This window comes from Cricetulus griseus, chromosome 6 (assembly GCF_003668045.3).
Source record: "Cricetulus griseus strain 17A/GY chromosome 6, alternate assembly CriGri-PICRH-1.0, whole genome shotgun sequence".
Lineage (NCBI taxonomy): Eukaryota > Metazoa > Chordata > Mammalia > Rodentia > Cricetidae > Cricetulus > Cricetulus griseus.
The window spans coordinates 52768865-53031831 of NC_048599.1; the positions used below are offsets into that span (position 1 = coordinate 52768865).

Here is a 262967-nt window from a genome sequence, read left to right on the forward strand (position 1 = left end):
GTTTCTTTGCCATGGCTACTCTGTGTATGCAATTTATTTGTGCACTTTTCTGAGGGCAAGACTGTTGTTTTCATTCTTTTAGAGTCCTGGCAGGATCACATGACTAGCAGCTACAAACTCTTCCAATATCCCAAGTCAGTTCTGGCCTCTGAAGAGACTGAGAGGTCCCGGCAAACTCAACAGAGTCGTCCCGGGTTCGGGGAGGCCGAACTCTCCTAGTTCGGGGAGGATTGTAACTCCAGGCTCCCAACCAGGCTGTGCCCGTGGCCTTGGTCGTTCTCCAGAAGCCCCGACTCGGGTTGCTCCTCGGCCGTCCCCGCCCCTGAGCACCTCCATTTCCTACTGCGCCTCCGCCCTTTCGGCCCCGCTCGGCTTCCGTCCCAGATGATCCCTCCCCGGGGCGGCCACCGCCTCCACCGCCGCGAGCTGGAGCCGCCTCCCGGGCCAGTGGCGTAGCCGAGTCGGCGTCCGGCCGGCGGTGCGGAGAGGACGGGAGCCGGCGGGACCGAGCGGGGGGCCATGGAGAAAGCGGCCCGCGGCGCTGCGCACACCGACTAGAGCCGGCGCCCGTCGCCGGCGCCATGGACCGAGCGCCGGCCGAGCAGGTACGCGAGTGCCCGGGCTGCTCTCGGGCCTCCGGGCGGGCCAGGCCGTCTCGGCTAGAAGGCCCGGGGAGGTGGACCGGGGCCGGTCTGTGCTCGGCGGATACAAGCGCTGCTCTTGCAGCGGTCTGGAGTGTGTTCCCTTCCTGAAGAGACTACCTCTTGTTTTCCTAGCTAGTTATTTTGCAAATAATTATCCTTTTAAAAAATGGAGCAAGAGTTCATTTTGAGCGCATTTTCGTATTCGCATAGTAGTTCCGTTAGTGGTCTCTTCAGTTTTTGATTGCATCAAATTCTTGCTGGTAAGTGCTGGGAGGAAGGGCCAGTGACAATGTGAAAAATAACTTAAAAAGAATAGTGTCATGCTTCCTCCTCCCCCCGGTGTTTTACAGCTTCTCTGGAAACGACTTAATTTGATTCTGATTTTTGTTTACTGTCAGTTATCTTCTTCCAGAGACGTGGTCAGTTAGTCACATAGTTGAAGGGAGAAGAAACAGTGGTGACCTGCCTGTTAGTTTTGCAAATAGTTAATTAACTCGAATGAGCGAGACGCCATCTCCCAAATTCCTGTATATGTTTTTATGTAGTTAGCGACAGTTTTGATTTTGAATTACACTCTTTTCAAGCCAAAACACAGCTCTCTCTCTCTGCTGTTGTTGAGAGTTGTTATAGTGGCCATTCTATCCTAGATCGTTTAGGAGCGGTCTTCCTGCCTCAGCACTTTCCACAGCGCCTTGCCACACAGACTTTAATTTACAAATGAAAGAAAAGCTTCGTGAGACTACAACTCTTTTTTATTAAGAAGCACGAAGTAGCAGAGGAAAATTGATGCGGTGCTTCTTGGTAAATACACACTTCCCTGTGGCCCAGAGTATTTTGTTACAGCTTGTAGTAAACTCAATTAAAACATTTTTGAAAGTAGTTCTGAAAAAAAATGGGAGATTTCAAACTTTGACAAAAGAAAAGGAAATTTCCTTGCATGTGCAACTCTAATGAAAGGGTGGGACATTCTGAACCAGTAATGTATGTATACTCAGAGCTCCTTTCATCTTAGAGGAAATGTAATTATCTATTTAAGATGGTAACATTTAGCATAGCTCTCTACATGTGATTATCCTAAGAGCAAGTATACCAGAGTGCTTAGCGAGCATCCTCCTCTGTCATCCCACAAACTCCACCATCTACTAAACTAAGAATCTAAGAGTTTGGGAATCTAAACTTGGGAATCTAAGAGCTAGGAAAAAAAAAAAAAAAACACAAGAAAGCAGTTTTTTTGTTTTGTTTTGTTTGTGTTTCTTTTTGTCCCCCACCTCAATACTTCTTGCCTCAGCCCAGCCTGTAGTGGGAGACCTACTAAACAGCATTTAAATAGGTAAAAACCCTCAAGAAGTATTTGTGCCAAATTCCCACCACCCTCCAAATGTTTTGTTTTTTTTTCTTTTTAAACCATTTCTGGCTTACATTCAGAATTTCTGAAAATGCCTACAGCATTAACTGATGTGGTGCTTAGCAGTTTACATAAGTTAGTTTGTTTGTATCTTTTAATTGTAGTCAGTAATAGACTTGTTTCATTTTATGTTAGCCTAATTAATAAATCCTTGGAGGACTGCACAAGGGTAACAAATCTAAACATTTGTGTCTGAAGGCATTCATGCCATAGGCTTTTAAAACTGCCATTTACAAAAGCTGGTTTTATAAATAGATAAGCCTTGTATATGTTCTAGGAAGTAAGTCATTGGTAATACAGTGTTAGATGGATAGCCCTCATTGTAATAACAACTGAAATCATCTTCCAATGGAGAGCCTCTCAGGAGTATTCTCTTTTACTATTAAGACAAAACACGTAGCTCAATTTTAACTGCCAGAGGTAGCTGTTACAAGAACAGTTTTTACTTGGTATGATCCATTTTCCTGTGTGTATGTTGAGGGTTGGGGAAATAAATTGCATGTAGAGGTCAGAGGTCAGGATTCGGCAGATATCTTCCTCAATGGCTCCTCACCTTACTTTATGACGTGTCTCACTGAACCCAGAGCTCACTGATGCAGCTAGACTGACTGGCCGGCCAGCAAGCCCCAGGATACTTCTGCCTTTGCCTCTCAGCAATGGGATCACAGGCCCCTACCTCTGCACTAGCTTTTCCCCTGGGTCTAGGAATCTAAACTCAAGTCTTCATTCTCTCCCAACAAGTACTTTACTGATCAAGCCATCTCCATGGCCTCATTTTTCTTCATCATCATCATAAATTTTGTGTAAAGGGGTGTGAGGAATAAATCCTGGGATTCATTTGTTTATAAAGATTCGGTGTCTCTATTTTTAGGAAATCTAGGATTGTTTTGGAATTTTTAAATAAAACATAAGGGTAGAAGTGACTCCCTTGAGATTTATAGACTGTTTTATAGTGTCACAGTACTCTAAAATAATCTACAAAAATCACTGATTATTTGCCCCTTTGATTCCTAGAAAAACAAATACAATGAATGTGGCTTCATGCAGTTTTGTCACAAATATGAATGTAAAACTGGGCTGGTGAGATAGCTTATTTGGTAAAAGTACTTGCCACCAAGTCTGACAACCTGGAATCCGTGGAGAAAGGAAGGAACCAGTTTCTGAAAGTGTCCTCTTCACACCCCAAGTACACATCATGTGCACACATGAACATAAAGTAATATAATACAAATATATAACTGTTATAACTGTTTAGCTAATACCAGCACTCCAAACTAAATGCGTAGTCAGTTTTCCACACCTGCAGGTTGTAACCTTTGAGACTACAAACTACATCAGAAAAACTTTGGGGGAAAACGTTTAGTCTGTATTAAACATGAGAGGGTTGTATCCATGTTGTGCCTTAAACAACACAGTGTAAGAGAGGAATACTTACGCAGCCCTTGAATTTGCTGGCTGTTGTAAGCAGTAAGGAGATAGGTCAGCAGTACACTGGAGGGTATGAATGGCCTGCGTGTGAACACCTCCAAGAGCTGAGCATCCATGGACTGTCAGGTCTGTAGCAAGGATCTGGTAACCTGCCTTGGTTAGTGAGGGGCAACTGTATTTAAGTGTTACTATAAAACCTTTACTATCTAGTCATACAACTGACCTTTTTTTGGGGGGAAGTCCTGGAATTCTTACTGGAGACCAGGCTGGCCTTGAACTCACAGAGATCCTTTTACCTCTGCTTCCCGAGTGCTGGGATTAAAGGCATGTGCCACCACCATCAGGCTAAATAATACTCTTAGGAAGTGTGTTCATTTAGAGAAAACATTTGGAAATTTAAAAAGTTATTTCAAGCCTAAAATTAAAATAAAAAAATGAGAAGTCATTAGAAAAGTATTAAGTAAATATCAAAGGCCAAAGACAAAAATAAAATGATAGGCTATTAGGAAAGTATAACTACATATCATATGTAAAACCTATGAAATACGCCTGAAGTGCTCTGAGATAGATGTGTAGTCATGAATACTCTGTGTGTTACGAAGTTTAAAAGGAAAATAAAATTATCCATCCAAGGCAAGAGGTTGGGAGAAACTTTACAGCAAGAAAGAAAATAAATGTAAAAGCAGAAATTAATAAATTAGATATATGAGAATTAATATTACATGTAAAATGGTGATTTTTGTTATTGTTGTTTTTAAGAAAACTCTATCAAGTTTTAAACAGGCTTTAATAGTCCTGTGGAAAAGTGTGTGGGTCGGGAGGAAAGTGGTCACTCTGTGTAAATCCCCTGCCGTTTTCCTCAGTGTGCTCTGAGTTGCAGTTTGTCTTGACAAGTGCTTTACTTAGAGACAGTGCAGCTATCTGCTTCATTCATGTCCCCTAGAAGGCACTTATTATATCCGTAGCAGGGGGTGTAAAAAGCACCTTACTGTTTGGTGCATTTTTCACCTTAACCTAGACTGTGGAGGCTCCCACCGCCCCTTCCTGTGGGTGTGCGGCACATGCTCTCAAGTTTCACTGTGGGAGAATGTCTCATTATGTTCTACTTCAGTTTTGATTTTAGGTGGGTGTCACTTTTCTGTTGCTTAATCTGGGAGATTATTTGCATTCTCCTGGAGGCTTCTCTGAAGAATTCAGAATGCATGCTCTGCCTTGATGTGCTTTGGGTGCTCCCTGGCTGTGTTCCCGCTCACCTTGGTGCAGTCCCTTTCCCAGCCAGCTTGTGCTAGTACAGTCATCCTTTAGGCTCTCTGTGATCCCAGAGTCTGGCTAAGGAACGCTCTCGAGGAAACCTTTTATACTTCTGTGTTCTGATAACATATTTGGTTTTCTAGATTATTTGTATAAATGTCATTTTATTATTGACATTTGCTTTTAATATGTTCAAAATTAAAAATGAGTGGAATGCATAAATATTTTCACAGACTGGATTAATCAGATTTTTTATTAATTTAGGAAATTGTGAAAGATAGTTTTACCACAGAGTTGGGTTTTTGAAGCAGACAATAATACAACAATGGTTATACTGTTTCTGTTAGTTTATATTTTTTATTATTTTATTTTATGTCTATGTCTATGCTGCAAGCATGTCTGTGCACATGTGCATGCCTGGTGCCTGTGGGGACCAGAGGAGGGCATTCGACCAACTAGAGTTGGAGTTACAGACTAGAGCTTCCATGTAGGTGCTAGGAATGGAATCTGGGTCCTCAAGAAGAGCAGTCAGTGCTCTGAACTGCTGAGCCATCTCTCCAGCCCAGCCCTTCTATAAAATTTAGTTTCTCAAAATATAGATTATGAGGGGCTGGAGAGATAGTTCAATAGTTAAGAGAGCATAGGACTTGTCAGTGAACCCAACTTCAGTTCTCACACCCACATAGGTTGCTCACAGCCACCTGTAACTCCAGCTCCCCAGGACTCTACCCTCTTGCCACACAAACCCATGTACTTCACTTACCACACATCGACACATATAGTCATACATACATATAATTAAACATGAAAGAACCCTTTAAAAATGTCTATATAAACATACAGATCATGAGCTAGACATGGTGGTGCCCCTATGAGAGGGAGAGGCAGGAGAATCATGAGTTCAAGGCTAACCTGGAAATAGTGAGACACTTTTTAAAAAAGGCAATAAAAATTAGTGACTAAAACATGGAAATTGAAACTGAGGAATAATATTATATAAAGTAACTACTCTAATTTTTCAATATTTTCAAAAACATTTTCTTTGATTTCTATACTAATATTAAAAATTGACAAAATTTATATTTTGACATTTGAACTTTAAAGGATTATTTGTACTCAGCATTGCTTTTGGGGCTGTTTAGATGTATGGTAGATAATTGAAGGCTTCAAGATCACAATGAACAACTTCAGAAAACATGTAAAGTTAAAACTGTAGAGAAAGCTTGTCAGTCTGTTCCTTCTGGTGACATCTTCTGCCCGTGCAGCTGTTGACCACAGTGGCCTCTGTCTCTCTCACTTTGCTAAAACAAAGGATCATTTCAATGTTTGTGAATTTTATTGTTGAACTTTGGTATCTAGAATTGCACTTGGAGTAGAAACCAGTACAAGCCTTAGTCTTCAAGGATGCGTTCATGTGCACTGTGTGTGTGTATGTGTGTGTGTGTGGGGGGGTGTGGGTGTGTACACATCAGCTTGAGAAGCCATACATTTCTGAACAAGTTACCTGAGGCCATAATATACATTTATATAAAACACAAACTAAGCTGTGTGTAGAACTTTTGATCTGAAAAAGAATTTGAATTTCTTACCAAAGTAATTGATTAGGTTGTTTTGATTTTTGATGAGGTTTTACTGTGCCGGAGGGGGGAGGGTAATAGGGAAAGAGTCAAGAAAAGTGTTATTTTATTTTAATTTAATTACTATGACTCCTTTTTCATTATAGACTCTTCAATGTATTCGTATTCCTTGCTTTATAAAAAAACTAGTAAGTATTAGTTTAGAGCTTACAACTCTTCAGAGTTCTTCCATGTTTAGAATAACTCTGATTTTTAAAAGAAATCATAAAAATTACATTTTAGTGTAATTAAAATAGGATTTCTCAGGGCTGGAGAGATGGCTCAGTGGTTAAGAGCACTTGACTGTTCTTCCAGAGGTCCTGAGTTCAATTCCCAGCAACCACATGGTGGCTCACAACCATCTGTAATGAGATACGGTGCCCTCTGCTGGTATGCAGGCAGAAGACTGTATACATAAGAAATAAATAAAATCTTTAAAAAGAAAAATGGGATTTCTCCTGCTTTGTGCATGTGTACAAACTATATAAAACAAGCTTTTATTTTCTGCATTGTTGGAAGTCAGCCTCTGTTCCCAGGTAAGTCATTTACTGGTATATTGTATGGTATATTGTATATCAGTGTTTAGTTCTAATGAGTGGCAGAGGGAGAATTGCATCTCCCTAACACTTGAAGGTGTTTTGCTTGAGTTGTATTTCAGGAAACCATCCATAGTTCACAAGTAGGTGTTCTTGCTCCTTCAAGTTTGGTTCATAGTGTGAATACAGATTCCACAGTTCAGTGGGGCAGGGAGGGAGGAACTGAGTAAATACTGCTTGTAGTACAGATCTGTCTCCTTACACTATTAACATGAATTTCTCATCTATGTCCCAGACTGTTGATGGATCATTTGGTCTTTCTGAGTAAAAGCTGTCCATTAAGTCTTACCTTTAAACTTTCATGCATTTGTTATTACTTTTATAAGAAAGACCTGTGTTTTTGTGGGAGCTTTTATTAAATGTCACCTTAATGACTTTAGTAGAAAAAAGTCCTGGTTAGGACTATTTTGTTTTTGTGCACCCCACCCCCTGACAGGGTTTCTCTGCGTAGCCCTGGCTGTCCTGAAAATCACTCTGTAGACCAGAGTGGCCTTGAACTCACAGAGATCCACCTACCTCTGCCTCCCAAGTACTGGGATTAAAGATGTGTGCTAACACTGCCAGCTAGGTAATTGTTTTGAGTGGTTGAAGTATTGACTTGCATTCAACAACTTTGTTTAATAAAAAGGAGTTAAGTATTTTTTAGATTATAAATTTGCATGGTTAGCATTCTGATTTTGAAGACTATGCCATAGTTTTTTTTTTTTTTTGATTTTCTATTTTTTTATTCTCTTTTTGTTTTTGAGGCAAGGTCTCAAGCCCCGGTTGGCATTGAATTCTATGTAGCAGAGGAAGGATGACTTAGAAGTTATGATCCTCCTGACTTTCTACGTCTTGAGTGTTGGGATTCCAAATTTGTACCACCATGCCTGATTTATGTGGTGCTAGGAATTGAACCCAAGGCTTTGTGCATGCTAGGCAGGTACTCTACCAATTGGATTAGGTCCCCAGTTACCCCCCACCCCCTCTTTGGGAGGTAGGGTCTTGTTATATCCCATCTGACTTGGACTCACTATTTAGCCCAGGCTAGTCTCAGGTTCTTGGCAATCCTCCTGCTCCAGCCTTATGAGGGCTAAGATTACAGAAATGAGCCACTGTGCCCACCTCCTATAGGTACTATTGTTTCAGAAACTTAAATTTGTTAAATATAATGTGTATAAAATTACTAAAATCAATGTACAACTTGATAACAAGTTGGACGGCTCGTAAGTTCTGCTAAGATACAGAACTTACCAGGGACCCCTAAGCTCTCCAGATACCTCTTCCCAGTTGCAGCCCCCTCTTTCCTAAGAGGGTGTTCCTGTCCTCATAGTTACAGAGCTCATTTTCTTAATATTTTTCCATGTGTATATTTTCTCAGAGGGTAGTTTTATATGGCTTTTAGTTTTCTGGAACTATATCATAAGAAAGATACCCAGGAACTAAGGAGACTGACATTAAAGTCTGTGTTAGGTCACATTAGTGTTTGGGTATCTACTGGGAAAAGTTACTCTCATTTTTTCCCTCCAAGTTTAACTATGAAACATAATTTTTCCCCTTATGTTTTTGATTCATCTTAGACATTTCCCCTCATTGTAGTTTAATGATACAAAACTTAATTTCCTGCAATGGGAAATGCAGAAATAGACTACTTTTTTGACTATTCAAAGAAGTGTAATTTTTCTTCAGAATTTATGTTGAATGACTTCCTCCCTTACAAAATTAGCAGAAAATACTGTTTTGTCTGAGAAGCTAGATTTCTTGTTACTAAGGTATTTTTAGATCTGAGATATGACTTTCTTATAGTCCTGATTATTCTAGCAGCTTGACTGTATAAGAAATGATTTCACTGGAATGTTGTGACTTTTGGTAAATCCTTCCTGTTTTACTGGTTATTTGCTTACTTTAAGTTGACATTGCTGTTCCTTCTATGTGTTCTGTGAGTACTGTCTGTAGTGTCTTTAGAAGTGCCAAATTTGTATTGGTTGTTGACTCATGCATTCTGTTTTCTCTTTGAAGAATGTCAAACTTTCCGCTGAAGTAGAGCCATTTATTCCCCAGAAGAAGAATCTGGATGCGTTTGTGCTCCCTATGGCTCTCCCAAATGATAATGGAAGTGTTTCTGGTGTTGAACCAACACCAATCCCCAGTTATCTGATTACCTGTTACCCATTTGTCCAGGAAAACCAGTCCAATCGGTAATTTCTCTATTCTTTTCTTTATTGATGGGCATATAGAACTTGACAAAGTACATTAGTCTTTTTCTTTTGTAACTTTCAAAGTTTAATCATTTATTTGTATTTCTTAATAGGAAGTAAAATATGCAGAAATTTGAAAGCTGCCAACATGTATTGCTTTTTTTTTCTTTCTAAGAGGAAATGCATTTTTCTGAGCATGCCATTGAAATATATTGCAGTGTAGTGACCCAAGGGAGATGTGAAACACAAGAGACCTTTTTTGAGATTAGATGCTTAATCTCACACCTGTCAGTCAGGACAGGGCCTGGCCCAAGAAGAAGACATGAGGGACTGGTGTTGGGGTGCCCTGGTTGAGTGTGCACTTATGCTGCTTTCCCTAATCTAGCAAAGTTCTGGTAGCTCAAATAGCATGTGCCTGGTAGCATCTAGGGTGGGACTTGACATAGTTGTGGTGTGCCTGCTGACCCTTCCAGACGTCTGATGGGGCCCTCGTTGCTACAGTTCATGGTGTTGACATATAGATGTACTTTCAGCCTGTTTCAAGTTATGCCACGTACAGGAAGCACTGTGGGATAAATGGATGAGATAGTTGTGGCTGTATGGCTCTGTGTGACTGTCTGTGGGCTGAAGCAACTAGTATCTACACATCTGTAGCCCACTGTAGCAGTAAAGGGATGTGGAATTCGGCCAGATCTCAGGCTAGATCCCTTTATACTATCATGTCTACCCTTATTATAAGTGCAGGGCATCTCTTATAACAGAAAAGACACATGATGGCATTTGTTTTGCCTTTTCTCCTAGAATTATTGTGAAGGGACTGTTCTGTATGTCTTTATTGTTTGTTCTGCTTTAATATTACTCTTAGACTCGTCAATAGATTTTTTTTGTTTTGTTTTGTTTTGTTTGGTTTTGCAGACAGTTTCCTTTATATAACAATGATATACGATGGCAACAACCCAGCCCAAGCCCTACTGGACCCTACCTTGCCTACCCCATTATATCTGCTCAGCCACCTGTGTCCACAGAGTACACCTATTACCAGCTGATGCCAGCACCCTGCGCCCAGGTTATGGGCTTCTATCACCCTTTTCCTACACCTTACTCCAGCACCTTCCAGGCTGCAAACACTGTCAATGCCATAACCACAGAATGCACCGAGCGTCCAAATCAGCTGGGGCAGGCCTTCCCATTGCCCAGTCATCGGAGCAGGAATGGTAACAGAGGGCCGGTAGTGCCAAAAGTGAGTAGCCACTTTCTTTGTGTGTAGTTTTTAAACATGATATGTTGTTAATACTAGTATAAGCAATTTACTGCTTGTCTCCATTGGCCTTTAATGCTTAATTTGCTACAAAGTATTCATCACTAATAGAAAGTATTATAGCCATATTATTTTAAATCATTTTTCCTGATTATATATTTCCCCTTATTCTTGATGGATAATGTTACATCATCTCCATGATCATTCATGGAGTTTTACATAAACACCATGCACAGTTATTTTTAAATTATTTTAATTTTGTGCTAAAACTGCACTGTGATGATGCCAACATTAAATGGATCATGTGATTGAATGTGCCTCAGCCTGTTTCAGGCTTCTGAAGTCAGCAGGAGAATGAGAAAGATTAGCTTTAGTGGTCCCTCAGATCCCTTCAACTCAGCATCAGTGTTCTGATTCATTATGAGTAGGGAAAGCACTTTGTTAAGAAGCAAGTGTGAAGCCACTTGGGTTCCAGGCCAGCATTTGACCTAAGTTTTATGTATATATTAAAGATGCAGTGTAATGCTCCCTGAAGTCGTGGGAGAATTCTGTTTATCCCAGGCTGCTTTTCTATTAAGGGCTTTTATCGAAGCTGTAAGAAAAGCCTGTTTATAGCCAGCACTGTTGAACTGATGGAAGACATTTCTCTGTGTTACTACTATGGAGAATTACCACTCTCCCAGATTCCATTAGCTAGCTTCCTCAGTAGAAAGTCTTTGCTGACTTTTGGCATAAGTTTTAAAAATTAAAAACAAATAAGCAGCTGAGATTACTTTGAGAAGATTCTTGCCTTGGTTCATGGAAACATTGTGGGTCAAGGGACTGCCAAGAATGAAAGGAAGAGGTATTAAAAAGCAAGATTGTAGTATATAGTTTCCAGGTGTTCAGAGTATGGGACTTCTCAGAATGCCTTCCCAGCAGTTCCAATTCAGGAAGTTGAAGTTAAATTCAAAGTTCTGGTGTATAAGAAATTGCTTTTGAGAAATTACTCCTATTTTTAAAAATTTAAAGAAAGAAGTCAGCTTTTTAATAGTTTCTGTTTGGACTCCAAGGTAGAAATATTTTTGCTCATCTTTGTTATGAGCCTAAATTTAGTGACAGGGTAACTTTTCATGCTTTTATTGCCTTTTAAAATAAAAATGTTTAACTCTTCATATGGCACTATAAAATCTTGTTAATTGTTAGTAGCTGATTTAAAAAATAAAAATGCAGGTAAAAACTAAAAACTCAGATTTTTACTAATCACAGTGTTAATAATTATCTGAAAAATATGTGTAAATGTGCTTATGGTACATTATTTAGCCTGTATTGCTTCTCAGTGAATAATTCCACAAAATCACCTAAGAGCCCCTGATTTGTGGTGTACTTTTAGGTCTTTTTGTAATGGATGTAATGTGTAGTTTATGTTTGATACGTTTACTGGTTTTCTGTTTTTTTTGTTTGTTTGTTTGTTTGTTTGTTTTGTTTTTGTCTTTTAAACTTAGCCACAGCTTCTACAGCAACATATAAAAAACAAAAGACCACAGGTGAAGAATGTGGCTACTCAGAAAGAAACAAGCTCAGCAGGTCCTGATAGCCGATCAAAAATTGTGCTCCTGGTAGATGCTTCCCAGCAAACTGGTAAGACAGTGGTCTGTTTGTTTATTTGTTTATTCTTGTGAACATGGCTAGATGTGTGTGTGTATCGGCTCCAAGTTGATGCTTGGTGTCCTCCTTAGTCACTTTCCTCCCTGCATATTGGTGGTGGGGGCTCTAAGCTGAACCTGGACCTGGCTGTCTTGGCTAGTATGTCTAGCTAGCCGGTGCTAGGGATTCTGTCTCTGCCTTGTGAGCTCAAGACCAGTTCAGCTACATACTGAGAGCCTGTCTCAAAAAATATCATAAGGACTGGAGAGATGGCTCAGGGCGTAAGAATACTTTGTCTTGCAGAGGATGAGAGATTGTCTCCCAACAGGCAACTGTAACTCCAGCTTCGAGGAATCGATACCTCTGGTCTCCATGAGCACCTGCACTTACAAGCACATCACTCTCCCCCTATTAAACATTAAAATGAATTTTTAAAAATTTGTAAATGTCATAATGAAACTTGTTATAGCATATAAGTGATCTATGCTCATAAAAACTTTTTAAAAAGAAGAGAAATCCCCCAGACAAGCTCTGGATTGACTTGGATAAGGCAGCTTGTTGCTTTCTGTTATTCAACTTTTTCTGTTGGATATTTAGTTGTATGATCTTTTACATGTGCTTAAGTCCTTCAGGAGCAGAAAGAGAATCTGGGAATTAGTTAAAAAGCCATCTTGTCGATGTCCAGTGCTGTGTGGTGTGTGGTTTGTAAGGCTTAAACCAGTGTGTTTAATAGGCTGCCTGCCATGCTTGGAGTAGTTTTGGGGAAAGTCATGTGTTCCAAGTCTGTTTCTCCTCACAGTGACTCATTTCTGCATCCTTTGGTAAACCTTAGCAAGGTTCTTAAGACTACTACTACTACTACTTTTTTGTGTTTCCCCGAGACAGGGTTTCTCTGTATAGTAGACCAGGCTAGCCTCAAACTCAGAGATCTGTCTGCCTCTGTCTCCCAAGAGCTGGTTTAAAGGCAAATGCCATCAAGCCTGCTTTTTTTTTTTTTTTTTTTTTTTTTTTTTGGATGGGTGAGGGGCATACAAGTTTAATCCTAGCAAAGGTCTACAGAGTGAGTTCTAGGACAGCCAGGGCTAGAGACTCTGAAAAGACTGTACTTTGCTCCTTAAGTCTTCAAAAGGACAGCCTCCTAAAATGTAAGAATTGGGGGCATGGTTTGAGTAGATTGTATATGCTATCAGCATTTCCATTCCTTAGTTTGTTTTTCACTTCTGAGGTTTACCGGGCAGCAATAAGAGATAAAAATTACTTAGTTTTGTAGAAGTAGGTCTTTCTGCTTGTAGCAGATTTTTACTTTTGAACAAGCTTGTATTATTATGTAATAAGAATATAAGGTGGCTAGAATCAAGAAAGGGAGCTGCAAGATGGCTCAGCAAGTGAAGGTATTTGTTGTCAAACTGGAGGTCAGTCCCAGAACCTACATGGTGGCTGAAGAGATCCAACTCCCACAAGTTGTCCTCAGCACCCCCCCTCCAACTGTAACACTCAGGCCCACACACATACACATACATAAACTAAATAGATAAAATGTTAAACAACAACAAAACAAAACAAAAAACAGTTGTCTGGATATAAGATGATATGCAAATGTCAGCTGTGTTCCCATGTGTCATGAACAACAGTTTAAGGTTTACAGCAGCAACAGGAATTCAGGAATTTTGGACTCAAGCTTAGGAATACATGAGGAGACCCTGAGATTGTTGTGTAAAACCATAGAAAACATGATTATCAAACACTGGTGCCCCCAATGTTTAGTCTGAAGTTGAGTACAGTTATACTTAAAATCTCAGTAGGAATTTTTGGGGAACTCAACAAAGTAATTCTAATATAAAGGAGCAGAGTGGTCTGGAGAGTCCTTTGTGCATTAAAGCTTAGAGTCAGCTTAATGCTTTTTAAGTTAATTAACTTTGTTCATTGACAGATTCATTCATGTATGCAGAGTTCTGTTGCCCTCACTCTCCATGGCTGTCTTCTCCCCCCACCCCATGTGCCCTATCTTCACCTTACAAATCCCTTCCCATATTGCTGTCTTTCTCTAGCTTTATACCATCAATGTAGTATATAGGTATCGAACGAAAACCCAGAAACACATGCATGGAAATGACAGGGACAGCATTGCAGGCCCCAAATTTATACCCCATTCAGGTGACTGTAGATTGACCAAGACTTGAATGAGAAAGAAAGCCAGTGAGCAAAGAGAATGCAAACACTCCTTGTGGCTGCCTGGCTGCAGGACAAGGGTCATTTTCAAAATTAAGAATTTTAATTTAAAAGAATAAACTGTAAGCTTGGAAAAGTTTTTTTTTGTGTGTGTGTGTCTAATGAGAAAAGATTAGTAAGAATAGAAAATAGTGGTGTACTATCCTTGGCGCTTGGGGGTTAGGGAGCTAGAGCAATTTTGGCTTTAGGAATCTTTCTTTTGATTCAGTTAATTCATAGTGGGTGTGTCCACATGGAGCTTCCCCTTTGAAAGAGATTTAAACTGTTACTGAAGTGCAAGGAAAATGCCAAAACCTAAATTCCAAAATGTTCCTAGTGTCCAGTGACAGGTGACAGTTCACAAACACACAGGGTGCCCCTCCATAGAATGTATAAAGTAGGGGGACTTGTCATAACACAGTGACATAGTATTAAACAGCACAGCTTCAAATCAGTCAGTTCTGAGGGAGAGACTGGAGGGAGGGCTCAGCAGTTAAGAACACTTGCTGCTTTCCCAAAGGACCTTAGTTCAGGTTCTAAGCACCTATGTTAGGGCTCACAGCTGCCTGTAACTCTAGCTCACACAGACACATACATACAAATCAACAAATAATAAAGTCAGTCTTTTAAAATTGTGAATTAATAGAATTATAGAAAAAGGAAAACTTGTGAATTGTTGAGGTGATTGTAACAGGCTTATTAAAATGTCTTAGTATTTGTGAAATTAAAATAAATAACTCAGTGGAAAATTTTGTAAAGTCAAACTAAAAGTAAAATTAATCAGAATTTCACAGAAGAATATTAGTAGCTAAAAACATCAGAAAAGATTCTTTACTTTCTGCCTCCCAAGTGCTGGAACTAAACGTGTGCCCCACCACTACCCTGCTCGTTTCTTTTTTAGATACAAAAATCTATTTCACTCACTACAGAAAAGTGAGTGAAAACTAAACACGGGATAGTGGTAACAGGAAAGAGGAAGGTAGGCTGCTGGGGCACATATGGTGACTTTGAAAGACTGGCAATGTTTGTTCTCTTTCTTAAATGGCTGATGATTTTAGTATTTTATGACAGATATTTTATTTTCATAATGATGCCATGTTGTAAGTTATTAGGAACATTTTATCTGATCTTTTCAAAGAGTCACATATTTGTCCATTTACAGACTCTGTCACTTTAATTTTCTTAGAACCTTAATAATTTATAAAAATGTGTAGACTTGGTCATCACAGAATTGTTTGCTTGCCTTGCCTTGTAGATTTCCCATCAGACATTGCTAATAAGTCTCTCTCAGAGAGCACAGCAACCATGCTCTGGAAAGCCAAAGGCAGGAGGAGAAGAGCATCCCACCCTGCTGCCGAATCCTCCAGTGAGCAGGGGGCCAGTGAAGCTGACATCGACAGCGACAGTGGCTACTGTAGCCCTAAGCACAACAACCAGCCTTTGGCAGGGGCTCTGCGGAATCCTGACTCTGGGAGCATGAACGTGTGTAATGCCTCACGTCCTTTGGTTTGTTTGTTTGTTTGTTAGTCCTGCAGTTAGTATATATCGTGTCCTTTGCTGAAAAGGAAATATTCATTTTTTTCTTTTTAGCAATGTTTAATGATATTTATTATTCATGTAAATAATGAAGCAGTGTTCTAAGTTAGTAATATATTTAACACTAGGTTAAACATTTGCAAGGTATGACTCTTAACTAGAAACTAACCATCCTTTTTTGTTTTGTGTTTTTAGCACGCAGAATCATCAGGCTGTACAGGTACTTATTTTTTGCAGTGTTTCTTATGTATTTTCTTCTTTGACCATTTCAAGTTTTACTTTAAGCATGGGGCTTACCAGTGCTATAAACAAAAACTGTAAGTCTCCAGTGACTCAAGTTAATTGAAAAGTATATATAGTTTTACCAAAGAAGTTAAGAAAATGTGATTCTACAGGATGACATTTGTTTTCTAAAAATGCCCGTGTCACTGTAAACTTAGAGAAAAAATTCCATGTCTGTAGTGACTCAGTTGTTTAGATTCTGGCCTTCATTATCAGTGAATCTAATCTTTAATATCTTTACACGTTTGATACAGGTGGTGTAAACTGGCCCAAAGTAACCTGCCAGGCAACACAGAAAAGACCTTGGATGGAAAAACGCCCATCGTTTTCTAGAGGGGGAAGGCAAACTGAACAAAGAAATAATTCCCAGGTACATTGAATGAGTTTGGAAATCTGATTAGGTGTGAGGTGAATAATGTTAAATGTTTCATACTAATGGTAGAGCAGTTGTTAAGCATGTTATTCTTAAGTTTTAAAGGTACATAAAGTTGCCTAAATGTGAGCTACTGTGGGCTGTTGATAAAGCATGAGGTCCTGAGTTCAGATCCCCAACCCCTACTTCAAAGGCTGTCATGCTGTAGTGCACATCTGTATTGAAGAGCTCAGAAGGCAGCCAGCCTAGCTGAATTGGCCAGCTTCAGTTCTGTGAGAGACTGTGTCTCCGAAACAGTAAGGTAGAGAGAGACAGGAACGTACACACAAATAATGTGGGAAATTACCAATACGGAGTCAGGTAAAAATACAAGGGAATTTAATAGAGAAAAGCCTTACTTGCAGAGCGACCTAGCCAGCCGGCAGGGCAGCAGTTAAGTACAGCAAGCCGAAGATGAAAGCGAAAGAAGGACCCGTCACATGAGCATCTGTCACTCTTAAACCTTCCCTACATCACCTGTAGTCAGCCCCTAAGCAGGCATGGCTGCAGCATCCCCTACACACAGATAATTATGCAATAATCTTTATGCCTTGTCATGTCCCAGGCCAGTGAGAGATCCTACGTAAAAAAAAAAAAAAAAAAAAAAAAAGGTTGTTTTCTGAGGAAGGGCACCTGAGGCTGTCATCTGAAGAATGACTCAGATACAGCATGCATGTGTGTACATCACACCTATACACAGGGAGCTCTCATATCTAAATCTTTTCTAGTTTTTCAAGACAGAGTTTTTCTGTGTAGCTTTGGAGCCTGTCCAGGAACTTGCTCCATAGACCAGGCTGGCCTCTAACCCACAGAGATCCACCTGCCTCTGCCTCTTGAGTGCTGGGATTAAAGGCGTGCACCACTACCTCCTGATGTCACATCTAAAACTTTTTAAATGCCCTAGCAAATAAAGCATAAATAATGAAATGGCAATTTGTTGATTGAAGATGGTGAGAATATGGATGGAAATAGCACCACCTTTCCACTTGGTGTCTGGTGGAGAATGTCATAATTTTAGAGCAGGACACCTTCTACCTTCTGTGTCTGTTTCCTTCCATGTCAAAACATTTCAGAAGAACCTTTTCCTCTGAAAAATCGTTGTTTCAGCTTAAGGACTGTAGGGGTCTGTAGGTTTCTAAACATACATTTACTTATTTTTGTGGGTGTGAGATTTCGGACAGCTTGAAAGAATAAGGATCAGTCTTAAGTCACCAGGCTTGCCAGCAAACGTCTTTGCCTGATGAACCATCTCTTCAGCTATGGGTATTTTGATGTGGCTTATTAACACTCTTTTATGCTAGTGGCATTGTCACATTGATGGTTACCTAATGCCACAGTGTGGCTAGATAGGGCAGTTTCCTGATAGTCCTGCAGTGGGGGCTGTGCACGGCTGTGCACATATAGCAACTGTATCTTCACGTGTTGGTTGGCTATCAAATCAGGGAATTGCTTATTGGTCATTATTTCTCCTTTTCAGTTTAGATAGACTTCTGGATTCTTTACATCTAGTTAAGGAATTAAAGCTGTCATATAAATATGGAAGACCAAAAGTAAGGACAAGTATGGATTGAGTGTCCCAGCTGCTGCCTTGGGCAGCAGCTCTTGGCCTCCCTGAGATGAACACTTCAGATAACTCCTTGACTTAGGCTCTACTTGCTGTCAGGAAAACAGGAGCAATGCCCCTTCCCTCTGAGTCTGCAAAATCAGGCCACTTTTCCTCCCAGGCTTGTGAAGCAACCTAGCTTTGGCTTTATTTGATGATAAAGATTAGACAACACCTGCAAGATGTTTACTGAATTTTTCTGTTGAAATTGAAACTACCTGCTTTGCCAAGTTCCTGGTCTGGGTCCTGGTCTGGTATTTTGTTGTTTGTTTGTTTGTTTTGTATGTGTGTCCATTAAAGGAAATAACCCTGAGATGAAAAACATTTCAAATGCTTTCTCTCTACCTCATAACTGTTGGGGGAAAAAGAAGCTAAGCAGTAAGTGTATTTTATTTGTTTGTTTTGACAGGGGTCTTTCCCTAGAGCTGAGTCTAGCCTAGAACTTGCTGTGCTACCCAGGTTGCTTTGAACTTGTGACCTTTCCTGCCTTAGTCTCCCAAGTGTTAGTATGTGCCACTCCACCTATGCAAATTTGTTTATTTTGTATCTTTCTTCATTCCTAAAACATTAGAGCCAGATTTCCAGTGTGTTGTTCTGTCTACTACTGATGTTTGCTGTCCTAGTATTTTTCTTAAGTATATGCTTGATATTTTCTCCCCAAACACCAGCTCCTTTTTGTAAGTCAAAACATTATGCCTTTTTGCAACTTCTAATTGTTTTCTAGACTTTAAAAGGCTTTTAAAAGGTAATTCCTACAGAAAATATTAACCTATATTTTACACTAGCTTTTTTATTCTGTGTGTGTGTGTGTGTGTGTGTGTGTAAGAGAGAGAGACAGAGACAGAGAGACAGACACAGAGAGGGTATGAGTAGGTCCGCAGGTAACTTTGGAGTCAGTGCTCTCCTTCCATCTTCTCCTGGGTTCCAGCACAGGTCAGCCAGCAAGCACCTTAGCTGCTCAATTGTCTCACCAGTCCTTGTGCTACTTTTTTATAGTGCAATGTTTTGAGATATTTTTATCAGAGACTTAACTTTGATGCATGGTGATCTGGATTTTCAAAGCAGCAAACCGATTTTTTTTTTTGGTTTTTGAAGACAGGGTTTTTTTTTTTTTTATGTATAGCCTTGGCTATCCTGGAACTCGTTCTGTAGACCAGGCTGGCCACAAACTCACAGAGATCCACCTGCCTCCTGCCCAGTGTAGCAAATACTTTTATTCACTGATTATAGGACTGGAGAGATGGCTGTGTGGGTAAGAGTGCTCACTGTGCAGGCATGCAGATCTAAGAGTAGGTCCCCAGCACTATGGAAAACGTAACACATGGATATGCATACCTGTAACCCTGACACTATCTATGGGGGCAGAGACAAGAGGATTGTTTCAGCTTGCTGGCCATCAGTCTAGCTGTGGGTTCACAGAGAGACCCTGTTTAAGGGAGTAAGGCTGAGCATAACAAAGCAGGCCACCAAACTTATCAAATATACATGCACCTACACAAACAAACGTATATATGCCACACACTGAGACTAAACACTTAAAAATACAAGAAAGAAGAAAGAAAAATCAAAGGATAAGGGAGGAATGAAAAGGGCTTCAGGATTTTTGATTTCTATTGTTTTTGTTAGTTTTTTGTCACTGTGACAAGACACTTGGGGCAAGCCAAATTTACAAGGATAAATGCTTTATTTAATGTATACTTTTGGAGGGCAGAAATCCAAACATTCTATAAGCCCTGGTGAAGTTCACCTGGTGTGTGAGGGGACTGTTTTTGTGAAGAGAGGGAACGAAACCACATATAGAAAGTCAGAGAGAGGCCTAAGGATCAGAGTCTGCTTAGATCTTACCAACGAGGCAAGCCTGGCTAGCCAGCATGCCCCAGATACTCTCCTGGCTCTGCCTTCACAGCAGTGGGGTTAGAAGTGCACACTACCACTCTGTAGCCCTGTCTAGTCTGGAACTACATTTGTAGACTAGGCTATCTTTGAACTTGAGGTAACCCTCCTGCCTCTGCTTTCTGACTACAGACTGATGCTATCACTGTGTCTGGTTTATATGCTTACTTTCCAGCAACAAAACTTAGAAGAACTGACTGAAAGCATTCAGTTATCATGAGGTTATTGATTTGTTCAGATGTGATTGGGATATTTGCTTCTCATGGACCTTGTGGAAACTGTTGTTTGAAAGTTTTAAGTTGCTGGCACTTTTTTCCTTTTATCTTTAGTTATTTTGCATGACAGGGTTGGTCTCTCTGTGTAACCTTGGTTGGCCCGAAACTCACTATGTAGACCAGGCTGGCCTCGAATTCACAGAAATCTGCCTCCCTCTGCCTCCTTAGTGCTGGAATCAAAGATATTAGTCAACCGTGTTTGGCAATCCTGGTACTTTTTGTCTCCATCTATAAGTATCAAATTGCATTTGTTTTTTAAAGAAAAACTGTTGAGTATTTTTGACACCATCCATCCATATATACTAACTGGTTCCCAGCAGGAAGCATGGGAATGGCCAAGTGTAGGTCTGTGTGTTGATTTCAGAAGGTCCTCAGTCTCTTGACTGCGTCGTGTTGTTTCCCTTTGGGATTTTGAGGTAGGCATTGACAGAGAGGAACTTCTCATGTCTTTTGAATTTCTTTTGAGGTGGCATTTAATGTCAGCTGAAATAGATTCTTCAGAGAAGTATCTGGAGGTTCTTAGAACACTCACCATGCTTTTTCTTTGCCCTCTGATAGTGAAATATTTTGCAGACTTATTAGTAAAATGTCTTAATCTCTTCGTTACTATGAAAAGCACCATAGACCTGATGCTTATGAGCAGAAAGGTATAGTAAGCCAAGGTCAAGGTACAGGAAGGCCAACTGTCTGGTGAAGGATTGTCCACCTGCTTCTTGGTTCTTAGTGGACAACCTTCTCACTGTTGTCCTTAGGGAAGAGGGGCTGAGAGTTCTCTAGGCCCCTTTTATAGGCTTCATAAATCCCATCCTGGATGCTCTGGTCTCGTGACCTAATCTCTTCAGTCCCTGTCTCCCAGGGCTCAGGACTCTCCACATGAGTTTGAGGATATAGAAACAGCTCTTGTAACAGGATAATAATACTTTATGTGATTGGATAAAGTTCCAGTTCCTATCATCTTTCTTTCTTCTCTGTTTTTTTTTGGGGGGGCGCGTGGAGGGTGGGTTGTTTATGTGTAAGAATCTTGCATTGTAGCTCAGCTACCTGCCATTCTTCATATTGCAGCCCCGGTTGGCCCCGACTGCATAGTCCTGCCTCTCCCTCTCTAGTGCTGGGGTTGTAGGTCTCTGCCCCTTGGCTCTTCAGCTCATTTCCTTGAAGGCAATGCTCTAATAAAAATATCACTAAGAAAAATCATCTATAGAGATGCTTTTTAGCCTAGGCTGGCCAAGGATAACCTTGAGGTTTTTGGTCCTTCTACCTCTCCTTGTTCTTGTAATCCTTCCATGGTTGGCTCTTTCCACTCAGCAAGTTCTCTGGAGACTTTTAAAGGTGATTAGATTTACTAGCAGCTCACACTTCTCAGGCAGCTAATGAGTGCTCCTGCTGTATTGTGGACATAGAAGGACCATTCACCTACTGGAGAACCTTAGGTCTGTTGTCAGGTGTTGGTTCTTGTGAATAAAGCTGATAAAAATGCTCAGTTTCTGGGGGAGGAAAGTAGCACACCTTACTGTTGGTTTTCATGGAAGCCTCATCTGTTGGGAGAAACTGTGCCCTTTTCAGAAGTTCCTTGAGTCACACTGCATATGCTGCTTTTCAAATTTGCTGTACTTCAATAACAAAGTTACTTGAAAATGATGTTTTCTTTCCTCTGGGGTTCCTTAGGCTGGATTCAGATGCCGAGGACACAGTACTTCCTCAGAAAGAAGACAGAATTTGCAAAAGAGACAAGACACTAAGCACTTAAACTCTACTCAGTCTCACAGGAGTGACCTAAATCCTGAGTCTTTATATTTTGAGGTAATTTTTTCAAATTCTATTTGTAAAGTACTCTTGAAAAAAATCTTTATTAAGAAATTAGTTTGGTATGTAATTATGTTATAAATATTTTATTTTCATGTCTTAACATGTTAGTCTGTTAGATTATAAATTACTTAACATACCAGCTCATTTTTATTTGTCTTGGTTGTGTTTATGTAAACTAACATTCCCTTTATTAATATCTGTTTTGAAGTTTTGTCGTGTGTTCATTTTGAGGTGGGGTGTGGATGAGAAGCTGATTTTGTTGTCATTGGGTATGTCTGAAAGGTTTTTCAGATTTGAGATATTCCTGCTCCTATTCGATAGAGTCTTAGAGAAAAAGAAAAATGGCTGTTTTATTGGCTCTCCTAGTACATACATCCTAATTCACTGTTTCTGGTGTTTATTCAGCTAGCTAGCTTGTGCTTCATCCTGGGACTGTAACAGAAGGTGCTGTGAGTGGCAGACCAGAGAAGTGCTCTGTGCTGGGAGGATATAGACATGACCTCATGTGTGACTGATTGGCTGTAGTTGGACTAGAAAATAGAACAAGCCACTTGGGGTGGGTCTTAAAGAATAAGTTTGTTGTTTGTTGTTGTTTTAACAATTCCTGGTAATTAATCAGTGCAACCTACTTTGGTTAGGGCACAGATTTTTATAAAATAGGTTAATAGATGCATATTAAACTGAAATTCTAGAAGTTAGAGGACAAGGATTAGGATGGGTTGTGTTTTTTGTTTTGTTTTGTTGTTTGGTTTCTTGAGACAGGGTTTCTCTGTGTAGCCCTGGCTGTCCTGAAACTCACTAAGAATTAGTATGTTAACTAAGCTGAATAATGTCCCAAAGGAGTTGAGAGTACATCTGACTAATTCTTCCAGGAACAGTTTTGCAGCCCCTGACTGGACAGGTATTCACAGGTATTCAAATAAAGAGGTTCTAAAAAGTGTGCCATTTGTTTCTATATTAACATCAGTTAAAATTTGGAAACCATGAATCTTCGGAGCTAAGATGGGAGTATTGCTTTAAGCCTATTAGTATGGACTGTAGTGTGAGACCATGTCTCAGAAAACAAAACAAAAATTAGGAAATTTAAATTCTTGTTAGATAATGTTAGAATGAATGGTTTTCTGTTAATATTGAAATTGGACTGCTGCTTTGGTAACAGTTTCTAGGAGGACAACTGCATTCCCAACTCTCCCTTTTTCTTTTAAAGTGACAGGGTCTCTCTGTGTAACCCTGGCTGTCCTGAAACTCTCTATGTAGACCAGGCTGGCCTTGAACTCACGGAGATCCATGTGCCTCTTCCTCCTGAGTGCTGGGATGAAGATGTATATGACTGGCTGACACAGTTTAAATGTGTTGGAGCTTTTCTGAGGCTAGAAACCAGGGCTTGGTGCTTGCTGGGCAGGCACTCTGCTACTGACCTATCCCATCAGCCCCTGTTGTTTTTTATTTATACAGATGATTTAAACTTAAAATGCCAGCTGAGTGTATTGGTGTATGCCTGTAGGGTGACTGAGTTGGGGTTTTGCCTGAATTCCTGGGTTCAAGACCATGTTAGATTGTGGGACACCATCCTCTGATTCTTTTTTCTTCTTTTTCTTTTTCTTTTTCCTCTCTCTCTCTCTCTCTCTCTCTCTCTCTCTCTCTCTCTCTCTGTCTCTCTCTCTTTCTTTCGTTCTTTCTTTTGACAAAAGGTCCCTCATTGGCCTGGAGCTCAGTGATAAAGCGAGACAGGCTAGCCTGTGAGCCTCATGGATCTGCCTGTTTTTATGTCTCAGCACCGGGTTCTCAGTGTCTGCCACTGAGCAGCTGTTTTTGCCTAGGTTCTGGGGATGGAATCAGCTCCTCATGCTCCCAGAGTCAGCACTTTCCCAAGCAAGCCATCCCCCAGCTTTCAAGACCTTTAATCCCAGCACTTGGGTGGCAGAGGCAGGTGGATCTCTGTGAGTTCGAGGCCAGCCTGGTCTACAGAGTGAGTGCCCAGACAGGCTCCAAAGCTACACAGAGAAACTCTATCTCAAAAAACAAAAAACAAAAAAACCAAAAAGCAAAAGAAAAGAAATTAATTTGAATAAAAACGTTTTAAACATTAGTCTTCAAAGTCTTCAAATTATATGTAATAGGGAACAGAATGAATTTTAAAAATGAATACTAAACTACTTAAAATCTTCTCCAAATTATCTGAATGTGATAAAAATCCAGTTTAGATTCTTTTCAGATACCTACCTGTCTTAGGATAGAATTGGTATAAAAATGAAAGAGTGGTTACAGAGACCTAAAGGATGGATGGATGTGGATGTGATTTCATGCTTGAATAAAAAATAGGGTTAGCATAGGAGAAATCAAAGTCTCTTTTTAAGACTGATTTAAAATAGTTCAACAGTAGGATACAGATATACATTATTTCCCTACCTTTCAGAACTGTGAAACATTATAGAAAGTTTCTATGCTGGGGAGGTTGCTCATTGGTAGAGTAGTTACTTACCATAAGTAGGGCTCTGGGTTTGATGCCCAGCAAACACATGTTCACATACATGAGCACACGCTTTAACACACACACACACACACACACACACACACACACACACACACACACACACACACACACACACACACCCCTTTGTAGGGTTAATCCTGAACATTTTCACTGACATCAGGAAAAACTGTTTCAGGATGAAGATGGGTTTCAAGAACTAAGTGAGAATGGAAATTCTAAAGATGAGAATATTCAACAGAAACTTCCTTCAAAAGTAGTAAGTAACCCCTTTCAAAATTAAAAGAAAAATAGAACACCTTTTGAACTCTGCGTTATGTGGAAAGACATCTTGAGGTTGGTATAAAGGACACAGGGCAGCATGGTGTTGGGGGATGACATGCTTAGTGCCTACTCTCAGCACTTTAAGATTGTTTCTGCAGTTGTGTTTATTTTATCTGTGTATGTGGGTGGCTGGGTACACGGTGTGCGTGAGGAAGTCAGAGGACAGCTTGCAGTTGCTTCTCTCCATCCATGTAAGTCACAGGAATCCACCTTTTCAGTTTTGGCAGCAGGTTCCTGTACCTGGAGAGCCTTAATGTTTCTTTTCCTAAACAAAAGTAGTTTCTAGGAAATCTGCAGTTCTGTTACTAGATGAAAAACATGAAGTACTGTCATACAATATGCAGTCTATATAGAAATTTCCCTCAGACAAGCACCACCTGTTATATTCAGCTCTTTGTCCTTTTGTCTCCCATTCTAAAATGGTTCTTTCTCACCCTGTTCTTTATGACCCCTCGTCCTCTGAGTCTCCCTCTCTGTTCTGCAGAACCTCCATCCGTCTGCATTGTCTTTCCCATGGTCTGACATCTGTGAAGTGACTGACAGATGTATTTCTCCTGTTTCATAGCTGGATGATTTACCTGAAAACTCGCCTATCAATATAGTTCAGACTCCGATTCCCATTACCACGTCAGTTCCTAAACGAGCCAAGAGTCAAAAGAAGAAAGCATTAGCTGCAGCCCTTGCCACAGCACAAGAATACTCAGAAATAAGTATGGAGCAAAAAAAATTACAGGTATATAGACATTTTCTGATGGGCTTGCTGGGATGGACAGTGTAATTATAACTTGTCATACTTTCCTAGTCAGAAAAAAAAATGAATCTTTTCTTATCCACCTTTTAGGAAGCTTTATCAAAAGCAGCTGGAAAAAAGAATAAAACCCCCGTGCAGCTAGATTTAGGGGACATGCTAGCTGCTCTGGAGAAGCAACAGCAAGCAATGAAAGCACGCCAGATCACCAACACCAGACCGCTCGCGTATCCAGGTGACTACGGAGTGTGGGCAGAGTGCTGCTGCAGCCGTTGGAGATATAGCTGTATACTCTTTCTCTTTCTCCCTATCTGCACTTGATCAGTTTCCTCTTTCTCTGTCTCTGAGAGAGAAGTGGGTACGCACGCCACAGCAGGCATGTTGATGTCCGAGGATAGCTTACAGGAGTCTGTCTTCTCCATCCTGGGTTCTCAGGTCATCAGGCTTGTAGTACAGACACTTCTGCTGAGCCATCTTCCCTGGCCCCATCCTTATTTTTTGTGTTGTTTTTTATTTCTTCAAAGGTTAAAATAAAAAACCACTGGGTAATTTGGCTCTGTTAGCTACAAAAGCATCCAATTAAATGACAAATTTTGATAGTTCCATATGTGCAAATGAAACACTGATCTGGCTTCCCACTGAAGCTGTTCCTATTTTAACCAACCTTGTCAGTTTTAGAGCCCAGTGTTTGATCTCCCTCCTTCCCTTTTAGAAGGATAGGGATAGCACAAAGGAGGGAAGGGCACCAATTAAAAGAACTAATGCTGAGAAGCAGAATTTTCTGTCCTGTTCCCAGTTTGTCCCAGTTCCAGGACTGTTGCTGAATAGATTTAAAGATAGGACTGTGTGGCTGTATCTGTGTGCAAAGTGATGGAGTCTGTAGCTCTCCTCTCCCTTAGTGGAGACCTTTGCTTTGAGTAACTGTCAGTAGAGGTGACACTGAATGCATGGAGTTGCCTGCTGCTGAAATGGGAAGAGTGGCAGTGATCTCCCCTGGATACAGTGGAGGAAGTGGCCTTTCAGCTCACATCTGCGGCTTATTGGTATTGCTGATTGTAACACAAATACCAAAAAACTCAGGGATAGGAAAGCATTCATTCTCCAGCCGTAAGGTGAGATCTACTGGCTTGGCTACGCTTTTCTGATCCTCAGCTTGACTTTAATAAATCATAAACAATATATCACCACAGCTGTTTTGGTTTTTTGAAATAGGGCTGAAATAATCCCTCTGTCTTAGCTTCCCAAATGCTGAAACTACTGGTGTGTGCCACCATACCCAGCCATTTGTCATTTTCATCATTTATTTTTCTTTAGTTGCTGAGAACTAAACCCAGGGCCATTGAACTGAATTTCTAATCACTATTTCTTCCCATATAAATATTTTTTTCCCAATGGCTGGGGCTTGAACTCAAGGTCTTATACATTCCAGACAAGTAGGCTGCCCCTGACCTATATCTGCAGCTCTATAGCTTTGGTTGATTTAATGAATGTTATGTTGAGGGCTGGAGAGATGGCTCAGCAGTTAAGAGCATTGGCTGCTTGCTCCTCCAGAGGTCCTGTGTTCAATTCCCAGCAACCACATGGTGGCTCAGAAATATCTATAATGGGATCTGATACCTTCTTCTGGAATAAAGTTGTACATGCAGATAGAATACTCACATACCTAAAATAAATAAATAATTCTTTAAAACAATGTTATATTAAACAACTCTGAATGGCTGTCTGGAGCTGTTGGGGTTATGGAGATGGTGAAGATAGACCCACTCAAGAAACTCGTAGCTGGCTCAGTTCTGCAGTGGCTCAGCAGTTGGCACTCATTCTTGCAGAGGACCTGGGTTTAGTTCTCAGCACTCAAGTGGCAGCTCATAATCATTTATAAGTGCAGATCCAGGGGATCTGATGCCCTGTGGCAGACACAGCAAGCATCCACATGGTACACATCCATCCTTCCAGGCAAACATTCATATACTTAAAGTAAATCTTTTTTTAAAAGTTTATAGTCTAGTGTGAAAGGAGACACATAAATAACTGATGAACAGAAGTGCCTTAGGAGAGAGACACCGAGTTCTGTGAGCCTGCAGAAGGGAGGGATTGATGGCTGCAGATGAAGAGAGATACAGATTAACAAGTGACTTCCTGAGTGGCCTTGTTTGAGTTGGGCTTTGGGGAATGGGTAAGATTCCTAGCAGATAGAAGTGAGACTCTTTCTATCACCAGTCTCTATTTGAAAGTAATAAAAAGAATGCTGTTGGGAAACTCAAGAAAGGAATGAAGGTGTGGGAGTGAAAATTTGTAAGGAATTGATGGAGCATGGAATAGCAGGTTGTAGAAATAGTCAAAGACAACTCCAATGTGTTGCAGAGATGGCTTCATCAGTAAAGTGCTTGCCGTGTGAGCATGAGGACCTGAGCTTGGGTCTCTACTACCATATAAAGCCAGACATAGATGGCAGCATGCACTTGTGACCTAGCGCTAGAGAGGCAGAGACCGCCAGATCCCTGGAGTTCGTTTTCCAACTAGTGTAGCTGAATTGGTGAGCTGTAGGTTTGGTGAGAAACCATGTCCTAAAAACTAGGGTTGAGAGTGATTGGGAAGACACATAGTACCAACATCTGGCCTTCACATGGATATGCACACATGTGCAGGTTACCCTCAACCACACAACACCCTACCTGTGCTCTGTGGCTTAGTGAAGAGGGCTATGAGGATACCACAGTGACATAAGGAGAATTGACAGTGGCCTTGGACTTTAAATGCTAGCAGTCGAGCTCCTGGTGACTCCATTTGTCATGTGCCTGTGCTTGTGTAATTCAGATTAGAAGTCAGTACACTTAAAAAGAGGGAAGAGCCCATGAAGTGACCAGGTTTCAGGAATAGAAGGAAGAAGAGCCACACATATAAACATGAGTGAATGAATGAATGAATGAATGAATGAATGGTGTCCCAGGAAGAAGTTTTGAAGATTGGAAGATTGTATTTGACAACTGCAAGGTGGTTCTGTTGGGCCTTTTTTGGAGCTTGTGGGAGCTCTGAGACAGGTTTCTCTGTGTAGCCCTGGCTATCCTGGAACCAGGTTGACCTTGAACTGAGATCTGCCTGCCTCTGTCTCCTGAGTGCTGGGATTAAAGGTGTGCACCACCGCCGCTTGGCTCCTGTTGGGTCTTGACTTACAATAGAGTGGGTAGGTCTGAGGCCAGGTTTGGAAAGGAATGATGTCAGAACGATGCTGAGACATTTAACTGGTAGGGATGGGGCAGTAAGAACACCTTAGGCTGAAGGCAGGCCAATGAAGGCATTGGCTTTGTGCATTTGCCTCCTAACTCCCCTTTTCTTTTAGATAGAAGCGGGGTGGCTCAGAGAAGAGATCGGGGTGGAGGAAATGCACGTGAAAGGGAACAGCACAGGGTCCCAGAGGAACTCAGGTGACATTAAGAGCTGAGTTGGTCAGTGGGCCATGGACAGTTGCAAGGATATCTGTCACCTCCTTTTGGGCGTTTTTTGTAACTTGGGCAGTGTCTTCTCAAGAAAATGACAGAGTATTCTGCTGGAGTGGCGGGGTTGAGATTGGCAGCTTAGAAATGCTAAAGGGTCAGGGGTAAAGAATGAGGGTACGAGTAGGGGTGTAACAGGTGCTGGGTAGCACTGAGGGTGGGGGAGAGAGCCAGCTGTCCTTCCTGACACCCAACTGAAGAGGAGCCTTAGGCTGCAAAGTGTGTCAGGGTGAGTAGTCGGCTCTGTAGACATGGGGAGAACACCAGAGGTGGGCCAGTATGAGTGGAGGCCAGTTGTAAAGAATGCACTCACTCAGTCGCTGCTGTGGAGTTGAACTAACAGTCCAGGCTTGCTTCAGACCTCTTGGTCGGCTAACTGCATTGACTTACCTTCATTTTAGGGAGGTGAAAGACTTGGAAAGAAGCTGTGTCTGAGGCACTCTGCTGAGCCTGTTACTGTGATGTCTTTTTGTCCTTTTCCATGGGAAGAGAATGCTGTGTTTTTTGAAGATTTAATATTGAAATTGTCCAATTGTAAATTTGGCTGCAGTAGTAAAACTAATGTTCTTGTTTGTTTGCAGTCGCCGCTGCAGCTGCTTTTCACACTAAAGACTCTGCTAACAGAAAGCCTTTAACCAAAAGTCAGCCCTGTTTAACGTCCTGTAATTCTCTGGACATTACTTCCTCTAAAGCTAAGAAAGGAAAAGAGAAGGAAATTGCAAAGCTAAAAAGACCCACAGCACTCAAAAAGGTAACCCCTAATCTGGAGATGTTTCTTTGATAGGGTAATTTAGAGTTTTCTTTTATTCTTTGCAAAATCAGTTGTGTTTTAGGAAGCAGATGTTGCAATGTATTTATACACATGGCTATGTGTGACTGGTTAATTCAAAACCAGCATTGTATGGCAGTGGTCTTGCATGTAGGAAAGTCCTACAAAGTGACTATTCCTATAAGGTTCACCCTTCCTGGGGAGCAGAAAGGAGATAGGATGGAGGGTCCATGGGAGCAGGGGAGGAGGGGAGAGAGGGGGAACTGGGATTGATATGTAAAAGAAGCTTGGTTTAAATTTAGAAATAAATAAATAAAAAGAAAATAAGTAGCTAAACATTCATATCCCCAAAAATTAAACTCCTTAGGAATCAGAAGCCCATATTTTCCTTCCTTTGCATTTTTTTCTCTTGCATGTATATGTGTGTGCATGCTTGTGTGTGTGTGTGGGGCGGGGAGCTGCATATAGAAGTCAGGTTCATGTCTGACTTTTCTCAATGGCTCTTGACCCTGTTCTCCCCTTTATTTTAAGGAAGGGTCCCTCAGTTGAACCCAGAGCTCACCAGTATGGTTGGTTTGGTCAGCCAACTTGCTTCAGGAATCACATCTCAGCCTCTGGGTTCTGAATCATGGGTGGTCTGCCACACCCACCTAGCATTTTTGTGTTCTGGAGATCCAAACTTTACATATTAGGCTTGTACAGCAAGCTCTCTAACCACTGAGCCATCTCCACACCTGTGCCTCCCTCCCCTCCCCGCCTGGACAGCCTCCCCTTCTGCTCCCACAGCTTTCTTCTCCTTTCCTCTTTGCAATACTAGAGATCTGACCCAAGGCCTCGTCCATCTGAGGTAGGCACTCTGCCTCCTCGCTAGCTAGCCCTGGACCTTAGTAACTTTAGGGTTTGCTCTGTATTAGTAGAGCAACTTTAGTCCCACCTTTCTGCCTCCCTTTTCCTTACCTATAAATTGATGATAGTATCTGCTTTGGTTTAGTATTAGAGGGTCAGAGTGAGGCAATTCATGCCTGAATAGTTGAAAGTCATTGTGTTGATCACATGAACTGTATGAGTCGGTTTCTAAACTTAAAGTTACTGAGTTTGGGGGATCCTTCTTGGTCGCCTGGGATTTAAAGATTGAGGCAGATGTGGCATGTTTGTGTGCGCTCAGCATCCTGCTTCCCTTTGTTTGAGGATGGAGGCAGTTGAAGTCTGTCTGGCTGTGCACTCTTAGCACACTCTCTCTGTACTCTCTGCACAGCATTCCCTTCCACTGAGTCAGATTTTTACAGGTCAGCTTTTGTGCGAATGGGTAATGCAGCGACTGAAATCCTCATGGCTGTGCCTGTGTTTTAGTATAACACTGTAATAGCTTATACCTAGTTGAAGAGTGAGTGGTGATGAAGAGTGGTGCAATGGCTTTCAGGTTATTTTGAAAGAAAGAGAGGAGAAGAAGGGACGTCTGACTGTGGAACACACTGTTTTGGGCACGGAGGAGCCAACAGAGACACATTTGGACCTCACCAATGACTTGCCTCAGGAGACTGTCTCCCAGGAAGGTGAGGACCACTCTCCTCTCTCTGTCAGCTGTCTGCAGTGTTGCCAGAGAGAGCCTCATTGGCTGTGCCTCAAGTGAAAGTTGCACCCTGTATTTTATGTACATTGATCTATGTGGGTTTTTTTTTTTTTTTTTTTTAGGCTGAAAGGGTGGACAGGTGTTACATAGCAGGTCTCTAACACTTTGGAGGCCAAATCTACCGTTTGTAGTAACATCTCAAACATTAGGGTTTCCCGAGTGCCTGGGACTCCCAGGATTCTCTTAAGAGCTCTCTTTCATCATTTATGTAGGAAACACTATTTATCAGTTGTTTTCTTTATAGGAATGTTTTCAAATCATTTTATCCATTTCCTTTCTTGCTTTGTTGGGAATTAATACGTAAGGCACAAGGAATAGAGAATTGCAAAGTAGTGCAAAATTCTGTTCATCCCCAGTACGTGTAATTCCAACAGACAGGTCCTATCTGGTATAGCAAGGTAAATCTGCTTTGCACAGAAATCAAGCAGAAGTTTTTCAAAAGTTAATTTAGTCCCAAGCATTATTTATCTAGGATGTGCTTGGTTGGGATTCCCCTTTATTCTCAGTATGATTCCCCTTAGATTTATGCATGTCCATTAATCCAGTCACCCCTCTGATTTTGATTAAATAGATACCACATGTGTTCAATAAGTAACGGAGTTAAGGGGCTAGAAAACAGAATGATTACAGGCTGACTGTCAGGGGCTGATAATCCAATAAACAGAATTAATGTGTAACTTTGTTGATTAGTAAACTGAGCATACAAATTCACTTCCTGAGTTTTCCTGTTGAACAGAAGCAAAAACTTAGGAAGAAGTGGTAGAATTAATAGTTTGCATCTAAAAGTGTGGTTGCCTAAGCACAGAAGCAAAGACCAGATAAGTAGGTGAGGAAAGGTGCCAGGAGGGTGAGCAGGTGGGGGCTAGAGAGTGTAGGGGGGGTTGAACAGGTGTGGGGCTGGAGAGTTGGGGGATAAGCAGGTGTGGGGGCTGGAGAGTTGGGGGGTGAGCAGGTGTGGGGGCTAGAGAGTTGGGGAGTGAGCAGGTGTGGGGGCTGGAGAGTTAGGGTGAATAGGTGTGGGGGCTGAAGAGTTGTGGGGGTGAACATGTGTGGAGGCTGGAGAGTTGTGGGGGTGAGCAGGTGTGAGATAAGGCGAGTCAGGAGAGAAGTGACATAGGATTGTCATTGTTACTACCAGGTAGGATTAGAAAGAAAGATTTAAGAAATAGATGGCCAATAGAGATGTGTGATAATGCTGTGCAGAAAGGTACAGATCTCTGGGCATGTGTCTTAGATAATTTTGCTTCCCCATCTCCTCTTGAAAACTTCTAAGCTATGATTGATTTTTCTTGGCTATGATACCATTCTTTTATTTTATAAGAAATCATAATTTGTGATAGGAAAATACCTAACTTACTACCTTCCAGAGAATTAAGGTATGACCTGAGAATTCTGCCATCTAAATTGTCTGTGTCCATCTGGAGCTTCTTAGCATTTGAAATTGCCAGGTTCTTCCCTTTCGCTTCACATCTCCACAGATACTGGACTGAGCATGCCCAGTGATGCTTCACTTTCTCCAGCAAGTCAGAACTCTCCATACTGTATGACACCTGTGTCGCAAGGCTCTCCTGCTAGTTCTGGCATAGGCAGCCCAATGGCATCATCAACGATAACCAAAATCCACAGCAAAAGATTTCGAGAGTAAGTTATTTTTCTCAATATTGAGGCCAAACAGTTGAAGGATCTTGTTGTTCTGAATTCATGTCCTTGTTACTGAGTAAGTGGAGCAAGATGGAATTTGGAGGTTGGGCTGCTCTTCTCTTGTTTAACATGGTTTGGGTTTATTTAAAGCAGCTCTGCTGTCAGTATCCATGGAATGGGATTTCACAGTGATATGTTTTCTTTATCACACATGGTGTTTCTATCCCAAAATCTTATGTCATATCTATGTTGTGTATCATGTGTATATGTATGTTATGTATATGTGCATATAGGAGGCAATATACTGGCCAGGCGGTGGTGCCGCACGCCTTTAATGCCAGCACTCGGGAGGCAGAGGCAGATAGATCTCTTGAGTTTGAGGCCAGCCTGGTCAACAAGAGCGAGTTCCAGGACAGGCTCCAAAGCTACACAGAGAAACCCTGTCTCAACACCCCCACCCCCAAGAAAAAAGATTGTAATGCACCATGGGTTTTGCCCCTCCAAATGCTTTTGGGTTTTTTGTTTTTATTTATTTATTTTTTTGCATATAATATAGATACTTTAAAATACTTACAAATAGGGTTCTTTGTCTAAGACCCTGAATCTCACATAAAGCATGTCATTTTGTTCTTGTTTTTTGTTCATTTTTATAGTACTAGAGTTTGAATTCAGGGCCTCTTGCTTCCTAGTCAAGAGTTTGATCACTCAGCAACACAGTCAACCCAAACACTTGCTTTAAGAATTAGGATAATTAGGGAATCATTAAGCTAACTGCTGTGACATTTTTTAGCGTATGTATGGATGAAGTGGTTTTACCTTTAAAAATGACTTATGAAGAAAATCCTAGAGTGAGAGTTAGTGTGGCCCAGCAGCCCCTGCTCTGTTGGCTTGCTCCTCAGCTCTAGAGTTTGAGCAGAAGCTTCTTTTCAGGCTCTGAGCAGCTAATTATATGCCGGGCAGCAGATGTGGAGCAAATGAAACACATGGAAAATAAATTACATATGTATGAAACGAACAGCTTGAAACAGGAAAGAAGAAAGATGTAGTTTGAAATTGAATTCTTTGAGCGTTTATGACGGTTAATCTTTCCTCAGTCCACCCTCAGTCCTCTGGAATTGTGTCACATTTGCTTAAACATTTTCATGCAAAAGGTGACATTCCCTGGACCTCCTTTCATGTCCATGTTTTCCACTGTATAATGTAGACTACCTACCTCTATGGAGGTGAAATAAGGTTTGGGACGGTGTCTAGTCCACAAGTAAATTTAGATGACTTCTTCGCCCTGGAGTTAAGTACACAGTGATGTAAAAGCCTGTGACTTTTACCCCAAGGCCCCAGTCTACCTATAGACTTTTGAAACATCTAAGCAAACTTATTTTTATGATTGGAAATGCTTTTCTGGCAGAGACTTATCCAGGCTCAAAGGATGAAGTGTTTGTAGGTTTTTTGGCATTTTTTTCTTTTGGTAAAAGAAAACAGATTTATTGGATATACTGTAAGGATTAGTGGCCTGTGCAGTAACAAGAACTGTCCACAGCCTTGATAATTTAGCACATAAAGGGGTGGGTTTCACTATTGCATTTTCACACATAGGTATCATTATGCTTTGTGCTCATTCATGCCCTTCTCCAACTGCCTCCCTCTCCCCACTGCCCACCTTACACTGCTTCACTTTCTTGTCCTAAATGGTTCTCTTCTCACATCACTTACATTCCATTACCTTCGCTGGGTGTGGTGGCGCATGCCTTTGATTCCAGAACTCAGGAGGCAGAGGCAGGAGGATCTCTGTGAGTTTGAGGCCAGCCTGGTCTACATGGTGAGGACCAGGGATGGCCAGGGCTACATAGTTGACCTGTCTTAAAAAACAAACGTTTCATTACCTTCTGTTTTCCTCCCTCCTGTGAGATCTCTTGTGCCCTCTCTGATCCTTTTCTGACTTGGACTCCGGTGTGTGCGTGTGCACATACACAAATGTGAATCTAGAGTCTACATGAGAGACAGTATGCAGTGTTTGTCCGAGTCTGTTACTTAGCATAATGATTGCAGTTCCATCTGGTTTCTTGCAAATGTCTTGACCTTATTTTTCTTGGTAGCTGAATAAAATTCCAGTATATATTAATAAATTCCTATCAGTTTCATTTAGCTATTCATCTTGGGAAGCATCGAAGCTGGTTCCATTTCATAACTATTGTGGATAGTCTGGTGATAAACATGGGTACACACTGATCTCTGCTCTGTTAACTTGGAGTTCTTCAGGTTTATGCCCAGGAATGGTGTAGCTGAGCCCCGTGGCAGTTCTGATTTCTGCGGTGCTGTACCATTTTCCACCATCAACAGTGCCAGGACTCCTTTCTTCCCTAAGAGGATGTATTGTTATTAAGAAATTCAGAGAGGTTGCATTTCTTTCCTACTAGAAGCACCTCTAGTATTTATCACAGTGACATAAAATGCTATGACCTCTTAGCAAGCCAGCATTTGGTTTATATTTTTAGAGATTTAATAACTAGCAGTATGGTAGTCCTTCCCTGAGACAGCCTGTCCTGGACTAAAAGCTACTTTAGTTGAAATCCACAAGCAAAGATACTCAGTATTGCTGTTTTTCTGACTGATGTGTTTAGAAATTGTAGAGACTGATGACCTTTTATAAAAATGCCTTGTTGTATATATCCTCCCTCAAAGATATTTTCCTAATGTAAGTCTGTAATTACAGGAAAATAAATCAGGATGGAATTACCTGGTTCTTTGCTTCCTTTCCAGATATTGTAATCAGGTTCTCTCTAAAGAAATTGATGAATGTGTGACCCTCCTTCTGCAAGAGCTTGTAAGTTTCCAGGAGCGCATCTACCAGAAGGACCCTGTGAGAGCGAAGGCCAGGAGGCGGCTGGTCATGGGGCTGAGGGAGGTCACCAAGCACATGAAGCTGAACAAGATCAAGTGTGTCATCATTTCCCCCAACTGTGAGAAGATCCAGTCAAAGGGTGTGTGTGCTTGCTTTCCTCCCTCCTGTGCTTTCCTCAATCCTGTTTACCATGATTTGTTACCATTGTAGGGAGCCACATCTTTCTCTACAATATAGTCATGGAATAAATGTTTGGCATAAGAAAATGAAATCTTCCAATACCTAAATTAAGTAGGTGTGTGAACTGTGGTAAAGTTCTCCATTGGGCCCGCCAAGTGTCTCCTTGCTGTGATCAGACTAGAACTAGCCAGGGTGTATTACTTTGCATCTGTATATTGTTCTCTGAAAACTTTATTTAACCTTCTTTAATGATCTTTCCCTCTTTAAAAACAACTAGCAAAAGCCAGCCAGTGGTAGCACACACCTTTAAGCCTAGTACTGGGGAGACAAAGGCAGGTGGATCTTTGTGAATTTGAGGCCATCGTGGTCTACAGAGCGAGTTGTAGGACAGCCAGAGCTACACAGAGAAAGACCCTGTCTTAAAAAACAAAAACAAAAACAAAATAAGATAATAAGAACTGGAAAAAAGATAAAGATCTCAGCTCCTGCTTAGGGTGGAGATTTGTCTCTCAGAAACCAGTGGTTAAATAGTATCTTAGGGTCTTTATTGTTGTGATTAAAACACTATGGCCAAAATCAGTCTGGGGAGGAAAGGGTTTATTTCACCTTACATCTTATAGTTTATCTTTCCGGGAAGTCAGGACAGGAACTCAAGGTATTAGGCTAGAGACAGATGATGATGTATTCACTGTGAAGGATGCATTCACTGACTCGCTCCCCGTGGTTTCTTTAGCCTTGCTTTCTTGTAGAATGCAGGACCACCAGCACAGAGGTAGCCTCACCTGAAATGTGCTGAGCCCTCCCACATGAATCACTAATTAACAAAGTGCATCATTGGCTTACCTATAGGCCAGTGTGGTGGAGGCGTTTTCTTAATTGGTTCCTTCTTGCCAAGTGACCCTAGCTTGTGTCAAGTTGACATAGAGAGGCTCCTGGTAGGTTAGCACATGAGTACATCTCTTGGTAGACAGCCTTGTTTGACCTTGGTGGTGGAGCAGACAGATCTAGGTATCAGGAGCTGTGATAGACACTTGGCACGGAGAAAACATCTGTGCCACCATGTTCATTTGTCTCCCTAAATAAGATTGGTTATTACTGGAGCTTAGAGAATGTGAAAAAAAGATTAGTTACTCTTAACAATTTCAACATAATAAATGCTTGTTACATTGAAACTTGATTCCTGCTATGCTGAATCCTATAGATAGAGAAACTAAAATACTGGGTTTGAAGGAATTTGGAATTTAATTTTGGAGAAAGACAAATATCGATAGAGACAGAGAGAGTGTGTTACAGTTCAAGTAAGACTTTCTTTTGCTGCAGTACTCTGTTCTTTAGCCTGGTTAGCTCCAGCATGAAGGTGACTGAGGGATGCCTCTCCACATGTTGATTTCCTTAGGTGGCCTAGATGAGGCCCTCTACAACGTCATAGCCATGGCCCGGGAACAGGAGATCCCTTTCGTATTTGCCCTTGGAAGGAAAGCTCTCGGACGCTGTGTGAACAAGCTGGTTCCTGTTAGTGTGGTGGGGATCTTCAACTATTTCGGTGCTGAGGTAAGAAATTAGGAAACAGGACCAGAGAGGAGGCTCAGTCAGTAAATGCCCTTCAGTCTGATCCCTGGAACCCACTTCAAGCCAGGCAGGGTGGTGAACTTATAGCACTGGGGAGCCAGAGACAAGTGGGTCTCTGTAGGCCAGAAAGAGTTCCTGTCTGAGTTCCTGTCTAATAAACAAGATAACTGGAGCCTGAGGAACAGCACCTGCCATTGACCTGTAGTGCCTCAGAACACACACACACACACACACACACACACACACACTTAGGAGACACATTCTCTTTCTCCTTCCTATTACCACATGCCAGGAGTCAATTAGTAACTCAAAGGAGTGGACCAGAACTTCTTTCTTCAATATTTTCTTCTCTTCCCTTATGTACTTTAGTTTCTGTTTCTGTCTGTCCTGCTTATAATACCTATTTTAATCTTAAAATCATAAATCTTAAATCTTCATGCCTATTTTCTTTTTTACTGGTTTCATCTAAATGTGTGGTTTGTTACATACTACAAATAGAATTTTCATTGTTAGTGGTCCATAAAGGGGCTGCTTTTTTTTTTTTTTTAATTTATTTATTAGTTCTAGTTAGGGAACAAGCTGGTTTCACATGTAAGTCCCTTTTCCCTCTCCCTCCCCTCACCCCATCCCTCCTGCCCCATCCCCAGCCTACCCCCACTCCATCCACTCACCACTCCTCAGGCAGGGTAGGGCCCTCAACAGGGGCTCTGCAAAGTCCACCAAATCTTCCTGTGCTGGTCCTGGGCCCTTCCCCATGTGTCCAGGGTCAGAGTGTAACCCTTCACGTAGGATGGGCTCTCAAAGTCCCTTTTTGCACCAGGGAAAAATACTAATCCACTACCAGAGGCTCCCTGGAGTGCAGAGGCCTCCTTATTGACATCCATGTTCAGGGGTCTGGATCAGTCTTGTACTGGCCTCCCTGACAGCATCTGGGGTCGATGTGCTCTCCCTTGTTCAGGCCAACTGTTCCTGTGAGTTTCTCCAACCTGGTACAGACCAAAGGGGCTGCTTTTAACCATTCTTTTTCCTTTATAAAGTATGTGTTTGACAGCTAGTTTCGGCTTTTCCTGCCTTATCAGTCAGCACAGTTAGCAGCATCATTCATTGTTCCTGGTCCTCTGAGCATGGGTGTGGCACCTTCTGCCTGCTTAGATCCTCATGTAATCACAGTGCCTTGATGAGAATAAAGAAAGCATGCTGTACATTTCCCGTTGTCTTAAAATGTATTTTATGTGTAAAATTCAACATACTCTATATCAAGCCATGTTGAAATTCTCTGATGATGTATGTTTATTGTCTTACTAAGCAAGACATTAAAATCTTTGCCACAAGTGCCAGGCATAGTGGCACATGTTTAATCCCAGTGCTTGGGAGGCAGAGACAGGTGGATCTCTGTGAGTTTCAGAGCAGCTGGAGCCACATAGTGAAACCCTGTCTCAAAAAACAAACAAACAACCAATAAAAACAAAAAACACTTGTCAGGCTCGAAGTCTTTTTGAAGGATGATCTGCGAAGCAGTGGGCTTTGTCTCTTTTGGTGTCGGAGAATGTCATGAGATACAGATGTTGAAGTGCAGCTTTTAGTGCTCTGTAAATATTGCCATTTTGTTAAACAGGATAATTCCCCATTTCCACTCCATTTCACTTCAGGTATTTATTTCATTCATAGGAATTTTTGTTCTACTGGTGGAGGATGTTTAGTTTAATCTACTTGCAGGCTCTTTCTTCTGTTTTTATAATTTGCCTCTGGCCCAGTAATCATGCTTTTAATCATCGTCAAGCCCTCACCATCTATAGAAACCAACTTCCTTTCAGCCTCTTTTCAGTTCTTCCCACAAGTGAGCATTGCAGAAAGGTTGGATTTTTTGTTTGATTTTTGTTTTTGGTGGGGGAAGATAGGGTATCACTATATAGTTCTAGCAGACCTGGAATTCACAGAGCTCTGCCTGCTTCTGCCTCTTCCAGGAATAAAATTAAAGGTATCTGTCACTACACCTGGCTGGAGGACTTTAAATTACTTTGGAAACCACTACTTTCTATACCCCTGGCCATCTCCCTACACATGCTCATTCCCTCATGTTCTAACCCAAGTAAGACTGTCACTGCCCCCAAACCAGCCTGCTTCTCCTGTGTCTCCCTTGATTATATGTTATTCAAAACTGCCTTCTCCATCCTTCTCAGAACTGTACCTGTTTTCAAGCTATGCATCAAATGTTAGTGTCCTTGAATTCCTCAGTGATGCCCACAGTCAGATTTAATGTCTTCTTTAAAAGCTACAGTACTGTTAATTTGTCGCTGGTATTGTTTGTTTTGTTTTGTGAAACAAAAAGCCAGAAACCTCTGCAGGCACTTGAGCTACTATGATATCTTTCCCTTACTGTCATACACACGTTTCTGCAGGAGAAGAGTTGATGTTCCATTCTTACTCTCCGTAGTACCAGACTACAGGGAGTGTTGGTTGAACCTTTCAAATACCTTGCATTTAGAGGCTAGTGTTAGAATCAGTTGTCTCAACTCTATGGGAATTAATAAGCCACATGTGTGTTACGTGCATTTACTGCTGCCTGATTTCATCCGGCTAAAATATATATATATATATATATATATATATATATATATATATATAAATTAAAAAAATGACTAGTCACAGAAGAATCTCTGCCTTTTTAGAGCCTATTTAATAGATTAGTGGAGCTCACCGAGGAAGCCCGGAAGGCGTATAAAGACATGGTTGCAGCAACAGAGCAGGAGCAAGCAGAGGAAGCCTTGAAGAGTGTGAAGACAGTGCCTCACCACATGGGCCATTCTCGGAACCCCTCTGCAGCAAGTGCTATTTCTTTCTGCAGTGTTATTTCTGAACCCATTTCTGAAGTAAACGAGAAGGAGTATGGTAAGTCATTCCATACCATTTTAAATGAAATAATTCAAGTGATTAAAACCTTTTTGTATATAACTTCCATTGTACTTCTGGTTTGTTTTTATACTTTTTTTTTTTTCCCAAAATCTGGCGTTGAACTCACTATGTGGCTAAGGATGGCTTTCAACTTCAGATCCCCTGTCTTTATCTCCCAAGTGCTGAGATTACTAGTGTGTGCTACCACACACAGTGTACGTGACAAAGGGGAGCAAGTCCAGAACTCCATGCAAACTAAGCAAGGACTCCCATCAACTAAGCCTTATCTCCAGCCCACATATTCTTATTCTTAATTATCAAATTTTAGCTTAAAATTAGTTTAATAAAAGACACATAGACTAAAATTTAAAAAGTAAAAAAAAAATTAGTTTAAACATTATTATTAAAAATAGAATATTTGTCTGGACTTGGTAGTACACACCTTTAATCCCAGCTCTTGGGAGACAGAGACAGGTGGATTTCTATGAGTTTCAGGACAGCCAGGGCTACTGATACTGCCCTTTAAGATCTTGGAAATCAATCACATTTTGTCTTAGCCACTTGTTCCATTGCTGTGAAGAGACACCGTGACCATGGCAGCTCATAAAGGAAAGCGTTCAGGTGGGGCTGGCTACAGTTCAGAGGTTCAGTCCATTGTCATCATGGTGGGGAACGTAGAGGCAAGCAGGCTTACATGGTGCTGGAGCAGGAGCTGAGAGTTACAAGCAGATTCATAGGCAGAGAGAGACAGACAGACACTGGGCTTGGTGTGGGCTTTTGAAATCTCAAAGCCTTCCAACAGTGACACAGTTCTTTCAACAAGGGGATACCTCTCCAGAGGCTTCTTCCTGGGCAGTGGTGGCACACATCTTTAATCCCAGCACTTGGGAAGCCTTAGTTTTTATTTTTAAAACTCTGCCTAAGAAGTAATTAAATGCTGAACCTCTCTTTAGGAAAAAGAGAAGCCAATGGAAGGAAATGCAAATGTGGCTTTAAGGCTTTATTTTTCATAATTAAATATATATGAGATAATACCTTATTCTTAATTTCTTAAAATTATATTTATCATGTGTGCATGTGCATGACAGGATGTGGCACACCTCTGACACAGCATGTTCTATGGTCAGAGGATAGCTTTGTGGACCCACTTCTGATAAGTAGTTTATATCCCCGGTAGTCAGTTTCTCCGACAATGCAATAAGCCAGATCAAACTGAATTAAGACCAGGTTTAATCTGAGCACAGCATCTCCCGGGTGATTCTCAGGAAGAACAGGAGAGAAATCACATGGCAGCTCTAGAGACAGAGTTTAAATACTCTTAGGCAAAGTCTTGAGCAGTTCTGGGAGAAGGCAGGGTCGAGAGAGAGAGAGAGAGAGAGAGAGAGAGAGAGAGAGAGAGAGAGAGAGAGGGAGGGAGGGAGGAGGGAGGGAGGGAGGGAGGGGGAGGGGGGGGAGGGGGGAGGGGGAGGGGGGTGTGTGTGTGTGTGTGTGTGTGCCAAAGTAGAGTTCCCAGCTAAATATCTGGGCAGGGTTTGGAATAGGGGATCTCAACTTTCCAACCTTTTTAGTATATATGGGTGCTGGTTCAAGTCTGCCTACTTTGTCTTGGTAGGGATGGCGTGGGGACAGGGAGTCGGGAGTTGGTGGACTCACACATCATTGGGAGGTATGGGTGAAGAAGCATTCTGTTAACTGCTGTCCTGGAGACATCAGGAGTCTGTTCCTTGAGGAGGCAGAGAAGGCAGTTTTCTGAGGGGAAAAAAAAAATAGATTTTTACCATGGGCCCTAAGAACAGGGCTAGCCGTGGGAAGAGTGAAGATAACCAGAAAGAATGGGACCGAGAAGTGCCCTGGCTGTATAAAAGAGGCAAGAGTGAATGAGTGAGACGTGAGAGTAGATGTGCCCTTCAGTGGGACATTTTGGAAAACCAGGTCCCAGTTGCTGGAGAGGTGCCCACCTGGCGAGGTGGTACCAGCACTGATTTGATGTCCCAGGAGCACACCAAATCGAGGGGTGATATGTTCCAGGAGTACCTGCTATTTTCCTGGAGGTGGGGTGTGCCTCCATCCATTCTGTAGAGGTGTCAACTAGAGTTAAGAGATAATGGAGCCTTTTATGATTGGGCCTGTGGGTGAAGTCAGCTTGCCAGTACTTGCCTGGTTGGTGTCCTCTGAGCTGGTGCAGGGGCTGGTGTATTTGGCCTGAGGAGTGAACCAGTAAAATATGGGCTGAAAGATGGGTGGGGTCAAAGAGGGCCTTTGGGGTCTGATATCAGTTCCAACTAGACCATATTTCTTGATACAGTAGCAGAACCCTTTCTCTAGGATCCTGCAGGTTTCTGGTAAAACAGCTGGAGCAGATTTACAGCTTGGTGTCATAGAAAAAGGCTGTGGCTTTGAGTTAAAAGGTATGAACATTTTTAGAAGACAAACAGGAAATTTACTGACCAAAGGAGGTTGAGTGGAGGAGGAGGATGGAGTTGAACACACCTGCAGGGTTTCATACCCTCTTTATTGCTAACCTGGTTCAGAGGGGGAAGAGTTGGCATTTCGGCAGAGTTTTGTCATATGTGGCGGAAGACAGTGCAGTAATGCTGAAAAGACCTCTGTCAGTTTATCAAAACTGGATTCATCAGTGCTGAAACTCTGAACCCCCAAAGTTACCTCTGAAACCTGTTTATCTTGTACTATGAAGCCTGTGAATGAGGCAAACCTGTCTGTGACTTTAACTGATGAACTAATGAGCTGCCACGGTATTGTAGCCGTGGGGTTTGGGGGAGAACTGTTAAACTGGTGAGGCTCTCAGTCTGTACCCATCAGATCTGAGAAGGATAAACATCACCTGAGTAGGCAGAAGTGAGACAGCTTTGCAGCTACTTAGGGCAGCTATCCCAGGTTTCTCCACGGCTGTTGGGAACACAGGTCCCAGGGCAGTTAGCAGTTTCAGCTGCCAGGCCCAGAAGATCTGACAGACTTTCCTGTGGAGTAGGAAATTGGGGAGAGTGGTCTACCTTGTCTTGACCAAGAAGAGCAGTCAATTCCCCAGTGTCTGCTTGTCCACAGTCTGGACAGGGTCTTGTCAACAGTTAAAGTACAAAGCTGTTTTCCACTCTGTGACTGGCCTACATTTAAAGCAAGCTTCCAGATGGAAGTTCTTCTGCAGCCATCCATCTTCTCTGAAGGAGATACAGGATGCTGCCAGGAGCTGGCATGCTGCTCTCATGAGAAGCTTTTTTTATTAAAATGCCATATTCTCAGATCTATGAAGTGTTTGAGGATCAGGGTATTGTTATATGTTAGGCATATCTAAGCTAGACAAATGTTGCTTAGGCTTAACTTTGAGAAAAAAAATATATATATTTTTATATATATATATTTTAGTTTACCAAATTAGCTACAGCTTACCAAAGTTAGTAAAAGAAAGAAGGTTAGACATATATTTTAAATTGGTCTTTGTTAGCCTGAATATATATACTTTAGATAAGAAGAGACTCTTGTCGTACTGTTAAGTCATTGTCTTGCTGCATCATAGAATAGGAATATTGCAGTCTCTTGTGTTCCGATGTGGTCCTAAGTCATAGAGCCATAATCTTAATCTGTGGAAGGCCAAACCAAGCTTTATTATTGTTACAAAAATCTGACTGTCAGCAAAATACATCCCTGCACATGGATGCCTAGAGGGGTAAGTTTAATACCTCATTTTTAAATCCTAGTATTCATAAACCTTGTGTTTATGACAGGACAGGAATTATATAGAAATCTATCCTAATGTAAAATAACTTGGAGACCTGGTATCTCCTGGGTGGGCTCACTCCACATGGTCTACTTTATTTAAGATAGTGACGAAGTCATATGACCTCCTCTTTGTAACCTTAGTCATAATGGCAGCCCACGTGTTATTTCCCAGAAAAATTCCAATTTGCAATTACAAGTTGTAAATTAATTTTTTGTTACAGATTTTTAACCATACCCAATTTCTGAGCTATTTTTATTTATTAAGATAGAACAGCATAAGATAACTTTCTCTGTCATCATATCAGATTCAGCAAAGCCCAGAGGCAAATTCTGAGCCCAGGCAGCTGGTTATAATAGCAATAGCCGAGCTGTTACCAGGACAGACGGAACATGTAAACCCAGACATTCAAAACCAGACAGAAACAGCATTCAGTGACCACATATTTCGGTGCACACAGAATAGATGGGACTTTTTCAGCAGAAAGACAGACAAAACTTTCTTTGGGAAACCTTGTCAGATGACCAAATTACAAATCCTGAAATGAGAGTTTACAGTATTAGAAACCATAGGAATAGAAGACCCTTCCTGGCCATAACACAGCTCCTGTCTGGTTGGGGCAGCTTGCTGAGGGCAGCCGGGCACTGCCATTCATGGGGAGCAGGTGGCAGCACCTCAAGCCCTGGAGGAGGTTCTCTCTCTCTCTCTCTCTCTCTCTCTCTCTCTCTCTCTCTCTCCTCTCTCTCTCTCTCTCTCTCTCTCTCTCTCTCTCTCTCTCTCTGTAGTATTGTGGCTGCCCAAGATCAGATGAAAGCCACCCTCTCTCTCTTGCCCACTCCATCCTCTACTAGACCAGGTCAGCTTTTGGCTCCGATAAGTCATCTACTTCCAAACCAAACAAGGGATCCAGGAACACAGATATGGTGGGAATGAGGAAGGATGAGGATGGAAGAGCAAACAGTAAGCGCTTTTGAATGGTTATGTAAAGTGCACTGGGTTCGGTCAGTGGACCTCTCCTGGGAAGATCAGGAAGGAGGGCTCCAAGTAGTGGACATGAGGACTTCCCCAGAGCAGTGCAACATAAGGCATAGCTTATCCTGTGACTGTGGGGACAGTGAGGATGTAATGGTCCTCAGGGTAGCTTGCCTGGTCAGAGACAGGATGCAGGGGAACCAGAAAGAAGGGTAGGTAAGATCAGATCGTGAGGGGCTCACAGGTGCCATCTAAGGAGTTTGAATCTTAAGGACACCAAAAGCCTATTAGAGACAAAGCCAGCTTCCAAAATAAGCTTGGAACATACAGCAGAGGGATGGAGAGATTGAGACCTGAGTTAAGATAGCAGTCAGCAGATGTAGTTTTTGAGCTAGAAGTCACACAAAGCAATGAGTTCATGGGATAGGGGTGTAGAATAAGGAAGAAATATAGGACAAGGGTTCTGAACCAGCTGGCTTCTCATGCTTTAACACAGTGAATGGTGAGTGATTGTGTTACTAGTGAGACTGAGCACATAGGAGGGGTAGGCCCCATCCATAAGGTAGGAATGAGAGCGAAGGATCGGCCTATACTGAAACATAAACTGTCCTGACTGCAGTGCCCCAGATACCGTCTGCATCATGTATATAACCTGTGGCTAATACAGTATTTATTATGTGTAGTTTTTCATTTGACTATATGATAATACTATTACTCCTATAAAATGCAAATTACCGCAAGATAATTGGATATTTTTACTTAAAAAATAAACCTAGAAGAGTGGGAGTCATTCTGGAGTCCTAGTCCATTAAGGTGATTTTGTCAGCATTGTGTTGTGTGACAAGCTGTGTAAGCCAAGTTACTTATGTTATGTCAGATTTTCCCAGATACTAGAACTACATGGTTAGATTGATTGTGTATAAATGAAACATGATCCAATCATAGGTGATGTGCTTTTCCAGACCCTTGAAGTCAGAATTTATTTTTGCTGGACATCTTGGCTTGAATGCCTGTGAATTGGGGCTCCTTAAAGTCAGCGTAGCTGTAGGGGAAACAAACACCAAGAGACAGTGCATTGGGTTTCCTATGCAGGTTTTATACATAAGCATCAGCAACTCTGTTGGCATATAGTCTACTTTCTGATACAGTGGTGCATTTTATCTCTTAAGTTCTTCATTTGAATGCACATTGTTTTGAACATTTTTATAACATTTAAACTCATTGTAGGACAAGCTAAATGTTTAATTTTCCCCCTCACTTAGTTGCTGAGCCAGCAAATTTATTATTCCTGCCCCCTTATTTTGTTTTTGTTTTTGTTTTTTTAAATAAATTCCACAATTCTGAAACAGTGTTTCTGATTTTCAAAATGTGTTCCTGTTTGTAGAAACTAATTGGAGAAGCATGGTGGAAACTTCCGATGGCTTGGAAATGTCAGAAAATGAGAGAGAGCTTCCCTCTAAGCAGAGCCCTTCTGAGAATCCCAGTAAACTCACACCGGACACAACCCCTGTGAGTAAGGAGCTGCAGCTGGCTGCAGGCAGCACTCCCTCAGCGCCAAGCCAGGGGAAGCCCGCAAGTGACAAGGACGAACTGAAGCCGGACGACCTGGAGTGGGCCTCCCAGCAAAGCACAGAGACTGGCTCATTGGATGGCAGCTGCCGAGATCTTCTGAATTCCTCCATCACCAGCACCACCAGCACGCTTGTACCTGGCATGCTTGAAGAGGAGGATGAAGAGGAGGAAGAAGAGGAAGATTATACTCATGAACCCATATCAGTAGAAGTACAACTCAATAGTAGAATCGAGTCCTGGGTCTCAGAGACCCAGAGGACTATGGAAACCCTTCAGCTCGGCAAGGCCCTTCCTGGCTCCGAGGAAGACAATGCAGTGCAGAGTGGAGAGGAATCAGCAGAAGCACCTGAGGGGCCGGAGTCAGGAGTGGACAGTGAGAGCTGGACCCCTGACCAGCAGCCGAAGCCCAGCAGCACCGTGAACAAAGAGCACTCTGATTCCAATCCTGCTCCTCCAAATCCATAACTCAGGAAGTGTCAGTTGTCTCCAGCTGTGTCCAGCTGCAGCCATGTCCCTGATGCTCCAACTCAACGTTTTCCACTGTCCAGTTACTTACTATGTTTTTAATTCCCAACAGACCTTTTGTAGCTTTTACCTATTTTGTTAAGATCTCAGCTTAACTTTTAACTAGTGTTCAGGTCTGTTTCTAAGAATTGTGTAGAAAATTCAGACTTGTTTCAACTTACTTTGTAATGAAAAAATAATGATTAAAGAAAGAAGACCAAATTCTAAAGAGAAAATGTAAACAAACAACTGATGGCTATTTAAGGTTATTTTACAAACTAAAGATTAAGATTATAAGGACCAGTCTTTGATTACAGACTGCATCTGCTTCAGGGTCATTTGTCTGTTGGAGTCATGGAAGCTGCTTTTGAAAAGTGCTGGAGGTAGTATCAGGACCTAAAAGGTCGAGGACAGCAAGGCTGTCCAACACTGTGCATTACAAAATGGGTGCAGATTTTACTTGGCCCACAATGTTTATTTCAGAAGCCACTGGTCCTTGTACCCCACAAAAGTCAGGATGGGCTGAAACAGCCTGCAGGAGTTAGGCAAGCACTGGAGCGTTACCACCACACTGGCCTTGCTTGTGAAAAGGGACAGATGTCTGTAAGAGCAAAAAGTCACCATCGTGCAACTTGCCAGGTTCTGTCTAACACTTGCCTCTTACCTCAGGAATGCTCTTGTACATAGTGTGTAAAGTTAGCAGACACTGATAGGTGTACAGGTTTGTATTTGCACAGCACTTCCCTGTGGACCCCCAGAAGCAAGGCTCTCCTGCTTTGCCCTAATGCTTGCTTTGGCTTTAGGACCCCTTTGTTTTGAGGTGTGGATCTGTTTGCATATTCAAACAGGTCTACATTGAAAATCATTTCATCTTTTTAAAATTGCACCTTCCTCGTGACAAGAACCACAGTTAGAGGAAATCAGGAGGAGGACTTTTGCACAGTTTGTGGTGACATGTGCAGGTGGGGCTTAGAAGAAGCTGTAGAAGAAAAGAGAAGGTTATTCTAATTGCAGATCTGATGATTTATCAGATTCATATGTATGCAGAAGCTAATTTTACTCATGATTATTTATCTCCACCCTTCTCTAGGAGTGTGTGTGTGTGTGTGTGTGTGTGTGTGTGTGTGTGTGTGTGTTTGGGTGTGTGTGAGTGTGTGTTTGGGAGAATCTTAATGAGCTGTTTTGTTGACTGTCCAGCTATCACCTGGATTCTGCTGTCTTCAGCAAGTTTTCATAAGATGGGAGAATCAAACATTACCTGTCTTTTGTCTTCATCTCCTTTCCTTCACGCTCAGCTACCAGTACACAGATGGACACATGAGCCTTCTCCCTGCGAGCTCCCAGAAGCAGGCAGCAGCCAGGTGTACTTCTCTCCCTGGTTTTATAGGGCAGGACTTTGCCTCCCAGAGGCAGAAGAGACAAGTTAGAGAAATAATTGGACCTACTGTGAGAGTTTCAAGGTTTTATAATGCTGGCATTTAATGCTGGAGAGATGAGATTCTTGGCTGATGGTATGGTATTTGTAAATTGTGAAAGTTTAGGAGCATTGCTTTATATATTTAAAAAAATGTCAGTCAACTTGATTAGTGTGCTAAAGGGGACAATAGTATACCGTCCAGTCTAAGCTGTTGTCCAGTGTAGACTTTAGGCACTAATTATCTGATACTTCAGTTAGACGTAAGGAATGAAGCTGACATAGTATGATTTATATGGGTGGATTCTTACTGTCTGCATATTGGAAGCCTTAACTTGTCTAAAGAAATGATAGAGGTTTTGAACGACTGACAATCTTGAAAGTGGATTTGAAAACTTCTTATTCTTCATGATGTTATTTCCTGCTTGATGTCAGTAGTTCAGATGCTCTTGATCTTGAGGTAGTGGCTTTTCAAAGATTTCTTATATTTTATTCTCTTCTGGATGTGGATCATCATTTTAGAGTTTTGACATTTGTACCAAAACAGATGTTGAGGAAATCTTGGAAACAGCAATAATTTACTTTTGCTGTAGTTGTCAGAAGGCCAGCTGGTGGCCTCTGAAAGGCAGTGGATTTCCTGCCACAAATCCAAGGGACCACAGACTTTATATGGGAAACTGGTCACTTCTAGAGGACAGCCCAAAATTTATCAAAGGAAGTTCTTCCATGCTGAATACCCTTAAGTATGCATCAGCGATGTCTTTATAATCTATTTCCTTTGGGTAAATTTGGGGTGTTCGTGTATATTGAGTTCCAGACTTTAGAGGAGGCATGAGAAATAGGAAAGTCTTATTTTTGGAAATAGGTATCATTCACTCTTTGAGATGTAGAAATAAAAGTAATGGTAAGAATATGAGTTTATCGGCACAAGAAATAAAAACTGATTTTTCCCTTAGTGTGTAGATGTAGTTTTACTGGCAATAATTAGTGTTAGGTATCAGTACATGAATTACAGTATAAATTCCACTCCCCGGTTTGACTCCCTCTTTGGTGGGCTTGTTTGTTGTGAAGACTACTCCTCGAAGACAGAGAGATGTTCATAATAGCTTAATTTTTTTTGGTTTTAATCTTTGTAAATGATGTAATATAATTTCTTTTGACTAAACATGAAAAAATAGCACCTGTTATACATTGAAAAGTTTTTACAGGCTTTGGCTGGAATCATTTTTGAAGAGATGGTATTTTATATGCTTCCAGTATTTGGAAAAGAATTAGTCAAAAGGAATTCAAATAATTTAAATATTGACAAATTAATATCCAAATAACATACTTGTGTGATTTTTCTAATAACCTGGGAAAGTGGGGGTGGGGTGGGGTGGGATTTACAATTTGCAAATAAAGAGCGATCTTTGCATTCATTTCGACTCTTAACACAAAACTGCTAAATCGTAACACATTGTTACTTTAATATATGTATAAAGTATTACTGTTTGTAAAGCTGCTGTTTGCTTAAGAAATTATCATGTAAGTATTTTCTGTACATTGTGCCAACAGATTAGAATATTAATTTAATTCGCTGAAAGCTTATCTTTTTATTTAAATTTTTTCTGTGGAATATTTTCTTGGCAAACATCTTTCCTTCTTCCTTGCCCCTTTCAACCTTTGTACACATTATAGATTCTGCAGAATCTTAAAACTGAACCCTGGTTAATGATAACATTTAAACTTGGTTGGCACATCACACCTTAAAAGTATTTGTATTGTTTTGTAATTTAATTTCTAAATATACCACCTCAATTTATAATTTAATGTCTTAATTATAATGCTCTAATAAAAACTAGCAAAATTAGTGGATTATACCAAGGAAGATTTCTGTGTTCTTTTTCTGTGTGAAGGATAAACGTTATCCCACATTCAGAGGTTAATAACCCTTTTGCACTCTGTAAGTACTAGTGGGGCTTCTCTGCTTATAAAAGTGGTTATTGAAATGCATTCTGATGTCACCCCAGCTCTTTGACCTCCCCTGTGCTGGTAGATTTTTAAGGATTTTGCCTGCCTTGTCTCACGGCTTTGCCAGGATTCTCATGGAGCAATAGCAATCTCTGTGCAAGGGTCAGCATCATCTGTGACACCTGCCTGTCTTCTGAGCCGACTGTTCTGATGTTAGTTTAGCCTCCTGTAGGTCCCTCAGTTCCCCATGGTTGAACCTCGGGGCATACAGCAGCCTTGCATGGCTCCTCTGTCTTTTCGAGGCAATGCAGTGGTGGAGAAACTAAGAAACCATCCGAGATCCCACAGCCAATAGCGGCAGATTTGGAATTCAAACTCTAGCCACAGCTTTACTGTTGTGGAATAATCATTTTTTTACACTGTGAAGATGTGTCTTTGCCAAGGCACATTGATTTAGTAAAGAGCTGAGTGGCCAATGGCTAAGTAGGAAGAGGTTGGACCGGACTTTCGGGCAGAGAGAAGAGAGATGAATCTAGGTGAGGGAGAGGCACTAGAGGAGATGGAGAGGAAGCAGGACATGTGGGAGGAGAAGTATAAGCCACGAACCACGTGGCAGCACGTAGATGAATAGAAATGCGTTAATTTGAGTTATAAGAGCTAGCTAGAAACAAGCCTAAACTAAGACTACCCTTTCATAATTAATAGTAAGTCATGACTTGGGGGCTGGCAGTCCAAGAAAGCCTGCTACACTTTACTGTGTCGTAGAGTGCCCAGGTATGCACAGTGCTTCTGGGGCAGTATGGACCTTGAGCAGTGAATTCTGTCACAGTGCTGATCTCTGTCTCACTAAAACATTGAGAAGCTATAGAAACTTGTCACTTGGTTTTTCTTCACGTTGACCAGAAGAGGGTGTGTATACCTCCTGAAGGCAGTTGAAAGCTGCTGTGAAATACTGCTTTTCTGATGAAAAGGGAAAGGGAGTGTTTTAGTTAGGGTTTCTATAGTTGTGAAGAGACACCAGGACCACGACAGCTCTTACAAGAACATTTAAGTGAGGTGGCAGATGACCAGTCTACTCATTACCATCATGGTGGGACACGGTAACGTTCAGGCAGACATGGTGCTGCAGAAGAAGCTGAGAGCTCTACATCTTTATCACAGGCAGCAGAAGCACTTGTGTCATGTGAAGCCTAACTTGAGCATATAAGACCTCAAAGCCCACCTCCACAGTGACACACTTTCTTGAGAGCACCACTCCCTATGGGCCAAGCATTCACACATATGAGTCTATGGGGGCCATACATATCCAAACCACTACAGAAGTATATTAAACAACAGCTCTTCTGCCATGTACTTACATCCTAATCTGGCACAGGTGGTGTTTTAAGAGGGCATCTGGACAATATGTTGAGTAATGTCCTATGAGGTTTCTAAACCAGAGCAGTTCCAGATCACCCGAGAAAGCAAATACCACCACAAAGCAAGTCACATGACACATTTGTTTTCTCTGTGTGTTTGGAAGTTATGGTTATACTATGCTGTAGTTTATTGGCTGTGTGTCTAAACAATGAAAGTGACAGTTTCAGATTATTTTATTACTAAAAAAACACCTCTAGTGAGTTGCGATTAGAAAAATGAAACCTTGATGTTGGTGGTTGGTAACAGATCAGGGTTGTTGGTTCTGATGTTGGGGTGTCTATGGCAATTGCTTACACAGGGCTGTGAAATCACTGTATCCTTAGGCTCTTGCTTTCACAAAATGTTTCTCTACTATGTCTTGCTGTTGTTTTTGTGGAGTCTGGGATTAAGGCCATGTTTTCATGAATGCTAGGCAAACCCAGCACTGAGCCACAGCATGGCTCAATGGCATTTTCCTATAAAACCTGACAAGTTAAAGTGAATCCTGCTGCTGCTGCTTTTTCAACTGATTCTGAATATTCCATTTTGTTACCACAACAGCAATACTTACAGCTTCTCTGCCAGGCATAGACTCCGTCTCAGGAAACCACTGCTTTTGCTCCTGTGTGAGAAGCGACTCATTGCTAAAGCTTTGTGTGAGAGGGCAGCTTGCCCATCACATTCCCAGCCTGCTTCTGTTTCTGGTTCTTTCACTTTTTCTGCCACGTCCACAGTTAACTCTGCTGAAATCTGGAGCAGCGGCTTTCCAGAGGCCCCATGAGCCAACATTTGCACACATCTATAAACTGCCCGGCTTCATAGAAGTGAGGGATGTAAAGAGCCTTTCTCTGAGTTGGGCTTTAGCTTACAAGACTATGGTAGCTAATTTGATTTTTTTTTTTTTTTGTCCAGACCACTAAACTTGTGTCAGCCATCTGGCTGTGGTGCTCTGCTGTCGCTTGTGTGTGCACTGACTGGTACTTACAGTCTCCCTCATGAGCCTTCCTTTCGCATTCACCGCTTGGCCAGCCGGTACCAGAAGCCGAGCTTCCAGCCTGTCTTGGCCTTGGCCGTGCCTTCTTCCCCAAGCTTCCTCATTTCTAGCTTTTGACTGAAAGTGAGAGATGTGTACTTTTTTCTTTCAGTTCAACACTTAACAAACCATTGTGTGGTTATTAATTTCAATGCTGTTCTATCTTGTGGAATAGGGAAGCCTGAGGAGATGGAGAAAGACATCAGCTGGTTGACAAAGCAGCCAGAACACTGAAAGTATTTACTGATGTGCAGTTCTCTGTCTTACACAGGCAAGGGTTAGGGGCACCTCAAAAACGGTTATATAACAGAGCACCAGCGAATGTCACTGAGCCCAGATCTCTCGTACAAATGTAATGATAATGAATGCATTGGAAACATTGGTAGGGTTACTGGAGCAGACACTGAGAGCTGAAGTGAAGGCATATTACCAGCAGATGTACTCAGCAGAGGGTCAGTGCAAACCTTCAAACCGTGTAAAATACAGTTGATGAAGGGCAATAGAAAGGAATAGAGAGTCCCTGTCCATAGCCTCTCACTTCAAATCTTTCTGCTGTGACTGACTGACATGCCCTCTGTTAATTTAGTTTCTCACCAGCTTTTTTAATGACTACTAGATATTACCATTATAAGGCAGTGGGCTTCTTAACCTCTTGTGTCTCTACAATTGCCCATGAGTTACTTGGTGTCGGGGAAGTCAGTGTACAGGTATAGAAACATCTGGTGTCTTGGCTCTGCCATTTTTCAGATAGTGGGCCTTGATCAAATCACCAGACTGTTAGAGAGGGCATGTATTAGTGAATTTGGAAAATTGGCCTGCGGTAGGGTTGATGTGTATTGGGGTGTGTGGGTGTGTGCTGGACGGGGATTCATATTGCTCATCACAGCTTCTCATTCGCTGCAAGATATTGGGGTGACTGGGGGAGTTCAGCCAAGAGCACTTTGCACCTGTTGGCCTTAGGTGTCAGTAGAGGTCTGGTCCAAGACACCTAATCTTGTGCCAGCTCCAGGAGACCATGCAAAGACCAAATGTAAGTAAGGGTGGTGGCATTTACCCTTGTCCTATTTCCCTGTTCCTACTGACCACAGGGGTGCAGCCATCAGGACAGCACAGAGCTGCTGCTTTGATAGAAGGAGGCAGCAGCCACAAGTGAATGGCTGGCTAGTTAGTCTGCTGCTGAGAAGAAATGGGCCCACCTCCGGATCTCCCCCACATCCCAATGAGGGTGAATTCTCATTGCTGCATGCGTATCTTGTGTGCTTGGGCCCTTTCCGGACCACGGGTTTCAGTTCTTTGATCTGGCTTTCCCTCCAAGGGAGCCCTGGCCAAAGGACGTGCCTTCTACACAACTGACCACTGTCGCCGCAACCAGGCAAGCACATTTCTATTTTCATCTCAATTCCCAGCATCTTGGGAAAGAACTTGGCTCTTACTCTGGACCGACCCCTGCAGAGGGAGGAGAGCCTGCAGGCTCCTTCTGTAACCTTTCTTTGACTTAGACTCCGAAGACAAAGGTGATCTTGAGTGCTGCGGAGACACAGCTTCCCTTTATGCTACCACCAGGGCCCTGGAGCCGCCTGCTCACCAGCACTGAGGCCCCTTTGTCCTGGCGGGGGACTGTGGCCTCTCTGCCCGCGCCCCTCCCCGCGAATCGCTGTGCCCGGAGAAGCCTTTGGACTTGCCTGGCGCACACTGGCTCTTTCTTCTCAGGCTCCTGCAGCTTCGGTGCTGCGTGCCTGGTCGCCTGGCTCCTCCGCTCAATCCCTGCAAAAGCGCGGAGGCGCGCTTCTCTGACAGGCCCAGCTTCTGCAGGATCCAAGGCCACAGTCAAAGGCATCCCAGAGACGCAGTTCCCGCCGTCGCCCGCAGGGGGCGCAGGGCTGCACCAGGAGAGGCTCTCTCACCTAAGCAAGCAGCAAGCAGCTTCCACAAAGTCATTCCAAGAAACCTGCATACTGCATACGAGAGGATATTGAGGGAGGGGGAAATCATTCAAATCTTACTGTAAATCCAAACATGGCAGAAAAGACGGAAGCCAGGGAGAGTGGACACTCATAAAAATCTTATCTTAGAGCTCTCAACCTCCGTGTGAACCTCAGTGCCCCCACTGGTAAATTATAGTGCGTTTGCAGAATGGTACTAAATTGTCATTAAAATAACCCATCTGTAATTGCATGAGAAATATGGGGATTTCTCCAAACATGGAAAAAATAGGTAGAAAATTGAGTGCGATGTTACGGGTTTTTGTTGTTGCTGCTGTTGTTAGGAAAAGAAAAAGCCATGGTTACATATGAGGGAGAATATGTGGATGTGCTTTGCATGAGACTAAAATATCAACAAGGGTTGTGTCTAAATTAGGATGTGGATGAATTCAATTTTCATCTCTGGCTTGTTTATCTCTCTATCAGTAAGGTACTTCTATGTAAAACGAAAAGGGTTCTTAAGACCGGAAGTCAGCTCGAGAGGCGGAAGGGGCTTATGGGATTATAACAGCAGGCTTGATGATGGTGTGCTGGCAGGAGCCTGCCTTGTCTATGGTGCCTACACAAGTAGTTGTGTCACCCATTTGCACCTCCACCAGCTCAGCAGGGATTAGGGCACCATACCAGGCCTGCCTTTCTTTTCTGGGCCCTGCACTAGCTCCGTAAACTGCATGTCCTGCTCCTGTCACCTCTTCTGAGGCCCCTCCACTCTCAGCTCAGTCTCTGCAAGGGAGTGGCGGGCCAACAGAGATAAAGTTTGTAAAATGAATCTCTAAAGTCCTCTGACTCCCCCAGAGGAAGCACTAAGGGGCCCTGAGTTCTCTATGCCACAAGCCTTTTCCAGCTAAACTCACTTTAGGGAAAGTAATTTGGCAACACTTAGCATTAGTTGGATGAACTCACAATTCTCCTGTTTCAGCCTCTGGAGTGCTGAGATTACAAATCTATGCCAACACACCAGCTTTGTTCCCTTACGATGACCTAGGCTACACAGCAAGACCCACTGCCTCAAAAAACAAAAACAAACAAAAATCCTAAAAGAGGCAAACCTGCCCATATGGTAGATTTCAACCAGAAATTAAGGAAACACCAAGTTCATATAATCTATCAGGAGAGTCATCGTGAAGTGAGCCTGCCAAGTTAGAGACCAAATTGGGTGATAGGGCAATAGAATCATTATTTGATGTTGGTTGTAAGTGGCATAGTAGAGAGAGAAGCTCACCAAGTTACCATGTGGCGGCAGAGTTTGAGCCCTTCTTTGTGACACGACACCAAACTAACCTCTCTGGAATTGTAGTTGTAGACAGTTGTGAGCTGTCATGTGGGTGCTGTGAATCCAGGTCCTCTGGAGGAGCAACCAGTGACTTAGCTGTTGAGCCATCTTTCTAGACTTATTTGTTTGTTTGTTCAGTGTGTGTGTGGTGTGTGGTGTGTGGTGTGTGTGTGTGTGAGTGTGTGTGGTGTGTGGTGTGTGGTGTGTGTGTGTGTGTGTAGACTCATGTGGAGGTCACTGGGGAAGCTTGCAGGTTTCAGTTTGTCCTTCCACCATGTGGGTCCCTGAGACTGAACTCAGGTCCTCAGGCTTGATGGCAACAGCCTACACAAGGCCATCTTACTGGCCCCTCTTTCTTACTCTTTATTTAGCAACAGGCTCTTGCAGAGTTGTGAAAGTTGACCTTGAATTCTCTCTGCAGCCCAGGCAGGACTCGGACTGATGAACTTCCTGCTTCAGCCTCTCCACTAGCTAGAGTTATAGATGTTCACATCTATGCCCCGTGCTGGGATGGTGACTACTATTCCCTCTCATCTCTTCCAACATTTCATTAGAAGCTTTTGTTGTTTTGTTTTGTTTTGTTTTGGGGGGACAGGATTTCTCTATGTGGCCCTGGCTGTCCAGGAACTTGCTCTGTAGACCAGATTGGTCTCAAACTCACAGAGATCCACCTCCTCTGCCTCCTGAGTGCTGGGATTAAAGGCGTGCACCACCACCTTGCAGCTAGTTATTTTCTTTTAACTCATGCTCTCATGCCTTTAGATGCGGTTCCGGGTTTCTTTGGCCATGACCCACATACTATGCAGTGGCCTGAGAGCTTTTCATTTTCAATTTTCCCTGATGCTGATAGACCTGAGAATGTAGGTAGCTTTGGAAAACACAGGGGCCTAGCTTGTGAGCTATTCAACACCTGGCTTTCTGGTCAGTCTCGCTCTCTCATGCCAGGTGTCGTTCTTTTGCTCGAGATGGAGATGGAACATGAAACAGAACCAGGAGATACATTAACCGCGTGGAGTTTATCAAAGGGGGAAGAGAGAAAGAGAGGAGAGGAGGAGGAGAGTGGAAGAGCAAGAGAGAGAGAGAGAGAGAGAGAGCAGAAATAACAGTAAGACATAAGTGGACAGAGGTCTGTCTTTTAAAGGGGTCCTTTTGTTAGACCCCCAGAAAACTCAGGTATCCGGGGTCCCAGGCCACGACAGCGGTCACCCCAATCACCAGGCGGATTCGAGAGCTTGCTGCAAACTGCATGAGGCTTTATTGTAATTTAATGAGCTAACCCCATGTTAGCTCGGGTCTTTTGTCCACCCACCATAGCGGTTGGCTACAAAAGACAGCTCGAACCGGCTGCAGAGAGAGATCTTGTAGGGCAGCATAAGGGGAGTGTCTAGGGGTACTCACAGGCTCAGGATTGGTGTGCCTCCAGGCTTGGAGGGCTTGCCCTGTGTTGATTGGCCAACTGGTTGTTATGGCCCATAGGCCCTCCCAGGGTGGGTGCTATGCTCTGCGCGTCATTGCTGTGCACTTGTCCTTAAAGTACACCCAGGGTCGTAAAGCATAGCGCCACCAGCTAACTTCTGATTGGTTCCTTGTCACGAGGCAGGCACCTAACCTCTAGTGACTAAAACAAGGTCATAGCGAGCACGTGTTACTGTCATGGCTGCCGAAATGGGGGGCTGGTCCCTTCACTTTGCACCTGCGAGCAGACTAGCACTCATGGAACCCTGGGCTGACCAAAGTACTGCCTGAGTGCATTCTGCGAGGTGACAGGGGCAGGCCAGCATAATGCCTGAATCCTTACACCAGGTCGGTCCTTCTTTTCACCTTGATGTGCTTTAAGGGAAAAATAGTAAGTTTCAACCCAGGCTGGGCCTACTGTTTTTGTTTGTTTGTTTGTTTGTTTTTAATATCAGGTGCAAAACGTTCCCTTTTTTTCTGACGTAACACAAAAAAGGCACTATGTTGGCATCAAGAATAAAAAAAAACAAAACAAAAGATCTGTCCCAAATTTATCAATTTAACTAACACAAAGGTGTCGATTTCCCATAGGTCAATTAGTCCATTCTTTGTCCACAATAGGTTCTTGTATTTCATGTGCAACATCCATTCACCTCATCCCAAGGTCCTCAAAATTCCCTGCTCAAAGTCTAGAATGTCATCTATTTCATCTGCTCAGTTGTCCCAAATCTCATTAAGCCATGTAAATTAGGAATGGCTGAGAAGGAGCTACCCTGGGACAAAGTATTCAATCTTGCTGGACCTGAGAAAGTGAGGAAACAAATTATCTGCTCTTAAAATAGAACAGTAGAGTAGACATGGGCGAACAGCTAGAGAAAACCCAGCCTTGAGAAAGAAGAAAGTTAAAAGCAAAGAACATCATTGTGTTTTAAGCCTGGGAACAGTCGTAGGAGGTATGTGTGTCAGTCCTCCCAGTCTTCTAGTCGGTCCTAAGACAGACACATGGTAGTATGGGAGGCGAGGTATTGATAACTATCTTTGTGGAGCCTTTCACAGTAGCTGCAAGTTTCAACATTCAGCTGCGCCGGGGAACATTTTTGAAAAGCTACATAAAAGTAACTATTTGGGGAAAGGGAGATGCAGACTCTCATGGTGGTGTAAAGCCATTATCGAGATTGCTGCAACCATTCTATGGTTTTAACGTGGGGACATGAGGATGTGGAATAAAAGCTCCATACTCTGCAGTGTTGGTGGCCAGAACAAAATGAGACCTTTGTGAGGGCATCGTTTTCAACACTGACAGCAGTGACAGAGGGCAGCAGGTGCAGTAGCGAAGCACTCACCTTCGAACCTGCTGGGCAGTAAGAGCCTGTCACATACTATTGTCACCCAGATGTCCCCAGACAGATGAGAAAACAGAACAGCTTGCCCCTGGCTCTTTAACTCCCAGGCTAATAGCTTTTCCTCCCCCTCTCCTAATGGCAGTCAGGATTGAACCCATGGCTTCATGCATGCCGGGCAAGCACCTTGTCCTAGCTCCTTTTAAGTTATTGGGTTATTAGCTTTGAACTCACTCTAGTTCAGGCTGGCCTTGAACTTGTATCCTCCTATCCCAGTCCCCTGAGGAGCTCATTTCCACAGCTCATTTTCAACAAGCCAGCCTAGCTAAGGGTCTTTCCCTACATCAAGCTGCCAAGTGCACAGTGTGTGGATAGTGGTCTGGCCATCAGGGTTTCTTATAACCTCTAGTCTGGTGTTATTCTCACTTCTAAGAAGTCCTTGGTGGGCTACATGCACTTTCTTTCCTCCAGGCAGTTTTGCAGAGTAGAGAGAGGAAAGAAATCGGTGGCAGAGCAGTTACTTTCTGGCTAGTCTCAGACAGCAGATTTGGTTAGGCTTCTCTACAACTCTGGAACCTGTAAGAAGAAATCCCCACTTCTTCCCCCTCAAGTGTTTGCCAGGGCTCTGGGGAATAATCAGATGCCTGTGGTCTCAACAATGGCCAGAATCTAGATGTGGGTTTTCTGGTCTTCAGGAGGCAGTAGATACAGTAGGCATCCTGGTGGGATCATTACTCAGCAACCAGGGCTAGGCTGCTGATCTTGCTTTCCTTCATGTCTGCTCATGTGTAGGATAGCACTGGCACAGTCAGTTGCTAAGACTGCCAGATTACTGGTAGCTAGCGGGTGGGTGCTCAGCTGCAGCAGCTCCAGTGAACATTACTTAGTGTTGTGTTTGCTCCTGCTTCTAGTGGGAGATGATATATTGGCCCTCTTGCCCGCCTATTTACCTGCAAAAGAGCCCATTGCCTTAACCAGGCTTCTCTGGGGCTGCTGGACAGCTTTTGCAGGTCAAGGTCTCCCAGGCTCCCAGGACAAAGAAGTGTCTCACAGTGGTTATGTTTGCTTTCTTATCTGTTTGTTCCCACTGAGCTCTGCCTGCAGCTTCCAGAATGCCCTATTATGCTGGTCTGGTCAGCATGACTTAGAGCTTGATGAGAGGGCCTTCCAGGTCACTGGGGCCTACAGGCAGGACAGCCTCACTAGGCCTTGTAGAAGTCTACAGTGTCACCACCTTTCCCTGGTGCATGCGAGCATTGGGAACAGTTTCTTGAGACAGTATCTTTTCTTGGCATCCCCTACTTTGTGGTACTTTTTCTTTTTGATTGCCCAAGATGGCGTAGTACACTCTAGCAGGTAGGAACACTGCTTTAGTGGAGACACCCTGGTTCCAATGGCCATTTCTTTACTTATTTTAAAGATTTATTTTACTACTTTTAAGTACTGGTGTGTGTGTGTGTGTGTGTGTGTGTGTGTGTGTGTGTGTGTGTGCGCAGGTGGCCATGGAGCCCAGAAGAGGGCCTCAGGTTCCCTGCAGGTAGAGAGGTACTGTGAGGTGCCTGGCACAGATCTCAACTCAGGTCCTCTGAGAGAGCAGTACATGTTAACTGCTGAGCTCTCTCTCCAGGCCCTCCAGTGGCCTTTTAAAAAACACTGCCCAATACGTTTAGGGAGGCAGATACTCTCTGGAGCATTGTGCCAAGACTTTCCAGAGATTAAGGTTATTTCAAAAGCTCTTCACACCATTCACTAGCCACTTCTCATAGACAGAGGGCAAGGGACTCTCTCAAGGCAGTATGATGTTCCTGTGGCATGGCATAAGTAAGGGAGGGGTGGGGTGGGGAGGAGAAAACAGGGTTGACGACAGAGGAATCCAGAGAAGCCAGAAGTACCAAGCAGATTATTTCAGTCTTGCCTCCATCCTGTCTGCCCAGGTCCTGGGTGCATGGGTCTGATTTAGCCATTCCTTTTAATTTTGCCAACTGTGGAGATGCACGAAGGAAGTCAGTTAGGATTGAAAGGAAGGCGTATGAAGCTACAGAAGACCTTCCCAGAGAAAAGCACACGCTGACAGGATGCAGAAAAGCCGTCCTGAGCCCGAGAGCAAAGGAAGCAGGGCTGAGGTGGCTATCCTCCTGATCACGGGCACCGGTTCATCCAAACCGGTGTTCATTCAATGGCCACGGAGTTCAGACTAAGTCCTGAGCACTCAGGAGCTAAGAGAGCCTGTGGTCGGTGGGAAGATGAGGTGGCCCTCTTCCCAGATTCTTTGGCTGCTGCCTTGGTATTTGAATTCATGAATAGTCTCAGGTACTAGAGCCAAGGCTCACAGAGAAATGCAATCTCAGCGGCTTCCTCCCCGGGATCTCACCCTACCCCCACCCCAGGGTCTCAGCCGTTCCCTCTGCTCAGCTCCTGAATGAACCTGCATTTCCCCTGCCCAGCTGGGGCTCTGGCTTCCTGTGTGCTCAGCCTTCACTGTCTTCTTCCAGGGGCATTTGATGTGCTCAGGAAATTACACCAGACGGAAGATGGAGCGGCAATCAATTGAAAAAAAAAATTACGTTGCTAAGAAAAATGAATGTGGGCTTCGCACAAGAGTTACTTGTGTACCGTATGCCCTAATGTCCGTGATACAATATATGTAATTTCTAGCTCTTTCCTCCCCATCTCAACAAGAAAGGAAATCGATTTTTAATCTTCTGGTTCCCGGTATACCGATCCAGGAGCAAAGATTGCCTTTACTTTTAACCTGTTCTTCAGATACCACCCTCCCTCCTCTTGGGCAGGCTTCGTTTCTCCCGGCTACTAGTTTAGTATATTCACTGTGCATGACTCATGAAGCTGCAGCCTGATTGGACGAAAACCAAGCAGCACCCCCCCACCCCCACCCCAAACCGGTCAGTCAATTGCAGCTATTCTCGGCTCCATTCACAGATTTATTAGCTCTCACACAACGAGGGAAATTCATTCGGCTAAGTTCATTCATAAAAATTTCAACAGCTTGCGTATCATCCTCTCAGCTCAGCGTTCTGCTGGGCACAGGCTCCTGAAGGAGACTGCAGGAGGGTCCGGGAGGGAAGGGCGTCCTGAGAAGGGGTGGGCCGGCCGGGATCCGACCCGAGCTGCACCGAGGATGCTCGGACCTCAAGCAGGAGGAACAATGCGGACCAGCGCCCGTCGCTAGGACTCCTGGCTGGTGGCCCAGAACCAAGATCCTCCGAGAGAGGGCAGCCGTCATAACCCCAGCCCATACAGAAGGCCCTTTGACTCTTATGTGCTTTTTTATTTTTCCCTTTGAAATGAGCAATCACGGGAACAAATAAAGGGTTAATGGGCCAGTCGCTGCCCCGCCCCGTGGGAGCTGGAGGGGGCAGGTTTGAAAGTTCCTGAGAGCAGAGGGAAGGAGTCGGGGGTAAATCTTTCTGCTAAGGCTAGAGGCGTGGTGGCACCCGCTGCCCCAGCCTGGGGGACTCCGGGGCGAGGACCCCCGGGGCCTCTGCCAGGGCCGGGAAGGGACTGCTATAGGAGCCAGAGAGGCATCTTCCTGGGCTATCATCCTTGAGAAGTCAGGGACCCGGGCGGGTGGCCACCGGAGCAGAAGTGAAAGGTGGCTGTGTTTGTGGGTCTACCGGACAGCGAAGCAGTTCAGGCTTCGGTGCCCCGTCTCAGCACTTCCAAGGCTATGCGAGAACGCGGCCAGGACGGCCAGGCAGGACTCGCTCTGTATGTAGGACTCTTTGGGCACCTGGGGATGCTTCACAGGGCCAAGTACAGCCGCTTTCGGAATGAGTCCATCACGTCTTTGGATGAAGGGAGCTCCGGAGGCTCGGTTGGAAACAAGGGCTCGTCGCCGCCTCCCTACCCAGCCCTGGCCCCTCACCTGCCGGCTGAAGATGCCACTGTGCCCACCCAGGAGAGCCCCACTGCGCTGTGCACCTTGATCCCCCGTATGGCAAGCATGAAGCTGGCCAACCCAGTCACTTTTCTGAGTCTGAAAACCTTTTGCCTGGGTACCAAAGAGGTACCCCGGCTGAAGCTCCAAGAGAGCCAGGATCAGGCTACAAGCAGTCCAGCTTCCCCAGAAACCAGTCTAAACAGGACTGGGCCTGCTCCTACACCGCATCCGCATCTGCATCCGGACCAGGTGGGACGCAGGACAACCCCCTTGTCTCCTGATGCTTGCCCACTGCCTGGCCCTGGACAACCAATCCCCAGGAGTAGGCAGGATAAGCATTCTCCGCAGCACCTGTTGGGGTCCGGTCTGAACTACTGTGTGAGGGTAAGTCCCTAAGGTCTGTTCCCTGAGCACTGTCAGGACGGCAGCTTTGCCCACTGTCGGGGCTTCACCTTACCTGCCTGGGCTCTAGGTTGCAGGAAGACATAGCTACCATATCTACAGAGGGGAGAATCGGCCTTACATATCCCCCACAGGGACCTTACATGTATCAGAGTCAGTCAGACCCTCTCCTTGCTCCAAGGGTATGAGCCATTTCTGCTAACCGGGAGGCAGCTGTTGGTGCAGACATAGCCTCTCATAGAGACAGACAAGATGGCAACTTCTGGTCTTCTCTGGTCCAGTGTCAAGGATTTCTCGTTGGATTCATAGTTGAAACCTAATAGGTTATATTATACTTGAGGTGAATACAGTAGAGATTTCTGTGCTAAGAGAAGAAAGTGTGGTATACAAGGGACTTGACTTGGTTTAATTTTTTTTTAAAATTTTATATTTAATGAGCTCTTCTGAAAGCCTGGCAAAGACCTGAGTGTTTTGGCTGGAACTAGCCTTGACACTTGAGTACACAGGAGAAGGTAGGCCTGATTTGTGCTCTAGGTCTAAAGCCAGGGTCTTCACTGGCATTATCTGTCTTTGCCCAACCCTGAGTAAGCAGAGGTGCAGCCTGTCTTTTAGAGCTCAGATCTCAGTGTGTGCATGGAGGATAACCGGAGGGTGATGTTTAGCAATTGATGTGTATTGTGAGAACCCTCGGGGAACCTGGGAAAGGGAGATGTAGTTGGCTTCTGAGATTTATGAGGTGTGCCATGACAATGTCAGATCTTCATGGTAGGAGATTCTTGACAGATACAAGAATAGGATCAAAGTCGCTGTGGGGCCTTCAGGAAAGCAAGGGGTTGTCCTGAACAGTGAGAGAAGGGTGTGGGGGGTCAGGGGGATGGCTCGCACATAGTCCTCAGGAACTGAACAAGTTAGAGCAGGGAAGAGACAATGTTCATCAAAGCTTCCCCAAAGGCCAATGAAGAGCTATAAACACTGGTGAGAAAGACCCTCATAGGTTAGCAAGCAAATCATGAATGTAACTTTTAAAAACTCCACCTGCTGGTGTATTTAGCTCCTGTGGGAGCAGGAAGACATGCCTGAGACCAGCAAGAATGCTTGCTATTCTTCCTGGAGGGTGCAGATGAGTTAGGATGAAGATTGGTGAATGAAGGGCAACTTCTAAAGTCAAGTCTTGGGTGACACAGTGCCCGAGACAGAAACAGAGTGAATTAGGGAAGGGGATTCCTAAGTTTACTTTAGACGTACCAGATTACAACAGTGATAGCTAGAGGTGCTGGGATACAGGTGAGCAGTCTCCTCTGCTCAGCATTAAGCTCAAAAAGTCAGGACTAGCGGGCGTTGGTGGCGCATGCCTTTAATCTCAGCACTAGGGAGGCAGAGGCAGGCGGATCGCTATGAGTTCGAGGCCAGCCTGGTCTCCAGAGTGAGTGCCAGGATAGGCACCAAAGCTACACAGAGAAACTCTGTCTTGAAAAACCAAAAAAAAAAAAAAAAAAAAAGAAAAGAAAAAAAAAAAAAGAAAAAAAAGTCAGAACTGAAGGTAGAAACTGAAGTGTGAGTAACTGTGTAGCAAACCGACCACATGGATCTTAAGGCAGTTAATGATGGATGCTGGGAGGATTGCAAAGAGAACAGGCTTTGGGGATGAATTGGTACAGCCCCTAAGGAAGATGAGCATGTGGAGCCCAGCTCCTGCCCTCCACAGGGAGCAGCATCCTGGTTAGGATTGGGTGTTTGCGGAAAGTCCACAAGTGCTTTACATTTGTCAAGCTGCAGGGTGCCAACCCTTTATGGTTTGGAGTGATTCCCAAACCTGTACCCTTGGCACCTGCCCATTGCTTCAGATTCCTACCCTCAGCCTCACCTTTCCTTCTTCCCCAACCCCGCTGCTGGCTCCCCACACTCACATACCTGTATAATTTTAAGTGTGAAGAGTTGCTGGGTGATGTCCATGTCCCCTGGAGGTCCCCTTAGCAGTGTCTCTGGGTTGTTAATGAGGAGGCCAGCTGTCTTCTCACAATGGTAATAACTTACTCCAGGAGAAGTGCTGACCCCATGACTCAGATGAACTTACAATATTGCTACAATGTTGTGACGTGTATCTCTGGATCCTAACTTGAAAAACAAAATGATTATATTTGTCATGTTATCAAGTTAAAATGTCTCGGAGGAAAATGAATTCTGAAGAAGTAACTTTTCAATCAGAAGGAGAGTGTGGTCTGGACTCAAGTCTGTCTCCTATACACCATTCTTAGCTCTCTTCCTCACAGGGCCCCACCCTGGCTGGCCTTCTGTTCCCAAGAATTCTATTGGGATGTGAACCAATTTTTTAAAATGAAGCAGCAACCTCTTAATTTTTCAGTGGAAATTATTGTATTAGTGAGATGCACCATGATGGCTGTACTCTTGTCTACAGGCACAAACACATGGAAGATGTGAATAAAGGCTTGCTTGGGGCAATAGATTCAGGTCAGGGGATCAAGAGATGATCTGAAATGCAAGTAGACATGGGGCCTGGGAGGACTTAGGTGCAAATTTTATAGGTGAAAGGACCTCCCCCCCCCCCCGTGTTCTGCCTCCTTATGTGAGTGTTGCCCTCTAGTCCCAGTTACTCATTTGTCTGACTAAGCATATTGTGAACCAGTCCCATTGCAGGAACTGTTGTAGAAACTGGACATTGGTCAACAAAACAGACAAACTCTAAGCATCAGAATGGGTCTCGTCCCTGTGGAGTTTTTAATAAATAGACAAGTCAGCATCCTGTTCCAAATGTTAGTGATGCCGTGGAGAGAATAAAAGCGGGATCAACAGGAAGGCAGTCTCTTGGGTGGAGACCATTTGGGACAGAATCAGCACTGGGATGACATCTTCATTCATTGCAACCCAGGCTTCATTTTCCATCCACCCTAAGCTAGAGTTGACTTTGGATTAAACAACCTTAAAAAATATTCTTCTCATGGTCTTAAGATGTAGAATTCGTAATGCTATCAAAAATGTTGCTATGACTCCTAAGAGCCTATTTTTAATTTTCCTTTAGCTGGGATTTTGATTCTTTTGGAAGCCTCTCAGGGAAGGTGGCCTAATGACCCATTTTTTTGTGAGATACCAAAGCAGGAATGGAGAAACAAGGCTGTAGTCTGGGTAAAGTACTGGAATGGGTGAAGTTCATTACATAGTGTTTAATGGTGACTTTTGTCTTCACCATAAGACAAAGTCTCATCCCTCTGAGGTCTGCCCAAGATACCTTAGTCATCAACAGATACCCATGTTCATCTCCGAGGTGCTCTGTACAACCTGCAGTGAGTATGGGGATCAAAAAGGGCTAGCCCTAAGTTCTTGAAACTCTCTTTCACCAGCATCTAATGACTCCTGCCTCTCTCCTATAATGTTAGTTTTATTTCCCACCACTCTTTGGCCCTAACATAAGTCAAATATAAGGCAGAAAGAGGTGCCTGTTGACCTCCACTAGTTATCCTTGCTACTATCCTCTGCAGTGGACTATTTTCTCTAAACAGCCCAGAGTTGTGGTGTCTGTGCATGATGGCTAGTAAGTAACCGATGGAGGTTCCCATCCAGTCTGCCTTACTCTCACCCCCTTCTCTTCACATTAGCAACACACACACACACACACACACACACACACACACACACACACCTCCGGCAGACATATTGCCTAGAAGCTTATTGATGGGGCAAAGTAGGTGAAGGGCCATGCTTTGCTGGAGAGGGCTCTCCCAGGATCAGCTTATACACCTGCCTGGCTGTGCATCAGCATGATAAAAGACTCCGCACTTTGCTTCGCCTCTTTCCACCATTTTCCTAAACTGAAATAGCTACCCAGGGCTCCTGTGGCAAGTGGCACAAACTAGGTGGTTTATGCAACAGAACTTTAGGGAGTCAGAAACTCCCTAACTTTAGTTAGGGAGTCAGAAAGCCTCACTCGAAGACATGAGAAGGGCCAGTTCTCTACCAAGGCTCTTCCAGAGGTAGCTTTGGTGAGGGCCAACAGTTCTTGGTGTTTTGTGGTGACAGGTACACCCCTCTACTCTCAAACACTGTATTCATACAGCAGTCTACTTGGTGTCCATGGCCAAACCCTCTCCTTCAGAAACAGAAATAGCTGGATTAAGGCCTGCTCCAATGGGGAGTGTGTGTGTGTGGAACTCATCTTAAATCTGTGTCTGCTCCTGACATGGGCCTTCTTGTGTTCAGCAGCTCTACATGAGTTGAGGGATTCTTCCTTTGCTTTGTAAATATCACAGCCTGTTCCTTCCCTCCTGATGTCTCCTGTCCAAGGATGTGTCTGATTTGTGAGCCAATAAGCTGACTCTCTGAATTCTCTTTGTCTGAATTAGATACAGTCCACAATACTACGTGTAAACTTAGTTGCTTCTTTGTGGGGGAGCCCAGGACTAGGAGTTACACCAAGGACAGTGCTCTCATCTCCCATCTTCCAGCACCAGCAGCACTCAGTGGCTCCAGGTCTCCTTTCTTGCTTATTTCTCCTGGTTCCCTGCATTCAATATGCAAACTGCACATTGGCTCTACCTGGTTAAGATGGTGGCTTTTGAAAATCAAACTGAATTTTTTTTTCTTATAGGCAAATCATGTTAAAATTGTAGTAAGAAAGTAGAGTGTGGAAGAGTAGTAGGGAGCCTGAATTAGTCTGTTTCCCATTGCTGTAAGATTTGTCCATTGTTGGAATATTATATAAAGAAAAGAGATCGACTCAGTTCACACCTTTGAAGGCTATAAGTCTAGGACTGGGCAGCCCCATCTACTTGGTCTCAGGTGAGGACCCCTTGACTGTATCGTCATATGGTAGACCGCATCTTGGTGAAAACACAGTGTGAGAGAGGTTATTGGAGAGAGGAGAAGCCAGAGTGATTCAGGGTTCAGGCTTTCTCTTTTATAGCAACTCACTTTTGTAGGAATTAACTAGGGTGCCGTGAGAACCTTCCAAGGGAATGCACCCAAAGACCAAATTCTCTGTACTCTCCTCCTACTAGGTTCTAGTTTTTGAAGATCCCATCACCTCCATAGTGCTATACTAAGACCAAGCTTCAATACCTGAATCTTTGGGGACATATTCAAACCATAGTCAAACCTTAGTGGACCCCAGAGAGCACAGGCTTTGCCCATTCACTCTTGCTTAAGGAACATTTTGTGGGTGGCATGTGTCCACATGGAGCAGAGTGACACAGTACGCTGAGATCCCTGGCAGCCATTTCCTATGACTTCCCCTTCCATGCACACCTTCCACTCAATACCGTGCTACAAGAAGCAACTGTGGTTCCCAGCACACAGTCTAGCACCAGGAGAGTGAAGGGCATACTGCACTTCACCTGTGGGTCAAGGTGGCTCTACTCCCTTCCACCCAGCTCCACTCACTCTCATTGGCTGTCTGTACCCAAAGGTGTCCGTCTACATATGCACATCAGCCTGTGGCATAGCCATGGGAAGACATTTCCAACCTCTTTATCTTTCATTTTCCAAATGAGAAAGTCTGGTAGATAAACAGAGATGTCTTTACTGGGGGTTCTTTCTTTTATGTAGTGGGACAAAGAGTACTTGGGGACGGAACTGAGGGAGGGACCCTGCCTCCTCTGTGGGAAGAGACTTTGCTATCCTATAAATGTGGCAGTATCCTGGAACAGGCTGTCCACATCTCACAAAGAATTTGTGTGTCAGCATTTACTTTGTGCATCAGTTGTCTGGGAGCGATAAAACTTTTAGAACAATTTTTGCTTAAACTTGATAAGATTTCTCATGTGTTTGGGGACAGGATAAGATGTGAAGAGAAAGGATGCAAAAGCTTTGTACAAACAAAACTTGTCTCATCATGGGTGGGGAGTGGACATTCAAAGGTATACTTTGGGGCTAGGTGTGTGCGTGCGTGCGTGCGTGCGTGTGTGTGTGTGTGTGTGTGTGTGTGTGTGTGTGTGTGACTAAATTTGACCATGGTACCTCAACGTGTTCCTTCCCTTAGCTCTACCAGAACCTTCTCCCTAAGTCTCTCCATGTCTTCAGAGTAGTCATCCACTGCTCTGTACTGATCCCTCTTAGCTATAGAGTAGACTCCTTCTACACTGTGAAGATATTTATGTTACTAACTCTTCATTATTTTATTTCCAAAAGTCTTCCAAGGGGCACCTACATCTGTTAAAAATCTTGATCGCTACCTTTCATCCTGGTCCAGAACGTAAGAGGCAGAGGCCCAGACACCTGCGTTTTGCTAAGCCCTTCACATGATTCTCGTGCATGTGAAACTGGAAAATGCTCTCTCAGATGAGTGCTGTGGCTCACAGCCAGGGGCGATTTTATTTTACCTCACAGGCCATTTGGCAATACCCGAAGATATTCTGGGTTATAACTGAGAGGGAAGGAGTTCTTTTGGTCTTAAGTGTTTAGATGCAGCCAAACATCTCTCAGTACCCAGACAGGGCCCATAAGGAGCCTGATGAGGCCTAACCGGCCAATAGTGCTGAGTCACTCAGAGAACACAAAAAAGCTTGGCTGTGGGTCAGGAGCTAATAATGAAAGAGGGAATAACCTAGGGATTCCTAGGAACTGCAGCCTCTTATTCTTCTTTCCTAAACTCATACGTTTTCTGAAATGCATACTTCCCCCCTTTCTACTTTCATCCCATCCCTCAGCATATCAAGCATACTAGCTGTAAGATCAAGTATGCCCACATTAGCAGCAGATTACTCCAGGGTAAATGGCATTTAATGGCTAGGCTGGTGTGTGTGGTGGTCTCTCTTGCTCTCTGCCTGTGGACCAGGGTGAAGCTGGCTGCTACTTCAGTGCATGAGCGCTGCCATACTACCGCCACACTCCCACCATGACCATAATGGACCAACCCCAAGTTGCCTTGATCATGGTGTCTCTTCACAGTCATAGAACAGAGACTAAGACAGTTTGATAAGGGCCATGTCCTACCATTATTGGCCCCAGCATTTTAATAGGGCAACACATTCAGAGCTTTAACCACTAATTTTCAGGCCCCAAACCTACTCTGAGGTTGGAGAGTCCCTCTAGTTATGAAGGAGACATGGCATAAAGCAAAAACCTTGAAGATCACCTGCTACAAGGATAACATTAGGTACTGGACTTCTCTCCTCAGCCACGATTGTAGCCAGGGATACTATTGCTATGATGAAACACCATTATCAAAGCAATTTGGGGTGGGAAGAAGGGTTTATTTGACTTACACTTCCATGTCACAGTTTATCATTGAGAGAAGTCAGGACAGGAACTCAAACAGGGCAGGAATCCAGAGGCAGGAGCTGATGCAGAGGCCATGGAGGGGTGCTACTTACTGGCTTGCTCTCCATGGCTTGCTCAGCCTGCTTTTTTTTTTCTTTCCATTTTTTAAAATTTGAATTAGAAACAAGATTGTTTTACATGTCAATCCCAGTTCCCTCTCCCTTCCCTGCCACCACCCCCCCAACTAAAACCCTACCTATCACATACCCTTTCTGCTCCCCAGGGACAGTGAGGCCTTCCATAGGGGTGTCTTCAGAGTCTGTCATATCCTTTGGGATATGACACACCCCCGTTTTGTGAGTCTTGGCTCAGGGAGTATCCCTCTATGTGGAATGGGCTCCCAAAGTCCATACCTATGCTAGGGATAAGTACTGATCTACTACAAGAGGCCTCATAGATTTCCGAGGTCTCCTCACTGACACCCACGTTCATGGGGTCTGGATCAGTCCCATGATGGTTTACCAGCTATCAGTCTGGGGACAAAGAACTCTCCCTTGTTCATGTCAGCTGTTTCTGTGGGTTTCACCAGCCTGGTCTGGGCCCTTTGCTCATCCCTCCTCCTTCTCTGTAACTGAATTCCAGTTCAGTTCAGTGTTTAGCTGTGGGTGTCTGCTTTTACTTCCACCAGCTGCTGGATGAAGGCTATAGGATGGCATTTAAGTTAGTCATCAATCTCATTATCAGGGAAGGGCATTTAAGGTAGCCTCTCCTCTGTTGCTTAGATTGTTAGCTGGTGTCATCTTTGTAGATCTCCAGACATTTGCCTAGTGCCTGATTTCTCTGTAAACCTATGTCTCCCTCTGTTATGGTATCTCTTAAGTTGCTCTTCTCTATTCTTCCCCAGACTCAACCTTCTGCTCCCTCATGTCCTCCTCATCCCTCTTCTTCTCCCCTTCTCTTTCTTCTAGCTCCCTCTCCCCTCCTCCATACTCCCAATTTGCTCAGGAGATCTTGTCCCTTTCCCCTTCTCCGGTGGACCATGTATGTCTCTCTTAGAACCCTCCTTGTTTCCTAGCTTCTCTGCCAGTGTGGATTGTGGGCTGGTAATCCTTTGCTCTATGTCTAAAATCCACATATGAGTGAGTACATACTATGTTTGTCTTTTTGTGACTGGGTTACCTCTCTCAGAATGGTTTCTTCTAGTTCCATCCATTTGCCTGCAAATTTCAAGATTCCATTGTTTTTTTTCCACTGAGTAGTATTCCATTGTGTAGATGTACCACAATTTCTCTATCCATTCTTTAGTTGAGGGGCATCTAGGATGCTTCCAGGTTCTGTCCTAGAACCTAGGACCACCAGCCCAGGGATGGTACCACATGAAGTGGGCTGGGCCTTCCCCCATCAATAACTAAGAAAATGTCCTATAGTTGGATATTATGGAGGCATTTTTTTCGGATGACTTTAGCTTGTGTCAAGTTGACATAAAACTATATATCACAGCATTAGAAAATAATTTTTTGAACTATTTATTGGAAATAATTAAACACATTCAAACTTAAGCTGGAGGGAGGTAGGAGGATGGCTCAGTCAGTTAAGTGCCTGCCTTGCAAGCATGAGGACCTGAGTTTGAACCCCTAGAATTCATGCAAAAAGCTGGGTGTGCCAGCACACAGCCATAACTCTAGTATGTGTGTGTATATTTATGTGTGTATGCATGGGTGTGTATGTGTGTGTGTGTGTGTGTGTGTGTGTGTGTGTGTGTGTGTGTGTGTGTGTGTGGGGGAGGGAAATAGGTGGATTCCTCAGGCTAGTTGGTCAGCTACCCTAGTCAATCAGTGCATTTTTAGGTTCAGTGAGAGAAACTGCCTCAAAAAATAAGGCTGAGAACAATAGAGGACACTGGACATTGACCTTGGTTGTCACAGACATATATGCACCCCTGCATACACAGCACATTTCCCTAACCCATTGCTCTGTTGACGGGCACTTAGGTTAGTTCCATGCTGTTGTGCTCTGTGCTACAATGTACACAATGTGCAAGTGTCTTTGTGATGTGTTGAGTTGGAGTCCTTTTGTAAAAACCCAGGAGTGTTGCACCTCAGAGGAGGTTCTCAGAGGAGGCTCCATACTGATTTCCATAGAAGCTGACAAATTTCTAAGGCCACCAGCAGTGTATAAATGCTCCCTTTTGCCCACATTCTCACTAGCATTTGTCGTTGTTGTTTTCTTTGTGACTGCCATTCTAGCTGGAGTGGGATGGAATCTAAATGTAATTTGTATTTTGTATGATGGCCAATGAGGTTGAATATTTAGGAGCCATTTGTTTCCTCTTTTGAGACCTGTCTGTTACATTAGCTCATTTATTATTGAGTTATTTGAGTTCATGTTTAGCTTTCTTAGTTTTCTTCTGTACTCTAGATATTAGCCTATACATTTATAAATAGCAGAGTTTTTATTTCATTCTGTATGCTGTCCCTTCATTTAATTGACTGTTTCCTCTGCTGAGCAGAAACGTTTCTGTTTCATGGGTCCCATTTGGCAATTGTCACATTATTTCCTGAATGACTGGAGTCCTGGTTATAGGTCCTTATCTATGCCTGTATCTTTTTATATAAATATTATCCTCTGAAAATGCTGTTAGATATGAGCAATTAGATGATGAATTTTGTTAGATTTCATAGTATGTCTGCCATTCGATGGGTGGATGCCTATGCCTATATCTTGAAGTGCTTTTCTGTCCAGTAGTTCCAGTTTTGGGTCTTGCATGGAGGTTTTTGATCTTTTTGGAGTTGATTCCGTGTGGACTGGGAAATAGGATCTAGTCTCACCATTCTTCATGTGAATGCCCAGCTTTCACACCCTGTTTGCTGAAGAAGACTGTCTTTTCTCCAGTGCATATTTTTGGTGTCTTTGTTAAAAATCAGGTGGCTGTAGCTGTGTGGGTTTATATCTGGCGCTCCTACTCCATGGATTTACATGCGTGCCTTTGCACCATTACTAAGCTGCTTTTATTCTGATGGCTCTGTAGTATACTTTGAAATCAGCTGTGGTCACATCTCCATCGCCATTCTTTTTGCTCAGAATTGCTTTGGTTATCCCAGAGACTTTTTGATTCCATAGGAAATTTAAGATTTTTTTTCCTGTTTCTGTGAAGAGTGGTTTTCAATTTATTATGATGGGAGGCTACTGGTTTTACTGGTAATTTTATATCCTGCCTCTTTGATGAAAGTATTTATCAGATCTAACAGTTTCCTGGTGGTCTTTATAGTCTCCAGTGTACAGAATCATACCTGAAAATAAGGCGCCAGATGTTCTATGGGGTGGAGGGAGATACCAGTGAAAGATGTTGGGACCCCAGCAGGAGAAGAAGCATCAAGAGGAAGGTTCCATTTCAGACAGGTTGAACTGGACATGGCAGTCATCCAGATGAGCGGGAGGAGACCAGAGGCAGGAAGAGTGTGGGGAACATCTCCCTTGTGCTGTGCTTTGTAGACCTGACAACTTTCCCATTAAATGGAGTGACTGTAGGTGGTTTCAAAGAATGGCGAAGGCAGGAGAGCCTCTTAATGCTGCACAGCAGAAGCTGCTTCTCTGATGCCCTTGAGACCGGAAAAGAAAATGTTACATATGTAATTCCGACACATAGGTAACTTATGTAAGCACACACTTGTGCTGTGAAGACAAGGACCTTTATTTGAATGCCACATGCAATGATTCATATACTTTTTCATTCTTTTTGAGTAAATTCTGCCCACAGCATCCCATCTGCATTACACGTCTTGGTTTCTCTAAAGTGAAAGAGCTCTTGCCAAGATCTTCAAAGCAGATGAGGGCAGAACCCACTTTATGTTTTATTATATTTTTGAATGGTCTTAGCTACCTCCAACTTAACATAATTTTTTAAAAGCAATTTTCCATCATGAAGTAGGTTTTTTTTTAAAAAAACAAGATTTTGACATCTTTTCATAGAGTAACTTTAAAAAAGTTAAATCTAGTATTTACACCTTATCCATGTGTGTAATGTCTGTGTAGAATATATATATATATATAATATATATGTATATATATAATATATATATATATATATGTGTGTGTGTGTGTGTGTGTGTGTGTGTGTGTGTATTCTAAATGAAGATGTGGCACAGCACAGAAGATTCCCAGTGAGCCCACAGTTCACAGCCAAAAACATGAGTCTAATGATACATCTCTGTGTAGATGTAGACACACCAGAACCCTGCTCCATGCAACTGGTTGGGCAGGGCAAATCCAGCTGCCCAGTCAGGGAATTTTATTGTAGTGTCACATGTTAGCAGTTTCTCCATATGATTTGTTGACATGGTTCACAAGGTGCTTGCAGCTTTTGTTATGATGCAAGTTGTCCCATAGTTGTAATCCGTGGCTCATTGAGGGCCTGCCTCTTTATTTAGGAGCTATAAGTTTGCTTTGGGTTTATGACTTTTACCTGCTGTGAACTAAGAGCCAATGCCTTGATGGTTGTTTTTCTCTGTGATAGCCTTGTATTTCCTGGGGTGCCCTTTATGTCTCCACAGCATTTTGTCAACACGTTAACCAAATTTGGATAAAGTTTATTAAGAAGGTATAATTTGTTCTTAACAGTTTTTGTCATTTGGAGAATATACTTTTCTCAGGAAGGACAATGTTAGCAATTAGTAACACCATGTAGTGAAGAATTGGTCTTCCCCAGAATGGTCTGTCAAATTATCTATCTATCTATCTATCTATCTATCTATCTATCTATCTATCTATCTATCTATCTATCTATTTATGTTCACAGGTGGATGGTTCAGGGTTACAAGGTTGCCACAAAGCCATCAGCTCAGACTCCTTCCACCTTTCTGTTTGGCCATCCTTAGCATATGGCTTCCATCCTCAGGCTTTCTCAACATTGCAACATTGCTGCTGGAGCACCCACCACCACATTTGTTTTCTAGGTAGTAGGAAAAAGGAAGGGTGAAGGCAAAATGTTGCACCTTCTGGATGGCTGAGTTAGCCGCCTTTTAAGCAATCACCCTTCAAGTCCTACCTAATGACATTTGTCTTGTGGTTTTTGAGAGAGGACGCTGGAAATGATTGTTTTAAAACTAGATACATTTGAGGGTACATTTCTTATGTAGAATTCAAAAAATGTTGAATATAGGAATAGGAATATGGTTCAATGGTGGAATGCTTGCCTGGGTGAAGCGCATGAGGCCCTACGTTCATCCACTGTACCATACATGCATTTGTGCGCACGTGGTAGGTATATGCACATGCACTCTTGAACACACACACACACACACACACACACACACACACACACACACACACACACTGAAAACACAGAAGTGAAGAATAGAACAGCAGTTACCAGGCTGAGGAAGGCCAGAGACAGGGAGATATATGTTAAAGGATACAAACTTTCGGGTCAGCATGATGACTAGGTCTAAAGCTCTAGCATTCAGCACAGGGATAAAGTTAGTCATTTCAGATTGGAATCTGAAAATTTGCCAAGGGGGTAGATTTCAGATGCTCTTATCAAACATACAGAAAGATTGCCAACCAGGGTAATCTTTTAGTCGTGCTGCATTGGCCGTCTCAGTTCTTCAGTGGGAGGCTCCAAAGACTTTCAGCAGAGGGTACTTCAGAAGAATGGTAAAGGAAAGCATTCAGGGAGCAAGCTGTCTTTGGAGGTCATAGGAGTGCCTGGCTCACACCCAGCATGCTACCACCTACTCTTCATGGTTCCCATTTATTTTTTATTCACAAATGCCAATAGCCAGGGATCATAGCTATAGTCTTGGAGTGTAGGAGTTGGGGGAAGGAAGGAAACTACCTGGGAGTTGAGTTTGAGATGAACTCTTCATTACATAGACTCCCTGAGCCCTCTCGGACCCTAGGTTTGTACTTGCCCTTTCCTTTTGTGTTAGCTACTCTTTTCAAGGCTATGACAAAATGTCCAGCATTAGTGACTAAGGGAAGAAGGGTTCATTTGGGCGCACCATTGAAAAGGGAGTGTGGCCACCCATTGTGGCAGGAAGGTGTATGGTGGAAGAGGCATGAAGCAGCTGGTCGCATCATGTCCAAGGTTGGGAGGCAAACAGGTTCAGATCACTTCCTCCTTCTGCCCTTTGCATTCAGTCGGGGAATCCAGCCCCTGGGATGCTGTTGCCAGAATAGCAAGTGGTTGCCCTCACAGGTAAGCCTCTTTGCAAACCCTCTCACAGACAGGCACAGAGTTGTGTGTCCTGGGTGATTCTGAATCACAACAAATTGTCACTGATAATAAACCACCACCACACACTGTGATTTTGACACTTACGCTGAATTATGTGCCTACAAAGTTATTACTCCATGCCATGGCTGGTAATGCCAATGATCCATCCCACACCAAGGGACTTTAAAAGAGATGGGAAGGATGGGGCCTGGTGATGGGAGGCAGGTGGATCTCTGTGAGTTCAAGGCCACCCTGGTCTCCCTAGGAAGTTCCCAGGCCAGCCATAGCTATGTAGTGATTCTGTCTCAAAAAAGACAGTAAAAACAAAACAAAACAGAAACTCCCAAACACACAACCAAACAAAAGGAGATAGAGAGCTTCCTTATACCCCTTTTTTTCAATCTTCAGCTAAAAAATGCTGTTTTTTCTCTCTCTAAGGAGTACATGTAATAAAATATACAATTGAATCTAAGGTCCTATTTGAGATTCATTCTTAAGGTAGTGCCGTAATAGCGGGCATTATTTAAGTCCAAACCACAATTGTAGAGTAGACTTATCGGGAACTTCCCGTCTATGGTAAGTGAACAACTTGACAAATTGCCACGCTCAGTTAGAGCCTGATTGTGGTGACCTTGTTCCCATCACTTTCTGACTCAAAGTGGGGTTTTTGTTTACTTGTTTTAAATCACATTTATTTCTTATTTGGTTTGTGTGTGTGTGTGTGTGTGTGTGTGTGTGTGTGTGTGTGTGTGTGTGTGTTCGAGTGCTCATGGGTGTGCGAGGTTAGAGGAGAATTAGCTCTATCCTTATGCCATGTGTGTCCTCCTGGAGACTGAACTCAGGTTGTCAGAATTGGGTTCTAGAGCCTTTACCTGCTGAGCCACCTTAGGCTCAATACTGTCTATTTTTTAAACACTGACTAACAAGATTGCCCTTTTTGAGATGCCATCACAAAGAGCCTTTGGTCTAACCCTGAAGCGACAGCTCTGGCTGTTGAAGTTCTGGGTCCTGCTGCTACTTTCCACAGTGGCTTTTGAACTTAACCCAAACAGAGGCTCTGACCCAGTTCCTCCAAAAAGAATGAGAGATTCCCTGAAAGCTACCCAGACATACAGAAAGGACAGATGTTCCTCCCCACTCCAGAAGATGTTTAATTCAGGAACTAGATTGAGCCCAACTTATTATTAAAGATGATTTATCTGAATTAGTCCTTGAGAGCTTTGTGAAGTTTCCATTCTTGACTTGCCCAGGAACTGTGAATTTACCAAGATATCTCCTCTTTCCAGTGACTGTCAACACTGTTACTGGGCACGCTCAAGCCTATACTACTCTTAAATCATTCTTCTCTTTAGCTTATTTTTTTCTTTCCTTGAAATATAGATTCCTACAAGCAGAAACAAAGCCCTGGTGGTTATCGAGCTTGTGTCCCCCCCGTCCCCCCCCCGCCCCCACCTCCTTAGCTTAAATGCACCAGGCTAATTTTGTTGACGAGAAGTAGAGAAGTTGGAACAGATGACTGGGAGATCCCTCCAAGCTCAGCCTTACCTTCAGCCTACCACCAGGGTCAGACTCCACTACAGAACTGTTGGGGGATATTTGATCACACTGTGACACTCCAGGACTGTTAATAAAGTTAACCTTGAACCAGGGGCAGAGTCAATGACTAGCTAACTGAATTAGCCATAGAGACTTTGGAGGGCCCAGAATATGATAGAGAAGACAGGAAGGCATAGGGAGGGGCTTAGAAAGAGTCACTTTATTTATTTATTTATTTATTTATTTATTTATTTATTTATTTATTGATCTGGGAAGTGTGGCAAAAGAGGGTCAGCTGGTCATTCCTTTGCTGCTTTCTTGATCTATCGGGTTTTTACCTTAATATCCGACTCCTGAGTTTTTATTTATAATAGAACAATTTAAGTAGATGCTTCACAGAACACTTGCATTTCATTTGAAAAGAAACCCAATGACAGATGATGCACACCCGGGATGCAGCTGTTTCTTTTTTCAGAGATATCCTCTAAACTGAAGACTAGCTGAGTGTCATCTGCCACTTCAGGGGTGGACCTACTAGTGTGAGGCGCAGTCTCAGCGCTGTGAGGCTAGCCATCTGTGCAGCGCTTTTATGCTTGAACTTGGAGGGAAGACAGCATGGTTCTTTGAACTCATACTCTACCAGAGACACCATATTTCATTAAAACCCAGTGACAGATAACAAATAATTTGGCTTTTTGTTCCTTTTTGTTCCTTTTCAGTGACACTTAGCTAAGTAGCAGTCACAGTTTTTTTTTTGTTTTTTTTTTTTTTTTCTTCAGGGTCTTTGTGTAAACAGTTCCAGGCTGGCCTGGAACTCAGACAGATCTGCTGTCAGTCGCCTCTTGAGTGCTGTGATTAAAAGCATACACCACCACGCCTGGTGTAGCGACAGTGCAGTTTAGCTATGTCTACTTCCAGCCGAGGCTTCATATGTTTACTGAGTGCAGAGTTCAATACAACTGAATGGGCAGGAGCAATGTTTCTAATAGGCAAAAGGCCCTTGAAGGTCCAGGGTACAGACACTCTGGGCAGGAAAGGACAATGGAAGAGGTTGCTGGCACCCGTAGTGCCCCTTTGCCTCGAGCAAGAACTAGCAGATGTTTGTGAGCACATGGCTTTTGTTTTAGTTGTTTTGCATTATTTGATGCAACCATAAACTCTAAATCCTGGCTTATTCTCAAGACTGAGTCATATTTGTGAATGGAGGGCATAATTTTTTTCAAGAATTGAGAAATAGAACAGAATTATTCTATTTATAGAAATAGAATTGAGAAATAATGTCAAAAAAAGATGTTCCACTTTAAGTGGATTATGGGTTGTCAGGAGAGATCATACAGACACATCATTATTAGGTTACATTACATCCCAACTTAATTAAACACCCGTATACAAAATATAATTGGTAGGTCATTCATTAAGCCATTGGGATGATTGAGAGTTATGGTGTTGTCTTGGCTACAGAAGCAACAGTATTGAAGCCATGGCCAAAAGAAGAAAGAAACAAACAAACAAAAGCCATTGTGGACACACTGGACAACAGCCACTCCATTTCTCTGTGTATACTCTTCAGCATCCACCTGCTTCTGGGCCTGCCTCTCTGCATCTCTATAATGGGCCACACAAGGTGCCAGTCCTTAGCATCTGGGCCCAGCAAGCTTAGATGCCTGGTAGCAGGCCCAAGAGTCACACTGAGTATCTGAATTATGTGGTACTGGCTTTTTGCCTAGCCTTTCAGAGTAAAGGACATCCAGCAGGCCTCTCCTGGGGAACAGATTAACTTCCGTGAGTTGCTGTTTTCCATCTCATTTATGATTCATGACCCACGCTGTATTTTTAGCTTTTATTTATTTGGATCTAAGAAGTGGGTTGGAAGGAAATGTAGTTTGGAATCTCACGGAAGAATAGGGACAAGCTGGTGTCACATTTAAGCTAGAGTTGGCTGAAGTTTGGTAATAATAACCAAACATTCAGCAAATGTTTAGAAAGCCCGCTGAACGTGTGGTTCCACACTGTTCTAGTTTTTGAGAACAGAAGACTCAGCTTCTGCACTCTAAAGTGTTAAACAGTTCATCATGAGTATATTGTTTTGTTTTGTTGAGACAGGGTTTCTCTGTGTAGTCCTGGCTGTCCTGAACTCACTTTGTAGTCTAGGCTGCCCTTGAACTCAGTCAAGGATCTGCCTGCCTCTGTTGCCTGAGTGCTGGGATAAAGGTGTGCACCACCCTCCCTGCTGCTACTCTCTGCCTCATCTCTAGACTGTAGTCTCACCGTAGTACTTGGGAGTTGTGGAGCACCCCTTATTTTGCCCTGTGCCCATTGCCTGGCAACCCTTCTTCCAACCTTTCTGGCTTGCCTTTCCTGACTCCACCCACCTCCCTTTTGCTGAGAAATCTCCCCTGGCTCCCTGGAGCTCCTGACCTGAAGCTTCTCCTACCACACAGCCCACAGCTCTGCAATCTGCTGTGGTCACATCCCTATAGAAAGTGCTCTCGACTGAAGTCCCTTCACAGTAGTTGAGGCTTCCAAGCAGCGGGAACTGAAGATGTCCAAGAAGAACACTGTCACCCCATCACAGTGACTACTATTCGCTGAAGCCTCTCCACAGGCCAAACACATGGTTTCCAAAATTGAACAGCTAGTAAGTACATGCAAAGCTCTGATCAAACCCAAGCCTGTCTGCGTTTTTGACATCCATACTCTTAGGCTCTGTGCGCTTCTCACTTCCTTTTCACGCTGACCCTGGCAGGCTCAGTCAGCTTGTTCTGTGGTAACAGGTCATTGCAGGCCTCAGTGTTTCTTCCTCTTGCTGTGTAGCCACAGCAGGTTGTCTAAGGCTCTGTTCCATATCATCCTCACTCAACTGCCTGGGCTGACAGTAACTTCCGAATTGTAAGAGGAAAAAAGGAGGGCAGACCACTGTTGTGTGAAGAGGAGCTGTGTCCAACTTCAAAGAGGCTGACAGAGTAAAATCCATATGCAGGGAAGGGGAAAGTGGGAAATGTTTTTGGATTGGCACTAATGGCTCGCACATAAACAAAAGAAAGCAGCAGAGGAAGCAGAAAAATGAAAACAAAAGGAGACTATGTCTAGAGGAATGAGAGTCTTCAGGGAGTAAGAAGGCCTGCCTGCCTCTCTAACGGCAGGCCTAGGATTTAGCAGATGCTGGCACCAATTATTCAGCTGCTCCCCTTAAATTAGCACTTTGAAAGCTCGTCCTCATCCGAATGTGTTAATTCTTTGACACACGGGGGATCCTGCCTGCATCAGGAGAGAGCCACGAGACAACAATTAACTGATACTGCAAAAGTGAGCCTAAGTGAGGCAGGCTTTGCAAGCCAGCATCTCAAGTCACATTGGCATTCTGAGCCACCAAGCCAAGAAGGCTGAAAACTTTCTCCTGGAACAAGAGACTAGCATCCGTGGTCTCCCTGGCCTATGCCTTTACACATTGATAAAAATCTCTTAACAGCTGCTTAGGAGGCTTGGGCAGGGTGCCACAAAGACTTGCTTAAAGGTATTAGTTGCAACTTTTGAATTTTAATTCGGAAATTAAAGCCATTGGATACAAGATACAAGGCCCGGGGACTCTCCACTAAGACTACAATGAGAATTTTTGTCAGAGAGGATTCTCCTTTGTCTGCTGCACTTCCCGCTGTGTTGGAACAGAACGGATAATTGGTGTGAGGTGGAACTGAAGACATAGCTACCATCTTAGGTGGCTGAGTTCATATTCTGATGCTGTTGCTACTCTGGGTCCCAGCAATGCTATCAACCAGGCATTAACCTGTCCTCAACTGGCCAACCAAAGAGACAAAACAATAGTGACAAACAGCAAGCAGATATGTTCAATTTGGCCACTTTGGTAAGAGGCACAGATAAAGAGGGTTCAGGGGCCCCCAAATCCATCTTCAGAGTCCGGGCATTAGGTGGAGGCAAGAAGTATGCACAGCCAAGCAGACCCAGGCAGGCTGTGCATTTTCCATTACTGATCATTGACTCAGTGCCAGTCTTTCTTGTAAAGTGATCTGTGACTGAATCAGGACTGTGGGGAACCTCTCCCTGGAAGACAAGTTCCTTTTCTGGCTGGCACCAGGCTTTAGCTTTTTCCTTCTCAAAGTATGATATTCATGGGAAAAGTCTATTTCTTGGGATCCATTGACTCAATAATCTGGTCACTAAAGGGAGAGGCACAAGTGTCTCTACTTGGCACATTTTCATCCTTGACAGAGTAGTTATACTGTAACATAAATACTTAAGATGGGACAATTTATAAAGAATAAAAATTTTGGCCACACATCTTTAATCCCAGCATTTGGGAGGCAGAGAGGCAGGTAGATTTCAGTGAGTTTAAGGCCAGCCTGGTCTACAAAGCGAATTCAAGGACAGTCAGGGATGTTACATAGAGAAACCCTGTCTTGAAAAGCCTAAATAAATAAATAAATAAATAGTTATTGGTTTGTGGTTCTGGAGTCTGGAGAGTCTAAGAACATGGTGCTGATGTATGCTCACCTTCCAGCTGTGGCCATCTTGCTCCACCATAATGTGTCAAAGAGGATGACACGGTGAGATAGAGCTGGTGCGCTAGCTTGGGGTCTATTGATTGGATAGGTGGAGGAGACACATGATGCTGTATCTTTAACCTATAGATGTTCAGGTTCCTGCATTCATTTTCATTTTAAATATCTCTCTGTAATTAAACCTATTTTTATACCTATTTTGGTACATGACACACTTTGAGAGGGTAGTTATTATGGTAAAACCTCTATCTGACCCAGGACCCCAAGGAGAACTGTTACTAACAGCTGTCTTATAGATAAGATGGCATAATCTTGAGTTTAAAGCAGTGTTCAACATCAGTGTGTGTCCCACGCTATCTGCCTCGCCAGCAAAAACGACACGGGGACACTAATCAGGATCCTTCTGCAGTAAAGCTTTATTGCCTCTTGAGAGGAAGAGCATTAGCTTACAAAATGGAGACCCTGAACACCCAAAAACCCCTCCTTATATAGGCTGGCAACCGTCGCCTGAGAAGTGTTACATTCTAACTGGCTGAAGCCCCTCGGACCATATGACGTCAGCTGATCGGACCATATGATGTCACGGGAGGGGCGGAGACTAAGGGCAGGAAAGTTACAAAGTTACCTAGTGCGCATGCGCACAGCTTCCAACGGCTCCTTACATACGCACCGGCTCCTAACAAGTGTGCACAGCACACATACGAGCACATATATGCTCACACAAACTATGTTAACACTTTTTCAAACATCAAAATTGTCTCTCTCCTATATTTTCATAGACCTATAGGCTAGCATTTCTCCTACATGATAGATTTCTTTGGGGTAGGGAGGTGCCATGATACAGACAGCTTCAAACATCACAAGACCCAAGCTCTATATTAACCAGCCCAGGACCCTTGAGCAGAACACTGAACCTCTGATGATCCGTTTTTCCAGCAGTCAAATGGGATTGTCTGCTTCTTTAGGCCCTGCCCCAGTTTTGTCCTGGGAATCAAATGAAGTGATACTCCTGAGACTAGATGCAGCGAGTCCATCCTAGTCTGGGCAAAAGCACACTTCACGTATGATTGTTCTGCCTAGGCACAATGACAGAAAGAATTACTTGTGGCTTCAGTGTTGTTCCTCAAGCAGTCATAGCCCTGAAAATGCTCTCTGTGTGGGATTTGCTTCTGGCATGCCCTCAAGTTGGGTGATTTTGTCTGTGTTCAGGTCTGTAGGCAAAGATGAAACCTCCCTCAGTTCAAAACATTTCTTATGTAAGGGATTTTCAATGGCAGTGGGATGGTTGGAATGAGGGCAGAAATGGCCAGCATACTTGGCTGGCCCACTGATGACTAGCGCCTTTTTGCAAATGAATTAGAAGGTTCTAGACACAATCACAAGCAACTCATTTCCCAGTATATTAGCCATTTTGAGGTGACAGCAAGACTAAGATTTTTATTGCATATTCTGGCTTCTGCCCCAAGATTATTTATTTGCAGGACCCTAGATTTCCCTTTGTCAAAGAGAAACTCTTTTGAATCAACTTAAACCTCGTATATATCTAAAACTCATCAGAAATTTTACTTTAGATGTGACCAACTCTGCTTACTTCCGGTAAACCAGAAACGGAAGTAAATTGGAGACAATTCTTCCCATAGTCGCTGAGTGACTGAGTCTGCTCAGTGGAGGAGAGAAAGCCAGGGATCTGGTCCCAGAATGACAGGCCTTCCCAGCCCCAGTCTTGCAATTTGACTTGGGCCCTCTCCTGGAGCATGGGCTCTCCCTCTCGGTAGAACAAGCAGAAGGCACAACTTACTTCTAGAAGGTTCCATTTTTGTGAGCACTCAGGACTCCAGATGGCTGAAATTCCCTGTATGCCAAGTTCCTACTTGAAAACTAGTGAACAAGTCCAGGTTTCTAAGCTTTGACCTTGATGTGGAAAGAGAAGTTTTCAGTTCATGCTTAGAGTTAAAAAAAAAAAAAAGGTTCAACTTAATTAACAAAGATGTATTTGAGAAGCTGCTGGGTGCTAGGCAGCAGTACTCCAGGTGATGTCGACAGAGCAATCCTGTGTTTCATTATTTACTTCAAGTGAGGGAGACGGAACAGACAAATACTTATCATTTTCAGCAGTAGGGGGAGGAAGAGAGACATAGGATGGGGCAGAGAATGAAGAGGAGGGAAGTGGGGGGCATCCTGCCTTCCTAGTCCTCCCATCACTCTAACAGAAGCAGTGTTTGTCAATACCAGGTGACTTCCCGGGGTGGGGGTGGAGGTGGGGTTGTTCTGAGTATCTTCCCAGTCTAGAGCAAGGAGTTTCCCATCCAGCTCCAGAAGACCCACTTTTCAAATCAAACCTGGCAGGAGAGCTTCAGGTGACCCAGCCCCAGGGTTATCTTTACGGATGCCATACTCCTTTAAGAAAGAATGTATTTTAGGTGGTCCAGCCAGAATGCAGGCTATTAGGCTATTTTGAGACTTCCTGAACATCATTTCTTGGCAAATTCCTTGAAATAAATCATGTACTGCACTGTCAGAGGTGCAGGGCAGAAAGATGACTAAGACACCCCCCCCCCCCCCGCTGCCTCCCTGTCCTTGAGAAGCCTGTAGTGCAGCCAGGGTTTAGACACCGAAACAAACTGAGGCCTCACTGGGTCAGTACAGCATGGAGACATGGCCAAAATTCTCTGGGACTCTAAATGGCAGTGGAGAACATTGCCTCCAGGGTAGTGGGTAACATTCCAGACTAATGGCTTCTGATTCTTGGTTCATTTATTCATCAGTCAACCACTCATACCTGAGTGGTTTATCCCAGGGTCATGTACTGCCTGCAGATATTGCTGGGCTTGGCTTCCTAACTGTCATTGTCTGTGGACAATTGCTTTACTGGGATGTAGTTCACATGCCATACAATTCATTTATTGTGATAAACCATATGGTACATTCATAATGGTATTCAAAGTAAACCATTCATTGGGGCTTATTTTGTATGTTCATAGAATTGTACACCATTACCAATGCTAGAATATTGTTAGCAGCTCTGAAAGAAGCCACATTTGGCAGCAGCCATATGCTGTCTCCATCCTTCCCAGTTCTACTTCCTACTAACTAAGCTAGTGCGGGGGACAGAAAATGGACAAATAGGTGGTCTTTTCAGCAATAGATACATGAAGAAAAATAGAAGAAGGCAGACAATGTAGGGGAGGGAAGATGGCGGTGGTCTAATTATTTTGTATAAATGAAGGCATACAAGAGGCATTCTTTTTTATTAAAGATTTTATTTATTTATTATGCATATAATATTCTGCTTCCATGTATATCTGCACACCAGAAGAGGGCACCAGATCTCATAATGGATGGTTGTGAGCCACCATGTGGTTGCTGGGAATTGAACTCAGGACCTCTGGAAGAGCAGTCAGTGCTCTCAACCTCGGAGCCATCTCTCCAGCCCCTACAATAGGCATTCTTTTGTCACTGCTCTCCCCCTAATGATTTCAGCATTCATTTCTGTTATTGCATGCTTCCACACCTCACTCCTTTTCATTGCCAGATGCCATGTTGGGGCACAGGTATATGCCCTTTCTCCACACATCAGTTGATGGACATTGGAATGCTTCTAGCCTGAGGCTATTATAAATACAACTTCTATGAATGGTCGTGGGCGCTTTTTGTGTTGCTGTGTATTTTCAGTTTCCCCAGGTCTCTTCTAGGGTTGGGAATGCTGGTTTGTACATTAATTCTCTTTAGTTTTTTTGAAGCACTTCTCAGCTGCTTCTCATCATGGCTGTGTCATTTAACATTTTTTTTTGTAGTGTGTGGCAGTTCCAATTTTTACACATCTTTACTAATATTTCCGTTTTTTGCTTTTGTTGTGCATTTGTTTGTTTTAGGTTATGCCTCCCAGAGGTTATGAAGTGGCTGATTTATATTTCCCTAATTGATGGATCGTGTTGGGTGTCTTTCCATATGTTTCTGGTCACTTGAACATCTTCTCTGGGGTAATTTCAAACTCAGGTCATGAGGCTTGGTGGCAGGGGCTCTTACCACTGAGCTATCTCACTGGCTCAGATCAGACACTTTTTTTAAAAAGCTTCCCTTGTGATTCTAATAGGTTGGAAATCATTTGCATAGGCTGAGAAAAGCAGGAATCATAATAATTGTTTAGAGAAAATAAAGACGGGATGGAAAGAAACCAACAACAGAGGCTGAGGAAAGGTGGTCCATAAAGAAAGGTGATAAACCGGGGAACGTGTTCTCACAAAAGCCAAAAGAAGAGAGGTTCAGAGGAGAGCAAGCAGTGGGAAGGTGAGTGGGAGGGAGCAGCTGATGGCTCAGGCAGCTGGGCTTTTTCACCAGCCCTGTGCTGGTCTAAGGGCCTCCAGGGTGCCTACTGCTCCACAATGGAGTAGGGCTAGAAGTGCAGACAACCTCACGGTTCTGAAGGGTTGTCTCACCTTCCTTTTTTTTTTTTTTTTATGAGGACTAGAAATTGTTTAAAGATGGCAAGAGAATCCTGCAGTGTCTTCTTGCTGGAGTGATAGCCTTTACCGTGGTTGGGTATCTGATGCAAGGCAGGCAGCCTTGCTCTGAAGTTTTTTGATGGCAGCCTTTAGTGTTTCTTTCCCATATATTTTCTTCTTTGTCTTATTTTATACCTATCAACAGCAGGGCCTAGCACTTAAATTTCTCCCATGTGAGCATGGTAGTCTTCTCTACTCTGAGTCCAGGGGTAGTCCACTGTGAAGATGGTGCCTTAGTTTGTTACGTGTTGCTGTGACAAGACACCATGACCAAAACAAACCTGGGTGGGAAAGGGTTTGCTTCAGCTTATAAGCTCCAGTCTGTTGACAAGAGCTCATGGCAGGAGCTGAATCAGAAACCTTAGCAGAACACTGCTTACCTGCTCACTCTGATCATTTAGCCTACTGTAGGGAGACACTGTAGCTCCGCCTCCTAGTAGCCCGGACAGGTGTGCCGGGACACGCCCGTGAGGGCGTGGTGAGGGGAAGTCTAAGGTGACACAGGAACGGTTCTTAAGGGACCGGGACCGCGCACACCTGGAGACCCTCTTTTTTCCCTGCTCCCTTCTCCTCGCTCTGGCCTGGCTGCCTTTGGTTTGCGCTTGGCTGGTATATCTGAATTAAGAAAACCTTGGCCTTGCTGACTGCGGATCGACCACTCCACAGCCTACTTTCTTATATAACCCAGGCCCACCTGCCTAGGGGTGGCACCGCCCACAGTGGCTGGTGTCTCCCACAGCAATCACTTGCCAAAAAAATGCACACCCCCAACATGCCCATGAGCTAATTTAATGGAGGCAATTCCTCCATATAGGTTTCCTTTTCCCAAGTGACACCAGTTTGTGACAAGTTGACAGATACTAACCATCACAGAAGGGCTATGAGTTGGTTCAAAGGTCCTTAACTCTTGTTAATAAGCTGTGGTCCCTAGGGGCAGGTGAAATGTTAAACCTATTTTTTTAAATTTTTAATTCTAATACTACAGACTTAAAAAAAAAAAAAAAAAAGCCTGTACTAAGTCTGAGAGATTCCCAGGGCCAAGTAAAGGGACCACATCTCCAGAGCCCTGAAGATAAGGGGTAATACACAAAAATATGTATTCATCTTCACGCTACCTTCATAACCTTCTCCCAGCATCTACAGTCCCCATCATGGCCCCTGTTTCATCACTACTCCTTATTTGGGTAGACCAAAGAAAGGGAGTGGAATACAAAAATGGTCTCTTCCCCGTTTGCCTTTACTGCCACACAGAGTCCGAGAAATTGACTGCAGACTCTAGATCAGTGGTTCTCAACCTTCCTAATCCTGTGACCCCAACCATGAAATTATTTTCATTGCTGTTTTGTAACTATAATTTTGCTACTGCTCTGACTCATAATGCAGGTTTCTGATACGATATATATATATATATATATATATATATATATATATCTTCCAATCCACAGGTTGAGAGAGGCTGCTCTAGAGTAAACTGTGATTCAGTGTCAGTGGACTAATGAGAGGAAGCCAATAGACTTCAGTTTTCTTGTCTCTTCCAGTGGAGGTGCTGATGGGTAACCCCTAGAAAAAGAGTCATTCTTTTGGAGGCTGCCCATGTTCAGGAGCTGGGATTTTAGGAACAGAGATTAGGTTTTATGTGGGTGGTCTACATCTAATAAACCAGCTACTGCCATCTCTGATTTATCCTGACAAACCAAACTTCCCTTGGGCCTTGCCATTCAGCAACTCTTTACTTACAAGGTTCAGAAATTGCTCAACAAAGAAACAGACAGATTGTTTGTAGACACTGCTCCCTCCCCGACTCAACTTGGGCTTGGAGGTGGCAAAAATCCATTGTGGCGTCTTCCACATGTACCCCAGCCTCGGAAGGGAATTGTCCTTACCATTGGTCACCTCTGCATGACTCTGCCACTGCCCCCACTCTGTGTTATATTACAGTGAGACTAGCTGACAGCGTCATCACTCCAATGATGGTGGCTAACTAACTGTGAATTGCCATAGAGGTTTACTTGAAGGGAAGGGTCTCCCATAGCAATGCCTGGGCCAACAAGGGAGTGGCTAGGAAGTGATAATGTGAGATGTGGCTAAGAAGGGAATCTTGGAGATGACCATTTCCTTCCTCCGTCTACCTAGTAAATCTCTTCTACTTATTGATGGTCAGAATTCCCTGTTGGTGAACCATCCCACTGAGCTGAGAATTGTGCCCATTCCCACATGGGGCTTGGACCTATTAACCTTGGGATGTATGTCCCAGCTGGTTGTCTTTGATCTTTGTCCTCTACTATTCAGGCATGCAGTGGACTTGCCTTTCCTCTCAGTCTCCACTATCCTACTGTACCACAAATTCTCCTGTCTGGGCTGGTTGTCTCCAGTGGAACAAACATACTACCCATGAAGCATTAGCTAAGAAAGTCACACACCTGCCAGTGGTAGCATCCCTAAGACCTGTGTTAATTTTGATAATAGTGTCAACAGTGTTGTAGAATCTAGAATCGCCTGGGAGATGGACCCAAGGCCTGCAGTGGATGCAGTTATCTTGATAGTACCGAGGTGGGAAGACCTACCTACCATGGGCGGCCCCATTCGTGAGCTGGGATTCCAGGTTACAAAAATTGGACAAAGAAAGATGAGCACAAATATTTATTATTCTCTGTTTTATAACTGTTATGTATCCAGTGGCTTCCAACTCCTTCTGCCTTGAATTCCCCACCATGATGAACCCTAGACTATACCCTAGAACTCTGAGCCAAAATAGAACCTTTGTCCCTTAAGTCATTTTTGTCACGGTGCTTTAATCATAATAACAGAAACAAGACTGAGGCAGTACTCACAGCTTTTTCTGAGACATCAGTGGTACTATTCTCCTTTAGCACAGGGTGGAGAGACTTGGCCAAACCTTCATCTCCCTCTGCCACTTCTCTTCTCTCGACTCATTTTAAAGGTACAATAAAAAGTAAAGTAAATAAAGGTACATACAGTAGAGTGCCAGACACTTACTGTAGTGTAACAAAAGTGTTCTGTCTCTTTCTCTTCCTTTCTCACTGTTTGCTGAGTACCCCTGGGTGCTGGACACAGTCCCGGGCCCTTCTTTCAACAGCAATTACAGCCAAGGAAATGAGTGAGCAAATTGACAGATCAACCTGATGCTCAGAGGCATGGACCCTTCCCTTGTTCCATGGACAAGGAAAGGTTGTGCTCATGAGTGGCAGGAAGGGACCTAAGGACAGTTCATGGTAATCAAAACCTTCAGGAAGAAGAAGAATCAGACCTGTAATGTGGAGAGAGACGAGTGAGTCAGGAAGAATGGCTAGCGGAGAGGCCCTGCCCTTGGGAAGGATAAGGATGGAGGCCAAGATTATATCAAAGTGTGGGAGTGAGGCACTTAGTAATGTGTTACAGGATTCCCACCCGGTTGCATAGCCGCCTCAGAGCCCCCACATAACACATTAATTATGAAACTGTTGGCCAATGTCTAGGGCTTCTTATTGGCTAGCTCTGACTTATTTTCTAACCCATTTCTATCAATCTAACTATTTCCATGTGGTTTTCTCTTACCGGAGAAATGTCTGGAGACAAGTTACTCCTCTCGAGTCCTACATCACGACTCCCTATGTCCACACCTCCCAGAATCCTCCTTGTCTCCTAGTCCCACCTATCTTGCTTCCCTATGGGCGAACAGTGTTTAATTCATCAACAAATAAGAGAAACATATGTACAGAAGACTTCCCCCATCATATCCTCTTTTCTGTCTAAATGTTAACTTTAACATAATCAAATTATATATAACAAAATAGTTATTAAGCAAGAACTATAATTACAATATTTAGTCCAATAACATTTAGCAAAATTTAAAGAAAATATTTTATCTATCCTATCTTTGTGAGTATAAAGTCTTATATGTAACTTATCTTTTATCATAACTAAGGAAAACTATAACCATGACTATTTTTCTTTAACTCCATCAAAGACCACAGAAGGATAATATATAAACTCTAGAATTGACAGAGACAACTCACTGCCTGGTCAGTCACCTGAAATTTTTCTGTAACGTTTCATCTTTGGCCCGTAGACCATAGTGTATCTGGCAGACTCCTCAGCAAAACAGGAAACTTTAAACTGTCTGCCTGTATTGGCAAGTTGTCAGTCACTTTTTCTGTGTCCTGTAGGATGTCTGGCAGACTCTTCCATGAAGCAGGAACCCTGTAGCTATGTCTATCTTTTATACAGCATAAAGTCAAACAGTCCAGACAAGAGCAGTTTCTTGTCCAAATGACCAGTCTTGCCATATTGGGAACAAACTCCATAACGAATTTCTTCGATGTCCATCTTCCCTTCTGACACAGTTGGTGTTGCCAGGAGCAGTTAGACAGAAAAAAAAAAAATCTCCAAAAAGCGAAAAGACACCGAATGTGTAGATGCCTAAAGAAGAAAGGCTAGCTATACAGAAAGAACCATCACACAAAGGAGAATCTGATGTGTGGCAAAATATTTATACTAAATTCTTGTCTTCTGGTTCCCTGCTTTCCAGCACTATTGTAGTACCTATTCACATAAAAAATCAAACCTGGCTTTGGATTTGGACTTGGCCCTCCTTCTCTAAATTCAAACATGTTGTTTAAATAAAATTCAGAGTTTCTGTCTCATATCAAAAGGCCATTGGTGTAAGACAGAAGAAAACAAAATCTAGGACTACTATTGTCTTAACTCTGTATTCTCAAAAATCCTAATTTTCCTCATTCTTAATTTCATCCTTATTGTTACCTTTCCCTGTATGTCCAACTATGGAAGTTAAACTTTCTGTGCTGATATTAATGTTTAAGTCCTCCACAGCAAACAAAAAATTTTGTAACAGCAATCTTTGAGCTCTCTGAAAAGAAGATGGGGCCCCACTTCATAGATTCCACTTGATCCCTCTGAACTAACAAACAACACCCTAAAACCAGTTTGGGACTATAAGGCTTGAGACAACTCCAGACTAGGTAGCTGAAATGGTGCATCTTTTTATTACAACCAGGCCAGAGCTTCAGAGTAGAACTTCGGTCAAACATCTCCTGCCACGCACAGACTAGCTACAAATGTTATGGCTAGTCCTCTCGAGAGTTTCTGTTGGTCTAATTTTTTTCCTACAGGATCCCATGGAGCCATTGTCATTCCTATTCAGCAAGAAGGAGTCCTAAGAAAACAACACCCTCTTTCCCTTCTGTTGACATATAAGGGATGGTATTCACTTGCATAGGGTTGGTTTTTAGTTGTTTAGGGTTGGTATGGAAAGTGATGCTCAGACTCAGGTATCTCTTATTAGATAAGTTTAAAGGTATGGTTAGGATGGGACATAGATTAACATATTTTCTAGTGAACTAACTTAAGCAGCTGTTAGCTAACTTAAATTGTTAGATTCCTGATAACTTAAATTGTTAGATTCGTGTATGTTGACTGTTTAGGGTCTTCTTTCTGTTTACGATGCTTTGCACACAAATATAAAACTATCTTGATGTATATACGCTTTTTATATTGATACAACTTATGATATCTTATAATTTTGCACTTGACAGTTCTACCTCTAGCCAAGACATTTCAGTTCTATGTCTGTTACTGAGAATTATATATATGTATATAGTTACAAATTTGAGGTCATTGTCCTTGCTACTTATAGGTTTTAAGATTATTTAAATTATTTTGGGAAGCTTCAGCCATTATACAACTATGTTTCTGAGAATTACAGATTATTATCACCCATGTTTCTTATACCTATGAGATTAGTCAGACATAGATATTTGATCTTCAAACACTTCATAGACCTACAGAATATGGCATTTAAATGTTTTAATATTAGTACTCCGTCGATATGAGACACAATTGCTCCTGACAACACCAAGCTATTCCTGAGAATATGTTGGGCATGGATGTCACTCCTTCTGGAGTCCATTCTCTCCTTGGCTAATGTCCTCTTGGGCAAAGAACTGCCCCCACCTCGATCGCTGACTTTGGACTTGCTGTCCTACTGTGCTTGCAGGAGACAATTTAGAAGACTGCTGAACCTCGCCAAGTCAGGGTGAGACAGCCTTTCTACCTCCCTGCTTCTGTGTTGGTCAGTCAGATACTCCAGGCCTTAGCCAAAGCTGGTTGCCCCTACCCTGCTGTGAGACTCTGGGTGACTGTCCAGGTAGTCTGCTGATTCTGTCTTCGCTGCACCATTTGGAGGTCGCTTGCCTACACTTCTCTGCCTACCCTAGTATTGTTATCTCCCTTCTCAGGTCTTTGATGAGGTTGAAGACTAGACTGTCATAATTATTGTTCTCTCTTCCTAGGTAGAAATATTAGGTACAAGACTTAAACTTTCCAGCATAGGACAGCTCTCTAGTAATCTCTGTTATACCTTTACCCTAGGACTGGATATGTAGTTCTTGCCATTTGCTTTTGTTGCTTCACTGCAATAGATCTTAAGTGTGTATGTTCTTACATTTCCTTCTCCTAGAGCATACTTGATATTTGATATCTTTGTATATAGTTTTGTATCAAGCCTAAATGTTTTCTTTAGACTAAAGGGGGAATTGTAGTAAGATATCCACCCTGCTCACACCTGTAGCACTGACCATGCCCGAGTGGTCACAGGTGTGGATGTGGGTTTTAGGTCTGGGGTCTGGACAGGTGGCTCTCTTGGTTCCAGTAGGGTCACAGGGAGCAGCCAGTGCAGATCCTTAGAGGGGGTACCTGTGGAGATCATCTGCTTCTTGTGTTAGTGACTTCTCCCCGGAATAAATTACATTTGAGCCTAGTCCCTTGAATCATTATCCGTGCTTCCACAGTAATGGAGGCAAGGAAAGCAAAGGTCTAGACACTGATAGCAATGACTTTGTTTTGGTAATAAATGTGAAGACATTTCAGCAGTGAGGATAAGTGATATGTGTATTAGAAATCCCTGCTTTGGAGTGTGAACATGTAGTGCCCACATTTTTTCAGGCATGTTCAGATAGGTCAGTGTATTATATCAGCTTACCTTAGTGATGTATAACTGCCGGGGAAGGCACCTACCTCAGCACCAAGCCAGCATCCTGGAGAATTAGAAGTGTAGCCTAGACTTGCTCCCTGACTTGTGTATAGACTTCGTTCTTCCCCAGATGGGTGTGTAGGAGTTGGGGTGCATGAGTCAGGGCCTGGGGTGAGGAGGGTAGAGAGGACTATGTAGTCAGAGCAGCCAATGAGAACTCTCAGACAGTCTTTTCCATCTGCCTCAGTGTGGAGTGTGGGCTGCAGCATCCTCCTTCACTACAATTCTGAAATGTGTTTTCCATCAGGGCCTTTAAAGCACCCTTCCTTTGTCTGATAAGCCCTAAGGGTCAGGTGGTCCCAGTCCCCAGACACCTCACTTCCCTAGGAAGTTAAGAACCAAGTACAAGGAATGGTTTTGTGAGACCCCCAGGAAGAGTATGGCTAGTGGGGTCTGGCTGAAAATGTCTCCCCCACAGCAGCCAGTTTGGGGATAAGACATCTATAAAATCTACTCGGAAACATGACAAAAAGGAGCTGGGGAGTGCCCCCTCCTCTTCCCATCATCAAGGGACTCTGAGGGCTTCCAGCAAAACAGGAAGTGCCTCATTCCTGAGGCCCTGAGAGCCCTTTCATTCACAGCACTTGGCACTCATAACCTTTACAAGGCAATTTTCAGTGTCATCCTCTCCAGAGTCGCTGCCGCTCTGCTGGGAGGATCACACAGCCTTACCTGCAGAGATGCTTAGAAAGCTGTGACTGAGTCCCTCCCCTGTCCCTTCCTCTGCTTTGTCCTCTCGGGGACACTGAATTCAATTTTCAGCTGTCAGCCTGTTACTTCCTGCTTTCCCAACTGGTGTCTTGCAATCAATGGGCTCCAAAGCAATGCATAACCTTTCTTTCCTGCCTGCCCCCTTCTCGCTGGTCCTGCAATGGTCCAGGTTTTTCTCTGCCCAGGCTGGAAGTGGCTGAGTCATCTTTGAATCACTCTTCTTCTACTCCAGTAGCAAATTAACAGCTGAATCCTTTGGTATGTCTTTTCCTGCTGTCACTTGAATCTGTCTCCTCCTCACTGCTCCTATTCCTCTTCTGAGTGGGCCACTATTTCTTTCCTCTCTCAGGGATCACCCTACTGCACAATCTCACTATTACCCACCTTTACACTGACTTAAGCCCCTTCAACCACATCCCTGATTTGGCTTCCCCTGCTGTCACATTGACTATGTGAAAAGTTCTTGTTTTCGAAGTCACATCTTTTCTAATGTTCCATATTCAAGTTAAACTTACCAAGCACTGTTTTAGGGCATGGCTACTATTATTCTTTCTTTTTTTTTTTTGAACTACAGTGATCTTACAAAAGATGATAAGACCTTATTCTTATAATTTATTATTTATTTTATATGTGAATTGGTATTTTGCCTCCATACATGTCTGTGTGAAGATGTCCGATCCCCTGGAGCTGGAATTATGGATAATGGTGCCGTGTGGGTGCTGGGAATTGAACCTGGGTCCTCTGTAAGAGCAGCTTGTGTTCCCAACTGCTGAGCCATCTCTCCAGCCCTGATAAGACCTTCTTAATGTAACTAAATTCTGTCTTTTGCATGTATATGCTTGTTCTAGCACTAAAGATATTGGACAGTCCTGTGTTATTTATCTCCTACTTATTTTTGCTCCCTCTGACATCTTTGCAGTTATGCCTGCCAGGGATTGTTCTAAAAGTTTTCCATCTGAGGTCATCCCTCTCGCCCACATTGCCAGTACCCGAGTTTGTATTTACTTTGTACTTAATTGATGTTTTACAGCCAAGGGCATATACATGCATGGGGTCAGGAATATCAACACAGGTGATGGGCACACACGTAGCTGTCAGCAGGAGCCGACTGTGGACATGGCTCAGGAAGTCATTCTACAGCTCAGTAGCTCAGAGTAGTTGTTTTGGGATTTGCACCCTCCTACTTCTCCTTTCTTTCTTTTTTTTTCTAGTACATGGGCTGCATTGAAGTGCTGAAATCAATGAGGTCACTGGATTTTGGGATGAGAACCCAAGTTACAAGGTAAGAGAAGAGACTGAAACTGGCTGAAGTTTCAAGTTACTGCAGTTTCTCCTGTGGGTCTCTTATAAAGTCTTAAAAGTCACCCTTGTGGCTAGAGGGAGGACTGCCCCTTTGGCCTTGTGTGACTGTGACTGGCTTAGTCTCATTGTGTGAAAGCTTCAGACCTGTATGGAAAAGCACTAGTGTTACATCTGACGACTTACAAGGTAGTTGGTGGTTCGGTCTACAGAAGTAACTGTTTCCCTGGGTACCAAAGTGTTTAAAAGCACATCTAGAAATAAGGCATTAAGCATCTCCAACACTTCAAAGAGGTCACTCAAAATAAGACCAAGCAAGAACTTTCGACATAAAGGGCTGCCTTGTTGGTTCAGTCTCTGACATGAGAACCTGTCTGGGCAGCCCTCCATTTAGTCCAATAAAGTGATTGGGCCTCTAACCAGAATTGCCCCATGTAGCTTAATACAAGAAACTAGAGCTGGGCAGTGGTAGTGCATGCCTTTAATCCCAGCACTGGGGAGGCAGCAGTAGGAGATCTCCATGAGTTCGAAGCCAGCATTGTCTACAGAGAGAGTTCCAGGACAGCCAGGGTTACACAGAGAGGCCCTATCTTGAAAAACAAAACAAAACAAAACAAAAAAAGAAAAAAGAAAACACAGGGCTCAAGTCTGGAGCTTCAGTTTCCTCAGAGTCGACTTTAAACCAAAGATGGCACCGGTGGCTGGGAAATCTGTGGCAGGAAGGAGACGAGGTGAGAGGAAAGGTTTGATAAATGGGTCAGAATGAAAATTGTTGCTCAGGTGCCAAGTGCATCTCAGAGGCTTGCCACAGCTCCCATCTGGATCTGTGACTGTGAGCCACCTGCTTAAAGGCGAGTGTTCTCATTACGGAGAGATAACCTTTCCTGATGCTCATCTCATCTCATTCGATTCTGGATGTGACCTGCCCTGCTAGCCAGAAGCCTGAGAAAAATACCTTCTCCCTATCTAGGAGACTCGCAGTATACAATGAAGTGTTAATTCTTGTGCTGTGGTTTTAAAAAACCTTATCTCAAAATGTTCTTAGGCTGTTCAGCCCAAAATAGGTTTTTGATATAATAAAATGAACCCATATATCGCCAGGGTTCCAGGAAGTGTATTGTAGGGGATGCTGACTTGAACTGCCTTAGGAAGCATCCAATTCTGCCTTCCGATTCTCCTCACAAATTGTTGCTATTCCTTTTAGAACCTGCTTAGTAGGCATAATTGCACAAATGTCAGAAGAAACAAAAATAAATGGAGGACAAATAACACGGGATTGTCCAATCTCTGAAGTTCTGTACAAGCATATAAGTACACCAAAACACAGAATTTAATGGCATCAAGATCTTAGCATCTTTTGTGAGATGTCAAACAAAGGACACATAATTGTGTTTGTGACATCCACCTTAGTCTCTGGACCATAGAAGGGGCTTGATGGATAGTTATTGACTAGATGTGTCTTTCTACCTGGCTGCAGATCCAGTGTCTGGAGGTGGTCACAACATTTCTCCTCTTTTGTAATCTACTTTGCACATTCTTACACCCTCTGCAGCGCCCTCCAAAGGACAAGGATTCCAGATTACTTTCCATCCTGCTAACCTATTTAGGCTTCATTTTGATGATTCTGCACCAGAGAAACCCTTGGCATCTCTACAGATGCCAAGAAGTGGATTGTTCTTCGGTGCATAGGACAGAAAAATGCCAACTGTTCCGACCTGAGTGCTATAATCAGAATGTGTCCCCGTTCATACAGGGAAGCTTATTTGGTGGTGTGGTCCTGTTTTGGAAGTTAGAAATGACAAAGACAGAGTTCTTCTTGTAAGTGGAATTAGTGCCCTTTTCAAAGGTACAGGGAGCTGCTGTCCCCTTTTTCCACATGAAGATATAGAAAGGGGCTCTCTATTATGAAGGGAGATGACTTTGCAAGACACTGGGGCTGATGGCGCCTTCATCTTGGACTTGCCAGCTTCCAGGACTATAAGAAATAAATTCCTATGATTTATAAATGTCTCACCTTTAATATTTGCTATAGAAGCAAGAGCCCTAGATGGAGATAGTAAGAACTTATTTTCCTTTGATCCATCTGTTTACACTTAGACCTACCTATTCTTTCACCTAAGTATTTATAGAGGGTCCAGCATGAGTAAGACAAGGGTCTGCTCCTGCAGAACTGAACATTGGAAGCAGGAAACAGAGTATTAAAGAGAAGTAATTATACAGTGTGCTTGTAGGTAACACTGGTACTATAGCTCTAACAAATGCTTGAGAGAGGGACCTGTAAGCAGAGCGCTCCCAGACTTTATTGTTTTCTAATTACACAAATACCGAATAGTTATTAGAACATTAAGAAACACATGAAAGGAAAGACTGCTTATAATCCCACCTGGAGATTGTATCTATTATCATTTTGTGTCCAGAATATCTTCCTGGCTTCTACTTCTACACACGGCATTACAAAAATATAAACAATATTGTATAATATTTTTTTTTGAGACAGAGTTTCTCTGTGTAGAACTGGCTGCTCTGAAGACTAGGCTGGGCTCAAACTCACAGAGATTGGTTCCCACAATGAACATTTTTCTAGCACTTCAGTTTTTTTTATTGTGGCTAAATATATAAAACGAAGTTACCATTTTAACCATCTTTAAGCTCAGGAAGTGTGTATCTATTCACACTGCTATAGATGCATCACCAGCATCCGCCCCCTGATTGCATCCTGTGCCCATTAAACACTAACACCCTTCTCTCTTCCCCTGACCCCACAGTCTCTGCCAGTCACCCTTCTGCTTTCTATCTCTGTTGTCTTGACCAGAGCAAATAGTTTAGATGTTTTTGATTTGTATTGCTGGCTTTCTCTGAACAGTATAGTTTATGCTTACTAGCTATACATTACTTTAAAACTATATATTCTAGAGCTGGCTACTACTTGTTATAATATGTATAAGACCCTGAATTTGATTCCCAGTACTACCCCCCCAAACCCAACCAACCAGCCAACCAACCAACCAACTAACCAACCAACCATCCAACCAACAAATAAAAACAACAAAGAAGGAAACCACTGCCATCTTCTTCTTCATCATTATCATCATCATCATCATCATCATCATCAACATAAACTTCATGATACCAGCACTGGGGAAGCAAGCCAATCTCTGTGAGTTTGAGGCCAGCCTGGTCTACACATGAGACCTGTGTAAAAAAATGTTTAAAAATTGTTTTATGCCAGGCGGTGGTAGCACATGTCTTTAATCCCAGTACTTGGGAGCAGAGGCAGTTGGATCTCTGTGAATCCAAGGTCAGCCTGGTCTACAAAGCAAGTTCCAGGGCAGCCAGTGCTACACAAAGACACCCTGTTTCAAACAAACAAACAAATAAAAGAACAGAATAAAAATTTTTTTCTTTTACATTTTTTTTCCTTCAAGAACTGAAAGGTATTTTTTTTTGAAAATTTTCCCTGAAAATGAAGGTCCTCTGGAAACATTCTCCATGTGGATGTGAGCTTGGATGTTAGTATACAATAATAGGTTCACCCCATGTATTATTTGGATTGGAATGTTTTATCTAAGTCCGGAATTTTTCCTTTAGATCCCTCTTTCCCATGGGTATTAGGATCAGTGCAGCCAGTTAAGTGGGCACCTTGAAATCACATCAAGACCCTGAGCAAATTGTTCATTCCTCTCATGTAGTCAGAATAAGAAAATGGCCCATCTTCTCTGTAGCATCTATTTCCCATTTTGGTTCCTGAATTCTTACTCCTCTCTCTTCTCATTTATTTTTGCCTTTTTAAAACTTGTTTTCCTTTGTCTCAGTGTCTGTGTCTGTGTACCATGTAAATGCTTGGTTCCAGTGGAGGCCAGAAGAAGGGATCAGATCCCCTGGGACTGGAGTTTTAGATAGTTGTGAACCATCATGTGGGTGCTGGGAATCAAACCAGTGTCCTTGAAAGAACACCCATTGCACTGAACCATTGGGGCATCTCTCCATCCCCTCCCTCATATTCTTATCCAAACTTCTGGGAATTCTGGCCCAGATCTCAGTTGTTAACAAGAGCAGATTTGTGTGAAAGGACAAAGAAGCAGGCATTTCCTGCTAGTACAGAGAAACAAGATTATTATGGAAGCAAAGACACAGTCACATTTGTCTTCAAAATGTCTGGAAAACAGAAACAAACAGAAAAGAGAGAAGGGGAAAGTGAAAGGCATGTGGCAGATGGTATGGCCATTTGCTCTCTTTTGTAAAAATGTCCTCCCCATGAAGGCTAGTGAATTGACCTAGCCAGATCCAGCGCCAGAGCTATGAGTTGGCTCACCCCAACATCCACCGAATCTATGAACTATTGGAGCATGTGAAGGGGACAAGACAAAGCTACAGATCCAAAATGGCAGGATCTTCATGACACAGGACAACAACAGGATATCCATGAGGAGCCTCAGTGAGAGTTCATTATCAGTGGTGTAGCAGAATCCAGAGGCCTCAAGCAAGCCCAAGACTTGTGGCAATGAACACTTTCAAGTGGACATGAACAGACTAAAGGGTAAACTATGTGTTTCAATGGGCCACACTGTAGCTTCTATGACAATCTTCTTCTTCTTCTTCTTCTTCTTCTTCTTCTTCTTCTTCTTCTTCTTCTTCTTCTTCTTCTTCTTCTTCTCTTGTTTCTTTGTATTGTTTGGGTTTTGTTTTTTTCTTTTAAATTTGGTTTGATTTTGGTCAGGAGAGGTTGCAAGGGCAGAGCACAGATGCAGGGAGGTGGGGAGATGAGTGGGTTCAGAATACATGATGGGAAATCCACAAAGAATCAATAAAAGTTAAAAAAATAGAGAAAATTGTGTTCACCACACTTTTATCAACAAAGTTAAACAAAAGACCTCAGTTTGTCTTAAAATCAGGAAACACAGATAAATCAGAAATCAAGTCATTAATACATGGATTCCAGCTTCCTTCCCTGAATTAACTATCCACACAGTAACAGAAGAACCAGTTTCTCCTCTTGTAATGATAAGTCTTTCTACAAGCCGCCAAGTGGGCACCCAAAATAACACACAGAGATTTATATTAGATACAAAGCTGCTGGCCAATGACTAGGATTTCTTATATGCTAGCTCAGTCTTAATTATCAACCATAATCATTAATCTATATATTTTATAAAGACTTATCGAGGAAGCTGGCGGAATGTGGATCACATGGCAACTCCACAGAGAAAAGAGGAGGAGGAAAAGAGTGATTTCCTGCTTGTCCCTGCTTATATTCTGAGTCTGCCTGCTGTGTCACTTCCTGCCTGGATTACAAGACTTCTCTTTACTACATTTCTCAGAATTCTCCTTGACTCCTAGTCCCACCTAACTTGCTTCCCCATTGGCCAACAGTACTTTATTTATCAACCAATAAGACAAACATATACACAGAAGGACTTCCCCTATCACACTCTCCTTAGGATGCCTCATCAGAAAGGTCTAGGTGGGAACCTGCATGATGGTGAAGAGTGAACAGATATACCAGGGTAAACCCAGGGGAGGGCTAATGGGCAAAACTTGGCTTTCATCCCGAAGAACAGAACTTGATATTTTGAGTTTCAAGGAAATTTCAGAGGCTGTGTGTCCTAGTTACTATTCTATGGCTGTGAAGAGACAGCATGATGAAGGCAACTTATAAAAGAAAGCATTTAATTGGGGGCTTGCTTAGAGTTTAAAAGAATGAGTCCATGATTATCATGACAGGGAGCTGAGCAGTAAACAGTAAGGAGCAGTTGTTGAGGGCTCACATCTTATCCACAATTTATCCCACCCAGAGAATGAGACTGGGCCTGGCATGAGACTTCAAAAAATCTCAACTCCCAGTGACACACCTCCTCCAATAAGGCCACCCCTCCCAATCCTTCCCAAAAAGTTCCACCAACTAGGGACCAAGCATGCTCAATATATGAGCCTATGGGGACTATTCTCATTCAATCCACCACACCACATTTGGTTAATCATCATGGCATATAACAATTTCAAAGTGCAGGGCCTCTAGCCCCTTGCTCATTGTTCTATTCTCTGCCACCCATGGTGTCTGGGACATGGTTGATAGGTATCTTAGTTACTTTCCTATTGTTGAGAAGAGACACCATGAGTAAGGAAACTTATAAAAGAAAGCATTTAGTTGGGGGCTTGCTTACAGTTTCAGAGGGTGAGCCCATGACCATAGCAGAGAATGTGGCAACAGGGAGGTAGGCATGGCATTGGAACAACAGCTGAGAGCTTACATTGAATCTGCAAGTTGGAGGCCAAGAGTGGAAGACTAGGCCTGCTGTAAGCTTTTGAAACCTCAAAGCCCACCATCAGTGACAAACCTTCTCCATCAAGGCCATACCTCCTTATCCCTCTAAACAGTCCCATCAGCTAGGGACCAAGCATTCAAATACATGAGCCTATGGGGGCCATTCTCATTCAAACCATCATCAATAAGTATTTATAACTTTTTGGTCCTAGCTCTCATATCTTCAAGTGACTCTAGAGTTCTTGAGGCTTCATGGTCATTCATGCCTAGAAAACAGGCAAACAAGATAAAGAGAACCTAAGACATAGGATCAGGAATCTTGAAGTGAGCCAGAATTCTAGAATAATGGAAATTGCTCAGGTGCTTGGCAGTTCAAACCCAGTGTTTGGGCTGTTGGTGGGGAGCATATGTGTTTTTGTGTAAAGGAAAAGAGTAAGTGCACCACAGATCCTCAGTGTGGTGTTGGTGGACTTGAGGTCTGAAAAGGTGGCTGTGAGCAAGACTGCATCCCAACATCTTCCTGAGTGAAGGGACTGGATGTGGTGTCCAGTTATCAAGCAGTGGCAAGAAGTTTATTAATTAGTTGACACTATTATCAGCATCTTCCTCAGCATAAACTCTAACATCCATAAGCTAAGTGTTACTGTGTATTGTGTTCCTCACATGTCGATAAATGGTAGGAGTGGAAACCGAGTCTGGTGACTCTTTACCTCCAAGGGAGAACATGTTGAGGGACAATCTTAGGAAAATGTTAAAAGCCAGATGTGACAGAGTAAGGGGACATTTAATCCTCAGTTGGAATTTGACCTGGCTTTCAAATGTCAGTCTCCTTTCTCATTTGTGAACTCTTTCTAAAACACCTTTACAGGGCTTTGTATATCTGGAGCTGATGATATTTTAGTGTTTTATTTTTTTTCAAATCTCGATGAAAGATGGATGCCCTAGACAGACATTCTCAACTATCATAAAAAAGGCTTGTTAGGAACAGAATGTTGGAGCATGTCCCTGGAAGTTTTCTTTCAGGACTTTGTATGTCTAAGGTCCCAGATGACACCCATGCTACTGGTCCAGGGGCCACACCTCGAGACTCAAATGTAAGGGACACCTGCCTATCCAATGATTTAATAAAGTCTCTAGTTTGACTGTGTGCCACATAGCAAGCCCTTATGTTGGAACAGGTGGCTTTTAGAAAATCATAAAACCATGTGGGGTTTTTATTTTTGTTTGTAGGACAGAATGGGTGTAGTGGGGATACAAGAATAGTGAGTCTTTGTTCTTCAACAGCTTCTGTAGAGAAATTAGTGATATGGCTCTTTTAGAGACATATGCTAGGAGGCCTCTAGAATTCTTTAAACATGAATTGCATCCAGAGAAATACCGTCCTTTGATTAATAGAGAGCTTGTGGCCAAAGGAAATGAAAACTAGTTAGTGCATCTTTGCCAGAATGACAGGCTTTTCCGTTTCTTGCTGCTGTTCCTCCCAGAAAAGCTGAGCCTTGCTTAGTAGGATAAATACATGTCCCTAGTCCCTCTTAATGATATATCATTGAGCTATGCATATGAGAGCTGGGCAGGAGCTGTGCGTTTTGTGGATGTCTGAACCATAGCAGGGTCTTTTAATTTATTATGATTCATTCTTGAAAATTGTGTCTTCACTGTCATATTGTCATAGCATGAATTCTTAGGAGGGAAAGAAGACAGCATTGGGTGAGGATATTTGCAAATGGGAGGACTATAACAGCAACTGTTATTCTTTTGCTTAAATTAGAAATAAAAGAAGAGGAGGCCCAAGATGAGACATGAGACTATTAGACATATTAACCAGTTTATTATAGGCCCGGCAGAGTAGGGAGACTAAGAGAGAAGAGGAACAAGGTTAATGGCTGACCACCATGGCCAGTCACCATAGAGAGGCAGAGAGAGCGTAAGTGGGAGAAGAGAAGAGTAGAGGAAAGAGTAGCAAAAGTAGAGAGAAGAGGATGTAAGCAGGCAGGGGTCTGTCTTTTAAAGGGGTCCTCTATATCTGCATGCAGACTTAGTTCCCATGGAACCCTGGGCTGACCAGAGTACTGCCTGAGTGGATTCTGCCAGGTAACAGGGGCAGGCCAGCATAATGCCTGAACCTTCCAGCAACTCTTTGTTGAGTCTCAGGTAGATGGAGAACTTTGTAGGGAGCTCTTGAAGCTATCCCTTGACACACTGAGGGGATAGGTCTATGCAAAGGGATGGCATGGAGAATGACTGTCACCACAGACTCAATGGACAGTTCTAGGACTTAGCTCTTCAGTGTTGAATTGAAACAAAGTGACTAGGCATTGTCCAATACCTGCTGTCTCTGAAGATGGGACAAATGCATGAGTGAGATAACATCTCAGGACAGGGCAATGTCTGTAGAAGGAACTTAATTGTGAACCATCAGCAGGAAACATTTCAGCACTAGAGGGAACTAGTCTACTCATCCTGAAGGGGGCTATCCTAGCACCAGTGCTGTTGCTGTGATAAAATGCACTGAAGAGCAACATAAGGGAGGAATGGTTTTTATTTGCCTTACAGGTGCAAGTTGCCGTCCATCATTTTGGAGAAGTCAAGCAGCTAGTCACATCACATCTACAGTCAAAGGCAAAAAGAGAATAAGCACTTGCTTGATAGCTTACTCTACCGTTACATAGATCAGGGCCGGGCCCATGAAATGGTATCACACACAATAGGCTTGGTCTTCCTGTATCTATTAACAATCAAAATATACCCCACAGACATGCCCCCAGACCAACCTAGTCATCACTTAATTGAGATTTTCTTCCCAGGTTGTGTCAAGTTGTGGATTAGTCTCTAGTTTATGTAGGAAGATGAGAGTTGTGCCTTGTTTAGTGTCACAGACATGCTGAAATTACTACATCCTGAATACATTGCTGTGTTCAAAACAGTATTCTAGGCGCCATGGGGTTCCTAAAGGAAATCAGATACACGATCTATCTTTAAAGAGACTTGTATTATCTATTACAATTGTGTGGCAGGCAGAATTTGCCCTATATCTCCATCCACCCTGTCCAGTTACTTAGTAGAATTCTTTGTATTGGGAATTGTACAAGGGTTAGATCCGGGTTTAAAGATTGGCAGGTAGCCATGGTAATGATAAGAAAATAATGTCATTTATTGAGACATGTTCAAAGCACTATTGACCTCTACTCTATATATTTAAGGCTTTGAAACACAGTGTGTAGGCATTGTTCTATTGCTGTGAAGAAACACTATGGCCAAGGCAACTCTTATAAAAGAAGGCATTTAATTGGCAGCTTGCTACAGTTGCAGAGGCTTAGTCCACTATCAGCATGGCAGCATGCCCTGTCCTGAGATGTGTGATGCTGGAGAAGTAGCTGAAAGTTACATCCTGATCCACAGGTAGAGAGAGGGAGAGACTCTGAGCTTGGCATGGGCTTTTGAAACCTCAAAGCCCGACCCCAGCAACACACTTCCTCTTAATTCCTCTGATCCTTTCAAAAAATGTTGCTCTCTGGTGACTAAGAATTCAAATCTATGAATCCATTCTCATTAAAACCACACACAGAGAGATTTGAAAACTTGTTCAAGGCCACAGATATTTGAAGAGGCTACTGGAGTTTGAACTTTGAATGGATATCTACTTAACCAGCCTTTCTCACTCCTTGTTGTCATGGGAGCAAGATGAGTGTAGATGGAAGTTTCTGTCCCATCTGGTCCCACTGCTGATTAACCCCAAAATAAACACACAGAGACTTATAATAATTTGTAAACTATTGGCTAGCTCTGTCTTAATTAGTAACCCGTTTCTATTAATCTATGTATTGCAATGAGGCTGTGGTTTACCCGTAATCCAGCATGTGTCTCTTAGCTGCCTCTCTCCAGTATTCTCCTCATCTGGTAGCCCAGCCTATACTTCCTGTCTGGCTACTGACCAATCAGTGTTTTATTCCCCAACCAATAAGAGAAACATATATACAGAAGGACATTACCCATCAGATGAGAGACAATAAGTCCCTCACTTTGGTTCCTTTTAGCATTTGCTATAATTTTATGTTTCTGTTTTATCCTGTGTTTTCGAGAACCTTACACTGTAGTTGTCATGTGTGTAGTATAGCTTAAAGAAGATTAATGAAGGTTTGTTGATACTAAAGCCCTCCTCCCCGAAAAATGGTTTCCTTCTCTGTTATTCCACAAAGAAGAAAAAGAATGGAAAAATGGAAAGATAGTTTATTGGTTAAGAGCACCTGTTTCCTTTGTACAGGACCTGGGTTTGTTTCTCAGTACCCACATGGTGGCTCACAACCATCCAACTCCAGTTTCAAAGGATCCAACACTCTCTTCTGACCTTTGTGAGCTAAGTTTGACCTCCTACTTGAGTTTTATTTTGCCACCTTGTCATCCCAGAGTTCTTTGGATACGTTTACCTAGTTGAATAGAAATCAAAGAAAATATTCCGTGTTGTATAGAAATTAAATTAAACAGCAATGTCCATGAGTGCTTGGCATTACAACCAAGCATGTTTGTTAACATGTTATTTGTGCCTTTATACTTTTTATATATTGCTTTTGGCTGTTTTAAAAGTCATAGTAGCAGAATTGTGACAGACTATATGGCTTGAGAAGCCTAAAATATTTACTATCTGAACTTTTTCAGAAAAGGTTTGTAGACCACTGCCCTTGAATGCTATTCAGCTAAGGCTCTGTTTGAAGTACTTGAAAGAGGGTTGAAAACTTGTAGTTCCATAGTTGAGAAACAGAGGCAGGAGCATTAGATTTCAAGCTTATCCTCAGCTATAGTGAGTTTGAGAGCATCCTTGTTTGTATAAGACCTTGTCTCAAATACAAAGACTCAAACAAAAACCTTACAGGCCCTAAGTCTATCTTACACTAATTTAATCAGAATGCCTGGAGGCATTGAGTTGAGTTGGTCTGCAGTGTGTGCCAACACTTTCTGGTGTTTCTGCTCTGTGCAGCCATGACCAAGGAACAGGGCTTAGTGTCTACAAGTATTTGCAGGGGCAGATGGAACCCTGTTTGTCCCCAGGCTGTTAGGTAAAAGAGAATGCAGGTCACCATCACCACCTGTGTATGGAAGGGTTATGAGACCAAAGAGGTTCAGATCTAAAAATAAATCCCTCTCCCAGAGCAGGCTGGGAAGAGTCAGAGGGAGAGTCATGCCAAATATCTATCCTAGCATATAGGGTGACTGAATCGGAAACAGGTTTTCTCTATAATGGACTATCACTTAAATGTTCAGGCAGGCTAGCCCTCCCTACCCCAGCCTCTAGGAGCAGGTACCCTAATTCCTTCATGTTCACACATACATCTGGTCATAGCTGTAGAGCAGAGCCAGTCACCCTGTGCAGTGTGGCCAAGACAGGGTTTCATCCACTGTGCAGTCCCAGCCCTGAGTTGTGCTTTGAAGTGTCTTGCACAGCTGGCTAAGCTGCAGGTTGCTAGGCCCCAGCCCAGATGTGCAAAGTTAGTATATCTAGGAATAGCTCCAGACGTCTGCACTTGAACCAGCTGCTAGTGGGCTAAGACCCTCTCAGCTCAGTAACATTACCTAAATGGCAATGATAGAAATTCTTGGCAGATGTGCAGGTCAGGGTTGTTCTCCTACAATTTACCATTGTGAACTTAAATAGACTAGTTAGCAACTCCTCTCAAGGCTATGTATATACACATTGAAACTATATCCACATATCTGTGGCAGCTATGCCAACCTAGCTTTAGAAGAGCTCGTTTTTTTCTTTTTTTTCTTTTTAAAGGAAAGACATAATGGAAGCTACACATTCATTCCATCAATTGCTGTCTCTAAACATCACAGACATAGCAAGATAAAATGGGGCAAATTTCTTCCTTCTTTGAAGATAGGCCTAATTTTTAGAAGCGCATGCTCATCGTTTAAATGAATTGTGATAAATAAAGTGGCTGATTGGATTAGCTGACCTTGCCTTTTCAAAATAAGCTCTTGCCTCCCTCCCTTTCTGCAAAGCTAGGGATCAAACCAGTTCCTCCTACATGCATGGCCAGTACTCTAACAGCAATATACCTGGAGCCCAGGAAATGTTATGTCAACAGTCACACAGCTTTAACTCCAAAAAGATAACCATATATATATATATATATATATATATATTATTATTTTATGTAAAGCAGAGTTGTCTTAAGGAAGCCCAGCATATCCTGAAGTAAAGGAAAACTCTTTTGGATTGACTTTGTTGTTGTTGTTTGAACCAACCCTATTTCTTTATTGCCATTTTCACAAGGTTTAACCATTTGCAAACCCTGTGAGCGATTGGTTTGTAGGTGTAGGTGTTCAGATATTGAACCATAGGAATCTCTTACAAGAAATAATGGGGAAGGGGTGCCAGACAACCACCGTTGGTTGGTTTGAGAGACTTGGGGAAATGCAATACTCAGGAGAGAATGGTTTTCCACCGGCTTCTGGTGTGATTCATGGGTTCACATTTGCATCCAAGACAAAAGAGAAGGCCAGGGTGGACAGAGCAACCCCTGTACAATGAGCTGGGTTAGGTTGCAAATGCACTTTGGAGTCAGATTTTAAGCATAATTCAATTCAAGCGGACAGAGTAGGGCGATAAGTTAGTGCGAGGGTAAATGCTGGGCACACTGAAAGGTTTTATTTATTGCTCTGGGACCATAGAGGCCAGCTTCTAAAGTGAAAGGATATATTTTTAAGAGCTGGGTGTACCTTCCTTGGGTGCTGGTGATGCCCCCTTGATAACGGCACAAAGGGGAGTGTGAAGCCTTGCACTGTTCCCCTGTCTGTGGGCCCTGACTGCATTCATTGTGTTCTCATCGCCATGCAGGCAGGCTTGGTTCTAAAGTGTCCTGTCTGAGGGCTTTCACAGCCTGCCTTTCATTTCACTAAGCTGAGCAAAATTGAACACATAGGTCGCCAAGTCTTGATGTTCTGTAGGAAAAGGTTTCCCGTTTCCCCAGGATGATCCCAGCAACTTAAGAAGGCACGGATGTAGAGTGCCTCTGGTCATAGCTTGAAGGTGATCGTAGGCTATAGGAGACAGCCAGTCACTGTCTCATGTGGATATGTAAAGTCAGGGGATGCCCCTGGGAATTACAGGCATTTTTATTTTGCTTGACTATTTTTGACAATAATCTGGAAAGGCTTTTGCTAAGATTGAAATCTGAGTTTCCTGTCTGTTTGCCTAGACAAAGCTAAGGTGTGGAGCAGACATAATCTGTCTCTCTCTACTTGGGTGTTAAGGAACCTTAAATGATTCTCACTGGGCCCTTTGCCTGGGGTTCCCTACACCCCCAAATTTATGGGTTCCCTACACCCCCAAATTTATTTTCTGGCTTCCTGTTTACTGAAGAACTGTATTTTCACTAGGCAGAGGGTTTGCTCTGTGGCACCTCTCCTGTGAAGTGTGCTTCAGTGTTCTGGACCATACTACTGTCTTCCAAACTTGAAAGGGGGGCTGGGGATACAGGACGGGGTGGGGTGGGGGTGGGGGTGGGGTGGACAATGGACTGCTAGGCAACATGGCTTCCAGAGGAGGACAACTGTTTAAGGGCTAAAGACATAGGGGGAAAAATAAAAACAAAAACAAAAAAGCAAAATCTAACTTAAGTTCTGCAGGGGCAGTCTGTAAAGAGAGATGGTTTTGTTTGGATAATTAGTTTGGACTTTGTGGAGATAGGCAAATTTCTTTTTCTGTCTTCTGGCGTGGGCGGGGTTTTGCAGTCTCAACAGCAAAGCTTCAGCTGCATTCTCATTCCCTTACATCAGCCCACTCTCCCTTTCCCTCTCACGTGGAGGATCAATGAACAAAGTGGCTACTGTTGGTGCTGTGGTCAGAGGCAGGCTCTCTCTCTCTCTCTCTCTCTCTCTCTCTCTCTCTCTCTCTCTCTCTCTCTCTCTCTCTCTCTCTCTCTCTCTCTGTCCCTCCCTCCCTTCCTCTCCCTCCCTTCCTCTCCCTCCCTCCCCTCTATCTCTCTTTCCTCCAACCCCTGCCATCCCACTGGGTGGGCAGGCTGCCGGCAGCCTGGCACTCCAGGCCCCAGGAGAGATCTGTTCTTGTCCCTGCTGCTGCCTTTCTAGTCAGTGCCTTGGGCTTGGGGTGTGGCTTAGGCTCCTAAAGTCCCTGAGAGTTGCATTCATCTTTGGCAATGTTATAGTTAATTTCTTGGTCTCCGTCTCAGAAACAGAAAAGATCTTTGTGAGGGAAAAAAAAAAAGCAACAAAATGCAGCAAATGCAGGCAGCCTTGTCTCCCATGACTGGGATTCTGGGTTAGTTAGCACAGAGAGCAAGCAAAGAAAGCAGAAATGTGAAAGGTTATTTGGAAGCAATTTCTAGAATGTTTTCTGGGAGGCCAGGGTGGGAAACTGGTCTTTTAAATTTGAATAAAGTTTGTACAATAAGTCTGCTTTGGGAGAGACAGGCCATGGCTGAATTTGGAATCTCAAATCCAAGTGTGTGTGTGTGTGTGTGTGTGTGTGTGAGAGAGAGAGAGAGAGAGAGAGAGAGAGAGAGAGAGAGAGAGAGAGAGAGAGAGAGAGAGACAGAGAGAGACAGAGAGAGACAGAGACAGAGAGACAGAGACAGAGACAGAGACAGAGACAGAGAGAGGGAGGGTCACTACATAGCCAGGCTGGCTTTGAACTTTCAGCAATTCTCCTGCCTCTGCCTCATGAGTGCTGAAACTGTAGGTATGTGCCATCACACACATCCAAAAATGAATATGTCTGATAGTAAGTTCACGGGCACAGAGGCACAGGCTGTCCTTATTTTTTTTGAGAACAGCTGCAGTCAGAAACCTTCAAACTCTAAGAAGTCACAGGAAGCTCACTTGGCCTAGGCTGTATGAGTGTACCTTGCACGAATGTACTTGCCAGGGCTGGGAGAAAGACCATTTCCCGACAGAGTCAGTACTGGGTAGACCTTGGCAACCATTTTTCTGTTAGCAGTTTATCATAGCCTCATTGCTGTAAAGGGTTGTCCAGAGCATAGACCCATCCCTCTGGTAAACTTGGTAAACCTCATATTTGTTATTTTAAAATGTTTTACATTTTCATTTATTTATTTATTGTGTATATGTGTGTGGGCATGCCTGCCATGATGTGCTTGTGGAGGTCAGAGGCCAACTTGTAGGGGTTCTCTACTTCTACCATGTGGGTTTCAGGAATCAAGTTCAGGTTGCAAGGCTTGGCAGAAAATGCCTTTGCTAACTGAGTCACCTCACAGGCTCAATATTTGTCAAATTTTACCAAATTACCCCTTAGAATAATTTGCACATTTAAATTAGAAAAAAAGAAAAGAAAATACAAAAATTGGGTTTTAGGAAAAATAGGAAGTTCTAGTTCAAATGTATTTATCCATTGTTAGGGACCTTCCAAATTATTCTAAGGGGTAATTTTAAAAGCACGATGAATATGAACATTTTTGCATTTTGTTTTCTTTTGTTATTTGAGACAAGTGTCTTGCTATGTAGCTCAGGGTGGCCTAGAACTGAAGCTCTTTCAGGCTCAGTCTCCTGAGTTCCAGGATATGAAGTTACCATACCCCGATTTGTTTTTTAAGACTAAGCTTTTATATCATTGTGTAAGTAGTTTAATTCAGGGATGGCATACTATGGCTCAGTTCTGGCTAGCCCTTATTCCTAAAAATAAAGTTATATTGGCACAAAGCTGTGTTCACTTGTTTATATATTGTCTCAGGCTGCTTTTTGTTGGAACTAAACACTCGTGCATTTGCCCTCTGGCCTTTAACTGGTAATCTGGCTGGTGTTGTCACACACCTGAGCAGGATGCCCTCCTGTCCTTGCTCATATGTCTGTGTCTGTGATCCCAACCCTGCTCTGCCAGGGTGGTTCACTTTCTGAGAGGAATCATTCCCTTCAAGTCAGACTCTAATTTCATTAGATCACACTGACAGCTGATGTATGAGAATCAGTGTTTTGGAAAGCACTTTGTGAAAATACAAGGTATTATATAAAAGCAGTGACTTCTAACACTACTTAGCAATTGTTGCATGTGGCTGCATTAACATCCATCATTGTTTCTATTGTTATTTCAAACCACTTACCCAGCACTCCCGTTGGCTACTGGGGAGTAGACAGTCTTCCATTTCTTATAATACCATTGAATTCTATCAATACAGACAGGAGCCTCAATGAGTAGTTATTTTGGTGAAACCAGAGGTCAACTTGGATCAATTATAAAAAAATCTCATCAATTCAAATAATCATTTACATGACTAAAATATTAAACAAACAACCAAGCAAAAAAGCCCAACCTCTGCATCATCCTTCAGTTAATTCCAGAAAACAAAGGTTGGAATACTGGAGGAACAATAAATATTCCCTCCCAAGAGAATACTAAACCAAAAAGCAGTTCTTTCCTTTGGTGAGTTATAAATGCAAGTACTTATGAGAAAGGAGAAGATAATGCCTTGGAAGAAAGTTTCATTTATTTGGAGAAAACCAGAGCTTCTGAGCCGAAACACTTTATGTTGAAACGATGCCCAGAATCTTTGGAAATTCTTCTTACTTCTGCAAAGTATTCTTTAGAGCACGGAGCTCCACCCTGTCCTAACTGGCTTTTCAGAAGCATGGCGCCTCCTTCCTTTGAATCATCATAAAATATTTTAAGAAGCTGCAATACATCATTGTGTGTATGTACAGACGCAGCTTGTTAATTTTAACAGTGATCTTTTCCCTTTGCATTGTGAACAGGCTAGGTGTCCCTCTTGTGGAGAGAATTCCTGGTTGGTTATGAATGCTCAACACTGGACCAGAAGCTTCTCATCAGTCCTCCCTTCCAGGGAGGAGGTGCCTGCTCCTGCAGCTCCTCCATTAACCAGAAACTCTTACTTATTAATAGTGCTGTCTGCTCCCCAGGAAGTGCAGTCTACAGTAAGGTCAGAAAATAAGCAAAGGAGAGAACTTGAAATTGATTTTCTTCTGCTCTGTGAAATTACATGGGAGTTCAATGGCTTGCAGCAGTAGCTGAGTCAATATGGCTCCATTTGAGACCACCTTGAAGTTCAATGCTTTTTCCTTCCCTCATACACTTCCTCTACTGATTCATTCATATTTAATTGTCTTTTGTGGTGAAATAGTATGACCTTTATTCACAACACCACGGGGAGGATTTTGCTCAGGGTAGAATTGTGATTTATTCCAAGGAAATGGATTGCCCTTGGTTGTTAAAAATCAACATCACAATAAAATAAATCTGAAAAATCCAAAGGATGAAAAAAAAGGACCAATAAGGCGAATCATAGGATTCCTTGTAAGACAGCTTTTCAGTAATGCTGTTAAGTCTTCCTGGGTTTGAACTGCAGAAAAATCAAGTATAGAGCCTTGTAGAGAGAGGGACTGAGATAAAGTCATCATGTCAGCTCCACCTCCACCATTATCCTTTCTGTACACTCTCCTGAATGCTGTTCTTGATCACTTACAGACCACAGGAACGATGTTAAGACTCTCTATGGTTTCTGTCTTTAGGGAAGCAATAAGCCGCCTGTGTGATGCTGTCCCCGGGGCCCACGGAGCCATTAAAAAGCGAAAGGTGAATATTTACATGAGCTTCTTGTTTTATGTCGCTTTAACTATGGCAAATGGTACAAAAGTAGTCATTTTATTCCTGGACTTCTTTAACATTTCTATTTGTGGCCCCCTTTGCCTGAAAATTTTAAGTATGTGTGTGCATGTTTGAATCTGGGTGTGTGTAATGTGTGCTCATGGTTGTGGAGGCTCCATCTCCCTCCACATTTATTTATTTAGGAGACAGGCTCTTTCACTGGCTTTGGACTTGCCAAGTAGGCTAGCTGACCTGTGAGCCCAAGGGATCTGTCTCTAACAACCCCTCCCTATTGTGGGGATTACAAGCACACACATCCCCCTCCTCTCTCTCTCTCTCTCTCTCTCTCTCTCTCTCTCTCTCTCTCTGTGTGTGTGTATTCTGAGAGTGGAATTTGGGCCTTTGGATTTGGTCTTTTCCAGGCTGAGCTAGATAACTGGGGAGGTCACCAACCTGAGAGTTTACATGACCCTAGTTATAGAGGTATAAGTATACAACCCAAACATTGATTGATAATAAGACATAAATAGATTTATTTTCAAACAATTCTCTGGGCTGGACAGATGGCTCAGAATGTAAAAACACTTGCGACAAAAAAATCCCAATGACTTACATTCCATCCCTGGTTCCCATGGTGGAGGGATAGAACCAACTCCTGAAAGTTGTCCTTTTACCTCCAAACATGTGCTGTGACATGCTCATGTCCACATTCATAAACACATTTTGGTATACACACATACAATGATAATAAATAAAAAAATAAAATTGGTACACATATGATTTATGAAAACATTTATTAATGGTGAAAGCAAATTTGCATACTAATGAGGATTGCTTATTTGTTTTCAAATAAATAGTTAAATTTTAGCTGCATATTTGATAATGCAGGGTATAGAATATCATACATTCTTCAGATTTGATCAATATTTTATTCTGTGATTGAAGATTCTCACTTCACATAATTATGTAGTACTGAGTGGCAGAAGTATGTCTAGGACCATTTCAGAAATTCTTTGAAATTTTGACCTACTCTCAAGCCAAAAATTCACCTAATGATACTTTATGAAACTCAAGCGAACAATTCAAACAGCAACTTTTCTTTCATAGTCCAACACTGTAATATAATGTAACAAAAGATATAATAATTTGATTCCAACGTGCTAAGGAATGACAGTTGGAAAATAATGTCTTTTTCTCTTCTGTAGTCAAACCACTATTTTTCATAAGAACAGAAACTCTGTAAGTATGTGAAATTTTGCAGTGTCCCTAGCATAAAGTAGTCACTAATCTGTGTCAGGATGTTTCGGGCAGCATGTGTTGGTGCTGCGGGTTCTGACACATGCTCTTTGACATCCATCCACATGCCACACAACCATTCTAACTCATTTGGTTTATGTAAAGCAGAGAGGAGGGGGTACACATCCATAACTTATAGCAGTGTTTTGTTATTTTAAAGGCTCCTGTTAAGTTCCTGTCAGCGGTTCTTGGCAAAAGCAATCTTCAGTTTTCGGGAATGAATATAAAGCTGACTGTTTCGACCTGCAGCCTCACACTGATGAACCTTGACAACCAACAGGTAAGGTAGCCAATGATTATAGTTTAGCATATTATTTTTTTCCTAGAAGTCTGTGGTTAGTAAGGGAATAAGGTGTCAGAGTGTGCTTACAATTTAATAAGCCACAAAGGGGAAAATTGCTTGAGATTTATGCACTGGGTAATTAGAGTTTCTAATAGTGTTACTATTTCTGGGGAATTTGACTGCCTACAAAACTACTTATTGCACCTGATTGGCTCCATATAAAGAACCAAAGATAAAAGGACATAGCTAATATTGTTTGCTAATTAATATCCCTGATGTGGTTATTAGACTGGAGTAAGATGAAGGACAAACAGCAAAGGTGGTGTTGGGATTAACATGTTAGGTTAATGTGTTATGAGAATTTTCTTCACGAGTCGGGCACTAGGCAACACTTACCTCTGCTCCTCATAAGGTCTCATTGACAAATTGTACAGTTCCCCCAAAGTTTGCCCTGGGAAACTAATGAACTTGGCTCACTTACAAAGCATAGGTGAAGGGTTATAGGCAGGAGAATGGATGGCTTTCAAATAGTCTGCACCCAGTATGGATGGTGGCTCTCGTATGGTTGTGTAGATGGAACCTGGTCCCTAGTCCTTCCCACCTTATGGAGTTCTAGCCCCTCTCTGAGACCACATGCAATTAGGGCAGAATTGCATTCAACTGGTTGGGAGGAGTGGCTGGATACTTGACTGAGGGTCCTGTGACCCTCCCTGCCCCTCCTTCCTGTGAGGGAATGTTAAGTCTTATTGACTGAACTTTTGCAAATAGGTACAGCTGGATTCTTGAAGACCGAGGCATTTGGCTCAGGGAATAGTCCCAAACAAAAGCAGCTAACTGAAATTTGTGCAGAAAGTGTCACCTTTCAGGTCTTTACGTTGAAAAACTCTGTAAGATGTAACAATGTGGACATTGTTTTCCTTTCATGATTTATAATGCTATGGTCTGCCTGGGTTTTCCTGCCAGTGTTATTCACAAGAGAACCACACTACTGCAACAAATGTAGAAGACACACATACACTGGACCAAATAAGTATGGGAACTACAATGTAAGATCCTCATGCCAGGGTACATGCACATCTTGGAGCCTGATGTTGCTCTGTGTTTAATATAGTAACTGAGGATATTACTATAGGGAGTGCCATTTACCAAGGACTCATGAATGGCTCAATCTCACTGGCAAATGACAAATCATTTAAGCCCTTGAAACCACATAGAGAGAGGGCTTTGCCACTTGGTGGGTTTCCCATCATCATTTAACTTCAGTTTTCCTTGATGATCTATAGGTCCCAGTACCTATTTACAAGGCTTCTTGCTGTTATAAGGTCATTTAGAGGATTAAGTTAGGTAATGAATGCAAATAACCATTCTTTCTCCAAGGCCTTTCCAGATACATTCCTATCACTCAAGAGGGCAAAAGCACAATATGTAAAATTGTCAACAACTTAATTGCTGCTTTTTTCTAATAATGAAATGCACAGCTCATTTAGTAGTATAAAAGACCTCAGAGGACACTGATAAATGAAACAACTTAATAGCTCTGTTTAGTTGGGTATTGATTATCTATCCAAGTGTAGGTGATACCTCTAGGGGGTATAATGGTTGCATAGTTTTAAGGGGCGAATGTGGAAGATGCAACAACACAATGAAATTTCATTCATTCAGCCATTCATCCATTCTGACCTCAAGGTATTTGTCTACATAAACTGCAGTTCTGTATATGGTGCCATGGGACTCACTGTGTTTAGGGATGACATCTCATTGAAATACTCAAATTCCTCAGTTTTTAAAAGGCAAAGCTGGAGATGTGGTGACAGTCTTATGCGCAGAATCTAATAATCGGTTGTTTTTTTTTTTTTTTTTTGGTTTTGTTTTTGAGACAGGGACTATGTAGTCCTGGAACCTGCCATATAGACCAGGCTAGCCTTGAACTCAGAGATCCTGTCTCTGCCTCCTGAGTGGGGATTTAAGGTGTATGCACCACCTCCAGTTAATAATTGCTTTCTTATGGCCCTTTCCATAGGCACACTGAATTGGGGAGTGTCAACAACTGGGTTGTGGTGCACATGGTGGTGAGGCATGCCCCTGCCTATCCTCTCTCTCCACTATTTCTTTAACCATAGCAATTAGAGGTGTGTTGTGTGACTTTTGCTGGGGAGTCAACATACATGTTGGCTCCAATAAGGCACCAGTGACAGACCAATCAATTCTCCCCAGATCTGCCTAGTGAGAGGTAAGTGCATTGAGCTTACTTATAGGACAATGGGTGAGGGGTCACTTACAGGTGCATGGATGACCTCAATGACAGCTGTATCAGTGAAAAGAAAACGCCCAGCCAGCATGGCTGAGGACTCACAAAAGCTGCATCTCTGGGGCTCCTTGTACTAGCCCTAGCTGGGCTGTTTAGACTTCTTTGCCCATTGTTACTGCTTGCACACCCTTGAGCAGGGGCCTCTGGAATCACACAAGCTTTTCTGAGACTTATTTCATATATACCACGAAGAGTTAAAATGTTCAAGGGATGAAACCAGTGGAGAAGAATCCTCATGGACATAGCATGAGGAAATGACAAACAATCTAAAGGTTATGAAATAAAAGGGAATATGGACTGGTGAGACAGGCTGCTAAGCCTGATGATCTGTGTTTGATTCTCAGGCTCACATGGCAGGACAGAATCCACTCCTGAAGGCTAACCTTTGTTTGCTGCAGCAGGCACCCTCCCCATATACACACACATAAATGTAAGTTAAAAAAAAAGTTAAAGAAATACCAATGCATGGCTCCTCCTCTTAACTTTCAAGATATACTTTGGTCCCCAAACACAAATGCATATGAACATTATGTTACTTTTCCAGGGGAGATGCTAGCAAAGGACTATTTACCCCAAATAGACACCAATAAATCAAATCAATGATTCCCCCAAGTCCAACCAGTGAGCTACTGAATTACCGGGAGAGTAAAATGAAGGTTGATGTGCTCCGTCCTAATATGGGTAACACCCTCCCAAATGTCACAAAACAGGAGTCCCCATGTCAGTCAACTTCCCACCTTTCATGTATTTTAGGGCTGGCTGAAACCACATGCAACTGGGGCAGAATTACATACAGGTGCTTATGGAGAAGCGGGAGGGACTGACTAGAACCCCAGGTGAGGATCTAATACCTTGAGAGAGTTATTTCTCTCCCTCCACCACATGGGCTCCTGAGATCAAACTCTGGTCATGAGGCTTGGGTGTATGTCAGAAGTTGCCTTTACCCACCGAGCCATCCCACCTGCCCAGCCTCCCAAACAAGATGAATATAAAACAAATAAACCACCACCACCACCACCCCACCCCCAGCCAAAAAAATCCCGAGGAGTTATCCTACTGTCCTATATTCCCATCATGGCATAGGAACAGTCAGACTTTTTAATTCATCATAAAAGATGTGCTAATGAGTAATTTTTCTTGGCATGGCCTTTGATGCAATTACCACTCAAGGAACTTCAGCATCTTCACCAAATAACACACAGCAACATATATGCAGGGCAGGTTTCCGTAGGCTGGCCAATTCTTTCATTCTATTGGTCAGGTAATTAATTGAAAATGGTTTCATTTTACCATTGTAAGCACTGGCTGTTTAAATCTTAAGATGAATGCAGTGATACCACATAATAAAAGAATCTTGCTTAAATAAAGTATCTATGCAGAGCTATTAGACAAAACAAAATACACAGAACAGGAAAATTTATTATCGCCAATGCTGGTGCATAGGGACTAACAAGCATGATCAGAAGGAGGGACGGGGAGAGAGGAGGAGAGGGAGAGAGAGAGAGAGAGAGAGAGAGAGAGAGAGGAGAGAGAGAGAGAGAGAGAGAGAGAATATGAGTATCAGGTATCCAGGTGGACTTCTGAGCAGATTTAAAACCTCCAAAGTTTGACAGCATAATAGCTCATATAATCTTTTATAGGTACAGGTAGGGTTTCCTTTTACTTGACAATTTTTCACAAACAGTTCTTACAATATGAAGTTCAGCTATAGTCTTACCATCTGTCAAGGTAAAAAACAGTGAGTAAAAGTTCCCTAGTATAAAAGGGTATTTATTAGAAAGTTTGTCTTTGGGCTTTCCCATAAATTTTAATGCATGAACTTAAAACTTTAAAAAGATATCCTGATTGGCTTTTTTTTAATATGTAACTTTAAAAATCATCACAAGGGATTTTTCCAAATTACAGATCACAGTAGCTTTATAAATCATGAAGATACATGTGCAGTCAAATCCCAGCTTTTGTAACACATTTTAAGATAATAGTACACATGGTAACACACATCTACACTTATACACACATATTCACTTTGATTTTTCTTTGGGGGGGTCGATGAATACTCAATCTTAAATCTCAAATTTAGCTTTTGATAACTGATTTATATAAACCACAAAACAGAATTTGGAAAGTTTTCTCAACAGGCTCTCAGTTCGAATCAAAGATATCTTGTGGATGTATTCTTCTTCATTCTCTAATTAGATTCTTGTATTGGCAGTCACGATTTTTCTCTTGCAAAACCATTTTTACAAGCTTAACACGACCAAGTTCTTCTCCAACGCAGGGAAAAATCATCTCGTTCAACAGTCTGAACCAGAGCTTTTTTTTTTTTTTTGCTGAGCCCCTCCTTCCTCGATTCTCCTTTTCCAAGACTGCACGGTCACTCACTGTTTTGTCTTCTATTCCGGGAAACAAAAACCTTTTTTTTTTTTTTTTTTTTTTTTTTGTTTTTTGCACAAAACTAGTTGGAATGAACCCAAAAACAGCAGAATGTTGAATCTCTCCCTCTCAGGTAGTTTCCTCCTCTTTCGTCAGCATTTACTCTCGATCAATGATCTCATCACAACCGAGCTCTTCGGTCAGTCGATTGACAACCATCAGCGAAAACAGCTCTTCGATAAAGGCGAGCTGGTCGAAAGGGCTCTTCTCGCAGCGCGCCTGAAACCCGCCATCCAGGGCATCTCCGGCTCGCGCCGTTCTCAGGAACACCTTGTTGGCTTCCTCCAGCGCGGCAGACACCCTGTGCATCGCGCCGCTCCAGCGCTCCTCTTCTGGGAAGTCGTAGTCGTCCTCCCAGTCATCAAACTCGTCGCCCTCCAGATCTGCGCCAGCCTCGGGGAACAGGCCGCGCTGGGCGCGGGCGGCTAACGGCGCGGCCTCCTCCTCCATGGGGCCCTCCTCCGCGGGCCCGCGGGCCCCGCGGCCTACCTCCATATCGCCCTCGCCGGGCAGCTCGTCCATCAGCTCGTTGCTTTCTTCGTACAGCTCGCAAAGCTCAGCCATCTCCGCCATGGTGGAAGCCTCTTAAGTCAGCCAGGCGAAACGCTTCCACCGACACGGACGCGCGAACGGGTGTGGTGCGCGGGCGCGTGCGCGCGCGGACGAGTGGGTCGGCGTGGCGCGCGTGCGGGAGTGCGTGCCTGCGTGCGTGCGTGCGCAGACGAGTGGGCATGCGTGGTGCACTTGCGGGGGGCACGGGACACGCGCGCAGGCGAGTAGGCGGGCTGGGTGCGCGTGCCAGCCTGGCGCGAGGTGGGCGTGGTGCGCGTGCGTGAGCTCTAGACCGCTCTAGCCCCCCCCCTTCCACCACCACCTCCCCCTCCTCCAGCTGGGCCGGACTCCCAGAAGCTTCTGCTGGGTCTGGACCTTCCATCTGCAGACCCCGCTCTAGGTTCCTTGATGTTTGCTTGCTCTGTCACACTTGTCACGTCCCTGCACCGGAAAACACCGGGCTTCTGGGACAGACTGCCGCCTCTCCCCCACCTCCCTGCCTCCCCAACATCCCTTGGCAGTCATCCACCTCCTGCCTCCCCAGCATCCCATCAGTCATCCACCTCCTGCCTCCTCAGCATCCCATCAGTCATCCACCTCCTGCCTCCCCAGCATCCCTTGTCAGTCATCCACCTCCTGCCTTCCCAGCATCCCTTGTCAGTCATCCACCTCCTGCCTCCCCAGCATCCCTTGGGACCAGGACGTCCACTACTGCTCATCATTTCAAATCCACCTCGCCTGCCGGCTTGCGCGGCACGAAAATTCAGCTTTCCATTTTTTTTTCTTCCTGAATATACTGACGTTGACCTAATCGTGGACAAATTGTGTGTGTGTGTGTGTGTGTGTGTGTGTGTGTGTGTGTGTGTGTACGTACACCATGGAGAAAATGGAAGCCACAGTGTTCTTTTCTAGGCTCATAGGATATGCATATTTTAAATAAACATGGGTAATCAGGCTCACAATTGCTCTACAAACTTAACCTGCAGTGTTTGAGAATATTCACACCCTTGGCTCCTGTTGTTTTATTGAATTAATAAAATTAATTTCAGTTTTATCAGCTTGTTCTCTTTTATGTGTATGGGTGTTTTGCCTCTGTGTAACGCCCATGCACCTTGTGTGTGCATCACCTGCAGAGGCCAGAAGAGGATGTTCATCTCCTGGAAATGAGGTCACAGTTTTGCACTGCCCTGTAAGTGCTAGGACCCAAACTCTCTCCTTAGTGTGAGCAGCTGATGCTGTTTACTGCTGAGCCAGCTCTCCAGCCCTAAGATTGTATCTTTATAACCTTTCCATAACTTTAATTTATTAGAGGACAATGATCTTTCAGTAGGTATAGGGGGCATTTGCTTTCTTTCAACACATTAACAGGCCTTACTTTATGTTTGTTTTGCTGATTTGTAGGAATCCTTTGAAAATGTGTGAAGACACTATTTTTCACTTTACAAATTTATCCTTCAAGCCTGTATGCTTTAAGGAGTCATATATAAAGCTTTTAAAATTAGTTTGTATGTAACCAAATACTTTCTATATTTCTTTTTGTACTATTAAGATGGATTTTCCAACTTCAGCAATATGCCTTGCTACCTGACAAGGTAAACCTTGTCCACTTGTTTAAAAAAAATGCCCTAGTTGTTCTTTCGTACTTATCCTTCCATAATCTTTCTTAAGCAGTTTGAAAAGCTACACTAATGACTTTTAGAATTTCTAATAGAATTTCATAGTATTTGTAAATTAGTTTAGGGGACAATCATTAACATCTTTATAACAATATCGCCTTCATATTCATAAAGTGATCTATAGCCTTCTACTCAAGCAGATTTTAAATATTGTTCTTTGAGAATTTCATACATTTCACCATGTCGATCCACCAACTCTCCTCAGGCCTTCCATCGTATCATATCCCCTCCAAAATTAATATCCTTTTTTTGTTTTTTGTTTTGTTCTTTAATGACCCACTAAGTCCACTTAGTGCTGGCCATTCCTAGAATATGAGGCTATTTACTGAAGCGTGGGCAATCTACCAGTAAACATCCCTCCAAAGATGGATGGTCCTTCTCCCAGAAGCTATCATCTGCTAATGGCTCCTCAGTTAGGCATCCGGCCTTGAGAGGGCTTCCCTACTACCTTTGCTGGAATTTGGGCTGTCTTGATCTCATGCAGGAATTGTAAGGACAACCACAGATGCTGTGAATTCCTGGGTACAATGACCCTGCCATGTCTAGAGGACAGCATTCATAGCATTCCCCCCCCCCTTCCTCTGACTGTTACAGAGTTTTTGCCTTCTCTTCTGCCAAAGGTCATTTTTTTTTATACCCTTAATGATGTTTTCCCTCAAGTGTTACACGACTCTTACTGGTTTTATATTTATGTGTATTTGTATGAAATCTTCCTTTTTGCCCATTAAATGCAGTTTCTGATGAGCAATTATTGATAGGTGATCTTTGCATGTTGATTTTGTTCTTACTGAAATATTAGTACAGAAAAGTACACATATAATGTGTGTGGCTTAATTATCACAAACTGAACATATTTGTTTACCTACTGCCCAGAAGAAAAGGAGCCATTTGTGGATCCCAGAAAACCACATTTCCCTTTTCTTGTGCCTCATGAATAACCACTAAACAGACACTAAGCAAATACTTCAATAAAATCTCTGCCATTTTCATAAATTAACTGCATTAATTTATTCTTTGTGTTTGACTCTTTTTTTTAAACCTAACAAACATGTTGTTACATTGTAAGCAGCCTACTGTTTGAATATCACAACGGTCACAATTGAGATTGCTTCTAATTCAGGGCTATTGTAAATAGATATTTAATTTCCTGAGAATACATACATTATGCTGCACACATGTATTCAATTCTTGTTGGATGTCTATCTGGGAGCAGATCCTCTGCTTGGCTGTCTTATATGTATGGTCTTATAGGTTCTGCCACACAGTTCGGCTATCAGGACTCATTAGTCGTTGCATAGTTGGTATTTTGATGACCTTTAGAACCATATAACAATTAACCTCTACAAATTAGTTATTGTATTAGTTTCCAAACATAAACAAACAAATTAATCTCAAATAAAACAATCATTTTGGGCTAATTAATATGGTTATTTGGCTGGTCATACTTCACATTAGAATTCTTTAAATTTTTAAATTGTTTTTAGATTTATTTTAGTTTTATGTGTGTGTGTGTGTTTTGCTTATACATATTTTTGTGCACTATGTGCATGGTTGGTGTCCCAAGAGTCTAGAAGAGGGCAGTGGATCCTCTGGAACTAGAGTTACACATGGTTGTGAGCCAACATGTAGGTCCTGGGAGTGGAACCTGGGTCCTGAAAGACTAAGCTGTCATGACCCAGCTTGTCTCAGTTTTAACCCACGATAGCCATGAGGTTCGGCCTGAGTGGGGGTGTGTGGACCTGGAAGCTCCCAGAAACCCAACGGCGATAAAGATCAAACACAGGCATCTTGTCATCTTTAGAGGGCTCTCAGTTCTATGTTGTAGAACTAGAGTCATTTCTTTATTAGCCATCTTTTCTGGTGTTTCCCTCTTTGTTCCCTCTCTGTTCTCTGGTCGCTCGCCCCTAACTTCTAACCTTCTGTCCTCACAAGTTACTCATATACCTCTGATCTCCCTGCCCAGGTGAGGGTCTATTTAGATGCTTAGGTGCATAGATATGCAAATTAGGAGGTATATTACCCTAAGGCCATGGTAAACAATAGTAGCCCTACTGGCAATACAATGGTGAGGCCGAAGCTTTCTGGTGCTCCATGTTTACTGGAGCTAGAGACTGGGCCACAAAATATTCCATAACAGAATTATTTGGTCCTCCACACTAAGCAACCTTTTCAGCTCCCATGTTAGAAGTCTTAATATTAGTGTGTTTGGATACATGGTAGTGAATGACTAAAACTAAAGTAAATACAGTAAGTCTAGAAGAAGAAATAAATTTAGTAAAAAATGTAAGTGGGGAAAAAGTTTAAAGTGATGGTTAAACTTTAACCATCTGGTTAAAGTGATGAAACACATGCTACCATCATTTTTTTAAACTCTCAGTTCTCAGTTTTTCCAGAAGGAAAATTTTGTATTCCAGAAGGCTTTGCCCACGTGACAGCAAAAGCTGGCCCCTAGAAACTTTAGGCCAGTATGTCTTTAGTGGAAGAGAGCTGCTCTCTTTCCTACTATCTGTCTCAGTTCCTCCCATAAAACACTGATTGGCTGTATTGAGAGATTGGTATTTGCTGATTGGATGGATAGACCTTGATCATATGTCTATCTAGGTGGTTAGGGGCAGAGAGAAAGGCATGTCAAACCTATGGGTTAAATGAGATTATTCAAGGCTTGGGGACATAGCTTTGTGGTAGAGCAAAGGCTTTGAATACACAAAGTTTTGACTTAAACCCCTATACCAAAAACAACAACAGAAAGGGTTTCTTTTAGAATGCAGGCAGAGTGGTTTCCAAAGGGATGTTAAGCAGGTGGAGACAAAGCAAATACATTATAGCATTATGCATGTTTAATTTGTTTTTGTTTTTCAGATTATTGCAAAGCATCAAATGCAATCGATTTCATTTGCCTCTGGAGGGGACCCTGTAAGTGTGGTTTAATAAAAGTTCTTTTTGTGACTCCTAAGAACTCCCATATGCAGAAAATTAACTGTTCCATGTCTTTTCCAGATATCACAATTTGTTACATGCTGCATGTATCAGGTAGAAAACAAAACAAAACAAAAACCAATTTGGGCAAATGTTTCCTGTGTCTGAATTTTAAAAGCTGAGGCTTACTAGAAGGACTGCTAGCACTCTGTGGTGTTAGCACCCACTGAGTTATCATTTGATTATTTTTTGTTAACAAATTGTGAGGTGTGTGTATGTCCTATGTGCATTGCCATTCCTCTTCCAGAATCATTCCCAAGAGTATCCTAAGCAGACCACCAGTTGGATTTGATACAGGATGGGAACCCCATTTACCATTATTGTTGTCAACCAAGGCCATTAAGCCTAATTTATCTATAGTGAACATTCAGATTTGCAAAAACCTGTGGAGTCACTGGTTGGCTGTGGAGGGAGAATTTGCAGGTGCTCTCTGTCAATATGTTATATAGTGTTCATTTCCACATGTTGTACAAGGTTTCTATCCAAGACTACTGTTAAGAGTGTCATTCCTTGGTTCCTCACTGCTTCATTTCTGGACCAGAGTCTTTAGAGAGGGGCTCCATACATGGTTAATTAATTGTGGATCCATTAGCAAACTGGGCATGCAGGTTGGCTTTTGCTTCACGATGTGCCCAGGGGTATATTTATATTCTTATCTATCTAACTTCATAATTTGGCTTCAACTATGAAACCAAAAGTTGGATATCAGAGAGAGGAGAGAGGGAGGGAGGGAGGGAGGGAAGGAGAGAGACAGAGAGAGAGAGACAGAGAGAGAGACAGAGAGAGACAGAGAGAGAGAGGGGGAGGGAGAGACAGAGAGAGACAGAGACAGAGAGACAGAGAGACAGAGAGGAGTGAATTTTGATGGGAGAACACTGGTGCTTTCTCTTCTCCTAGCCTATTAGGTTTATCAGGAAGGGACTCAAGAACTTTTTAAAGAGACTTACTATTTATGATGTACTTAACAAAACAATGATTGGTGTTTGCCTTGAATTTACTGTGTTCAAGGTTCCACAGTGGCTGTCATGTTAGGGGTGGTACACAGACCCTCATTTATTCTGCATCCAACGTGATTTGTTATTGTTCTTCAGAATTGTAAGGCTTTCCATCCTGTATTCAAGTAGCTTCTACACTTTAAATTCATTCATGCACTGTCTTTGCCAAAATCAATCCAGCCACTGTGGGAAAAATATGCACATCTTTGCAATTGGAAAATCCACTGGTTTGGGTTTTAAATGATGATCTGGCTCTATCCTAAGCATTGGCATTAGGACACCCCCTGCCAGTGAAGTTTTACCCTCTTGTCAGGAAGGCAGTGTGGGCTAGTGTTAAGCATTAGAGTCAAGTATATTTCACATACTAACTTTTCTAAGGTTTGGGGTCTCCCTTTACAAAACAAGGATAATTCCTATCACCTCAGTGTTGCAAGGATCAAGTGAGATGATGCACATTCAGGGCATGTGATCACAAAGTGGCCTTTAGAATTTGTAACCACATTTGTTTTAGGGTACACTGAGCTATTGCAGTGAAAAAGCTAACTGGGAACAGGGAAGGCGAAGCTGAGTGAAAAGTCCCCATGTGGGCCAGCCTCATCTTCCCTTCCTACCAGTTTGTCTCCAGTTTTCTTCTTATCTTGTGATGTTTGCTCACCTTCACTTTGATTCTTTCTCAAAAAGAGCTTTTGTCTTTTCTAGTAACTGTTCAAGCATCTCTTGTAAATGCTTCTAATGGTCATCATGCTTTCTCTATTTCAAAAACATGGTGCAGATTTTTGAAAAATTAAAGATATTGCCTGACATTTGTTCTTTCCATTTAGCTATTCTGCAATGTCTCCCAGATGTTTACAGTCATAGAATTTTAAAGCTATTAGAAAGTTGGATATCATTTGGAAGATGATGAAACAGGCTGGGCATGGTCTCAGAGAGTCTCAAGTCTGCAATGACCCTGACTTCTAAGAGAAGAGAGCAAAACACATAGATAGGACCTTACTTACTTAGAAGCCACTTCAACCCCTCTTTCTCTTTGCCTGAGACATCTACTTAGGTGTGTGCTATTTTTAAAAATGACTTAAGACAGTTCTGCTGACCCTCAGATTTGTTTCCTGCGTGATTCATTGTGGTTGTTAAGTGGCTACCCTGGAGGGCATTACCAACACGGCCTTTACTTCCTGCCGGTAGTCTGCATTTTCCCTCCAGAGACCATTTTTATACTCCGAAATGGCTTTGTAGGTATTTTTCCCTCTGAGAATTAAGATAATGAAAGCATCTTTAATTATTAAAATCTTACCATTCGTCAGCTTTCTGTTTTCAATAAAAGCTGGGATTTCCAACCACCTTTTTGCTTGTTTTCACAAAGTCAGCAGCATATCTCTCTTTGAATTTAAGTTATTCATAGGTTCTCTTCTTTAAAATGATTTGCCCCATTTATTGATGAAATAATAATAATAATAATAATAATTATTATTATTATTATTCTGTAAGCTAACTTGCATCACATACATGCAAGCCAGCAACGGCAAAGAATGGCCTCTGATACACATCAGTTTGTTGGACCAGGCCAACCTTGATGCCCCATCTCAGCTGCTGCTAGCTTTGTAACTGTACAGTTCCAGGCACATTTCAACCCAGCTCAGGGCCAGGCAGTTTGTAGACAGTTTTTAAAGAATTTCTTAGCCGTGTTCTCTTTTATTTTTAATGATGCAATCTGCCTCTGAATTTTCAGTCCTCACAACTCTGTCTTTGAGGGTTAGAAAATGCAGATTTAGTTGTTGAGCTCTACAGAGTATGTCACAGAGCATCGGTTCTCAGCCTGTGGGTTGTGACCCCATTTGGGGTCACCTAAGGCCATTGGAAAACAGATATTTAAATTATGATTCATAGCAGCAGCAAAATTACAGTTATAATGTAGCAATAAAAACAATTTTATGGTTGGGGGCTGTATTAAAGGGTCACAGCATTAGGAAGGTTGAGAACCACTGCCCTAGAGAAAGTTATGACTAAGAGTTTGCCTCAGTGTTGGGCCTTAAGGAAGTCTTATCTTATAGTGGTTACAATTCATTCATTTTTAAATGCAATTGTTTCTCTTTTTACTAGGATACCACAGACTATGTTGCCTATGTTGCTAAAGATCCAGTCAATCAACGAGGTATGGAATAGTATTTCTCAGTTTTTCCTAAGAGCTGTTAGGTATCAACTATAAAACAAACAAACAAACAAACAACCCAATGATTATTTCTAATGTACACAGTAATAAGTGTCACACAGAGCCATGGTGCACCATCACTGTAGTGTGATATTGAAGAAAACTATGTAAATTTTAATTGGAAATAAATAATTCTACCAGCAGAGAAAAGTGGAAAGATTTGCAGTCAGTATTTAAAGTTCAGTCACTTGAAGCATTCACAAACTGAGAAGCTTATGTATTTACAGACTCAGAGAAGAAGCTGTTTTGGTTATAGTAGCGGGGCTGGAATATCCCCGGGTGATAAAGGAATTGCTCATAAAACTCAGTGAGGCACATTGGTGTAGGCCTGTGTGTGTGTGTGTGTGTGTGTGTGTGTGTGTGTGTGTGTGTGTGTAATGTATGTATGTATGTATGTATGTATGTATGTATGTATGTATGTATGTATGTATGTACGTCCCTCTGTACTTGCTACTGAAGAGCCTGGAATGTTACTTTGAATTTGAGTATGTGGCTTCTTTTTTGAAACAAGCCTGGTCTTGAACTCACTATGTAGCTAAGGATAACCTTGAATTTCTGATCCTCCTGCTTTCACATACTAAGTAGGATTATAGGCGTGTGTTACCATGCTCAGCTTTATGCAATGCTAGGAACAAAACTCAGGTGTTTGTGGGTGCTAGACAAGCCCTGTTCACCTTTAGATCTCAGCTCCAATGTCTCTTTTGAGAGGCCTTCGACTGATGGCATCTCCTGCCTCTAGTCACGTGCTCCCCATCCCCACCATGGCACTGTATTACTCTTCTTATGATGAACAAGTCACACTTTGTTATTTGTTTTTCTTACACACTTGTTTGAATGATTCATGTGTTCTTCCTCTCAGGCTGAGATCTCCATGGAGGCAGGGACCTATCTCACTCACTGCTATTTCTCAGACATCCTTCACAATGGCTCAGACCTAAGTGATGCCCAGAACAGTGTTTTAAATGACTGAGTGCAAGAGTTGTGTGGATGTCTCATCCTAGGGCATAACAAGGTTGCCTAAGAAATGCATTTCCTGGCCATAATTTGAGTTAAAGGCCTGAGGTTCCTTAGAAGGGTGGACCTCTCTGGACAGATGTGGTTAATCCTGTTTCTCATCCTTACCCCTGGGGCATTCAGACTCCTCTGAGAGACGGGTTTAGTCCAGTTCCCCCTTAAATGGAAACTGGGAACTTCCTCTCCTGTAGCAATGGAATTTGCTCCCCAGTAATTGATTAACATGGAGTGGTCTTTGGGAACTGAAAGAACTATGGCTCCGAAAGGCAGACAGGTGCATGGCATATTGGGAAGCATGACTGCAGAGTGCATATGGCAGAAGGAACACTACTGGTGCAGATGGGAAAGAGCTAACAAGCAGGGTCTTGATCCCATGGGTAGATGGCTGGAGGAAGCTATTTGCAAAGCAGAGATCTAGAAAGGTTGATCTGGCAGGCTGTAGTAGGTGCATTTAGGGAGAAACCTGAAGCCATGGAAGCAGTGTGATTGTCAGAGTGAAATTATAAGAAGCAGCCATTGGCATAGAGCTTGGCACATAGGAGATGCTTGATAATTTCTTGCCAAGAAGGACATGGTCCTGAGAAGGTAGAAAGGAAAAAGTGGGTGACCAACACTTTAGTCCATTGAAAATGAGTCACTCTGAGCTGCGTAATGTTGCAGGATAACTGTCAGAGAGCAGTTAGGAGCTGGAGGAGCAGAGAACAGGAAAAGCTACCAGGAAAGTCACTGACTAGCTACCTGCTTATCTGGGAAGTCCACTAAATAACACTGTTTCTTACTGTAAGACGTACAGATGAGGAAGTAGAAGCACTGCACATATGAGGCCAGACTGAGCCACATGCCATGCTCCAGGCCAGTCTGAGACCCTCATACCCCATTAAAGACGTATATACGAAAGCATCTGGAATCCAGATGTGAATTCACTTTGGCATCTGTCACTGTCTTAGTTTCTTTTCTGTTGCTGTGATCACACACCCTACCAGAGTAATGTAAGGGAGAAAGGGCTCATTCTGGCCCACCGTTTAAGGGTGACTGTCATGGCAGGGAACTCAAGGTAACATAAGCCTGAAATACCAAGTCATGTCACAGCCATCATTAGGAAGCAGAGAAAGGCGAATGCATGCTTGCTGCTCAGTTCTCTTTCTCTATGTATATACAGTCCAGGACCCCAGCCTGGGAATGGTGCCACCCATAGTAGATGAGTCTTCCCATCTCACTTAATACAATCAAAATAATTCCTTTTAGGCATGCCCATCTGCCTCCTGCCAGGTGATTCTACACTCTGTCAAGTTCATAGCTGACACAAACATCTGAGCCAATGAATATCTGCAGACATGTTGTGCTTTTGATTTCAAGTCAACTATAATAAGAGGTTGAGGTTCAGAGTTAGGTGCTGAGATGAGGGCCGTGTGGTTCTTCTTGATTAATTAAGCGAAGCAATCAGGAAACATTCTGATACAGCATGTTCATTCAGAATGCTCCTTCTATGCCAAGTGGCTCGGTAGACCTGGGCTGCATGAAGGGAGCCCACAGCTAGTGGCATGCAGCCTTTGAAAAGGTATTCCTAAGCATTGTTGACCAAGCTTGGGGAGGGGTTTTCAGAAACAAACAGTACAGAGGGTTCAGTTTTTTCTTTTAGTGTCAGCTTGTCTATACAGGCAATAATTGCAAGGCACAGTTGGAAACACTGGGTGAAATAGTAATGTTCCCCCGTTCCAGGGTGTGAGGTGATAGATTGATTCAAATCCTCAAGCCTCAGTGTGTTGGTCTGTATTTGTCTATTTGCTGTATGCTCCCATGCATGTGCCATGGTGGACAGTAGAGGCCAGAGGACAATTAGTGGGAGTCATTTCCTCCTTCCATCATATGAGGCCCAGGAATTGGACTCAGATCACCATACTTGGCGGCAGGTGTCTTTACCTGTTGAGCCATCTTTCTCATAGCTGTCTTTTACATTTAGCTTCTGGTATTTGGGGATAAATAACAGAAAACACTTAGAAAACATAATTTTGTTTGTCTTTCATCTTTCTTTCCTCAGGAAAAACAGGTCTATCAAAACATAACTTAGCATCATAAGTTGATTTTCCTGGGTTTAAAAATCCCTATCACCTGTTCCTCCCTTTCCTGTCCTGTGTATCTGCAAAGAAGAACCACCATAGTTTTTTGGTACACACACACACACACACACACACACACACACACACACACACACACACCCGGGGGGATTAATTACATCCTAATGCACAAAGGGTGAGCTAGCTGATAGAAAAGTATGGGTGGCAGAAACTCAGCATCTATTGAGAGGGACAAACATAACCTGTAGGATGTGCATGGGGGAGGAGAGGTATCAAGGGAATAGAAGCTTTCACAGGGTCTGTGCTCAGTTAGGATCTGTGCAGGTGAAAGCACAGTGTAATGAGATATCTGTGTGTGTAGCTGGTGAGGGCATCTATAAAGATAGGATTTCAGAGGAGGAAAAAGAACAGAAGCCAGGGAGCCACAGCTGATAATACAGGCCAGGAAAAGCTTGTAGAGAATGGAGGATGCCAATTCATCACCAGGTGCCAACAAAGATTTTGAGCTTTATAAAAAAAAGTATTACATGTGGGCTGTGGTGGCACACACCTTTAATCTCAGCACTCAGGAGGCAGAGGCAAGGGGGATCTCTTTGAGTTTGAGGCCAGCCTGGTCTACAGAGCAAGTTCCAAGCCATTGTATTGCAACTGTAGTTTGTGCTTCTTGCAGTTGTATCTGTACAGTGATATTGGAGAGCAGAAAAGCAGTCTGGAGTTGGAGATTCCAATTCAGATAAGATTTCATTAGTTCTAGACAAAGGTCTAAATTGCCTCGAGGATGGAGGGACGGTTTGAACCAAATCAGTGGACTAATAAGTGTTGATGAAGGAACAGAAGTTGCATGTCCCTGGGGGAGCTTGGTGAGATATTGTATGCTGTCCAATATTCCAGTGATTGGCTCCCAGTTACTACCTGCAGACTAAGCATCATTCAGTGTGAGTTGTAGTAAAGTTACCATTAAGGAGGTGAAGGTTCTTGTCGATATGAAAGGATCAACAATGAAGCAGAGAAGCAAGGCAAAGAAAAGTATTGTCGTGTATCACATGCTCACCACATTGCAGACACTGCCGGGTGTACTTTGTCCACAGTAACTGATATCATCTTCATAACATAGGTAATAATGGTATGTCATACAGATATATGAAAACACTAAAGTTGAGAAAAGTGAGGTGTTTTAAGCCCAGGCAGGGTGACACACACCTACAATTCCAGCACTCAGGAGGCTGAAGCAGGAAGACATAAAATTTGCAGCTATATAGACAGACCTCATCTGGGGAAAGAATGAAAAATGTGATTTTCCTCAGGCCAATAAAGGGGTGGACCACCTCCAAGTCCTGAGCACAGCTTCCTTACAAAAGAACATTGCAAGGCACCAAGAAGCATTGGAAAGAAAGGTAGCCTTACTAGCAATCAAGAACATAAGCCTTATAGATGTCATATTTCATCTTTAAATTTCTAATGCTGGGAAACAGCAAGTGTGGTTTAGAGAAGCAGCGCCGGCAACAGCACAGGTGCGAACATTCTGCAGAGCTGGTTGTCAATTTGCATCAAAAGTCTATTGCCCCAGCTGATCTTTAAACCAGCAGTTTCATTTCTCAGGAAGTAATTAGGATATGCACAAAGATCAAGCAATTAAAATCACTGTCATGTAATGTTTATATGTCAAGGCAAAGGTTATTCCAGTATCCAACTGTCAAAAATTAAGTCAACCCATAGCAATGTATAACATGCAGTAATGAAGACTGTTTTAGAAGAATGAGTAATGACATGGGCAAAACACCCACTTGCTATTAAGTGCACAAAGCAGAATGTGAGTACTCTGTATATTGCGACCCTGCGTGATTTTTGAGGGGGTACTTACACAGAACAGACAAAACAAAACTGGAAAGCCCTGTGTCAAAACTGCTAATAGTGACTGTCCCTGAGATTTGGGGTGATTTTAATTACCCTTTTATTTTCTGTAATTCTTAAAACAAATATTTATTATATATTTTTAAATGTCCTAAGTCCTTCAGTAAAAATAGTGGAATCGGAAAGGTGACATAAAATTCCCCAGTAAGTTAGAGTTACCTAAGGGAAGGATCGTTCTCCTTCCTGCCTGTGTTTGCTAGGGACGGGAGTCCCTTGCATAGGCTCTTAGTTTCAGTAGTAAAATAGTTTTAAAACAGACTCTGAAGGAAATTCAAAGACCATTTCATTATAGCCTGAGAAAAAAACTGCAGGCTAGGCAGGCTGTAAGTCCCAGCAGCTGCCTGGAAGAGGAGGTGGAGCACATCAAGAGAGCCAGCCTTTGAATTGGAGTCGGCATGGGAGTCTGCAAGCAGCCATAGAAGTGGGATTAAGGGGCTTTCCCAGAAAATAGTGAGAAAGCCCAGAGTACCAGGGCAAATATGCCTAAGATCTCGGTCGGTATTCATTGAAGGGTTAGAAAGTGGGGGAAAGAATTTAAGCTTTTTAGGTAGAACTTAGAAAAGCAATATGCTTGGCAATGAAGATCTGGGAACAACTGTATGGAGGGAGAGACTTCTGGGGGCACATTATTTTTTGAGGGGGTAGTTATCCTGCCTATCTCTTAACTTATCTCTCGATTTCCAGAGGGTTGGTTTCCTGGTCAGGCAATTAAAAGGCCCACTTGGATATAGTAGTATACAATGTTCTAGTGTTCAGGGTGTCTGGAAATGGCAGGTGTCCACCCAGAGCAGATTCCATTCCTCAGACCAGAAGAAAGTACCTTTCCCCTCATGGGCCTCAACAAAGCACTTATACCTCTACCTTTTGACCTGGGAAGAGGGAGGTGGGGCCCAAAATTGACCACAAGGTATGCACCCATTCTTATGGCCTCCAAGCCTGCTAATGCCCATCTTGTGCCTAACACCAGAGATCTAGAGGCAGTTGAGGAAAATGCCACCATGAGATCCAGCTATAAGGCATTTTCTCAGTTAGTGATTGACGTGGGAGGGCTCAGCTCATTGTGAGTAGTGCTATTCCTAGGCTGGTGGTCCTAGGTTCTATAAGAAAGAAGACTGAACAAGCCCTGAGATGCAAGCCAGTAAGCAGCACCCCTTCATGGCCTCTGAATCAACTTCTGCCTTCTGGATCCTGCCCTGTTTGAGCTCCTGTCCTTACTTCCTTTAGTGATGAACAGCAATGCTGAAGTGTAGGCTAAATAAACCCGTTCCTCCCTAACTTGCTTTTTGGTCGTGGTGCTTTATCAAAGCAATAGAAACCATAACTAAGAAAGAAAGGGAAGAAGAGAGAAAGAGGGAAAGAGAAAACTAGAGGCAGCTTCAGGTGCAGGTTTTGGAAAACGAGTTCTTAGCTAAGAGTAAGATCACCAAGAGAGGAAGCCAGAGTGGAGAGGGTTAAGGCTCGCAGAGAATGGAGAAGTCAGGGGTGACATGACTTGAGAAGAGGACAGTCAGATAAAGATGGCCTACTTAGGAGGAATGGGACTTTCTCCTAATGAATACACTGGGATGGTCACCCACTGAGAAACAGAGGACTGAAGGGAAGAAATCACTGCTCAGTCCAGCAGACAGCAGACACATGAGGTGACCTTAGGAAGGCAGGAGCCAGATGGCAAGGGTAAGGAAGAAAGTATGGCTGGCCAGAGGTGGAGGTGAGCGCAAGAGAGCAGGCTTCCTGCTGATCATCCGCAACATGCCACCCTATTTACCTTGTTCAACTTTTGTATCCAGATCAAGCTGTTATCACATTTTGCTAACTTGGCTAGGATCCTTTCATGGAAGGCCTTCTTTGTAGGGAAGGCAAGTTCCAGTAAAAATGTCAGTGGCAAGGCCAGCCTGCTCCCGTAGCAGCTGTGAGGAAGTCCGTGCTGCCCTCAGCTCTCCAAAGCTGTGGTAGGCTAAGGAGGTTTGCATATTTGTCTCAACCTAGTCCAAAGAGAGGCCCCCATTTACCTGGACGATTTGTATAAAGGAAAGCCATGGGCTGAATACTGACAGAGAATTGTAAAACCAAAGCCTCCTCCCCCCAAAGAAAATCATCCTCAATGGACCTGATGACTTATGTCTGGTTAGAAAGTACTGTGGTGTGTTTTCAGTTGCTTCGGCATGTACTGCATTTGCATCCCACAGCACCATCTGGTGGATGATCTGAGCCACTGACCTTTGGATTGTTTTCATTTTCAAGATCTAATTCTAGACAAATGCTGGTCTTTATGAAAAATGAACAGACTGTTGTCTGAGAGTGGTGGTGTATTCCTTTAATGTCATCACTCAGAAGGCAGAGGCAGGTGGTTTTCTGTGAGTGGAGGCCAACCTGGTCTACATAGTGAGTTCCAGGGCAGCCTGGGGTACACTGAGATCCTGGAGGTGATATGTCACTGGGGGTGAGTTTTGAGGTTTCAGAAGCTCACATCATTCCCAGTTATCTCTCTGTTTCATGCTGCTTATGGACCAAGATGAAATCTCTCAGCTAACTGCGTCATTGCTTCCCTGCCGCCACACTCTTGCTATGATGGTCACAGACTCATCCTCCTTTGTTGTTGTTTTTGTTTGTTTGGTTCGTTTTTTCCAGACAGGGTTTCTCTGTGTAGCAGTCCTGACTGATGTGGAACTCACTCTGTAGGCCAGGCTAGCCTTGAACTCACAGAGATCTGTTTGCCTCTGCTTCCCAAGCGCCTCAATCAAAGGCATGAGCCACAACTGCCAGGCTCCTATGACTCTTCCTAACTCTCACTGGTATGCACAGGCAGGACTGTGGGGTTGGCAAAGAAAACCAGGTCTGCACTAATTCCAGATTCAGACTGCAAAGCTCAGACTGCCAGGGCTATTTTGATGTTACTAAGAGTCACTTTCTGCTTGGGGACATGGCACTTCTTATGTATTTGTCTTTCTTCCCTTGCCCGGCAGCAGCAGAGGGGGTGGGTCCTGACCAAGCATTCTGGCTTGGCATTTTTGTGTGTGATTCCCAGTCTACTCCTATGCTGCCGGCCTGTGAACAAACTAAAAGAGTTCACAGAATATCCCTGACCAAAAAAAAGGGGGGTGTTTCCTAAGGAGGGGGGTAGGCATGGCACCTGCCCAGGGCCATTTTGCTATCCAGTGCCATTTTCATGGAAAGAGCTAGGTGCCCTTGCTTTTTTCTTCTTTTCTGTTTTCCTTTTCTTTCTTTTCTTCATTCTATCCATTCTTCTTAAAAAGTAATAGACCAACAACAGGGTAACCAAAGCAAAGCAGAAAATTATTTTGGAGACTCTGCCTGTGAACAGACAAAACCCACATCTCTAAGCATTCAAGTAAGAGATGTTGAAAAACAAAACCCCAAACATCTTAGAGTGTGCTCAAGTGGCGGAGGGTGGTAATTGGATTTAATTCTTCCCCTGTGCCTAGCTTTCTTGTCCTGTTCCTCAGAGGGCTTAAGTTGCTATGAAAAAGAAAAGCCAGACTTTCTCTAAGGTAAACAGATCCTCTGCCATGGAGTAGTGCCATAGCTACTTTTCTATTGCTGTGACAAACACCACAACCAAGGCATCTTGTAAACGAAGGAGTTTATTAAGGATTTGTAGTTTCAGAGAGTGAGACCATGAGCATCATGGCAGCGAGCATGGCATCAAGCAGGCAGTCATGGCACTGGAACAGTACCTGAGAGCTCACTTCTTGATCCACAAGTATGTAAATGGAGATTTCTCTGTCCTGCCCCATCCCACAACCACTTTGAACTAATCACTCAGAGGCTTAATTTTAATTACAAAGTATTTGGCTTATAGCTCAGGCTTATTATAACTAGCTCTTACGTTTAAGTTAACTCATTTTTACTAATCTATGTATAGCCATGTGGCCATGGCTTTCCTGGTTCTGGTTTTCTGGTATCTTGTTTCTTGGGCAGCTGTCTCACATCTCTCCTGGCTCCTTCCCTCTTCATCCAAGTCCTCAGTTTGATTGTTCCACCTAAACTTATCCTACCTTGCCATAGGCCAAACAGCTTTTATTATTAACCAATGGTAGCGATACATATTCACAGTGTACAGGAGGATTATCCCACACAAGCACCAGACAGAGAGCTCACTGGGATGGCATGGGCTTTTGTAACCTCAAACCATCTCCTCCAGTGGCACACCTTCCCTAACAAGGCCACACCTCCTGATCCTTCCTAAAAAGTTCCACCAACTTGGAACCAATCATTAAAGTACTTGAACCTGTCAAGGCATTCTTATTCAAGCCACCACACGTAGCTTATCCAGGATTACACAGGTTATGGCATGAATGGAGTTGGAACTCAACTCTGAATCTTTTTCACAGAGCACTTCTAGAATCCTCTTACCTCTCTAAACAGAAGTCAGTGTCGTCTGTTTACTTATTTGTGCTGGAATCCCCTGCCTCTTCCTGAGCTTTGCCTCTTGACATCTTTTCCAGTAGAAGGAAAAAAAGTTGCAGTTGTTGGTTCTACTTTGGTGTCATTCTCATTTTGATTTCATTTTTAATTTAGCTACATATAAAAATGAACAAACAATAAAACCTCAAATAAATGACCTTTTTATATAATGTGACAGAACCTTGCTTCACCTGCAGAACACACCTCTAAAGCTACTTGGCACTTCCAGAAGGAGAGACTCTTGTTTCCACAAGCAATTCAAGCAAATATTTATTGCTCAGTTCTTACTCCAGTAAACTCCATAACTATTTCTCACAATGGTGAGATTGATGTGGAATCAATTATTCATTCAACAAAATAGTCTTAGAACAACTTCTATGCATTTTTTACAATAAAAATCTTCAATGGAGAAAAATATAGGGGCAATATTAAATGTCAGTCTAAAGAGAGAACAGACATTTTCTGTTGGTAGAAATGATGTAAATTTAAAGATATTCTGAATTTTCAAGAATTACGATTAGCTCATGTTTCAGAATCTGAGGGCACATTCCTTCTGAAGGTGTTCAAAGACATCAACCTTTCCAATAAAGGTGTGGAAAGATAAATGTGTGTTTTCTCTCAATTGTGGGTACTGAGATTCTCTATAGATACATAAAACCTTTACACACACATGCATACACACACACACACACACACACACACACACACACACACACACACACACACACGGCATGAAAGCAAGGAGAAACTGGGGGAATGGATGAGCCTGGGAGAGGGACAGAGGAAGGAACACTAAGGGGGAAAGGGGAATGCATGACTATGGCCAAGTCACATGATGTACTTGAAAGAAATTGTATGAAACCCAGCACTATGCACAAAGAATACACACTGCTAAAAACTAAAACATACAAATTAGTCAATCATTCACCCCCAAATCAGGTTAATTCTGGAATGAGACTATGAGAGATCCCTTGAGTTGTTGTGCAGTTGAAGAAGTCCTGTTACAGAGCTCACTGAACTATTGCAGTGACTATTATCAGTCACTGTCTGATGAGGGTTCCGTCAGGGGCGTGAGCCGCTTTCTACATTCACATATGTGAAGTGTCTCCCAAGACTCTGGTGCAGGTTCGAACTCATGAAAGCAGGCCTCCCTCCTTCCTCAGATGTCCTTATGATGAATTTGTTCCAGTGATAAAGTCACAATGAGAAATGCCCAAATGGTGTCCCCAATACTTCATCTAATTCCCTACATACTCTCTTTAGCCTACCTCACATTTCCTCCCTTTCAGGTTCTGGGAAAATAATTCACTTAAAACAGCAACAGTATTCTCACATGTATCGAACTATTATCAAACTGTCCCTCATGCCTCAATTCTTTAAGGTATCCAAATATTCTTCTTTTTTATCTTTTATTTCTCATAGGGCTTACTACTCCTATCCTTTTTTTAACCTTCTTGTTATTACTTCTGTCTATAAATTGGCCTAAGTATTCTTCCTAAGTCATCCTTGGAAAAATTCAGTCAAGTAACTCTCCATATTGCAAAGCCCTAAGCTTGACACCACACTCTAGCCAAGTCAAGAATGATGGTACAGCTGGGTACAGATGCAGTGTAAGATGAAATTTAAGCACCTCGGCATAGAGGCAAGGAAGAGCATAGAGGCAAGGAAGACCGGGAGCTCAAGGTTAGCTACAGAGAGGTGTTTAGTTTCAGAGAGGTGATAGAAGATAGTTACATATGGCAACATAGTAGCAACCTATTTGTTAATGGTGACTTGCTGTTAATTGCCCTACCTTGTTGATTTAATTGTGAAAACTGCCTTGGTTGCTGCTTCTGTGAGACTGCATCTAGTAAACCTGTCAGTATCTGGTAATGACACCTTCACTCAATCTGGAATTTAAGTCTTATTGTAAAGGTCTTAAGTGGGATTTCAGTGCTCCTCATCGGTGTCCCTGCTTTATGGCAGCAATGACAAGGCAAAGGGTGTGAGTGGAGGTAGGAGTCTCCTCCATTGTATCCTTGCCAGCTGCTCATTTCAGGGGTAAGTTTGGAAAGGACTTTTTGCTCCCGTCTTCTGTAATCTACCATGCAACACAAGGCCTCAAACCTGGTTTTCTGTGTGACTGCTTCCCGTGTGACTGCTTCCCGTGTGACTGCTTCCCGTGTGACTCGTGTGCTTCTCATCTCCTGCGTTGAATTTAAGAGCTAGAATGAAACTGGTAGCATCATCAATCATTTAGTCAAGATGGTTTTCTATGTCCAGAGTGATGGCCAGAGGATACATGCTACCAAGCCTCAGTTTGCTCCTGAGGCTCACACGGTGGAAGGAGTGAACTGACCTCACAAGTTGTCCTCTGAGCTACACACACGCACACGCACACGCACACGCACACGCATGCACGCACGCATGCACGCACACACACGCACGCACGCACACAAAGTTGTAAGAATTTAAGATGATAAAGTGTGAATCCCAAATATCTGCCTGAAACCAAAATTTCTATGTAGCTTTTGAGTATTTTTCTCATTGATTTGTATGGAATATGAGGTTTGGTTTTGCCATTTTAGAGATGAAGTGAGTTTTTAAGCCTGGTTTTTGTTCTAATGTAACTACAAATTTGTGTCCAAGGGCTATTTTGTATAACAATACATTTTGTGTGTCTCCTCACAGCATGCCACATACTAGAATGTCACAGTGGAATGGCCCAAGATGTTATAAGCACCATAGGGCAGGCCTTTGAACTCCGGTTCAAACAGTATCTGAAAAATCCTTCCGTGAACACTTGGGAAAGGTCAGTTAAGAGTTCCATAATCATTTAACTTTCTGTCTTTCTGGATATTTGAAACATTACTATGATGGTGGGGCATAAGGAGCATGCCTTTGATCTCAGCACTTGGAAGGCAGAGGCAGGTGGTTCTCTGTGAGTCCAAGGCCAGCCTGATGTACCCAACAAGTTCTAGGCCAGTCAAGGATAAGTGGTGAGGCCCTGTCTAAAAAGAAAACACCAAAAAACTTACTATGATATTTTGAAGTTCACGAATGAGATGAATATTTTTCTTACAAGTAACAGTTTCAGTACAAAAATAAGAGCTATTTACTTTTCCTTCACTTATGTTTATCCAGACATTCTTCCGACACTAAAGTGGGAAGGAATCAACCCGGTTTCTCCAGTGTTACACAAAACTGTGGACTGCATAGAGTTCTAAAATAACAAATGTTAACAACTTCCTCAGATTTACTTTAATCTGGATCTCATGCATATTAGTAAAAGCCAAACCCAAACTGAAGAATAAAATAGTAAGAAAGATCTCCTGGGGAATCTGTTAGCTGCTGGTAGGCATTATAACTGCCTGTAGTCTGTGGGGGTGAAGCAGATGTGACTCAAGAAGCTGGTGTCCGGGGCCATCAAAGCTAATCCTTTCAGGCCACCACCTGCCACCATGTTCACGCTCAAGAAATGAAACCCGTGGGGATTTTTAAATGTACCCTTCCCCAAATTGTCATCCTGTGTATCAATAAGTACTGTGTTCAGAGATGCCTCTTTATTAGGTAGATCGTCCAGGGCAACAAAAAAAAGGGTTACTGGGAGCCCTCCTGCTAACTTTTACCCAGGATCCTACACAGTCATGTGGGTTGGTAGACTAGTTCAGTCTAAAAAGACTTGATTTGGCTTGGGAAGATGGCTCAGTGGGTAAAAGTGCTTAGCACTCAAGCCTGATGACCTGGGTTCTGACCCCAGGAACCCAGTTAAAAGATGGCCTTGGGGACATGCATATACCATCCTGGAACTCCTACGGTGAGGCGGGAGGTGGAGTCCACAGGGAAGCAGCAGAAATAAAAGAGCTGCTCCCAAAAAACAAGGATGAAGGCAAGAACTGACTTCCCAAAGTTGTGCTTTGACCTCTGCATGTGTGCCATCACACACACACACACACACACACACACACACACACACACACACACCCCTGCACTCAAATCACAACACTGCCCCTCACATGCATGCAAAATCATAAAGAGATTTGATTTGACTTACTCTTTTCATAAGAAACTTTTGTTAATTCCAATTTGAAAGAAAAGCCTTTTTCTTTTTTATTTGTTTCTTTTTTATCCTGTTTCAATTTTTAAAACAATTGCATGTTTATAGAAGTCTCCCACTTGCCACATGTGACTCTAATAATTCTTTATGAACACCATACTTGTGTAAATTTGGACAGACAAGATATCTGGCCACAGCTCTTTATTCTTTTCATCTTAATTTAGTTCACTGGGCTAGGCCCTCTACCCAAAGAGCAATATCTCAATTTTCTTTGACCAAAACATTTCCAAAATGAAGCAATTGAAGTGAGCCAGAGATACTTAAGAAGACTTTACATTTTTACGATGTTGTGTTGAAACAGCCTTCCATCCAGGCGAGCCATTGTTTACCATCGGTATTATTACTACCCGAGAGAAATGCAAACGCCTCACCCTTGACACTCCTTGCTGGCTTCCTCCATTTGGATTATCCACAGACTTCTAAACAATTGGACATGGCAGTCCAGATGTTTGACTTTACTTAAACACAGAAATAAACTTAAAACACAAAACACAGTTTTTCGGGATGATTTGCTTGGTTCTGATCTCTCTGTATCCCATATAGCCTTTAAAGTTCCCACCCAGCCTCTTGGGGCTTTTTTTTCCACCCTTGCAGTGAAGAGGTACGTGTGGAAGGCACATCTGAAGACAGAGATCATGCCTATTACAACGCAATGCCACGGAAACTGCCACCTGCAGGTGGCATTTCAGATGTGAGGATCAGGGTTCAAGCTACAGACCAAATGGCCTACTGCCCTATTCGGTGTGAGAAGCTGTGCTACTTGGTAAGTAATGTTTTATTGTACCAGAGTCGTGATTCTGTTCTTACCCCTGGAGCCCCCAATTTGAGGATTTTCCAAATGTGGTGAGTTTATCAAAGTACCATCTTCCTCAAAAGCAGGGTGAATCACAGTCCACACTGGATTGTTTTTGCTTCCGCAGACAACACTGTATCTGTCTTCACTAGAATCACCCAATGCCTCAGTCTCATCTTTATCTTTCCACATGCCCAGTCTTCCTGTGCTCTCACTTCTCTCCCCGGGCCATCATGTCCGAGTATGCCCCTCCCCTGCGCTGACCCACACCTCCTACCAGCTCTCTGCCCTTCTTCTGTCCAGTCCCTGTCTCCAACTCACCATACTGGTTCTTTCTCTTCTGCCTGTGGATAAGCTTTGGGCCACTGCAACCCAACCATCACTGACTCACCTTTTTTCACTCCCACTTCTGATGACCACAGTCTTCATCCTTGCTCTCACGTGAACACGGCCACTTTGAGATCCTAATTCTGCTTGACAGCCTAATGTAAATGACTTTTACAATGGCCCCCAGTGACTTACTTGCTAAATGGACTTCTCCCTTTAGTAGCCCTGCGTCTTTAGGGCTGGCACCTATTGGGTGTTGCTCCTTGAGTCCTCTTTTGTTGGCTTCCTAAACGTTATTTTCGGTACTCCCTTATGGAACCTTTAGTTTTTCTGCTCCCAGATTCCCCCTCCTTTTCTAACTTTTTTATTATCGTTAAAAGAATCCTTACAGGGCACACTCACGTGTACAACATTTGACTCATCGCATTTGTTCTACAACTTGTGTTGCCATTTTATCACCGTGATTCATCTTGCAATTTGTTTTTGCATATGTGTTGTGTATAGATATGTATATATATGTGTAATCATATGTGTGTGAGCACACATGGAGGCCAGAGGTTGATGACCATCACTCTTCATCATGTTTACTGAGGCAGGGTATTTGCTGAACCCAGGGCTTGCCTGTTCAGCTAGTCAAGCGCCCAGCTTGCTAGGCAGATTCTCTCTCCCTGCTTCTTCTGTGTTGGGATTGCTGGGAGTTGTCTGGTATTTACATGGGTGCTACAAACCTGAACCACAGTCCTCAGGCTTCTCTGGAAAGCTTTCTATCCAATGAGCCATGTTCCCGCCTATTCCTGATACTTTCAAGGGCAAGTTGAGTCTTTCCTTTTTTTCTTAGTTTCTTCCACTTCCGCCTTGAAAACCCCGCCCTACCTTGCCACCCTGTAATCATTCCCATGGCTCCTCCTGGCCTGAGATCTTACCCTAGCCTGAGTATTCATCTGTCCTCTAGCTTTACTACCATTAGCCCTTACCTAACTCTTCAGCTTTAATACCAAACTATGTAGCCCTGGCTTGAACTCACCGAAATCCACCTGCCTCTGCCTTATAACTGCAGGGGTTAAAGGCGCACTACCATGTCACACTCAAGTCCCCTTGCCTTATTTATTCATGCTACCGTCCCTCTCTCATCAATAGACTTTGCCTTTTCTTATATTTCAGAGCCCATATCAACTTGTGTTCAATATCCAGGGTTCTCCCATGCTAATTTCCTTTTTATCCACTCTGACTTTACTGAGCCTTATCAAGTCCTGGTCCTACTTGCCTAAGTGATTCTGAAAGCCACATGCCTGTCACTGATTACATGCCCTCAGACCATCTTACATGCTGTCATCAAATAAGTCTATTAAACCCACTCATTTTAATTTTTACAGACGTGGTGTGTGTGTGTGTATGTGTGTGTGTGTGTGGTGTGCACACATTCATGTGTAAGGATGTGTGCAGGCTGCAGCATGCATTTAGAGGTCAAAGGAAATCTGATGGTGAATCCTTGCCTTCTACTTTGCTTGAGACAGGATGTCTTTTGTTTTGCTTTATAGCACAGGTTAGATGTTGTTGGAGCTTCTGGGCATTCATCCAGCTCTGCCTCCCATTTCTCCTACACATTCTGTGGGATTACAGAGCTCTACTGGATAGGGCTTTGCATGGACTCTGGGGATCCAAACTCCAGCCTTCACACTCATGCAGCAAGTGCTGTGCACACCTCTCCAGCCCCAGATAAATCTTTCCAAAGCATGCCTGCTGCACTTCTCCAAGGCATCAGCGCATCTTCATTCCACTGCTGAAGAGCATACATGTCAAGATGAGGATGACTGAAGCCCTCTAATTGGCTGAGGTTTTCAAGAGTGACAAGTGAGTCTTGCACAAATCTCACCAGAGCAAGGTTCTGGTTTGTCATCTCAAAATTAGGCAGAGATTGGGATACTCAGTTTGTAAGAGGACCTGAGCTTAATCCCCCAAACTCACATTAAAAAATAGTCAGGTGAGATGGAACATGCTTGTAGTCCCAGTACTGCAGGGGGGGGGGGGAGGAGACAGCTAACTGGGGCTCTCCCACTAGCCAGATAGCCTGGCCTAATCAGTGAGCCCCTTGTTCCAGTGAGAGACCATGTCTCAAAAAAACAAAACAAAACAAACAAAACAACAACAACAACAACAAAAACAGGTGGACAGCTCCCAAAGAATGACACCCAACATTGACTTCTGCCTTCCATACTTATGTGAACACACACTCACAAACACATCCACAAACATACATACAAATTAAATTAAAAATCACTTTCTAGCTGAGACTTTGAGTGCTGGAATGTGACTTCTCAAGACACAGGATGCCGGCAGTCCTTTAGACATCCCCCCCATCAGATTCACTTCTTCACTTCTGCAACTAACTCCAAAAGGAAGACCATCAAGTAACCGTGCTCCCCCCCCCCCGCCCCCCACCACGATTCTCCATTCCCTGCTTGTCAGACCTCTCCTGTGCCAGAAAGTGAAGTTGCCTGCTGTATTTTCTTGAAAGCTATCGTTTTCTTTGTGAATGTTATAAAAATGTACTCTTGATAAACATCCTGCAATCTGTTGTTTGTACAGCCCGTGAACTCTAAGTGCCGCGGTGTGTATGAGAACTGTACGGGACAGCGTGGGTCAATAGGTAGGTACAATGCCTTCCAGATGGCACTCCAACTCGTTTCAAGTCATCCGGATGTGTGACCCCTGCTCTTCAATTGCAGACATCAAACTAGACACACAGTCTTTGGGCTTCCTGCTTCCCAGAGAAGCCAGAGTGTCATCCTGTATCACTCAAGAGCGTCACGCTTCTCCCTTGCTCTCATGTGAGCCCCTAGAAATAAGTTTATAGAAGCAGCTGTACTGACAGCTGGTGGCTTCCTTCTGATTGTCACAACTATTTATTTATTTAGGAAGGTAAGTCTTGCAGGGTGAGGTGGGGAAGAAATTGAATATACTTGTAAGGACTCAGATGACCATATGTCACCTTTGGATCTATTTTTGCCAGTTTAGCCTGCTGACTTTATTTTATATCTCTGCTTATCAACATTCTGCATGCTGTAGCAAAAGATTTGTGAGCCAACTTTCTAAAAACCGTTTCTTCTGATAGAAATCAAAATTCCATAGTGGAATTTTGCCTTAAATCCCATCATTCCAGAGGCAGAGGCAGAGGCAGAGGCAGGCAGAGCTCTGTGAGTTCAAGGCCAGTCTGGTCTCCATAGCAGTTTTGGGCCAACCAGGATTACATAGTGAGACTGTGTCTCAAAATTTTTTTTCCATGAAATTCTTTACAGTCCATTAAAATCCTAAGTTAATTACTTCTCAACCTTTTGGCTGAGATCAATTGTGAAACCCTAAACTTTCTTAGTTATGTGGCTGAAAAGTGAAACTTAAACCAGGTGCAGGTGCCTCTGAAATCATGCTCTCTTGGAACTGTAACTTCTCCTTCTCCTCCTCCTGGGAATTGCCAGCTGGATTTAACAATGGGATGGACTTTTCCCACTCTACAGGACTCTCAACATGCTCTCCTGCACTGAAGTTGACTTGTTCTGTCTCATGTAATCTACATTCACTGAACAATCCTGTCAGTGATATTTATTGAAGTTTCTCATGTCATTTAGTTATAAAATTAGATGTACATCTACATTCTAGGTCTTGATAATTTTGGATATGGGGAAAATTAGTATTTGGGGGCAAAAGCCCAGCCTTATTAGGTCATTATTGTTTCTAAGCTCATACTGTTGCTCAGAAAGTGCTTGCCCTATGAGTAGAAGCCTTGCCTCTAGGCCTTGACTGCCTTGCAATGATCTTTTAGTCACTTTACTTGTGAAAGTAAGTTTAAAGTAGATATTCCAACCCTAATTCCCTTTGACCAAAAAAGCAGTCATATGTCACAGAAGGCACAAATGCAATGCCCTGGTGGCCGGTCCATCCGTAGAGACTTGATCCTCCCTTGGGATTTCCAACCTACAAAGTATAATGCTGGTGAGGTGACAGGAACAGCTGACAAAGAGAAACATATGGAACGAGGACCAGCTTGAAGAGTGTCCTACTGCTGGACCTCTCTCTTCACCATCACGTGAAATCTGGTGTGAGCCTGTCCTGTTTGGACCACATCAAAGAGGGGGCATGAACGAAGCAATAGAAGAAGGAATGTTGTCTTACAGTAAAGCAGGCAAGGGCCATGGCATCGGGTGCAGGCGAACATCACTGTTTTGGGTACAACCTCATGATGATCCTGGAGCATGTACAGCTGAAACTTATAAATGTGCTCATTTAAACAGAGATGCAAAAAAAAAAAAAATCATCCTGGCATCCTTAGGACACAACCATCTGGATGATGTGGAGTCCTTCATGCCCCAGATCATGAGAGATTGTGCTAATACCCATGCATCCAGTAACAGTGATGTGCCAGACACGTGAAGAATTGCAGCTGTGAGCAAGGCACGTTACCCTTGCTTTTACGGAACATGCAGCCTAGATGCAGCACAGACCTTAACGAGAAACAGACATGACAGAATTAGTTTACTCCATGGAATGGTCTTCACAGCTAAAGTTCAAACTTCCAGGGAAGCAGAGAATCATCTAGTTTTGGGGGTAAGGGACCGCTCCACTGAAGAAAGAGAGGCTTAAGAACTGTACTCGAGGGCTGGAGAGATGGCTCCGCTGTTAAAAAAAAAAAAAAAAAAAAAAAAAAAAAAAAAAAAAGTCTAGGTTCACAACCAAAACTATAAGAACTATACTTGATTCGTTCATTGATTTACTTTTAAGTTAATTTAGTGCAAAGGAAGTAAGACTTTGTATTAAGTAACAATTCCTTAAAAGGTGGTTAGTGATAGCTGTTCAGTTCAGTAAGCCGTATTGTCCTTCCTCCTGGACTATTACCCTGAGCTGGTGCTGTTTGCTCAGGTCCTTGCATTCACTGGCCATTTCTTTCAGGTCTTCTTGCTTATCTCGTGTCTGTTTTTGTCAGTGGCACAGCTGACAAAAGGAAGAGGGCAGAGAGGGGGAGGAGGCCAGAGAGAGGGTAGGTTTTCCTCAACAACCTAAGTGTCAGAGCTCAGTCCTTGTTTGGGGTGGGCATGTGTGACACACAGCTGCCTGTTGCTCTTCAATTCAGACATGATTTAAGAGCAAAATTATGATGCATTGTTCACTGCTAACTACTCCAGGTATTCCCCACCAGAGAGGGATGCACGGTGATGCTGCATTGATGAAGCATGCCTGCCGAGTGGATCTATTTGACGACCCTTGCTATGTCAATACCCAGGCTCTTCAGAGTACCCGTGGCTATGCTGCAAATCAGAGCTCAATTCAGCCACATGGAAGCACATGGCACATTGGAAGTAAGTGTCTTCCTCCTGTCTGTATTACTAGTATCCTGGTGTTGTGGCAACTGGACACTATCAATTACCATACACTTGGCATCTGGGAACAACAGCTCCCAGTTCTCCTGATTATGAAGGTCACATGTCCAAATCAAGCTGTTGGCAGCACCAATTCTTTTTGGTGCCCTGAGCAATCTTCCCAGTGCCCCTGTCCTTATGTCTGTGGCTAATTGGTCAATGTCAACAATGCTTGGCTTATAGGCACTCTGATCTCTGTATTCAGGCAGTAAGAGGAAAGACAAGAGTAGTCTGTCAATATTGCTTCAAATGATATGACTCAAACTGGCAGACATCATTTTTTTCCCACTGGAAGACATCATTCATTTCTTCACTTGCCATTGTAGAATCCAGACACATGGCCACTTCCCTGTAAGGGAAGCTGAAAGTTACTGTATCTGGGTTCTGAAGTGTGGAGACAGGGAGGACATTACCTGTTGACAACTAGCTGTCTCTGCCGCTTTGTACCTTTCTCCCTCTCAAACAGCCAAGCGGTGCTCTCAACACAGCACACAGCATCCAATGGCTGTCCTTATCACCTGCCAAACGAGCTTCCCTCTGCACTCAAACCTGAGGGTGGCACAGGGATACAACTGCCCCAGGAACTCACATTCACAAAGGGACAGCAGTCACTGGGTGTAGGGGAAGCTGTAGCCACGCCTACTTAGGGGCTGGCTACAGGTGTGCCTGACCAAGTAGGCGTGGCTACAGCTTCCCCTACAACTGGGAGTCCTAATGGCGGGGACTCTTGGAACCAGATCCAGACACCACTGGCTTCAACACTGGGTCACTTTTGCGAGATGACTCCTGTCCTTTGCCGTCTGTGGTGTCTGAGGTGCCTCGTGGCTTGTTCCTGCCATCACCCTTCATGTGCTCACCTAGGCCAGAAGCAGGTGTGTCTCTCAAGGCTTCACCCCTTCCCAGCCTGTTTCACATTGCCATGGGCATGAGAGTTTGCTTCAGGAACCAGAACATGTAACAAGGAGGCATGTGAATTCCTCGGCAATGTAATTTCTTCAGAAACTTGGTACAGCATATTCCTTTTATTGTTACTTTATTGTCCTGTGGAGCTCTGGTAATATATCCTCTCTTGGGCTGTTTTCTCATTATTTGGATGGGCCTTTGTTAGGTTTATTGGTTTTATCAATCTTGCTAAAGCATCTGGCTTTTCGTTTTGTTTTCTATTTGATTAAGCTCCATTTTTGTCTCCACTGTTTCCAACATACGTCCTTTTGATTAGTTTTACTTTTTGTTTGGCTTCTACTGCATTTTCTTTTATAGGTTTACAATTTCATTACCTCTTGACCCTTTATACTTTATATGAGACAGTGAATCTAGTTTAATATTTTTTTGTGTGTGAATCAGCTTTCCAAACACTGTTGACTAAACCCTTTTCCCCCCTATTGCCACTCTGTTATATTAAGGTCCTGTATATATGCATGCATTTTTGTGCTCCTTGTCCACTTTCTCTATTGGGCCAATTCCATGTTCTAGATTACTATACTCATTACCAAATACTAAATTGACATATCTTTGTAATTTTCTCTCTCTCTTTCTTTTTTTTGAGATAGGGTTTCTCTGGGTAAGCCTTAGCTGTCCTGGAACTAGCTAACTCTGTAGATCAGGCTGGCCTTGAACTCACAGACATCCGCCTGCCTCTGCCTCCCAAGTGCTGGGATTAAAGGTGGGTGCCACCACGGCCCAACTTGTAATTTTCTTAACAGGCACATGATTCTTCATTTATATTGCAAATATTTTTCCTCTTGGTATTATTATTATTACTATTATATAAGGTCTCACTATGTAGACTCAGAGATCCACTTGCCTCTGTCTCCTGAGCTCTGGGATTAAAGCCGTGACCACCATGCTTGGTCTTGGGGTACTTTCTTTTTTTTTTCATTTTTTATTTGAGTTAGAAACAAGATTGTTTTACATGTCAATCCCAGTTCCCTCTCCCCCCACAACTAAAACTCTACCTATCACATATCCTTTCTGCTCCCCAGGGAGGGTGAGGCCTTCCATAGGGGGTCTTCTGGGTCTGTCATATCCTTTGGGATAGGGCCTAGGCTCATCCCTTGGGGTACTTTCCTAACTTCTAATCTACACTTAACATTTTTTGGTCAGAATTTTCTAACAAATTTCCAGGCACTTTATGGAGGTGAATGTTTCCTTTCACCAATGCAGGTAAATTCCCATCATACAATCTTGTGTCTGTTCTCGGTATTTACAGGTTTACAGTTGAGATGTGCTTGCTCAGCAAGGCTTAGTCTTACCCTCAATTCAGTACTGACAGTCTTTGGTTGTGATCTGTAGATGTACGCAGACCCACAAAGACTCTCAGTCATCTAAAGTATACATCCCGGCTGATGTCAGCGAGGGAAGGCACTACCTCATTTTGGTTTTTATGCTCTAAGCACTTGTTTAAGCCAAGTGTAGTGGTTTATATCTACAGCTCTAATACTTGGGAGGCTGAGCCAGGAATCACAAGAGTTCAAGACCACACTGGGTTACATAGTGAGTTTGGGGACAGCCTGGGCTGCCTAGTCAAATTGTCTCACAAAATGAAGACCAAACAAACAGAAACCTTAAGTGTCCTTTTGTGGTACATTTAGTGCCATTTTTTCATGTTTTTGGTGGTTGTGCTGTTTAAAATAGTCCCCAAGCATTGGTACTAAAGTGATGTGTAGTTTTTCTAAGTGAAAGAAAACTGTGAAGTGCCCTCATGAGAAAAGACAGGTTTATAAAAATATCCATCAAGTAAGAATTATAGTGCCATTGGCTGTGAGTTCAGTGTTAACAAAATATGCTATACTCAGTATCTTTCATCCAAAACCCACATAAAATAAGACTGTGGGTTGACTGAAGAAACTGCTGAGGCCCGAGGCTTGTTGGAAAGGAGACCTGGTGTTTCCTGTAGGAGTGATGGTTTGTTTTCACTGCTCCAACATCACAGCATCTTATTGAAGCATAATGACTGCCAATGGCCAGAACTGACCACACTCTCAGTCCTCTGCCACAGGACACCAGGTCACGTGCCCAGGGGACAGTAGGCTGAGTTTTAGAAAATGGAAATTTCCCCTGGAACTTGGTAGTCTCTTCAAAGTTTGCATCTCCCAGTTGTACCCTGAGTTATGAGACTGTCCTGACTTTTGCATGCACTTCATTAGACATTTTTAAAATTCAAAAGCAATATAGACGCTCGTGGAATGCAGACAATAAAGAACAGGGTGACTGAGAAATGAAAAACCTCCCTTCCAAACCCTGATACTGTACCCAACACTGCAGACGCCGAGAGTTGCCCGATTACTTTCCATGCTGATGGATTGCTGGATACCTACTACTTACCCCTCTTGTCCATCTTTAAAAATGAGCACCCCCTCTGCACCTGCCCTTCTGTTTCAGAATGAGCAAACTTGTGTGCTGTGTGCTGCATAGCATAAGCACACGGATCACTTATCAGCATCAGTTATCACCTAGGAGCAAAGTGACAAGTAATGCACTGAGCCAGGATAGTTGGTGATGGGATCAAGGCCCCGACTTTTCTTTGTTTTTGTTTCCAAAACTAAAACAAATATCTGCACACAAGAAGAGGGCACCAGATCTCATAATGATGGTTGTGAGCCACCATGTGGTTGCTGGGAATTGAGTTCAGGACTCTGGAAGAGCAGTCAGTGCTCTTAACCTCTGAGCCATCTCTCCAGCTCCCATATATAGTATTTTTTAAAATGATTTATTTGCATTGGTGTTTGCCTACATGTGTGTCTATGTAAGGGTGTTGGATTCCCTGGAACTGGAATTACAGACAGTTGTGAGCTGCCTTGTGGGTGCTAGGAATTGAACTCGGGTCTTCTAGAAGAGCAGCCAGTACTCTTAACCACTGATCCATCTCTCCAGCCTCCATATATAACTTTTAAAGTTAAGATGAATTGGAAAATCTACTACATAGTTTGCTTCTAACAGAATTTGATGCTAAGAGAACATTTGAAATTGCTCAGCATGCTGTGTCTTGTCCTTGCCCTAATCTGGAAACCTGTGTTAGAAAACACTGTCTGTATCCGCAGGCTGGCCCATGAACTGTTGACTCTTTTCAAGATGATATAATGTCTGTTTTCCTTTGTTTTGTCCTTGTCCACAAGCAGTCCAGAATCTCAGAACAAACCAAAAGCGCACACCATGCTAAGCTGCTTGCACCCTCAGGATGCATGCCTGTGTGCATTGCCTCACACTTGTGTGGAGCATGTCCCTGACACGATGCATGGCTTCATGCATTGCTCTGCACTCATGTGGAGTCTGTCCCTGACACAAACACACACAGGACTGCTCATTAGAAGTTTTCCATCGTGTCCAAGAATAGGCAGCACCAAGGCCAACTACAAGTATTAGTCACTGTCTGGACACAATTTCCTCAGGCCCTTTCTGGCAACAATGGGAGAGATGATGATTTGTGGGGGAACATTCTTTCCAGTCATTAGGTTTAGACTGAAGATTTTTTTACAAGATATGTTTGTGGTGCTAACTATAACTGTCATATGCAAATAGACATTCTTAAGTAGAGCTGCACTCCAACATACTGACTGGGGACTTGGGCAGCTATAGAGTTCTGCAGGTTGTCAACACCAATGATGTCACAGCATGGTGGAGTATCAGTTGCAGTTTGAGTTCAGTGCACTTCTTTTGGTGAGACCCTTCCATAAGGACCTGTAAACGATCCTTTGTTTTTAGCGAAATGAGGAGTGGTTTCTATGCAAAAGGTCCTTTGCATATCAAACACAATGCTGGTTTCTGTGGTTTATTTTCTGTGTTCATTTGCCATTAAATATATGACTTTTTACCAAAGTTCGGTCATAGAAAATGATAAACTATTTTTTGTAGATTTAAAAGTATTTATTTCAATTACGTGTATTTATACTATGAGTGTGTTTAACTTAAACGCCCCCCTTAAGTACATTACATGCATGTAGTGCCCATAGTGGCCAGAAGAGGGAGCCAGATCACTTGGAACTAGAGGTACAGGTCGTTGTGAGCTATCCTGTGGGTCATAGGAACTGAACTCAGAGTCCTCTGTAAGAGCAGCAAGTGCTCTTATTCTCTGAGCCACTTTACTTTACTTTGAGGCAAGGTCTCATTGAGTTGTATAGGCTTGTCTCAAACTTGCTGTGTAGCCCAGGCTAGCCTTAAACTCTCAACAATCTTCCTCCTCAAGTTCCTATGTCTGGATGTTGCACATTGTCCAGACAGCATTGCTGTGTCCTAGGGACCTTTATGGGCACTACAGAGATAGGGCAGTTAGACAAATTTGGAAAACGGAAAGATCTTTACATCCAATGCCAGTGCCTTGGAGTTTGTTGACTGAAAACACCCAAGCTTTGGAGTCAGATGGTCCTTGTTTCAAATCCCAGATCTACAACATTAACATTGTGGATTTGAATAAGTAATAGCTATTCTCAAAATCCAATTTGGGGACCTGTGTAATTAAAATAATGAAAATAAAATAACACCATGTAAAGCCCTTAACAAGTGCTTGTTACAATAAATGAGAATAATACAATAATTATTGCCACCATGAGCCTCAACAGCACTGTGTTCTCATGCACCTGTATTTACCTGGTGCACCTGTATTCTCCTCATGCACCTGTGTTCTCATGCACCTGTGTTCTCCTCATTCACCTGTGGTCACCTGTGTTCTCCTGGTGCACCTGTGTTCTCGTGGTGCACCTGTGTTCACCTGGTGCACCTGTGTTCTCGTGGTGCACCTGTGTTCTCATGCACTGGTGTTCTCATTCCCAATGCTCCTGGTTTGGAACAACACTGTCTTTAGGACCCTGGGAAGCTGCTGTAGGACGAACTCCACTGTGTTTTATTTTCATCCCTTCTATAGTTCAGACAGGTAAATGATACTGACCACAGCAGGGCTATTTAACACTGCCAAGCTAAAATGTTTGCTAAGAGGAATATCTAGGTGCAGTAAATTTATAAATTAAATAACTTATAAACTAGCATAAAATGAAAATTAGCTGGGCAGTGGTGGCAGTGCTCGGGAGACAGAGGCAGGATGAGCTCTGTGAGTTTGAGGCCAGATTGATCTACAAAGCAAGTTCTAGGACAGCCAGAACTGTTACACAGAGAAATCCTGTCTCAAAACACAAAAACAAAAACCAACAAACAATAACTACAAAAAAAAGATAAAAAGAAAAATGATAAAAGCTAAATGTTAAAAGGGGGCATAATTTAAAACTTCTGTTGTAGCTTTTTAAAAAAAGTTTAGAAACATTGTAGAGGTTATTTATGAGCCAGGTTGAGCATAAGCTTTTTCATGTTTAACATGAAGTCCCTGGAAAAGAAGAGACCCTGTCCATAGTTGTTGAAGCAGTTCCCAGAGGCTGATTCCACTTCCCACTGAAGAGGACACTCTTGTGCCTGGTAACCTTTCCTAGTGACAGAAGCCAATGACAATGTTTAAACTCACCTCTAACTTAGAGCCTTCCAGGCAGGACATTTGTTCTACAGTTGTTTAAACAGTGCCTTGAACATGGAAGGAAGAACGAATGGACTGAGGATTTGTGATATCTCTGTTTTTGTGTTTTAATTTTAGAGGCACCAGAAACTGTACAGCCAGGAGCCAGAGCCCAGTCCATGAGCTCATACTCTCTGCCACACATTAAGCAGCAACTATGGAGTGAAGAATGCTTCCACGGCAGGCTAAGCAGGGGGGCAGCAGAAAGACTTTTGGTGAAGGATGGGGACTTTTTGGTTCGAGAGAGTATGACATCTCCTGGCCAGTATGTGTTGAGTGGACTACAAGGTGGCCAGGCGAAGCACCTCCTCTTGGTGGATCCTGAAGGCAAGGTATGACTGTGTTAGATGTCACACTTTGTATCTACACGTGGTAGTCAGTAGAGGTCAAGGCTAAGTGTTTACTTTTCCTTGAGCCATACGGCCAGAACTAGTGCTGTGATTAGAACTTGAAGCCACCCTGGAGCATGACACGGAAGACAGCCTCTTTCTGCCCTTTTCAATTCAACTCAACAGGACAAACCTGTAGTTGTAGCAGACTCCTGTAGGTAAGACCATAGCCAAGTCACAGCAACGCAGAGTTAAGTGACATAAAGAATACAACACAGTTTTAAAAACGATACTAAGAATTGTGGCTTTTTTAAGCATTAAGAAAATTGACAAACTTTTAGCTAAGACACACATAAAATAGGAAATACACCATAATTGGTATCCTGTAATTAAGATTATAAAAGATTTCTATATTCAACTATATGCCAACAAATTGAATAAACTAGAAGAAATGGACAGGTGTCTAAAACCACATCATACCCCAGGATTGAATCACAAGGAAATGGAGAATCTAAACACAATAAAATTGCTAGGAAGGTGGACTAAGTAGTTAAAACTCCCCCACCAGAGAAAGGCTTTTGACCAAGTGGCTTTAATGGTAAATGATGTCTGGTGTCTAAAAAATGAGCCCTGGCCCTTTCTCAAGCTCATGTTGAAAGCGACAGTTGAACTCATCTTTTGAGGTGAGTGTTATCTGGACACCAGGGCCATATAGTGGTTCTTCTCACCTCAAATGACCCAGTCAAACAATCCCTCACAGGTGTGCCCATCTGCTTGGGTTTTAGCTGATTCCAGATGTAGTCAAATTGACAACCGAGATTAGCCATCAGAAATGGGAAGAAGAAAAATTGCACGATCATTTCCATGAATGTAGAAAAGGCATTTGACAGAATTCCACACCCTTTCATGATGGAAACACACACACACACACACACACACACACACACACACACACACACACACATGCACATGCACACGTGTAAGAAAATGGGAAGAAATTAATAGTAATAAAATTACAAAAATATTAATAGAAAGGACATAGTAAATGCCATATAGGAAGAATTCACAGCAGACAGCATTTTTATGCAAAATTAGTTGAATTTCAACACACAAATGACAACTATCCAGAAGGAAATGAAGAAAACAGTTACATTTATAATGGCACCAATAGTAAAAAGGTACTTAGGAGTAAACTCAACCAAGAAGAAGAAATACAGCCAGGAGGGGGTGGCACACACCTTTAATTCCTCAGGAGGCAGAGTCATGTGTATCTCTGAGAGTTTGAGGCCAGCCTGGTCTACAGAGTGAGTTCCGGGACAGGCAGGGCTGTCTCAAACCCTATCTCAAAACCCAAAAGACAATAAAATAGCAACGAAGTATTTCTGCAGAGAGAAACTATAAAACACTGATGAAAGGAACTAAAGAAGATGCACATAAACTGAAAGATGCCTCCTTCATGTGTTAGAAGGCTAAGCATTATTAAAATGTTCACACCACCTAAAGCAATGTACACTTGCAATTACAATACTTATAAAGCTCCTCATGGCATTTTATAGACATGGGAAATCCTCAAATTCGAAGTCAACTGATATAAGAAGTCTTGATAACCAAAACACTTTGTTTTGGAAAAATAATAAAGCTGAAGACCTCAAAACATGTTACAGCACTATATTAATCAAAACAGTAGTGTGACATAAAGTTAGACAACTAGACCAATGGACAGTATAATGGACCCAGGAATAAATTCATGTGTGCAGTCAAGTGATCTTTAAGAAGATCACTGAGTCTTCTCAAGACAAACCTTGGAGAAAGGATGCTCTCCAAATGCTGATGGGACACACAGTACACTCGTGAAGAGGGATGAACCTGGATTCTTACACTACTAACAAAACAAAAGTTAACTCAAAATGGGCCAAAGACTCAATTGTAAGATGGGAAACTACAAAGCTCCCAGGAGAAGGCTCAGGGGAGCGCTTCCATAACCATGGCCTTATTAACTATTTATTTGTTCTATGAGATTTCCGGAAGCCAGGTAATTGTGGTACCAGCCTTTAATCCCAGCATTTGGGAGGCAGAGGCAGGAGGATCTTTCTGAGTTTGAGGCCAGCCTGGTCCATAATGTGAGTTCCAGGACAGCAAGGACTGTTATACAGGGAAATCCTGTCTCGTAAAACTAAAAACCAACCAGCCAACCAGCCAAACAAACAAACAAGCAAACAACTCCTCCAAGAGAAAGATTGCCAGAATACAAACGTCAAAATCCAGATAAGTGGGTCTGCACTACACTAAGTGTTCTGCACTACCAAGTTAATAGTAAACCCACAGAATGAGGTAAACGTTTGCAATGGAGTTGATATCTAAAACACATAAGGAAATCCTGCAACTCAAGACAAAACAAAACAAAACATCCCTCCAGGACGAGCCATTTCTATAGAGAAGGCACGCATCTGATTGACAGATGGTGAAAAAGCGCCCGGCATTTCTAATCAACACGAAATGGGAATCAACACCTCAGTGACTGACCGCCTCAAGTCTACTAAGCTGGCTATTATCCAACCCTGAACACAGAAAACAGCTTGAAAGTCACTCAGAAACTTTAAAATACAACGGTTGTGCAAAATCGAAGCTTTCTGGGCAGTTGTCTAGAGGAATGGAAATCACCATGCTCAGGAGAGCTCCACCTGTGCTCTCAACAGTGATATTCCCAACAGCCAAAAAGTGGAAATAATTGCAAAGTTTGTGGATGGCAGGAGAAATAAGAGATGCTGTACACATACAGAGGAACACTGTTTAACCATGTAAAGGACAGCCTGTCACATGCTGTCATATTCTCAAGGATGTTGAGAGCATTTTATTAAGTAAGAACCAGCCAGTCCCTGGACAAATGTCACATGACTCCAGTCAGATGATGTACCTTAGGAAGCCATACTTCTAAGAACACGAAATAGAATGATGGCTGCCACCATCTGGGGAAATGAGCTGTGGTTCTCAAAGTAGTGTAGTTTCAGTTGGAGAAAGTTTGAGTTGACTATCTACTTCACACAGGTTTTAAAAGCTTTTGTGGGTGGGGTTGCAGACACAAATGTTGCAGGGCCCCGACCAGTATATAAGGAAGTAGAAATGGGCAAATAATGGGGTGACCACAGGGTGTGGTTGACTCTGCTCAACTGAAAAAATAGCCACCACTCAATGATACCCAAGTGCTGCCATGCAGAGTAGGGACCGGTACGGCCAGATAGAGTTTTATGTGCACTCTCTTCATCTTCAACTTAGAATACTTTAAAACTTCTGGTTGAATGGCATCTGGTGCATTTGTCCAAGTGGCCAGTTGTGGTCTCTGTGCTAGGAAAGGTAACTTAACATCTGCAGGATTGATGAGAAAGCACAGTGGAGGGTGTGGGGCACACAGGGACAGTAACTGGTGCCTTAGGGTGGGAACTGTGAGTCCCTGGAGAACCATGGAGGAAGAGGAGACAGAATGAGTTGGAATTAATAACGCAGGAGGACTAATCAGCTAAACTGGAGCAGGAAGAGAGAAAAACTTCACTGAGGTTTGAAGGCCTTAGAGAATACACTCAAGTCCTTGTTTCCTTTTCCTTGTCTTGTGTGCTTACAAAACTAAAGATACTTTCTTTTATAGATCTAGTATAATACTCAAAATCAGGAAACTCAATTGTAGATATCATTAACTGACTTATAGTCCATATTCAAATTCTGCCCATTATTCCAATATGCTGAAACCAATATGGAGGCAGAACTCAGAATCCCTTGTAGGAAGAGTTATTAAGTAGGTGTGTGCTGGCTACAGGCCTTCTCTCTCCTGGAAGTTTGCACTATCCTCCACACAGGAACATGCTTGTGATCAAGTGACCAAGCTGGTGAAGCCCCATAGACAGTAAAGAATGCAGAGGGTAGGTGCATGCCAATGCTAGCAGAAATCCTACAAATCCATTTCCTTCAGCATGCAGACAGTGAATACCATGAAAGAGACATTTATGGGTTGGCTACTGTTAATGAAGCTTGCAGGAAGATGACACGATGCCTGTTGGGAAGGTCCTTGAGGAACCATCTTGGAGGAGACAGGGCTTGTATTGAGGCTCTAGGGAAAGGCAGGACTTCTCTAAGGGGCCAGCTTTTGTTGGAGATGGGGTAATGTGGGAGCATTCCATTCTCTGGAAGATAACTGTCACCCCGGTAATGTGCCTGTATAAATCACCTAGATATTTATACAGGACTTATCAAGCAACAGCACTGTGGAGAGGCTGATCATAGATTTGGGTTAAATGACAAGTGCCTGCCATTTTCTGAACTTCTAGGAACACTACTGTAAAAGGCTAATGGGGGAATAATAAACTTGTTTATGAATGAGGATAGAATTAAAAAACATCCTTTCTTTACTATGCAAAATAGCTACTCTAGGGATGCACCCCACCACCACCAAACTTGCTCAATTGTTTACATCTTTCAGAAGAACTGCTAATATTCAACCCAAATATATCTTTGCTTCCTTTTCCAGGTGAGGACCAAGGACCATGTGTTTGACAATGTTGGCCACCTTATCAAATACCATATGGATAACAGTTTGCCAATCATCTCTTCTGGAAGTGAAGTAAGCCTTAAACAACCAGTAAGAAAAGACAATAATACAAGACTTCTGCATTATAAGAAATGACAACTCTAGGCACTGTGGCAGTGATGTCAGAAGAATATCTTTTTTGTGTCAGAAACAATGACAAATTCAAACTTTTTCTCCAAACAAAACAGAACACAAACTGTGAAACACGTCTTTCTGAGACCACCATTGACTGTGTCTTTTATAAAACAGAGAACTAATAAAATACCCTCTGAATATGAAAATCAGAGAAGAATAATTTTGATCCATTTGAAAAGGAGTTATCCATATGCACGGAGGTCACTTTTTAGATGTCACATTGCATTGAATAAAAGCTAAAAGCACAATTACAATTTCATATGCTAAAGACAACTTAAACTGCTCAGGCAGTGGTATGTGCCTTCACCTTGATAATCTGGGAACATTTTCATATGGGGGAAGTTTGTTCCAAGTGTTTTCCTGTTCTATAGCTACAGAACCAGTTGCCAAAAAAGTTTTTCCTTGCTAAAAAAGCAAGAAGAAGTAATTTGACAAACGGTGTTAACTTTATTCCACTTTCTGTTTAGTAGCACTGTTTGCTGCCTTGCTAAATATGACACTGACATCAAATTCAGACTGTGTCTATGCTTGTGGAATGGAAGCAAGAGTCACTGATGACGTCATCATATGTCTCATTTGTGGATTAAAAGGTTGGGGCCCAAATTCACGGGCCAGTGTTCCTCAATCTTTGCTTTCTGAACTATTCATATGCAGCACGAGACAAACTCATGAGGCCAAATCTCTTGGTTATTTCTGATTTTGAGTACATGGATATAAAAGATGGCAAACAAAAGCAGTGTTCTTCATGCTCAGTCCACACTGGTTCCATTCTTAATCAGAGGACAGCATTTAAAGCATAGGCAACTTTCTTTTTGATTGGCTCCACTGAATCCTGGTGTCACCTCTATGTGTGTCCTATCTCTCTCTCTCTGCATGTGATCAGACAAAATGTAGAGTGGGGAAACACATGGAGTGAAGGGCTTGGAAAGGCCTGCCACAACACAGCACGATGGTTAAACTAGTGGTGAAATTAAGAATTCTCAGAGTTCTAGGCTCAGACTATTCATCACTGGGGCTCTTGGCAGGTTGCTAAATCCGTCTGGATCCAGTTTTCTTGTTTATAAGATGAGGGAGCTCAGAGGTGCATTCCAAGGTCCATTGCCATCCTAACATAGTTTTCCCTTTGTTAGAAGTTAATACTGATAAGAAGCTTGTGTAGTTAAGGGTAAACATTTAGGACTTGCCCTTTATTCTGTGTCTATACTCTACTGATAAAGGGTTTAAGCAAATCATCACTCACATAGTTTGACCCCAAGTGTTTCAGTATAAAGCAGGTAATGCTGATATAAGTGGATCTGGTTGTATTTAGTAATAGAAGAAATGCTTCAGTCAGTTCTTACTTGTATTTGCATATAAAGACATTGCCATTAGTGAGGGAGGGAGGGAGAGGAGAGAGAGAGAGAGAGAGAGAGAGAGAGAGAGAGAGAGAGAGAGAGATTGATCCTGAGTTTTCTGGATAGTTATAGCAATACCACTTCATTTTGGCTAAGTAGATACAACCTAACCTTTGTGATTATGATATATTGGTAAGTTTTAACTATAATATGGGATAGTTCTTTTGGATAGATATCATCAGAAATCAAGCCCATGGAAGTCTGACTTTTTTGTGTGTAAAGCTCACCATTTTATTTCTGCTGCCATTGGCTTCTTACATAGGTTTCCTTTCCACAGAAAGGAATGCTAGAAAATAATGGATATTTCATTGTTTCCCCATATATCTTAGGTCTTAAGTTTCTTCATAAAGGGATCGGTGTAGTGATAGGAACTTGTAGGCAGGCAACCTGCATCAGAGACAGGGCAGGACCATGGTCTCATTCCAGCTGATGAACACAGACTGGGTGGCAGGAGTCCCCGGTGCAGGGAGCACTGATGGTGTGAGCAGCACATGTGGGTAGTCACCACTGGACTAAAGTGGTGTCATAGCTAGGGAAGCAAATACTGCACTTTCAGATACTAAGGGCACTGTTCACACACACCCAAAAGATGCAAGAGATGTCTGCATGCTATTTTAATTTCATATTCTCAATCTCTATTTTAAAATGGTGGTTTATTTGCCTATAAATATGTCTGTAAATGACTTTTCTAAAAAATAAATGATTATTGCTTTGTGACAGCTGACAACACATGTGTGGTATTTGGGACTTGGAAATTTTATCATATGTGTGGTGGATCATTGTCTTGGCAGGAACAGATGGCTCACTCAAACTGGGTAATTTGAGGAGAGGTTATTAAAGGGAATTTAAGGTATGGTTAAAGTATAGCGAAACCACAGGTAGAATGCAGGTGCTCTAGGGCCCAGTAAAAGGGAGAGCCATATGGCTGCATGTAGGAGCTGTGGACGGTCTTGGGCTGGGGGGCAGGTCACAACTGACCCTGGTGATGCAAAAGAGAGGTTTAGCCACAAGCATTAAGAACCTGATTTTCTCTTGCTGTCTCTTATCTGCTAGAATTCTTTACTGACTGAGTTTATGAAGGCAGAGTGAAGGAGCTTGTTGATATTTTCTTTAAGAGTGGGCTTCCCAGGGCATAGCAGAGTGATTCCAGGGAAAGCAGGGTCCCCTCCTGGGGTTCTTAGTCTCCTTAGTAACAGAATCTAAGAATGAACTCAAACAGAAGTTTGAGGACAACTGTATGAGAGTTCAAAGAAAAAACCCCAGGCAGGGTAGGCAAGCTGTAAATCCCGGTAGCTGCCCAGAGGAGGAGAAAAAGCCATGATGTTCCAGTTAAGCTGGAGTACAGGCCAACTATATGATGGACCATCAGCCAGATGGAAGGGAGGGGAGCTTGAGAGAAAAAGTGAAAAAAGCTCAATGTCCCAGAGAAAACATATGTGGGTTCTGGCCAGCATCCCAAAGCAACAGATGAGAAGAAAAGGGGGGAATTTACACCTGCTTGAATGAGGGCTCACAAAGACAGGTAGACCCAACAGAACTTCCCGGCAGCTCTAGATTGAGTATGCTAGGGGACAGAAATTCCGGAAGGAAAAGTACACGTCTCAACAAAGAGCAAATTATTCCTCTTACATCTTACCATTGTCACTATACAGTATTCCACTGTGCACCTCAGCATGAGACACTAGACATAGTTTGGTAATGAAGCGTGCTCAAGGCACATTCTCATTGGCAGATTACCTTGTCTCGACTTCAACAAATGCCATTTACCGGAATGCCTTTTGTGAATCCTTTTCTGGACCCAGCATCTTCCTTTATTTGTCCATTCCTTCCATTTAGTCACTAAACAAGTCAACGGTTGAGCGCCTAGCATGGGCCATGAAGCAGAAGCATGATGATAAATGTTCAAGCAAATACCTCAAGACGTTGACCCAGTGAAACAGCATACAGTAACTGACTGTAACAGAATAGACATCCAGTATGCACATTGTGGGCGGTGGCAGCAAAATACAGTTCCGCTAAGTGACGGGTGTCCTGAGGGCTATAGAAGCGAAAAACAACACAGGTGAAACAAAAGCAATCCTGGAACTGTTGGAAGTTCAGCCTTGGGATTTCACTGTTTCTCGGGACCAAGCTCTCATTCTGCATCGGATTCCCCAGCATTACAAAGACCGGATGGCAGCCGGCAGAGCAAAACTAGCCAGGTTTGGAAGAGCCCTGGACAAGTACTTTACTCCACATGGTACACATGCGACGGGTTTAAAAGGATGTGGTAACCTACGCCACCAAGTTCTTGGTATTCTTTGGGATCCTTCTTACCAAAGAAGTCAGAGACAGTAATTGCTACAGAACTCAGGGGCTACAACCTGTGACCAAGCCAGGTCCTGCCACCCTCCTCAATAAGCCAATTAAGAGAGACAAATTAAAAGTGGAAAGCAAAAGTGAGATTTATTCAATGTGGTTGGGACCTCCTAGCTCAACGATAGAATGGGACTTAGTGATAGCTAACATACAAGGGAATTCAAGTTTGTAGTAAAGAGGATGATACCCGAGAGCACCTGCAGTCTTATCAGAAAAGAAACACAAATTTAAACAAGTCAAGTCTGAAGATGAGGCCAAAGCCGGTAGTGGGAGGAAACATCTAAGAGTTTATGGGGGCCAAACATAGTGTGCTAGTTGACTCTCCTCCGAAAAGGGCAGAAGCTCCGCCGTATCTAGGCAACCGGAAGCCCGCCCTCTCAGAAGGCTTTTGTGATTGGCTTACGACTTCCCCAATGGGGGCGACGAGAAGCTTCCCGCCGCCACTGGCGCCCTCTTCGAACAGCCGCGCTCTAGCAACTGCGGGCGACCTCTCAACCGACCATGTGGGAGGCGGGCCTTCCGCCCTGTCGCTCCGCCCAGCCGGCCGGCCTATCAAGCTGCGGCGGCGATTGGAGGAGGCGGCTGCTCATCGAGTGGCGGGGTTCGCGGGCTAGGTTGTATCGGGAAGGTGCTCGCAGGTTGGAAGTAGGGGTTAGCGGGTTGCTGGAGTGCGCTTCGGTGACTGTAGTCTCACGGCCGAGTGGGCTGCTGTGGGATCGGGAGCCGCCCTTCGAGTCTCCTGCACCGGGACGACTGTGCACGCTGGCTCCCTGCCTGGCCGTCGGTCCCGGCGCTGCACCCGCAGACCAGTGCGCGCCCCGGGATCCTGGGTGCCGGGCCCAGCTCTCGGGTAAGGGCGCTGCGTGAGTACGGCTAGGTGGAGGGAGCTTCCTGTGTCTTAGATAGTTGCTGTCCTCTGCCCTCCCTGGTTTGTCCAAGCTGTTGCCGGTACCACGGATCGCAAGGGGTTGTCACCATTTGTGTCTACGGCTGTTTGCCCCCACCTCCAGTGCTTCTTCGTGCCCTTTGTAGTCAGAGCAGCGCGCTTGGAAAAGTGTCTACCTGTTGCGTTCTGGCTGTTTCCGTTCTTGTAAGAGAAGTTAGCGTGGTTTCCTAACTCCCAGGGTACTTACACTTAGTTCTTGTAGCCATGAATTTTAGTGTGACTGAAGCCGAATCTCACTTTATAGCTTTACAATACGTGATTGTTTTCATGTAAATAAAGGCTGAAGTTTGAAGCCACTAGCGAAGGATAGTAAGAGCACCCTGGAAGTGCGCAGAATGGCCTTTTGATGGAGCTGGCATCTAGAGGAGGGCGGAGTTCTCATCTCCGAGGAGATGTCAGGTTTCCCACAGGCCGTTACGGTTACGGTCACTCCTTTCTCACACCTTGTTTCATTAGTAAAGAAATGGAAGCAGTTTAAGATTGCACAACTGCCAGAGTCCAGATTCTTGAATGAGGACCTTCAGTGCTTAGTTGCTTACAGCCATATTGCATCCTCTAAAGTAAGGTCTATCTAAAAGATCTTGTCTACTGCAGCTGGAGAGATGGTTCAGCAGTTAAGAGCTTGTCATTGCTCTTGAAAAGGATGCGAGTTCATTTCTTAGCACCCACGTTATATAGGTCACCTGTGATTCCAGCTCTACTAAGGGTTGCACAGGACCCAGTAGCTATATTTACTCCAATTACAAAAAATATTTTTGAAAAAGAAAATGTGCATTAAAGTTTGGTCACAAAAGCAAGATTCTGGAAATCTTTATCCCTTTGTAAGTAGCTATGTATATGAGATGTGTGTCTGCATCTGTGTGTATTTGTATATATAAATATGGCTATGCCAGTGTCATGCCATAGGTATAGAGGTCAGAGAGCAACTTGTGGTGTCAGTCCTTGGTTTCACCTTGTTTGAGGCAGTTCCTGTTGTGGTTCTAGTGTGCAGGGCGAGCTAGCTGGTCCATGACCTGGACAGTTTCTTGTCTGTGCCTCCCATCTCCTCATTGAGGCTGAATTACAGATGACTGTGCTGTGTGTCTGGCTGTAATGTGGATTCTGAGGATTTGAACTCAGGTCTTCACACTCAAATGGCAAGAATTTTGGTGCACTGAGCCATCTCCTGAGCCCAAGATCATGTTAATGTTAAATGAGCATTTATATCTTTCTAAAATGAATTCTCATGTGTATTTTCCCATCTTAAGTTGTCATCTTCTCATTTTCTTGGAAAAATGTTTTTTATTTATTTGAATTAGAAACAAGACTGTTTTATATGTCAATCCCAGTTCCCTCTCTCTCCCCTCCTCCCCTACTAGCCCCCCTTCCAACTAAAACCCTACCTATCACATATTGGAAAAATGTTTATTGATACTTTTTATTAAGTGTGTTATAAGTAGCTTTACAATTTTTGTAATTTTATCTCTTGACTTCTTCGTTTTTTCTTGTTAGTTTGATTGTTTGTTTTTTGAGACAGGGTTTCTCTGCCTGTCCTGGAACTCGCTATATAGACCAGGTTGGTCTCAAACTCAAAGAGATCTCTGCCTGCCTCTGCCTCCTGAGTGCTGGGATCAAAGGCGTGTGCCACCACTGCCTGGCACTCTTGACTTTACTAATGTATTTTGTGATACATACTATTTGACTTATGACTGATGTCTTTTGCTTTATAGAGTTTGAAAAAAATGTATTTTTATTTTGTGTGTATGGGCATTTTGCCTGCAAGAATATCTTTGTATCACTTGCATGCCTGGTGCCTGTGGAGGACAGAAATGGACCTCCTTTCTCCTGGAACTGGAGTTACAGAGGGTTGCAAAATGCTATGAAGAAACATGTGCTCCTGACCATTGAGACAACTCTCCAGTCTCCAGAAGGATCTTTTTTCTTCCTGGAGGATGCCTTTGTCTCAACTTTGTCCCGAACCTTTAGGGTGATAGGTTAAAGTGTATCTCTGCTTCCATCATCTGAGATTGCCTAAGCGTGACTTGGAGCAATGAACTGAACCCAGAGATGTGAGAGAAGTGTTTTCTCCTCACCTCATCAGACATCTTAGGTCAGCATATTCTGATCTTTCTTTTACGAGACATAAAGGGAATTCCAGCAGAGGCTGGGTCGAGATGAGGCCTCCTTTCCCAGTGAGATTGTGCATGAGTGCTTTATGCCATGTCAGGTTAAATGCACAAATTTTGTGTTCACATTTTTTTTTTGTTGTTTGTTTTTTTGTTTGTTTTTCGAGACAGGGTTTCTCTGTGTAGCTTTGGAGCCTATCCTGGCACTCTCTCTGGAGACTAGGCTGGCCTTGAACTCACAGTGATCCGGGTGCTGGGATTAAACGAGTGCACCACCAACGTCCGGCCTTGTGTTCACATTTTAACAGCTATAAAATAGTCTGTAATTTAAAAGTAGGGTTGTGTCCTGTTTGAATTGGTTTCTTTTTCTTAGTGTAAAATGGGACTGCATCGTATAATCTGTGTGTCTTAGAGCTGATAAAGGGCGTTTTCTTTTTGTACAGGGCTACCAGTTAGGAGGTTTGTGATGTAGTTCACAACTGTTACCTAAAGGGAGTTATATTCTTATGGCAAAATGCTTTTGTGTTGCTGGCTCCATATGCTTCTTAGGCAACTCAGTTTAATGACTTTTTACAGCCTGGAAGTTGTAGTGAATGAGTTGTGGCTCAGACCACACAAAAGTATGTGGGGAGCCTAGTTTGAAGACAGTGTTAGCCAGGCCACTGGTAGCACATACTTAAATTTTTTCCCTTTTGGTCAGAATTATTCAGCATTTTGCAATGTAGGGACTTTAGGTTCCCATGTATAATTGAGACAATTAGAAACCTGCCCAGGATTAGTTGTTGCTTCCCTGGGAACTTTTGTATTATAGCCTCATGCTGGCACAGTCCACAGCCTTCTCATCTGTCCTGTAGTATTTTGCCAGACCCTGATTGCCAAAAAGGGAGTTCTAGAACCCTAAGCTTTTTGGTGTGTGAAGAGTTTCTGGGTAACAATCACTAGCTTGGAATTGAGGAGTTCCTTTTTCAAATACGTGGAGTTTGTGGGATACTGAGCAGAGAGAGTCTTGAGGATCCTTTCTGCATTCAATCACAAACCAGAGGCTTCACTTTTGCTAATTCTTAAAGTTTCTGTTTTTGGTCTGTCTAGTTTGTTAGCATTTTAAGATTTTGTTTGCAGACATCTTACTGTTGTAAATACCGTCTATCCACTTGGGAAACCTGGCCACTGTTTTGATGATTCTTTGCATTTTTTCCTTTGCTATGAATTGCTGTCATATGGCTTTTGTTTTTGTTTATTTGTGTGTGGAATTCTCCCTCTACCCTCAGCAGGACCATGTCATTGGAGTTTGGCAGTGTTGCACTGCAGACACAAAATGAAGACGAAGAATTTGACAAAGAAGACTATGAAAGGGAAAAAGAGGTAAGTTACTTGGAAGAAAGCCCCTGGACCCAGTGTTCAACAACTGATCATGGTTATGTCATTTTGTGTCATTTTGAAGGAATTTATAATTCATTAAACTTCAACAAAGCAAAGCCAGATTAGTACTAGAATTTTAATGATAGGGAATGGGGGCTGGAAAGATGGCTGTATGTATGGCATCTGGGGACCCATCTTTCCTACTCCCATCACTCCCTTCATTTTGCAGCTGCAGATTGATCCAGAAATTAGCCTTGTTTTGTTAGTTTCAGTGCACATTTTTGCATATTATAAGAGCAGAGAATATCACATATCTTCTCCTGGGGCTTAGGTGATTGTCCCTAATCAGTCACTCCCTAGAGGGTTTCAAGCTCATTACCAGAGCTTAAGGGCTCCTAGGCCATATGCTGTTGCTGCTGTTCCCACCACCTGGGCAGAGTATGTCAGGCAAATCAGATTTCCTGTGGGATGTGATTGTCACGCCCCCATGACTAGTGAAGTGGGATTCTGAAAGGCGGGTGCACTCTGTGGACCCCAATAGACACTGAGAATGAGCACAGTGATTTAGAGTTTGCTGTGCTTCCATAAGAAACTTTTAAACCCGACGCCCCAGTAGAAAAAGGAAAGCCTGCAGTTCATCATTAATCCTGCTGTCAAGCTTTCCCCTTTCCTCAAGTGGAATGATGAACATGATTCATGTGCAATTTCAGAACTCACTAAATGGAGGAGTAAGAACTCTCTGTGTGTGTATTCATGGGCTTCAGGGCAGCTTGGGTAGTGTCTTGTGTCAGTCAGTGATGCTGATGTGACTCCTGATTCAGTTGCAGCAGCTTCTCACGGACCTCCCTCATGACATGCTGGATGACGACCTCCTCTCCTCTCCTGAGCACCACGATTCTGACTGCAGTGTGGATGGCATAGCGGGAGGGTAAGGACCTGGACCACGTCCTCTTGTTTATTGTACTCCACAAACCTTCCTTTGCTTCTCTACTGATAATGATGTAAACTTTAGACTGATTTCTGAAACTTTTGGGTTAAGGTTGAAGGAAAAACAAATAAACAAATACTAGAATCTTGGTTTTCTTTGTGTTATTTCTGGCCAAATATGATAGACTGTAGATCTAAAGTATTGATTTTTCTCAAGACTGCATCCTTCTGAGCAACTGGAGAGGAAGTGGATTGAGGGTGACATACTGCCCAAATCTCACATTGTGAATGTAAGTGCTGTTGTGACCACAGTGTTGCTGCGGGTGGGGTAGATCTTAGTGCTTTTGTTTTACTCTTGTTGACTAATAGGACTATACTGGATTTATATTTTGGAGAACAGTGTGGCAATGGCTGGGAAGAAAATAGAAGTAAAACTGAAGACCAGCATCTTGGGTACCATCCCGGAGAAGTCGGGGATGAGGGCGGAAGTGGCTATAGCCCTCCAAGTAAACATGAGCCGGCAGATTTGTATCACCTTCCTGAAGACTTTAGGCCATACACTGGTGGTCAGAAGCAGGAATTTCACAAGCAGACGGCCGGTGTCATTACATTTTCAGATCCTCAGAGGGACAAGTTTCAGGTATTGTGAAGAATTTGTGTCCATACATGAACTTACATGGTGTTTGTGTGTTTAAGGAAGTATGAGAATGCAATGGTAAAGTGATTTACAACAGTTTTTCTGAATCTACTCACTTAGGGCCCTGCTAAATTAGTTTTCTGTTTATAATCAAATGCAATTGCGATGCCAAGCCTGATGTTTAAATAGCTTTAATAGTTTAAATAGTTAAATAATTTATTAAATTAATTATTAATTAATTATTTAATAAGCTATTAAATAATTTAAATAGTTTAAATAGCTTTTGGGGGATAGTTATTTAAACATTAAAGGTTAAGTCTGTCAAGGAGTAGCTCCTTGTTTCCCGCTTCTGTCTTCATGAGGCTGCGTCCCTGAGAAGCACGCTGTCTTTAAAGTATCAATGTTATGTAGATCACAGCATTTCATTTCCTTCATTTCTGTGTTCACTAGTTTTATAATGAATTTAAGTCCAACACTTCAAATCCAGTTCCTGCTTTGTGTGGTGTCACAGCTGTAGATGGGGTGACTGTTAAGGGAACACACTATGCACTGACTGTGGGGAGTTCTAAGAAGCATCAGGAGATAGTGTGTCTTAGAATTTCTCAGTGACAAGAAATGTTTCATTTTCCCAATTGCTATTCTGTATCATTCAATGACATGATGAATTATTATTATTATTATTATTATTATTTTTGGTCCATTAAAAGGTAGTTATTTTCTCTTTATTTCTGGAGAATGTTATTCATTGAAAAACATTTTACATGAAATGGTATCACATGTTATCATTTATTGAGCAAATGTATGTTTTATGTTCCCAAGATGGTGACATTATTTTAATCTTTTTTAGTACAAATCTCATTGCAGTTCTTAAGTTTTATTTTTGAAATTGACTCCATTGTATGCTCAAGAGGACTAGGACGCTATTCGTAGTATTCAATAACAGTGGGTACTGTTTTTGAGCAAAAATGTCTATGAATATTTGTCATGGGCTGAGCCCCTGTTTCTTTATATTAAAGGTAGATACTGAGGGATCTTGTAGGTCAGTTGGTAGATTGTTTGCCTGGGGTTCTGGATTTAATCCCAGTATTGCATAAACCAGGAGTAGTGGTGTAAATCTATAATTCCAGCACTTGGAAGGTGGAGGGAGGTGTTTAGTGAAGTACCTTTGGAAGAAAACATCAAATCTTAATTGTTAATTTTGTCATCTTTTAATAGCAATTTGGTTCATCTCAAGGACCCAGCTGTCAAGCTTTGGAGCCGTATAAAGCGATATATAAACCTTACCAGTCTTCTGGCCAGAGGGCTAGCTCACCAGCCCAGGAGATTGCATCAACTGACATGTTTGAAGGCCTGCAGCAACAATTTTTAGGAGCTAATGAAGGTAGGTATTTGACTGTTTAGTCTTGTTTTGAGCTACGGCCTTGCTGTGTTGCCCAAACTGGCCTCACACCCATGGCAGTCCTCTCGCTTAGCAAGATGTTACTGCACCCATCGGTGTCATTTTTCATTAACATGATTGGGGAATTTTGAACACTTAATGAGTTTTTGTATATATATTCAAGAATTAATATTTTTAAGTAACAATAATAGGATCGTTGATGTTTCCAAGAGCTCTTATTTCCTTATACTAAAGGTATATATGAGCAAACTAATAATCACTTTAAATGTTTATTTCAAAATAAATAGTTTATTGAACTAGTCAGTGTTGGTTCACCTGTAATCCTAGCTCTTAGGAGAGACAGGAGGATCTGACACCAGTTAAGGCCAGCCTGAGTGGGTAGAGCATCCAAGACAGCCTGTGTACATGGTGAGAGCATTCAAGACAGCCTGAGTACACAGTGAGAGCATCCAAGACAGCCTGTGTACACGGTGAGAGCATTCAAGACAGTCTGAGTACACAGTGAGAGCATCCAAGACAGCCTGTGTACACAGTGAGAGTATCCAAGACAGCCTGAGTACACAGTGAGAGCATCCAAGACAGCCTGAGTGCACAGTGAGAGCACTCAAGACAGCTTGTGTACATGGTGAGAGCATCCAAGACAGCCTGAGTACACAGTGAGAGCATCCAAGAGAGCCTGAGTGCACAGTGAGAGCACTCAAGACAGCCTGTGTACACAGTGAGAGTATCCAAGACAGCCTGAGTACACAGTGAGAGCATCCAAGACAGCCTGAGTGCACAGTGAGAGCACTTAAGACAACCTGAGTACACAGTGAGAGCATCCCAAGACAGCCTGAATACACTTTCAAGGTTAGCCTGCATTTCCTGGTGAGACCTTGTACCCTGTCTCAAAAATGCCAAGGGCTGTGGTTGCAGCTCAATGCTAGGGGGCACATGTGGCATTTAATAAGGCCCTTGTTTTCATTCCTGGCACTTTACAAGAGAAAACGTTTGTAGGGAGGTGTTAGTGGGGCAAAGATACAATAATACTGTTGTGAATCATAACTATTTCTTTGGGTTTCATTGTGCTATGCTCCTTAATGTAGCATTATTTGAAACTAAAATGTCAGAGAAAAGTTTTAGAACTGAGTATTTCAGTCACCTTGAACTTAGAGTTTTTTCTGTCTGCTTTGAAACAAAAATATACTTAGCTCACCAGTCTTGGGTTTCTCATTCTGTAGACATGTAATTAATAAATCAGTTATGAATTTCTTAATTTTTCTTTTACTTTTATATTTTTTATGTGATAATTATACAAACCTGCTATTGTACTCAGAATTGATGTTGATTTTGGGTTTAGTTATACATCACTTGCCCCTGTCTTAGTCACTGTTGGACTACTGTGAAGAGACACCATGACCAAGGGAGCTCTTATAAAAGAAAGCATTTAATTGGGACTTGCTTATGGTTTCAGAGGTTTAGTCTATTATCATCATGGCAGGAGGCAGGGTGGTGGCATGCATGCATGCTGGCGCTGGAGCAGTAGCTGAGAGCTACATCACCCGTAGGCACAGACAGACAGACTGACTGACTTTGGGCTTGTCATGGGCTTTTGAAATCTCCAAGCTCACCCTCAGTGACATACTTTCTCCAGCACAGCCACTTCTCCTAATCCTTTTAATCCCTTAAAATAGTGCCACTCTCTGATCACTAACCATTCATGGAAATGAAGTGTTATTCTTCTTATACCTATCATTTTTCTTCTTCCTCCAATCTAAATATTCTCTACAATAACTTTGTTTCTGATGAAGACATAAGGATTCACTCCTCTCTGTTAGTTAATGACTACAGCTGTTATGGGCCAGTATGAACGTAAACCAGCGTATTCACCCTAGTGTAAAGAAGCTGTGTTGACAAGCATATGCTGTGGTGTTCTTTTCAGACAGTGTGATAGCAGCCCTCTGCTCATGTTTTGCCCCTCGTTAGACGAGAGCACGTTTCTCTGTTGCAGCTGCGTGTCAGTTGGCCTTACTGATAGTGAGTCAGGCTTTAACCTGAACCCAGAGACATTCCTTCTTTCCTGGGGGTGACCCATAGTAAAGTGTGTAGTTTGTACTACTATGCTCATGTAAATGAAACCAATTCTAGACAAAATACAAATCCTCACTACATGACACTCTCTGACACAATATAATCTGTCTTCATATTCAAAAGGATGCTAGTCGCAATCCCCTGAATTGATTTCACGACATTTCACCAAGTTGTTTAAAAAACTTGAAATAACACTACCCTAGCAGATCACAGATTTACATTCTAGTATGTTTTTATCTAATAAATTGTCTCTAATTCCAAAGCAGACTCTGCAGAAAATATACATATTATTCAACTCCAGGTTCTTAACAAAGCAAAGGAGAGACAACTGGACAGCTTAGTTGAAAAGCTGAACGACAGTGAACGCCAGATTCGGTATCTGAACCACCAGCTTCTGATAATCCAAGGTGAGGTGGCTGCTGGCTTGGAGCTTTTTCAGAGCTGGGCCATTGGTTTCTAATAAATTCATCTTGTTCTGTTGTGGCTTCTTGTGCTTTTCATTTGCAGTATCCTCATGTGACCTGGGCAGAGGGTTCACGTGAATTGGAGCAGATCCCAAGCCCAGGCAGGACTTCTGTTACTAATGTGTGCAGGCATTTTTCTTTTCTTCTTTCCTTTCATTTTCCCTGTCCTCTTTCCTCAGGTGTTTACCTGTTCTGATGGCCTCTCTCCCTAAGAGCTGTTGACTCCTTACGTCATTACCTTGATAAAGTATTCCACTTAGAGGTGACTAATGCAGTTTGCAGTGCAGTGGAAGTTAGGGACTCGAGTTGCCATTTCTGGAGGAAACAATCGGGTCTGATTGCTTATTCTTTTGTACTCCAGCTTTAGTCAGTGTTGAGTGTCCATTTGTAGAATAATTTTATGACTGGTTTCCAGCTCATTTCAAATTTAATAGTGAAGCAAAAGCTCTTTTTCTGTTGGTGCATGCTTTTAATCCCAGCACTCAGGAGGCAGAGGCAGGCAGATCTCTTGAGTTCGACGCCAGTCTGGTTTACAGAGTGAGTACCAGGACAGGCTCCAAAGCTACCGAGAAACCCTGTCTGAAAAAAAATAAACCAACCAAACAAAAAAAGCTCTTTCTGTGATGCTCACAAGATCTTTTTGGAGAGAAGAATTTGTGAAATATTATGGTGAAGTATTTTTGGGAAGGACCAAAGACTGGGGAATTCAAGACTTTACACGTATGTGACAGAGTGATTAGTCCTCATATACCTTGGTACTGCCCACCACCGTGTAGTCCTCTGAGTACTGGGATCATGGATGTGTATAACTGACCTGCTGTAGGATCTCCTTTTGATTGAGTTTGCATTTGTGTTTGTCCTTAAGTGAACAGGTGCTGTATGTATTGGGAACCCTTTTGCCATGAAGAGATGCACTAAGGGTTTAAAGGCAGTGGTGCTGCTTTTTTAAATTATTTTTGGCATCAAAATTTTTTTAATAGTTCTTTTTTGTTGTTGTTGTTGTTGCTTGTTTTTCTCTAAAGCACCTAAAACTCATTTGTCTGAACTAAATTTCATTCAGATATAGCTCTCATAGAGGTTGTGACAATTGTGGTCCCACAACAATGACAGTATTTATGTAAATATCTCTCATGCTCCAGATGAGAAGAATGGCTTGACCCTTAGCCTTCGGGAATCCCAGAAACTCTTTCAGAATGGAAAGGAAAGGGAGATCCAGCTTGAAGCACAGATAAAAGCGCTGGAGGCCCAGATTCAGGCCTTCAAAGTCAGTGAAGAAAAGGTAAGCTTCTATCTTTATTTAATCGAAGTTTGGTTTGGGGACTGGAGTGGTGGCTACTCTTCAGAGGATCAGGCTTCAGTTCCTAGCACTCACATGGCAGCTTGCAACAACCCTTGTCTTCAGTCTCAGGGTCAAGCACCCTCTTCTGGGTCTTTGGGCACCAGGCACATGTGGCTCACAGACATACATGTAGGCAAAACACTCACATCTTATAATAAATAATAAATAAAAAGAACACAACCCTTTTTGTTTGTATAAGACTACATTCAGAAGAACATTGCATCATAAGATGTCCTGCCACCCAGCAGGGTCATCTGTGGGTGCCCGGAGGAGTTGGCAAGTTATTCTCTGTTGGTGCTAGCATTTCTGTCCTTTCTCTTTTGTGTTCTTACCCCCCAAAGTCTCTCAACTACTCTAGTTTTACCCTTTTTGCAAATTCTCTTATGGCCACCCAGATGATATTTCCAGAATATAGTTCCATTCCAGGCTTTGTGTGACCTACTTTACCTGTGGGACAAGGTGACCCTTCTGTCCCTGCTGTAGGATCTCCTTTTGGTTCATGGTTCATGGTTCATCTCTTCCTTCCTCAGTCTTGTTTTTGTATGCCCATGCACACTGCCTCTTCTCAGGAATGCCTGTTCCATGGCTATGGTCATTTGACTAACTAGCTCCTGCTTACAGCTTTTTACTCCTGAGTCTCTTTCCTGTCTTATAAAAGACAAAGCATACCTTGAAGGCATCATTGGGCTAGCCTCATGCTTGTAACTCTGTCGTTTAGGTCAATATTTAGCTCATAGTTGGTGGTCAGTATATACTGAGTGAGCTGTTTAAAATTAACCTATACAAATTTTTCTTCTTACATATTTTCTGTTCCTGTTTGAATGCTGTCATGATGGTAGCTTTATGGTGTATTTTAAAACTGGCAAACAAGGGCTGTCCCTATTCATAAAATTTGAAAATTTCCCTCTTTTTTTCTTTAGATATTGTAAATCAATGTTTAATGTTTTATAAAACAAAAATCTAATTGGAATTCTGATTAGAAAGCTACTCTACCATTTTATACACATGTCAAGCAGATCTTAGAAGGGCAAATTACTTGCCCAAGGGCACATACATGGTCAATTACTAACAAATCCCAAGAGTGTAAATTAAAGGTCTTGAACCAAATAATTCCTTTTAAGGTCTCCTCATTTTAAGATTATTTGATTAGTAACTTTAAACCCACCTACAACTTTAATTTTTTTCTTGCCATATAGCCTACACAATTTAGGGTATTGTGACTGTGGGTCATTATGTCAGCTGTGCTATTAGAACTCATTCTGCTGGGATGTGGTGGCAAGTGCTTGCAGTCCTAGCTACTCAGGGGGCTGAGACAAGATGATCACTTGAGCCTGGGAGTTTGAAGCCAGCCTGGGCAGACAGTGGGATCCTGTCTCAAAAAAATAAAACAAGAAAACTTTTTATTTAATCAGTGACCATTTGTAGGTTTGCAGTTTCTGAAGGAGCATCACTTTTTCTGTGACCTACAGTTGTGTTGTCCCTCCCTTTGCTTATAGAGCCATGCAGACAATGCTAGGCCCGGTACTGCAGCAGGGCTGCTGTGCTCTTCAGAATCCTCTTTTACCTCTGCACATAACTGTACAATCTAGTTGTGAGGGAGGAATTGTTCCAGCTACCGTGAGCTTGTGAGTAGTAGATGGGGCCAGGCTTATAGAGCAGAGTTAAGATGCTATCAACATGGGTACCTTGTGTGTATTTGCTAGTTGACCAAGAAGGCCAGAACAACTGAAATGACCCTGGAAAACTTGAAACAGCAACTGGTGGAGCTTCATCATTCTGAATCACTTCAGCGAGCCAGAGAACAACACGAGAACATTGTCTCGGGCCTCACACAGAAGTATGAAGAGCAGGTGCTGTCCTTGCAGAAGAATTTGGATGCGACCCGAGCAGCACTTCAGGAGCAGGTCAGGTGACACCTGATGAGCAACTATCCATCCAGTAAAGCTGCTTGTTTTTTGTAACTGATATTTTGTGGTCCCTTAGAAATTTTGCTGGTAATAATCGGTATAAAATTGTAACTGAACCCCTTCCTCCTCCCCACACATAAAACAACTTTTTTTTTTTTGAATCATGAATATGTCTAAACTCTAATTTTGGGTACCTTTCTTGTAGGATCAATTAGTACCTTCTCAGACCTCACAGTGCTAGTCAAACTTCATTTTGTATAATATTTATACATATTCATATTGTTGTAGAGTAAATGCCAACTGAAAAGAATAGTTGTACTGCCACTGGCCAGAACCTGAGGTTCTTTTTATTTTTATGTTTTTATTTTTTTGCCAATCGTCTAAGGAATTTTTATTTACCAAAATTTTTAATAAACTTTATTATAAAAAAAATCATGTATCCAAATTAAGTAGACCCAAAGTCTATACATCTCAGTGAACTTCTATATAGTTAGAAGGCAGTTCTTATTTTACTTTGAAATGTATTCATATTACCTTTGATAAACACAGTGGTGTTATAGCCTTCGGTGGTCCTTCACAGAAAATGGAATCTGAAGAGCATCACCTCTGCAGACATGACACTATCTCACTGGGAGGAATTACTAGTGTGTTTGGAAACCTTTCTTGTAGGAATGGTTGGTACAAATGTTGGTAGATCCCAAAATGACTCTCAGGACAACCTTGGTAGTTCTTCCTGCCCTAGTACAACCAGTTCCTTCAAGTCTGTGGTTATTAAAGGACAGCTAATGAGTCAAACCCTGTGCCCCTGGCTTCTTTATCTGTTCCCATGCCTACCATCACCACTTCAGAAGAAGGACCTCAGGCTAGAAGATAGAACAGAATCTTGGTTCTGTGCCGAGTGGGCTTCAGATTCCAAACCATGAACTATATTTACTGTGACTTATCCCTCCACCCTGGGAGTATATTTTATGACATCCGCTTTGTAAACTTGTTATCATTTGGCTCAGCAGTTATTTGTAATAAGGAGTCAAAGTACTTGTAGCCAATCTGTATTATTTTATAATCCAATTGGTATTCCTCATTTGAAGAGTACTACAAAAGTCAAGTTCACACCAAAAGTGAGAAAGAGATAGAATTTCCCATGATTCCACCTCCTGCCCTCTGTTAGTTCCTTCATTCTCAACATGCTCACAGTGTGGTGGTAATGTGTGGAACCCTTCATATAAACCTAAGATACTCAGTTTGTTGACACCCACAAAGTTACGGACTGGTATGCTGAGAGTACGCAGACTGGGTAGGTAGGTCTCACTGGGAGCAAATGATATTTTGACGATACTTAGTGTTCCCATTGTGAACATAGAGAACTATTAGAGTTATATGGTTCTTTATTGATTTCTTCAGAGTTTTGTAGTTACTCCAACTAGATCTTATACATGTTTTACATTTCCACTAAAGACCCTCATTTTTGGAGTATTGTAAATGACATGGCTTTTTTAAAATTTCAAATTCTGCTTGCTCATTGTGGTATATGGGAAAGTGATTTCCCCATTAGCTGCACTCTGTGGCTCTTCTGTCATTGCTTATTAGGTTTAGTTGGTTTCCCCCTTCTGATTTTCTGTGTAGTAGATTATGTCATTCATAGACAAAGAGTGTTTTATTCTCTTCTTTGTAGTTTGTATTCCTTTTATTTCATTTTCTTACCATAGCTCATTGGCAAGAACTTCCAACATGATGATCAAGGGACAAGATGGGACATCCCTTCTCTGGTCCCCATCTTTGTGGGAAAGCTTCAGGTTTTTCCGTTAAATATGCTAGATTTAGATTTCTTTCTCTTTAAAGAAAAGCTGAGAAAATTTTTAAGACTTGCTTTTCTTTTAAATCATGAATGGATGTTGTACTTTGAGAGAGAAGTCAGTACAGAGACCAACTAATTGCAAGTACTGGGACCAGGTGTGGCATTCTGACACAGCAGAGTTTTTTGAATGTCTGCATACCTAGTGTGATTTGGGAAATTCATGGTTATAGCATAGTATTAACTTAGTGCTTTCCTTAAACATCAGGTTTTCAGCGTAGAAAAGACTGCATATACAACAGTGTAGCAATTCAAAACTATTGTGACCTCTAGAATATGAATTTGAGTATCCTGCCACCTTTTCACAGCAAGCAGCATTTGCACTGCATTCCTGTCAGGGCATCAGCCGTGTTATGCTGGCTCGTTAGAGCTGTGCTTCCCAAGCTGGCCTGGGAAACAGCAGCAGCGCATGCCAAGAATTTTGCAGTGCTAAATAAACACGGACCGCTTTCCAGAAGCCTCATTTTGCTAAAAACCTGGTAGAAAAATTTAAAGCAAACACAGCTGCATTATGACATAGAATCGAAAATTCACAGCCATTTTAAAGCAAAGCGAGAGCCTTCAGACTCCTTTCCTTTGCACAGGACCCTCCCGAATTATTTGCATGTTGGGCATCTCTGTATTCATGGTGAGAGCCTTATTGGGGTTTAGGCTGTGCTAGGGAATCTGGCGCCAAAGGCCCACATGTTCTCCTTATTATGGAGCTCTTGCTAATGGTTTTCTTAGGGCTTCTCTGCTAGTTTAAGGCCATTGCTACACTGATTCTTCTGCCTCTTCCATGCTTTGGTTGACATTCAGCCTGAAACAGCTTTTAGGTGAGAAGGGATGGTTTCTTCTCCTGGGGCTTCAAACTCCCATGTTTCCTTGTGTCCAAATACCTTTTCTTTTTGGAGAAATGTTTGCACAGTATCTTTCTCTCTGTGTGTATGTACGTAGGCAAGACAGATCCTTGTCCCATAGTGTATATTTTTTATATATCCTCATACATTCCACTCAGCAATTACCATGTCTTTTTTTGCCATTAATTTTTCAAGAATTCATTATAATAATGGTTATGCATAACATATTACAGAGATGCCTTTGGGAGACTAGGGAAATGCGGTGTCTAAAAGGTAGAAAGAGGAATATACGAGAAACAGATCAAGTTTAAAAGCAACTCAGAGGAAGGAAAGATTATTTTTGGCTGCCCTGAATAGAATGAGCCTTTGGCTGCTTAGAATAGAGTTTCCATGTGTTCATCTGTTTCCTTGTCTGAGGGTACGGATTCCGTGACCCGAAGTGGTTTGCCTACATTTGTATATATACGTTAACACAGCATAAAATGAAAACGGGACTGTAATATATTTCCTTTGGCATGAGTAAAATCTGATTTTAAACTAACAGTATCTTGCGGGTGCCCTCCCTTAGCTGGGCCTGCCCAGGTCACGTGTTCCTTTACTCTCACCCTGTACACAGGTTAACCATGGCCTCCCCCAGGTCACATGCTCCTTATTCTCACCCTGTGCATAGGCTAACCATATACAAGAGATCATACTACCAGGTGATGATTTTACATTCGACACTTTGTTAATTTCTGCTAACCCTGATCTGACAATGACATGTTGATTTTGGTTTAGGAAAACCTTTGCACTCGGTTAAAGGATCACGTGCAGCAACTGGAGAGGAACCAAGAAGCTGTCAGGTTAGAGAAGACTGAGCTCATTAACAGGCTGACGAGAAGTCTAGAGGACAGTCAGAAGCAGTGTGCTCACCTGCTGCAGTCAGGTGCGTGTCTTGTGGGAGGTTTCTCAGAGGCTACTGTAATACGCCTGTAGTGAAGATGAACGTTTTTGTTGGGACCACCAGCTCACAAATAATGATATGGAGTCTTATTAATTATGAAAGCTCAGCCTTAGCTTAGGCTTGTTCCTAACTAGTTCTTACAACTTAAATTAACCCATATTTTCATCTTCATTGTTTTCCGTGGCTCGGTTACCTTTACTCTGTACTGCCCACCCTGCTTCCTCCGCATCTGGCTGGTGACTTCGCCTTTCTTCCTCTCTGAAGTCACAAGTCCTGCCTAACCTCTTCCTGCCTAGCTTATGGCCATCCAGCTTTTCATTAAACCAGTCACAGTGACACATCTCCACACAGCATAAAGAAATATTCCACAACTATACAGAATGTAGCTGAAGTCCTGAACTATAGTTTTACTCTACTTACTGTTATCATGTGTGTGGCTCTGTGGGCTTGCATGTGCATGCCGTGGTTCCAGTGTGGAACAGAAGACAACCTTCACAGGCTAGAGCTCAAACTCAGCTTGTCTTGCCACCACTTCATGACACAAATTGCACTGCAAGAGATTTTACCCACTGAGCCATCCCACCAGCCCAGATCCCTGTACTATACAAAGCCGGAAGAGATAGAAAAGTCCACAGTGGCCAGTTTCTTTTAGGGAGGATTACACATGCAGGTCATATTAAAGGTGCAGTTTGTTTTTGTTACGCAATTTGAAAGTACAGGCAAGTGTCTGTTCCAAATAAAAATCACCAGCACTCCTCAGAGAAACCTGGGCTGTGATGCCTGAACTGCTCCCTGTGGAGGAAAGGAACACACATGCCAGGTGGTGCTCTGCTCCCAAAGACACAGTTCTGTCCTCAGCCACATTTGATCATAAGATCTCACTGTGTTTGCCTGTTGTAGACCCAATATTTGACTAAATGTCTTTTTGTTTATCTTCACTTTTTAATCCCCTCACAGAGAGTCAGTTACTTACCTGGACAGCGAGCTACATTTTTGTCATTGTTAAGATTTCTAATGAGGCCTCTGTGGTATTTGAGACATGCTTCCTATGCTTTTCACGGTAGTGGTACTTTTAATTATTTTTATAAGGCAATAAAATGTCAGTGTCAGTGTTGATACACAGACTGTTGAACAGACAAAATTATCCTAATTCTGGTTGACAGAATCAGTCAGTATTTTTTTATTAACAAATATACCAGTCACATTTTGGCGTATGAACTAGTTAGACAATTGGTACAGTGTATAGGAGTGTAGTGTTCGCACACGGTGGAAGTACTAAAGTTAAAGGCTGCCTATGGATGTGTGTATGCTTGCTGAGGGACCAGATTTGGACACTGTCCTATTCAGGCTCTCCTCCAACCCTGCTTAGCTGTGAATCCATTTTCTCCCTTGCCATGACCTGGTGAGTCTATTCTTTGGCTATTAAAGGCTTTGAAGGTAGGGTTTTCTAAAGCTGCCTAATAGACCATGATTACTTCCCTCATCTATTTCAGGGAGGGCTGTTCTCATTTAAAGAAACCCTCAAATGGCCCTCTGAACTATAATCTGTCCTAGTACATTTAAAATGTTTGTTGTGGATGGAGAGATGGCTTAGAGGTGAAGAGCACTTCCTGCTCTTGAAGAGGACCAGAGTCCAGTTTCCAGCACCCATGGGGCTCACAACTTCTTATAACTCCAGCTCCAGGGGACCTGACACCCCCTTCTGGCCTCTTTGGATGCGTGTGTACACAGACACATCTTAAAAATAGCAGTTTGCTGAAATTTCAGAAATACAGCTCTAATATACTCCTTTTATATGCGGAGATGGGGATGTTGGAAATAAAAGCATTTAAAAAGCTAGCCAGATACAGTTTAATTGGAGGGCAGAAATGGTTGGGTAGTACTTTCTTGGCTTCTGTGGGCTGGAACCTTTGTCTCCACTAGATGACTCCTGGGCTTCTCTGGTCTGCAGAAGCAGCAGTGGCTGATGGGGCTTACAGGATCCAGTGTTCCAGTGCCCAGGCCTCAAGCTCCTTGAGGACTGAATCTCAACATGAGGACCAGACTTTTAGGTCTTTGATGTCTCCCATGGCTCCTTATCTGCATGGCTCTAAAATCATAACAATGAAGCAGACTCCATTCTAGCCTTGGTGGATCCCAGTTCTGTAGATGTGGTACTTTGTCTCCTTTCAGTTACATATAGTTGTTGCTTGTTCTTTACTCTTACTCTTTTGGCTGTTTGGCTCTTACTCTTTGGGGGCCCTGTCACCCAGCTCCCAAATAAATCACACATGGAGTCTTATTCTTACTTATGAATGCCCGACCTTAGCTTGGCTTGTTTCTAGCCAGCTTTTCTTAAATTATCCTAGCTACCTTTTGCCTCTGGGCTTTTATCTTTCTCTATTCTATAAACCTTTCTTTACTTCTTACTCCATGGCTTGCTGTGTAGTTGGGTAGCTCCTCTCTTCCTCTTCTCTCTCCTTGATCTTTTCTTCCCAGATGTCTTCTCCTATTTATTCTCTGCCTGCCAGCCCTGCCTATCCTTTTTCCTGCCTTGCTATTGGCTATTAAGTAAGCTCTTTATTAGGCTAATCAGATTTTTTTGATAGGCATAGCAACACAGCTTCATGGAGTTAAACACATGCAACATAAAAGAATGCAGCACATTTTATCATCCTTAAACAAATATAACAAACAACATATCCCATGACTCTCTCTTGCAGGCTCCATGCAGGAGGTGACTCAGCTACAGCTACAGTTGCAGCAGGCACAGAAGGCCCACATCCTAAGTGAGAGCATGAATAAGGCTTTGCAAGTGAGTTCTGTCTCTTAGAAGAGACTTAGGCAATGCTACAGCAACTTTTTTGAACCTTAGGTTTCTCTGTATAGTAAAAGTGGCTGAGCCTTCTTCATACCAGCCGAGGCAAGTTTTTCAGGATCTCACCCATACCACTGTTAGTTAGACCTAGGTGTTCCAGCCCAGTTCTGATGAACTGCAGAGCCAGGCCTCTGCCTCCTCCTGCCAGTCTGTTCACTGTCTCTCCTGCCTCTGCAGGTGTATCCCAGGGACCAGGGCTTCTACAGGTGTGGGGAATATTTAGTTGGGTTGGGATTCTCTCACATCCCCCACCACTTTAATTTCCCTGAAAGATAAGGAAGATGCTGGAGAAAACTTTACTGTTGCCTCTGCTGAAGGAAGTACTCTGCCTGTTGATCATTCAGGCAGAACATAGCACACTCCTATAGGCAGAGCATAGCATGCTCCTTGTTGAGCTATCTATTTTGTCCTGTGCTATAGTGAGGCCAGAACACCAGAGGTATCCCAGCAAAATGTTTTTGTAAGTAACAGGGTTATGGAAAGAACTGCCTGCCATTGCTTCCTCATTCATTTGTTTTATTTGAAAATGTGGCAGGAACTATATTTTCATGAAGTTATTTAGAATGAATGTTAATACACTTGAAGAGGCTTTTCTGCATTCTACTGATCATTAAAATAAAGTTTGAAACATAGAATGACTGATTTTGTTACTCAGGAAAATAACGGAAGTTATTTTTGATAATTTTGTTCTAGGAGGAATTAGCAGAGCTTAAAGATGAGATTTCTCTCTATGAGTCAGCTGCAGAACTCGGAGTACTTTCAGGTGACTCAGAAGGAGACTTGAGTATAGAGCTCACTGAGTCGTGTGTGGACTTGGGCATTAAAAAAGTCAATTGGAAACAATCCAAAGCTAACAGGTACTTAATGAATAGTTTACTGTAGAAGACTCTATGTTAATAAAGCTGGTGATGGAGGCATGGGACGTGGGTGGCACGATGCGTAAGATAATGACCTGATCAGGGGACATTGTGCTTTAGAAATTCTTAATGAAATATAAATGCCTGAAAATCCAAATGAACAGAATTAATTAATTATTAATATTGCGTTTGTAATTCTCATCATTTAGGTAGACACCAGTTACAGAAGCTAAGGAGGGGAGGTGGCTCATTGATAAGAGAGCTCTCTGTGCAGGCATAAAGACCTGAGTTCAAATCCCCATCACCTAGCATGGTGGGAAGTTGAGACAGAAGGATAGCTGAGGGTTGCTGGCCACTAGCCTAGCTCCAGGTTCAGTAAGAGACCTTGTCCCTAGGGAATGAAGTGGAGGGTGATAGAGTGGGACACCTGTGTGCATACATGTGTACACACCACACACATACTCATATGCATACACAAATATACAGACTATATGTTTGAACTATTGAGGCGGATGCCTTTTGTTTTTAATGTTAGCCTTGTGTGTTAAAATCAGTTGTTTTGCATTAATTAGTCATCTGTGAGACAGTAAATAAGCATTACACTTTCCTTGGAACCTTACTGGGATCTTAAATGACTATTTTTTAGATTTATTTCTGTTGTGCATGTTTTACCTGCATGTATGCATGTGCACTTGCTGGTGTCTGTAGAAGTGAGGGGGGTGTCAGATCCCTTGGAATTGGAGTTATGATAGGTGGTTGTGAGCTAGCACGTAGGAACCTGGGCTCTCTTCAAGCGCTCCTAGTGCTCTTAATCACTGAGCTGTTTCTCCAGCCCTGAAATGTCACTTTAAAAAAAAGGATTTTTTTAATGCTATTGTTCTTGTAGATATTTTATCAATCACAGGGGTGCGGGTGATGGGGAAGGAATGGAGAGGAACTGAAGTGTTAGTTATAGGCAGACATGCAACGGATGTTCTGTATACTTGGTGAACTTTTCATCCTTGTTATATGGAAGGTACTTTGTGAGGTCCTGAAATAGCCTACAAAAAATCTGTTAGAAACTCCTGGGGAGTTCGAAGTTTGCCTGGCCAGAGGAACCTAGTCATGCCCAATAAGCAACCAAGTGCTGTTTGGTCAGTGCTGGGCTTGACCAGAGGATTTATCCATTCCCCCTGCTGGTTTGAGTTAGGGATAAGAGGTGGAGACCTGTCAGAAAATTGGGTTTAGGCTAAAGCAAGTGCTTCTTTTGATGAGGAATAGAGCGTAGGACCTTGCTTGTTCTAATAAAGTGCTGTATTACTGGCTATACTTCCACCTCTGAAGGAAGAGTTTCTTGAAAGTATTTGGCCTTCACCCCCACTGCCTGTGTTCACTGTCACTATTGCATTGTTTAATATGTGTTGTGTCTCAAGAATTAAGCAACCGAGTACAAAGCTAAAACTACTGACAATTCACCCTTAATGGCCTTTGTGAAGATTGCATTTTAACAATGCCATTACAGTTTTAGAGCAGTAAGGTGGGATTTAGTCGGTTGGAGTCTAAAGTAATGAGGTGATACTGCAAAAGAACATGCTGTTATTTGGCTTAGTAAGGCTCCATTTACCTGAGTGTCTTGTCTTCTGGGACTCTCATCTCTACAGATGGCAGCCTAGAGGAAAGCAAAGAAGAAAATAGTAGAACTAGACAACTAGACTGATGTTTTTGGTGGGAGTCATGCTTAGCTTATCTAGGACATGTGACCCATGTTTCCTTCCATCCCAGTAATTACCTGGTTTGCACATGGAGGTCACTATGGCTTGGATGAAGTGAGTGGCGGGGGCTGCTGTCAGCTCAGCCTCAGGGAGAGTTGTGGAAAGTTGAGCAATGACAAAGTATGATCCAATCACTGTGTTGAACAAAGGCTTTCCACACTGGCTGGTGCACACAAAAGAAGGATTTTATTATTATTTTTATACCTAGGTCCTTACAAATTCAAAGTTATATGTAATCATCTTGAAAGCATACTTTGCTGTGAGTGCCTCATTTCTTGTCAATGCCAAATGAATTCTCAGGAACTTTCTCTGAGCTTGTGCTTTGCTTTTGCTTTTATCAGGCTTGCTCTGTCTTGCAACTTAGAGTGAGAATTAAAATAGATAATGAATATGTCCTAGGACATATTAGGTACTAACAAATGATAGTTGTTTCTGTTATTTTAGAGGTGATTGGTTAAAATATGCCATTGACCAGATTTTCCATTTACTAACTTTAAATTCAATACATACTTAAATACAACACATACACAACACATAAAGCATTTTGATCTCCAATTTTCTAATGAATGTTGGCTTTACTGGAGCACAGAGGGGTCAATCACTTGGCTCAGGTAGTCACTGTTGCCACCAGGATTTGAACTAAACTCTTTAGTTTTCTCTTTGTTTATATTTACATAATAGTCAAGGCTTTTTTACTTTAAACTTCATTCTTCTTTATCTCTCTTATATTGAAGATTAAAGATATAATTCATTTAAAAATATTTCCCTCCAGTTTGTTATTACTTTTTGGTTTGTACTATGGTTGGCCTTGGAACTGAGTGATGAATGCATCCGTGTTGAACTCTTTCAATAGATACACTTCATCTTTATCCATTAAAACGAATTCTACCTCTTTGTACCTTTTTGTTTGGATTTTGTTTGTTCCTTGAGGTAGGATATTGCTGTCTACCCCAGGTTGGCCTCAAATACACAGCTTGCCCTGGACTGTCAAATACTGGGATTATTGGCGTGCACTACCATGCCTAGCTACTCTTGTAATTTCTATCTACACAACATTCATAGCCACAATGTAGTAATTCGAGTGTATGTTCCTATAGCTGATAGGCTTGAGGCATCTCATCATTATAATAAAAAAATGACTGACCCACTCAACTGGGAAAGTGGAGAATAACTGAGCTGGAGAGGGTAGCTGGGGAGAGCTCTGGAAAAGTCATCACTAACTGTAGCATCCAGAGGATACTTCTAGCTTAGCATCATGGCACACTAGCAGTTAATAGTTGGTCACCCATCTTTGAGAAGGACACAGGAGAGAAGAAATTTGTGCTTTTCTTCCAGGGAACTGATTTGTTGTATAAAAGGAAGCAAATTTTCCCAGGGTGAGCTGCTTTTTTCCTGAGCTGCTTTCAAATCAGTGACCCAGGTATCAGTGGCGCCCCCTTTGGCTGCTGCCTAGTAAAGTTTAAGGGTTTAGCCTCATTGTTCTATTTTAAATGGATGGAATTTGAGTACCTAAATCTGTACACAGCTTGCAGACAACTTCCTCTCTCCATTATTATAGTTGGCTGCTAAGCTCAAATAATAAACATTTAACAAGTGGGATGCCATTTCCCTTTGGTCTTCTCAGCAGGCTGCATAGGGAACTGCAGTTTATCTGGGCTTCAGGGACTCCGCTGACATAGGGTGCTGTGAGCCCCAGGCAGAATGGTGACCACTCTAACTTTTTTCCTTTTGAGGAAGGAGAGAAAATTATTTAACAAGCACTTTCTCTGCTCTCTGATTTGGCTTCCTCTAGGAGTACAGTGTTATTTCAGTGGCCTGCTTTCAGTCAGAGGAGGAATTATGGAGGGGTCTCATTTGCTAGCTGAGTAAACGGAGGACTCACAGTTCACATCATATAGTAGAGTACTTTGTAATGTATTTTGTTTCTTACATAACTTTACCTGTTATAGTTATGATTTCCATTTTGATTTAAATAGGCGAGGTTTTATATATGCAAGCATATACATAGAATACATGCATATTGTTTTATATTTATATATATGATATATCCATCCTAAGGAGCTCCATTTATATTATTAAGAATAAATAGCCGGGTGTTGATGGCGCATGCCTTTAATCCCAGCACTCGGGAAGCAGAGGCAGGCGAATCTCTGTAAGTTCGAGGCCAGCCTGGTCTCCAGAGCGAGTGCCAGGGTAGGCTCCAAAGCTACACAGAGAAACCCTGTCTCGGAAAAAAAAAAAAAAATAAATAAATTTACTTTTGGGTAGTGGTGGTGCATGCCCACTCGGGAGGCAGAGACAGGCAGATCTCTGTGAGTTTGAGGTCAACTTCGTCTATAGAGCAAGTTCCAGGACAGGCTCTAAAGCTTCACAGAAATATCCTCTCTTAAAAAACCAAAAAATAAAAAAAAAAAATCAAAAAACCCTAGTGATTTGTTCATTGTCTGTTCACACATGCACAATATTCTACTATTTCATTTCATTTAAAATAATGTGAAATCTTTCTTTTCAGTAGTAAAAACTTCAATTCACATACACTTATTTCTTTTTTAGAAGATTTTGGAAATAGGGATTTATATTTTACACAGTTCTGTATATTCAGCTCCCATGTTCTCTATTAACAGTTTGAATTGTTAAAATTAATGAGCCAGTATATTTACATTATCACTAATGTCTGAGATTTACTTGGTTGTTGGTGTTTACCCAATGTCTATTATTTTAGAGTACATACTAGCCACTACGAAACTGCTTAGAAACTTACGACTGTTTTCAATTAAGAAGATATTTCTATTGAGAATTTCATACTTGCCTACACTGTGTTTTAATTATGTTTGTCGCCCCCCCCCCTTTGTGCTTCCTAGATCCATTCCTACTTGATACCCTGTTTGTTGATATGTTGGGGTTTTTTTTGTTTGTTTGTTTTTTGTTTTGGTTTTTTGAGGCATGGTTTCTCTGTGTAGCTTTGGAGCCTGTCCTGGCACTCACTCTGTAGACCAGGCTGGCTTTTGTTTTAAATGAGCTACTGAGTCCAGTCTGCTGGCCATGTGCTCATGGGTGTAGGGCCATCCACCAAGGCCTGGACCTACCAGGGGCTGTGTATGCCCTTAAAGAAAACTGACTCTCCCTCCCCAAAAGCCATCATCTATGAATAGCTCCTCAGCTAAGAGTGGGGACCTATGAAGCATCCCTCTTCTTGCTGCAGTGATGACTGACTTGGCCTTGTGTAGGTCCTGTACAGGCAGCCACAGCTGCTGAGAGTTCATGAGGGCAGTGGTCCTGTCATGTCACCCCCGCACACTAATCATAAAATGACTTTTAAAAAAGAGATTCTCATTCTAACCCTTAAGCTTATTGAAAATAGAATTGAGTTTAAAGGCTGGAATACAGCTCTGCGGCAGAGCACTTACTTAGCATGCCTGAGGCCACTAGGTTCAGTCTTATTCTGTAGAGAGAGGGGAGGGAAGTAGAAAGAGGAGAAAGAAAAAGTTTAGATTACATTAGCATGGCTTTGTTTCTGTTTTCTGGTTGCGTGGATTTTGCCTAGACTTATATGTCAGTAAGTTGGAAGAGATAACAGTAGTTCGTTAGGGTAGCTGATGTTTTTTTCTTCCTCAATCCATATTGCCTCATTGAATATTAGCATGCCACATAACCCAAATTCACAAGTGTGAGTTGTGTCCGATTTAAACTGCTTGTGTCTAGGCAGAAAGACTAACCGGGGAGAGTGTCTTCTGAGGAATGGACCTATTTTTGTGCAAAGATGTCCTTGTGTATGACTTAGTTCCAGTTTATTTATTTTTGATTTATGTGTATTAGTGTTCTGCCTGTATGTTTCTGTGTGCACTGCTGAAGTGCCTGGTAATCTTGAAGCCAGAAGAGGGCATCAGATCCCCTGAAACTGGAGTTAGTTGTGAGCTACCTTGTGCTGAGCATTGAATCAATTCTTCTGTAGAACATCAAGTGCTCTTAATCACTATGCCATCATGCGAGCTTCCAAGTTCCAAATTCTTTAGCAGAGTTGGGGTGTAGCTCAGTGTTGGAATACTTGCCTAGCATGTTTGAGGCACCAGAAAACAAACAAAATGGTTCAAAATGCTGTGACAGTTAAGGCATGAAGAACATGATTACCATGTGGTTAGGGCTTAAGGAATAACTATGTTTGATTTGTTACTTGGTTTAATCCTAAAACTGGCCATTTCCCCATCAGCACTGCACAGCAAGAAGCTCCAAAGGAAGAGCTTTCGAAGGATGAGGTTATCCTGAAGTTGAAAGCCCAAGTTCAACGCTTGCTGAATAGCAACTCTGTGAAGCGTCATCTGGTGTCTCAGCTACAGAGCGAGCTCAGAGACTGCCGTGGGACAACAGAAGCTCTCCAGCAACCGAAGGATGGCGACAAAGGCATGGAGGTGAGGTCCATGGAGCCTGTACAGTTCAGAAGTCTCTTTGAAACACGCAGTAAAGAGAGCCTTTATGCCTTGTAGATGTCAGTTGTTTTTGATTTCCTGAGGTTCCTTTGACTCTTAGAAGTAAAGCTTACAGGAAAAACCAACAACAACAAAAAACAAAACAAAAAAACACCACTTGAAAGGCTTGTTCTTGGCACCTAGTAAATGAGATACCAACTAGGTTCAATTCTTTGTTCATAAATGAAAGGAGTACTTACTTTGTAAAAGGGCATGTGCACTTTGTCTTGTAAAAGGGCATGTGCACTTTGTCGGTTGGCTTGAACCAACCGTGCTTTAAAACTCCATTGGTAGTCATCTCCAGTGAGATCCTTCCAGTGATTCTCAACCTTCCTAATGCTGTGACCCTCTAATTCAGTTCCTCATGTGGTGACCCCAGCCATAAAATTTTTTCTTTGCTACTTCATAACTATAATTCTATAATTTCACTACTGTTTTGAATCATAATGTAAATATCTGTTTTCCTATGGTCTTCAGCGGCTCCTGTGAAAGGGGAGTCACTACCCAGAGGTTGAGAAGCTCTGCTTCTGTGCTCTGTTCTTATGAGAAAGAACCTGTCTCTGAGGAAATGGGGTGTATAGCTCTAGTCAGTACTTACTTTTGAGTTGTGTCTTTTTAATTTTGAGACAGATTTCACTTTGTAGCATTGGTTAGTCTTCAACTTGTAATCTCTGTCTCTGCCCGCTGAGTACTGAGACCCATGGGAGTGCTACCACACCCTGCTTCTGATATCCACCTCAGTATTCTTTAGCCAGTATCTTTGGAGATGAGGGAAATGAAGGTAGGGGAGTCTGTGGCCCAACTGGGGTTTCACAGTGAATTTGAGGAAATTGAAGTTACACTATGTGACTGAGAGGGGTCAGGGCTATTGCTGGAAGCTCCCATCACCAGATCTTGAGACCGGCCCTTTTCCTCCTCATTTTACCATCCTTATTGCCGAGAAAAATAATGCAGAAATGAATAGGCAATTAAGAAAAGAAAGTAGGCTGTGGAAAGGAATGTCGGGAGTATTTTCCCTTTTTCCTGAAGGGAAATCATTTTTAATCTGACTATTGCTTTTTTTATGTCCTTGTGCTTATGCCAAGAGTCCTGTTCATAAAAAATCCTGTCAAAGTATGTGAGATGTTCTACGGTGCTAATTATTGTGACTTAAAAACAAAACTGGTTACCCCCATGACATTTGTGCCACCATTACACACAAGGTCTCTCTTGCCATACCAATCAATAGTGTAGTTCACAATGTTAGTAGCTGAGTGAGACTGTTGATTGGTCCGTCCTCTTTCCCCCACAGAATCCTGCATTGCACCTTCTGGTACTATAAAAGCCAGAAGGCTGGTTTGTTTTTGCTAAAGATCCAAGTTTGGACTGTGTCTTATGATGAATGAGAATTTATGATTACCTTCAAACAAACATTACATGAGCTCTTCTTTCCCAGATCTTTATAACAGGATTTCTAATTAGTCTGTCAAATTAGAAAGCATGATTGGGAGACCCTGGAATTTCTATGGAGAGAGAGAAAATAGTTTAGTTACTCTTTTTTTTTTTTTCTAATTTAGCTATTGACTCATTGTGAACCCCACTTCATGCATCTCAATCCCACTCGTTTCCCCATCTCCCCCATCTGCTCTCTGCCTCTGTAACCTTCCCCCCAAGATAAAACAAAATTCAAAAGGAAAGAAGAAGAAGGAGTTCACTGTGGAAGCTGTAGTGTGGCACAGTGAGTCACACAGTCCACCCTTTACATCTCCACTCGTAAGTGTTCATCACAGTGAATCATTAGTCTGGTTTGAGGCCTCTGGCTTCTGTTACACCATTGATACTGAGCCCTCACAGGGACTCCTCTTGGATATCCTGTTGCTGTCCTGCATCTTGGTAATTATTCATTTTGTTTTTGAAAAGCTATTATGTGTAAGATTTTGTGGGATTCATTGATAGTAGAAGTATAAGGTACACATTAATATTTAAAAGGCGGTTTGGCTATGTGGAGCCAGATATAATTGTAGGACTTTGGGGTGTCTAAAATTTAAAACAAATTGTTTTTATTAAAAATTCAGCTTGATGAGGTGGTACACACCTTTAATCCCGGCAGTTGGGAGGCAGATGATCTCTTTGAGTTCCAGGACAACCAGAGCTGCGCAGTGAGACCCTGTCTCAAGTAAAACAAATCAAAGCATACTTTTTGTGGCATTTACAGGCTAGTAGATTGATAGAGATTAGGGGACTGCTCATATATAGCATTGGGCAGTGTTTGAGAGTCTATCAGATATGCTGTTCATTTCATTTGACCAACTGGACAATTAAGACTGAATGTAGTGGAGTTAGAGAGATGACTCTGTGGTCAAGGGTGTGCAATTGCTTCGTAGAGGATCTGAGTTTGGTTCCCAGCACTCTTGTTGGGCAGCTTCATGGGATCTGATGACCTCTTGTGGACCCCTCAGGCATCCCATTCATGAACACATACTGGCACATAGGCACATAACTAAGAATTAATATTTATGAATATATATATTATATATATATACACATATAATATATATATATATATATATATTTTTTTTTTTAAGAAGAATTGTAAGGGTCGTCTTAGGAAAACCATACTGACCTACCAACAGTCTCAAGAGTCCATATTCTGAAATCTTTGTGAACACAAAACTCTGAACACAGAAAGCATTTTGTGTCTGATCCCCAATAAATTTCTTTTGTGATTGTTCATGTGGGTGTGCACATTTGTTAGTGTGCTGAAAATAAGTGACTGTTGAGGGATCAGCCAGAATATACAAGGTATCTGTACCACCCTTGGCAAGAAACAACTTAAAAGTATATTTTAGCTTGTGGTGTTGGAGAAGAAATGGAGGTGGGAGAGGCGACATGGCTGGTCATGGCATGCCATTGCAGTCTGGATGCAGACGGAAATGATGCTGACACCACCTGGCTTCCTTTTTCTCCCTTTTAATTCAGTACCAGTCTGTAGTTCGTGGGATGTTGCCGCCTGTGCTAAGGGCTCATCTCCACTCCTCTTCAGTTAAACTACTTGAAAATGCCCTCCCAGGGGTCAAGCGACATGTCTCCTAGGTGATCTCAATCCTTTGAAGTTAATGATTCAGACTAACAATTATCATCCCACCCTTTCTCAACTTGACACCAAAGCATATCAGTTTTAATCCTAGCATCCCAGCTCTGATGCTCAGTTAACTCTTTAACTTACACACCCAGTGAGGAGCGGGAGGCCTCTGTAGTAATCTCTAACGGTTACACTTGTCTTTCCCCATCTGCCATGTCTGAAACTTTGAATTTGTTCACACTCCTTTTCCTAAAAAATTACATTTTTAATCTTTCTGCTTCACCTACTCTCTCACTGGATACTTGAATGAGAACAGCAGAATAGTGAGTAGTAGCCACATCTCAGCCCTGATGCTGTGAAGTCTTAAAATTCCTTCCCCAGAACGACTTAGTCCATTCTGTTCAAATGTAGCCTCACTCAGATTCCTAGGCTGCTGCAGAATGCATCTGGATTCTTTTCTAGAATGTTACATGAATGGCTGTAGTCCAGTCGCCAGCTGAAACCCTGAGAGCCAGACTTCACTGTCTGGATCTGTCAGCCTGCTAGTCTAACCATGCTTCTACCAGAACTGTCCAATGAGCTCTGCCTACAGCATCTCATTGTTTCTCTAGCTCACAGGTCTAAAATCTCTGAATTCCTTTGGCAAACCAGTTAAACATGCCTATTAGTCACACAGTCATGTAGTCAGGGCCGCAGTACCCCTTTTTGGAACAAGCTGTGTTAGTTACTTTTCTCATGGCTGTGTCCAGATAACACCATGGAATAGATCTCAGATACTTTCATTGACTGAGTAGATGTGTTGATTCTCCTTAGTGAATAAGGAACTGATAGATACGGAAATGCTCAGATAGAAGGGGACATGTAGTTATATAAACAAAGTGATCCCACTGAGGTGGCAGCATAGAATGAATGTGAAGGAACTGTTAGCTTCCCCCTTTTCCCAGCCAGTTCAGTAGCTGAAGATAATTGCTGATGTTAGAGGTCAAGAGAATTGGAACTAACTCCTGTACCACCTAGCAATGTGTCCGTTTTTATGACTTGTCTAGAAAGTAATATTCCAAAGTGTATCATGTATCTTAAAAGTAGTACCTACTGGATAAAGTATGGACATGGGGTGATGTTAGTAAAACATACATAAGTAGAATATATGTTAATCCTACTGAGTAAAAGTGTAGCAGAAATGGGATATTGCCTAATCTCAAAATAATATTCTCCTGAGACACACCTTGCTGAGTACAGTGTGTGAACAAGCAGTGGGGCACTGCCTGGGAGGCTCTGCTTTCAGCTGGTCATCGCCAGTGATGAGACATGTTTGCATTCATGCAGGATGCCTAAGCAGAATTTAGTAAATAACATTAGAAAAAACAAAATAAGGGAAATACCCTGGAAAGTAACTGGATAGCACCCCTAGAAAATGCCATGGGTTTGAAAGAATGAAAAACTATTACAGTCGGGAGGAGATGGCAGTTAAAAGGGTATTAGAGGAAAATTGGAGGCATTTGTTTGTATGAAATATGTAGAATGGTTAACACATCCATGTTAGCTTTCTGCTTTGATCATTATATAGATTGTATTTGAGAAAGAAGATGAAGAAAAAGACATACAAGTTACTTGTTTTATTTAAACATTTTTCCCTAAGTGAAATTTTTTCCAAGTGTATTATTTTATTTTAACTTAAAACCTTTTTAAACTTTCAGACGAAAACAGATACCTCTGAAAAAACAACTGATCAGTTATGGCTTGATTCTTCTGAGGCAATTGTCAGAGATGATATTCTGCGACTGAAAAATGAAGTTCAGGGTTTACAACAACAGAACCAGGTGAATAAATGTCCTGTCTTTTAAGGAGACTTTTCATGGCCTTACTGAAGGTAGTGCAGACTTAATTGCAGACCTGGGCGATGTGAGCTAGTGGACATGTTTTGGGAAGTCTCTGTGGTTCTGGCTGTCTCCTTCACTGCTGCTATGGGCAGTACTGTTACTGGAAGGTTGAGTGTTTCCTATTTCATGTGGTAACATGACTAATAGACATGCTCCTGTCTTTTTAGCCAGCTCTTGACCGATAGGTAAAGCCTTTTTTATTTTAATGAAGATTATTGAATTCTAAAACTTCCTTTAAGGTATCAATTAGCTTAATACTTCTTTGGTTAAATATTTACATTTGGCACATTTCAAAACAAATACAGTATTTTAATATTTATATGTCTATCTTCTGTGTCAAGATACTTTTTGTAGAATTGTGAGAGAGATACTGTATCAGATAATGGCATAAGGCTGGGGGTATTAGCATGTTAGACTAGTCAATGCAGGTGGTGTTTCTTTTCTATATTCCTTTGTTCTCTGTCCAGGAACTTAAAGAAGCTGAAGAAAAACTGAGGAGAACAAACCAAGACTTGTGTAACCAGATGAGACAGATGGTGCAGGACTTTGACCACGATAAGCAGGAAGCTGTGGATAGGTGAGCGAGCCATGTTGGTGCCTCTTGCTTGTCTCCTGGGTCTGCTCCTGGAGGGTATCCTCCTGGAGCATCTCCTCCTGCATAGTCCAGTCTTCTGCCCTTGCAGTCCCTCTCCTGAAATGGAGTGGACTGTCCCTGTGGAGATCTTAGATGGACAGAGGTCAGCCCCTACTTCCCAGATTATAACTTGGAACACCAAGACAGAGTTATGTGGTAAGCTAACCCTAGCTCATCACAGCAGCAGTTCACTGAAATATTAGAGTCGTTTCTAAAGGCTCACCTGGGAAACTCGGGAGGGATTTGTCTTCCAAATACTGAGTTACACATTTGCAAACGGTCTTTTGGAAGATGATTTATAAGGTGGCTATTGCTGGTATTTGTGTATTAAACATGTGTGATTTAAATTCAGAGACTGTTTCTCAGTTGTTTCAATTAGACAGTTATTTCTTTATAGCCACTAGTCTGGAGTGTAGACTATTTTGTTTAAAGTACTGGGATATTCTCATACCCAAGTCCAATTTTTTTCTAGAAACATAAAGAAAGAAATGTTTGAAGATTCCTGTAAGACCAGTGATTTTAAATGAACTGCTTTTGCCTTTGGTTGGGGGAAAGAAGTCTGATGTAATTATAATTTGCATTAATGAAAACAAGGGGCAGGCAGGCAGGCAGGCAGGCCGGTTACCCTGACCCTGGTGCTACAGCTTCAGTTTCTCTCTCTTGCTAGGTGTGAGAGGACTTACCAGCAGCACCACGAAGCCATGAAAGCCCAGATCCGAGAGAGCCTTTTAGCAAAGCATACTGTGGAGAAGCAACATCTGTTAGAGGTCTATGAAGGGACCCAGTCACAGCTCAGGTAAGAGGAGGCCTCACTGCCTGTTTGCTCTGTAATTTGGAGACACGTGCGTGTATGTGCGCCTGTGCACACACACATGCATGCACACACCTGCTTACTTGCTGGTTCCATGTCTCTAAGGTCTGACCTCGATAAGATGAACAAGGAGATGGCTGCTGTGCAGGAGTGCTATCTGGAAGTATGCAGAGAAAAGGATGAGCTAGAATCTGCTCTTAGGAAGACCATGGAAAAGGCTCAGGAGCAGAAGGTAGGCCACTCCCCTGTCCTCTCATGCCTCCCACATTTATCCTAACACACCCAAGTGTGTGGGAAAGGGGTTTATAGAGGCCTTTCTATTTGGTTATATCAAACTATATGGCTTACAAAATTAAAAGATATTGAAATTGTTACTAAAACCTTTGTAGAAAGGGTGACTAGATGAGGGAAGATCACATTTCTTTTTTAAAATAAGAGTTAAATTATGTATATGTATATATCTCTACATGCACATGTCATAGGCCAGAAGAGAGTGTTGTATCTCTGGGGCTGGAGTTACAGACTGATGGCTGCACAGTGTGCCATCAGCAGCTGTGAGCTCTGCACAGAATGTCTTTAGTGGCTTCCCCCCTGCACCTGTTGCACTCAGAGTAGACAATCGTCATTTTATTGTGCTGGGAAGGGCATCTCATGACAAAGAAGCTGAGGCTCTGGAGAAGGCTGTGTATGGCCACTGGCCTCTCGGGAGCTGGAGAAAGAGCCTGGGGTTCTCTAGCTGACCCGTCCTTGCTGCTGCCCTTGCTGCATGTCCAGGAGTGCATTCATGGGAATCAGTGGTCTGTTCTGTCCTTGGAGATGGAGGTCTGAGTCTGGTTTGCTTGGACCAGCCTGCAGACCACAGGTTGAAAGCTATCTGTTTCAAGACAAGAAACTAGGTACAAAGTCTTGACTAAATATAAATATTCTGTCCAGATGTTTTTGAATATGATATCTTAAGGCAAGGTATTGACATCATGTATGTGGAGAAGGCAGTCATGAGCAGATGGGGAGTTCAGTTCATGTAATATTTGGGCTATATTTCACTAGCTCAACATGATGGAAAGCATGTCATGTGTGTTACGTCACTCAGTGGAAAATGAAGTTTTAAAGGAGTGGTTTTAAACAGTGTTAGTTACAGAAGAGTTACAAAGGATTTAAAATTATTTAGAAATTGAGAATTCAGCTTTTAGTGATTTTATAAAAATTAAAATAGGGAGAGAATCATTGATATGAGTGTTAGGTAGGGAATTTAGTCTGGATACAGAACTTATGAGACCTGCAGGGCCAAGATTCATGCCACATGTACTGTTTTGTTTTTCATAAAGACAGGGTCTCATACTGTCACCCAGGTTGGCTTGGAGCCTGCTGTGAAGCCAAGAATGACCTTGACCTCTGATCCTGCCTCCACCATGCCCATGTTGAGACATTTTTAACGTGGCAACTGTTGGTACTACACAGAGATGCTGAGATACTAACCTGGCTTTTATTTACAGAGGCAGCTTTTGGAAGACAGAGAAGAATATGTGGGCAAACTGAAGTTAGAACTTGAAGAGAAGTACCAAGAAACCCTTAAGGTGGAAAAGCAGAACTGGCTGAAAGAGCAGGAAGCTGCTGTTAAAGAGCAGGTTGAGACAGAGGTGATACCATGCGGAGCACATTGGGATAACTCAAGAAAAGGGGCTGGGTCAAGGCTTCTTCTGGTCAACCTTTATTTATTTTATTTTATATTTCCCAGCCCTGGCTGGCTGGGAACTTGCCATGTAGAATAGCCTAGCCTTAAACTCACAGACATATGTCTGCTTTTGCCTCTTGAGTGCTGGGATTAAAGGAATGAGACACTACACCTGGTTTCTGGTCACTCTATGTATTAATAACTGTAGGTCATTCTTCCTGGACATGTGACTTATAATTAATTAGCATGTATGAGATAGCCATCTGTTCTGTCTCTCAGAATCTGGCTGTTAGAAAGCATCATACCAGTTTGACTTTTCCAAATTAGTCCATGGTCTTAATCCAAATTCAGGATATATGGGGTTTTTTTTTTTTAATTTTTTTTGATTCCTAGAAATCCAACTATGGTCTAATTTCCTATTATGAAATGACTCTAATAAGTCTACACCAATGTCTCTAATTATGTAATTATAGACATAAATGATTCATGCATTGGATTAGAAGGAAAGTAATGGGCAGACCCAGCAGCCAAAATTTAATTTATTGAGTTATAAAATGTAGTGTGTTACTTAGGCCACTTTCATGCAAGTATAAGAATGTTCTAGCATCTAGTGCCATGCCCTGCTGGACTTATTTGCTCACCCCTCCCCATCCCATTAGCCCTTTATTTTCTAGACAGTTTTACAATTTTAGTTTTTCATGTTCCTGTATATACTTGATTTTATGTATCTTTATGAATTCTGTAGACCCACAATGAGAGATGATATATTTATCTTTCTGAAACTGACTTAATTTGCTGGGTATAATTATTTTCAGCTGTATCTGCTTCCTTGTAAATGCTGTAAGTTGGTGACTGAAGGGAGCTCTATTGTGTGTAGATTACATTCTCTGTTGGTTTACCCTGTTGTGGCATCTAGGCTGAGTCTATACTTAGCTGTAGTCTATATGTTTATTGTAGCAAGGCAGTAACATTGCTGTGTGAGTGTCTCTGCCACATGCTGACTTGCATCTTTTGGGTAAACACCCAGTGGTGGTGTGGCTGTGCCTTTTCATAGCTCTGTTTTTAGTTTTGGAGGAACCTCCATACTGGCTTCCATAGTGGCTGGCCTGGATTTAGCATTCCTGCCAGCAGTGTACAGGCTTCCCTTTCATCTGCATCCTTGCCAGCATGGGTTAGTTGTCTTCTTCTCTGCCTCCTCCACCTTCTTTTTGAGACAGGGTCTCACTTTGTAGCCTGGAACTTGATGTATAGATCAGGTTGGCCTTGAACTTAGAGAGATCTATCTGCCTTTGCCTTCTAAGTACTGGGATTAAAGGCATGCACCACCATGCTTGATTGGTTTCTTAGAAATTTAAGGATGAAAGTATGATGTTAAACACTTAGAAATAAAAAATAAACCAGAATTCCAGCTTGTTTAAACTAGATTCTGCCTGTGAGCTTGCTATTCAGTTGGTGTGTTAGCCAGGAAGGACTTTTAGAACTCCAGGTATTCAGCAGGTGGGACAAGAAAAAAAAAGGAAAGGCCATTTTGCTACTTTATAATTTTGCATGAGACTAATTAGACCTACCCTACTGCATTGCTGAGCATGGGGAACTCAGAAAGAGGTTCTGTCCATGACGCCTCCCTTTAACTTTACTGAGTAAGATTCCAGGGTGTTTGAGTTGGTAAGACTTTCTTATGCCTTCCAACTTAAACTTGTTGATTAGATTTACTCAATGCTTGCTTTGTGGAAAGTGTTATTGATATGAAACTCCATAGTTAATAGCAAACAATTTTTTGATTTTTTTTTTTTTTTTTGTGACATCTCTACATGGCACTCTTTACAGTGGTAAGATCAGGACTTCTTGGTCACAATCCCTGAGGGGGATTGCCCTTAATACTATCATTAAGTCTTCATTCAAATTCTGTTCTGTAGTTAAAGCCAAAGAGAAATTTTCAAGTGTTGCTTGGGAATATATTTTTGTGGACTGAATTTCTAACCCTCATATAATAACTACAAGAGAATTTATCAGGTGTGTCCAACGGCTCCTGCAGGATACATTGTGCCCAGTGTGCGAAACTTACCTAAACTTACGTAAAACATGAAATTATTTGTGTGATTTTGGAGCATGAACTTTATAGATGACATTGTTATCACAGTGTCAGAAAAAGGTTTTTAAGTACACATGTAGTTGTTTATTTTGAGTAACCTTTAATTCTAGGTTTTACTTTATTGAGTGCTTTTCTTCTCATATTCCTTCTAAAAACAGAGCAGACAGAAACTCATTCAACATATGGAAAAGGAGTTGCAGTCCAAACTGAATCATAGTGTAAAGTCTCTGAGAAAGGAAACTTCAGACTGTGGCAGCCAGACCGACCAGGTGGCCCTTGCAGATACTGTTTCGAAGGCAGAAGCAGCAGTCCTGGCAGAGGAGCAGGTTCGAAAGGTCCAGCAGGAGTTGGAGCAGGAGAAAGAGGTTGCTGTTAAGGAAGCATTGAGGAAGCTTGAAGTTGATTTGGAGCTCAAGTACTATGAGAATATTACACAAAAGGTGATAGGCGCGGTCAGTGGAGTGAAGTTTGGGGGTTGCTGATCAATGAAAATCTGGGAAATGCTGCCTTTGAACTGAATTGTGACTTTGTATGTTTTAAACTGTTTAGCATTTCTAGAATTGAATAGATACTGCAGTGTCTCTAAAGCTTTTTTCATTCTGTTATAAAACTCTGTGTTGCTTTCTGAAATCTAAGTGTGAGAATGCCTGAGGTAGGGGTGTGTGTGTGTGTGTGTGTGTGTGTGTGTGTGTGTGTGTGTGTGGTGGTGGTGGCTGTTTTAACATTCAAATTAAGAATTAAGAGTCTTTCACATCCAGTTTTATAGAAAATATTCCACTTAAGTATTTTTCTTAGTAATTTTAGATTAAGATATTTAACAGCATTGGTGTTGAAATCCTGTGCTGAATTGGGCTGGCAGGTGTGCCCCATAGTGGAACTTTGCAATTCCCATCAATGGCCAAAAAGTGGTGCCATTGCCTTTCCCTTGAAGCATTCGAAGCCTTGCTTGAGATGTGGGTGAAAGCATTTTCAAAGCAAGACTGCACTGAGGAAAGTGTAGCTCATGTTAACAGGATAAAGATGACTTAGTCTCTGTATCCAGTAGTTAGTGTAGTGATTCTCCTGGAAAGCTGCACTGTTTATGCATGAGAGGTCAGAGTGCAAAAGGCAGGTCATGTCTTAAAAATCTATTATACATTTGTTTATTATTTTAGATATTTTACTTTAAACAAGAAGCTACCTGGGACTCGGGATGTAGACTAGTGTTAGCATACTTGCCCAGCACAATAATAAAACCCTCATTTCAATCCCAGTACTAAAAAAAAAAAAAAGCAGAACCAAAAACTAGTAACTGAAGTAAGGTATTTAAATATCCTTAGCTTTTGATAAGTACTCAGCAGTTTGTAATATGCGTTATTCTGCATGTTATTGTAAGATATCTTACAGTCAGGAAACATAGGCAAATAAACATATGTGACATATCAAGGACACCTTCCATCAGATAAAGTTTCCTGAAATTGGGCCTGGTATTGCACTCGAAGAGGCAGGAGGATTACCACAAGTTCCAGGCCAGCCTGGTCTACATAGGGAGTCCCAGGCTAGCCTGGTCTACATAGCGAGTTCTAGGCCAGCAATCTTCTGAAGTCTTTACTAAGGTTAAGAAAACATTGCTTAAAGAAGTGTTTAAAAGTACTTCTTTAGTATATGTGAAATTTTAGGTCATATGAAGAAAAGTAAGAAAGGATAGCGCCATATGGAAGAAATGTCTCCAGAAGACATAGATTTCTGTGGGAACTTTTATCTTCTTGCTCTAGTTTAACCACCTAGAGTTTATATGCATGGGCAATCAGTACTTTCACTGCAAAGTGTTTGTGTCAGCTCTGCATTGCTATGTGTATATCTGTGTTTTAAAAGAAAGAACAAAGTTTAGTAAGCAATGCACATGTAATTGCTGATAGGTTATAACCTGCTCACCCTTAGAGTTCATCATGCTTAGAGGTCTTGTTGGAACCTGAAGGGCCATGTGCATTCTTATGTCCAAATTAATTCTTGGCAGCAGCAATCTGTGCTAGCTATGAGGCGTGCCTGTGTCTGTGTGCAAATGGTGTATTGGTTGAGCATGAGGGAGGGAGGGTATAATGATTGACAGCTGGCACTAGGTGACGACCCTCTGGCCTACTTTAGTTTTCCTATCAGGATAAATAAAACTTGGTTGGAAATGACAGAAAGTACTTTGTGTGAAGCATCTGATAACTGCATTGCCCATCAGAATCAGATTCCCACTTCTTGTTTTGCCCTTTGCAGGGGACAGAATTTAGAAAGAAGGATTGCTGTGTACTATTTGGTGTGAACTCAATGTGGCTATAGTATAGGGAGATACAATGTAAAATATGTATGAGGTCATAGTTGCCATGAAATTTTACCCTTGCTGTGCCTCTCTCCTGTCATCTCCTGTAGGTGGAAATAGCTGTGCAGAATGCCCGAAGTCGCTGGCTACAGGAGCTGCCCAAGCTTGCAGAGTACAAAGCACTGTTGAGAGTCCAGGAGCAGGAATGGGCGGAGCAGCAGGAGCTGGCTGTTACCCAGAGGGTGAGTGCTGCACTGTTCTGTCCATATCCTCCCCCCTCCACTCTGGAATGCATACCTGCTGCTGGCATTGAGCCATCACACTGCACACTGAGCCTAAGCAGGTGGAATCGGCTCTATCTCACTGGAGGGGAAGGCCGTGTATCTCTCAGCACCTTGAATCTCTCATCATCAGAGAGATGGCTGCAATTAGAAATTAACCCCATTTTATTACAGACTGTGTGGTTGAGATTGAGTATAGGTCTCCTCCTTGTTATCATTTCATACGTGTGAAGATGTCCTGAGCTGCATGCACGCTCACAGAGGTCACATGGTAGCTTTGGATCCCTGGAGTTGGCATTAGACAGGTGTGAGTCCCTTTTATGTGGGTGCTGGTGTCTCAGTGGGTAAAGTGCTTGCTGAGCAAGCATGAGATTCTGAGTTTGGAGTCTCAGAACCCACAGAAAGCCGTGCATGTGCACCTGGGCTTGGTTGGAGATGTCAGGAGCACAGATTACTGACCAGCCAATCCAGTGGGAACAACAAGCTTCAGAGTTACTGAGGGACTCTTTGCAGCAAATAAGATGGAGCATGAGAGGAGGGAGTCCCAGTGTCAGCCTCTGGCACCGTCACAGGTGAGTACACCTGCACATGTGCACATGTACATCCACACCCCCCCAACACACACACCCACACCCACACACACACCCACACACATACCCACACCCCCCCACACCCACCCCCACCCCACCCCCCACACACACACACACCACACACACACATCCACCCATCCACCCACACACACCCACACCCACACATCCACCACACACACCACACCACACCCACACACACACACCACACACACCACCCACACACACCCACACCCACACCCACACACCCCCCACACCTCCCCCACCCCCACCCCCACAAACACACACACACACACACACACACACACACACACACACACACGAAGATCTTAAGTCTAGTGTAAGTGTATTTTACAGAATGAATGTCACATCGAGATTTATTTTTCCCGTGTTTTTTTATTTTCAATTGCTTGTTTAGTTGGGAGGTTAGCCCAGACACTGAGGATTTGTTGCTAATAAAGACTGTCAGAGACTTTCGAATGTGTGCTGCTGACCCTGTCACATGTGTGCTGCTGACCCTCTCACATGTGTGCTGCTGACCCTCTCACATGTGTGCTGCTATATCTTGTAGCTGTCACTTGCACTCTCTGAAGCTAAAAAGAAATGGAGAAGTGAACTTGAAAATATGAAGCCAAATGTAACGGCTGTCAAGGAACTGGAAGAGAAAATACATTCCCTCCAGAAGGAACTGGAGTTGAAGGATGCAGAAATCCCTGTGGTTGTCAGGGCCGAGTTGGCAAAGGCCCGAACTGAATGGAACAGAGAAAAACAGGAAGAAATTCATAAGATTCAAGAACAGAACGAGGAAGATTATCGGCAGTTTTTAGATGATCATCGAAATAAAATTAAAGAGGTGCTCGAGGCAGCTAAAGAGGACTTTATGAAGCAGAATACTGAACTACTTCTTCAGAAGGAGACAGAATTCCAGGCATGTCTGGACCAGAGTCGCAGGGAGTGGACACTGCAGGAGGCCAAGCGAACACAACTGGAAATCCATCAGTATGAGAAAGACATCCTCACTGTGCTTGAGTTTCTCCTAAGGGACAACCAGAAGGAGTATGCTGGTGACTCACAGGACAGGCAGCTTTTGGAAGTCATGTCAGTTTGTTCCTCAAAATGGATATCTGTGCAGTATTTTGAGAAAGTAAAATCCTGCATACAAAAAGCACTTCAAGATATGCTGCCCTTGCTTACAGACACTGTTGCCTCCGAGAGGGAAAAGGTATGTTCTTAGAGTAGAGAAAGTTCTTGAATACCAGGGTGATTGTGATTGCAGAAGGTGTCTCTGGTGGACTTTTCTCATCTTCAGTTTAGGATTAATGGGTTACGATGTTTGTTTTCCCCAGGGAAAACAAGCTTTATTGTAGCAGATTGCATTTATTGCTAGTTTTTTTATTATTATTATTATGATTGCTTCATAGCTCTACCACCATGGAGTAGGGCATTTATCCTCTAGATACCTATTACTTAAACATATATGTATGTTATTCTTCATGAAGACATAACATTTTAGAAACTAAATAATTGTGTTTCCAACCACTTCAAGAAGTATACTTCATATTAAGACAGAGGGTTGTTTGTTTTTTCTGAACAGGTTAGAAGTCAATTTCTTGTCCTCAATGTCTTGTTATACAAAAAGTGCCAATGAGGCCCCCAAAATTGTTAAAAAGAAACAAGCAAACAAGGTGTTTGATCCATTGCCAAAATTCTTAGAATCCAGTTTCATAGACGCCCGTATGTGTGCATGCAGAATGAATTCTCTATGTCCTTTTAGTCATGCAGTACTGTCTAAAACCAGATGAAACCAGCCTGACCAATTTAGAATTGAAGGGTGAGACATTCATGAAAATTCCAGAATCTCTTTCTAGTGTGTGCCAGCCTGTTTCAGTGTTAGGACCAGGTGGGAAGGTGTCTGAATAGACTCTGGGGCAAGCTTTAGCTATTAGAATTCGAGTCTGTGAAGACATCACTGCTACAGGCTTTTCTAGGCTGTTTCTGAGCATTTGATACTAATGTCTACTAGAAATGCTTTTAAGTCATGGTGGGAGTTGCAGTGCAGGATGCATATTAGCGAGTTACTCTGGGCATCTGTTGGCCTGTCCGCATCTTACATATGAAAAAAGAACAGACCGTTACAGCCAGAGGGACTGAAATGGTCAGTCCACCTCATCCCAGTTCATATGTTTATCCTTGATTTTACACCAATGTTGCTGTTATGCAGTTGCCATCAATAAAAATGACTGGCAAGGTTACTTCCCATCTTGGGGAGAAATAATTGAAATAAGAAAAATAGCAGGTGTTAGGACTAGAGGTAGAGGTAATGAAGAAATCATATTGATGCTTTCAAGTTTGTTTGTCTAGAAAAGAGAATTTTCAAGTGAAAAAAATGCATATGTTTATTACAGCCAAACTTTAGTTGCTAATGAATTTGACTTTTTCTCTAGTGAGAATGCAGGGTTTTCAAGGCCTTTCATTTTATGTCAGTGCAAAATCAATCTGGAGGTCTTTCAGGGCTTATAATTGCACAAGCGGTGTAGCTCATCTGTGGGACTTATCTGGCTCATGGCTGTGGACATGAGACAATGCAGCTCAGAGTTTAGCTGTTCACAGCTGTCCTTGGGTGGGTCCAACTGCATTCCTGAGGAAGATGACTTGAAATGCCTCATCTCCTCATCACTTTGTCATAGAAGCAGCACTTGACCCGCTGCCTTGTAGCTAACACAGCTCAGGACACTGGGTGTCAGTTAGTGATTCTAAGTTTGCAGTACATGTTCCATAAATATGAAAGGCTGATTTATAGTTTATGAAAACCATAGGATTTAGAATTGCTCATGGAAATTGAAATAGACCAAAAGCTTGCTAAGATGGAAAGGCTGCAGGAAGTAAGAAAGACAATTTTCAAGAAAATGTTTTATCAAAAGATATTAATGAAGTAGTTCTTAGTGGATAGAAGAAAGTGGAAATATTGGGAGAATATTACTTAAGGCACTACATTCTGTCACCTTCCAGAGATAGGTTAAAGCTAGATAGCAGTGCCACATGTTCTGTCTCTTAGGTAGTTAACAGGTGTCCAAAGGATGAACATACTGCTTTAAAAATCAGTGAATTTAGTAGGAATAATGCCTGAGAGAGTGTTGGACACTAAGAGCCTTCATCATGAAGAAAGGGCCTTGTGCAGTAGGCTCATTTCTGTAAGCATTGTCTGTCTTTAATAATTTGGCATTCAAGTGTCTTTCTTACCTAGTAACAGAATGTGCTAAAGTACTTATTTTGAATATGCTAGGAAGTAAAATATCAGTATCATAGGTGCTAGTGAATTAGACTCCTGTTGTAGTGAAAGTTTGTTAGATTTTCAGGAATAATTCTGATACCATTCATTATCTCCTGTCTTGTGTTGTAACCAGCCACAGAGGCCTGTCCATTGGCATATTGGATGCTAGTCATATACCATCCTAAGAGAGACACACTGCTGATAGTTAAAGCAAGACTGTTGATAGGCAGTGATTTCTTTTTGTATTAGTTTGCTTTGTTTTTTGAGACAGGGTTTCTCTGTATCCCTGACTGTCCTGGAATTGTCTGTGTAGACCAGGCTGGCCTTGAAATCACAGAGATTTGCCTGCCTCTGCCTCCCAAATGCTGGGATTATAGGCGTGCACCACCACCACCTGGCTTCTTTTTGTATTTTTAATATTAGAATTGCATTTCTTTATTCTTTAAAATTAGGATTTTAAACAAATATTTGTAGATATTTTTCCCAGGTATTAAGTAAGAAGATAATATATTTCAGAGAAATGTGGTCAAGACCTCTGCAGGTCCTGTCAGCTGGAAGACTGGCCAAGGAGACCCCGGAGTCGCAGCACCCCTTCCCGTCTCCATCTCTGGACGTTGTGCCTTGCCAGAAGCAGAAGTGGAAACTGGTACTGATTTGTTTCCTGTCTAGGTTGCATTTCGTATTCAGGGGCAGGGTTCACTTAGACCCTCTTCCATCCTGATGGGTTTCCCTCCATTTGCAATGATTATTACAAAGTGAAGAGTGAGAGTTGGATAGACCTGTTAGACATTTAGTCCTAACTGTTGAGTACTCAAGGGTTTCACATAAGGGAATTGCCAAATGTGAATAGTGGAGACTGCATTCAAATCGCTGAAACTTATTTCAGTTGTTTCTTCATTTAGCCTCTCCCTCATGTCCTTTCAACCCTCCCATCCATTCCCCTCAAACTTATGTTTTCTTTTTATTCATTATTATTTGTGTGTGTGCCTGTGAATAAACATGTGTGAATAAATAGATAAATGCAATCTGTTGAGTCTGTTTAGTGTTGGTTATATGTATGATTTCAGGGCAGACCATTTAGTATTGGGTAGTCAAAGTAATTCTCTCTCTCTCTCTCTCTCTCTCTCTTTTTCTCTCTCTTTCTCTCTCTTTCTCTCTCTCTCTCTCTCTCTCTCTCTCTCTCTCTCTCTCCTTCCCTCCCAACCTCCTCCTCTCTACCTCTCTCCTTCCCTCCCTGTCTTTTTCATGTCCTAGTTGCCTGTAGTTCTTGGTTAGGGGGTGAGACCCTGTGAGACTTACCTCATGTACTTTGAGATCTTATTTAAGCAGTCATATTGTTGAGATTTCATTAGTGTTGCTTCCCTGTCATATCTAGAAGACACAATCTTACAGCAGTCTTCCTAGACCCCTCTTCATCATTTTCATGATGTTCCCTGAGCCGTGGGTATAGAGTAGTGTTGTAGATGTATCATTTAGGGATGGGTGCCTCACACTCAGCTGTTTTCTGCATTTTGACCAACTGTGGCTTCCTGTAATAGTCTTCTTCTGCAAAGAGGAGTATTCTTTGAGGAGGGGTGAGAGCTTTGTTTATCTGTGGTGTAAGGATAATTATTTGGAATGCAGTTAGTAATTATACTGGTTTAGGAAAATGGCAGTAGTAGAATCTATGACCTCACTAGCCAGAGTGGTTGGCTAGGTTTACAGTACCAGGCATGATTTCCCTCTTGTTGAGTGGGCCACCTAGTCTAACTACAGAGCTGTTGGTTACTGCCAAGTTATAAGTGCCACTATTGCACCTTTAGGAATATCTTGCCCTGCTGGTCATGACATCTGGGAAAGACTGTTGATTGCTTCCTCCCTTGACAACTTGCATATCAACATCTGGTACTAAGAAAGCTAGTCTTCGGGGAGGAGACATCCAGGTTCGATCAAGCTGAAATCTCCTAACTCGTGTGTTGTCTTTAGCCATAGGGACTTACCTTCAACTTTGGGGAGGCAACCTAGGGCAGCATAAATAATCTATATTGTTTTGGGACTCTCTTGAACTAACATGACCAACAATTCAAAAGAAGGTTTCTCATGCCTGGTTCTGGGATTTTTCTTAGATCTCTGACTTGTGAGGGAACATTATCTTCCCAAGTATCATAACTTCATTTATATTCTCTGTGTGCATATGTACATGTATGAATAGCTTATAATATTAGGTAAATTAAACTATGATTCCTTATGGCTATTTCAAACATCTTTAGTGTTTTAGTGTTGTTTATCTATTCCCCCTTCTTCTGTCTTCCCTCTTCCTCCCCCAAGAGCACCCCCCATCCCATTTCTTCAGTTGTTTCTTTTATATTTTTATTTTTGGGGTGTGTGTGTGTGTGTGTGTGTGTGTGTGTGTGTGTGTGTGTGTACATGCATGCAGTGCTAGTGTAGGGGACACATGTGCCAAAGTGCAGGTGTGAAGGTCAAAGGTCAACTTTATAGTCTGTTCTCTCCTTCCACTGTGGGATCTAGGGATGAAACTCAAGTAGTCAGGTTTATCCAGCAAGTGTTTCTACCTGCAGATCCATCCTGCAAGCGTGATTTCAACTGTTTCCATTAATGCAAATCTTTCTGGTGCATTGTGACTATTTTTATTTGTGCAGATTTTAGGACAGGTGTGGTGCCTTTTATCTACTTTTTCTGACATAGCAAAGTGCATGGTAATGTGTAAGCATTTGATATAGTAAGACTTTAACATTTTTAAGTAATGTTTTAAAAAATTTTTTTTGAGTTTTAATTTTATGTGTTTGAGTGTTTTATGTCTGCACCACAGAAGCTAGAAGAGGGCATTGAATCTCCTGGAACTGGAGTTACAGACAGTTGTGAGCTCCCACATGGGTACTGGGGATTGAACCCAGGTCTTCTGGAAGAGCAGCCAGTGAGCTAAATTGCTGAGCCATCTCTCCAGCCCCATGTAACTTATACTATGCTATAGCCCTTTGTATTCTGTGTTTATCTGGAATATGAGGCTGATGCTTATTCACTGTGATTTCTGAACTAGGAATTGGCAAATTCATGAGTCCATCCTTTCCAGTATACTGAACCTGTGTAGTCTGTTCTGCCCTACACACACGCTTCTGCTGCATAATTGACACTTTTGCTGTAACCTACAAAGAACTGACAGTTGCCTGTGTATTGAGTCACACATTCTCTTGTACTTAATGCATGTGTTATAGTTCATGTGTTTTTTGTGAGTGGACATCATTGTCTGGTTTTTAGTTTTACCATCAGTCTTAAATTAAAAGTCTGGAATCAGCCTGCTGCCCCAGTGTGATGCTCCTATGACTCCTGGGTGTTTATGAACATAATTGGCACCATTTAAAAGAGACTGAGAAGTCAGGAGGGTGCTGCAAATACTGCCACCAAACCACCGACTCCCAGTGCTTCCTCTCTACCTTAGCATATCATTTACAGTCATAGTCAACCTATCTTTGGTAACACTTCTATATATTTATTTTATAAATTCTATGTGGTACTGGTAGCAATACTTATTTTATTGTGTTTTTACTATATGTCAGGTACTTAACTATATGCCAAATGGTTTTGTTTATGGCTTCCATTCTTTTAATGATTTTTCAATTTGTTGATAATTTGTAACTTATAAAAATAGTTACAAGAATAAAATATTACAAGAATAAAAATAGCGTCATGGAACACTCATTTAGCTGGCTATACCTGTTGACATTGTTCTGTCTTGTGCTCATGTAACTATCGTTCATTCTGGAGGGCTACATATATTGTGATGTTTAATGCCTCAATGCCTGTCTGTGCTCTCTAGGAATAGGACTTTTTTTCTCCTTGCATAATCTTAGCACAGTAAATTTAACATTAAAGTGCCAACTTGCTGTTGTTCATTCTGGTGTTGTCAGTGGTCTAGTCTAGCACCTCCCCTGTGCTTCATGCTCATTTACCGTGTGTCCCGTACTCATTCACCCTCGATAACGCATTCCCATGGCATCTCTGTCTTTTGTCACTTTGAAATGTTGAGAACTAATATTCTTTCTTTTCTTCCCCTCATTCTTTTTGTTTTGTTTTTTAATTAATTAATTAATTAATTAATTAATTAATTTTATATCTTGACTACATTTTCTCCTCCCTCCTCTGTTCCCATTTCCTACCTCCCCCACCCTATCTGCCGACACCCCGTCCACCCACTCCTCTGTTTCTATTCAGAAAGGTGCAGGCCTCCCTTTTTCAAAACAGAGCTTGTTTACCTTCTGTTCTTCATGATTCTATTTGGATTGTGTCTTCTTGGCCGGAAGGCTACACTGGTAGTCTCTTTTTACAACTGGAAGTACTTAGTGTCCGTTTTCTTTTATTATTGAGGTTAAATTTGATCACCTGGTCAACATTGTGTCCAGTTTATTCATTATATAAGTACTGTCCTCCCTCCATCTGTAGCCAATAAGCAGTCTGCAGAGAGGCACTTTAAGGACCTTGCAAACAACCTTCTCGTTAAAGCCTTCTCTTAGAGACGGCAGTCACTGGTGATTTTTGCCTGATTGTCTTTATTGTCCTGGTTGCAAAATGACAAGTTTTCTAACTCCAAACATCTCTATACTTGCTGGTTGGCATTCAGCATGTTTTTATAATTAAAAGAAAAGAATCTTTACTTGCTGGTTCATACATTCAACTATTTGTCTCTCCATCCATGTCATAATGTGTAGGATTTACATACTCTTGTTATTCAATACTTTAATTCATTAGTGGATTTAATCAGCACTCAAACTGCTCAGAATCATCTAGGGAGACCTTTCAGATTGTTACCTGTGTCCTCTTTCCGTGTTCATAATTTTTAGTTCTTTTCCTACTTTCTGGCTTGGCAAGATATTTCTGTTTCATTTTGTATATACATCTTCTACTTTTGAAGTTAGCCATTTCTTTAAAAATTCCTTTAAAAGGTTTTCATTATGGAGAATGGTATTCCATATTAAGTTCTGGATAGTGGTTTCTGAGCAATTTTAAACTGGATGGCATGACTGGGTTTTATGTATCACAACACTAAGCCTTACAGAGACTAAGTAACCCTGCCAGCAAGTATTGGGATGTGCGTTAGACCTGGCCTTTCTTGAGCACCCTGTTCTTTCACTTATGCTGTGGCCTTTGGTCATGAGTTCTGCCATCTGGGTTTCTTTTTTCTTGCTTGCCTATGACCCAAACAGTTTTATAAAAAGGCTTTTTATCTTTTAATTTTTTTCAGATAGAAATATCTTTGAAATTAAAGATTTGTGCTGTGGACACTGCTTCCAAGAACTTGAAAAGGAAAATCAGGAATGCCAAGATCTGAAAAGGAAACTGGAGAAGTTCTGTAGGCACCTTCAGCACTTAGAAAGGACACACAAGGCTGCAGTGGAGAAACTTGGAGGTTAGCGCTTTAGGCTCACTGCTGCTATATAGGAGGCTGGCGGGCGCTAGCTGACATGTTCAGGTGGAATGTTTATGTTAACATGGGCATCAGTTTAGATGTAATCCAGTTTAGATCTATTTTTACTCATTGAATTAAAGAGCTTAACATCCCTTTCTTGATTGACCAGACATCGAAGGCCTAAGTGGGTATCACGCAGTGCTCTGTGACTAGAAATGGAAGTGGTTGTCAAGTCAGGCTTTGCTCTGGGAGGTGGGATTTGCATAAATAAAGCCTGTAGGTCCGGGGCACTTGTGCATGCTGTCAGGGTTGTCCATTACCATTTCCCATTGCCCCTCTGAAGAAGGGCAATGACATGTCTCCTCTCCCCGTCTCTTCTCCACTCGCCTCTCCCCTGTGTCCTTGACTGGACATTTGAAATGTTTCCAGTTTTCCTTGTTGTTGAGCCTTGCCTATGGTGTTTTCACTCTGTCATGTGTATTTGACCCTTCAGTTTATTTTTTGGTCTAACTTTCATGCTTTAGAATTAACTCACAAAATGTTGTGTCTGCAAAGTTCTTGATTTTTCCCAACTGAGATAGGTGGGCACAGCTGTGTGGTCCTGAATTTCATGGGTTCCTTCATTCTCTCTGTTGCTCTTCTGCACTCTACCATCAAACTGTTTCTTAAGGATACAGGATGTGCCTTATCTTATTTGTCTTCAGAGTCATAATACCCACAATATACTACACACTAAAAAAGCCAAATGCCAGGGTCTCAAATAATTGTGTGTGTGTATGTGTGTGTGTGCATGTGTGTGTACGTGTGTGGGGTGTGTGTGTGTGTGTAGGGGGGCAAGCAAGCACTTTCATTTATTTTTTGCATTCACTTCACTTCTGGTCATCAACCTGGATGTTGATGCTCACTCTCGAGCCTTTACGCTTCCTTTCCTATCTGCTACTCTGTCCTTCACAAGGCAGCCAAAAATGGATTGGATTGTAACTCTTGTTAAGCTTCTTCAGTGGTTGTAACTTATACTTAGTACTATTTAACACTGTACACCATGATCATAAAACAGTTATTTACCTATTTAGAGACAGGGTCTCATCATATAGCTCTGGCTGGCCTGGAACTCACTTTGTAGTCTAAACTGGTCTTGAGTTCACAGGGATCCACTGACTTCAACCTCCTGAGCACTGCGATTAAAGACATATGTCACCACATTTGGTGGAGTTATTTTGCATAGTGCTTTTTGAAGCTGATATCTTGTATTATTCAAAAGCTCCAAGAAAGGAGGCGCTTCTTTCAAAACAGTGGACTGATGAAAGAGCCAGGGTCAAAATCTGATTGAGTCATCTGATAGTTGTATTTGCATTCTTGTTATAAATTTATTATGTGAAACTGCAGTTCTGCTTATTTGTTTTTAATTTCCTCTTTTTGATAGCATTTATTAAAAAGTGATAGAGAAAGTGTGAGTGACTTCCAAGTCCACTGCTTTTGTGTCTTAGTTCAGAGGGTCTACTGATGCACGGTGGCTTTGTTCAGTCACTGAGCATTGATAGTTCCAGGAGTTGTTTTATTAGTATGTAATCTGTTGAGATATGTAACACTATCCCCACTTTACATGTGGGACAAACTCGAGTTAGAAAGATGAGGAATTTGCTTAGGCCCATCTAGCCAGTAAAGTTAGTGCTTAACCTTGGGTTTGCACTCTCTCTGCAAGGTGTGCTTTCTACTTCATAGCCATCAGGCTCTGCCAGCCTCTCCTGAACACCTTACACTATTTAAAAGAATGGCACCTAAAATACTTTAGGTTATTTTCTATTGAGGCTCTTGCTCAACAGTGGTTTTTAATGAACATATACTCTATACTAGGAGCAGAGCATACATAGAATTAGAAAACCTAGATCCCGGTGGGGAATGTAGCTTGCTGGCAGAATTTTTACATACCATGTACAACACTGAGTTCCAGCTGAAATACCCAAAAAACAAAGCAGACCTATTCTGGAGAGCTTCCATTTAGCTGGGAAGTTCAGCACACACACACACCAGATAGCTGGACACCATTTTCAGTATGTCAGTGGAGATGAAGATGAGACAGATTTTAAATGCTGAGATCACTGCGTAAGGGAAGGAATGATAACACAGGAGAGAACTGGAAAGTCTGCAGCCCCCTCTGAAGTCACTTTTGTAGCTACATAGGGAAGAAAGGGGCAGAAGATTAATGTTGACTTTCTATTATAGAATTGAACAGCAGAGTGATTGAAGAATTAATAGAAGAAAACAATGACATGAAGAATAAATTGGAAGCATTGAGGGCCCATTGCAGATCACCACCACGGTAAACCTTTATAGTTCAGACCATTTAATTTCTAAGCACCTTGACATTAGTAGAAATATCATCCTGAATGTGTCTAATGTGTTATTTCACATTAAATATATCCACAGGAAAGACCGTATTATTCCATTGCTTTATATCACTTTGTCTGTTTAGATGTACATGCCATGTGTATGATTTTAAAAAAACTGGGATTTGGGGATTATTAGTGAAGACTAATAAGATTAGAGACGCATCTCCTTGTGCTACTAGGACCCTCCTACAATGTGTTCTTCAGTAGCTCCGCACACTTCATCCTGTGTGTTTGCTAGTATTTACTTAGGCAATCATATGTTGATTTCCTTTTTTGTTGTTTTTGTTTTTGAGACAATATTAATGTCTCCCAAGGCTGGCATCAAATGTAGTTCAAGATTATCTTGAATTTCAGCCTCCATCCAGTGAGTGGTGGGATTATAGGTGTGTGCTAAGACTCCTAATTTCTGGGGATGGAACCCAGGGCTTCCCTCTACCAACGGAGCTTCTGCCTGGCCTCCCTCTTCTATTAAATAACTGGATAATGGCAGTTCCTTTGTGAGGAATCCTGGGCACATCTCAGGTCGTTTTATTAGGTTGGTTAGGAATGCATGTAACCCTTTCAAGTGATGCTTTCACTTACAGCCTCTGTTGTTTTGAATCTGCTGTTTTCATTGTTAGGTCATTGTCTGAAGGAGCCATTGATAATGCATTGCTGCCATGCAGTAGGCAGGCCTTGGAAGAACTCCGTGGGCAGTACATTAAAGCGGTTAAAAAAATTAAACGTAAGTCCCTAAATAGATTCTCAAGATCCTTTATGGTGTAAGCTTTTTACACTGTTGTAAAATGGAAACTCAGGGTTTACCATTTTAGTAAATTTTCCAAACTGCCTTTTTCTTCAACCTTAGAAGAGATTATTGATGCCATCTCAAAATTATATAGCAATGGATTAGTTTGCCAAAGTGACACTAGTAGTTTTTTGGGGGGGTTGGGGGGCATTGTTTGAAGACAGGGTTCTCTGTGTAATAGCCCTGGCTGTCCTAGAGCTTACTCTTTAGATTGGGCTGGCCTCAAAAACTCATAGAGACCCATTTGCCTCTGCCTCCAAGTGATGGGATTAAAGGCATGTACCACCACCACCCAGATTTTTCCTGGCATTTATTTTTATTTTATATATATTCAGGTTTGCCTGTGTGTATGTGTCTGTGCACCATGTGTATGCCTGTTGCCTGTGGAGGCCAGAATATGGTGTCAGAGCCCCTGGCACTGGAGTTGGGGATGGCTATGTGTGGATGCTAGAAACTAAAGCCTGATCCTGCAAGAGAAGCAAGTGTTTTTAACCACCGAGTCATCTCTAGTTCCCAAGAGTGGTTACTATTATATTGTTGGTTATTATTTTTTAGTCTTTGTTTAGACATTAGAATCAAATTATCCTAAAATGTAATGGCCTTACAACAGAAATCACTTGTAGTAAAGAGCATGCATGCCACGGGAAGACTGAAACATGGCTCAGAAGCAGAGCTTCTGCAACTGTGCGGAGCTAGGGCAGTGTGTCACCTAAGTCAGATTCCTACTGTAGACGTAGGTAGGACCTGTGGGGAGGAATCTGGTCAGAATTATTTCTTCTTACTCCACACGGCTATGAATTTGCCAGGGCTTTGTCAGTGCCAGCCACCGTGTAGAGCATCTCCAGAAGTTTCCGGAGTAAAGGCTCCTGCCTTTTAACTATAAAAGTGGAGGACATGGTGTGTGTCTCAGTACAGCAGTCAGGGCTTATGTAGAGCACAGGCTTTCCTCCTAAAATGGCTTTCATTTTTTAACAAACGGCAGGAAAGGCCTCAGATTCTAATTGTTGGGTGTCAGGGTCACTCGTAGACTTGAAAGACTGATCAGTGTCATGGGTGAGACTCTCAGTTGTTCTTCCTGCTAGCAGAGGGCAGTTACAACAAACATCTCTACACTTCCACTGAGAAGTGGAAACCAGGCAGTTTTCATGCTGATATAACACACATGTTAAGTTTTAGTTACTAGAAGGGCAGTTGGAGGTTGTGTGGCAACATCATTTTAACTTTCTCATCTCAAAGGAGGCGAAGTGGGACCCCAGTTAGCATTTGTACACAGAGCATCTCATTTTCAGATGTTGCTTGACAGGGTGGTACCTGTGTGAGTAGGCATTCCTAACATAGTAAGAGTGGCTAAGTTCTCCATGTAGAATGTAGGCCTAGATTTAGTTTTTAAAAGTTAGCTTTAACCAATAGTAGTACAAATGAAGGCCACGTTGGCGAAGAAAACGGTATGGATTGTGACTTTATGTGACTTTCAGAAGGGAGTATGGTTCTGCCAGTCTGTGCAGAACATCTTGTACATCCCTTGTGAGTTGTTTACTACTGAAAGCACCGGCTAAGAGTGGACAAGAGAAGAATGCGGGTCTTCCTCCTTTCCAGTGTCTGCCTTTCTGCTCACTCCTTCTGGGTGTTTCTTTTCTCAACTGTATCATTAGGTACAATAGAACACATGCTTCCTGCTCACTGCATTGAGGGTTTTAGAACATAACAAAATACATCCTGTTTTTTCCCACATTCCGCCATCACCACCTTAGGGCTGACAGTGCTTCTCTTTTGAGTCCAGCAAAATGGCATTGTGAAGTGTTCCATTCTAAAGAGCATGGGAAAGTATAACGTTTAAAGTATACCTCCTTCACCTCATCTGCCAGATAACTGAAGTTTGCACCTCCTGCTTTTGGAGAAACAGTGAAAATTGTGAGGGTTTCTTCATCCTCTCCAGGTGACATGCTTCGATACATTCATGAGAGTAAGGAAAGAGCTGCAGAAATGGTAAAGGCGGAAGTGTTGCGGGAACGGCAGGAAACTGCCCGGAAGATGCGGAAGTACTATCTCACTTGCCTTCAGCAGATCCTGCAGGATAATGGGAAGGAAGAAGGGTGAGTTCAGTGTACTCTGCGTGTCCTGACCGCACCAGGACAGTGCTCTGTCTTTTCCTTAACCACAGAACTACCTGTATATATATGATCAGTGTATACTGTGTGTCCTGATTACATCTGGACAATGTGCTGTCATTTTCTTAACCACAGAACCAAGCTTTTATATGAAAAAGTTTAGCCTGGGTTTCCCTCAGTGTTGGCAGAGCTATTAGGAAACAGTCCCAGGACTGAGAAGTCTCAGGTGTTCCATTTAAAACTGTTTTGATTTTATGTTCTGGAATTCCCCACAGAGCTGAGAAAAAGATCATGAATGCTGCTAGCAAACTCGCTACGATGGCAGAGTTGCTGGGAACAATTGCAGAGTCAGACTGCAAAGTGAGGTGTGCACAGGCGGGTCACTCAGGTGGGTTCTCTCTTCATCTGGATATCTGGTATTCTCTGTATGAAAAAGGAGTCAGAGTTGATGTATAAAGTTGTATGTGGGGTAAGGAGATAGGAGAAAGCTGGTTTGCAGTTTCAACAGGTAGACTGCATAGCCTTAGCAACTGCCACTGTGGCATCCATCCTGAGAAGTGGTGGACAAGATTTTAAATGTCAAAGCATGAGCAGAAAGGCCGAATTGTAACTGGATTTTGAGCCATGGCAGTTGATAGACTGCAGAAGCTGTAGGATTCATGAGAAAATGGGAAGAAACCTCAGCTCAAAACTGCCCCACAATAGCACAAGTAGGAACAACAGCAAACCTGTTTCGCATGCGGGATCATACGTTCCAGGAGGGGCAGTAGCCCAGGAGCCGGTGGGTGATGAGCTGGTGGTGTAGACAGTGCCCATAAGGAAGCACTGTTTTTATTTCTTCCCTTCTCCTCCTCTCTGGTTCCCTTCCCTTCTCCCTCCCATTCCGTTTCTCTTTTCCCTTCCCCAAGTCTAATGTTGGACCGAATAGAAGCAGAGCAGATTGCTGGGTGCCTGGACATCAGAAATGTACTGTTAGCCTCCGTTCCCTGAGTGCCAGCTTTATTCTTCCTTGCAACACAACTGTTCCCTCTAGCAGCTCCTCAGTCATGAGCACAGACAGAGCACTGCATTCAAGATATCTAAGAGAGAAACTTTTAACCATGTGAAAGAGATGCAGAAACAGATGCAGAGCAAAGCTAACAGAGTGCATCCCTAAGGCAAAATGTAATTGGAAAGCAGTCCCTGAGGATGTTCAGAAGTATAGTGAATGTTCTTAGAAAGATGGAAACTTTAGGGAAGCCAAGAAGAAATGAATATGTGGCTTCTAGACTACTAGAGGAAAATGTTTTAAGAAAAAAACTTAGTCTAACAAAATCAAAAAAAGATGAAATCTAGAAGACATACATAAATGAACACTAAAAGTAGGTTGCAATATCAGCAACCGATGACTGTGAATGGGATAAGGGTTTTACAAAATACTGATACTTGTTTTTTTTACAGGAACTCAAAGTAATAGAGAATGATAACAAGGAAATGAAATGGGGCTATTGGAATTTAAATGTAAATACATAAGTGGGCAAAGTAGAGCATACATTAAAGGGGCTGGTGATAATGAGGTGATCTCCCCTGAAACTGTATAACACAGCTTTAGTGTCTGAGAAATAAACACTGGTAGAAATACAAGAAGAAAATTGCTATTTCCCAATTAGACACTTAACATGCCTTTGTGGAAATTCAGCTTCTCACTTTCTGGTCACCTGGAAGCAGAGATTGTTCAGGGACCCAGAGTGTTTCTCATAGAGTCACAAGCATTACTTGTATGAGTTTTGGATTGGTGCACTTGGGGTACAAAGGACAGTGGCGTGTAAGAAGAGAGTCGTCTTCTGGTTTGGGTGCAAGGATGTGAAAATCATGTCCCTACGAGAACCAGCTTCTGTCGGTCAACTCAGGGTTAAGAGATCACTCACTACTCAGACACAATTCTATGGCTGTTTTTCCTCCAATCTGGTGCAGTGTCCTGGCTTTTATAGAAGGGTGTTCATCCTGAGCATTAGAGAGATGGGCTTGTTCTATTGGATTGTCTTTGTGAAACTTCATGCTTGACATCAGACTCAGAGCAACATTGTACTGCAGTCAGCTCTTAAAATGTACTTTAAAAAAAAAAAAGATGGAATAGCTGAAAATAAGACTCCCTCCTCTGGTGACTCCAGCTTGTGTCAAATTGGCATAAAACTAGCCAGCAGTGTATGACATTTCAGCCACAAAAACTGCCATATCTATGGACATGAGTAAGAGACTATTTTTACTTGTCTAACCCTGATGCATTTTCATTGATAATACACAAAATTGTAAACAAATTGTTCTCTTTAAAGTGTTAATTTTCTCATAATTCTTGTGCTAACTTTGTGTTCCTTTGCACATAGTAGCATTTCCCTTGACTTCAGAGATGCTGATGGACGTTGAAAAATCAGAAAGGAGCGGTGTGAATCAGAATATTCCAAATTACATTGAAAGCAAACCAAATGTTGGAAAAACTATCCCCAAAAGTATGTGTGAGCAAGTTCCTAGGAGGAGGACTGTGTCGCATTTACAGAGGCGGTTAGAGGATTCAGAACACAGAGAGATAAAGCCCGTGGCTTCCTCGGCTTCGCCTTCAAACTATCAGTGTGGAGAGGGGAGTTGCAGGCCCCCAGACATCTTGGCAAAAAATGTTGCTCCTGAGTTTGTTCCACACAGGGGCGAAGGCGGTTTTGATTTGCACAAAAAGAAAGACCCACCCAGTGGAGCTGGCTCTGAACCACTTCCTTATTCAGCCACCCCCTTCCTCGGAAGTGCTGAAAAGAAATCTTCACCTAGATGCATCTCAGGATCCATACACACAAGCCTTAGAGGCCCCAGTGAAGTGCCAAGGCTCAAAGCAGCTATGTGTGATTCTCTAACAGAAACTGAGAGCCCCAAGTCTGAGAAGAGTCAGGGTGTGGACACTCAGGACCCTCCCGTGAAGGATGGAGGGGTCCCTGGCGGCTCTCCAGGCCCGGTTCCTGACAGTACTTCACCCCGTGGCAGTCGTGCTGTGTTGTTTCTAGCTGAGAGGTCACAAAGGACGTGGGAGATGCAGGGGGACTCTGTTCAATTGAAACATTTCTCAGCAGCCCCTTGTCTTCCAGATGCCCAGGAAAGTAATATGGCTTGTTGGGGTGGCTACACCCCAGATCTGCCCAGAGAAACCCTGCACTCCCAGCCAGGGAGGATGGGTGTGACTCGGGGACAATCATCTCAGCTGAGCCCTGATGTATTAAAGCCAGATCTCAGAAAGCTGAGTGGCACAGGGCCATCTTCAGTGTGCCAGAAGCCTTCGAGAAAGTTAGCTGCTCCCCCGACTAGCCAACAAGATAGTGGCTTTGACAGCCCGTTTGCCAATCTAAACTGATCATGTGCCATATTTCAGAAGAATCATACTATTCACACAAGAAACTGATGGGAATACTTTATACTGAAAAATCAATTATGAGGTCTGTCAGTTTTTATGTGTCTGATACCCTTGAACCTGAGTAAAGTTTTCTCATGCAGTTACTTGAAGTTTGGAGTTGCCTTAATCTTGGGGGCCTGGATGATGTGCTGTGTGATCTGCCTCTGTGATTTATTCAGTTGCTAGCCCTCTACTTTTATATTTATAAGCTGACTTATTTTGCAGTGTTAAAGTATTTAATAAAATTGTGTGTAATCTGTAGATTTGTCATGATTTATTTTGTAGTTTATAGTCTAGAAATGGTACATTGACATCATGCTTGAAATCGACTCAAAAATACAGACTGATTGCTTGTGCATATAACAAGCCAGATGTAGTGTTAAGCTCAACTCATAAATATCAATATGTTGTATATTAGTTTTCACTGATTTTCCTTGTGACTTGTTTTTTGAGCTATGCCTTATTTGGAAATATGTCACTTTATTCCCAAGAATTTGGGAACACCAGCCCCCAACACACAGACACACACACACACACACACAGACAACACACACACACAGTTTTCCCCTGTTTTCCCTTGTTTCTGGAGAATATACTTTGAATGATTTCATTTCTTTTATAGAGCCTGGTTTTTTTATGGTCTGTGGGGGAGTACCTTTCACCTAGAGCTCCTGTTCACCGATAGCTTTCAGCATGAATTAGGCTTTTGGTTAATGGCATCACCAAGTCTGCCATGACTGTGCTGATAGGTTTGTCTTTTGTTCTGGTAAGCATAGGATATGGAGGGCCACAGAGAGGGCTAGGTGATTTAGAGCACTTGCTTTTCTGGCAGAGGACTCAAGTTTAGTTTCTAGCACCCACATAAGAGTGGCTCTCTCACCTCTGCCTAATGCCAACTCCAGGGATCCACAGCTACCATCTGACCTCTGTGAGCATGCATGCACACTCTGAACAGACATACACACATACAGATAAACATTTATAATAACATTTCTTACTGTCTATAATCATTACATTTTTTCAGGTCTGTCATTTTTTGTGTCATGTATATGTGTTGTTGGGAGTCTGTTTATATTTGCTGTTTCTTTCTAATGTATTGATCCTCTACCATTATGACTGTAGCTACTTCAACCCTTTTTCTTTTTTCATTGGCTTTTGTTTCTTTGGGGGACAGGGTTTCTCTGTAGCTTCGGAGCCCATCCTGGAACTTGCTCTGTAGACCAGGCTGGCCTGGAACTCACAGAGATCCACCTGCCTCCTGAGTGCCAGGATTAAAGGCGGGCACCAGCAATGCCCGGCTCACTTCAGCTCTTTTATGATTATTGTTTGCTTGGTGTCTATTTTGCTCTTTTCTTTTTACCCCTAGGGTGTTTTTTTCCCCCTTTAATTGAATGGGAATCTCTGGCAGCACATTGCTGGAACTTGCTTTTTTTTTTTTTTTGTTATTTAACCTAGACAAGCTCCATTTTCCTCTCTCTTTTCCTTTCCCCTTTTCCTTTTCCCTTCCTCGCTCCCTCCTTCCCTCCATCCCTTCTTTTCTTTTGTGATAGTGTATATGTACTGTTGAGTGTAGGGATTGCCCTGGATCATTGTTGATTTACCAGCACTTTTCCCTCTCCCAGTGTCTTAGTTAGGATTTCTATTGCTGTGAATAGACACCATGACCATGGCAACTCTTATAAGGAAAACATCCCACTCACAGTTTCAGAGGTTCAGTCCATTGTCAGCATGACAGGGAGTATGTCAGCATGCAGGTAACAGGAAGTCAGCTAACACTCTGGGTGGTATTCTGAGCATAGGCAAACTCAAAGTCCATTTCCACAGTGACACACTTCTCCAACAAGGCTATACCCTAACTTAACAAAGCCACATCCCCTCCTAATAGTGCCACTCCCTATGATATTAAGGGGGCCAATTACATTCAAAATACCACATTTCTCTCCCTGGTCCCCCATAAGCTTGTAGCAATATCATAATGCAAAATACATGTAGTTCAACTTCAAAAGTCTATCACAGCTTCAACAGTGTTTAAAAATCCAAAGTTCAAAGTCTCTTCTGAAACACAAGCAATTCTTAACTGTAATCTCTTACAGAAATCAAAATCAAAAAACAGATCACATACTTCTAACATATAATGGCACAGAATATACATTACCATTCCAAAATGTAGGAAAGGAAGTACAGCAAGGAAATACTGGACCAAAGAAAGACCAAAAACCAGGTGGGCCAACTCCAAACTCTGCATCTTCATGTCTGACGTCAAAATGTTCTCCAGCTCTCCCAACTCCTTTCAGCTTTGTGGACTGCAACACACTTCTTTGTCTTGAGCTGGTTCCACTCCCTGTTAGCAGCTCTCCTCAACAGGTATCCCACAACTCTGGCATCTCTAAACGTCTTGCGGTCTCCAAGCTAATCCAGACTTCAACTTCACATAGCTTCATCCGGTGGCCCCTGACACATACCTGGCCTCAGACAGTTTTTTTAAGGCATGGAGGCAAATTCCATAACCCGTTTCTTCTATCCTTAACTAAAGTCAGAACCATGCGGCCGAAGCTGCCAGGTTCTGCTGCTTCCTGGGGCAGGGACATGGCCCCTCATTCAATACATCTTTCCCAGCTTTCTGTCTTTTACTGCCTAAGCTTGGCTGTCCTGAAACTTGCTTTGTAGACCAGGCTGGGCTCAATCTGTCAGGGATCCACCAACCTCCGCCTTCCCAGTGCTAGGATTAAAGGTGTACCACCACACTCAGCTCTAAGATTTCCTTTAGTTCATTTCCAGAAGTTGGAAACTTAGCTGGGTGGAATCTCGCCCTGAGGTCACCATTCCCTTTATTCTATCTTAATCCAGTTATCTCCTTGAACACAGGATTTAGCTCCATTCTACTTCCCGGTGCTCCTTTTCTCCTTACATTTTACATTTTGTAAGTTACCCTGCTCAGCGAGCTCCTCTTCATTATAAATCCCCATTAGAGTTACTAGTGATGAGCACACAGAGTCTATACGAGGCTGTTTTGGGATTGCCTCTGAAAATGGAATTAATTCAAAACTTCACTTTAGCCTCAGGCAGACTCTTTTCCTCACCCAAATATCTGAAGCCCTGTCTCTAGGCCACACACTCACATTCTTCTCCTCTGAAACATCTTGATTCCCCACAGTTCATCAATTCACATTCAGCACCACTGTCTTCCATGCTCCTACTAGGATGGCCCATTAAGCAGTGCTTAGTTAAAAGCATTCCACTGCTTTCCTAACCCAAACCTCCAAAGTCCATATTACTCCAAACAAAAAAAAAAAACATGATCAGGCCTATCACAGCAATACTTAGTCCCTGGTATCAATTTCTGTCTTAGGGTTTTTATTGCTGTGAAGAGACACCATAATCATGGCAACTCTTACAAGGAAAACATTTCATTGAGGTGGCAGCTTACAGTTTCAGAGGTTCAGTTCCATTATCATCATGATGGGGAGCATGGTGGCCTGCAGGCAGACGTGGTGCTGGCTGCATCTTGGCTTCCAGGCAATAGGAAGCTGATAAACACTGGGTGGTAACCTGAGCATAGGAGACCTCAAAGCCTGCTCCCACAGTGACACACTTCTCCAACAAGGCCATACCCACTCCACTAAAGCCACACCTCCTAGTGGTGTCACTCCCTATGAGATTGTGGGGGCAAATTACATTCAAACTACCACACCCAGCAACTATTCAATGCCAATAGCTTCTTGACCATGGGTAGGATTTCATGCCTCACCTCCCACTATCACCAATACTGGGATTTTGTCTGGCTTGAGCTTGTGCAAGTCTTGTGCATGTTGTCCCAAGTCGAAAGTGTCTGGTTTTCCAGCTCAGAAGTGGTTGGTTGCTTCTATAACAGCCATGCCACTATTGGAGCAGTGGGCACATCTTAATAGACAACAAAATTTGATGTTAGAAAACTTTTAGGGAAAGGTCATATGCAGTTTTTTATGTTTTAGACTCTCCTCTTCCTGGTCTTCTCTGTGTGATGCCATGCTCTGCCATGAGTCTTTGATCTTTATTATCTTGTTTTTTCCTGTTTGTTAATTCTGACTAACCCATGTCCAAGTTTGTGATTTTCCTACTATCTTGGGTCCCCTTTTCCTATTCACATTTCATAAAATTGCTAAACACCAGTGGCCTCACATATAAGTTGTAGCAACTTGGGAGCAGATATTTGACTCAGTTGTTTAACCGTGCTGTTTGTGTTATTAACCGTGCCTTCGTGTATCATTGATCCTTTATCCTTTCCTCTTCTCCCCCGTGTTCCCAAGAAAGTAAATGAGTTTGGCAGGCTCCCCATATGAGACCAGTTTAATAATTTCTTTGAAGGATGTAGGGCCAAAAGAGATTTTAGTCAGTATTAATTAAAAGTTGATGGACTAGGAGCCAGTGAGATGGTTCAGCAGGTAAAGGCGCTTTGTCATCTGGCCTGATGACCTGAGTCTGATACCCTGGATTCATTTGATAGACAAATCATGATGACTCTCACAAGTTGTCCCTGGCTTCTGTATGTGTGTCATAGTGCACAGATGCATGCACACACCCCACACTAAGTAAAAAAATTAATTGTTGTACATTTATGGGATAGGATATTATCTGTGGGCAATGTTGTAACTAGAAATTAACCAGCCAGGGGGAAAGCCTGTCACACCAACTTAAATTTCAGATTGTTTTGTTTCATTTTAAGAATGAGAGGGAATTTAGATATTTTTCTGGTAATGTAATTTCAAATCTCCTGATATAATTTGGGATAAATCACTTAAACTCTGTATCCCATCATGTTGTGCTGAGCTTGGATTCCATGTAAGAGAAATGAGGCTGTGCCGGTGATGCTGTTGCTTCTCTGCCAAAACAAACATTGTCTACTTCTTTTTAGGGCAAGGAGGAGTGTCTGCCCCTTTAGAGCTCAATCCTCTTTGGCCTAAGATAATCACAATGGTCTCAATCCCTTAGGCCTAATTGGTGTAGGGTGGTTCATATCCCTAATCCAGCCAATGGCTGAGAAGCTCTAGAGAATGTTCCTTTTAAAAATCCATCCCCTTCCACACTGAAAATGACTGGCACGAGACAGGCATGCCTCATGCCCAGTGCACACTGCAGGCCACTGTGTCTAGCTGTGGGTTCTGCACCTATTGCCCTACCTCCCTTCCACCTGGAAGATTAAGCCAACCAGGGAGGAGGGATGGACTCTGCTGTATGTCCCCAGACCACATGAGGAAGTACCCTCACTGTTGGGAAAACTGGAACCTTCCTGCAACCACTTTACCACGAAAACATGTTTCATGGAGTTGGAAAGCTCAAATGAGACTTTTTGCAAAGGTCCTAACGACACTCATACCTAATAAAAATTCGGTACATCTGAGCTGAGTGAACAAAGCATAGTGCTAGCATCAGCTTCTCCAAGGTTCCGGATGTGAAATCTTCCCCTGCTGGCCCCTTTCATCCATGCTCTCAGCACTTGGTAAAAACGACATGTGAGTATATCAATTCTCCATCAAGCAAACTTGTGTTCCCAGGATGCACAGAGGTTGACTTAAAACTAAGTTTCAAGAAAAGAGGATCTGGCCCATTGCCAAGAAAAGTTGGCAGCATCTCCATCTGGAGATAAAGATGTCATCTGCTCAAAGCCAGTTTCCCTCTTCCAGGCACCTCCTGAATCTGTGTAGTCCAGGCTGACTTTCACTCGGCCTTTCCTTGAAGAAGGATTATTTACATCTATTTACCTGCTCCAAAGTAAACATTTGGATACTGGAAGAAAGCAAATCATCTCAAAGGCACCAAGATCAGCCAGTGGCTTCCCTCGGTGAAGTGCTAAGCTTTGTCCTTTTTAGAGAAGTCTGTAAAGACCAGAAATGAACACAGGAGTTTGATGCGGTTTGGATATGGACACCATGTGCAGCAAAGACTGCCAGAACTGAAGAGGCTTTTGTCCTTAGTCCCACAGAGCATGTTACTGTAGCTGGAAAAAAGAAAAGAAAAGAAAAGAAAAGAAAAAATCTGTGGCCAAACAGGCAGAAATCTGTAAGCCGAAAAACATGGAGTCATTAGCTTCTCATCCCTGGCTCAGGTCAAGATCAGATAGCCTGCTCTTCTGCCCCCCTAATAGCCTGCCAGGAAGACCCGTGCTGGCTCCTCCAGAGAAGGTGGAAGGTAAGTGCAAGGGGTGGACTTCCCAGAGCAGACTCAGCTTTGAAAACATGCCTCTGATGGCTGCTCACCTCAGCAACTGGCTGACCAGAGAAAGCTTGGAAACAACAGAGACTGTCTTTTCTCAGTACTCATTCCCAGCAAGGACAAGTATGTGATTATATAATAAGCTTTGTCTCCTGGCACCCGAAGAACTGACCTACAATGTCAAATGTGCAACTTATTAAGCAAATTCCACCGAGCCTACAACACATACTTGCCTTCTCTGGACCTTCAGTTGCTTTACCACGAGAAGCCTGCCCTCCATGGTTCCCGCTGGCAAACCCATCCTCATCTGGATACTTTGTAATCACACAAAGTTTCTTTGTGGGTTTTTAAGAATACAAAATAAGTTGATCTGTGCTGGTTGCCCTTTGCTTCCCTGATTCTAGAGACCGTGGATAATTGCTTAGGCCCAGTTTCACAATGCTATCTTGGAGAAAATCTTTCCATGGTACCCTGCCTCCTCAGGGGCAATCATAGCTTTGTTTTCTTCATTGAGATGCATACCCTAACAGATGCCTGGCTTCCATTTGAGTGGGTACACAGTTTGTGTTCTCTTTCTCATCTAGAAACCTTGACTCTGGGTGCCCTGGGGTTTCTCCCTTTCCCAGTGAGCACACAGGGTAAGTAGTTGTGCCCAGATGTGGACTGGTTGTTGTAAATTCATTAACTGGCACCAGTCATCATTTGCTGAGACCAGATAAAATCATCAGTGGAAATACCTTCATGAGGAGGGCTGTGTCATTGTCACCATAGATTCTTTTGGAGAGACAGATGGCAGCAGACACGTCTATGCGTGTTGATATTCAGTGTGTTGCAAGTGCCGCAGATAAAATAATATTTGTGATAAGTTTGTTCATAAGCAAGTACACATTTCTAAAATTAACATCAGTGATAGAAGTATAAGTAGATGTGCACGGAAAGCCCTGTTTCTTCTTCCGGTTCCCAGATAACATCCACCCCTGCAGCCCAGTCTTTATTCAGTCTGTATACACAGGCGCACGTGAAGTGATAAATGGCAGCATGCCACAGCCATTGCTCTGTACCTTTAAAGCCAGCATAAGAGCCATAGGTCACAGTTTGTAGTGTTAAAAACCTAGTAAAAAACTAAAGAAGTATGCCTTGTGGGGTGTCACATGCCTTTAATCCCAACAGTAGGGAAGCAGAAGCAGGTGGATCTTTCTGAGTTCAAAGCCAATCTGTTCTGCATAGTGAGTTTCAGGACAGACAGGGCTATGCAGAGATACTCTGTCTCAAATAAAACAAACAACCCAGAAGTTATAAAAACTGGATTAAGAGATAGCTATTTACACATACAGCTATTTACACATACACATATGATTCGTAAACTAAGCCCGGGCAGCCTTCCTCACTCACGGGGAGGGGTGCTGTTGGAGACAGACGAAGGTGAGTGAAGGTGTTACCCCTAGATTTCCTGTGTCCTTACTGTCACTCCAGATCTTCCTCTGCTTTTCCCAGGCCACCCTCCACCCTCTTGCTGTTCCCCTTCTTCCTCTCCCTCCTCTGCCTTCTTCTCATCCTACCTCTAACCTTTCTATGAGCCTTTGCTCTGAATTCTGTGACTCCTGTCTTCTGTAGTGGAAGAGCGTCACAGAAATGATGGCAGCAGCCAAGAAGGCTGGGGAAGGGAAGCCCACAGACCATCTGTCTTTCTTACCTGCTCTGGCGCAAGTGAAGTAAACACAACTGGCATCCAGACAAACAGAACCAAGAAGAGATACAGACCACCGATTGTGTGTGGATGGATAACAGGGAATATTAAGGACTTTGGTCATGCATCTGTTGGGGCTGGATACACATGTCCAAAGCCTTGGACACAGGGAAGGGGAGAATGCAGCAGCAAGCTGGAAGCCCACGTGTCCAGCCGCTAATGTCCACAGACAGCATCTGTCTGGACAGGGAATTGAGGCTCACATGAGATAACCCTCTTAACTGGGTCACTTGATTGGGACTTTTTTCACACCTGTAACCTGGATCTGAGTAACAGAGAAGCACGTGAGTCTAGTGTGGCTGCTGTTTCCCTTCTGTCCAAATCTTGCATGAGCATCTATCTCCAGCCTTTCTTAGTGATGAGCATATTAGCAGGGGGATTCTGGGGACCTACATCTTAGCCTATACAAATTGAGACTATATAAATGGCCAACATGGACAGCTGTAAGGTGTGCCGTGTGACCACAGGCTTGACTCTCATGCCTAACTGATAGGAGACATTCTACATGTTCAATTTCTGTGCTTTTGTCTCAGCAGACTGAGGCACTTGCAGGCTGGAACCAGTTCAGGGTTCAGACTTTCAGGACCACTCTTCCCTGGGAGTGGGAGACACAGGGGGAGAGGGAGAGAGAAGAGAGAGAAATACACACATAGAGAGAGCGGGGAGGGAGGGACCAGAAGGTGGGAGGGAAGAAAGAAAGGGAGGGAGAAGGAGAGAGGGAGAGAGAAGGAGAGAGAACTTGATGTTCTCTTTCCCTTGTAGAAGACTGTATTACTAGTTTTCAGTCACCATTAGAAATCAACTAATTGATCACACTCTTGGCTGCCTGACTAGGAAGTTAACAGTGTCTTGACTCTATCATTCTGTAACTGCTGGGAACCTATGAATTGAGCAATGCCACCCCCTTGCTCAGTAATAGAAACCAAAGAATACATGTGGACTTGGATTCTCTTAACACCAGGCCCTCTGAGCTGGTTGACCAGAGCTACCCCAACTGGGAAGCCTTCTTCCTCCACCCGCTGATCTACCTCTGCAGTCGGCTTCAGAGAACAGGCACCAAGAGCAGTGCTTCTCAAGCAGCCATCATTGTCGGACGGCCGTTACTGTGTAAACTGTTGTGCATTTGTAAGGATTTCAGGGAGCAGAGTAGACACCTGGGAAAAACTGGGAATCTCCTAGGAAGGAGCCAAGTCAGTGGTTCTCAATCTGTGGGCTGTGACCCTTCCAGGTGTTGCATATCAGATACCCTGCATATCAGATATTTACATTACAATTCATTACAGTAGCAAAATAAGAGTTATGAAGGAACAATGAAAGAATTTTTTGGTCTGAGGTCCCCACAACATGAGGTTGAGAACCACTGTTCTAGCGGTAAGAAGTTTGCCAGACAGGGTTCTGAAAGATCTTTGCATTGCAAACAAGCAGCAGGGACTCCGTGTTGCTTTCTATGGGACTTGATTTCAAGATCAGGCTCTTCACTCTTGTCATCATGAAATAGAGCTGGAGGGAGCATGCCCATGTCGGAGGGAGGAGCTGTTCCTGCTTGAGGAATGTGTGCTCTCAAAGCTCACAGGGCAGATTTCCATATGGAAAAGGGGATTCCCTCACTTCTGTGTGTTTTGAAGCTGTTAAGTGGGGTTGATTGGAAACAGCAAACAGGCAACAGCTGTAAGTATGACTCACCTAGGATTCCAGGTTGAGCTGTATTATGTTCTCATTTAAAGTGTTACTCCCCTCTAGTGGTCTCACACAGCACGCGACACCCTGGGTATAGTGTGGCAGATTTTAGAAGAACAGATTTAAAATGTATTGAAAGCTTGCTCATGCATTGTAGAGTTTCTGTTCAAGTCTATAAAATGTCAGTATAAAAAACAAAGATCAATGAGTTTGACAACCCCCCTCCCCGCCACACACACACACACACACACACACACACACACACACACACACACACACACACACAAGATGAAGAATGACCCATCCAACCCAGGACGAGTCTGCTTCTGTTTGCTCTTCTCACAGCTGATGTGGAGCGTGTGTTGCCCACAGATGTGGACCGTATACACTCAGATGCTCACCAACTCAACGAGGAGAGGCTTATACCTTGGAGGAAACTGGAAGTCAAATTTAGTAAGTATATCTGGTGGTGTTGCTACTCTGGGAGGGGAGGGCCTTGACCCAGTAAGGAAAGGATAAGAATGGTCAAGAAGCTTAGAGATGAAAATACCGACCCGGGGGCCCTGATCTGCCTGCCGCTGCTGCTTTGCTCCTGCTGATTGCAGGATTTGTTCAGTGGTGGCCTTCAGCTCCTGCTGCTCCTGTTCTGTAGTATAAAGTTCTGCTGTGGGATTCTCAGTCCAATTGGAGTCTTAAAAAAAAAACAAAAAACGAAAACAACAACAACACAAATCGTTCACTTGTTCTCCAGGGACTTAATTTTTCTTCATTCTCACATCAAGGTAAAGATAAAGTTTCATTTGGGGGATGAGAGATGCAATAATGCCATAATGGGGACAAAGCCTTTTTCTGGTGGTTAGCAGAGGGACTTTGGCTCATCGTGGGAAGTGTGGTGAGTGTGCTGAAATCTTGCACACTTGCAACTGGTTCCACGGAAGGTACAACTAGACTGGTTCTCACACGCGCAAAACTCCAAACTCTGCACCAAAATAAAAACAGCCACAAACACCAACTGCCTGGATGCAGCAGGCTGAGTATAATTAGACTATAGAGAGAGGTCGGTGTTTGAGAGGAGGGAATAACAAAGGGCTAGTTCTCCGTGTTTACACAGCTTTTACCTTACTGCAGCTAACCGAATGAAGTCTGAAATGCCCACTTAAAATGTATAAAGAACAAGCGAGTTCAAGGTGACCATTGGAAAGTGAAGTCCCAGCAACAGGAAAGCAAGAATGGAAATCAGAAACCCTGGGTGCAAACTACACTAAACTTTGCACAAACCCATGAACTCTTCTTGGGCAGGGCTGGTCCTAAGTGCTTTAGTTAAGGGTGAAGTAACAAATGGGGGAGGGGATTTGGACTGCTGTACAAGAAATGGGACTTTACAGTTTGAGTCTAACAAATTGCTGACATGAAACAAAAATAATAAGTAATAAATGCTCTTTGGGGGATGTAAGAGAGCCCAGTGCTACCCCCACCTGCTGATGGCCACGCTCTACACCTGTGGTCCAGACTCACACAGCACAGGAGAAGCAAAACAGCAAACACAGATGATCACACTGTTGAAATTACCAGAAGCAAAATTCAAGATGTCTTTTCATAGCTTTACACAATGATGTAAAGGAAAATATGCTTGTAATAAAAGAAAAGATAGGACATTTCAGCAAAGAAATAAACCCTGGAAAAAAACTATCAAAACCCAAAGCTTTGCATTGAAGATGAAATTATCTGCAATATAAAATTCACCTGATGGGCTTAACAGTAGAAAGAAATGGCAGAAAAAGCCAACCAGCTTGAAAATAGACCTGTAGAGTTATCCACAGCACAGTGGTCAAAGACTTAAGGGAAACCGAACTTCAGTGCTTGTAGTAATGTGTCAAAAGGCTTAATATCTAAATAAGTTCAGAGGAGAGACAGAAGGGGAGTAGAACATTTTAAGTAATCCTACTCAAAGCCCAATTTTTGTGTAAATTACCTTTATAGTTTTAAAAGGCCCACAGCAGATTTCTGAAAACTAAAAATAAATAATGGAAACTCCTGGACACATCCAGAGAAAACAACCATTATTTCTCAGGGAATAATGATTTGGATAATAACTTAAATCTCATCAGAAATAGAGATCAGAGACCGTTGTGCTGGCTAATTTTATGTTAGTTTGACACAGGCTAGGGCCATCAGAGTAAGGAGGCTCAGTATAGATGCATGCATAGTGTTGGTGAATGTATGAGAACAGAGGTGCTAGACTGGTTGGTTGGCCAGTGAGCCCCAGGGATCCTCCTGTCTCTGCTTGCCGAGTGCTGGGATTACAAGTGCATGCCACCATGCTCAGCTTTTTGACATGGGCTTTGCATTGCAAACGCTTTACCCATTGATCTATCTCCCCAGTGCCATCAACAAGTTTAAAGAGCTTTACGGGAAAAATATCTGTCAGCCTTAAATTATATATCCACAGAAACACATAAGAAATAAGGGCAGTCAGGTGTGGTGGGTCTCACCTAACATCTGAGGCAGAAGAATTTCCTTGAGTTTGAAGGCAGCCTGCTGTGCAGTGAGTTCCTGGCTATCCTGGACTACAGTGAGGTCCTGCCTCAAAAAGCAAAGGAGAGAGGCTATTGAGAAAGGGAAAGGAGAGAAGAGAGAGATGGGGGAAGGAAGGGAGGAAGGGGAAAGAGGGGGAAGAGAAGAAAGGGAAGATGAAGAAGGGAAGGGAATAGAAAGGGAAGGAAAGAAGAAGGGAACAGAAGGGTGCTTCAAATCCAATCCGAAAACAGTGGTTACGCCCATAACAAAGTTGCCACTACTGTACCAAGAGCTACATCTTACCTGGCCAGCCAGGACTAAGTAAGGCTGGCAGTTCTTTCTTAGTCTTCATAGAATTTTTCTTCACTGAGGGTTAGCCATCAGGGAGGAATTTTGGAACCCCATTCCTGCCGTATTTTTCTGTGTCCTGCAACTAGACATCCCCCCCCCCTCTCTCTCTCTCTCTGTGTGTATGTGTGTGTGTAGCAGTAGGATTTCATCATCTAGTTCTGCAGATAGCCACCAGTAGTGGAAATTGCCAACAGTGCTTTGGGAGCCTTAGGGTGGTAGCCCACCCTTGTCACTGGAGTTTTCATTTAGCAGCCTATGGTATTGGCAGCAGCTCTAACCACTCATATAGGGTATTTTGTTTTTATTTGTATGATTTCGTTAGCTTCCCAAGTAGCCAATTTCTTCTTTATTGGTTTTTCTCGCATGGCTATGTTTGGCTGACCTCCCCGCCCAGCTCATCTTGCTTTCCATCCCTAGTTATCCGCCTTTGGCTTTTGTATCCCATGCATTCTGTTATTCTTCCCTTCCCCTTAGAACATGTTTTCCTCTTTCCTCTTTACCTTTCTAACTTCCCAGGCTCTGTACATGCTCACCCCCTCACAGACGTGCATTTATAAAAAGGTAGACTCTGTAGGTTCAGCATGTGAGAGAACACGCTGTGTTTCTGAGCTGAGTGGCCACACTTCAGACTTTTCAGTTCCATCCATTTTCCCAGTTTTTATTTTATTTCCTTTTTCTTTATGGCTGAATAAAATTCCATTATGTTGTGTACACATTTTCACTTATCTATTCATGTGTCGATGGACATCCGGGCTGATTCCATTTCTTTGTTATTGTGACTGTTGTGGCATTATATACGGATGAGCAAGCATCTTCCATAAGATGTAGAGTCCTTCTCCACTATTGTACCAGTAGGTGCATCTTTAGTCCCTTGAATGGTATAGTTGGGTTATATATGAAAGTTCCATGTTAGGTTTTTGCTTTTTTAGAAACAGTCACTGGCAGGTGATGGTGGCACACACCTTTAATTCCAGCACTCAGGAAACAGAGGCAGGCAGATTTTCTGAGAGTTTGAGATCAGTCTGGTCTACAAAGTGAGTTCCAGGAGAGCCCAGGCTTCACAGAGAAACCCTGTCTCAAATAAACAAAGCAAAACAAACAAACAAAAAAAGAACTGATTTCGCAGTGGTTGCACCGGTGTTCAATCCCACCCAAAGTGAGTAGGATTCCTCTTGTTTCATGGTGACAGCTGCTCTACCTGGTGAGATGCAACCTCAGAGTAGTTTTAATCTGCATTTCTCTGATGGATAAGGATGTTGAATGCTGTTGGTCTGTCTTGTTGAGACAGAGTTTCTCTATGCAGCCCGGGCTGGCCTGGGACTCACAGACATCTGCCCCAACTCTGTAAGTGCTAGTTTTAAAGGCAAGTGTCACAATGACTAGACATTGAGTACTTTAAAAAATATTTGTTATCCATTTGTATTTCTTGTGCTGAGCATTCTCTATTTAGCTCTTAGGTCATTCTTTTATTGTATTATTTGTTTTCTTATAGTGTAGGTTTTTTCCCCAGTTCTTCGTATAATCTGTAAACTAATCCTCTGACAGAGGTGCAGCTGTCAGATCCCTCCCTTCTTTCGTGCTGTGTCTTCACTTACAGGCTTCCTCTGCTGTCCAGAGCTTTGAAATTCCGTGTGCTCACATTGTTGATTGCTTACTCATTTCCTGAGGTACTGGAGTCCCTTTCAGAGAGCCTCACCTATCCTGATGTTTTGAAATGTTATTCCTACTTTTTCATCTAATAGTTTCAGGTTTTACCTTGAAGACTTTGATACATTTGGAGTTGATTTTTGTGCAGGTTGAGAGAGAAAGGCATGCTATCATTCTTCCCATGTGGACATCCAGTTTTTCCAATGCCATTTGTTGAAAAGACTGTTTTTTTTTTCTCCAACATATATTTTTGGCCTCTTTTTACAAAGTCAGCTGGCTATAGCTATATGGGCTTTTGTCTGGGTCCTAGTCTATCCCATTAATCTGTGTGTCTGTTTTTGTGTTGGTGCCATGCTGGTTTTATTATTATAGCTCTATTATATAACCTGAAATCAGTTATGTTGGTATCGCCAGCAGTATTCATTTTGCTTAGGATGTGCCATCCAGGGTCTGTGGTGCTTTTATGTTGATTCTTTGATTATTTATTTGCTGTTTGTATCCCTGTTCTTTCCTTCTCCTGTTTTATTGCCCTTGCTAAGCATTCTATTGAATAGAAGTGGGAAATGTATACTCTTGTTTCTGATCTTAGTAAAAAATCATTTTTTCCCATGTAGCTTGATTTTGGCTATAGGTATGTTATAGATAACCTTTATTAAGTAAATGCAATGTGGTGTTTTAAATGCGAATGGTCTCCATATTTGAGGTGGAACTGTTTGGGAAGAATTAGGAGGTGTGTCACTGGGCAGGCTTTGGGACTTCCAAAGCCTTCATTTATCCCCCATCCCCAGTGAGCTATCTGCCTCCTGCTTCTGGCTTGAGATGTGAGCTCTCAGCTGTTTCTGCTGCCATGCTTCTGCTCCACCATCGTGAACTCTAACCCTCTGGAACCTTAAACTCAAACTCCTTTATTCGTTGTCTTGGTCGTGGTGTTTTATCACAGTATTAGAAAAGGAGTTAGTGCAGATGATGCTTTCTGTATTCCTTGTCTCCTCAAGGCTTTTATTGTGAAGGGATTTTGGATTCTGTGTGTGTGTGTGTGTGTGTGTGTGTGTGTGTGTGTGTGTGTGTCTGTGTGTGTGTGTGTGTGTGTGTGAATTTGAGATAGGGTTTCTCTGTGTAGCCTTGGCTGTCCTGGAACTAGCTCTGTAGTGAGGCTGGTCTCAAACTCACAAAGATCCACCTGCCTCAAAAGTGCGGGGATTAAAGGTGTGCGCCACCACTGCAGGGGTATCGCATTTGCCACAAGCCTTTTCTGTACCTGTGAAGGGATTTGTGATCTCTGCTCCTGAGTCCATTTCTGGGATGGACTTCCTGTATTGACTCATATGCAAGGAACCATTCTGCATTTCTGGAAGGAAGCGGATTTAAGCATGATGGATTATCTTTTTCATGTGGTCTTGAATTTGCAAGTATTTTACTGCTTGTGTATGCGTGTGTGCGTGCTTGAGTGTGTGTGTGTGTTGGGGGGGGGGGACTTCAAATCATAATTCTGCTTGAAATTGCTACCTGAAGAGTAGAAAGCAGGTAAGTTTCATTACACTCTGCCTCTGTGGGCTTTCATCCTTTCTTCTGTATTTTCGAGTAAGGTGCGTCCTGTGAGGCCTTGCACTATGTTGAGGTCTCTGGTGCAGTGCACCCTGATGAGCCTTGTACCATTTTTCCTTTGTTCCTTCCCCACAGGCCAGCAGAGACTGACAAACACATTCTTCAGCTTCAACGCTCTCCTGTGACTGGGGCCTCCGAGGATTTTCCTGGAATTATTTATCATATAAACTATTCATTTGTTGACTCAGGCTTTATACAAAAATACATGTGGATATCAAGTCTGTTACCATAAAACAGACTGTATCAGGAGTAGATTCCTAGCAGTTCAGTTTTGCGCCGAAGGAAGTAGAAGTAACATATTATTCCATTCTCTCGTTGTGTTCTTTGTTTTCTCCTCTTCTTGTGTTTCTGTTTTTTTCTTGTCATTCTATTTTTTAATTTCTTCTTGATATTTCTTTCTTTCTTTTTCTTGTTCTTTATTTTGTTTCTACTTTTCCCTTTTGTTGTCTCTCTTGGTTTTCCTTTCTTTCCTTTTTAAAAAGTTGACCTTTTAAACACAGGTTTTTTTTTTTTAAGTGGTTTTTGTCTAGTCCAGAAAGTGATTTAATAATATCTATTTAGAAAATTAGTCTATCTATCACTAACTAGGACAATGAGGTTCAATGTCCTTGAGATTATATCACATTTGTTGAGTAATGATTTTCACATAATAACTGCTCATTAAATTGTTTTCTTTTGAATGAAACTTCATTAAAAATTCCAGCTCTGTGGTGAGCACATTGTGAGATCAGAATGTTGCCAAGCAGACTGTACCTGTGAGTCAGTCAGCCTAACCCAAACTGACAGAGAAACTGATGGAATGTTAATTGATAGCAGCTGGGTGACTGGCAGGCCTGCTGTGGCAGGGCAGGGCCAAGGATCTCTCAGCAACTGTAAAACTTACATTTGTCAGAGACCCCAGAGACTTTTTAATGAGAATGACCTCTGGTTAAAACCAGAGTAAAGGGGAAATAAAGATAGTGATTTGGGAACTTTGGATCTAGCGTATTTTCCACTTAATAGACGCTGACTTAGAAGATAAAACTCATGGAATTCTCATAGCCATTCTGGCTTGCCTTTAATGATCTCAAATCCCGGTTAGGTGGGCTCATGACCTGTTGCTTAGCAACACTGGAAACATACACTGGAATGGGGAGTGGGTGGCAAGACAGGAAGAGTCCCAGCATGCAAAGCAGTGCTTTCAGTACCTTGGATGAGGGGGAAAGCAGATTGTGGTGATTGGATTTGCCTCTTAGAGGAGTCCCAGCAGGGGCGGCTTGGCAGCAGTTGGAAGAGACCGGATGGGTTTGGGGGAATACAATCAGGAGGCGTGTATCACCAGCTGGATGGGCACCAATAAGAACCCGCCCCGGTTCTGTGAATGACTCTAAGTTGATACCAGAATAAAGCAACAAGGCTAAACTTGTACTGGTTCCAGGGCATCTTTCTTTTGGTGGGGGCTATGAACAGCTTCCTCCTGGGGCTTGAGTCAGTCCCTGAGGAGTTAGCGGTCACCTTGTCTACTAAATGAGACGATTGGCCTGCATGTGTGAGGTTGGATGTTTTCCCTGGTGGTGACACACTGGTCAGAGTTTGGCTCTACTGGAAATACTCATGTAAGCGAGTATTGAGTTGTGTGCAGAGGAGCTTATTGGGTCTGTCTTGTCCTCCCCTATTGACGGCTTCATTTCCTGTGGCCCTTTAAGGCAGGCTCTTGACAGCATTGCATTTCATCTGTAGATACCTTAAAATTCTGGCTACTCTTGAGAAGGGCCAAGGTTGCATCTAGTTTTCTCTCAGAGGATGCCACACGACATAAACCCAATCCACAGTACTTCCTTACCACCTGCTGGCTGCTGCTAGCAAATCACCATGCTCACTCTGTATGTGTCAGGGACATAGGAAGTGCTTCTCACTGCGAGCTTATTTTACACACCTGTCAGTTTTCAGGGAGTCCGTGTATGGAGAACGGCTCCACTTCCGTATGCACTGTTAAGAAATGCCCCACTCTGCTGCTAGAAGTGCTAGGACCGTGGCCTATTGGACCACGGCAAGTGCTTTATCCCTTGAGCCATCCCTCAACACTTAGAATCTTTATTACTCTAGGGTTGTATGGTTATTTCCTTACCTGCATCTGGGGGCAGTGTGTGTATATTTGTGAGTTTGCAGGTGTACAGGAATACTTGCGAGGGGGTCCATGGAGGCCAGAGGTTAGTGCCCTTGCGTCTTCCTGTCTCTCTTCACCTTAATGTTTGAGGCAGTCTCTCTTCACCAAACCAGAGTTTGCCATTTTGGCTAGGCTGAATGGCTAGCAAGCTTTAGGAAGTTGCCGGTCATCATTGCTGTCCACTTGTCCTCTCCGTGTCTGCCTCCCACATCAGGGTTACAGATACTCATGGCTTTTTATGTGGGCAATGGGGATCCGAACTCAAGTCTTCAAGCTTACATGACAAGCTTTTACCCACTGAACCAGGTCTCTCATTTACCCCTCTTAGGAATAGTTTTTGGACAGGATATTTCCAAGGAGTTCTTTCTCCAGAAGTATAAGGTCCCTCTGATTTCCAGAGTAATTTCTAAAATATAGATATTCCTGAACCTTTTATTCTACTCTCTAATTTGCAAAGTATTGTTACCAGTATTGTATACTGTGATCATTTAGATAGCAAGAATAAACTTGGATATCTGACTTATGTGGTCCTGGGACCCAAACCCAGGTCCTCTGCAAGGGCAGTAAGTGCTCTTAACCACTGAGCTGTCTCTCCAGTCCCACGTAGCTGTCTCTGAGTACATGCTTCCAGTGGCTTGGAAATCACCCTTTAGGCTCTGCCTCTGCAAGCTGACAACCAAGCCTTTAAGACATGACCTCTGGGGAAGTTCTATATGTAAGCTACTCCAAGTGGTATCACTTGGAGAGTCATATAGGATACTTGAGGTTTCCTTTCCCAAACACACACATACCTGTTTTCTTCTTCCTCCTCTTCCTTTCCTTCTCTTCTTTCCTCCTCCCCTCCTCCTCCTCCTCTTCCTTTCCATCTCTATTGTATTTACTGGCACTTCTACAATGGCATTGGCTCAAAGTGGTGGCAGGGTCATCCCTGCCTTGCATCTGATTGAAAAAAAGAATGCTTTTGTAGCAGTGTTTCTCAGAGTTTCTTAAGGTATTATTTTAAAAGGGAAGATTACAGTTGCCCCTCCCTTTATCCCTCCCAGTTCCTCTCCACATCCCCTCCCATCCAGGTCCATTCCCTTTTTGTCTCTCATTAGAAAAGGATAGGCTTCTAAGAGATAATCACAAAATGTAACAAAATAAAATACAATGATAAAACAAAAACCATCACATCAAAACCGGACAAGCCAAGCCAACAGAGAAATAAAAGAGCCTCAAGAGAGTGAACAAGAATCAGAGACCCACTCATTCACATACTCAGGAGTCCCATAAAAATACTAAAGCGAAAGCTATAATACATATACAGAGGACTGGGTACAGACCTGTGCAGGCCCTGTGCTTGCCGCTTCAGTCTCTGTGAGTTCACATGAGCTTTGATGTAGAGGACCTTATTCTCTATCTCTTCTGGCTCTTATGTTCTTCCACAGGGTTCCCTGAGCTCCGAGGGAAGGGAGCTAATGGAGAGGAAACTGTAATCAGGATATATTATTTGAGAAAAGAATATTTTCAATAAAGGTGGTGGAGGGGGGAGAAAACTACCCCATGAGCCAGTGGTACCACTTCTAGTTACATGACCAAGGGCACTTAAGCTGTCACCACAGAGGGATTTGCACACCATGGTTACTGCTGCACTATTCACAGTAAGTCATGGAATCGGCCTATGTATCCAACAGTTGAGCATGGCAAAGAAGATCTGAAATAAATACGCAAAAGGCTTATTCAGCCTCTAAGGAGAATTATGTCATTTTCAAATAACCGGATGCAACTAAAGATCGCTATTTTAAATGAAATAAGATCGACTGATAAAAATGTCCCATGTTTTCTCTAAGTATTTTGGATCTTAGTTTTATATAGATGTATTAAATCATTCAAATATATAAATGATATGGAGGCATAGGGGAGACTGGGTCGAGAAAGAAGATTGGGGCAGGGTGAGGGAGGAGGAGAGAAAGGGAGAGATAAAGGTCAGGTATAGACAAGGTGATAATGATATACTTGGGAAAATTTGCCTGTTTGAAACCCATCACTATGTACAATGAATATGAATACACATCAATAAACCATAAAGCTGGCTTTCTTTTTTTTTAAAGTGAAGAGTCAATGCCAGATGTGCTGGTGCACGCCCTTAATCCTGGCACCTAAGAAGAGGAGGGAGGATCTGTGAGTTTGAGGCTTGTCTAGTCCATCTGTACATTCCTGGACAGCCAGAGCCATGTAGTGAGATCCTGTCTTAAAAAGAAAAGATTTTGTAGAAATACATTAGTATCATAGTCTGAAATATTAGTAGAAAAGAGATGTAAATATGCTTAACTTCTTCCCAGATGCCTTCAGTAATCATGAACTTCTCATCCAGTTTGTCTTCAGTGTTTACCTGACCAGTTTCAACATGGCTAAGCATTCTATTGGCTGTTACTTTCTGCTTGTTTGTTTGTTTGTTTGAGACAGGGTTTCTCTGCGTAGCACTGGCTGTCCTGGAACTCACTTTGTACACCAGGCTGACCTTGAACTTTGATTCGTATTTGACTATAATTAGATGCTAAATTTATCAGTTTTTATTCAAGATGATTGAATATCTTTTTCACTTGCCCAAAATGCTGAATTATATTAATAGATATTTGTTATTAAACCATTCTTGAATTCCTAAAAGAAGCCATGACAATATCAGCTCATACCAGCTTCAGAAAATGAACTAGAGTTTTTCACACTTTACATAAACCCTGACCAGAACTGTAGTTTTAAAATTTCCTTTCCCTGGAGTTGAAAGCACTGACAGGATGAACAGGTATAGAAAGGTCCATGAACTGGCTGTTTGGAAGCCCGCCTGGTCTTCTGAGTGTGCCTAGAGTTTCTTGTTGCTGATAATTTGGGTTGCGTGATCACACTGATGGAAACAACTAATGACTCTCGTGTATCCATGCTCTCACAGCTCTCACTTCATCTTAACTGAGCCAAAGGTGCAACTTGGTTTGTCCACTAGAGGCTGATGGGAGTAATATGTGCAGTTGAAAAGCTCAGGCCTTAACAATGGCTGGTGTGATTTCTTCTTATTCTTAGAAATCCGCTGTTTCTATATCAATCACCCCAGCTGGCCTGCTGGAAAATGAAAGACCACATGAAGAAAGCCAATAGTGTTGCTGGAATTTTTCTTGTCTGGCCAGGTCCTGCCACCTTTCTCAGCCCCAAACAAACAGACAGACACTATATTGATTATAAAACTGTTGACTGGTAGCTAGGGCTTCTTAATGGCTAGCTCTGTTTTAATTATTAACCCATAACTACTAATCTATGTATTTCTACATGGCCTTATCTTACCAGAGAACATGGCGTGTCTGCAGTTTCTCTCTGCCTATCTTTTCCAGAATTCCCCTTGTCTTTTAGTCCCACCTATCTTCCTGCCTCTTTTGGCCAAACAGTGTTTTATTCATCAACCAGTAAGAGAAACATATATATAGAAGGATATCCCCTGTCACAGTAGCCCATCCAAGACTCTTTCAAACTAGCCTGGCGTCAGATATGGCCTAGATACGATCCCAGGAAGGACCAGAAGAACTGCCTAATTTTCCTGGGGACTACAGAGGAGCAAGCATGGAACAAATTGCCTGACACATGTGTAGTACAAGCACATTGTCACAAGCTGTATTTGTTATGCAGCAGTGGCTTGCTAACACAGTTCTGTGTCCTTAGAGAAAAAGCTTTTCCAAAGACACTTAAAAGTGTGTTGCAATATTTTCACACAACATTTTCTTCTGGGTTTTTACATTTCTTAAAGTGAACCCTCCTTCCCTGATTCTAATGGTTTTACTTGCTGAGCTTTCTGTGTAAGTACACATTTATTCCAACAAAGTTTTGTTTGGTTTTAACCTTTAAAAAACAAATATACTTCTATCTACCATTTATCTATATTAAATGTAGACTTCCAATATATAGTTCTGTTTATTTCTTAAGATTTATTATTTTTTACTTATTTTATGTGTTAAATAAAATTTTAAGAAAGAATGTTTGTCATTTTTACTCCTTTGTGATTTATCTTGTTGTTATTTACTAGAATTTTGGGTTAAACAATAACTCCTTTCTGTTCTGAAAAAAAATACATTAGAAGTATAGATTTTATTTAGTTCAGCTATGGCAGAATCTCATGTTTAAAGTTACAATACTACTACCATCTTTGTTCCATCTCACTACACTTGATGCTCACTTGGGAAATACAGCAGCTTTCTGGAGGTAATAAGTATAGCATAGGACAGTCATGGGCTGGCCGAGAGTGGGATTCTGCCAGTGGGACTTACTGGGGAAAAAGTTAAAAGGTTCCCCTGTTGAGGCCAATTGGAAAGTCACAGTTTTTAATGAGAATATGTAAGTATTAATGATCTAAAGTCCCTTGATACAAACAACCCACAAATGCCTTTTCATTTTATTCCCAGTGGTGCCCACATTCACGCAGCTGCCTCTCCTGCAGGCTGGGTTCCTGATTTGTGCAGAGTCCGTCCCAGCTGATGTTTTTGTTGTTAGTCACATCTTTGCCAGAAAAGACTTGACATGAACTTTCATGAGAAAATCACAAAGAATTTCAGCTTTTTTCATTATCAGTAATATAATTAGTTTGTAAAAAAAATTTGACATGCCTTATCCAATTTTGCTAGGTTTTAAAATTAGTAAACACTGGAAGAAAAGGGAATTAGTGATGGTCTGTTGATCAGCTGGGACAAACCATTGCTTGTCAAAGTGATGATGTGAAGGAGGAAAAATGTTTTGGGTAAGTAAGTATATTGTGTAACTATAAATCTGCATCAGATTCTGACTTAGATAAGGGGAAAACAGTTCTGATTTCTATTGTAGAGGAAGCATTCTGACACAGTAAACCACTAGCCTACTCATGGTGTCTGCTTGGCAAGGTGGAGTTTGTGGCTTTAATATGGCTGCATTCCCCACTATGGATAGGGTGCCAAGACCACTGCCAATGTTTGGTTGCTGTTGTTTTCATTTTTTCCCCTGCTGGATGCCCACAAATATGAAAGAAAATGCCCACATGTTCAATAAACCCCTTTATGTGAGGTAGAAATCCAGAGCCCAAAGGGCTTGCTGAAGCAAGCCTTTTTGCTTCATCCTTGTCACAGTTGTGGACATGCACTTTAGTTGTAGGCTTCACTTCAGTAGCCTTCATACAAGTACCATGTATGGTACTTGTCATTGTCACCTAATGAATCTGAGGCTTGTGGGCTCCTGCCTGTCAGGGTTTTAGTGAAAGTCATAGACATCACCCTTGTAGGGGGCCCTGTGTTTGATGATTGTCCTACTCCCCAAGATCACTGAGATGTTTCTGTGTGCCCTTCTTCCATGTCTGTAGGTCTTTGTCTTGAATACCCGTGCTTTCTCAGAGCCCTGGAGTACTCTGGAAGCACACAGCACCCTTTCCCTCTCTTCACTGTGGCCCCTGGCCGGTGCCAGACAATAGTAAGTTTGAAAGCCCTGTTCAGCTGAGGTCCATTTTTGAGATGTAATTTGCCTTCCAGGGGACTTTGGTGGTACTGTCTGGGGCTGGAGCTCTATCTAAAGTCATAAGCTCGCTCAGCTTCTTCTCCTTTTCATTGTCACACCCCTTGTCCACTTATTGTTCACTCCCAGAAACACCTCCTTAATAAACCACATATAAATTCTCAATTCAGAGTCTGTTCTGGGTAAATTGACCCAAGGCATGGCTCAAGTCACTCAAGAAGAAAGGGGTGCCCCAAGGCATGGCTCAAGTCACTCAAGAAGAAAGGGGATGATACAGGGAATAAGGTCCTTCCATGACACTGAAAAGGACCAAGAACCAAAAGCTACCATTAAATTTAAGATTATAATGCCATAGTCACAAACCAAGGCTCAGGAAGCTTCTGTCACTATGGTCACACCTGCTTCTGGTAGCCAAAACTGTTGACTGGCAACAGAACCATGCACATGCTCACTATTGTGTAGACCTTATCTACAGCCATAATTTCCTAGAAGCCACAACAAGATAGTGTCCTACTAGGTTCCAATATACTTTTGCGAACTCAGCTCATTTCAAATGTAGAACCTAGCTACAAGGGAGTTTGGGGAAACACTTTTCTTTCCCGTCCATGTAATATAAGGAAATGCTTAGAAGGAAGTGGGCATTGAAGCTGGTTGTCACTCAATCTCAATAACAGTGGCAGAAGGCAAGAGAAAATGGCATGTATTCACTTCAGAAGCATTTGGTATTGCAGTTTTTTTTTGTTTGCATGGAAAGTTGTCTCATGTTTTTAGTTCCTGGTAGGTCACATATCTGGTTCTTTTGTGTGTGTGTGTGTGTCTGTGTCTGTGTCTGTGTCTGTGTTGTGTGTAAGCACACATGTGTATATGAGTACACATGTGTGATTGCACCTGTGGTGGCCAGAGCTTGGTATTAGGATGTCTTCCTCAGTTGCTTTCTACTACCTTTTAGTTAGTTGTTTATTTGTTGAGACAAGGTCTCACTATGTAGCCCTGGCTAGCCTGGAATTTGCTATGTAGACCAAGCTGGCCTCAAGTTCTGCCTGCCTGTGTTTCCTAAGTGCTGAAGTTAAATATGTGGGCCACAATGCCCAGCTTCCACCATACATTTTTTTTTTTTTAAGACAGTCTCTTCACTGAATCTGGAACATTGCAGGTAGATTGGCTGAGAGCTCCTGGGAGCCACCTGACTCTTCCATCCTGCACTGGGATACAGATGCTCACAGCTGGCCATGCCCAGCAGTTTCTGTGAGTTCTGGGGATCCAAAGCTTTCATAATGAAATAACTTGGAAAGCACTTTTGTTTTTATTTTTTGAGACAGGGTTTCTCTATGTAGCCTTTGTTGTCCTGGAATTTGCTTTGTAGACCAGGTGGGCCTCAAACTCAAAGAGATCCACCTGCCTCTGCCTCCCAATTGCTGTGATCAAAGGTGTGCATCACCACCTCCTGGAATAGAAAGCATTCTTTAGGGAGAAATTCTCTGATCTGTAACAATTCTTTTTTTTTAATTTAAATTATTTTACATCCTGACTGCAGTTTCCCTTCCCTCCTCTCATCTTCTCCCCTCCCTCTACCTCTCCTCCCCTCCCCCCCCAATCCACCACTCTGTTTCTGTTCAGAAAGGGGCAGGCCTCCTATGGGTATCAACAAATCATAACATACCTGGTTGCAGTAAGAGTAAGCACCTCCCTTTGTATTAAGGCTAGGCAAGACAATACAGTATGAAGAATAGGTTCCCAAGAGCCAGCCAAAGCATTAGGGACAGCTCTAGCTCCCAATGTGAGGAGTCCCACAGATAGACCAAGGTATACAATTGGTATACAATTATATATATAGGTCAGTCCCATACAGGCTCCCTGGTTGTTGGTTCAGACTCTGAGTTCCTATGAACCAGGTTAGTCATTTCTGTGGGTTTTGTTGTGATGTCCTTGACCCCTCTAGCTCCTACAAACCTTCCTCCCTCTCTTCAGCAAGATTCCCTGAGCTCAGCCTGATGTTTGGCTGTGGGTCTCTGCATCTATTTCCATCAGTTACCGGATGAAGACTCTCCGATGATAATTGGGGTAGTCACCAATCTGATCATAGGAGAGAGACAGTTCAGGCTACGTATCCACTATTGCTAGGAGACTTAACTGGGGTCATCCTTGTGGATTCCATGGCAGTTTCCCTTGCATCAGATTTCTGCCTGATCCCCCAAAGCCTCCCTTTTCCAGTCATCTCTCTCAGCACTTCCCCCAACACCCCACAACTCAAGCCCTCAAGTTCCCATCTCCACCCACTCCCAGGCCTCCCAGAAGATCTCTTCTACTTTCCCTTTCCTGGGAGATCCAAGTGGCCTCCTTTGGGCCTTACTTGTCACCTAGTCTCTCTGGGTCTGTGGATTGGAGCACGGTTCTCTACTTTACTTTACAGTTAATATCCACTTATGAGTGAACACATACCATGTTTGTCTTTCTGGGTCTGGGTTACCTCACTCAGGATGATTTTTTTAATTATTAATGTTTTAACTGATTTGTTTTTTACATCCCAATCCCAGTTCTCCCTCCGTTCTCTCCTCCCGATGCCCCCACTTCCTCCGCACCTCCCATACTCAGGACGATTTTTTTATATTTCCATCCATTTGCCTTCAAATTTCCTGATGTCACAGCTGAGTAACACTCCCTTGTATAATTGTACCTCATTTTCTTTATCCATTCTTTGGTTGAGGGGCATCTAGTTTGCTTCCAGGTTCTGGCTATTACAAACAACGCTGCTATGAACATTATTGAACAAATGTCCTTGTTGTATGACTCTGCATTCTTTGGATATGCCTAAGAGTGGCATAGCTGAGTCCTGAGGTAGATTGATCCCCAAGTTTCTAAGAAACGCCATATTGATTTTCAAAGTGGCTGTACAAGTTTGTACTCACTGGAAAGGGAGGAGTGTTCTCTTTGCTCCGAATCCTCTTCAGTGTGAACTGTCATTTGTGTTTTTGATCTTGGCTATTCTGACAAGTGTAAGGCAGAATCTCAGAGTTGTTTTGATTTGCATTGCCTTGATGGCTAAAGATGTTGAATATTCTTTGTTTCTCTGCCATTTGAGATTATTCTGTTGAGAATTCTCTGATTAGGTCTGTACCCCATTTTAAAATTGGATTTTTTGGTTTTTTGATGTCTAGTTTCTTGAGTTCTTTGTTTATTTTGGAGATCATCCCTCTGTCAGATGTGGGGTTGGTGAAGATCTTTTCCCATTCTGGAGGCTTCTTTTCAGTTTCATGAGGTGCCATTTATTAATCGCTGATCTTAGTGTCTGTGCTACTGGTGTTCTATTCAGGAAGTGTCTCCTGTGCCAATGTGTTCAAGGCTATTTCCACTTTCCTTTTTGTCAGATTCAGTGTAACTGGATTTATGTTGAGGTCTTTGGTCCACTTGGGCTTGAGTTTTGTGCAAAGTGATAGATACGGATCTATTTGCATTTTTCTACATGACAACATCTAGTTATGTTAGTATCATTTGTTAAAGAAGCTTTCTTTTTTCCATTGTATAATTTTGGCTTCTTTGTCAAAAATCAGGTGTGCATATGTAGCAGGCTTTCTCTTTTGGGCTACCAACCAGCTCCCAAATCATGACACAGAGACTTCTTAGTTATGAATGCTCAGCCTTTTTTGGGCTTGTTTCTGCCTAGCTCTTTTAACTTAAATTAACCTATTTATCTACCTTTTGCCTCTGGGCTTTTTACTTTTCTTTCTTTCTATATATCTGATTTCCACTGCTTCTCCTGTGTGGATTGTTGATTATTGTTCTTTCAAGGTCTGTAAAGAATTGTGTTGGGATTTTGATAGGGATTTCATTGAATCTGTAGATTGCTTTTGGTAAGATGGCCATTTTTACTATGTTAACCCTACTGATCCAAGAGAATGGGAAGCCTTTCCATCTTCTGATATCTTCTCCAATTTCTTTCTTCAAAGACTTGAAGTTCTTGTCTTACAGGTCTTTCACTTGCTTAGTTAGGGTTACCCCAAGATATTTTATATTGTTTGTGACTATTGTGAAGAGCTTTCTCAGCTCTTTTATCGTTTGTATATAAGAAGGCTACTGTTTTTTTTGTTTTGTTTTCTTTTGTTTTGTTAATCTTGTATACAGCCACTTTGCTAAAGGTGTGTATCAGCTGTAGGAGTTCCCTGGTACAAGTTTTGGAGTTGCTTATGTACACTATCATGTCATTTGCAAATAGTAATATTTTGACTTTTTCTTTTCAATTTTTATCCCCTTGATCTCCTTTTGTTGTTTTATTGCTCTAGCTAGAAATTTGTGTACTATGTTGATAGATATGGGAAGAGTGGACAGCCTAGTCTTGTTCCTGATTTTAGCAGAACTTCTTTGAGTTTCTCTCCATTTAATTTGATGTTGGCTGTCAGTTTGATGTATATTGCTTTTATTATATTTACGTATGTTTCTTATATTCCTGATCTCTCCAAGACTTTTATCATGATGTGGTGTTGGATTTTGTCAAAGACGTTTTCAGCATATAATGAAATGATCATGTGGTATTTTTTCTTTCAGTGTATTTATATGGTGGATTACATTGACAGATTTTCATTTGCTGAACCATCCCTTCATCTCTGGGATGAAGCCTACTTGATTGTGGGTAATTTTTTATGTGTTCTTAGATTCTGTTTGCCAGTATTTTATTGAATATTTTTGCATCAATATTCATGAGGGAAATTGATCTAATTCTCTTTCTTTATTGAGTCTTTGTGTGGTTTGGCTGTCAGGGTAATTGTGGCCTCATAAAAAGAACTTTTCAATGTTCTTCCTGTTTCTATTGTGTGGAATAATTTGAGGAGTATCGGTATTAGCTCTCCTTTGAAAGTCTGGTAGAATTCTGTGCTGAAACTATGTGGCCCTGGGCTTTTGTTTGGGAAACTTTTAATGACTGCTTCAATTTCCTTAGAGGTTATAGGGCTGTTTATATCATTTATCCAATCTTGGGTTTAACTTAAATAAGTGGTATCAATCAAGAAAATTCTCCATTTCTTTTATCTTTTCCAATTTTGTGGAGTATAGATTTTGAAGTATGACCTAATGATTGTCTGGATTTCCTCAGTGTCTATTGTTATGTCCCCCTTTTTGTTTCTGATTTTGTGAATTTGAATATCCTCTCTGCCTTTTAGTTATTTTGGGTAAGGGTTTATCTATTTTGTTGATTTCCTAAAAACAAACAAACAAACAAACAAACAAACAAAAAAACCCAAGTCTTTGTTTCATTGATTCTTTGTGTTGTTCTCTTTGTTTCTATTTCATTGATTTCAGCCCTTACTTTGATTATTTCCTGCCATCTAGTCCTCTAAGGTGTGTTTGCTTCTTATTCTTTTAGAATGTTCAGGTGTGCTGTTAAGTCACTAGTATGAGATTACTCCAAATACTTTTTTGTTGTTGTTATTGTTTTGTTTTCTGAAGACAAGGTTTCTCTGTGTAACAAAACTCCTCCAAATTCTTTATGTAGGCACATAGTGCTATGAACATTCCTCTTAACACTGCTTTCATTGTACCCCATAAGGTTGGTTACATTGTGCATTCATTTTCATTGAATTCTAGGAAGTTTTTAATTTCTTTCTATTTTTTCCTTGACCCAGTGGTAATTCAGTTGAGTTTTTCAGTTTCCATGAGTCTGTAGGCTTTCTGTTGTTTGTGTTGTTGTATTTCAACTTTAATCAATGATGATCTGATAGGATATAAGGAATTATTCTAATTTTTTGTATCTGTTAAGACTTTCTTTGTGACCCATATGTGGTCAATTTTGGAAAAATTCAATGAGGTGCTGAGAAGGTACATTCTTTGGTGTTTGGGTAAAACATTCTGTAGATATATATTAGGCCCATTTGAGTCATAACATCTGTAAGTTCTATTATTTCTCTGTTTAGTTTCTGTCTGGATGATGTGTCCATTGGTTAGAGTGGGGTGTTGAAGTCTCTCAGTATTAATGTGTGGGTTCCCTTGTGTTTGGGATATAGGTGTTCAGAATTGAGACATCATCTTGGTGGATTTGTCCTTTGATGAATATGAAATGCCCTTCTCTATTTCTTTCAATTTATTTTGGTTTGATGTCTGTTTTGTTAGATATTAGGATAGCAACACTGGCTTGCTTCTTAGACCTGTTTGATTGGAAAATCTTTCCAACCCTTAACTCTGAGGTAATGTCTGTCTTTGATATTGAGGTGGGTTTCTTGTATGCAGCAGAAGGATAGACCCTGTTTTCATATCTATTCTGTTAGCCTGTGCCTTTTTATTGGCAAATTGAGTCTGTTGATAATGAGAAATATTAATGACTGGTGATTATTAATCCCTATTATGTTTTGTTGTTGGTGGTGGTGTGTGTGTTTCACTTCTTTGGATTTTGCTGGTATGGGATTATCTATTGCCTGTGTTTTCATGGGTGTAACTAACTTCCTTGGGTTGGAGTTTTCCTTCTAGTACCTTCTATAGAGATGGATTTATAGATAGATATTGATTAATATGATTTTTATCATGAAATATCTTCTTTTTCCATCTATGGTGACTGAAAATTTTGCTGGCTATAGTAGTCTGCACTGGCATCCATGGCCTCTTAGAGTCTGCAAGATGTCTATCCAGGCTCTTTTGGCTTTTAGAGTCTCCATTGAGAAGTCAGGTGTAATTCTGATAGGCCCACCTTTATGTTACTTGGCCTTTTTCCTTTGCAGTTTTCAATATTTTTTCTTTATTCTGTATGTTTAAGTGTTTTTGATTATTATGTGGTGGGGAACTTTTTTTCTGATCCAGTTTATTTGATGTTTTGTAGGCTTCTGATACTTTCATAGGCATGTCCTTCTTTAGGTTGGGAATTTTTTCTTCTATGGTTTTGTTGAATATATTTTCTGTGTCTTTGAGCTGGAATTCTTCTCCTTTTATTTCTGTTTTTAGGTTTTGTCTTTTCATAGTGTCAAAGATTTCCTGGATGTTTTGTGTTAGGAATTTTTTAGATTTAACATTTTCTTTGACCAATGAATCTATTTCCTCTACCATATCCTCAATGCCTGAGATTCTCTCTTCCATCTCTTGTACTCTATTCATGATGCTTGCACCTGTAATTCCTGTTCACTTACCCAGATTTTCTGTTCCCAGAATTCCCTCAGTTTGTGTTTTCTTTATTGCATCTATTTTTATTTTCAGGTCTTGAACAGTTTTGTTTCCATCAACTGTTCGTTTGTTTTTTCTTGGTTTTCTTGACATTTGTTAAGAGATTTATTGATTTCCTACAATTTTTTGGTTGGCTTTTCCTCCATTTAAGATTTTTTTCATTTCCTCTTTAAGACCTCTATCATCTCATAAAATTATTTTTAAGGTCATTTTCTTGTGCTTCAGCTGTGTTGGACTGTCCACATCTTGCTGTTATAGGATAGTTGGGTTTTGGTATTACATATTGTCCTTTCTGTTATTGACTGTGTTCTTACACTGGCATTTAGGAATAGGGATTTGGGATGATTATAGTTCCAGGTGTTGATTCCTGTGTTTGTCTTTGTTGGATGGGTGTTTTGTTCCTTGATTTCTGTTTCCTCTCTGGTCTTCTGGTCTAAGTGGCTGATGGTTTTGGTGACTGATGAGCCTTCAGGTCCAGTAGGGTCTTTCCACTGTGGTTTTGGGGTCCTTGGGTCTCTTGATTGGGTCTGGCCTCTGGTAAAGCTGAAGTCTTCATGGGTCTTTAGATCTGTCCTGGCATTCAGTAAAGACTGGGTCTTCTTCTGGGATACCTAGGACCAGCCTATCCCCTGGTAGAGCTGCTGGGGCTCTTCTGACTGGGGTGGACTGGTTGTGAGCCTATGGAGTCTATTGGAGTTCTGGGGAAGGGAAGTTGTGGCTGGTGTGGTTTGTGATTCAGTGGTGAAAGTCTGCTGGAGTTGGGGGCAGGGCCCAGCAGCAGCAGGGCCTGGGGAAGGGTTGCTGGGGGCAGAGTCCAGGAAGGGGTCTATGTGTCACAGTTCTTAGCACAAACACACTTTTAGGTGTGTGCCAAATGACTAACATTGTGCCAGGCACTGTTTTAATCTTGTTTTCTGTAACTGTACCATGAGTTCATAGCAACCTTTTCATAGATCTCTTGGATAGACACAAGAGAAAGGGACTCCTTTTTGTGTTATTTAGTCACTCAGGAACAAGGAACAGATGTAAGATTGGCAGCGAAAGCAAAGAAACAGAGAAGAGGTTACTCCAGCACAGACCAGTCAGGTCCAGGGAGAAAGACCCTCATGGAACAAACAGAAGATGACAGCCTAAGCTGCACAAAAAACATGACTCTACTTCATTCATCTCTAGGAAGGCTTGTCCCTGACACACAGTTCTTGGCTGTCTGCAGGAAGAATTCAAGCTTGTGTGCAGAGTTCATTGAATAGACAATTCTTGCATGTGATTCCATGTTCTCAGTAACCTTTTTTGTATCTTTTTGTGTAGTGAATGTGTTTGTGTGTGTAAGTGCATGTGGATATCAGATGACAGATTTCATCATCTTTGAGACAGGGTCTTTTGTTCTCCACCTCATGTACCAGGCCACCTGGTCCACTAGCTTCTTGGGATTCTCTCCATGTCTCCCATCTTACTGTGTGAGCATTGGGGTTTTAGATGCATGCTACCTATTCAGCTTTATGTGGTTTCTGGATATCCAGTCCTCATGCTTGCATGCTATACCTGCTAGCCATTTCCCCCTCTCTCAATGACTCTTTAAGCAATCCTTAATGTCTTGACTAAATCAACTCTTTAATAGTGTGACATATAGGTTTCTGTGTAAATGTATCTCTACCAGTGTAAAAAAAAAATCTTATGAGCATTGCCAATAAACACACTCTTCCCCCTCAAAGAATTCCATTGGAGAGATGTGTGCAGCCAGTTGTGTTATTTTAAAATATCCCAGAAGTCAATGGAGTAGTGATTGGATGAGGTATTGAAAAATAGTAAAGCCAGTATATTTTAAATTCTTGTTCTGTACCAGGGACTGTGCTAGTGACATTATGTTATGAAATTCTTACCATTCTAGGGGTTTTAGCTGATTTTTACCAATCAGTGTCCTCAGATAAGCAAATAACACCATGTTCCAGGGTAAGGCAGCATGCAGCAATGACTCCAATCTAGCTCTTCCTGCTCCCAGGCTGTGTTCTCAGTTACTCTGCTGGCAAAAGCCAGTGGTGACTAATTGTCTAATCATGTTTCTAGCCCTTAATTGTTGCTTTCTGTTTCCTTGTGGCCAGAGATTTATTTTAATTTTTCCTGTGGTCGATGGTCCATGACATAAGATTCCACAGTCATATACTGTAAGTGCAAAAGGCTTAAGTGGAGGGCCAAGAAAAACTTCCCCTTCAGATCACAATCATATACCAAGCTTGTATTTACAGTTGGAACAGATAAACATTCCTAGTTATTCCTAGCTGTTCATCTATTTTAAAAATGTTTTAAGCATGTTTCAGGCAGCATTCTAGATATGGACAAAGATCCTCCTTTCTTGGAGTTTCCATTCCCGCCAGAAGGGAAGGGACAGATGTACAGATCAGGTACATCTGGTCTGAATAGTTGGCCTGAATGCAGTGAGAGCAATGCTGCAGACAGTAGCAGGTTGCTGCGTTCATGAGAGCATAAGGAATCTTTTGAAGGTGGTTCCAGAAAGCTTTAGGTTCAGGTGGCATTTGAGCAAGGACCTAAAGTAAATTGAGGGAGAGAAGTCCTGGTGGCAGCATTTTTGGGGTAGATGAGCTAGCGGATGTAAAGGCCCTCTGAGAACAGCAAGGAAGTTAGTTACTGCTAGGGGAGTGGTGTGAAGGTATGGGCTGGGGTAGGAATGGTTTGACTTGATAAAGGCAAGATCATAAGGTGTCTCATAGTCCCTGATAAAGACAGACTTTATGCAGAGTAAGACATTGTGGGACACTTTAACAGGGGTAATATGTGTGGATCACTTTCCAGGAAGGTCCCTGTAGCTGGGGGTGGGAATCTTACTATGCGGCCCTAGCAAATCTGAACTCACTATGTAAACCAGGATGGCCTTGAATCCACAGAAATCCACTTGAGGATGCCACCACACTTGGCTTTTTTGGGGGGAGGAGAGGGTTATGTAATTGGCCTTTTAAAATTTAATTTAAAAATATATATTTTTGTTGATATAATATTTGTTAACACATAATAATTATGCATACTTGTTTTGATTGAATGTGCAATTTCTGTACTGATGTGTGGTGTGTACCAATCACATTGTAAAGTTCTATTTAGTTGGAAGAAATGACAACATGTTAATTTGTTGAAGGGATCCACCTAATAGAAGAAAACTTTCCCTAGATTGGAATGTAGATTGTCCACCTTTAAATAACTTGTCCTGAGAATCCACAGCTTCACTGTTTTTTTTCTTAATGTCTGGTCTATTACTGACTTTTCTGTTCCTTAATCCCCCAGGGATAGAGCTAAGCACATGTTTCTAGCATTCAACTGTTTCCCCAGCATCCCAGGAAATACAAAGTGTGTTACATCACAGAGGCACGATTCATGCACCATTTAGACATCAGAATTTTGTTCTCTCTGTGATACAACTCAGTGAAGGGCGCCTAGGTGGTTCTCCTGAGTCCTCTAGTTCTGAAATTAGACCCATGTACTTAATTCCCCATCACCAACATGTGTATCTAGAGCTAAATATCATATGGCTTCCTTCACACAAGTTATTTGAATTTAATCCACACAGCTGATTGTTTGGGGATCAGTTGGTTCTTGCCAGGCAGACTTCATTAATTGTTCAGCCTCATTTTTTTCTTCCTCCACTGAACCCTTAGGGAAGGTGTCTTATTCAGAATTTTCAGATGATAAACCTTAGAAGGAAAATAATAATTTGGTTTATGTCTTGGAATTCTGGGACACAAGAATAGCAGGCAAGTTCCATGTCAGCCATTGGAATGGTCTAATTTTAAAAAGGCCTATGCCAAAAAACTTCAAGACATTTAGCTATTGATCCCCCCCCCCCCGATAGAAAGAATCAGCTTGACATAATGTCACATTTCAAGATTGCTATGAAGTGTCTCAAGGAGCTGTCAGCAGTGCTTGATGTTCTAGACATTTCCCTGCCTCTTCTCACTAGCATCCATTGACCAGGGTCTCGTCAACCCCTCTTTCTCTTTGAGATTCCTATTTCAATTGTCACTGCAAAATGGACATGCTAACTATGCTCAAAATAGGTGAGTAATTTTTATAACTATTTGTCACTGTGCTGAGTCCATTCTTTTCAAATGATACGAAATAAACCCAACATGGGATCTAGTAGAGAAAGATGGCTGCCTTGGAGGGCAGCAGGCAGACAGACACAGACCCGGTATTCACCCTGCAGCTTTTCCTCGTCAGCCTAAGAATGTTGGGCATTAAATATCATCTGCCTTCATTTCCCACACCCAACAAATGGTAGTCAACTCATTTGCCCCCATAAATCCAGGAACGATTTTCATTATTCTATTAAATTACTTTAACATGAATCCCCAAGAGGACCTTCAGTGTGTCACACATTTTCAAGTATTTAGATGATTTCATACAGTCATAGCACCATTTCTGGACTAATGTTTGCAGATGCTAATAGTCTGGCAGAAATATTTCTTGATGAAATTTGAGAAACTATATATCAAAATATTTTAATATGCGAGCACATATGGTTTTAGGAAAGTACTCTACCCACTGACCCACATCCCCAGCCCTCACGTGTATGGTTTAAAAGAGTTCGTTCTTACAGGCTTGGACTGTGTCTACTGAGACATCCTACACACTCCAGCACAGCGAATTTATCAATAATCAGTTTATTAATTTAAAAAGTACAATTCTGCCAGTCAGGCAGTTGTGGTGCCCCCTTTAATCCCAGCATTTGGGAGTCAGAGGCAGGCAAGCCTGGTCTACAGAGCTAGTTCCAGGACAGCCAGAGCCTACCCTGCCTTAAAAAAACCCATAAATAATGAATGAGTGAATAAATAAATGTATGATTCCATGTGTGTACTTGTAACAGCTTATAATTCTCAAAGCTTTGCATGTTACATTTTCTTGATTTGTTTGCTGAGATACCAGAGTTCCGCTGACTCAGGCACTGAAATATTGTCCAGGGGCATCCAGAGAAGGTTACCGAACTCCAAGAGACAGGGCTGTGGACTGACTTCTGCCGAATGCAAATCACCTTCAGTTGCTCCTTTCTCTTGCACTTTTCATTGGAAGCTTTTTACTCTTTTGTCTTTTGACTTTGAGAGTTAATACAGGTCTCCCGTCCTTCCTGATATTTTAAATCCTTGACAGTTTTTTGAAACTCTCATTATAAATGTCCTGCGTCCCCGTCTCCCATGATCATTCTTTTCTTTATGAATGTTGTACTTTCCACTCTTGAGCGTCCATTTCTGTTATTAATTTTTGATAGACATTTAGAGGGAAACTTTGGTGCTGTATTAAGGTCTAGAGATCTGAACACACATAGAAGGCTACCCTAGTGACCTAGTTTATGTTGTGTGCATGAGGCCATCACCAATCATGAAGGATGAAGCCCCAAGAGATTATAAGCCTTGGGAGACAACCAATGTTCTATTTATTTGAAGAAACAGAGTTTCTAAAGGCAAATCAAATACTTAGAGTGAGATTCTAAGGGAAGAGCCATGTGCAGATGCTTGATAATGAATCTGGAAGTTGAGAATTAAGAACGAAATGGTATCCCTCAAGCTGTGCAGAATTCCAGAGGCTAGGTCTGTAAGGCAGGCATTCAAGGATAAAGCAGTAACATTCATTTCTTGCTCTAAAGTACTAAGGGACTGTTTGAAGTGTTTGGTAATTTACAAAGTCCCACCATCCCAGCCTGAGGAGGAAGGGACAGACACCTCCATGGCTGTTGGTGGTGGAATGGGATGGAAGAATGGTGACAGCCAGAAAGCCCACACGTGGTAAGCAGGGATGATGGTTTCCTGATTACATCTCCAAAGAAGGAGACCAGTAGGAAGTCAACCTTTGTCTGCAGGTTTTCGGTGTGAATTCTGTGACTGGGGAGTTTATCTAGAGGTTCAGTCCTGACTAGGAAATTGTGGGCACACACCAGAAACTGGTGAGCTGTAGAGTCAAGGTATTCTGTCTCCCTCCCAGACTATCACTCAGTGCAATTGCTTAACTTGCCTAAAACTGTTTTCAATTTTGAAATGGAAATTTTGTCTGGAATAAAAATTTGCACTTAGAAGCCACTTAACACATTTTAAAAATCTTCAAGTGTCTCAAATTCAGCTTTGTTTAAAGTTAAAACAAGAAATGCAGTTATTCTTCCAAAATACTGTCTATGTGCTATTGAAAAATTTCAACAAGCATTCAATGTATTTCAATTATATTTACCACTCCTGTCCAGCTTCCCATGGCCCTCCCACAGTCTCTGAAACCTTCATGTCCCTTTTTTCACTTTTTAAATTCAGTAGCCATCAACTGTTACTAGCTAAGTGTAGGTAGGGCTTAGTAAGCTCCTTCCCTCTTCATGTACAACACTGACTGGATTGATTGTGTGCAGGTAACCACAGCTGCTGTGAATTCACAAAACCAGCAGTCATGTGATGTGATGTCCCGGAAGACACCATTTCACTTGGGTTTTCCCTAACCTCTGGCTTTTACAATTTTCCTGTTTCCTCTTTCCCGATATTCCCTGAGCTCCGAGGGAAGGGCGTATAGTGCAGACGTCCCATTTACGGTTGAGCTCTTCATAGACACTCGTTCCTCAACTACTTGTGGGTGTCCGTGTTAATCACTGTCCAATGCACAGAGGAGCTTTTCTGAAGCTGTCTGGGAGCTGCCCTGATCTATCGGTAGAGACATGTGAATGTAGAGGGCAGTTTGATGCTATGTCCAATTCGTGGAATAGTATTAGTTTCCCTCCTAGGACCCAGTAGTAGTTTCCCTCCATATTTATGAGTGCCAGACACGAGCTTCCTCCTACAAAGAATCCTGGTTATGTTTTAAGTCACAAACCTTTTAGAAGCTAAGGAATGCCATGCACTAGAAAGCCAAAGCACCAATTAGTCATAGCCCTTGTTTAGATTGATAACATATAGCAGATATTTATATACCATGGACTTTAAAACTTAATCTTTGTCATGTAATTGGAGAATGTCTGTATTCAAAATGTATTGAAAGAATTTTTGTTTGTTTTTCTGAGACAGGATCTCACACTGCCGCTCAGGCAGGCCTGGACTTCACTTCTTAGACCTGAAAGGTTTGTTTTGGTATTTCTAACGACTGTTGAATTATGGTTAGAAATGCTTATTATAGACAACTGCATTTGTTAAAATATCATTGTGGAAACTTTCCCTTAGAAAGACAATCATAAAATGCTGATCTCTCCTGCTAGTCTCAGTAAGATCCATACACTCACTGTGCCTGCTAATTGTAAAAGTTAAGTCAACTCATATGAAGAGGCTAAAAGACTCCCAGACTTATAAACATATCCAAGTAGTATATCACTTTGAAATTTCCCCAACATATACAACTAAAATGGCTACAACAGACATTTGAGGCAGGAGTCCTCTTTTCCTCAGTATGTGTGATTAACTGACTTCTCTATTGAGTCATCAGATAAACCCCTTCTTTGAAAACTTATAGTTCCAACAGCTAATAGTCCCATCACACCTCCAGAATCATAAATTAAATCATTTCTTTTCAGCACAGGGAGACAGGCTTCCCTGCCATATGCACTTACTTTCCCAGGGCTCTCGTTATTGGCCAGGCATGCTTCCTGCCTTGAAAGAACCATTCTAATTTATCTCAGGAAGGAAGACCAACTAAGAACAGCTCTGAGGATTCAGACAGTCCTAGCCACACCCTCCATCCATGCCCTTTATGCCTAGATGTTTTTATTGCCTCTGGGTTTGCTGCCAGCGTTGATTTTCATAGACATCATCTTTCTTGTTGGGGATACTTGGGAGCTAGACCAATGTCTACATGCCCAACCAATGCTCCTATTCATGGTCTTAATACCTATGTTCCCTCCAGCCTCTCCCATCCTAGTACAGCCTGTGAACTGGGCCATATTCAGAAGCTACTGAACATAATAGACAGTAAAGAAAATGTTTGTGTTGGTGTTCACTAATGGGCATTTGTATCACTGCTTATCTTTGAGCAAACCCTTCCCTAGAGTAAAGAGAAGGCCAAATAGCTGGCAAATCCTATCTAGAAACCTGGAGGGATAAAGTGCTGCTGACGGGCGAGTCCTTTCCACAGCTCCTTGTAACTCTCCCTTCCAAGGCTACCTCCCGACTCTTCCCACTTCCCACATATTTACCGAATAACATATGAATCACACTCTGAAGACATTTAGAAGTATTTTATAATTGTGCCTACATCCATCAGCTTCATAAAGTCAGCTGGGGGCTTTGAGCTGTTGGCTCATTTGTTTTTGTGTTGGACCACCTAAGAGGGTCCTGGCTCTGCTGATATGTAGGGTTTCCTGTTCTGCTAGGGTGTCTGGCTTTGGCTGTCCTGGGGTACTTCGGAGCATACCCTCTTAAACTTTGTTCTGACCACCCAACTGCTAGTTTTAACCAAGACTAAAATGTCCTAGGTGGCAAGATTTAACAAGTAGATTTTTATTAATTCCTAGATAATAAAACATAAAAATAAGTCCTAAGATACATTTTAAAATGTGTCATATATTATTTTAGGCTCAGGGGCTATGAAATAATGGCAATAATGATGTGTTTAAATCCATTAAATCATGGGGCCAGCTGAAAGCACTCCATAAACTAGAGTAGGAGTAATAACTATAGGTCAGACTGAAGTCTGGAAGATGACCACACAGGGACCAGGGTGGCTCAAGGATGTATGTATCTTTCTGAGGAGGGAACCATGGTAACTGAATCTCTGAAGCTCACAGAGATGAAATTTGTTTATAAAGTAAAGATAGCTGGAATGTCCAATCACTTAATAATGGATTCCCCATTTACAGAAGACAGTGAGCAGGGCTTATCCTTCCAGAAGCTAGTCATTTCTACATGCAGAAGAATTTGGTAGGTTGGGGAACTCTGTGTGTGTTTGCTCATAGGTATTTTTAATAGCAACATCCCATTCAGTTTTCTAGTGAACCCTAGTGATGTAGGCAGAGTAAATAGTTCTCTCACCTTATGAATGAAAATTGACCCCCACTAAGTACCTCTTAAACCTTAATGAACATGTAAAGGGTCTGGAGCTTTTGTCAAATGCAGGTTCAGCTACAGGAGGTCTAGAATGGAGCTGGAAAATGTTGTATAGCTAACATGCTTCCAGCTGAGGTTGCTGCTCTGGAAGGCCTGAGACAGCATAAATGTATCCAATTTGCTTGGCCAAAAAAAAAAAAAAAATTGACAAACTTTCAAGGCATTGTGGAGAGGGCAGTAGGCATCATTTGTTTTCTAAATTAATATCTTTGTGTTACGGGCTAATCTTATTTAAAATCAGCATATGGAAGGAGAGCTAGCTCAGTGGTTAAGAAAACTTCCCCTTCTTGCAGAGGGCCTGAATTCCATGATGGCTCACAACTCCTCTAACTCCAGTTCTAGGAGATCCAACTGCCCTCTTATGGCTTCCACAGGCTCCTGCACATATAGTCTTCACACATATAAACACACACACACACACACACACACACACACACACACTAAATCCAAGAAAAGAAAAATAGTGCAGACCTCTGTAACAGAATTTGTTGTGATGGCTCTATTATGTACTGTTAGCATCCCCAGCTTACAGGGCAGGTACTTAGAGCTATAGAGGATCTCTTATAGCTGGTCCTAGAGCCCATACATGTCTTGTTCAGGATAGAGGCCCCATCTTACTGCTCTTGGTCCTTTAACTGTTGCGGTAGAACTGAACTGGGGTGGCTTTTACTTTTGTGACATGGATGCTTAATCCAAGAAACAGCTGAGTTTTCTAGTAACTATTCCAACAATAGAACAGGCTACCCTGGCAGAGTGTCTCTTGAACTAGATGGGTAATTGGGCTGCTCAGTAGTTTGCAAACTATGTTTTTACAGACTTGTTACAGATACAATGTCAAGAGGGAAGAACAGACTCAGGGTCTGGACTCTGCTCTGTCTTATTCTCATGCTGGGGTCTGTGTTTGAATGTAATTTTCTGATGCTACATGTTAAAAGACTGTAAGCTAGATGGTCTCAAGACTCATCTAAAGTTAACACTGAGTGATAGATGTACTGTTAGCATCCCCAGCTTACAGGACAGGTACTTAGAGCTATAGAGGATCTCTTATAGCTTGTCCTAGAGCCCATACATGTCTTGTTCAGGATAGAACAAGTTGGTGAGTGCTAGAGTTTGAATTAGAACTGGACCAGCTGCTCTTTTAGCCTATGCCAACCTGAAGCCTGAGAATACTAGAATCAGTACTCTATTCTCTCAGTGGTCCACTGACAGGTCTATTCCCAGGCTGAGTGGTTTAGGGTAAAAAAAAAAAACCTGAGAAATGAGAGATTTTGACATAAAATGCAGCTCTGTCACTAATGAGCCATGGAAAGTTGTACAACCCCCCCTTTTTTTAAAAAAAAAATCTATCAACTATTTATTTTGCCTTACCACTTGGGTGCTGTTTTATGCACTGAAAATATTATGGTAAATGAGATGAGACATAGTATAATTCTCACCTGAGTCACATGTAAATGAGTGATACAGAGAGTAACAAGTAGATAAATATAAATGATTTCTACCAGGAAATCACATACAGCCAAAACATGTGATCATGATAGGTGGCTTGGAACCACTTCAGATAGGGCAGT

The 262967-nt window shown here is 42.4% G+C and overlaps 4 protein-coding genes across 17 annotated transcripts; 3 read left to right on the forward strand and 1 right to left on the reverse strand.

Annotated features, from left to right (window-relative positions):
* Nucleotides 1-416: 416 nt before the first annotated feature.
* Secisbp2l (SECIS binding protein 2 like) lies at nt 417-50652 on the forward strand. 5 transcript variants are annotated; one of them, XM_035446060.1, is made up of 19 exons: nt 417-605; nt 6452-6493; nt 8939-9117; nt 10033-10357; nt 11866-11995; nt 15465-15715; nt 15941-15965; nt 16282-16397; nt 21876-22010; nt 24686-24766; nt 25397-25564; nt 25673-25814; nt 29652-29821; nt 31260-31392; nt 32948-33110; nt 35868-36088; nt 37526-37680; nt 40368-40587; nt 46680-50652. In XM_035446060.1, the coding sequence occupies exons 1-19, from the start codon at nt 582-584 to the stop codon at nt 47330-47332; spliced, it is 3333 nt and encodes a 1110-aa protein (XP_035301951.1). In that variant the 5' UTR covers nt 417-581; the 3' UTR covers nt 47333-50652. The 5 variants fall into 5 exon arrangements, with proteins under 5 accessions (XP_035301951.1, XP_035301950.1, XP_027277752.1 ...); XM_035446059.1 differs by having other exon boundaries at nt 418-605; nt 11860-11995; XM_035446061.1 differs by having other exon boundaries at nt 420-605; nt 11860-11995; nt 15465-15691.
* An 11474-nt stretch (nt 50653-62126) lies between these two features.
* On the forward strand, nt 62127-162811 carry Shc4 (SHC adaptor protein 4). The gene is made up of 12 exons (XM_027421953.2): nt 62127-63498; nt 96465-96535; nt 114311-114374; nt 115843-115962; nt 125794-125847; nt 129003-129054; nt 141207-141327; nt 143227-143395; nt 146339-146399; nt 148927-149100; nt 155732-155985; nt 160499-162811. Exons 1-12 carry the CDS (start codon nt 62902-62904, stop codon nt 160652-160654), a joined length of 1893 nt encoding a protein of 630 aa, XP_027277754.1. The 5' UTR covers nt 62127-62901; the 3' UTR covers nt 160655-162811.
* On the reverse strand, nt 119673-121498 carry Eid1 (EP300 interacting inhibitor of differentiation 1). The gene has a single exon (XM_027421954.2). It carries the CDS (start codon nt 121277-121279, stop codon nt 120806-120808), a length of 474 nt encoding a protein of 157 aa, XP_027277755.1. The 5' UTR covers nt 121280-121498; the 3' UTR covers nt 119673-120805.
* A 2223-nt stretch (nt 162812-165034) lies between the features above and the next one.
* Nucleotides 165035-237918, forward strand: Cep152 (centrosomal protein 152). Of its 10 annotated transcripts, none has more exons than XM_027421962.2 (29): nt 165035-165295; nt 168765-168858; nt 169677-169783; nt 170000-170072; nt 170183-170422; nt 171635-171800; nt 174152-174295; nt 175492-175631; nt 177395-177595; nt 181067-181214; nt 183935-184026; nt 184783-184946; nt 190905-191103; nt 195919-196041; nt 196569-196678; nt 197403-197531; nt 197652-197778; nt 199040-199183; nt 201469-201750; nt 203708-203839; nt 205037-205687; nt 208253-208382; nt 212973-213137; nt 215361-215457; nt 216148-216251; nt 218251-218407; nt 218698-218810; nt 231790-231897; nt 237640-237918. In XM_027421962.2, exons 2-29 carry the CDS (start codon nt 168772-168774, stop codon nt 237687-237689), a joined length of 4383 nt encoding a protein of 1460 aa, XP_027277763.1. In that variant the 5' UTR covers nt 165035-165295; nt 168765-168771; the 3' UTR covers nt 237690-237918. The 10 variants fall into 10 exon arrangements, with proteins under 10 accessions (XP_027277763.1, XP_027277761.1, XP_027277764.1 ...); XM_027421963.2 differs by having other exon boundaries at nt 165036-165295; nt 231817-231897; XM_027421955.2 differs by lacking the exons at nt 231790-231897; nt 237640-237918 and adding an exon at nt 220786-222092 and having other exon boundaries at nt 165036-165295.
* The last annotated feature ends 25049 nt before the right edge of the window (nt 237919-262967 follow it).

Bases quoted from the DNA above. Each gene is read 5' to 3' on its own strand.
- Cep152 (XM_027421955.2), top strand. From the start codon at position 168,772: ATGTCATTGGAGTTTGGCAGTGTTGCACTGCAGACACAAAATGAAGAC. The intron at 191,104-195,918 runs GTGAGGTCCATG...TTAAACTTTCAG, and splicing joins ATGGCGACAAAGGCATGGAG to ACGAAAACAGATACCTCTGA. The intron at 196,042-196,568 runs GTGAATAAATGT...TTCTCTGTCCAG, and splicing joins GTTTACAACAACAGAACCAG to GAACTTAAAGAAGCTGAAGA.
- Shc4 (XM_027421953.2), top strand. From the start codon at position 62,902: ATGCGAGAACGCGGCCAGGACGGCCAGGCAGGACTCGCTCTGTATGTA. The intron at 125,848-129,002 runs GTAAGTGTGGTT...TCTTTTTACTAG, and splicing joins TTGCCTCTGGAGGGGACCCT to GATACCACAGACTATGTTGC. The intron at 155,986-160,498 runs GTATGACTGTGT...TTCCTTTTCCAG, and splicing joins TGGTGGATCCTGAAGGCAAG to GTGAGGACCAAGGACCATGT.
- Eid1 (XM_027421954.2), bottom strand. From the start codon at position 121,279: ATGGCGGAGATGGCTGAGCTTTGCGAGCTGTACGAAGAAAGCAACGAG.
- Secisbp2l (XM_035446059.1), top strand. From the start codon at position 582: ATGGACCGAGCGCCGGCCGAGCAG. The intron at 15,966-16,281 runs GTACTTATTTTT...CGTTTGATACAG, and splicing joins AGAATCATCAGGCTGTACAG to GTGGTGTAAACTGGCCCAAA. The intron at 37,681-40,367 runs GTAAGAAATTAG...CTGCCTTTTTAG, and splicing joins TCAACTATTTCGGTGCTGAG to AGCCTATTTAATAGATTAGT.